The sequence below is a fragment of the Urocitellus parryii genome, chromosome 8 (assembly GCF_045843805.1).
Source record: "Urocitellus parryii isolate mUroPar1 chromosome 8, mUroPar1.hap1, whole genome shotgun sequence".
In the NCBI taxonomy this organism is placed as follows: Eukaryota; Metazoa; Chordata; class Mammalia; order Rodentia; family Sciuridae; genus Urocitellus; species Urocitellus parryii.
In genome coordinates, this window is record NC_135538.1 from 32,759,285 (window position 1) to 33,047,642 (window position 288,358).

Below are 288,358 nucleotides of genomic sequence, written 5' to 3' on the forward strand. Positions count from 1 at the left end.
ATTTTAGAGTTGAATGAATTAATAAGGAGACAGAAATTATCTAAATGCTTCAGGAGTCTTTACTAAGATTTTTCCAGAATGTTCTGGAGTCATTTTGTTCCTCTGTGGGGAAATTTACTTCCACATTTCTCTCCCACATAAAGGCAGCTTGCCTCAAAATGAGGGGGCTTTTGTATTGGATATCTTTCTTCATTCAGAAAGAAATTTCCCAATCCCCAAATGCTTGGTTGATCCACATCAAGAGTCTTCTCTTCCCCAGTTTATGTTCTTTGCCTACCAGTGGCAGCTCCAGCTTGTGCGTGCGTGTGTGTGTGTGTGTGTGTGTGTGTGTGTGTGTTGGAATCGGCACCTTGCTTTTCCTTCTTGCCTTCTGATTTGAATGAGGACTTCCAGGACCATCCCTTTCCTTCCCTGCTTCCTTTGGGTCTTGTGGAGTTGAAGTAGGAGTTTAAAGATGTCAAGATGGCAGAAGCAGGGTACAAGAAAAATGCCAGGGAATATAAGACTGGGAGATGAGTCATCATGTCCCTGTTTACATTAAATCCCATTACCATGACAACTCCTGTCACAGAGGGCTTATCACCATAGCAACTCCTGCCACTAGTTCTGTATTTTAATTAGATGAAAATAAAATAACTAATGGGAACCAATTGGCCAAGGTCTTCTATCAGGTCCTTAAGGAGGGGAGGAGGCTCAGTCCAGCATATAAGACCAGACTCACCCAGACATAGGACACAGGGTCCTTAGGCCACTCTGCTCTACTTTATGCCTCAGTTAAATATTGCCTCTGTTAAATCTGTGCTCTTCTGGTTACTTACACATGTCCTGTTTAATTCTTTGTTCGGGAAACCGAGAACTTGGACCCCAACTGAACACTCACCAATATCAGAGCCATTATCCCAATAGCTAGGGCTACATTGTAGGGACTTCTTGTCCTGAGTTGAACATCAGAATGAGTTTTCATAAGAATCAGAGTTATCCAAGGAGATGTATCCTAGAGGTACAATATAGGTATAGATAAATGGTTGAGCCATATTATGACTTCTCAATCATTTGTTGTTTCAACATGTTTTTACTTATTTGCTTATTTACTCATTGAATTACTTCTATATGCCATGTTCTGTTTTACAGGCTAGGAATAAAGCAGATATGAATCACAGCTCTTATAGAACTCATTTTAATGAGGACGGTTGAAAATTTTTTAAAAAGTAAAATATATAGGCTCTTAGATGACAATAAAAGTCAAGAAGAAAAATGATAAAGAAGAAAAATGAAGCTGGAGAGAGATAGGGTGGAGGGGAGAGATTGTACAATGTCAGAGTAGTGAGGGAAGGCTTTTCTGAGGTGGCAACATTTGAATAAGGACCTGCAGAAGAGAGAAAGCAAATCTTGGGTATATCTGAGGGAAGAACAACAGGGCAGAGGGTTCTCCATGTACAAAGGATCTACCCGAGGTAGTTGTGAACTTGTTCAAGAACAAGAAGAGCAGTGTGAATGGAGGGGATTGAGACAGCAGGAGAACACTGAGGCATGAGGACAAAGGAATATAGGTGGAGCAAGTCCCGAGAATTCCACATGATCTGACTTTTATTTTATAGCTCATGCTGGCTGCAGCATTGAGAAAATTCTGAAGGAGGTCTGGGAAAGAGAGAAATGTTGAAGCTAGTTAGGAAGTTATTGCAGTAATCCAGGTAAGAGATGATGATGGTTTACACCAAGACTGGAGCATTAAAGATAATAAAAAGAAATATAGCTGGAAATGTTGGGAAGATAGAGTGGATAAGCTAATGCTTATGGATCCAGTAATAGGTGAGTGAGAAGTGAAGTGTCAAGGTGACACAGTTTGATTGTAGTGTTCCAGAAGATACTGACATCTTGTTTTGTCAGACTCCAGTTAAAATAGATATTATCATAAAGCCTACATTTACAGATGAGAAACTTCAAGTTCAAAGAAGTTAAAGCAATTTGCAGTGTGTAGGAGGAGGCAGAAAGGCTTAAATCCAGATCTAGCTGGTCATAATAAAAGTGTGAATCATCATTACTTAATAGCATACTGTTTTGTTTGTTTTCCTGGTACTGGGGATTGAAGTCAGCAGTGTTCTACCACTGGGCTACATCCCCAGTCCTTTTTATTTTGTATTTTGAGACAGAAACTTACTATGTTGCCTACTCTGGCCTCAAAATAACACACTTTTAAAATAAATCAAAGAATACTATTTTAGTTTACCTTTGTTATCTATCTATAAATATTTTCAAAACGGTAGTAGGAGTCATTGTAAAGGTACATCCCAGCAATAAAAAAGCTACATATACTAAGTCATGATATCTCTTCTGTGTTTCTATCTTCACTCAAAAAAAAAAAAAAAAACAATGTAGTGTGAATGATGAATGGCATACCTTCCATGAGTGGCAGCAGATCCTTGGAGAAAACAAACCTGTGATCTTTTTCATCCTCCCTATTATAATCAAAGCCTGTATTCCAGTAATTTGCAAAGCTGAGGCAGGAGCATTGCAGGTTCACGGACAGCCTCAGCAACTTAGCACTTATCTTGAAATTTTACAAAAGGGCTAGGGATGTAGCTCAGTGGTAGAACACTTGCCTAGCATGTGCAATGAATGACCCGAGTTCTATCCCAGCACTGCAAAAAAAAAACAAAAAACAAAAACCCTACCCAGTCATATGTATAAATGCAAAATTTCACAATGAATCCTATTGTTTTATACAACTAATACATGCTAATAATTATGATTCAAAGTTATAAAATTAATTACTTCATTAATTAAAAAAAAAAAAAGATAAAGCTAGCCTAGTGGCCTGTATTCCCAGTAACTCCAGATGCTGAGGCAGGAGAATTGCAAGTTCAAGGCCAGCTTCAGCAATTTAGTGAGGCCCTAAGCAACTTAGTGAGATGTTATCTCAAAATAAAATATAAAAAGGACTTGGGATGTGGCTCTGTAGTGAAGCACTGTGGGTTTAATCCTCAGTAGAAAAAAAAAAAAGAGAGAGAGAGAGAGAGAGAGAGAGAGAAAACTGAGTAGGAGCTGGTGGATGGTCTTTAAGGAGCAGTCTCTAATCTGGGAGAGGTTCATGTGTTCCAAGGGTTTCTACCATGAGTCACCTGGCTTTATTCACCCCACACCCTATTCTTTGATAAATTTTCAAACCTCCATTCAATACACTGTCCATTTACAGCTCAGCCTAAGTGAAGCCACTTTGCCTTGTGGCTTTGTACATCCTGGCTTCAGGCCTTGCTCTGATTCTCTGCTATTGTTTTCATCTCTTTTCTACAATTCAGGGAATCCATGAGCAGTTTCTCAGGCAACACTGTTCTTGATCTATTTATATGCCTTCAAGCCTCCCTTTCAGTTTTTGTTTTAAATAGCCCCCCCACACCCAGGTCTGTCCTGGCTTTCTACATCCATTTCTAAGTCACTGGTTTAAAACCTAGCATGCACTTTCCAACTAACACTGTATGAGATTGTTTGTACCTCAGGAACATCTATAAAAGCCAGTGACAGAATTTTTGAGCAACAAGAACATGAGTTTTATCATCAGGCATACCTTAGCAGTATCAGGATTAAAATGAGCAAATATTTTAAAATTGAATGCATTATGTGACTCAGAGTGGGGCTTACGAGAGCTTTCTTCCTTCATCCTTGACCTATTGCCAAACAAAATGTACTCTCACAGCTTTTCCCTACACCTTCATCCCTGTAAATAAACACATAGCCGCCTTGAGGATTTCTAGTGTGCTAAACTACTGGTAACAATGGGAAAATATGAAGTGTATGGGAAGTTTTAAAAAACTTGAATGTACATTCCCTTAAACCCTGAAGGGAAAGTCAGAATAATATATTGACAGTAATGGTAAAGGGGGAAGAAAAAGAAAAGAAGGAACAAACATTTATTGATTATATACTCAATGCTGGACACGGTGTTTGGTGAGTCCAGGTATTTCAGTGTTAGCATCCCTAATCCAAAAATCTAAAATTGAATTGCTTCAAAACCTCAGTTTTGGAACATTAGTATGATGTTATGAATGGAAAATTCCACATCTGAACTTGTGTGATGAGTTTCAGGCACAATAAAAAAAATTGTATAAAACCAATTTCTGGCTCTATGTATAAGGTATATGAATTTCAGGTTTGGGCTTAGATCCCATCCCCAAGATGTCTCATTATGTAGATGCAAATATTTCAAAATCTGAAGTGTTTTTGATCCCAAGAATTTTGGATAAGGAATTTTCAACTTGTACTTAATCATCTAGTATGGTAAGGTATCTCTGTTCTGTACACAGAACACCAAGGCTCCAAGTTGATGAATCTTGCCTAAGTTCCCGCAACTAGTACATGGTGGATTTAAAGCTAACTCTGCTAAAAAGAACAACAACAAAAAATTAACTCTGACTTCTAAGTCCATAATACTTTAATATATTTAACATAAAGCAAAATACATAGAATATCTCACATTGTTATTAAAATTAATACCTATTTGCACAATTCTCATAATCTTCATTTTCTACTTTACTTTCTCAGGCATGCATTAAGTCATTGTTCTTTCCAAGAGCAATTTTGTATTTCAATTATACTTTATTAGTATGCAAAATTTGAATAAAATAGTAATGGTGCCGGGAGTGGTGATACACAGCTGGAATCCCAGTGACTCAGGAAACTGAGGCAGGAGGATTACAAGTTTGAGGCTGGCTTCAGCAATTTAGTGAGATCCTTCTCAAAATTCAAAATAAAAGGGACTGTGGATGTAATTCAGTAGTAAAGCACCCCTGGGCTCAATCCTCAGGACCAAAAAAAAGGTAATGATAATTTATTTTTTACAGACTCACTTCATGAGGAATTTATAATAAAAAATGCCTTTCTAAATGTAACTATGGCAACACTTCCTCAGTTCTTTAATAGCTTCCAGATGTTTTGATAATTTTGTTTAGAGACTTCTAAAATTATTGAAGTTTTTTACTGATTAAATAGGACTTATGATAAGTCTTCTCTCCCCACTTAGAGCTCATGATGTTGAAAACGTTTTGAAGTCATAACTTCAAAGTAGTTTACATGGCTATAGTCTCATAACAAATACAGGATTATAGACTTTTCTGTAAGATTATAAAGGAAATGAAAAAGAAATAATGACAAAACAACTTCCCATCTTCATAGCTCTTCCTTTAAATGTTTACCAGTTGGCTGGTAAACTCACTATGCTGAAAAGCCCTGCTGACATCAAAGGATACTTTCTTTAGTACAAAAGGTCAAGTGCAGTACCTTAATTGTCAACTTGCAAGCCACTGGTAACAGAGTTAAACAATTTATTTGGACTTGAGATAAGGTCAAAGTGAATGACCATCTGTTCAGTGGAAGGTGAAGTCTAGGATTTTCTGTTGGAAGCATAGATGGTAAAGTTCCATTTGTTAATAGTCCAGAGACTTAGTAAAAGTGAGGAGAAATGTGGTACCAACTTTAAAACGGGGAGAGAGGTCTGGGGGCAGTGGTAGAACATTTGCCTATAATACATGAGGTCCTGTTTGATTCCTAACATTGTGGATATTATTTAAAAAAATGAGAAGCATGAATGAGGCACTTAGAAACAGTGATTACACTACAAATCCTAAGAATCTGGTCAATAAACAGAGGGATCTAATCTTCGAAAAAAACCCAACAACAAAAAGCAATTTTTAAAATTTTGCTTTCTCTGTCTTTAAAATAGACAATATCAAGGCAGCAGAAAATACCAAGAACAAAAAAAAAAATGAGATAGTTTGAACTGTAAATAAGTGATAATACAAAAGATTATCACAGAGGTAGCTGTTGCCATTTTCTCTGTGTGTGTGTGTGTGTGTGTGTGTGAACTTCCACTCTTCCCACACTTTTGGATGGAGCTCTGTTACATGGCTTGTGTTCTCTTTATTAGCCCTCCATATCCATCCTTTTCGTCTGAACCAGTGTGAAGACAAAAACACACTCTTTGTTTTTAATAGAAAGTCTTGCAGTGTTGCCCAGACTGGTCCCAAACTCCTGGATTCAAGGGGTCCTTTTGCCTTCACCTCCACCACAGCTGGTACTACAGGGTGCCCAGCTACACACTCTTCTTTTATATGACCTAAGTGGTAGGACAAAGCTAGCAAGAACTGTTGACAATGGAGATTTCAATCCTCTTACAGCAAGTGCAGCTTAAAGAAATTTAAAGGAACCAAAAAGAAATTGTAAATATTATTGCAATAGAAAATTCCACCTGCTTAGAATTAACCCCATTATATCCCAAACAATTGGTTAGCTATTTATTCAGAAGTGGTTTTCAGTTGCTTTTATTACATTGTTTCCTGGGTCTTGTTTTTCAGCTTTTCTCTGGGAATTGTCTTTATTAGAATTGTTCCGTGATTCAATAAAAGGATCATATCACCAGACTGGAAAAAATAACCTGTTTACTTTTCTCAGCCTAGTATTTTTTGTCTCAATATAGATAAGTTCTTCCAAAAGATATGCACTCCATATTCTGAGATTTTTGAAGATGTTTTTCACTTTATAACCTGCATGTGATAAGGGATGTATTTCTTCAAACATGCATAGGTCCACAAACACAGTTATGCTATTGCTCTTATTCCTCAGCTAGCACAAGAATAATCATCTCTTATTCACAGGTTATGTTATTCACTGGATTTGATTCTCAGCACCACATAAAAAATGAAATAAGATATTTTGTGTCCACCTACAACTAAAAAATAAATATTTTTAAAAATACACTGGGAATGGAATCCTACAGATAGATGTACATTGCCTACACATATTTATTTTAAAGCTAATAACTCTTCCTGAACACCAGATGAAATTGCTGTTGACAAATATAGTTATTCATGTAAAAATTTAGAAATATAATATTTAATTTTGAAAACCAGCTTGTTTCTTTCTAAAAACTTTTCAGAAATGGAAATAAAACTGGTAATTACTTAGAAAGCAGTCATTAACATGTTGCAGTGAAAGAGGTCAATTCTAAAAGCAAATTTCAAGGGCAGTATCTATGCTACTTTAAAAGTAGCTGTCTTCTTAAAAATTATTTTCATTTTTATTTTGTGCTACTGGAGATTGAACCCAGGGCCTTGCTCATGCTAGGTGAGTGCTTTCGGCCACTGAGCTATACCCTGCTGCCCCTTCCAGGCTTTACTATTTTAAACACAATCTGAAATATAGTCACAGAATAAGGGATTGCTTAATTCTTTCTATTTCAAAGGCCTAAGACAAAAGTGGAGAGATACCACTAAGATAATATAAATATATTTTTCTCAGTATTTATTTTTTACTTAAAATTTTTAATTGAAGTATTAGTATACACACAGAAAAGTGTACAAATAATAAATTTATCACTCAATAAATTTTTTCAGGGCTGGGGCTGTGGCTCAGTGTTAGAGCACTCGCCTAGCATGAGTGGCACTGGGTTCAATCCTCAGCACCACATAAAAGTAAAATATTGTGTCCACCTAAAACTAAAATAAATAAATAAATATTTAAAAAATAAAAATAAATTTTTTCAAAGTTGATACACCTGTGCAACCACCATTCATATCAGAAAATACATTACTGCACCCAGAACCTCCTCTTAGTCATTACTCCTCCAGCAAAGGTAATCATCACCTTGATTGCTATCATCATAGATTATCATTGCTGGATTTTTAGCTTTATGTAAATAGAATCACACTATTTATATTCTTCTTAGGTGTCTGGCCTTTTTCACTCAGCATTGATTGTTTTTGGAGAAGGGGGTATGTCCATGTTTGATCACAGCAATAATTCATTTATTTTCATTGCTATAATTATATGGGTTGGGTATCATGTGCACACCTGTAATCTGAGCTGCTAGTGGGGCTGAAGCAGAAGGACAAGTTGGAAACCAGCCTGGACAACTTAGAGAGACCTTGTCTCAAAATAAAAAATAAGGGCTGGAGATGTAGCTCAGTGGTAGAGAATCCCTGGTTTCAATTCCTAGTACTGAAAAAAAAAATGTGAATATGTGACAATTCTATTGTTTGTGGATATTTTGTCATTTGGGCTGTTACAAAAATGGCTGCTATGCACGTTTGCATACACATCTTCAGATACATTTATACATATATTTCCTTTTTTTTTTTTTTGTCATACAGGGGATTGAACCCAGGGGCACTCTACCACTGAGATACATCTTCAGCCCTTTTTATTTTTTTTTTACTTTGAGACAGAGACTTGCTAAATTGCCCAGACTGGCCATAAACTTGCAGTTCTCCTGCCTCAGCCTCCCAAGTAGCTGGAATTACAGGTGTGTGCCACAGTATCCCACAATACACATTTCTTTATATTTCCCTTGGAGAAGAATTTTTTGGCCATAAGGTGTACATGTTCATGTTTTGTACATACTGCAAAAGAGCTTTCCAAGTTAGTTTTGCCATAATTAACATTATTTATTATCCTTCTTTTACTTTTAACCATTCTCACAGGTATATAGTGGTAAAGCACTATTATTGCAATTTGTATTCACCTAGTGATTAATGATGTTTGGAGTACCTTTTCACAATGTTCATTTGATGACCATTTGAGTACCTGTTTTTGTGAAGTTTCCATGTCTCGTGTATTTTTGTGTGGTGCTGGGGATTGAACCCAGGGCCTTGTGCCTGCAACTGAGCTATATCCTCAGACCAAGTTTCCATATCTTTAACTCATTTTTCATTCAGTTTTTTTTAATTTATTTGTTGTGTTCTTTACAAGGATTCTTTGAGTTTATATAAATTGCATTTACTTTCCCCTACAACTTGTTTTTTTCACTTTCTCCATGGTGTCTTCTGATGAAGAAACACTTTAATATTAATGAATGTAACTGATCCATCTGCTTTTCTTATGTTGTATGTTTGTATGAACAAGTGTTATGTGTTAATTCTAAGAAATTGTTGCCATGATCTTTTTAATTATTTTGTAGATAGAAGCTTTATTGTTTTATCATTTACATTAGGTTTAAATCCAGCTACAACTGGTTTTTGTATATGGAGGGAAGTAATGGCCAAGATTGATTTCTTTTCCTGTATAGATATCCAGTAGACTCAATATCAATTGTTTGACAAAAATGTCCTTTCTCCATTTCCTTGCAGAGCACCTTTCTGATAAACCAAGTAAACACATATGTGTGGATCTGATCTGGGGCATTCTATTATGTTCTGGTGGTCTTTTGTCTTCTTTCCAGCAATATCACATATCTTATAGCTTTCCAATAAGTCCTGATATAAAAACACTGTAAAATACACCTGGATTTCAAAATAAAATAATATTTTCAACTGAATGAAGGCAAACATAGAATATCAAAATGTGTAAAATTCTTAGAAATAATTTTGTAGCCATAAATATATAAATTAAAAAAGAAGAGAGCTGGGGATATAGCTCAGTGGTAGAGCACTTTTGCCTAGTTTGTGTAAGGCCTAGGTATGATCCCTAGCAAGAAAGGAGGGAAGGAGGGGGAGGGAGGGAGAGAAGGAGGGAGGAAGAAGGAAAGAAATTGGAAATCAATAATCTAAGTAACTTTTTTTTTGGGGGGGGGGTGGCGGTACAGGGAATTGAACTCAGGGATACTCCACCACTGAGCCATATCTCCAGCCCTATTTTGTACTTTATGTAGAGACAGGGTCTCACTGAGTTGCTTAGTGCCTCACTTTTGTGGAGGCTGGCTTTGAACTCTCCATCCTTCAGCCTCCCAGCTGCTGGGATTACAGGCATGTACTACTGCTCCTGGCTCTGAATAACTTTTGCAAATAAAAAATCTGAATAACAGCAAATTTAAAAAAAATAAAGACGCAAAATAGAAAACACTTGTATAATGCAGAAAAATCAAGAAAGTCAAATGGTGTTATTTATGAAAATATCATAATTTAAAAACCTCTAACAAGACCCATAAAGAAAACAGAGGAAGCACAATGACTAGGATCAGGAGTGAATAAAGGAAGAGCAGTAAATAAAGAATAAAGGGAACACCTGTCTCTGAGCACAATCAGTGTGTTTGGCTGTTAACCCAAAGGTTGGTGGTTCAAGCCCACCCAGGGACAGAAAAAAAGAAAGAATAAAAAGCCATGGTGATGCACACCTGTAACCCCAGCGACTCAGGAGCCTGAGGCAGGAGAATCACAAGTTCAAAGCCAGCCTCAGCAAATTAGTGAGGCCCTAAGCAACTCAGCAAGACCCTCCCTCAAAACAAAATGTTAAAAAGAGCTGGGGATATGGCTTGGTGGTTAAGCAACCCTGGGTGCTGGGGATTACTGTAGCAACTGAGCTACATCCCCAGCCCTCAAGGGGATTCTATTTATCCTAACACATTTGAAAATTCAAAAGAAATTAAAGAATTCAACTTACATTTGATAAAAATATAAAAATAAGTCAGAAACAGTAGCTCACACCTGTAATCCCAGGGATTCAGGAAGACTGAAGACAGGAGAATCACAAGTTTGAGACCAACCTCAGCAACTTGGTGAGAACGTGTCTCCAAATAAAATAAAAGGGACTGGGGATGTGATTCAATTCCCAGCCCTACAATCAATCAATAACTATAATTTAAAACCCTCCAAAAAAGAAAACTCTAAGCCCAGATAGTTTTACTGGTGAGTTATTTACACACTTAAGGAAAAATAAAACCAATTGTATGCAAACTTTTTCAGAATACAGAAAATAATTATAAACTCTCAGCTTATTTTATAAGGGCAACATTACCTTGATTCCAAAACTTGTTAAAGAAACTTCTTATTTTATTTTTTGTACCAGGAATTGAAACCACTGGCGCTTAACCACTGAGCCACAACCTCTGTCTATCTATCTATCTATCTATCTATCTATCTATCTATCTATCTATCTATCTATATCTAGAGAGAGAGAGAGAAAGAAAGGGGAAGAGGGGTGGAGTAGGGTGTGGGAAACAGAGAGAGATAGAGAGAGACAGACAGACCAGGTCTCAATAAGTTGCTCAGGGCCTTGCTAAATTTCTGAGGCTGTCTTTGAACTTGTGATTCTCCTGCCTCAGTCTTCCTAGTCACTTGGATTATAGGCATGTGCCACCACACCCATATGGTAAGAAAACTTCTAGAAAGGAAACATTATAGTCCAGTTTCATGAATGAAAATGCAAAAATCCCAAATATAATATTTGCAAAAAAATGCATGATAATCTATTTGAATTTTTATAGGAGTGTAAAATTGACAACACTTCAAAATCAATGCATGTAGTTCACCTTACATCCAGATAAAGAAGAGAAATCATATGTGGTTATCTTTAATTAAATTCAACATCTATTCATGATTTTGAAAAAGAAAAAGACAACTCTTAACAATTTAGGAACAGAAAGGAAAATTCTTGATTTAATAAAGGATATTTACCAAAAAAAAAAGCCTATCATAGCATCAAATTTAATGATAAATAAATGAAATCTCCTTGAAACTAGGAATGAGATGCAAAGGTGCACTTCATTACTTCTATTCAAAACTGACCTAGTTAGTGTAATAAGTCAGGAAAATAAATAAAATAAAAAATGAGAAGAAAAATAAAGCTATTATTATTTGCAAATAAAACATGATAGTGTGTATCCTTGATATCTATTGTTGCATAACAAATTTCCCCCAAATTTAGCAGTTTGAAGCAACAAATACTTATCTCACAGGATTTATGGGTCAAGAATTCAAGAGTGACTTAGTGGGTTGACTTTTTTAAGGGTTTTCATGATATCAATTAGGGTTACAATTAAATGAAAATTGGGCTGCAGCTAGAAGAGCATCTTCCAATATCTCTTGCTCACACATTGGTTGACATATGGATCTTTGCACACGGCTGTTTGAGAGTCCTCCTGACATTGCAACTGGCTTCCCAAAATAAATTATCTAAGAGAGAACAAGATAGAAACCAACACATATTTTATAACCTTTACTTGGAAATCATACTCCTGTCATTTCTGCCACATTCTATTTTTTTTAAAAGCAAGGTACTAAATGTGATTTACATTCAATGAAGGAAAATTAGGCTCCACCAAAGACAGGTGCACCAAAGAATTTGTGGGCAGATTTTAAAGGCTACCGTGTACATGGAGAATTCAAATGAATCTATAGAAAAACAGAACTTGAAAGTGGATTTGTTAAGATCGCTGGATACAAGCACACATACTACAATCAGTTGCATTTGTTTAGTAACAGCAAATAAGTAGAAAATGGAATTTATAAAATGATGCTACTATTATAATCTTTAAAAAATCAAATACCTTGCCAGGCGTGGTGGTGCACACCAGTAATCCCAGCAACCAGGGAGGCAGAGACAAGAGGATTGCAAGTTTGAAGACAGCCTTGACAATTGAGCAATACCGTGTCTCAAAATAAAAAGTAAAAGGAACTGGGAATGTAGCTCAATGGTAAAATGTTCCTAAGTTCAATATGCACAAAAACAAAACAGGAATACATCTAATTAAAGTTACATAAATTATGTATGACCTATACATGAAAAACTATAAAACATTATTTGGAAAAATCATGTATATTCATTTAACAGTTTATTAAGTTAAATGACTATATTTTCTTCCAATTACTGTCAAATTAAAAACCATCAGGTGAGTCAGGTGTGGTGGCACATGCCTGTAATCTCAGTGACTTGAAGACTGACGCAGGAGGATTACAAGTTGAAGACCAGCCTCAGTAATTTTCAAAGGCCCTATGCCACTTAGTGAAACCCTGTCTCAAAATAAAAAGGGATGGTGATGTTGCTCAGTGGTTAAGCACCTAATGGTTTAATCCCTGGTACCAAAACAAAACAAACAAACAAAGAAAAAAAAAACAAGCAAAAATCCCCACAAAATCAGGTACAAAATTAATTGAATCTTTTGTTAAAAGTTTAAGAAGATTTTGTGTGAAACAAACAAACAAACAAAAATCCTTAACATCCTAATTTTCTTTTTTTGACCTAAAATGTTTATCTCAAAACTGTGCCAACCAGTCAGCATGATATGCTTTTCTGAATCTCAGGAAGTTCTTCAGATGCTGTCTCTATTATGTCACACAACTGAGTTTCTTTTCCCTTGTCTAATTATCCAGGTGTTTTGTTAGTGCTGGAGATTGAACACCATGGCCTGGCACATGCTAGGCAAGTGCTCTACCATTGAACTACAACCCCCTAGGTTTTGACAAAATCATTGCATATCTTTTTCCCTTTGCTATAAGTCCAGCAGATTGAACATTTAAAATAGCTAGCTGGGAGTGGTGGTGCACAACTGTAATCACAACTACTTAGGAGACTGAAGCAAGAGTATTGCAAGTTTAAGGCCAGCCATAGCAACTTAGCAAGGCCATGCCTCAAAATAAATTTTTAAAAGGGCTGAGGATGTAGCTCACTAGTAGAGCACTTGCACAGCAAGTGAGAATCCCTGGATTAACTCCTCAGTGGTTCACAAACAAACAACAAACATAAAACAGCTATAAAAATCTAAATTAAAATGTACACTTAATTTAAAAAATTCTAAAGTGCCAGGTGTAGTGGTACATGCCTTTAATTCCAGCTACTCAGGAGGTTGAGTCAGGAGGATCATAAGTTCAAGACCAGCCTCTGCAAGATTCTGTCTCAAAATAAGAAACAAGATAGGGGTGCAGCTCAGTGGTAGAGCATCCGTGGCTTCAATCCTAGACATATGGGCAAGACTACTAGTTTTATTATAACTATTGCTTACAAAACCAAAAGAACTTAATTGCATATACATCCGTAAGACCAGAGACACACATTATAACCTTACAATACAGCTTTAATACAGAGTGACATATATTACTGTGTTGCTATTAAAAATGGCATATTTAAAAAATATTTTTTAGTTATACATGGACACAATACCTTTATTTTGTTTATTTATTTTTGTGTGGTGTTGAGGATCAAACACAGTGCCTCACATGTGCAAGGAAATCACTCTGCCACTGAGTCACAACCCCAGCCCCCCAAAATGGCATATATTAATATGTTGTTTTCATTCCATCCTGTTTGAATGCTTGTTACAGATGACTCTTTTTCTTAGGTAAATTTGAGGGCTTTACTATGGGTTTGACTTCTCATCCCCACCCAAGTTAACTTCTATGTAACCTTATTGTTTTGCTTTGTTTTGGTAGCATAAGATGTTAGACACTATTTTCATCTTTGAGAATTGATGAAATGCCTACTGTTGCTAAGTTGGCATGATGGTTATATTTGACAGCACTGAGCTCAAATGAATAGTCAAAAGCTGCTTAAGGTCTCACATTCATCCTTTTTTAGAGGATTCCACTTAGTTCTATCCTTTTAGTTGATTGCACTTTTATTAGGGGACAGACATTTTAGAATATTAAATTCTTAACTTGAACAATACATTAAGATGAGAATGTGTTTTTGTTGTTGTTTTGTTTTTTGCTGTGCTGAGAATAAAAGATACTGAGGGCCTTGCACCAGCATGATTGCCAGGTGCTCTGCCACTGAGCTACATCACCAGCCTAAGATGAGTATTAGTTCACAAAAGATACACAAAACTCTAAGATAAAAACAGCACTGTTTATTATCTATGAAAATTTAACTAAACCCCTATTTATTTAGGCATCATTGAGCAATGAATTAAATAGTTATAGGCTAAGCACCAATTCTTTTATGGGAGGGAGGGAGCTAGCTCACAAATCTACTTAGCTCATGGTACATTGCAGTAAAAATATTTGCTTAATTTATTGAATTAGATTAAATGAATTGAATTATGCTTTGAGGTTTTGCTTAAGTAAGACTTTATGGGCAAGTTCTATTTATAATAATAAGTGGATAGTATTTAATAATCTGACAGTCTTAAGGTAATCTGCTCTGACACCCAATTGTCCACAAACTCTAAATTCAAATTCCTTTCAAAGCCTCAATGCCTTTTCCTTCTGTGATTCCTCTCTAAAGCCATTCACTTTATCAAATGTCCATGATACCCTGAATCAGACTATTTTTGGTAACGGATTGAACTAAAGGTTGTTTTACCGCTGAGCTACAACCACAATCATTATTTTTTCTTTTGAGACAAGGTCTTGCTAAGTTGCTGAACCTCCGATTTGTGATCTTCCTGCCTCAGTTTCCCAAGTTGCTGGTATTCAAGTGTTGGCCACTTTCAGCCCCTCAATCAGAATTTATCTTTCAGTTTTGCTAACAGTTTTTGTTAAGACTTGAGCTATTCTGCCTATTGTTGAGAGAGATCTGAAGATTTTCCCTATTGTACTTTTTTGTTGTTTTTCTGCTGTTATAACACAACTTGAGGTACGTTTTTTCTTTACCTTTTTTTTTGGGGGGGGAGTATAAATTAGTTAAGCATTGTTCTATTTTCAGGATAGACTAACTACTAACTCTTAATGTGTCAGTCTTTATGTCTCTTAACTAGACATATCATTCACTTATATTGGATGTAATTTTTGTTATAACTGGACTAATTTCTACCATCTTATTTTATACATTTTTTTGGTATCAATTGATTGAATCCAGAGGTGCTTAACTACTGAGTCACATCCCCAGCTCTTTTTATATTTTATTTTGAGATAGGGTCTCACTACATTGCTTAGGGCCTCACTAAGTTACTGAAGTTGGCATTGAACTTGTGATCTTCCTGCCTCAGTCTATTTATCCCGCTGGAATTACAGGCATGCACCCCATGCCTGTCTCCTTTTCTACTTTTATCTCTATTAGTTTTGCCCACAGGGTGATGTGAAGAGGACCAAGTAGTCACTTTTAATATTTATGAAGCTATTATTACTTACTATTATTTCAATATTCTGTTTTTGTTGTTTCAAATATGTCATATAATTGGGTGATCCAGCATTAGGTACATATATTTGTAACTGTTATTTCCATTTATTGAATTGATTCCTTCATTATTATATGAAGTTTTTCTTTTTTATTTGTTCTTTTTAGATGTACATGACAGTAGAGTACATTTTTATATATTATACATACATGAAGTATAACTTATATAATTAGAAACCCATTCTTGTAGTTGTGCATGATGTGAAGTTTCATTGATTGTGTATTCATGCATGAACATAGGAAAATATATCTTATTCATTCTACTGTCTTTCCTATTCCCATGCTCCCTCCCTTACCTTCATTCACTTTGCCTCATCCAATGAACTTCTACTCTTTCCTTCCTCTGCCCCTTATTATATATTAGCATCCACATATCAGAGACAACATTTTGGCTTTGTTTTTTTGGGGTTGGATTATTTCACTTAGCATGATAGTCTCCAGTTCCATCTATTTACTGGCATAATTTCATTTTTCTTTATGGTTGAGTAATATTATATATATATAATATTACTCAACCATAAAGAAGAATAAAATATATAACATTTTCTTTATCCATTCATTTGTTGCAGGGCACCTAGGTTGGTTCCATAGCTTGGCTATTGTGAATTGAGCTGCTATGAACGTTGATGTGGCCACAACACTGTAGTATGCTGATTTTGAGTTCTTGGGGTATATACCAAGGAGTGGGATAACTAGGTGAAATAGCGATTCTGTTTCAAGTTTTCCAAGGAATCTCCATACTGCTTTCCAGAATGGTTGCACTAATTTGTAGTGCCACCAGCAATGTATGAGTGAACATTTTGCCCAAAAACCTTGCCAATAATTATTGTTACTTGTGTTCTTTATAATGTCTTTCTGACTGGACTGAGGTGGAATCTCAGAGTAGTTTTTATTTAGATTCATCTAATTGCTAGTGATATTGAATATTTTTTCATATATTTGTTGACCATTTATATTTATTATGTGAAGTATTATTTTGCCCATTTATTTATTTATTTATTTATTTATTGGTGTTAAGGTTTTTTAGTTCTTTGTATATCCTGGAGATTAATGCTCTAGCTGAAGTACGGGTGGCAAAGATTTTCTCTCATTCTGTAGGCTCTCTCCACATATTTGATTGTTTTCTTTGCTGTGAAAAAGCTTTTTAGTTTAATACAATCCCATTTATTGATTCTTGATTTTACTTCTTGTATTTTAGAAGTCTTGTTGAGGAATTCAGTTCCTAAGCTGACATAATGGAGATTTGGGCATACATTTTCTTCTAGCAAGTGCAGGGTGTGAGATAGGGGTCTAATTTCATTTTGTTATATATGCATTTCCAGTTTTCTCAGCACCATTTGTTGAAGAGGCTACCTTTTCTTTGATGTATGTTTTTTCACTTTTGTCTAGTATGAGATAACTGTATTTATGTGGTTTTGTCTCTGTGTCTTCTATTCTATTCCATTGGTCTTCATGTCTGTTTTGGTGCCAATATTATCCTTTTTTGTATAAAATTTAAGGTCTAGTATTATGATGCCTCTTGTTTCACTTTTCTTGCTAAGGATTGCTTTGGCTAATCTGGATCTCTTCTTTTTCCAAATGAATTTCATGATTGCTTTATCTATTTTCTGTGAAGACAATCATCAGAACTTTAATAGGAATTGCACTAAATCTATATAGTGCTTTTGGTAGTATGGTCATTTTAACAATATTAATTCTGCCTATCCAAGAGCATGGGAGATCTTTCCATCTTCTAAGTTTTTCTTCAATTTCTTTCTTTATTGTTCTGAGGTCTTTCACCTCTTTTGTTGGATTGATTCCCAAGTATTTTATTTTTTTCTTTTAGGATATTGTGAATGGGATAGTTTTCCTAAAGATATTTCCTATAGATATTTTCCTAAAGATATTTAGCTTTCAGTGGATTCATCATTGGTTTATGGGTGTTATTGATTTATGGGTGTTAATTTTATATCCTGCTACTCTTTGTCCCTTTTTACCATTTTTTTTACTTGAAATCAAATTTATCAACATAGCTATAGCTCTTCTCTCTTACTTTTAACTTCCATTTCATGGAATATTTTTTTCAACCCTTAACTTCAACACTTAACTTTTGAAGTGTTTCTGTAGGCACCATATAGGTTTTTTGTTGTTGTTGTTGTTATTGTTGTTCAATTGAACCTCTCTATATTCTTTGGGGGATTTAACTCATTTACATTTGAGGTTATTATTCATAAGCAAGAATTTATTCCTACAATTTTGCTAATTGTTTTCTAATTGTGTTGCATATTTTTGTTCTTTTCTCTCATATTGTTTTTTTGTGTGTGTGTGTGTGTGTGTGTGTGTGCGCGCGCGCATGCACGTTCGCATGTGCATGCACATATATGTGGTTGGTGGTTTTCTATAATGATTGGAATTGATTTTCTTTTCTCCTTTTCATTTGTATATCTGCTTTACTGGTGGGTTTTATTCATGGGTTTTATTTTTTCTTGTGTAGTTTTATTCTTTCATGATGGTAGTTACTGTCGTTTTACTTCTAGACAAAGTATTCCTCTAGATATTTTTTTTTTTGTTGAACTGGTCTAGTGATGATGAATTTCCTCAAATTTTTGTCTTAGAAAGTATTTCTTCTTCATTTCTGAAGGAAAACTTCATGGTTGTAATATTCTTGGTTGGCATATCTTTTGTTTTTTTCTAGAATGTTGAATATAACATTCCATTTCCTCCTGGCCTGTATGGTTTCTTTTAAGAAATCTGCTGTTAGTCTAATGGTTGGAGGAATCTATAAATGTTGGCACTTTTCTTTTGCCATTTTTGCTTGATTCTTTTTGTCTTGGATTTTTTTTTCTTTTTTGAGGGGGTGGATCAAATCATTGTATTGAGGGAATTGGGGCTAAGCGGTAAATACTGAAGAAGTGCTGAAAAGGACAATGAAATCTGACATTCTTGGCAGGGCTGGATCTTGCCATTGCTGAAAACTTGTCTTGGAATTTTTTTTTGTTTTGTACTAGGGAATTGAACCTGGGGGCACTATTCCACTGAGCCACATCCCCAACACTTTTTAATTTTTGTTGTATTATATATATATTTTTATAAGTTGCTGAGGTTATAATTGCTAGGATTACAGGCATGCACCATGCCCAGCTTTGTCTTAGATTTTGGAAAGTTTGATTATAAAATGCCCTGGTGAGGGTCTTTTTTCAATCAAATCTATTTAGAATCCTCTGAGCCTCGTGGACCTGGTTGTCCATCTTTCCCAAGATTAGAGAAGTATTCAGCTGTTACTTCATTGAATAGGTTTTCTATGCCTTTTTTTTTCCTCTTTGCCTTTGGAAACTTCACAATTCAAATATTTTTCCCCCATAATTATTGGAGGCTTTCTTCATTCCTTTTGGTCTAATTTGGATATTTCAAAACACCTATTTTTCTAGACAAGAATGGTGGGCATACCTATAGTCCCAGCAAGTTTGAAGGCTGATGGGGGATGAAGGCAAGTTTGAGGCCAGCCTGAGAAATTCTTCAAGACCTTCAGCAATTTAGCATTTTAGGCCCTGTCCCAATATTTAAAAAAAAAAAAATTTAAAGGACTGAGGATGTCACTCAGTGATATAGTGCTCCTAGATTCAATCCCAAAACCTTCCCTCACATCTACCATAACCCTCTGTTAGTGTGGTAGAATGTCTGTGGGGCCCCAGTGATGAGGATATGCAGAGTATGAATTATGACAGTGGCTCTGTTCTCAAGATGATGATACAACCTGGACTATGGGGATTGGGAGGAACAATGTAAATTCTCATTCTGAGGCAAAGCTATTGTTCAGACTCCAGGTACATCCCTAACTGGGCTCCAAGCCTTTGACAACCATGAAACTCTCCCAAGGATAGTATTGCTGTGGAAATTGGGTCTGCCTAGACTACCTTATTGAATCTTTCCCCATGCAATGGGGAACCCCTCCAACGAGGGAGACAAAGGTCACAGTTGCCAATGCATTTTATCTTCCCTATGCCACCATCCTAGATCTCCTTGTCTTACAGTGTTCCTCTCTCTTCTTTGCTGAGTTGCAGTGATCTCTCTTTGCCACTCACCTCAAGATTTAGCTCTTCATTTGTTATTTTGTCATTGTTACTGGGAGATTGGGAGATTGAACCCAGGGATGATTAACCCTGAGATATATCTACAGATATATATATATATATATATATATATATATATATATATATATATTTTTTTTTTTTTTTTTTTGAGAAAGAGTCACACTAATTTGCTCAGGGCCTCACTGATTGCTGAGGCTGGACTCAAACTTGTGATCCTCCTGCTTCAGTCTCTGTAACTGCTGTGATTACAGGTTTGCACCACCATGCCCAGCTCATTTGCTGTTTTGATTCTTGTTTGTGAAGGAGGAAGTGAGTGATGAGAGTGTCCACTTGGGTATCTTGGAATCACTTTCAAATATATTAAACATGTTTTATTATTTTCTGTGTCTGATCATTTCTATAACTGTAATCTTAAGGGTTTGAAACGTTAATTTTGTTGATTCTGTTACCAAAAGCTCAGTTCTTTTCCCAAAAGCCAATCCAAGAATGAAGATAAAGTTTTGAGAAAAAGTAAAAAGAAATTTATTGCTTTGCTAACAAAGGAGAAACACAGGAATTCCTGTCCCAGAGGCTGTGATTCTGCCTATCTGGGGGAACAAGAGGTTTTAAAAGAGGTGAATCAAAGGCTATATTCCACATGTTCTCTCTCAGAGTTGCAATTCACTTGTTAATTTGGGAGACAGTTATTTCTGAGATCTTCTGGTGCCATCCCCCAAATCTGAATTACTTCATCCTGTGGTGGGTGTGTGTTCAAGGACAGATAATTCTCCCTAGGCTGGGGAAGAAGTAATCCTGTTTCCTCTCAGAGTAGGAAAGGGGGAGAGATTAGGGAGGAGGAGGGAGAGAAGACCAGAAAGAAACATCCTTTTGAAAATAAGTTACAATGACAGAGCATCAAGAGTTATATTGAAAGCATAAAGTGTACTACTGTTACAATTCTTGCTCATGTTGGCTTGGTTATGCATATATTTTGTGATTTTCAGTTGTAAATTCATGCTCCTTGGAATTTTTAACTATGAGAATTCTTTGAAAATTTATTTCAAAGTAAATCTGTTAGAAAAAGTTGACATTTGATTCTGCTAGGTCAATTTTTGTCTTGAAGTTTCTCAGGCCATGAAAACAACATGTATTCTAACTGAATTTGAATGACAGTGGGCCTGTCATTTTCAGGGACATTTTTTTTTTTCTTTTCCTCTTCTTCTCAGTATTAATACAAAGAATTAATGCAAAATCTTTCTGTAGAGAAGAGGGTCGAGTTCATCCCCGCTCCCCCCCCCGCAATTTATTAATATAAAGTTTGCTTTTCAGAACCAAATGTCTTCCAATAGTGTAACCTATGAAAGACAAAGAAATTGAAATAAAAAAGAAAAAGGCAGATGATTTCAGGCAAAAACCAGCTCAGTGCTTTTGTTAGTGTAAACAATATAAATGGGGGCCGGGATTGTAGCTCAGTAGCTCAGTGGTAGAGCACTTACCTAGCATGTGTGAGGCTCTGGGTTGGATTCTTAGCACCATATATAAATAAACAAAATAAAGGTCTATCAACAACTAAAACAAACAAATTTTTAAAACAATGCAAATGGCACCCCTTAAGGTCGAAAAGACACTTTTTCCTCTGAGTTGATTCAAGCCTTGAGGAATTGTGTTGGTCAGGTATTACCTCACTTTTCACCTTGAATGGGAGCTCAATTTTATCACTCTGTATAGAGGCTTGTGCCAGGTTTAGCATTTGCTTATCTTTTGGGATTTTCCCTTTCTCTAGATTCTAACTTCTTACTTTACCTTTTCTACTAAGCTCAACCATGTATATAAAACATGTTAAAAGGGCTAGAATCATGGCTTAGTGGTAGATGCTTGCCTAGCATGCATGAGACACTGGGTTCAATTCTTAGCACCATATATAAATAAATAAGTAAATAAATAAATAAAGGACCATCGATAACTAAATATATATATAACATGTTAAAGAACATTACATCTATCATTTTATCATTTTTAGGTGTTATGTTCTGGTAATTTTCCTCTGAATTCCAAATCTGTCAAATTGTAGGAAATACACATTACCTCACTCATCTTCAGTTAGATCCATTCTTTTTATTCTTTTGACAAATATTTAATGGAGGAGGATTATTTGAACCACTGTGTTTGAAACTAAAATACAATAGTACACAAACCAGACAAAATCCCTCCATTCATAAAGCCTAGAGGTGCATGGTCCTTAATTGTTTTCTGGGTCCATTTTTCATCTCATTGATCCAACTTTCCAGGAAGATTTTTCCCTGGAGAGTCGAGGTCACAGGCAATAATAGCATAACATAACCTTAAAATTTATCCTTCACATGTTTTCCAACAAGTACAACACATATGTGTGCCTTGGGGGAGCCAAACAAAACCAAACTGAAGGGTGATACTTTGCCAATACCAACTTTCTACCAAAGCAACTTTCTACTACACATCTGTTTTGAATAATTAAGAACCACTCCCAAGACAATTCATTTTCTAAGTGGAGGAATTTGTTTGCTTAGAAACTACCACATTATAATTTTGATTCCACTATTACCACTATTTCTAGGGGTTATTTAACAAACTAATAGCCTGACATGGTAGTGCACACCTATAATTTCAGCACCTTGGGAGACTGAAGCAGGAGGATGGCAAGTCTGAGGCCACCTTAGGCAACTTAGTGCGATCCTATCTCAAAATAAAAATATAAATAGGACTGGTGGTGTAGGTTAGTGATAACAAACCTCTGTGTTCAATCCCCAGTAATGCAAAACAACAATAACAACACAAAAATTTTTTTTAAATATTTTTTAGTTGTAGATGGACACAATGCCTTTATTTATTTATCTTTATGTAGTGCTGAGGATTGAACTCAGTGCCTCACCCATGGTAGAAGAGCACTCTGCTACTGAGCCACAACCCTAGCCCCAACAAAACCCAACTAAGCAGTCAGCTCTGGGCTATGCCAATATTATAAGCAAACTCCATGTAATTCAGGGGATTACTCTTCTAATTTTCCTCTTGGTAATTTTATTCAATAGTCTCTTCTGCTACTATTCTAGTTGTTGATGGGTTTGTACCAAGACTTGCTAAGAACACTTACAAATTCTGTTCCACTGGTGAGGTGCCTCACAGTGGGTCCAAATAATTTTTTTTTGTTGTTGTCATGCTATATTAGAAGTCATCTATGGTATTGATTGTGTGTTACTTTTGTCTGTCCAACAAAGTCCAATGATATTGCTTCAAGGCCATTTTTCTCCCCAACCCCATGTCTGTTAAGTGGGCATTGGAAATACAGTTTCTATTTAACCTAACAGCCTCTGTCACTGGGAAAAAGCTCAGTCATGGCAAGTTGACTGTCTGCAGAGTGAGGTAGGGTGGAGTGGGGAGGGGGAGGGAGGTATCGTGGGAGGACCACAAGCATTTTTTTTTTATTATTATTGGTCTTTCAAAATATTACATAGTTCTTAATACATCATATTACACGGTTTGATTCAAGTCGGTTATGAACTCCCACTTCCACCCCGTATACAGATTGCTGAATCATATCAGTTACCCTTCAATTGATTGGCATATTGCCTTTCTAGTGTCTGATGTATTCTGCTGTCTGTCCTATTCTCTACTATCCCCCCTCCCTCCCTCCCCTCCCCCTTTTCTCTCTCTACCCCTTCTACTGTAAATCATTTCTTCCATTTGTATTATCTTGTCTTACCCCTCCTTTCCTCTTATATGTCATTTTGTATAACCCTGAGGATCGCCTTCCATTTCCATGCGATTCCCCTTCCCACCTCTCATCCCTGTTTAATGTAAATCTTCTTCTCAAGCTCTTCGTCCCTACCCTGTCCTTGTTTACTCCCCTTATATCAAAGGAGTCATTTGGTATTTGTTTTTTAAAGATTGACTAGCTTCACTTAGCATAATCTGCTCTAATGCCATCCATTTCCCTCCAAATTCTATGATTTTGTCATTTTTTAATGCAGAGTAATACTCCATAGTGTATAAATGCCACATTTTTTTAATCCATTCATCTATTGACGGGCATCTAGGCTGATTCCACAGTCTTGCTATCGTGAATTGAGCTGCTATGAACATCGATGTAGCAGTGTCCCTGTAGCATGCTCTTATTAGGTCTTTAGGGAATAGACCGAGAAGGGGAATAGCTGGGTCAAATGGGGGTTCCATTCCCAGCTTTCCAAGAAATCTCCATACTGCTTTCCAAATTGGCTGCACCAGTTTGCAGTCCCACCAGCAATGAACAAGAGTGCCCTTTTCCCCGCATCCTCTCCAGCACTTATTGTTGTTTGACTTCCTAATGGCTGCCAATCTTACTGGAGTGAGATGGTATCTTAGGGTGGTTTTGATTTGCATTTCTCTGACTGCTAGCGATGGTGAGCATTTTTTCATGTATTTATTGATTGATTGTATGTCCTCCTCTGAGAAGTGTCTGTTCAGGTCCTTGGCCCATTTATTGATTGGGTTATTTGTTATCTTATTGTCTAATTTTTTGAGTTCTTTGTATATTCTGGTTATTAGGGCTCTATCTGAAGTGTGTGGAGTAAAGATTTGTTCCCAGGATGTAGGCTCCCTGTTTATCTCTCTTATTGCTTCTTTTGCTGAGAAAAAACTTTTTAGTTTGAGTAAGTCCCATTTGTTGATTCTAGTTGTTAACTCTTGCGCTATGGGTGTCCTATTGAGGAATTTGGAGCCCGATCCCACAGCATGTAGATCATAACCAACTTTTTCTTCTATCAGATGCCGTGTCTCTGATTTAATATCAAGCTCCTTGATCCCTTTTGAGTTAACTTTTGTGCATGGCGAGAGATAGGGATTCAGATTCATTTTGATCCAAATGGATTTCCAGTTTTCCCAGCACCATTTGTTGAAGATACTATCCTTCCTCCATTGCATGCTTTTAGCCCCTTTATCAAATATTAGATAGTTGTAGTTTTGTGGATTGGTTACTGTGTCCTCTATTCTGTACCATTGGTCTACCCGCCTGTTTTGGTACCAGTACCATGCTGTTTTTGTTACTATTGCTCTGTAGTATAGTTTGAAGTCTGGTATCACTATACCACCTGATTCACACTTCCTGCTTAGCATTGTTTTTCCTATTCTGGGTCTTTTATTATTCCATATGAATTTCATGATTCTTTTATCAATTTCTACAAGATATGCTGTTGGGATTTTGATTGGCATTGCATTGAACTTATAGAGAACTTTTGGTAATATCGCCATTTTGATGATGTTAGTTCTGCCTATCCATGAGCAGGGTATATTTTTCCATCTTCTAAGGTCTTCTTCAATATCTTTCTTTAGGGTTCTGTAATTTTCATTGTATAAATCTTTCACCTCTTTTGTTAGGTTGATTCCTAAGTATTTTATTTTTTGGGGAGATATTGTGAATGGAGTAGTTGTCCTCATTTCCGTTTCAGAGGATTTGTCGCTGATATACAGGAATGCCTTTGATTTATGCGTGTTGATCTTATATCCTGCCACTTTGCTGAATTCATTTATTAGCTCTAATAGCTTCTTTGTAGACCCTTTTGGGTCTGCTAGGTATAGGATCATATCATCTGCAAATAGTGATAATTTAAGTTCTTCTTTTCCTATTTTTATGCCTTTAATTTCTTTCGTCTGCCTAATTGCTCTGGCCAGTGTTTCCAGGACTATGTTGAACAGAAGTGGTGAGAGAGGGCATCCCTGTCTTGTACCAGATCTTAGAGGGAATGCTTTCAATTTTTCTCTATTCAGAATGATGCTGGCCTGTGGCTTATCATAGATTGCTTTTACAATGTTGAGGTATGATCCAGTTATCCCTAATTTTTCTAGAGTTTTGAACATAAAGGGATGCTGTACTTTGTCGAATGCTTTTTCTGCATCTATTGAGATGATCATATGGTTCTTATTTTTAAGTCTATTGATGTGGTGAATAACATTTATTGATTTCCGTATATTGAACCAGCCTTGCATCCCAGGGATGAATCCTACTTGATCATGGTGTATAATTTTTTTGATATGTATTTGAATCCGATTCGCCAGAATTTTATTGAGGATTTTTGCGTCAATGTTCATTAGAGATATTGGTCTGTAGTTTTCTTTCTTTGAAGTGTCTTTGTCTGGTTTCAGAATCAGGGTGATGTTGGCCTCGTAGAATGAATTTGGAAGTTCTCCATTTTTTTCTATTTCCTGAAATAGCTTGAAAAGTATTGGTGTTAGTTCCTCTTTAAAGGTTTTGTAAAACTCTGCTGTATACCCATCCGGTCCTGGGCTTTTCTTAGTTGGTAATCTTTTGATGGTTTCTTCTATTTCCTCTATTGTTATTGGTCTGTTTAGATTGTCTATATCCTCCTGCCTCAATCTGGGCAGATTGTATGACTTAAGAAATTTATCGATGCCTTCACTATCTTCTATTTTATTGGAGTATAAGGATTCAAAATAGTTTTTGATTATCTTCTGTATTTCTGAAGAGTCTGTTGCGATATTGCCTTTTTCATCCCATATGCTAGTAATTTGGGTTCTCTCTCTTCTTCTCTTCGTTAGCATGGCTAAGGGTCTGTCAATTTTATTTATTTTTTCAAAGAACCAACTTTTAGTTTTGTCAATTTTTTCAATTGTTTCTTTTGTTTCAATTTCATTAATTTCAGCTCTGATTTTAATTATTTCTTGCCTTCTACTTCTTTTGCTGTTGTTTTGCTCTTCTTTTTCTAGGATTTTGAGATGAAGTATGAGATCATTTATTTGTTGGTTTTTTCTTTTTTTGAGGAATGAACTCCAAGCAATGAATTTTCCTCTTAGTACTGCTTTCAATGTGTCCCATAGATTCCGATATGTTGTGTCTGTGTTTTCATTTAACTCTAGGAAGTTTTTAATTTCCTCCTTGATGTCTTCTAAAACCCATTGATCATTCAGCAACCTATTGTTCATTCTCCAAGTGATGCTTGATTTTTCCTTCCTTCTTTTATCATTGATTTTCAGTTTCATTCCATTGTGGTCAGATAAGATGCATGGTATTATCTCTACCCCTTTATATTGTCTAAGAGTTGCCCTGTGACATAATATATGGTCTATTTTTGAGAAGGTTCCATGTGCTGCTGAGAAAAAAGTGTAACTACTTGATGTTGGGTGGTATAGTCTATATATGTCAATTAGGTCTAGGTTGTTAATTGTGTTATTGAGTTCTATAGTTTCCTTATTTAACTTTTGTTTGGAAGATCTGTCCAGTGGTGAGAGAGGTGTGTTGAAGTCTCCCATGATTATTGTATGGTGGTCTATTAGACTCTTGAACTTGAGAAGAGTTTGCTTGATGAACAAAGCTACACCATTGTTTGGGGCATATATATTTATGATTGTTATGTCTTGTTGGTGTATGGTTCCCTTGAGCAGTATGAAGTGTCCTTCTTTATCCCTTTTGATTAGCTTTGGCTTGAAATCTATTTTATTAGATATGAGTATGGCCACTCCTGCTTGTTTCCGCAGTCCATATGAGTGGTATGATTTTTCCCAACCTTTCACCTTCAGTCTATGAATATCTTTTCCTATCAGATGCGTCTCCTGTAGGCAGCATATTGTTGGGTCTTGTTTTGTGATCCATTCTACTAGCCTGTGTCTCTTGATTGGTGAGTTTAAGCCATTAACATTTAGGGTTATTATTGAGATATGGTTGGTTCTTCTAGCCATGTTTGTTTATTGATGTTACTAAACCTGATTTGTTATCCACTTTGACTACTTTCCCCCCTTTACTGTCCTACCTCCCATTGTTGGTTTTCAATGTTATTTTCCATTTCCTCTTCCTGAAATGTTTTGCCAAGGATTTTTTGAAGAGATGGTTTTCTAGCTGTGAATTCTTTTAACTTTTGTTTATCATGGAAGGTTTTAATTTCATCTTCTATCCTGAAGCTTAATTTCGCCGGATACACGATTCTTGGTTGGAATCCATTTTCTTTCAGAGTTTGAAATATGTTATTCCAAGATCTTCGAGCTTTCAGAGTCTGTGTTGAGAGATCAGCTGTTATCCTGATTGGTTTACCCCTAAATGTAATCTGCTTTCTTTCTCTTGCAGCTTTTAAAATACTCTCCTTATTCTGTATGTTGGACATCTTCATTATAATGTGTCTAGGTGTGGATCTCTTGTGATTTTGCACATTTGGCGTCCTGTAGGCTTCTAGGATTTGGGATTCTGTCTCATTCTTCAAGTCTGGGAAGTTTTCTCGTATTATTTCACTGAATAGACTGTTTATTCCCTTGGTATGGAGCTCTGTGCCTTCCTGTATCCCAATGACTCTTAAATTTGGCCTTTTGATATTGTCCCATATTTCTTGGATGTTCTGCTCATGGTTTCTTAGCAGACTTGCTGAGCTGTCTATGATCTTTTCCAGTTGAAATACTTTGTCTTCATTGTCTGATATTCTCTCTTCTAAGTGATCCACTCTGCTGGTAGTATTCTCAACTGAGTTTTTAAGTTGGTTTACTGTTTCCTGCATTTCTAGGATTTCTATTTGTTTGTTTTTTATTACCTCTATCTCCCTGTGAAATTGATCTTTTACTTCCTGGATTTGTTTGTCAATGTGATCTTTCATTGTCTGATTTTGCTGTCTCATGTCTTCCTTGAGACTCCAGATCATCTGAAGCATATATATCCTCAACTCTTTATCTGACATTCCATCAGTTGCAGCTATTACCTCTTCTAAAGTTGAGTTGACCTGCATTGCTTGTTGTCCTTTCTTTCCTTGTCTTTTCATACTGCTCGCGTTTCTTTCTGCTTGGTGCAACTGTTGTGTTTTTGAAATTTACCCCCTATTTATTTATATTGCTCTTGTATAGTTGGGCAGTCTCCCTTGCAGGGCAGGTAGTGGCTCTGCTCCTCCTCTAATTAGGGTGATCTGTCTACCCCGCTGATCGGTCGCAGGTCTGCCCCCCCTGCGGGCACGGGTGGCGGCTCTGCTCTGCCTCCACTCCAATTGTGGTAACGTAACTACCACGCCCTGGGGTCGTTGGTCCTGATCTGGATGTGGGTGGCGGCTCTGCTGGGTCCTCACTCCAATTGTTGTGACGTGTCTACCGCGCTGGCAGGCCTCTAGGCCGGTGGGTCGCAGTTCTGCACAGCCCCCACTCCCAATGGGGGTACCTGACTACCTCTCCAGAGGGTCGCTGAGCCCCCTCCGGACCCTGGCGGAGACCCTGCTCCACCCCCACTCCAACCAGTGTGACTCGACTGCCTCGGTGTTGCGTGTCCACCACGCTGGCAAGCTACCTGGCCTGTCTTTCCAGTGGGCCGCAAGTCTGCCTGCCCTGCTTGCTCAGATGGCAGCTCTGCACAGCCCCTACTCCAAATGAGGTTACTTGGCTACCACGCCTCGGGGTCGCTGGTCCTATTCTAAGCGTGGGCGGCTACTCTCTTCAGCCCCAGCTGCGTTTGGTGTGTCATGATACCACGCTGGCGGGTCACTTGGCCTGCTCTGGGCACAGGAGGAAGCTCCACTCTGCCCCTCAGCACCCAGCAGGAGCCTGACTGAGAAACAGTCACCGCTGGTTCCCTAGCCTTGGGCTGAAGCAACTTCGGTAGCCAGAACCCCGCCTCTCGGATCCCGATACACTCACCACTGGGAGCTGGCTCCAGCGAGCGACCCCCACGGGTTCCCCTGCCCCAGGCCAAGACTGTTCCGGGAGTCCGAACCCAGTCGCCCCAAGCTCAGCGCACGCTCCACTTGGAGCTGGCCTCCACCGGCAGTCTCCGCAGTTTCCTCAGACCTGGGCCAGGTTAGCCCCGGGAACCAGAATCCAGCTGCTCAGTGCCCGGCGCATGCCTTGCCAGGCACGAGCCTCTAGGAGTGTTCTCCACAAGATCCCCAGTCCCGAGCCTGAGCAAGAAATCTGTCTGCTAGATGCAGGCCAATACCAGCCTGATATCACCTGTTCCGTAGCTGAATGAGCTGAGATCCCAGGAGAGCCCTGATGGCGGATGCCGGCTGCCGGTTCGGGCGGGGCGGGCCAAGCCGCTCGGGTGTCAGCTGCTTGCAAAAGTGGCCGCTGGTTTCCGGAGTCGACTTCTGCACCCGCCGCGGGGCCACCTGTGAAGCCGGGTAGCTGTGGCTGCGTGGTTAGGTACCGGCCGCGTGGTTAGGAACTGGGCGGGTGAGGCTGCTGCTCCCAGAGCGAGCTCTATGCCTCCCAGGGGAGCCCTGATGGCGGAGGCTGACTGCCGGTTCGGGCGGGGCGGGCCAAACCGCTCGGGTGTCAGCCGCTTGCAAAAGTGGCCGCTGGCCTCAGGACTCGACTTCTGCACCCGCCACTGGGCCACCTGTGGAGCCGGGTAGCTGTGGCCGAGTGGTTAGGACCAGGTCAGGTGAAGTGGCTGCTCCCAGAGCGAGCTCTAGGCCTCCCAGGGGAGCCCTGATGGCAGAGGCTGACTGCCGGTTCGGGCGGGGCGGGCCAAACCGCTCGGGTGTCAGCCGCTTGCAAAAGTGGCCGCTGGTTTCAGGACTCGACTTCTGCACCCGCTGCGGGGCCACCCGTGGAGCCAGGTAGCTGTGGTCGCGTGGTTAGGAACCGGGCAGGTGAAGTGGCTGCTCCCAGAGCAAGCTCTAGGCCTCCCGGGGGAGCCGCTTGCCGAGCGGCTGATGGCTGAGGGACTAGATCTCTGTGCCCGAGTGGCTGTCCAAGATCCACTTCTCTGGGACGAACTGTCACTTCCAATAAACCTACCAGTTCACGGCTGCTCTCCTCTTAAGGGAATTATGCTAGAAGTTCCTCCGTAGGTAGGCTGCAGCTGTTCAGGTGGGTCTTTCTTATCCCGTTAAAGTGGAGACGTTGGAATCGCTGCTTCCTCGCCGGCCGCCATGTTGGATCCCCCCACAAGCATTTTTTAAAGTCTGGTGTTCTGTCTCAGTCATTTCCCATAGTAGGAAATTGATTTGTTTCCTACTAATTGGGTATCCATGCTTATAAGGTCTTTCCCATCTTTTCCCTATCTTAGGCTCTTTATGTCTGTGAATGAGCCTGCAACCTTCTCTTCTTTTGACCCCAGTAATCTTTTACCCAGTGTGAATTAGACACACCTAAAGGCCTTATCACCATTCCTTATTTATCACTGAGAATCAAAGTAAACCATCATTTTCCTAAAATTGTTCTGTGGTTACTTCCCAAACTAAATTACGATAATATGGGGCTCAATAATATTTGTATATTAATATGAAAAAAGATTGTTTTATCTTCATAATTCACATATAGTCTAGAATGGTAGAGACTTAAAATATTCTCCGTTAGGTAGTGACAACAATTTGAGTGCAGAGAGAGGAACCAAGATTTCTGATTCCCTTTACCAGATTTATTATTTACTTCTCTAGGAACTGCAGGATGGCAGACACGATGTGTAATTAATGTCCAGAATATGCCATGAGGCTTGGTATATAATGATATTCAGATGGTTAAACTGAAATAATCTACCTTTGTTGTATAGTTTTCAAATGTAGCTTTTCTGGGATTTTTCTTACATATAGTCTATTTCTGTTCTCAGTTCCAGGGAGCAGTAGATATCCTATATGCAGCAATTGTGCAGGCCTGTTTCAACCTAAGGGAATTAGCATGCCTCTTCCTGTCATTGAGCCAGATAAAGTAGGGGTGTGTTTGTGGCAAAACTCCAAGTATAATTGAGGAAATACCTCTATTTGGCAGGTTTAATGCCTGTATTACCCATAGTGGTTTTTCAGAAGGAGCTTACCATTACTTACCATAATTTAGATGGAAAAGGGAATTTGTGATGTTTTTGATGGAAACTCTGTGGAAAATATTGCTGGAGATGGAAATGAGAAGAGGGTAGTGTTATTTATTTATTTATTTATTTTCAGTATGAGAGATTGAACCCAGGGGCACTTAACCACTGAGCCACATCCCCAGCTTTTTTTTTGTATTCTATTTAAAGACAGGGTATCACTGAGTTGCATTGGGCCTAGCTAAATTGCTGAGACTGGCTTTGAACTTGTGATCCTCCTGCCTTAGCCTCCCCAGCGCCTGGAATTGCAGGAGTACTCCACCTCATCCAGTGAGGGTAGTCTCTAATGCTCGACTAGAAGAGCAGGTGTCTGTGGTGAATTGTTCACAAAAATGACTGCTAATGTTTTTTCCCACCACTGTATACACATTCCACTACTATAAAGAGGTAAAGTGTATGATCCTTGTTTCTGAATTGAGGCTGGTCCTCTGATGTTCTCTGACCAACAGAATAGGACACATATGATACTGTATGACTTCTGGGCTTAGTCTTTGAGAATTTGCAGATTTTGCTTATATTCTATTGGAAATCAGGTGCTACATAAAGAAGGGTCCATATAAAATGAGAGAGACAGAGGCAGAGATAGATGCAGACAGAAACACACATACCCATACCCACTGTGAGGATGAGAGTCCATGTTTTAGTTAGCTTTTTTGCTACTGTGATCAAAAGATCCAACAAGAAAATTTTAAAGGAGGGAAAGTTTACTTGGGGCTCACCGTTTCAGAGGTGTCAGTCCACATATGGCCAACTCCGTTGCTCAAAGCCTGAGGGAGACAGAACAGCATGGTGAAAGTCCATGGAGAGGAAAGTAGCTTAAGATATGGCAATCAGGAAATAGAGAGAGCACTCTGCTAACCAGGGAAAAAATATAAACTCTAAAGGTTCGCCCCCCCACACACACACACACATCCTCCAGCCATACTCTACTTGCCTCTAGTTACTGCCCAGTTAATCCATATCAGTGCATCAATCTCTCATAATCGAATCATTTCACCTTTGGACATTAGTTTTGGTGAGACATCTCATATTAAAACCAGAACGGTCCACATGGCAGAGAAATTAGGTATCTCAGTTAACAGCTAGTAGCAATTGTCAGGCATGTGAGTGAAACCCTCTTAGGTCCTTTACCCACAAATGTGCCTCCCAGCTGACACTACATGGTGCCAAGAAGAGCCATTTTTTTCAGTCCTGCTTTGAATTCTTGCCCCAGAGAACACTGAGCAGTAAAATAATTGTTTTTAGTCACCAAGTTTTGGAATATTATAGGCCAACAAAAACTGTTCCAAAGATAGGCAAGGTGACAGAGTGACTCCTACGAGGGTGCTCGTGCAATTTCTTTTGAACTGGGGATTGAACCTAGGGGCTCTTTACCACTGACCCATATCCCCAGTCCTTTTTATTTTTTATTTTGAGACAGGGTCTTGCTAAGTTGCTTAGGTCTTCACTGGTTGCTGAGACTGGCCTCAAACTTGAAATCCTCCTGCCTCAGCCTCTGGAGTCTCTGGTATTATACCCAGCTCTGTGTCATCTTTGTTGCTCATGGCAGGGGAAATAGGACTTCACACATTCACAGTGAAGCTTGATAATGAGACAGAGTAAGAGAGTATACTCTTCTTGCCATTGGACCATGCAAAGCAAAACAAAGGATGGCTTTCAACCCAGTGCCACTTTTTTTTTTTTTTTCTGGTGCTGGGGGTTGAACCCAGGGCTTTGTGCGTGTGAGGCAAGCATTCTATCAATTGAGCTATATCTCAAGTCCCCAGTGCCACTTTAATACTTCCATCTAGATGGGCTTGTCATCCAGAGGCACAAAGGTAAAAGATGAAATATAGTGATATCACACCTTCTCAGGGGCCAAGCCTCTGCCACTGTGTTGCTAAGTAAGGGAATTAGGGAGATTGATTAAATTTCTAGTCTACACTGCCAGACTGACTTTGCTTGTATGCGATATCTGGGATTGAGGCTGTGATGCTAAATATGGATGACTCTCAGGTCTGTTACTAGATTCCTGTTTTGTTCTGTTAGTCCCTTGACTATTACTACAATTTATCTAGTGGGAAGCCCCAGTCTCATTCTTATCAAATTGTTATCATGGGGATTAATATTCTGCCCTTGATCTGTAGCCTGGTTGTTCTGCCAGTATCTCAACCTGCTTGCACCTCTGAATATCACCTGTTCAGGAATTTGTCCTCCTTTCTTTCCCTGTTAGCTTTCTCTGCTTGTCTGGACTACCACATGTTGTTTGCCAACATCTCTATACACCATGTTCCACCTGTTTATTCCTTCATATCCTTATAGCTCCTGAAACTTGATTTTTTTTAACCCCCAGTTTCTGCCTCTGAATCCTCTTATTCCATTGAAATATTGGAGCCATGTAAGTCTATGTCCAAAACAAGGAGTCTTAATTTTTTCTTTCACATAATATAGCCCTTACATATTATATATTTGATGGTAATCTAAAAGATTAAAAATGAACTTTATCTCTTTAGGTTATATCTTGTTGGTTCCCACATTACCAAGGTCATTCACTTATGAATGTAGATTAGTTTATGCTTCTTAGAAAGTGGCATATAGAAGTGATTTGCAGCTGGGCATGGCACTGCAGGTCTGTAATCCCAGTGACTTGGAAGCCTGAGGCAAAATGATTACAAGTTCAAAGCCAGCTTCAGCAACTTAGGAAGGTCCTAAGTAACTTATATAAAGGGATGGGATGTGGTTCAGTGGTTAAGAGCCTATGGGTTCAATCCCTGGTACCAAAAAAAAAAAAAAAAAAAAAGCAATTTACACACTTCAACAGAGAATATTACCTGGATCTCATTTCCTATGACATGGGCATTATATTTCATTACTATGCATATTTTTTTTTACTATTTATATAGGTTTTTAAATTATTTTTATTATTTTAAATAAGTTTTATCCTGGATGGATGGAGATTTCATGGGGCCCTAAAACCTACATGACTAAGCAAGTTGTGGTGGTGCATGCCTGGAGTCCCAGCTACTTGTAAGGCCGAGGAGGGAAGATTGCTTGAGTCAGGGAGTTCAAGACCGGCCTGGGCAGAATAGTGAGACCCCCCACCCCCTCTAAAAACAAAATGAAATCAATAACCAAAACACAAATGTGAAAACAAACAAACAAACAAACAAAAACCCACTTGTATGACTTTAGGAACTCTTTATACTATAAAAAGAAATATAAAATTACAAATATTTGATTCAATTGTAAATCTGTCTCAAATTTCACAATAGTATTATTTCATAAAATTCTGTTATGGTTTAGGTCTTAAATGTCCTTCAAAAGCTCATATGTTGAAAACATGGTTCCTAACTGATATTGCTGTTGGGAAGTGGTGGAAACTTTAGGATGTGGGGGCCTCGTAGGACATAGTACATCAAGAGGGGCTTGCCCTTGAAGGGGCTCCTGGGATTCTGGCCCCTTCCTCTTGCTCTCTTTTTACTTCACTGTCAGCTATAAGGTGAGCCGCTCTGCTCCACTACATTCCCCTCCATAATTTTTTGTCTTGCCATGGGCCTAAGCAACAAGGGTCTGGTGACCATGGATTAGAACCTATGAAACTATGAACCAAAATAAATCTTTCCTCTTTATAAGTTATCTTAGATATTTTGTCATAGTAACTAAAAACCAATGCAAATTCCCTGCCCTTTGCTAGAACTTTGTTATTAGGATTCTTTTCTCTTAGCACACCTCATTAAATTTAACTTAATTTAATTGTGTACTTAACGTGTGGGATTGTGATAAAATCAACACATGGAAGGGATTTATAACAATGCCTCACAAAGCACATAATAAATATTAGCTATTACTTTTATTGTTTATCAGAAGAATCTTACCAGATAATTTATCTTCCCAGCTCTTTCCTTTTGATGTAATGGGGATAATATCTGCCCTCCCTTTTTCATAGGGTTATTGTGAGGATCAAATGATAAAATGAGTGTGTTTTGTTACCTGGAAAGCATCAAACATATGGCAAGTATTGTTATTGAGGCTTCCTTTGACATTTAATTTTAAAAAGGTTAAGTTTAGGAAAGAAAAGGAGACTTCGACAGAGATGGATCACTGAAGATCTCTATAGAGGTGGGAGGAAGCACAAAAGTGTTACCTGTGTGGCAGATTCTGGAGCCAGTGAGCTGGGCACCCTGACACCAGTCTGACATGAATGAAGTATTTAGAAAAGATGAAATAAGTAGATTCTAAGAGATAATGGTCTAATTGTGCAAAAGAAAAGAACTAGAGGCGGCTATCCCGCGTGTTTGTGTGTGTCCTTCCACAATTTGGCACAAATTAGTTTTTTTTTTTTTTTCCAGACACTGCTTCAGGCCTGTCATGCTTTACAATCCAGGTTCCCAGGCCTGTGCCTGGAGAAATCCTACTCACTGTTAAGGCTGAGCATAAATGTCCCTCCTCCATGGGGTTTTCCCAATTCCTCCTGTCCCTCTCACAGGAAGAATAAATGGTTCCTTTTCAAGTCTTTTCAGTGAAAGCACTTCTTTCACTCTAGACTGAGCGGACCCAGTTTTCCTTTTTATGTGTCTCCTGGACCTACTTACTTTACTGTGTACCACGGAATAGGAGCTCAATGAAGGTTTAGGCAGTGAATGCACTTTGAAGAAATAACTTTTAAAAGTTGAGAGGGCATTTAAGGCCAGGATTCGAAGCAAGAACGCCTTGCACAAACGCAATAGCTGTCATTATCTGGGGCGGCTCAAAGACGAAACGCGCCGCCCCGGCACAGTACTGGGTGGCGGAGCTCCGCAAATCCCGCGGGAAGGGTCCCTGTCGGTGGCCGGAGTGGGGCGTGGCCTGCGGGAAGGGGGCGTGACTTGCCCGCGGGGGTTTCCGCGCCAGGGGCGCGTCGGAGGGGCGCAGGAGGGGCTTCCGCCGCCAGGGGGCGGGGCCGGCGCGCCGAGTGCTCTGACGGCCCCAGCCAGGGAATTTCAATTTGAAACCTAGCGGAGGGAGGAGGCTGGCGCGCTGGCCCGGGGCTGGCTGGGACTGACGCGGGACGGGTCCCCCAGGCCGGTGAGCTCCTGAGGTGCGGCGTTGGGGTAAGGAGGCGATCGGGGCTGCGAAATGGCAGGTTTGGGGCGCGGGTCCCGGCCCGGGCAACTAGTCTCTGCGGATCTGCAGGGGCGGCTCGGATTTTTCCTCTAGCTGTACTGGGAAGCTGATCCCGGGCAGGAAGCGGTGGCGGGACAGTCTCTCCCGGAGGCGGGGGAGGGGGACTAGCTTTGGGATTTTCTGCGGCTTCCTCTTTTCTCTCCCCCCCCCCCCTCCATCAGCGCGACCCTACTGCGCCGCAGGGTCCGCATCCTGTTGCTCCAGGCCGGATTCCGCTCCTCTGCGGTGGTTCTCTCTTCATTCCCCGCAGAGTCTGCAGAGGTGGAGGCGTGGTGAGGACCGTGCCGTCCCTCCCCCGTCCCGGGTGAGGTGGGCTCAGGGTCACGCGTCTGGGCCCCTGGAGCAGCAGCGGAGGAATCCGGCTCCATTCCCCGCGCGGGGACTGCGGGGACTTGGCGCGGCGGCGCTCTTCTGGAGGATGGTTTGGGAAGGGGACACGCGGGCCGGACGCGCGCGCGCGCGGGGATTGCGGGGAGTGGTGAGGGCGGCGCGCCAGCCCCACGCGCGGCGCGGTCGGCCCAGAGTGGGCCGGCGGCAGCCGACAGGGACGCGCGTTCGACCCTTAAAATTCCGACACCCAGCTACCTCACCACAGATGGCTGCTTTTTCTCCTCCTGCGCTGGGGGCGGAGGGTTGGGAGCATTTTTAGGTGAGGTGCAGGGGAAGGACGAGGAGGAGAAAATAAGGAGCCGACGGGATTGAAATTGGCGTCGGAGACGTTGCCCCCAGCAGCCCGACGCCTGTGGTGGACGTTAGTCGGCATACTTCCCAGATGCCAGCCTCCCTTAAGGTCAAGTTCTTTTGGTGAGGTTTGCTGGTATTATAAGGGGAGGGGTCTCTGTGTGGAGGCCTTTCTACAGTCCTCTGGAGAATGCCTTTAATTTCCCTGTCACCACAACAGCTGTCTCCGCGTTTAAGACCCCTGGGTGGGTTGGAGGGAAGGTGGAACCTAGAATGTATTTTCTCGTATGGAATCACATCTTTTCCTAGTTTCTTGAACTTATTGCATATGAAATGGTATGTATGTGCCAGGCGTTTTGTTACTGCTATTTAAGCTTTTCTTTTTTTTTTTTTTTCTTTTCGTGACTTAGTTTTCGTTCATTCTTATTTTTTCAGTCCCTTCTTTATCTCCCTCTCCTGTTTTGTTCTCTCATCAGAATACATTATTTGTGTATTCTTTATGTACAACACTGTATTGAGAATTAGCATTTAGTTACTGTCTTGTCACCTTTCCTCTTGGGCTTAGCACTTGAGGCAAACTGAATCAGTTTTTTTGGCTTGGGAAACTGGGATTTAGAATCCCCAATCTCTGAAGAACTAATAGTGCATAAATTCTTTTCAGTTTCCCTTGGCAGTCTTTTGCTGTAAGAAATCACTGGCTTGCTGTTGCAGTCATGTTGAGATTGCATTGTATTGTCATTGTTGGATTGTGATAAGGGCCAACCAGTCCCTCCAACTTTTAAAGAGCTATGCTGTGTCACCTGTCAGAGCTGGAACAATCATTTCTACAATTTGAAAACCACCTTCAAGTCTCAGATTTCTACTCTTTGGAGGTTATTGGAGAACTGTACAAGTGGTAATGATTTGGAACAATGCTGTGGGTTTAGGGCTAATTTAATCCTATCCTGTCTTCCTCACTTCTTGGGCAGAATTCCCACTGAAGTCAGTAGTGGTCTTGTGTGCAGACTGACTGCTGAGAACAAGAGGCTGCTCATTAAGAGTAATAGGAGGGGACAGTTTCTTTCCTTTTAAAACACCCCTCTTAAAGAAAGACCTAGTCATAACAGTTCTTTATCTGTTACCTCTGTTAGAAGTAGTTTTTCTACTATATGCAAAAAGTCTGGAAAGAAAATGTGTAGATGAATTGAGCCACCAGTGCTCATACTCTTTGAGATCTAAATTGGATGGAGATGGGGGGTTATTTGAAAAGATTAAAAATCACTTACCCTACTAGAATTTCAGTAAAATATTTGCTATTCAGTGTAGAAAACAATATGGAATGTTTTGCAGCAATTAGGTGTGTATATTTTAAAATCTGAAATTTAAGTCCAAAGTAGAAAGAAGCAAATTTGGATATGTAGAGGAAGAATCTGAAGGGATGGGCCCACCAAAAAGTTACTGCAAATAGAAAACAAAGAAATGGAAAGCTCTTGCTGTATTTGGAAACCTAACTTTAATGTAGCTTGCCCACTTACAGACACATTCTTCAGGAGTTAGTGACCTTAAGGGCCCATGGTTAGATGTGAGAACTCTGAGCTTTCCAAGTTAGCTTTGTACTGGTCTGAGTTGGTGAGCTTGTTAGGTTTTTTTGCTTTTTAGCATAATGATCTTGTGGTTTACCCTTTCCAAATTACCAGTTCTAAAGAATTGAGTTTAGAAAACCTAACCAGTGACCAGAATGTAAAAATAGATATTTAAAAATCAGAACCATGTCCACGTGTACTACCCAACACTTGCTTTCAACTAAAAATACTTGCAAAGATGACAAAGCAGTCTTCAACCAAAATATTTATTGGTAAAATTTCTCTGTAATTAGTAATATTGTAGAGTTATGTTTAACATCAAGTTCTGTGCTTAATCACCACTCTCATATTACTGTGGCTAGTGACCTACAATGTTTTTATCTTCGCCATTTTATTTAGAAATGTGGGGTTTCTATTTTACTTTTTTTATTTTTAAATTTTTAAAAAAATATTTATTTTTTAGTTGTAGTTAGACACAATATCTTTATTTATTTATTTTTATGTGGTATTGGGGATCAAACCCAGGGCCTTGTCTGTGCTAGGTGAGCGCTCTACCGCTGAGCCACAACCCCAGCCCTGGGTTTCTATTTTATATAGCGAAATGCTAAATATTGTTGAAAGTTTGATTTGTTTCTGTTTTCATAGGAAAGCATGAGATTTTTTTCTTTGTTTTTTGAATTGAAGTAATCTATTTTAAAGCTGTGTGTGAACTTCTGAAAAATATAAATTGCAAGGATTTTTTAAGAAGGCAATAAAAGTTTATAGGGATCAATGCCACCAAAGAGTTACATTTTGCATTTCTTAAGTCTGTATTGTTTTACTTGGAGAAAACAAAGGAAATGTGCCTACCTTCTCCACCCCACCTTTATTTAGAAACAATTCCAGTGGGCCTGTTTATTTTTTTCAGATTCAGAATTACTGTACCTAACTACTGGTTATCCTTATAGATTTAAAATCCTCAAGTAAAGTTTATGCTGGCTTCAGTAGTCAGCAAATACTAGCCAAACCCTAATTTACTGTTCTCTTATAGAATCTTGGAATCTCAGAGATGAACTGTTAGTAGTCCTCAAATCCACTCAGACCTTGTCCCCTCCCCTCAACACACAAACATTTCTAGTCTCTTTGGAAGACTTGTGTAAACAGAAGATTTGTATATGATTCCCCCAGATTCTAGACATAGCATCCCTTGGGAACACCATGTTTTGGCATAAACCAGCAACTTGATATTGGGAAGATTTCTATCTTTCCTCTGTCTGTACCCCAGACTAAAATCTAAAATGGAGTCAATCCCTTGTTATTAACTATATGGGAATGGCCTTCAAGTTAGCTATTGATAGTATACTTACTTAGAAGTTACCAGTAAGCCAGAAAGGAAAGAAGTTAATCATCTCTTTTATCTAGAAATGATTAAGAGTTATAATTGATTTTTGGGTAGGTTTTCTATAAAGTGTGTATATTTTGTATAAGAGGAGGGACTGTTACCTATATTTGCCAGGTGGGGTACCTATACAATGTTTGTACTTAATAAATATTTGGAGAATTAATCAGACTTTTGAGGTGCTTTTACTAAAGTTGAAAGAGTTGGCTTTACAGAAACTGATTGTAGTTCATGTAGAAATATCACATAGTTAATATAGGTTCTTTTTTTTTTTTTTTTTTAAACCACTAGACATTGTTTCCCCTTGTTTTGTGGTTGACTTGGGATCTGTGTGGGTTTCTTAGATGTGTGCTTTCCATATTTACAAGTGTAGATAATCTGTACATTATTTCCCTGGTTTTGGGGATAGTATTTATCTTAGAATTTAAGTGGGTTTCTGAATTTTCTCATTTTTAAAGTGTTGTCTCTTCTGCCTTGATATAGTGTAGATGTCATGTGCCCTGTTGAATGCCTTCATACCACCTCTATTTTTTTTTTTTCAGATTGAAATCGAGCTAATTTTATACTTATAAAATGGAAACGTGTTTTCATTTCACAGATTCCTTTCATATTGATATGTTTTCACTTTAGCATATTAGTCAAAAAGTCTGAATATATATAGTCTGGGTCCCAAGTAATCTTTATGCTAATATAGAATAAGTTGGGGCATAAGAGTAGTCTTTTCTGAGATCTCAAAGTTTTTTTTTTTTTTTTTTTTTTTAAAGAGAGAGGGGAGAGAGAGAGATTTTTTTTTAATATTTATTTATTTTTTTTAGTTTTCGGTGGACACAACATCTTTGTTTGTATGTGGTGCTGAGGATCGAACCCGGGCAGCACGCATGCCAGGCGAGCGCGATACCACTTGAGCCACATCCCCAGCCCAAAGTTTTTATTTTAGGTAGCCAAGTTGGAATTTTACTCGTATAAGTTTATTGTCAAGGGGATGGTTTAGTTTTTTCCAGGCTGAGAAACAGAAGGTGGCACAGAAAAAGTTTCAAAGTGATTTTTATCATTGTTTATCTGTAGGACCTTATTACCTAGGTCAGGCAGGTAAACCAAATCTTTCACAGTACAATTTAAAAGCCATTTCTTCTTGCTTTGCTCTTATGGCTGCACTGTCAACCTTAGTGAACGGCTTTTCACATATTTTAAAGACTTAATGTTACCTTTCAGTTGCCTTTTCTAGAATAATTTCATTAAAAAAAAAAAAAAAACTTGTCTATATAGGTCTGATTATCAGCAGTCTTTTCCAAGTCCTGAATTCAGGTTTCCAGACCTCTTGATGAGCTTCCAAACTGTACCCATCATCATTATAACAACAGAGTAGAGTTAATTAGTTTACCTTGAGGGCCAGAAGGGAGCTTAGAGATCTTTTAATTCATACTGTTTACCTGAAGTGGAGAGTCGGGTTAGTAGCAAGGTGTTGTGTTGCTCAGGTGGGCCTCAGGGATTCATAAACTGTCTGAGATTATAAATCAAGTGGTGCATTTGTGTGCAAAAGTTTAAGAGATTTGAGAAGGAGAAAGGGAGTATAAGAGATGATTTTGGGAAACAAAAGGCTGCAAATTGCTGATTCTTATTACGAAATCAAAATCTTAAGAGGTATTCTTTTATTCTTTTATTTTTCATGTTACCCTGTTGCACTTTTATCATTAATCTCTCTCTTTCTGATTGTACTTATTTCCATTCAACTGAATTCTTTAGTTGACCTCCTTTACTCAATTATCCTGGTTAAATTGAATTCTGATATAATCTTGGTCACTCATATTCTTACCAGTGAACTTAATGTGTTTTTATTTTCTCACAAATTTCTTTGAGGGGATCAGTAATAAGTCTATACTAATTTAGTGCTGGTTAGGCTACTTAGGCGAGTGACTTTGAGCAAAGTATGTCTCAAAGCTTTCTTTCCTTTAATAAGGGGTTAAAAATAATCTATTTGATAGACCTATATGAGGATTAAGTAGCTAATACTTATAAAATGCTTCATGTAGTTCCTGGCATCTGTGAAAATTGTTAGGTTAAGAAAAAACTTAGTGAGTTGCTTGTGAATATGTGGTTAGCACATATTTTACAGTGGTCAGGAACAATTATCTGTGTGGAAATAGTCTTTTTTGATAGGAGATTGGAATTTCCTATGGTGAAAACAAGTTAAAACCACTTTTATTTTATTATTATTATTATTTTTGTTGGTGCTGGAGATCAAATCCAGGGCCTTTTAAAAAAAAAATATATATTTATTTTAGTTGTAAATGGACTTTTATTTTATTTATATGTGGTACTGAGACTCCAACCCAGGGCCTCACACGTGCTAGGTAAGTGCTCTACCACTGAGCCACAACCCCAGCCCCATATCCAAGGCCTTTTATGTGGTAGGTAAGCACTCTACCAGTGAGCTACTATCATATTCCTAAAACCACTTTTTAATTATTTCAGCATAGACTCTTTTTTTTTTTAAAGAGAGAGGGAGAGAGAGAATTTTTTAATATTTATTTTATTTTTTTAGTTTTTGGCAGATACAACATGTTTGTTTGTATGTGGTGCTGAGGCTTGAACCCCGGCCTCCTGCATGCCAGGCGAGCGCGCTACCGCTTGAGCCATATCCCCAGCCCCTCACATAGACTCTTTAGAATTTTTGAATTTTTAGAAAATTCTTACTTAATAAACCCTGTTCATTTTTTTGGTTAATGTCCAAAAGGTGGTAAATCTATGAGAATCTAGTTTGCAGAACACGGGGAGAACATAGTTTTTTTTTTTTGTTATGTTGCCAGAAGTAACTTGATTTTGAGTGTGAAATATGTGTGCATATAATGTATTATAATTTCCCCTCTCTATAACTGACTGCAGTGAGCTTGCTGAGATAAGGCTAATAGTGGAATTTTTATTGACAATGTTTAACCTTTTGCATATGGCCTTAAAGTGAAACCTTTATAAATTCAGTATACTTCTTATTGTGTATGAAATATACCTGAAGACATATTTTCCCCCAGTGTAGTGTTTTAATTTTAAACTGACTGCCAAAATTAAGAAATAAGAGGTTTTCCATAAATATTTTAGGCTGAAAATATTGGAGGATTGTGGCAATACTGAAAATATTGGAGGATGCTCCTCAGTTGGAAAAACCATCTGTTAGAGATCAGTAGTTCCATACCATTTTGTATGGATAATCCTTTCCCTATATTGTCTCAGTTCCTCCTGTTGTTTTTTTTTTTTCATCTTATCTCTAGACCCCTTCATTCATTTGCATTATCTAGCTGGCTTTTTTAGAGTATTGAGTTTGTGCTTTTACTAAATGTCAATTGACAGAAAAAGGCCTACATGTGTATGACCTTAAAGTGGGTGTTACTGGCAAGTAGGACTTTTCTACCTTTTGAACCAGCAGTTATTTCCTGCCTTTCCCTTTGTGAAGAATGACCTTTGTGTCACAGTTGGAGTCATAGTTTTTGGAACCAATTAATCAGTGTCCAGCATGCATTAGGCCCATAGTAACATGTGGAAAGTGTGGTTCATTCATTACCTACTGGTCTTAAACATATTTGTTGGTTCTCTAAAGCCCAGGTTTAGTCTCCCACAGCTCAGAGCTGTATTTTATTTGTATGTTATTTGGCTTTTTAAAAAGATTTTTTCTCATTTCTTCATTTAATATTTTATTATGTATCAGTCTATCAATTTTAACTGAGAAACTAAAAGAACTTTATTTGGGGTCCTAAGAGTTACAATTTAGGAGACATAGGTTTAGATAGCTCTAAATCAGTATTTGGAAGAAGGCAATGGGAACTTATATGAGCAAACACTGCCAATTTATTAAATGTTGAGAAAGAATGGGGCAATGTGACTGACAGAAGATCAAAGAATATATATACTTAGTAATGTTCATCAAATAAGAGTTTGATAACCTCTTGATACACTTCTTGAGTCTCTGGGCACAGTGTAATTATGTGGTCTTCTTGTCATTCAGATTCCTGCTGTCAAAAGGTGGAGATGACTAGAGTTCACATTGTAGGCAGCAGCTGGAGACTGCCTAAGTCCTACTTCCTTCATGCCTCCATTTTAAAAGCCTTTCAGTGTTGCTCTCAGCATGAGGTTCCTTTCATTTTCATCCTCTTTAAGATAAGAACTGTTTTGTAAACATAAGTGGATTCATGCTAAAATTTCCTTAATATCATCAATTATCTGTTAGTAATAAGATCTTTGATTGTCTCAGGTGTCAATTTTTAGAAAAGTTTGTTTGAATCAAGAGCCAGTTGAGATCTCTACATTATAATTCATTGATGGATCTTTTACAGTAATGAGATTTGATTGCCTCTTCATCTCTTATTTTTCCTTATAATTCATTTGTTGAAGAAACTTAATTGATTATTCTATATGGTTTCCCACAGTTTGAATTTTGCTGATTTCAACATTGTAGTGTAGTTAACCTATTCTGTCATTTCTTTAGATCCATAATTGAATCTAATTTTTTATGATTATGATTTAGAGGCTTGATCTAATTTTTCCCCTCCTTTTCTTCCTCCGTATAAGTTTGTTCCATAGATGTAGGCCTCTGTTTGACACTTCTCCTTGGTTCGCCTGTATCCTTTAGGCTTGTGTTGCTGTTACCAAGTGCTTTGCCTAATCTATCCTGGATAAATGTATTTTATGCTCTTGGTTGGCTTTGTTCTAGATTCCATCTTAAGTAATCAAGTAAGATCAGAAGTATTGATAATCAATAAACATGTTTAAAAAAAAAGGAAAATGATTGTATTGTATTGGAGCATAGACTATAAGTCCCCAGTATAATTGGTACTTTAGGCATATTAATATTGCTCATCCTTTTTCCAGTAATACCTTGGGTAATTTGGTATGACTTTCATTTTACATATGAAAAATTGAACTTAAAAATTGAATGAGTTGCTCAAGGGCACTCAGCTTGTGTGTGGCTAAAACGTTTGTCTTCTGGAGCCAGTTATTATTAATTATTTGAGGCTGTTACTCAGAACTTGAAGTTTTGAGGAACCTATTAACCTCTATAGCATCTAACATTTCGGTAGAAGACAGACTTCCTTTTCTGGCTGGTTTTCTGTCTCCTAGTTTCTTTTGTAAAGGAGTGATTTTGAAGCAGATCTGAGTACTACTTTTAGTTTTGTGATTCCCCACCCCACCTTGATTCGTTGCTGGGAATTGAATGTGGACCCTTCTACATGATTAAGCTTACATTCTACCACTGATACATCCACAGCAATTGTGTGATTCTTGGGCTGCTGTGTAGCTGCCTTTGTGGAATTCCCTTTGCTTCTCTTCCCAGGTTCCATGTCTTCTGGACTCCATGTCCTGTTCTTGGTTTAATTCTAATCATGAGCACTTTCGGTAGTTGTCCAGGGAAGTTTAAATGGGAAGTCAGTTTCTTTAAGAACTCCTGTATCTTGAAATGTCTTTTTCCATTCTCAGTTTGATTGTTTTTATAGTTTGGGTGTATATAGAAATGTTTGTGATTGCTTTTCCTCCTAATTTTGAAGGTTTTTTTTGTAGCCTTTTGAAGGTTATTTCCAGCAGTCTTACCTTAGCCCACAGAAGTACCTGAAATTTACAATTCCTAAGGCTCTTGAGAATTCTTGAATAATCACCTTATTTCTTATAGGCTCCCACCAAAACAGGAACTCACATTTTAGTATCCTGCTCTGCTAAGTCAGTTATTTTGTACATCTGCTTTCCATCTTCTAAAATTTTTTTTGGCATATCTTATCTGCTGGTCTGTTCCTTCCCCTACCTCCCCCATCCCTTTTTTTTGGGATTTGTACTTTTTTTTTTAATTCCTTTACTATCATTCTAGTGTTGTGTAGGGAGGGAACAGAAATTAACTCAATTTCAGTCCACTGGATTCAGGGTTTTAAACTGATTAAAAATCAAATTCTCTAGATTATTGTGGTACTTATTTTTGGTAAGAACTATCACTGTACTAACGTTGTACTTTTCCCATGCCTCTTGCTGCCTTCAGTTATTTATAAAAAACAGGCAGAAAAATCAGGTGATTGAGTCAGTATTTAGGATGGATCTGAGTGGATGACTGCTGTGTCATTGAAATAGAAAGTGTTTTCTGGGCTGTGGGTGTGGCACAGGGGTAGAATGCTTGCCTAGTGTGTATAAGGCCCTGGATTTAATCTCCAGTACCTCCAGAAAAAAAAAAAAAAAAAAGCTTTCTAGGAGGAGTTCAATAAATGTTTCTTTTTATTCTGTGATATTTCAAGGATTAGATCAGTATAAACTTGTAAATATTATATGTTTGAGCTACACTTAAAAATACATAAAAACAGATTTGTCAAATATGTGCTTATCAAAAGTGGCAGTTTTATTTTAGACTTTAGTCAATATCTTTTTTTTTTTTTTTTTTAAAGAGAGAGAAAGACTTTTGATTTTTTTTTTTTAAGAGAGAGTGAGAGAGGGGAGAGAGAGAGAGAGAGAATTTTTTTTTTTTTCTAATATTTATTTCTTAGTTTTCGGCGGACACAACATCTTTGTTGGTATGTGGTGCTGGGGATCGAACCCGGCCAGACGAGCGCGCTACCACCTGAGCCACATTCCCAGCTCCTTTAGTCAATATCTTAACTTTGTCTTAAAACTGTCACATGGTTGCCATACATAAGTTTGAATATCCTTTTTTTTTTTTTTTTGATACCAAGGATTGAACCCAGGGGCGCTTAACCACTGAGCCACATCCCCGGCTCCTATAAGTTTGTATATTCTTTAAATATGATTTGGGGATTAGAGTAACCTTTGAATTCACAGACTTTGTTAAATACTGTTACAGTGAAAATTTCCATTATTAAAAAAGGTGTAAATAAATTATGAAAGTGTGGGACCTTACACTAATATGAGTATAGATGTTTTGTGTATGGATTTTGGGGAAGTTCAAACAAAATGGAGATTCCAAATAAGATAGTGAGTTATTAATGGCTGTGTGATCTGAGGAAGCTCCAGGAAAATCTTATGGCTTTGAGTTCTTATGATTGGTATTAACTAAGTTACCCCTGGGTTTTTAGAGATTTATAAATTCAAGTCCTCTCCTCATTAGTGTAGAAAGTATTGTTAGTGATAGATAAGAACAGTATTTCCCTAAAATGTGGTGATATGTGAAATGATTGTATTACATAGATGAATCTTTTTCTTTTTCTTTAAGTACTGGGGATCAAACCCAGGTGCCTTATATGTTAGTCAAGTGCTCTACCATGAAGCTATACCCTCATCCCTTTTTATTTTTTATTTTTGGTACCAGGGATTGAACTCAGGAATGCTTAACCACTGAGCCACATCCCCACCCCTCTAAAAATTAAAAAAAAAAATTTTTTTTTAGAATCTTGCTAAGTTGGTGAGGCTGGCTTTGAACTCATGATCCTCCTGCCTCAGCCTAAGCTGCTGGGATTACAGGCAGTATGCTACCATGCCTGGCCCTTTATATTTTTTGAGAAAGTCTTACTAAGTTGCTATAGATCCTCCTGCCTCAACCTCCCAAGTAACTGAGACTATAGGCATGTATCCCCTACATCTGGATTAATGTTTTTCTTTTAATCTTTAAATATATGTCAGTATTTATCAGAAAAATAAACAAGCATCTCAAAAATATCAATTCATTGATATTTCTTAGCCTGAGACTAAAGTGGATATTTTAAAGTGATTTGATTTAAAGATGTGTTTTTAATAATTAATACAATTGAAGCCAGATTTAAAATTAGGTAGTCAGTGTAGTTAGGTAAATCAGGTCTAATATCGAGTGAAATCTAAAATGGAGGCCATGTTGAGAATGAATTCCCAGAAAAGTTGAGCAACTCTCTGAATGTTAATGAAGTCCAGGAAACAGACCTCAACAGATTTGAAGATAGCTCATCCCAAAGAGATGTTAATGAACAGCAAACTTAAAGATGCTGACTTCGAAGTGCCCAGATTACTTCTTTGGCCCACCTGTGTCTCACCCCTCGGGGGCCTTCCCACCTACTTTCCATCACCAAAAACTATAAAATGGAGAGACAACCGCACTTCCACGGATTCCACCTCTTGGGTCCCCTTCTTCCTCCGGGAGAAGTCTTTTCTGTTGTCCTTTAATAAACTTCTAATTTCTACTTTGACCTTGCCTCGGTGTGCTTCTCTGGTGTTATTCTTCAACATTGGGGAAGCAAGGACTGGTCAACAGCGGTAACAACAATGACTGAATGGATTTGGCAAAAATTATAAAAGTGGGTAGGTGAATAAAGTTGGTAAACATTGGTAGTTTGTAAATACTATTTGTTTAATCATGGTGCTTTTACACATTTTTTTCTTTTTAGATAATAGTATAAAACTGGGCTGACTGTGTCATAAGCTTCTTGTATTTTTTTCCTCCAAATACAGATATTGAACTGAGGTCCTTTCACATGATAGGAAGTACTCTGTCACTATTCTATTTTCTCAACTCTCTTTACTTTTTGAGATAGGGTCTCCTTAAGTTCTATAAGTTGCTGAGGCTGGTTTCGAACCTGATCCTTCTGCCTTAGCTTCCTGGCCCTTTAGTAGGTATATATACACTATTGCACCTCATCATTGGCCTAAACTTCTATTTTCTTCCTATTATTTATTTATTTTTGAATTTTAGATAGTTTTTATTTGTGAACTTAAAAAACATCCCCCCCAACAGAAATTCTCAAGGCATTTTGACATTTTATGTTTAAAACAATTTGTACCATAGGTCTGACAGCTAAGAAGAAAAGGAAGTTAAATGGTTAAAGGTACCCAAAGTCATTCAGTAGTTAGTAATGGAACTTTGGGCATAGCCAAGGTCTCCTTGTATCCAGAGTTGCTTCTGTTACACTGTGCTTTTTAGTTGTTAGTGGAGTAGCCAATTGAAGTTTTCTTAGAACTCAGGAAGTCTGCCAAATTTTGCAGCTAAAGGGATGTTCCTGTAGCTTTTATATATTTGTATCTCAAGCCCTGAAGGTAGAAAGAGCTGGTTCTTCCAAAAATAGTTCAATAAATATGTCAACATTTTGAAATACTATTGAGAAAACAAGGAAGTGGAAGTCCTATGGGATTATTGGAAAATGATGCCAAATGCTTTCACCAGTATTTAGAAAGCAAATGTGGCAGTGGTTGTATGCCAGACAATGGTTCATGGCCTTGGTTTTTAAAGCCCATTTTTTTTTTTTCCTTACTTATACCCAGTGCACTGTTTAATTGCTTCTAGATTTTGGTAGAAAAGCTGCTAAATGAACATCTTCCTTGAAAATTTTCCATTTAATCCACTCTTAAGGAGAAAAGGAAAACTTTTCTCACTTAATAAAGTGGATAAGAAGTGTGTGTATGAAAGGTTGAAGTGTCACATAACGACTAGGGTCTGTTGACTGACAAAGAAATAGAGTTTATCTGTGTGCTTGTAACCAAAACAGTTTTTGAATTGTGGCCATTAGAATCAACATCAGTAAAGTCTGCATCTTAATTTCCTTAATCCCAAGACTGTCTGTTTTAAATTATGTGCATATTGGAATGTTTTATTGGAATGTGAAAGCATTCATCTGTTCCCTGAGCCCCTCCCCCACTTGAAAACAGAAAAATAGAGTTATGCTGAAGATATTAACTTTCACAGCTCTGCAATGAAGAGCAATAGATGTGGGCTGCATGTGTAGTGCAGATGTGGCTGTGACCTAATTGACACCAGTTCACTTTCATGCTCCTTGCTGCAAGCTTGGGTTGAAAGACTTAAGGGGTGGATCTAGAACATTCTGTTGGTCTGTGATCTGTATTTTACTTGCTTTGTGCAGTACACAGGAAAACAGTGAAGGATAATGTGACTTTTTTTTTTTTTTTTTTTTGTATTTTTTTTTTTATTTTTTTTTTATTTTTTTTATTTTTTTTTTATTGGTCGTTCATAACATTACATAGTTCTTAATACATCATATTACATGGTTGATTCACATGGATTATGAACTCCCGCTTTTACCCCGTATACAAATTGCTGTATCACATCAGTTTCCCTTCCATTGATTGACATATTGCCTTTCTAGTGTCTGATGTATTCTGCTGTCTGTCCTATTCTCTACTAACCCCCCTCCCCTCCCCTCGCCTCCCCTCCCCTCCCCTTTTCTCTCTCTACCCCTTCTACTGTAAATCATTTCTTCCATTTGTATTATCTTGTCTTACCCCTCCTTTCCTCTTATATGACATTTTTTATAACCCTGAGGATCGCCTTCCATTTCCATGCACTTTCCCTTCTCACTCCCTTTCCCTCCCACCTCTCATCCCTGTTTAATGTAAATCTTCTTCTCAAGCTCTTCGTCCCTACCCTGTCCTTGTTCACTCTCCTTATATCAAAGGAGTCATTTGGAATTTGTTTTTTAAAGATTGACTAGCTTCACTTAGCATAATCTGCTCTAATGCCATCCATTTCCCTCCAAATTCTATGATTTTGTCATTTTTTAATGCAGAGTAATACTCCATAGTATATAAATGCCACATTTTTTTTATCCATTCATCTATTGAAGGGCATCTAGGCTGGTTCCACAGTCTTGCTATCGTGAATTGAGCTGCTATGAACATCGATGTAGCAGTGTCCCTGTAGCATGCTCTTGTTAGGGCTTTAGGGAATAGACCGAGAAGGGGAATAGCTGGGTCGAATGGTGGTTCCATTCCCAGCTTTCCAAGAAATCTCCATACTGCTTTCCAAATTGGCTGCACCAATTTGCAGTCCCACCAGCAATGAACAAGAGTGCCCTTTTCCCCGCATCCTCTCCAGCACTTATTGTTGTTTGACTTCCTAATGGCTGCCAGTCTTACTGGAGTGAGATGGTATCTTAGGGTAGTTTTGATTTGCATTTCTCTGACTACTAGCGATGGTGAGCATTTTTTCATGTACTTGTTGATTGATTGTATGTCCTCCTCTGAGAAGTGTCTGTTCAGGTCCTTGGCCCATTTATTGATTGGGTTATTTGTTATCTTATTGTCTAATTTTTTGAGTTCTTTGTATATTCTGGTTATTAGGGCTCTATCTGAAGTGTGTGGAGTAAAGATTTGTTCCCAGGATGTAGGCTCCCTGTTTATCTCTCTTATTGTTTCTTTTGCTGAGAAAAAACTTTTTAGTTTGAGTAAGTCCCATTTGTTGATTCTATTTGTTAACTCTAGCGCTATGGGTGTCCTATTGAGGAATTTGGAGCCCGATCCCACCGCGTGTAGATCATAACCAACTTTTTCTTCTATCAGATGCCATGTCTCTGATTTAATATCAAGCTCCTTGATCCATTTTGAGTTAACTTTTGTGCACGGCGAGAGATAGGGATTGAGATTCATTTTGGTACAAATGGATTTCCAGTTTTCCCAGCACCATTTGTTGAAGATGCTATCCTTCCTCCATTGCATGCTTTTAGCCCCTTTATCAAAAATAAGATAGTTGTAGTTTTGTGGATTGGTTACTGTGTCCTCTATTCTGTACCATTGGTCCACCCGCCTGTTTTGGTACCAGTACCATGCTGTTTTTGTTACTATTGCTCTGTAGTATAGTTTGAAGTCTGGTATCGCTATACCGCCTGATTCACACTTCCTGCTTAGTATTGTTTTTGCTATTCTGGGTCTCTTATTGTTCCATATGAATTTCATGATTCTTTTATCGATTTCTACAAGATATGCTGTTGGGATTTTGATTGGCATTGCATTGAACTTATATAGGACTTTTGGTAATATCGCCATTTTAATGATGTTAGTTCTGCCTATCCATGAGCAGGGTATATTTTTCCATCTTCTAAGGTCTTCTTCTATGTCTTTCTTTAGGGTTCTGTAATTTTCATTGTATAAATCTTTCACCTCTTTTGTTAGGTTGATTCCCAAGTATTTTATTTTTTGGGGGGATATTGTGAATGGAGTAGTTGTCCTCATTTCCGTTTCAGAGGCTCTGTCGCTGATATACAGGAATGCCTTTGATTTATGCGTGTTGATCTTATATCCTGCCACTTTGCTGAATTCATTTATTAGCTCTAATAGCTTCTTTGTAGACCCTTTTGGGTCTGCTAGGTATAGAATCATATCATCTGCAAATAGTGATAATTTAAGTTCTTCTTTTCCTATTTTTATGCCTTTAATTTCTTTCGTCTGCCTAATTGCTCTGGCCAGTATTTCGAGGACTATGTTGAACAGAAGTGGTGAGAGAGGGCATCCCTGTCTTGTACCAGATCTTAGAGGGAATGCCTTCAATTTTTCTCCATTCAGAATGATGCTGGCCTGTGGCTTATCATAGATTGCTTTTACAATGTTGAGGTATGATCCAGTTATCCCTAATTTTTCTAGAGTTTTGAACATAAAGGGATGCTGTACTTTGTCGAAAGCTTTTTCTGCATCTATCGATATGATCATATGGTTCTTATTTTTAAGTCTATTGATGTGGTGGATAACATTTATTGTTTTCCGTATATTGAACCAACCTTGCATACCAGGGATGAATCCTACTTGATCATGGTGTATAATTTTTTTGATATGTATTTGAATCCGATTCGCCAGAATTTTATTGAGGATTTTTGCATCAAGGTTCATTAGAGATATTGGTCTGTAGTTTTCTTTCTTTGAAGTGTCTTTGTCTGGTTTCGGAATCAGGGTGATGTTGGCCTCGTAGAACGAATTTGGAAGTTCTCCCTCCTTTTCTATTTCCTGAAATAGCTTGAAAAGTATTGGTGTTAGTTCCTCTTTAAAGGTTTTGTAAAACTCTGCTGTATATCCATCCGGTCCTGGGCTTTTCTTAGTTGGTAGTCTTTTGATGGTTTCTTCTATTTCCTCTATTGTTATTGGTCTGTTTAGGTTGTCTATATCCTCCTGGCTCAATCTAGGCAGATCATAAGACTCAAGGAATTTATCTATGCCTTCACTATCTTCTATTTTATTGGAGTATAAGGATTCAAAGTAGTTTCTGATTATCTTCTGTATTTCTGAAGTGTCTGTTGTGATATTGCCTTTTTCATCCCGTATGCTAGTAATTTGGGTTCTCTCTCTTCTTCTCTTCGTTAGCATGGCTAAGGGTCTGTCAATTTTATTTATTTTTTCAAAGAACCAGCTTTTAGTTTTGTCAATTTTTTCAATTGTTTCTTTTGTTTCAATTTCATTAACTTCAGCTCTGATTTTAATTATTTCTTGCCTTCTACTTCTTTTGCTGTTGTTTTGCTCTTCTTTTTCTAGGATTTTGAGATGAAGTATGAGATCATTTATTTGTTGGTTTTTTCTTTTTTTGAGGAATGAACTCCAAGCAATGAATTTTCCTCTTAGGACTGCTTTCAATGTGTCCCATAGATTCCGATATGTTGTGTCTGTGTTTTCATTTAACTCTAGGAATTTTTTAATTTCCTCCTTGATGTCTTCTAAAACCCATTGATCACTCAGCAACCTATTGTTCATTCTCCAGGTGATGTTTGATTTTTCCTTTCTTCTTTTATCATTGATTTTCAGTTTCATTCCATTATGATCAGACAAGATGCATGGTATTATCTCTACCTCTTTGTATTGTCTAAGAGTTGCCCTGTGACATAGTATATGGTCTATTTTTGAGAAGGTTCCATGTGCTGCTGAGAAAAAAGTGTAGCTACTTGATGTTGGGTGGTATAGTCTATATATGTCAATTAAGTCTAGGTTGTTAATTGTGTTATTGAGTTCTATAGTTTCCTTATTTAACTTTTGTTTGGAAGATCTGTCCAGTGGTGAGAGAGGTGTGTTGAAGTCTCCCATGATTACTGTATGGTGGTCTATTAGACTCTTGAACTTGAGAAGAGTTTGCTTGATGAACATGGCTGCTCCATTATTTGGGGCATATATATTTATGATTGTTATGTCTTGTTGGTGTATGGTTCCCTTGAGCAGTATGAAGTGTCCTTCTTTATCCCTTTTGATTAGCTTTGGCTTGAAATCTATTTTATTAGATATGAGTATGGACACTCCTGCTTGTTTCCGTGGTCCATATGAGTGATATGATTTTTCCCAACCTTTCACCTTCAGTCTATGTACATCTTTTCCTATCAAATGCGTCTCCTGTAGACAGCATATTGTTGGGTCTTGTTTTGTGATCCATTCTACTAGCCTGTGTCTCTTAATTGGTGAGTTTAAGCCATTAACATTTAGGGTTATTATTGAGATATGGTTTGTTCTTCTATCCATATTTGTTTATTGATGTTACTAAACCTGATTTGTTATCCTCTTTGACTACTTTCCCCCCTTTACTGTCCTACCTCCCATTGTTGGTTATCAATGTTATTTTCCATTTCCTCTTCCTGTAATGTTTTGCCAAGGATTTTTTGAAGAGATGGTTTTCTAGCTGCGAATTCTTTTAACTTTTGTTTATCGTGGAAGGTTTTAATTTCATCTTCTAACCTGAAGCTTAATTTCGCCGGATACAAGATTCTTGGTTGGAATCCATTTTCTTTAAGCGTTTGAAATATGTTATTCCAGGATCTTCTAGCTTTTAGAGTCTGTGTTGAGAGATCAGCTGTTATTCTGATTGGTTTACCCCTAAATGTAATCTGCTTCCTTTCCCTTGTAGCTTTTAAAATTCTCTCCTTGTTCTGTATGTTGGACATCTTCATTATAATGTGTCTTGGTGTGGATCTCTTATGATTTTGCACATTCGGCGTCCTGTAGGCTTCTAGGATTTGGGATTCTGTCTCATTCTTCAAGTCTGGGAAGTTTTCTTGTATTATTTCACTGAATAGATTGCTGAATCCTTTGGTTTGGAGCTCTGTGCCTTCCTGTATCCCAATGACTCTTAAGTTAGGTCTTTTGATATTATCCCATAGCTCTTGAATGTTCTGCTCATGGTTTCTTAGTAGACTTGCTGAGCTATCTATGTTCTTTTCAAGTTGAAATACTCTGTCTTCATTATCTGATGTTCTATCTTCTAAGTGATCCACTCTGCTGGTAGTATTCTCAATTGAGTTTTTAAGTTGGTTTATTGTTTCCTGCATTCCTAGTATTTCTATTTGTTTGTTTTTTATTACCTCTATCTCCCTGTGAAATTGATCTTTAACTTCCTGGATTTGTTTGTCAATGTGATCTTTCATTGTCTGATTTTGCTGTCTCATGTCTTCCTTGAGACTCCAGATCATCTGAAGCATGTATGTCCTGAGCTCTCTATCTGACATTCCATCTGTTGCAGCTATTACCTCTTCTAAAGTTGAGTTGACCTGCATTGCCTGTGGTCCTTTCTTTCCTTGTCGTTTCATACTGCTGGCGTTTCTTCCTGCTTGGTGAAATTGTTGTGTCTTTGATATTTTCCCCCTCTATTTATTTATATTGCTCTTGTATAGTTGAAAAATCACCCTTGCAGGGCAGGTAGTGGCTGTGATCCTCCTCCAATTAGTGTGATCCGTCTACCATGCTGGCAGGCCCTAGGTCTGCTTTGCTGGTCGGTCAAAGGTCTACCTACCCAGCAGGCGCCAGGGGCACCTGTGTCACTCCATAGGTTGCTGGGCCTAACCTCCCGATGGGTTGCAGGTTCGCCTCGCTTGCAGGCACTGGGGGAGAGGCCGGTTCCGCCCCTCAGCAGGCTTTGGGCCCGCTCTGCTGGTGTTCACAGTCCCCCGCCTACCTGCAGACACTGGGGGAGGGGACGGGCCTAGCCCTCAGCCGTCAGCCGCCGGACCTGTCCTAGTGGGTCCGGTCCGCGTTCCCCGCCGGCACGTGTAGCTGCAGTCCCTTGGCTGGTTGCTGGGCCTGACCCGCCCGCCCGTGGCTTGCAGGTGCGCCTCGCTTGCAGGCACTGGGGGAGGGGCCGGTTCCGCCCCTCAGCAGGCTTTCGGCCGGCTCTGCTGCTGTTCTCAGTCCCTCCTACCTGCAGACACTGGGGGAGGGGACGGGCCTAGCCCTCAGCTGTCCGCCGCCGGACCTGTCCTAGTGGGTCCGGTCTGCGTTCCCCGCCGGCGCGTGAAGCTGCAGTCCCTTGGCTGGTTGCTGGGCCTGACCCGCCCGCCCGTGGCTTGCAGGTGCGCCTCGCTTGCAGGCACTGGGGGAGGGGCCGGTTCCACCCCTCAGCAGGCTTTGGGCTGGCTCTGCTGCTGTTCTCAGTCCCTCCTACCTGCAGACACTGGGGGAGGGGACGGGCCTAGCCCTCAGCCGTCCGCCGCCGGACCTGTCCTAGTGGGTCCGGTCCGCGTTCCCCGCCGGCGCGTGTAGCTGCAGTCCCTTGGCTGGTTGCTGGGCCTGACCCGCCAGCCCGTGGCTTGCAGGTGCGCCTCGCTTGCAGGCACTGGGGTAGGGGCCGGTTCCGCCCCTCAGCAGGCTTTGGGCTAGCTCTGCTGCTGTTCTCAGTCCCTCCTACCTGCAGACACTGGGGGAGGGGACGGGCCTAGCCCTCAGCTGTCCGCCGCCGGACCTGTCCTAGTGGGTCCGGTCCGCGTTCCCCGCCGGCGTGTGTAGCTGCAGTCCCTTGGCTGGTTGCTGGGCCTGACCCGCCCGCCCGTGGCTTGCAGGTGCGCCTCGCTTGCAGGCACTGGGGGAGGGGCCGGTTCCGCCCCTCAGCAGGCTTTGGGCTGGCTCTGCTGCTGTTCTCAGTCCCTCCTACCTGCAGACACTGGGGGAGGGGACGGGCCTAGCCCTCAGCCGTCCGCCGCCTGACCTGTCCTAGTGGGTCCGGTCCGCGTTCCCCGCCGGCGCGTGTAGCTGCAGTCCCTTGGCTGGTTGCTGGGCCTGACCCGCCCGCCCGTGGCTTGCAGGTGCGCCTCGCTTGCAGGCACTGGGGGAGGGGCCGGTTCCGCCCCTCAGCAGGCTTTGGGCTGGCTCTGCTGCTGTTCTCAGTCCCTCTTACCTGCAGACACTGGGGGAGGGGACGGGCCTAGCCCTCAGCTGTCCGCCGCGGGACCTGTCCTAGTGGGTCCGGTCCGCGTTCCCCGCCGGCGCGTGTAGCTGCAGTCCCTTGGCTGGTTGCTGGGCCTGACCCGCCCGCCCGTGGCTTGCAGGTGCGCCTCGCTTGCAGGCACTGGTGGAGGGGCCGGTTCCGCCCCTCAGCAGGCTTTGGGCTGGCTCTGCTGCTGTTCTCAGTCCCTCCTACCTGCAGACACTGGGGGAGGGGACGGGCCTAGCCCTCAGCCGTCCGCCGCCGGACCTGTCCTAGTGGGTCCGGTCCGCGTTCCCCGCCGGCGCGTGTAGCTGCAGTCCCTTGGCTGGTTGCCGCGCCCGCGCCCGCGGCAGAGACGGCCGCGCAGGTCCTCGGCGGCGGCGCGACACGGGCGGCCAGAGCCCGCCGGCCTCCCGCGGGCCCCGCGACGCTCACCGGCGGCCGCCTGACTTTTTTTTTTTTAAGGGCCTTATTTTTTTGTTGTTAAATCTTTTGAAGCCACATTTTTATTCTGATTATCTATTGATTTTTTTTTTTTGAAGAAAGAGTATATGCTTTTTGGTTATCAAAGAAATTGTTTTTTTCCCCCAACTTTTATTATGGAAAATTCAGCATATATTTGTAAGTAGAATACTACTATAATGAGCCTCATGTACCCTCTCTTGACTTTAACAATTTGCAGTACGTAGCCTGTTTTATTCCATATGTTTTTCTCTTCCATTCCTTGACTTCTCCCATTACCTATTGTACTATAATTTTATGGCACTGGGGATTGAACCAGGGGTACTTTATCATTGAGCTATATCCCCAGTCATTTTTTAAAAAAAATTAAAATTTGATACAGGGTTCCTCTTAAATTGTTGAGGCTGGTCTTGAACCTGCGTTCCTCCTGTTTCTGGGATTACAAGCATATGCCCCTGCACCCAGCCTTACCCCTCATATTTTGAAGCAAATTCTATACATTGTGTAATTTATTTTGTAAATAAATGAGCTCTCCTTCCACCTTTTTTTCATATACTTCTTGGTTTCCCAAATAAAGTTCATGTTCCAAACTGATTTTGTAGAATAACAAAGTAGTTCTTTTATAACATTTCAATTGTCATGCATTTGGAATAAATATCTAAATTCTGTTTTGAGAATTAAAAGCATTTTTGTCCAAATGCAGTTTTGTGGATATAGGGAATACTTTATCCAGTGTTAAAAATAAAAACAATAACAAAAAATTCTAACAATCACTAAACCAGAACTGAACTGATCTCACAATTTTAGTATGTTCTGAAGATAATGATTATGTATATAATTTTTCCCCCAGGGCTCCTGCCTGCTTATACTGTATTGTAATGTTATTAGTTTTTTTTTTCTTTTTTATTCTTCTGTTCTTCCTTTACATGATATGGTTCAATGGCAGTATGTTAGAACTAGACCAAGTGCAATTTTTATTTTTTAGTTGACTAAATTTTAATGAGATCACATAATTATTATAACTGTGTAGGGTGCTGTCTGTATGGTTCTGTCTGGCAGTGTAGAGGGTAAGGTACATACCTTAAACACTGATCATGTACTAGTTAAGAAGTCATTATATAAATTGATGGCCTTTTATACTCACAGCTGACAATCACTTAAAAGTTGAAATGCTTTTCCTAATTAACAGGCAGGATTTTTGTTTTGGAAATAGATTATATTTTAATTAATATTTTCAGTTACATATAATTATTCAATACTTTTGTAAAGGCACTGAATTAAAAAATAATGATAATAATAGATACCATTTCTTGATATTTGTTATGTGGTAGACACAGTTCTATGAGGACTTCTGTATATACTTAGTCATTTAAACCTTGTGGTAATTGTGTGATAAGTACTGTTAACTCAAGGAATCTTTAAGAAAATGGAGACACTAAAAGTTTCAGTAACTTGTTCAAGTTATTCAGCTAATTAATGACTGATCAGGGCTGTCTGGTTCCAGAACCTACAGTGTGACTCCTGTCTGTATTGTCTCTGGGAATATGTAAACTACCTTCAAACCCTGTTTCTATTTGCATTCTCCTCTGCAGAAGTAACTGTTTTGAAGGAGAGCCGTTAGTGTATAATTTGATCACTGGTGATGGTTTTGATTGAGAAACTTGAAAGCCATTGATGAGATTCTACTTATGTTCTTTTACTGGCTTTAGTAATAAAAGGAGAAGGGGAAAAATGGAAGCATGTAGAGAGTAGGGTCATTACCAGTAATGTCTCCCCTCCTCCTTTAAGATGGAATGTTGAATCCATTTGGAATGTTGACAGATCACAAAGAAGTTGCTGAAGGTAGTAAGTAGTACCATTGAGTGGTTAAAATCTGTATCTCCAGTTGAGTACCTTGGTGTGGGCAGGTGTATTATTAGAACTTAGGCGACCATTGGTCAAAACTGTAGAGTATAGATTTTTCTCAAGAGTTTATCCTGAGGCCTTTAGTGACCAGATTTTTAACAGGTACCTGATACTGTATGTTCTCCCCTTTTTCTTGAAAAGAGTAGATGATAGAAAGAAAATTGTCCTAGCCCTAAGTCCCAGTCCACAGTCCACATTCCGCTAATTACTAATCATAATATTGGGCAAGAGACATTGCTTCTTATGTCTGTTTTATCTTACGAGGTTCAGATGCTCTGAAATAAGTTCTGATTCATATAAGATGTCTGACTTACTGATTTGCCTTTGTTTGTGGAGAAAGTGATTTAAAATGCCCTTTCTTTTTATTATTATTATTTTTTATTTGTTTTAATTAGTTATACATGACAGTAGAATGCACTTATATACTTTGATGTATCATACATAGATGGGATATAATTTCTCATTTTTCTGAGTATACATATTGTAGAATCATATTGGTCATACAGTCACATACATACATACAGTAATAATGTCTGTTTCATTCTACTATTTTTCTTATCCCCACATCCCCTGCCTTCCCCTCCTTTCACTTAAAATGCCCTTTCTTATAGAAAAAATAGATGTAGATTTTTTGCAAAACATTCCATACTTTTCATTTTATCTTTATAGCAACTTAAGAAAAAAATATAGTTTAATGGAGGGAGGTTTGTGGTAATGTTTGTTGTTGAAATTTTAACCTTTGTCATTTCCTATTGAACATAATTTTGCCAGTGAGTTTTACAAAAATTTAAATTTATTTTTTCAATTGGTGGGGGAAGCATGTGATTTTGATATATGTATACATTGTGTAATGTTTAAATCATGTTAAACGTATCTGTCTTTTCAAACATATAATTTCCTTTTTCTTCTTTCTTTCTTTTTTAATACTGGGATTTGAACCCGGGGCACTCTAACTCTAAACTGCATCCCCAACCCTTTTTATTGGGTCTTGCTAAGTTGCCCACCATGGCCTGGAACTTGTGATCCTCCTGCTTCAGCCTGCAATTACAGGTATTTGTCCACACGTGGCTTTTCTACTTTCTTTTTTTGGTGTGGGGATTAAACTCAGGGGCATTCAACCACTGAGCCACATCCCCAGCCCAGTTTTGTATTTTATTTGTTGACAAGGTCTCACTGAGTTGTTCAGCATCGCACTTTGGCTGAGTCTGCTTTTGATTTAGGATCCTCCTGTCCCAGCCTCCCAGGCTACTGAGATTATAGGCATGTGCCATAACACCCTGCAGTTTCTATTTCTCATATCAAATATTTCTTAGTTTTTTTGTTATCATGTTTTCCTCGTTACTAGGGATCCAGTTCAGGTGTGTTCTACAACTGAGCTAAGTTTTCAACCCTGTCTATTTTGTATTTTGAGACAGAGCCTAAGTTGCTGAGGCTGACCTTGAATTTGTGATCTACCTGCCTTGGCCTTCTGAGGCCTTCTGAGTTACTAGGATTATAGGCCTGTGCTACTGGGCCCAGCTAGACAATAATTTTTAAGTTTTTCTTTTTTTTTTTTTAAATTAAATGTTTTTCTATTGTGTAGGCACTAACTTCATCATTATTTCCTTTTTTTTTTTTTTTTTTTTTTTTTGGTATTATGGATTGACTTTAGGGGCACTTTACTATTGAGGCATATCCCTAACCCATTTTATTTTTCATTTTGAGATAGGGTCTCCCTAAGTTGTAGAAGTTGTCTCAAACTTGGCGATCCTTCTGCCTCGTCCTCCCGAGTGGTTAGGATTATTGGCATGTACCTCCACATCTGGCATTATTTCCCTCCCCCACAAAAAAAAGTTTGATTTAGAAAGTTTTAACTATGTATATAAAAGTAAGCCAAGTGGTGTATTAACCCCTCACCCCCATGTATTCCTACCACTCCCTTTAACAATTATCAACTCATATTTGGCTTTTAAAAATCTATGTTCCTATTAATTTCTCTTCATACTGCGTTATTTTAATGCAAATCACAAGTATCTCATCATTCTATCTGCATAAACCTCAGTATTTATCCTTAAAGGATAAGACTTGAAAAAAATCACAGTACCATTATTATGTCTAAAAAAATTAACAGTAAGGGCTGGGGATATATCTCAGTGGTAGTGTTTGCCTAGTATGCACATGGCCTTGGGTTCAAACCCTGAAAGAAGACCAAACCCAACCCAAAATAACAGTAAATTTTTAATATTATCATGTTGCATTCTGTTTAATTCCTTGTTGTCCTTGTTTTCTTTCAGGTTTTTGTTGTTGTTGTTGTTGTTTGTTTGTTTGAACCAAGTCCACACATTGTGATTAGTGATAGATCTCCTCAATTTTCTTTAATCTATATGTTCTGTTCTCTTTCTTATATTTCCTTGCAACTTATTTGTTTTTAAGAAATTGGGTTGTTTGTACCATATTGTACCCATAATTTTTTTATTTTGCTGATTTCATGTTTTTTTGTATAGTTTTATCTGTTCCTCCATCCTGTAAATTGGTGGGTCCATACAGAGGCTTTGTCAGCTTCTGGTTTAAGGTTTTTTTTTCCCCTCTTTTAATCCTTCATTGGTTTTGTTATTTCTTAAAACCACTCAAGGAGTATACAAAAGCTAATTGTAAGGATGTTTGGATTTGTTACTTAGTTCTTCATTTTCTGAAATTGGCCTAAACTAAATTCCCCATAAAAACATGTGGAACCACTTAGAAATTTGGGAAGATAACAATCCTCTGCAAATACCATACCCAAATACAAATTACACAAGAGTTGCTAGTCTCAACTGTATTTCCCAAATGGAAAGGAAGAAAGCAGCTGCCTTAAGGATTTCTATGAACCACAAATCAGGTTTTCAGTTAAAGAGAGACATTTTACAGTTAAATCAGGCTTTATTTTTCTAGAACAATATGAAAACATTTCAATTATCTAAATTTCCCACCCAGTAAGCTAGTATCCTTAGTGACTACTTTTTTCCCCTTTTCTTCCTTGGCAATTGGAAGTAAAAGGATTAAAGTGGAATGATGGCAAGTCAGAAAGTAACCAAGATATGTGGGAAACCAAATAAATGTATTCTGCAGGGATACTTTGAAGCATATTTATAATTTTCTTCTCCTTCTCCTCCTCCTCTTCCTCCCTCCCTCCTTCTCTCATTTCCTCCTTCCTTCCTCCTTTCTTCCCTCTTGCCCGCCTTCGTTCTTTCTCTCTCCTGCTTCTCTCTCTCTCCCTCTCTCTTTCACCTGGGGCACTCAACCCCTGAGCACTCAACCCCTGAGCCACATCTTCAGCCCCCTTTTTTTTTTTTTAAAGAGAGAGTGAGAGAGGAGAGAGAGTGAGAGAGAGAGAGAGAGAGAGAGAGAGAGAGAGAGAGAGAGAGAGAATTTTTTAATATTTATTTTTTAGTTCTTGGCGGACACAATATCTTTGTTGGTATGTGGTTCTGAGGATCGAACCCGGGCCGCACGCATGCCAGGCGAGCGCGCTACCGCTTGAGCCACATCCCCAGCCCCCCCTTTTTATTTTGAGACAGATTTTGAGACAGGGTCTTGCTAAGTTGCTTAGGGCCTTGATAGGTTTCAGAGTGTGACTTTGAACTTATGATCCTCCTGCCTCAGCCTCCTGAGCCACTGGGATTACAGAACATGAGCCACTGCTCCCAGCTGTAATTCTTTTTTAAAGGAAATTTTTAGATGTGGAAATAAAGAGTACAATAGTGTAGTGAACATCCATATCCCCACCAACTAGTACTAGTACATATACTGAGGGAGAAAATACTAGTTGGTGGGGATATGGATGTTCACTACACTGTTGTTGGGCTGGGGCTGGAATTACACTACTATTCATTGGAATCTTCTCTCCCTCTTTTTTTTTTCAGTTGTCATCAGGCTTGTGGTACAGATCTTACATCTTTTTATTTCTTTTGGCAATGCTGATAAATATTTTGCTAGTTTTTGTTTTACTTTATTTTGGTTGGTCTTCATTTTATTAGGTGCTAGGTGAATATGCTGTGATTAGGGTTGGTTTCCTGATTTTTAATTGTATATCTTTTGTAACAAAATGTCTTAAAATTGAAGTATATACAGATACAGTTGAATAATGAATCCCTATATACTCATCTTCCAGCTAATTATCAACATACAGCTACATTTTTGTTTTCTTCTGTGTACCTTCTAAACCTTGTCATCCTGTCTCCCCCATTTCATGCTGGATTATTTTAAAGCAAATTCTAGATATTATATTATTTGATTCATACTTATTTATATGTCTGTTAGGTAAGCACTTTAAAAAAAGACTCCACAATACCATTGTCATATCTAAAAAACTTACTATTTTCTAAATGTGATGAAATATTCAGTGAATATTCATATTTCCTCAGTTTCTTCACAAGTGTTTTTATAGTTGGTTTGTTCAAGTTAATATCCAGATAACATTCACATTACATTTATGGTTGCTCTGTCTCTTGAGTGTTGTGTTTTGTTTTCTTTTGGTTCTGGGGATTCAACCTTAGGGGTACTTTACCACTGAGCCACATCCCCAGTCCTTGTTAAAATTTTTTTGAGACAGGGTCTCTCACAATGCCTGGCTTGAATATCTTTTTTTTTTTAACATTTTTTAATTTTTATTAGTTATTGATGGACCTTTATTTATTTATTTGCTTATATGTGGTGCTGAGGATTGAACTCAGTGCTTCCCCCATGCTAGGCAAGCACTTTACCACTGAGCCACAACTTCAGCCCCTTGAGTATCTTAATATATAGTTTATTTCTTTTCTTTTTCTTCTAGTTTATTTGCTGAAGAAACTGTTTGTCTTACAGCATTTCCTGCATTCTGAACTTCGTTTATTGTATCCCTCCTGCAGTGATAGTTTAGAATGTTTCTGTCTTGTGAGTTTCTTATAAATAGGTAGGCAGACGTGAGTATTAGATTCAAGGTTGATTTTCGGGGAAGGATGGAGAGACTAGAATTTTTCATAGCTGTTGATGTTTATTTCTTATTGCATTTCATCCAGAGATCCTGTATGGTTGACTCTTTTTTGGGGGATAAAAATTGATTCATTTGTTCTGGTGTTTTTGGCTAGATAACTTTATCTTATTGATGTGGGTTATTTAATTACCATGAAATACAGGTTTTTATTTGAAATACAGGATAAATACTTTTTTCCTTTACCAAATTTCAGAAGAAGCTATTGATATAATAATTATTTGCAACTTTTTTTTTTGGTTTCAATCTTAAGTGTCCCCTTAAGTCCCATATGCTAAAAGCCATTTGCCACCCTGAGGCACTCTTGGGAGGTGGTGGAAACTTTAGGAAGTGGAGCCTTATGGAAGGAAGCTTGTCACATTGGCGGGGAACATGCCCTTAGAGGAGGTATGAGCTGAGCAGCTGTGCTCCATCCTGTGCTCCCTTATCCTTGTGTGCTACCCTATGCAGGCCCCCAAACGGTGGAGTCAACTGACCATGGACTGAAACTTTTAAACTGTGAACCCAAATATTTCAGAATTTCCTCCTCCTATGTTGATTTATCTCAGGTATTTGGCACAGCATCAGAGAGCTGACCAAGAATCTATTTCTCTCTCTCTTTTTTAAATGATACCCCAAATTGAACCTAGGGGCACTTTAATTCTGAGCTGAATCCCAAGTCCTTTTTGTTAATTTAGAAATGGGGCCGAGTTGCGGAGGCTGGCTTCTACCTTGTGATCCTCCTATCTTAACCTACCAAGATGCTGAAATTACAGGTGTGCACCACTGACCTGGCTAGTCTGTTTCTTTTTTGGCTATCATTATTAACTTAAGGACTTTTATATAGTCAGAGGATTTCAACCAATTAGTCATCCCCGCTGGGGATTGAACCCGGGGTGTTGGACCCAGGGGGGTTGAACCCAGGGGTGCTTTACTGCTGAGCTATATTCCCGGGCCTTTTAACATTTTTTATTTTGAGACTGGATATCTCTAACTTGCTAAGGCTGATCTCAAATTTGTGATCTTTCTGCTTTAGCCTCCCAAGTTTCAGGGATTACAGGTATGCACAATGACTGTAGTCATTCTTTTTTTTTTTTTTGTACTGGGGAATGAACTCAGGGGTACTTCGTGTAAGGTCAACCTTGTAATGCTAGATCAGTTAGCTGCTGCCATGTTTCCTGCAGACAACTTTATTTCCTCTGATTTGAGTAAACAGATGCGGTTTCATGAAGAATTGAAATGTATAACTGAATTTGTGCAGAACTGTTTTGTAATGGAATAACATTACAATACTTATTACTTACTTACTTACACTGAGCCACATCCCCAGCTCTATTTTGTATTTTATTTAGAGACAGAGTCTCACTTAGTTATTGAGACGGTTTTGAAATTGTGATCCTCCTGCCTCAGCCTCCCAAGCTGCTGTGATTACAGATGTGGGCCACCATGCCTGACTTAGTCATTCTTTTTGATAGTTATGTTTTTTTAACTTTCACCACTCCCTTCAAACTGGGTTTTATGCCCTTTGACATGACCCTGTCAGACTTTGAAATAAGGAATAAGTTTATTAAAAGGCTATATAATTTCTTTCTGGAGAATATCATCAAATCTCCAATAGGCATAGCATTAAAAGTATCTACACTACAATGGGGAAAAAAAAAGCCATAGAGCAAAGTGAAAACTTGATCCCCAAATGTGTATTGTCAGGTTTTTGTCTTAAAAAGCATCTTTGTAAATTTTTCCTATTCAGATAATCAACTTTCTGGGCCATGGATTAAAGGGCTGTAAATTTGGAAATCCAAGAGTTCCAACATATTCCACAGTTAAAAAGTCCATTCTCAGAGGAAATGAGGATGGGTTTGCGTCCTAACCTTTGCCATTTTTTCCCCAACATAAAACGTTGCTAAACATGCTGCCCTGAGAAGGTCAACCTTGTAATGCTAGAGATCAATAAGCTGCTGCTGTGTTTCCTGCAGACAACTTTATTTCCTCTGATTTGAGTAAACAGACAGGATTTCATAAAGAATCGAAATGTATAACTGAATTTGTGAAGAACTGTTTTGTAATGGAATGACATTACAATACTTACCATATTTCCAAATCTCCGGGAAGTTTGTGTCTGACATTTTAAAACACATGTTGGTTTTATAAATTGCCACTCCCCCCAAATTCTATGAATAATGTTCATCCCATAAGAAATAGTCTTTTTCAGTTTTGTAGCTTTTCTTTTGTAGAATAAATGGGGTTTAGTTTTATCCTTGTGCTGGTAGTAGTCACTATCATGACTCTTTTGTTAAGTATTAAATATGAACTGCCAGTTTAAATACTTTGAGTACTTACTGAATGTTGGGCTGCAGTACAAATAATGCAGCTGCATACCATACTAATATAAACAAAATGTCATGCTTTGAAAAAACGTTTATTCTCCAAGAATAGAAAGAAGTATAATGAAATTCTGTATTTATTTTCCAGTGAGTTACGTTTTGAAGTAAATAAATGATGATACTGTATTTTAGTTAGAAATATTTCTTTTCATGCCTTTTAGGCGTTTTGGTTTGTAAAATAATTATAAAATAACTATCAGATTATTTTAGCAACTGTAAGAATCCCATTAATTATTTTTGGACAACCAACACTGAAAAATATGTCAAATTGTTTTAATGGCAGAAACTTTGAATACGTTATTTCTAGTAAATTAAGTTATTCTGTGAATTTTCCAGATGGCAAAAGCAACTAGAATAATTTGATTCATTATTTCTTTCTCATTTGTGATATTAATGAATTGTGAATTAGTGCAGTTTAAATTGGTACTAGAGTGTCCCTTTGAAACCTTAGAACTGTGTTCTTCTTATATGAAAAATAAAATTATTTGTGTAGAGAGGTAGTTATTTTCTATATCACTCTACAGAGGATCTGAGGGAATATATTTGTGGGAATATACAGGAAATATATTTGATACAGTTGCTTACATAAAAACAAATTAGGGCAGGTAAATTAGAAATAAGAAGAAAACATCTAAATGAGAATCTAACCTTTACATATACAAACTGTAGCTGTGGCTTAACAAATTTTTATTGATATCTGTCTTTGTGTATTTTTGTATGTGTATTTGTATGTTTTGTCTTGTTTTTTACCCAAGAAGTACTTTTAAACTGTGTGATGCTTGATAAAACCTCTATTCTTTCTTGAAATGTTTGCTGTCAATCATTGAAGTTTTTTTCCCTGTCAATACAACTGTGAAATGTTTTGGTTTTTTAAAGTATAAAGATGAGTAAAATTTTCAATAAGAGGAAATTATAGTAATTAATATGTGATTGTTTTTTTATTTTTCAGGCTTTTTCCTTTGGTAATAAACATTTTTATACTTTTGAGCCATTTCTTTCAAGACCCTGATCCTGTGAAAGTGAGTCATATCATTCAAGGCATAGCTTATATGTCAACTTTTCTGTGAAATAGTTTCTAATTCCTGCAAGTAGGGTTAATACCTGTCTTTGCTCCCAAGAAGTTTAATGGCACTTATTAGGTTGGATTTTAAACCCCTATGTGTCATTTTTTTCAGGGCAGCAACGCTGTTTCATTCCCAGTGATTAGCACGTGATAAAGCATTCTGTAGATGTTCATGGAAAGAATGAAAACTAGCAAATGAATCAGAAGTTTTAATGAAGTTCAGATTATTAAAATGTTTGCTTCCTTTGGAATCAATGAATACATTAGCTGGTTTGGATCATCTTTTTATTGTACAGGATCTTCTGAACCACTAATAGCAATGTGAGTTGCCTTATAGTTGAATTTGAAACATTCTGTGTGTGCGTGCATATGTTGGATGCGCTCTACTGGGGATTGAACCCCTAGGCGTGTTACCATGAGCTACATCCCCAGCCCTTTTTAAAATTTTGATATAGGGTCTTTCTAAGTTGCCCAAGCTGACTTCAAGCTTGCCATCTTCCTGGTATTACAGATGTGCACCACTCTGCCTGGCTTCATTTCCAATCTTATTTTACCATTATGCTGTTATTTGGTTATGTCCTTCTGCTTTTAAAATGCTGTTCTTATTTTATTATGCCACTCATACTACAAAACCTTTAGTAGCTCTCTTTTACCTATGGGGAAAGTCAAAATTAACAATTCATGTCTTCTCTCCCATCCCATTAGATCTTATGCTTTATATAGAAGATTCTTCCCTGCCTTCTGTGGAGCTATATGTTTTTCAGAATTTTAAATGTTATTTTGTTACTGGGGATTGAATCCAGTGGCACTTTATCACTGAGTTGTGTCCTTAGCCCTTTTTAGATTTTTTTTTTTTTTTTAATTTTGAGACAGGGTCTCACTGAATTGCTTATGGCCTTGCTAAATTTCTGAGGCTGGCCTCAAACTTGGGATCTTTCTGCCTTAGCTTCCAGATTGCTGGGATTACAGGTATGTGCTGCCCCACCAGGCAAGATAATATCTATAACTACCTGGAATTTCTGCTTTCACTTTGCCTACCTGGTTCCTATATGAAATTATAAAACATGAGTTCTAGAAAATTCTGACAGTTCTTTAACTCAATCTTTTAACTTATAAATGAAAAAAAAATAAGAAATTGAAATTTTCATTGATTTCCTGCTGCCCATCACCCATGTACAAAGCAAACCAGCCTCAGACCCAGGTTATAACCAATGTCTCTTTGTTCATTTTTCACAAAGTCTTTTTTTCTTTCTTCCTTTCCCTTTTTGTGATACTGGGGATTGAACCCAGGGCCTCATGCATGTGAGGCAAGTGCTCTGCCATTGAGCTACATCCCCCCCCCCCCCAATTTTTTATTTTGAAACAGGGTCTCATTAAGTTTTCTAGACTGACCTCAAACTTGGAATCTTTCTGCCTCAGCCTACTGAATCTAGTGGCTCTTTATCATTGAGCTGTGTCGTCATGCCCGGCCATAAGGTGTTTTATTTTAAATTGCAGCTGAAAATTTTGTTTTCCTCCAACTTTCTCTAATCACCTCAGTTAGAAGATCTATTCTGGACTTCAAACTTTGGTGCTGCTTATTGTATTGTGAGAGCATTGTGTTTTCTGTTGTAACAATAATGAACAATGACATTGCTAACCTTTGCTTACTTTTTGGTTTGCTCTGGACTAAAAAGCATATTGATTTTCTCATTTTACGTTACAACCACACTACAGGACATTGTTATTCACGATTTAGAAATTAGGAAACTGAAGTGTAGAGAAGCAAAGTCCTAAAGGTCATAGGTTTAGACTCAGGTCTGATCAGAATAAGACTTACCTAGCTTGTATTATAATATTTTACTTGTGTTCATCTTTTTGCACTGGATTGTAAGACTTTTAAGGACAATGAATAGTTCATTAATATCTTTGTATCTCCTCCAGCATCTGTTGCAGAAGAGCTCGGGAAATTTGTTGACTTCCACTAGACGGATATATACCATTTGACCACATATTGAAGGTCAAGGTATTGATATAAGGTAGTGGAGAAGCAGAAGGTGAGAGGTGAAACATGTAAGCATAGGACTTACGTGTAGATAATAGATCTAAGAAAAGGACAAGGTATGGGGTCGATTGAAGTTTCAGGGGAATGATGTGGGCAGCAGAGTTCTTTAACATTCATAATTTATTGGTTGAAAGGAAGGTATACATTTGTTTACTTATAAGAGTTTGGGATTGCATCTCAGTTGCATATTGTTTATTTCCAGCCTTGTTCATTGTTGTATTTGGTGTTTCTTTCTTTAAGTAGTCCTGAAACTGCCTGTCTACAAGAACAGGAACAAATCGTTTTCATGTAAGATTAGCCTTTTTAGCAAGAGAGGTCTGGGACACTTTAATGAATGAGGATCGTGAACTTATGTCTACTTAACCCAGGGCTTCCAAATTGGTAGAATGCTGAAGCTGTGCAAGTGCATTTTGCTATGGTATGGGTTCTGTGAGTGATTGTCCTTTTGTAGTCGTGCAGTTAGGTGTGAAGAATCTTTTGTGCTTTTTGCCTGTTAGGGAAGTGAAACCCTTAAGCTGTGTAGGCATATTGATTTCCCATTTTTTGAAGGATTTTAGGTTAGTCTTTTTTGTTCTTCTGAAATAATCCTCAAAGAATATTGTGCTAGCTTTATTATTTAGTGATCAAGATTATTGGAATGGACCAGTAGATTGAAAAGTAGGGTGATCTTCGAATAGCCTATTTTTTTTTTCTTTTTCTTTTTTGGTATTGGGGATTGAACTCAGGGGAGCATTACCACTGAGCTACATCCCTAGTACTTTTTATTTTTAGTTTGAGATAGGGTCTTACTAAGTTGCCTAGGCTGGCCTTGAACTTGTAGTCCTTGTGCCTTGGCCTTACAAGTCTGGGATTACAGTCATGTATCATTAGCAGAATAAATATTTAAAAATGAATGCTGCTTATGACTTGAAAGAGAGGATAAGTGATGTGTTCAAGCAAAACTAGTTATAGGAAGAACATTGCCTAGAAGAAAGATTCGAGTTCTAGAGCTCTTTCCTTCAAGTATACTTATTTATATGTCACATACCAAATTCACAGTTTGTTTATGGTGAAAATGAAACCTCAATTAACCTCTCCCTCATTTGGTTGTGAAAATAGGTCTTCGATGTCAATTTGCAATAATATATCATGAAACATATTCAGATGCTGGCATGCTGACTTATGCTCACCACATTTATTAGGGAATGTTTTAATAGGTATAAGTACTTTCTGTGCCTGTGTCTTCAAATAATTGTTGATGACAATATAGATTTAGCTCTTGTGTATTTAAAAAAATTTTATTGTATAATATATGAAGATACATTAAAACTATACAGAAATATAAGTAAGATTTATCATTTTGCCTGGCATTATGGTGCATGCCTGTAATCCCAACTGCTTGGGAGGCTCAGGCAACTTACAGAGACCCTCTCTCAAAAACAAACTAGGGATATGACTCAGAGTATCACGCACCTTGGGTTCAATCCTGAGTAACCCCCCCCCCAAAAAAAAAAAAAAAAAAAAACTAAAGTGCTTTTGTAAATTAAATAACTAAATAGTACCATTTGTCATTTTTTACTTTGGCCAGTTAAGATACTGTGACCTTCTGTGCATGCTAATTTTTCCATCATGAGTTAAAAACAAAGATTTTATGTGGCACTTGTCTTCAGAGAAATAAAAATTTATGCCATTTATTCCCTGTACATCCTCAAGACTAAAAGGAGATAAATTAATTTCATGGATGAAAGAAAATGAAGGAAGGATGAAACCCTTGTATCAAAATTCCACAGCTTTCTAAACCACTATACAGCTTATCAAAGCAAAATTTCATTGTGCTGCCTGGCTATTTCTGTGGGTTTTGATATAATAATGTATAGGATTTAATGAATAGGTACACTTGGCTCATGGATTTATCCTGTTTTTCTTTGAGTGATTTTTTTCCCCCTTCAAATAAGTTTTTAGGGATAGTCATTTCAAAATTGAGGCCATTTTGAGATATGCTGTAGAATTTAAACAAGTACCTTGTTTCCTTTCCCCATTACACCCTATTTCTTTTGGAGTAAATGTCCTTTGTGGATACAGCTACACTGTTCAAGAAATCATTTCATTGAATTTAAAGAGGAAAATCTTATACCAATGTTAGTATTAAAATAGCAATGTTTTCTTAAAATTTTTTTGTAGTTCACATTTGTGTACTTATTCAAGTACCACTTTGAGAATTGGAGAAAGGTTGAGTTAGAAACTTCATGGTCAGAGGATTGTATGATTGATTGATTGGTATTGGGGATTGAAGCCAGAGCTGTTCTATAAATGGGTCTCATCCTCAGCATATTTTTTAAAACGTAGTATTTTGAGACAGGTTTTAAGTTGCCCAGGCTGGCTTCAAACTTGCAGAATTTATGATCCTTCTGCTTCAACCTCCTGAGTAGATGAGATTACAGGTGTGTGCTACTGCATCTGGCTCAAAAGGCTCATTTTAGATTGAATATAATTACTATCTCATGGGTTTGTTTATTTATTTATTTTTTGGCTGTAAATGTTTGTAGTTCTACACTTTCAGATTGTTAAGTTTAAAAATTCTTTTTATTGGCAATTCATATAATAGAAGAATTAGCTGAGGAAATCAGAAAACTTTGGACAGTACATTGGCCAAAAGTTGGATTTTTTTTTTGGCACTGGGGATTGAATCTAGTGGAGCTTAACCACTGAGCCACATCCTCAGCCCTTTTTATATTTTATTTAGAGACAGGATTTCACTAAGTGGCTTAGTACTCACTAAATTGCTGAGCTCAGGCTTTGAACTTGTGATCCTCCTGCCTCAGCCTCTGGAGCCGCTGGGATTACAGGCAGGCACCACTACTACTGGTTAAGAGTTGGATTTTATTGTTGGTGAAATTTTGAATTAATTGAACAAGATAATTTGGATACCTGGAGCTTAGAATATGTTCTTTCAACATCTTTGTTGGCCTAAAGCTATTCAATTGAATTTACTGTTTATTTGAACTTGGAACTGTCTTTTGGGTATTAGTCAGCTTTTTCTGTTGTTGACTTTTGTCCATTGTTATTACTTTCATTGCCTACTCTACTGAGACCTTAAAAATCTTTGGATATTTCTCATTCTTACCTTTTACTTACTTTTCTGTTCATTGAGCCAAATGGATATTTAGGTAAATCTGCTTTTTGAATATTTAAACCAACAATTTTGTCATTTGCCTTTTTGGAGGTTGCCTGCCATACATTTAGCACTGTACCTCATGTTAATATTCTTTACCATTTTCTGTCAACTTTAATAAGATAGGGCCTTTGGTATTTCTTGATAGAGTATCTCATTTATTAGTAGCTATTTCTGTACACATGTAATTGACTACAAGTACATATTTACACAGCCTGGTAGAATCATTATATAAATGATTCAGATTAAGAAAATTGCTAAATACTAAGTGCTTAATTTTCTGTTTAGAAATATAGTGTGTGCTAGAGATAATATTTGAGGATCTAAAGTATGTAGGAAAGGCTGCACATTTTATTTTGATCTTATTACCATCCAAAGAAAAGTTTATATAAAAATCCTTTGTCACTAACTTTCTGCTTTCTGAAGATGATACAACAGACTATTAGCCAAAGTCCTAGCCATTTAGTCAATTGAGAAATACTTTCAGTAAAACCTGTTGATATAATTTGGGCAATTTATGGAGCTCCTACTCAAGCAATTTATTTGAAATACTTTAAAATCAAGGGTCTGGGAGGCCGTGGTGGAGTGGACCCTGGGGAATGGGCAGCAGAGAGGGCTGCTGAGCCCAGTGTGCTGTGAACTGCACCACTCGGTGGTTAAAGGAAGAGGTTAGGGCCTTTTTTTCCTTGCTTGCTCTGCACTTGAGCAAGTCACTTTGTTGCATCTCTGGTTTCTTATATAGTTGTTGTAAACACAGTACAGGTCATAGTAGGGGGAAACTAATGATAGAGACCTGAATTTTGTTAAAGTAGTTGAAGATCCACACACAATGGTTCCAAATAGTTAATCTAACTATGAGTATACATATGTGCATGCAATCTATTTGTTTCCCTCATTGAAGTCATCTCTTCTTTTTTTTTTTTTTTTTTTTTTTTTTTTTTTTGTGGTACTGGGTATTGAACCTAGGGGCACCTAATCACTGAGTCACATTCCAGCCCATTTTATTTTTTATTTTGAGACAGGGTCTTGCTGAGTTGCTTAGGTCCTTGCTAAGTTGCTGAGTGTGACTTTGAAGTTGTCATTCTCCTGCCTCAGCTTTCCAAGCCACTAGGATTATAGGTGTGCTCCACCACACCCAGCTCTCATTGAAGTTTAGTAGGTCTTGTGTGAGTTGGGGTGTTGCACAGAAAAAAAACCAAAAAAACAAATACTTCCCCAAGGGATTTCATTGTCAGATAAAGGACTCAGAACAATCTAATCCAGATCCAGACTTTGAAGTATTGTGATACCAACAGCTGTGGTCTATTAAATATCAACTTTCAACTGTTTGGTAGCAGTTAAATGTCACTGGAACAGTTGGCAGTTGCTTTGTAATTTGACAGGTCTCAAGGTTTCCAAAGTAAATGTATAAAATCTAAGCCGCTTTTTGACATATGAATCATATTCAGTGTTTTTATGGGGGGAAATGAATTTTTTAATTTCTGGAGTTAACTTGGCAACTTTAAAAATAGAGTTGTGATAATTCTAATCCTTTCTGCATATTTAAAAACTTATTTCCATAGGATGAAATTGTAGAAGTAAATTTGGCTTTTGAAAGAACAGTGGTTACTATACTATTTACCAGGGTGAGTTTAGAATTTGGTGGAATTTACTAAAAATGCCTTTTCACAAGTGTATAAATGGGATGGTGGTATTCTTAGGTGTTTGCAAAATAAATACTAAACTGTTCAGCTTTTCAAGGCCTAAGCAAAAAAGAGAAAGTCTCAGTATTTGCTTGATGCTTTTCCTAAATGTAGCCACCAAAGGAGGATTTATAAGGAAAGTCTTGTATTTTCTTTTCAGAATTTTGGAAAGGATAAAGAGGTGCAAAGGAGGAAAATACACATGCAAATGTAAGATGTTTAAGATTTTTTCTCTTTAGTATTTGCTCTCCATTATTATCAGTGATGATTTGTACTACTTGGAGATGAGAAGATTGAAATGTTTAATATTTGATAAATACAACTGATTGGGTATACCCAGAGAGAATTGTGATCTTTCACAGAATGCTTTGCAACACTCTTCAGCTGAATTGAGCAGTCATAATAGTGTACACTCAGTAAACTAGTCATTACAAAAAGGGAGCAAGACTGTAGCATCTGTGGAGAATTGGAAACACATGGAGTAAAGACATGGCAAATTCAGATTATTTCAGGGTGAAAAACATTGCTTTAAATAATATTTATAGCATTTGAGTAAATAAATACTTATTTACATATACATTTTTTCCTCTTCATTATTGACCTCCAATTGTACTTATGTACAGTTGTTTTTGTTTTTACATAAGTACAATTGGAGGTCAATAACGAAGAGGAAAAAATGTATATGTAAATATGTATTTATTTGTGGTAGATGGTGTGCCTTGAAGAACTTTCCATGAAACTGGTATAATTGAGCATATATTTAGATAATTTGCTGGATGATTTAGAGACCACACAACCTTTATATTTTTTATGATTATGAGATACAAAAACTTGTGTTGAAGTCTCCTTCAGTGAGGAATATATACTTTGATAATATCTTTGTTCAAAGTGCTGAAATTAGATTTAATAAGTTGATTATACATTTATAATGAACATTTTCCCTTTTAAAATATTAAATCAGGGGGCTGGGGCTGTAGCTCTGTGGTAGAGCACTTGCCTAGCACATGTGAGGCACTCTGTTTGATCCTCAGGGCCAAGTAAAAAATAAATAAATAAATGAATAAAGATATTGTCCATCTACAACTAAAAAAAATTAAAAAAATATTAAACCAGTTCTAGTCAACTTTTTATAAAGTCTAGCATGTCCTGATCATCAGGCATTGGAATATTTTTACTTTACTGCTTTATTCCCTAGAGAGAAAAATCATCACGCTGAAAGATGACCCATATCTGACAAAATAACATGTGACCAGGTAGTTTCAGAAGAGAAAAATTAGTTTTGTACAGAAGAGTAAAAAATTGCTTTCTGTGCATGTCATGAGACTTGTTGGGCATATGCATTTCTAAGGGGCCTACAATAAATAGCTTTGTGTTTTTTGGATAGTATGTGAAAACAGGCATTTTAAAACAAGAACAACAACAAAAAACCCAGGTATTAATTCTTAGAAGGTGTCAGTACTTCTCTAGAATAATTGGTATTTTAGGTGGTGATTTTCCTTTATGTATTCATAGCAGTAACAAAGTACAGATCTTCATGAATTATAATTGCTAAGTTTTAAATTCAGATATCTCGTTTTTAAAACATGTTGGAACACTGGCTTTCATTTACTAGTATTATTTATTTAGTTAGTTTTTGGTCAGCAGCCACCAGCAAAGTATGCTATGTTATTTGAATTTTACATAGGTTTATTCTAGAAGTTATGATGCAAAATATTTCATTTTGCTTTCCTTACGAGTATTTTCATCCTCGCAACTTTGAATAAACTGTTTTAAATTGCTTCTTACCAGATAATTGAATTGATTTTGGAATAGTTTGAGACTCTTAGAAACATGAATGAATACTTTTCACACAATTGTTTTAATTTTTATTTTGGGGGGGGTACAAGGGATTGAACCCAGGGTCACTTGACTGAGCCACATCCCCCAGCCCTATTTTGTGTTTTATTTAGACTTAGGGTCTCACTGAGTTGCTTAGCGCTTTTGCATTGTTGAGGCTGGCTTTGAACTTGTGATCCTCCTGCCTCAGCCTCCCAAGCCTCTGGAACTACAGGTGGATGGTGCACGGTACAATTCTTTAATTTTGCGGGGGGCAAAGAAAACTCATGTTCAACTGTTAATCTCTAATGTTTAGCTTTAGGAATTCAATACATTTTTGGTGAATGAACAAATGATTTTTTTTGTTTAATAAATTAAAATCTTCTAAATTTGGGGACTATCTTAAGGCATTGCTGTTTTTAGCATATTTACCTGTGAAATTACATGCATACGCACAGACACAGTGTTTCTAAACTATTTTAAGGAACAATTATTACAGTTGTATTAAATGTTTCTTAATATGACATAGGAAGTTTTGATTCATGTCAGGGCATTAAAATTTTTCCATTTTATTTCAAAAAGATGAGCAAGCTGCTATCCTTAAGTGTTATCTTGTAATAAATATTGGGATAAGAAGTTAAAATCACACACAAATTTCATTATTTTGCTTATGAAATATCCATATAAACTTTTTGGAATGATGCCATTTCTATTGCTATGAGTTGGACTCATGGAGCCACTATTAATCATTGGTTGCATTCAGCATTGGCCTTCTATCTTTTTGGCAAACATTGGCGTCTTTGCAGGTTCATGATGTAATGGATAATTGTTTCACTTCCCAGGCAACAGGCCCCAGAGACCCAATCTGTAGTATTCCAGGGGGAGCTCTAACAGCTTTGTTTGGGATCTGGCCCTGTGGAAAGGAAGCTTATTTGCCTTGTAGTCAAGTACATACTTGGATGTGGGTGATGTACATTTAGGTGTGAGTCTAAATTGGGGTCTTGTTGTTATGACTTAAGTGTATTTGAAATTTATAAAGCAATCAATTATACCTAATGATTCTGGCTTACAGAAAGGGAATATGGTAGGGAGACTAAAAACATTCCAGACCCAACCTACATGTAGATATTACATTGAACATTTTAGTATTTGTTTATCAAGTAATTTTCATTCATTAGAAAAACATGTTTTTCCTATGAGTTTGCCTGCTCCATTCCTTATATAGTATATGCTTGGAATGAAGAATATGTAAGTCAGGAATTCTTGTGCCTTTAAGAAGTTAGACTAATTAATGGATAAAAAATGACAAGAATAATTTTAAGAACCAAGAATGTGTATTATTGAGGTACCTAAAATAATTTAAATAATGAAAGAAGTTCGGGAAGAATCAATGAAAAGACTAGAAAAAGTGGTGGTAAGAGAAGAATGGAGGTGAAATGAGTGTAGCCTGTGCTGCGCCTAGGTAGGTGTAGAGGGCTGGACTGTAGCTGGTGGATGGACTGGTAGAGAGGGCCTCCTGCTCCAACTCAGAGAGTTAAGATTTTATCTGAAAGTCTAAGATAGGGATCCATTATAGCTTCTAAGTTGTGTCAAGGTGAAAGTAGTGTTTAAAGAAAGAAAAATAGAGGGTAATTGTAGGCAGTTCACAGGACAGCAAACCCAAAAGGTAAGTTAGTAAGTAAGCTTAGGAATCTCACTAGTAGTTAGGAAAATGTAAGGTAAAACAGACTTATATAATTATCATAATGAGCCTAAAGACCCCAAGTCTTGGGGAAGATGTAGAGAAATTGTTTTAATCATTCACTACTGATGAGATTATACATTGGCACTGCCATCTGGAGAACAGTTTGGCAATGTCAAGTAAAAACTGACCCATACCACACAAGCTAGCAGTTCCACTAGGATGTGCTTTAGAGATTCCTATACATATGCCTGAAGGAGACATGGAAGAAGTAGTTATCAAAATATTTATAATAGGGTAAGGTGGTTTAGGATCACAAGTTCAAAGCCAGCCTCAGCAAAAAAGCAAGGAGCTAACCTCTATCTCTAAATAAAATATAAAATAGGGCTGGGCGAGTGGCCCTGAGTTAAATCCCTGATACCTCAGTGGCCCCCCTCTCAGCCCGCAAAAAAAATTTTCATAATAACAAAATGTTGAAAATAACCTATCTTTGAATTAGGGGAAAAAAGTATATTTTATTTTATGATGAATTACCCTGTAGGAATTAAAAAGAAGTATGTTGGGCTGCATAGAGTCACATGTATGAACATAGTAAAACATAATCTTCAACTAAAAACCTAAAAGATTATGGATATGGAGATATAGTTATATATGAAATTAGGCAAAAATGTGGTCACTCTCTGCAGCCACCAAGAAATATACTAACCCTGGTAAGTATTTTCTACTGACTAGTGAATTTTCTGAGAGCCTAAAATCTGATTTTTAAAATCCAGCCAATATTAGAGCAAAACAGTTCCTGTTTTATTCCTGACATGGTCTTTACATACTGGGGATATTAAAACCTCTGAACTCCTCTGGGTTCATTGGTATAATATTAAATTTTTAAAGAACTTTGCAAAACACTTATAAAATTTTAATTTAATCGTTCTGTTCGTTTTCTGAAATAATAGACTGTGCAAGATTTTTTTTTATTCTCAAATTAAGTGGCAGTAGTTGAACTTGAATTTGCCTTCTCTGATTCCTAGTTTATTTCTTTTAATAATAATTTTAAAGTTTTTTCCCAGCACACAGTTTTAGCATATAGTTACATTTCATTTATGCAGCAAATTTATTCCTGCATCAGTCATATGTAAACAGGTTTTTGGAACAAGTGGTATTTTAAAATATGAGTATTATGTCTTTCAAATTGAAGAGATCCAGTGATGAGTCTTCTTATTAAGGGAGTAATGTTGTATTGATTTATTGCCATTTTGTTTTTGTGGGTGATTATAATGGTTCTTAAGCTTTAGTATACACAAGAACCGTCCAGTAAATTTATGAAAAACATATTATCTGGTCCCTTTCCCCCTCAGAATTCTTCCCTTTCGGTTTCTCACCATTACTTGATTGGTTTCTTAAGGGCTGTGAGTTTTTCTCACTCATTTTGGTATTCTCAGTGCATGGCCTGGGTAGGGGTGGGGGGTAGGAATAGAGAAAGAGAAAGATAAAAGATTGAGTGTGTGTGTTTTGCTTTGTTTTTCCTATTAAGTGCTTAATAAATACTCGTAGGATGAATGCAGGAAGAGCTTCTCTGAAGGAAATGCCTGGACTGAACTAATACAGTAATAATTGTGGGTGGAGAACACTGGAAAGAATTTTAATGCTCAAAATTTACACTTTTGCTGAACTTGGTTTGTAGTTAAGCATTATTTTCAAACATGTTTTTCATTAGCAATATCACTTAAAAACCTGATACAAAGTTCCAGGGAAGGATTTTACTGGAAAAGGTGTAAAGAAAAGTAAGGTTGCATGAATAGAGAGAGAGAAAAAAAAGTCACATTATTCTGCACAAGTATATCAAACCAGCTTGGAAGTTAACAGTTTTCTTCTCAGGGAAGTTGTTTTTTAGCCATAAGCTACTGCAAATTGTTCAGCCATTGGCAGCAGCACAGAAAACTGCCCTTTTCACCCTTTCCAGCTCACAAATGTAGACGATTCATAGCTGGAATCCATCTCCAAGAAAGTGCTGGCCTTATTGAAGCCAAATGTTCTGAGTTTTTCATTGTGGATGCATGCAGGGCCTTCAGTACTTTTGCCATACAGTAAAGCAAACTGAGATCCTAAAAAACAAACAAAAGCAACAACACAAGCAAAGTTTACCAAATAACCTTCAACTTACCATTTGTAAATACAGATGCAAATAATTTGGTAATATATTTCTCTTGCTCACTATCACTCTTCAGTGTTAGCTTTTTAATGTAGTAACTGCACAATAAAATAAGTTGAATATAGGATAGAAATAGGATGAAGACAGAAATAGTGACAGATTTTGCATTTTTCATCTCTTGCTGTTTAGAAAAGTCCAATTTTATTTCAAGATGGGGCTTCTCATGTGAGAAATTTAAAAATGTAGAGGTAGTAAAGAGATCCCTAAATTGCCCATGTAGTTCACATATGAAGAGACCAGGCTGATGTTTTCCATTAGGGGTCAGAAAACCCAGGTGTTTGGACAGTAACCTTGAGTGCATTGTTTTGTGCTAGCCTTCTAGATAACATTGGGGAGCTATTTTTCTATTGTTTAGTTACTCAAAAGCAACTTGTATGAAGATGTGCAGTTAATTTGAGAGATGTGTTTTGGCTTTTTTGGAGTTCTGCTTATAGGTTGTTTTATGATGGCGCTGTGTAGCACACAGAACTACTTCATGCCTGTCAGTATCAATCTACAACAGATTATTTTTTCCTTCTCTTTCCATTGACACTTTCTCCTAAAATTAAGTTACATGTACAGTGAAGATGCTGATAAACTGATAATACTGTGAAATCTTTTTGATTTGTTTGTGCAGATTAAAGAGTCTGATTTAGTAAAAGTTAAAGCAAGCAGTGAGGGAAAGCATATTTACAGTTAGTGCTTGCTTCACTGAGTAATTTATCTATTTAAACTGGAAACATACCGAACATAGCAAGGTATGCTTTTTGTACCTAGATACAGGCAAGCCAGGTCTCACTATCTACTAAGTATATAAGCATTTTCCTTTGAATTTCTAACTTGAGTACCTTGGTTTGCCTTCCAGTTTTCTTCACTGTGTATTCTATAGGATTTATTTTGCTAGAATAACGATATCTTTGAAAAGAAGTTCTTCTGGATTTGAGCATATATTAAATTAGTATTTATATTGGCTTCTAACTGAAAAGTGTTCTTTTTGTTATCTTTCATTAAATCAAAGTGTAACAGGTCTTGTGTAATTGAATTGAACATATTTTGCTTATCATTCTTGTGTGTTTTTTGGATATTTTCTGATATTGTACCTTTTTGAAGAAATTGTCCTTGAGTCATTATTGTAATTTGTTTGCAGCTACAAATCATCTTGGAGACAGAAAATATGCCCTGAAAAATAATGGGCAGTTTTTTTTTTTTTTTAATCTATTAATTGTGAATTTGGTTCACAGATTGAATTTTGGCATTTGATTCTTCTCCCAGGTCATGGTAATATCCAGCTTCATTTTGTGAGTGACTGCAGATGCCTTATTACCATTTGGGCTTTTATGTCTTTTTAATAAATGACCAGTCTGTAAAATTTTAAGCCAAATGGAAAAAAGAAATTCCTAGTTTTCAAAGGGTTGTCTTTAATTTTGTATTTAAAAGGCAATGTTGGTTTTATTTTTAGAAATTAAATATGTTACAGCTGTTGGTAATTTACCACCTCCTGTCCTTACCTCCCCTTAAATAATTGAAGGAGAAAAATGTGCATTGATTTTTAAAAAAATAATAAAAAGCTGAGAGGAACTTCAGCTTTATTCTGTGACTTGCCCTAATGTTTTTAATGTGATGCATAAGATTGTAGAAAAACTTCGGATTCAAATAGAAGATAAAGTGACTTGGGGTAACTTGAGTTTAGTATTTTAAAAAAATCATAATTATTTAAACTACATATACGAAACATGACAGCTTGAAAATGGTGGAAAGCCAAAGATAATTGTCAGGAAATGGTTTCACGTGTTGCTTATTGCATCCTTGACAATGTGGATAAAACAGAAACAGCTGTGATTCCAAATGCCCTATAAATTTCAAGTGTTGGTGTAGCATACTTTATGAGTTAATTTAATAAGAACTTTACCCATATGTCTTTGGTGACTTGCTTTCAGTTCTCTTCACAAAAATGTAAAATATTTGGGGCTCTTTCTTATTGCTAAATGAAAAATTTGTGCATTCAGCTCCCCAAAGCAAGTAGCCTTGAGAGATGGGCTTGCCTAGAAATTGACTACATTTTTGTGGGAGAATGGGTGAAAAGGGCAGTTTCCTGTGTTGCTGCCAAAAGGTCTGAACAATTTGTAGTAGCTTGTGGCTAGCAAACAACCTTTGTGAGGCAAAAACAGCAACTACAAACTGGCTTTGGGTATGTGTGAGAAAATTCTCTTTTTTCCCACATGATTGTTAGGCTTTATAGAAAATTTATAAAGTGAATTTTTAATTTCAGTTGTTTGACATGATGTTTGGCTGATTTTAGATAAAAGTCTAGGTGAGTATGTTTGAGTTAGCACAGTGGAAAATGCTGTGGTACTTAAAAAAATAAGGTAGCATTTATGGTTTGCTTTTATTATAACCATGTGCTTTGATGGGCATTCATTTTACTCCTGCTTTAAATGTGATGGCAAATCTTGGCATCTAAAGCATGTATTTTATAGGAGTGGGTTTTATTCATGTATTTTTTTTCATTTTGCTGATTAGAAGTGCATTTTTTCACATAGGCAATATATTCCATTTTATATTAGAAGCATGTTTATGAAATATATGTGTGCAATTTCTGGTAATTGCTGTTTGTTAGTAACCTACAGGATGCCAGGCACGATACTGATATCTTCTCATTGGCTTTATTGTTTACTTCTCTGCATAAGGTAAACAGTTTACAGAGGGTGTCATACAGCTGGAAAAGCTTGACTATTGGACTTTATAGAAAATTATTTTATAAATAATTATCTCATTTGCTTGGTATGGTTGGAGATGGGATTTGGAATCCTATCTATATGGTCCTCATTATTTCAAAGTAATCACTATTCCAGATATTCATTTTGTAGAATAAAAATTGGTCAAGATTAATTTTGCAGAATGGGCTTGGATATGTGGAATGAGCAGACTTGGCTTGATTTACTGTTTTCATTAAGTTCTTAGGTGTGGTTTCCATCTTACCTCAGCATCTGTGAACTTAATCGTTCAATATAATTTTGTGGTCTGAATTATAGCAGTTACCACAATGTACGTGCAATCACATTGTTATTTAAGTGCTCCAGACTTTGCTTTACTTTGTTGACTTTAATTTTGATTTTTTTTTCTGTTGAGGATGTGTAATAGCTTTTCACTAAAATGCAAATAGCTGGTTAGATGTAATATTATTCTTTAATATTTTGTCCTATTCATCAACATCCATTTTTCTCTTCATTGACTAATTACTAAGTTATCTCATAATCTAGCACAGTAGTTCTCAACTCTTGATGGGGGTGCCTGGGTGATTCTCTAGAAGATATTTGGCAACTACTAGGGACATTTTTGATTGCCATGACTTGAGGGTATGCTGCTGGTATTTGGTATGTAGAGAGGCTAGCATCCTCACAACAAAATGTCAATACCGAAGAGGTTGAGAAATCCTCATCTAGCTGCATAGGCTCCAGGCCAAATATAATTCCTGAGAAATTCTGATTTTATGAGGTTTTCTTAAGAAAACAACTCAATGGCAACTGCACTTGTTTTTTTTTATTTTTTTTATCTGTTCTAGAGATGAGAGGAAAAGCATATCCATCTGTTTGTGCACCCAGCTCTGAGATAAAGAACACAGGTTGAAATTACATTGAATTCTTTCACCTGTTTCCTACCTTTACCCACTACTTCCAAATTAGGGGAAGTGACACCTTAAACTAGTATGTGTCATCATTTTAGCCACAATTAATTGACAGCTAAAGAGTGGTATATAAACTACCTTGGCTTGGGGTGGAAGATAAACCAAAGAAGGAAGGAGGATACCGACCAAAGATAAGTTTCACTTAATGCAGTTTTGACTAGGATGAAGGTCCTAGTGTGTGCCTCAGAATTATATTGAGTACCAGAGAATGGAGTTGTGATTGGTATATGCCGGTCTCTACATCCAGGGAATCAAGCGTTGTTTCATGTTGTAAACGGAAATACAGGGTGTAAGTGGAATGTTTAGGAAATACTAAAAAGAATCCTCAGTCTAATATCTATCAAATATCTACCTTGTTAGTAGAGAAATAGGCTAGATTTTTTTTTTTTGTATTTTATTATCTCATAAATTCTTGGCCGTAACTTTTGTGATTTTGGTTAAATGCAAAAAGTTGAGAGTGGTCTTTCATACTTGATGCCTTTGTAAGTACTTGGAAGTCTGTACCTCCTTTCCTTTCTCTCTTCACCCTTTAGGTATGACTCCTGTTTTACCCTACTTATCCTCTTTAGGATATTTTTGTATGTTTCATTTTTTTTTTTTTTAATACTGGGTATTGAACCCAGGTTTGCTCTATCACTGAACTAACTATATCCCCAGACATTTTTTATTTTGAGTCAAGGTCTTGGTAAGTTGCCAAGGCTGTCCTTGGACTTGTGATCCTCTGCCTCAGCCTCCTGAGTTGCTGAACACATTTCTTTTTGTAGTAGATATTTCTCAGAATGGATTGTAATCATGGGCTTATTCCCTGTATATCCCTTACTAGATTGCAATGTTCAAACATGGGGCTGGTTACATACAGGTAGCCAGTCTCTAAATATTGAGTGAGTGAATGGTTCACAAATACACAGTAAACACCCCAGTTTTAATGGAAACAAAGAAAGAGGAAGAAAAGCAAATACATTAGCAGTCTTAAAACTGAATAATGAAAAATGGTTGGGTGGATGATAGAAAGCTGGGGTGCTGGGGAAGGACCCTAAGTGAGTGAGAAAGGAATCGATACATCAGCATGACTACATAGGTGTAGTTTGTGCATGCATGGTCTTTTTTGATACCCAAGGTCAGAAAGAGTAAGGCCTATATATCTTGGCCATGTTTGCAGATAAACATTTTTCACTTGAGTTTCCTTCACACTCAAGTATCTTCTTGCTCTGAAGAGCAGCCTTTAAGTGTTCTTGAGAGTGACCCTGTTTCCTGGCATATGGATTTAAATCTAGACTTTCCTACTATTCTGTTGTGTTTTGTTTCCTTTCTATCCCTATTAGGAAGAACTGGGTTTCGAAGTGATAGAAATGGTCTGAGGTCCTGCAGTGATTGCCTGATGGAGCTTCTTATAGCACCTTGAATCCTGGACTGAAGTGGTGCTTTCTCCTTTGGCAGTTATGCTTCCTTTACTTACTCCCTTTGCTTACACTGGTTTTTGAATTTCACAGAGACAGCTCCATTTTACTCCAAGGTTAATTCTCTTATTTGTCTTAGAGTCACCATCAGTGGCTTGGGTTAGAATAAATTGCAACTCTATAATGTATGTTTTGTTATTTTTTTGTTGTTGTTGTTGAATTATATGAAAGCACTTATTAGATACTTGGATTCAATGTAGAGATAATTATGGGAAGAGTTGTTTCTTTCAATGAAGATCCACTAGCAGGCCACTGGTGCTTATTGTTTAATGGCCATGCCATTGGACTTGACCTTTGCAAATTGAGTGTGTCTGATTGCACAGGTGCTTGCGTTAGTGAACCAATTATACTTGAACAATAAACTGTTGTGCCTGATAGTGATTAGAGAGGCAGGACATGTTGCACATGGACTAATTTTAGTAAGAGAATTAGAACAAATATTACTAAACATTTTTTAAGTAGGGGAGAAATAAATATTCTGATTTTATTGTTCCAATGTTTTTTTTTTTTTTTTTTTGCCCTTAAATTTATTGGTATTAGAACTCAGTTTGGTACTGGGGCAGATTTTGTTTCCTTTCCTCTTTTTCTTTTCTTTTTTTTTGGTGACAGTTTTATATTTTCCCTATTGGACAATAGCTGTAGTTGGATTATGGCTAAGAACATAAGGAACATCCAGTTTCCAGTATCAGAGGATATATATTTTTTGAGTTTATATCTTTTTTGCTTTTTGTGTGGTATGAAATTGATGTCCAAGAGAGTATGAATGTGTGTTGACCTGGAAACTTTGTAGGATTTCTTGGTGTTATTTGGTGTCCTTTTAAGGTTTGTGAGGTGTGTTTCACACATAAAGGTGTAGGAGGTAGAGGTCTAGGGCTGGGCTTTTCAAGAAATCATTTTAGAGGGTCATGACCAGCATTTAAAAGAGTGAAATAGAGTAAACATGAGAGTCATGGCCTCATCTAGTTTGTAAGAAACTTTTACATGAAAATTAAGAAAAGAAGCCTTTCCCTTTGGGAGAGGAAAAAAAAGGGGAGGGCTGAGGTAGAGTCCCTGGCAGGAGATTTGAGGCCGGATTTAGCACAGACTGCCCAAGTTTAGGCTTTGGTTTTCATCAGAGTGGATGATACATGGTCATTTAAAAACTTTGTTTCCATTAAAACTGGGGTGTTTACTGTGTATTTGTGAACTAGATTGGAATGTAAATATTTTACTCTGGGTTACAGATGGAAAAATTTAAAAGCTTGGGGTCTGTGGGAATGTGTAACAGATGGTCAGGAGAACAGGATCATTGGAGATTTGCTTTTTAAAAGTAGGAACACAGTGCTCTGCTTTAAGCCTTATAGAAAGGATAATATGTAAAAGGAGTTTAGATTTGGAATGTATTATACATGATGAAGGTTTGGGGTTCAGGCTTTAAACATGGTGTGGTAAACATTGTTGGCTAGTGGGGAAAAGTATGGCCCAAATATTGGTTGAGTTTTTGGTTTAGCATCTGGTCTTTCAGCTTCACTCTTAGACTGAGGGAAATAGATTGGAAAAATACCAGGGCCTGGACCAGTCTAAGACCCTTTGAGTCTGTAAAAGCCAGGCTGTAAGGAGAGAACACTTTTTTCCCCCCCAAATAGTGCTTGGGATTGAACCCAGGGCTTTGTGCATGGGAGGCAAGTACTCGACCAACTGAGCTATATCCCCAGCCCAAGAGAGCACTTTTGATGTGATTTGGATCACAGGGAGAGCACATTCTGGGACTTTGTTATGGGTTGCTCACAAAAACATGTGATCAGCAAAAAATAATTGAAAAAAATTTTTTTTGGAGTTTTGTATGAATAATAAAGCCCTATAAAGGGTTAAGTGAGCAAGCACAGTTTGGGAATTACAACTGAAGATTTCTAGTTTTCTTCCTTTTCCTGTTGTCTTGACTTTTCTTTTTCTTTTTTAGTTAGCATTGGCAGCTGAGTGTGTTTTTTTTTTTTTTTTAAACTGGTGAACATATTTGGACTTATTCATTGTCCTATTGTTATGAGTAGTAAAATGTTTTTTAAACAATCTGTGCTAACTAGTTATACTTGACTAGAATGCATTTTGACACATCATATACATGAATAGTAAAATTTTGATAGAAAATTGCCAAGTGTTGCTTTCTAGACCAAATGTGGGAGACAGTGGGAAGCAGGAGGCTACATTCTGTTTTTAAAAAGGAAGGGAAAAAGGTCAGGGTCTTTCAGAGGGGGAGTTGGGTGATTTGGGCAGAGGTTTAGATTCTTTCACATCTTAAGCCTTTGAAATTCTTTCAGAATTCAGGCCCCACCTTCCTGTCAGGTACCCTATCTCTTGGGTGGGGGGTGATTGCTAGAGAGCATGGAGGGTAGAGAGTCTTTTTTGCACTGTCTGGCATGTGTGGCACCCATTCCTTTGGAGAGCAAATATGTTTCAGTTGGAACTCCTTATTGTGTTTTCCTTAGAGGTGTTAAAATTTGTGATTAAGTTTTCCAAGTACATTTAAGTGCATTACAGATAGTTGTACTTCATTAGTTAGGCTTAGGGATTTTTTTTTTTTTTTTTTTTCAGAGAGAAGAACTCCAAATTTTATTTTACTCTAGAGGGTCCCAAAAGTAAACAAAACTCTAATTTGTGAGTACCCATTCACACTTTCTCACAAGATTTATTGGCTATCAAGCATCATAAATTTTCTAGTCTACCCAATATATGATTGTGCACAATGTTTCTAATGGGAAACTTGTTTAGAGAAACAGAGTATGATTAGGAGAAAAACTGGCCATTCTTTCAGGACTTTGATAAACATCTGGTCTTGGGCCTGAAGCTTCCACAGGTTCATTTACACTTCAAAGGGGAGTACTCAGACTCCCAGGAGAAGTTATCTACAATCCAAAAGGTTGGGACCTACAGTCAATCAGGCTTCCAGGAGAAAGACTGAGAGATGGGAATGGAATTGACCCCTTCAGGCTTAGGGATTTTAATACCCCTTTTAATGACTTTGTAGGGGAAAAGTAATAATAATAAATAACTTTAGTTTTTAGTAGTATTGGAGATCAAGCTCAGGGCTTCCCACATGCTAGGCAGACACTCTACCACTGAGCTCCCCTCCCCTCGTCCCCCCCCCCCCCACCACCAACCCTTTTCATTTTGGGACCTGGTCTTGCTGTGTAATTAATCCAGGTTGGTCTGGAACTTTACCTTCTTGAGTAGCTGGGTTTCTAGGAGTGTACAGCCATGCCAGGCTTAAAACCTTTTGAAAGTTTAATTTCATGCCAGAAATCGTCATTTTCCCTGCATTGTTTCATCTGTATGGACTGCCAGTTACTGTATTTCCTTAGCCTCATTTAATAGATTGAGGATTGGGGCTCACATCCCAGCTTCACTTTCATTACCCTATCTCATGCTCTCCCTGTGGTTCCCATTCTCCAAGCAAGCCCTCACTGGCAATGGGGGTTATGATGTGTAGTCTTTTTTTTTTTTTTTCAAAAAGACTACAAATTAGACTTCTGGAATATAACCTACCATGAGTCAAGGACTGCTTATAGATAGTTATGTAGAATTAGTCCTTCTCAGTTCTGCCAGAGATATTAAATACAGGTTTAGAGCTGCTAATGTTTTGTCTTCCAAGGATGGTCCTGACAGTGTTTAATGTTGTGGTCTATAAAATGTTTAAAACTGAAAAGTTATAGGTGCAGGAGTCTGACTGAGGTTTTCTAGGGCCAGGAAGGGTGTGTGTATGTTAAACAGCATTGGGTGGGCTAAGAGATTAAAGCTGTAAACTGCATTCCAGGGACAGTTCAGAGCCATGGCTGATAATGACATCACCCTCAGAGGTGCCAAGTCATTCTCTTCTTTTTCCATGTGGTCTGCCCATGCTTAAAAAGAAAGAAAAAAAGAAGGATGTTTTAAGTACTAATGTGAGATTTTGTTGCAAAAATAAGTATGAATTGTGTGTGTAGAGGTAGGGACATGACAATGCAATGCTTTTTGAAAGCCACACAGTCGCAGAAATTCCAGTTTCAGGTTACTTGGGTTTAGTCACTCCCAAGAGATTTTTGTGACTGGGGGGTGGGGGCCAGGGTGGGGTTGTCATTCTTGATGAGAAAAATAGCTGTGGAAAAACAAAGTTGAGGGTTTTTCTCCTCTGCTTTCCCCTCAATTAAAAACTAGGCTTTCAGTGTTTCTGGGAGAGTACCCTGATAGCCAGTGTATTTTGTAGAGGCTGAGAGCTTTGATTCAAAATGGCAAGTTTGGATTCAAGAGATTGGATCTTTTTAATGATAATTAACATGTTTATGAAAAGAATTTGGACTACTGAGAAGCATAATTAATGAAAGCCAGCCTTATTCTCATAGATCTAGTCATTATTTCCTTGTTACTGTATATTCATAGTTTGTGGAATAAATACTTGTGTAAATGTGTATTTCTGTATAATCCATAAAGTGGAGCTCATGCTGTATGTATGGTTTTGATGTCTTTTTTTAAAACTCAGTATTATTATTTTGTGTAGTTCTGCCAACTCCTTTAAAAATGTATAATTTTTAGAACTAAGAGGCACTTAGGATATTATTTATTTCCCCTCCCTTTATTTTATAGACAAAGAAATTTAATAAAGTGAAGTTAAATGACTTGCTCAAAATTACTTTTAGAGTTGGAATTTTAGGACTGACTCCACCTATTCCAGTATACTTTTTACTGTAGCATTCTGGCTGTTATTTACTGCGGTGATTTGTGAAGTGTTTTTGTCTTAGGATCCTTTGTAGGATAAATTAGAGATTACTGACCAGAAGGGTTAAGGGTAGCTAACTATGACATTGAATCTGAAAGATGAAAAATTGAGACCATCCAAACACAGTTGTTAATTGTGGAAAAGTTTGAAAAATCATCATGATACAGTTGGATTGTTGCTGTTTGAGGTTTATTTGATGTAAATAAACCAAAAGATTGGGGAAAGTTTGAAAAATCATGATACAGTTGGATTGTTGCTGTTTGAGGTTTATTTGATGTAAATCTGAAAGGGGTAGGGGTTAAAAACCTATATTTTATATGTAGCATGAACATATTTGGACCTTTTCTTTTCTGCCTTGTTAAAGCCAGTGAATCCCTTAAAGCTTAAAAAAAAAAAAAAAAAGGTTTTGTTAAAGTAATTATTGTCTCATATACCAAAAGTTGTTTTTTCTTTATTTTTTATGATGCTGGGGATTGAACACCCCCAGCGCTTTATCACTGAGCTACACCTCCATACCTTATTCTTTTTTTAATTTTTGAGACAGGGTTGCCAACGGTGGCTTTGAACTTAAGATCCTCTTGCCTTAGCCTCTTGAGTAGCTGGGATTATGGGTATGTGCCACTGGGCCTGTCCCAAATGTCTTTTACTCTGGAATGTATTTGCCTTATTTTTCCATTAAGTTTAGCTATATAATTCCTTTGATAGTTGTTCACACATGGTCTTAAGGCACTAGTCCTTAAATTCAACTCATTTGTTACTGTTAACTTTTCAGGGTTTCCTCCTGAAGGACAAAGGTGTCTTGTCCTTCCTGTTCTTTGTCTCCCCCATACCCCACTTTCCTTTGATTCCATAGTACTAGTAGAGTATTTTGAAGGCTCTCAGTATTATTGCCATGTTCTGGCAGTAATAAACATGTTCTGCATACCTTTGGGGCATGTTGGTAACATGTTCTCTGAGTTTCTAGTCATGTTGGGACTGCTGGTCTAAGAAATATCTCTGGAGAATAAGCAAGTCAGGCATGATTTAAGCACTTTTTGTTTCAGTCAACAGGTAGTTAGACATACTTTTAGAGGCGGTTTTTATGTCTTCAGATTCACCCTTCTCTGTGTCTAAATCTAGAGGAAACTATATATGACATTTGAAATGACTTTGAGATGTGGAGGAATGTCTGGAAAATAGGTGATAGGGAATAACCAGTTTTTGTTTCCTGGAAATTCCCTCCACATGAAGTCTTTAAAATATTGCATTCCATAGCCTGAAGACTTACTGACAATTTTGTACATTTCTCATTTTATTTTGAGAGAAGAATTAAACTAGAGGTAGGAGGAGTGGAAAAATTTTGTGTTGAAAATCTAAGGGATATGAAGTGAGGAAGAAAGGAAATAAGTGCCAGGCTCTATCTGCATGTAGGGAAAGGAAAGGAAGAAAGAAGAGAAAGAGATGGAGAAATGAGAAGAATAGATAGCCAAATATTAGTGTGGGGACTTTATCTGAATGTCATTTGGCAAACCTGATTATACTTTTGGTTCTTTTCTAGAAGTTTTTTGAATGATTGGTGTGGGTGGGGAAACTCCACTAGAATTGACAGCTTAAGTGTTGAAGAAAAAGAAGGAAATTGGCCTGAGTGGCTAGATAAAGTAGGAAGAAATATAAAGGATTTTTACCCCCCTTTGGCAGTATTCTGTGCTTCTTAATAATGCTGTACTTAAGTTTGCTAGCATTGTACCAAAAAGTTTGTTCACTGTGATATAAAGAATCTTGTTTTTGATTGACTGCTTGCTTCTGTTAGAATCCATACTACTATTGCCGCTCTCCTTCAACTTGCTCACTGTGGAAGTTTCAAGACATGGAAGATGTGACCGATTCCATGAGCTGTAAAGAAAACGGCCCCATCACTTTATGGATGAAGCACACTTGTGCGATATGTGGTTTCATTTCTCTTTGAGTAGTCTTTGCTTATTATACATTTAGGTAGTAATGATTATGCATACTCTGTAGGTCATTTGGATTTTTTTTTGGCTCACAAAAAGAGTAATAATTTGGGAATTATGATTGGGAAGAAACTGCTTCCTAAAGACATTTGTATTCGTCTTTGGGTTCTAGTATCAGTCACATTATTTCCTGACCCTAGGTTGGGCCACCTCTGACTTAAGCACTAGGACTGAATTGTGTCAGCACTGCTACTTAAGGGGTTTATCCTAATCTAGGTGTCCTTGGATTGTGTGGTGCCAGCAAGTAAGTTGGTAGCTGTGACCCCAGACCTGGGCTGCAGATATGAGTTGTGAGGGAGCTCTATGAGTACCCAGTGACTCCATTACTGATAAATGTGAGTTGGTGTTTTTCTTGGGATGCTCTGCTTTGATGGTATGAGGGGTAGTCACATAAATTTTTTTTAGGGTGGTGTTATTCTGGAACATAATGAATATTATGAATTTGATCTCAGGGTGACATTATGCACAAACATAAGTAGAAGGTAATAGCTAATAAGGAACTATCTACAGAGCTGGCTGATATACCGTGCAGATTTGGCTTTTTGGTGATTGCATTGGCCAGGTTTCCTGGAAAACAAGCTTGCATTTTACTTAGCAATGTCCTAAAGGTATGTGTTATGTTTTCAAATTATGAATGGAGGGTTCCAGAAGAATAAAATGTTAGTAGGTTTTTTTTTCTGTTATTCGTCAGTTGTGATAGCCATAGCTGCTGCTTTCCTGGAGAGGTGCCCTCACTTCTCGAGCCTTTGCTGGTGCCCATTTTCTATTGCAATTTCAGCACCAACTTGAACAGTGAAAGGAAGAGGCATACTGTGCTCTGATAAATGTTATGCATGGATGAAACATTATAGTAATGCCTATTTTTTTAAAAAATAGCCACTGTCTTCATTTTTGTTTTTATTTTCCTCTTAGGAAATTGGAAGCTCAGTGGTGTGACGTGTATTGGGAAAATAGGGTACCAAAAGGAAAGTGTGTTTGAAAAAAAGCTCCACCTGACGAAACACTGAGGGGCAAATTCATTAAGAAATACGAGCTCATCACTTAGTTGATTTAACTTGTAATGGAGATGAAAAATATCTGGCAGATATTCTTTGAAGAGTTGAGTGGTAGAAGGGCTTGGTGGGTATACCTACCTTTTCTCAATACATTTAAAAAAATGGATTTCTTGATGTGGTGCCATACAACTGTAATCCCAGTTACTAAGGAGACTGAGGCAGGACGATGCAAAGTTTGTTGCCAGCCTGTACAACTTAGACTATTTCAAAATAAAAACGATTGGGGATGTACCTTAGATATAGAGTGCTTGCCTGGGATGTATGAGGACCTAGGTTCAATCCCTCATATTGCAAAAAAAACCCCAAAAAACAACAAAAACCTTCTGACCTCTCCATTATTTAGCTCAAATTAAAATTCCCTAGATTCTCTAATGTATACAAAATAAAGGGCTGGCTAAGTTATATTTTTTCAGCCCCTCTCCCCCGGTCTAAAATTAATGTGATTCAGGAGGATTATTTACACCAAGATGCATTATTTTAGGGCTTATTTCAGAACCATTTCTTGCTTTGAGAATTTAATACTTTTCTGAAATAGTGACCTGTTAAATCATTCTTAACCCAGGAGAAGCAGTCAGATTGAGTGAAGATAGTAAGTAGATCCCATTCTCCTTACATTTTCTTAATGTGATTTCTTAAAAGATGTTTAATTTCTTGTTAAACATGTGCTGAAAATAAATTGGTTCCATTAGAGTGCCACTTAATTTAATGTTATGATAACTGAATAGTTAAGGTGATTATCTTGGCTTATAGAAAAATAAGACTAAAATGCCCAGAATCTTTTGAAAATATAAGTGCTCTGGATTTCTTAATACATTTCTTTCTACCCAACTTAGACACAGCATGACTGTGTGTCAAAGAGTGTGGAGAATACGGAGATGGGTAAAACAGACTCATTTTGTAGGGTGAGTAGGATGGGTAGATAGGCGTATCCTTTGGAACAGTGCTGAACTGAGACAGGTGTGGGGGAGGATTTGGAGGATGGAAAGGATGGCATGGAGCTGGGGGCGGTAGGGAAGTCTTTGGCAGGGTCATAGCCCACTAGCTGGACTTTCCTTGGGAGTTAACTGTCATTCTCCTCAGCTGGCTGTCTTTTGAGAAAAGTCTAAGGAGTGAGCCAAGAGACTTTGAGTGGCTTTCCCTGGATGATAGCATCCAGGCAGATCTGGGCTGAAGGCTCAAAAGGACCATTACGCAAGAGCTTGGAGGACCCAGCATTTTCAGGTGGAAGAGATTGTTTGCCACCTGCAGTTAGTGGAGTCATTGAGATTTTCCACAGGGATGCATGATTTGACCAGTTGGGATGCATGATTTGATCAGAACTGGATTTGAGGAAGATTAGTGAGTAGTATTGTTTTTGGGAATTAAAAATAGGGTTGACTGGTAATTTATGAGACATAGTCCTATAGGGAGAAAAAATTACTTATGTACCTTATTTACTATTTTATTTACTTTAATAAGCCTGTTGTTTATAAATAAATGAGAAGTTTTTGCTCACAGTGCAAGTCATCATGTTATTTTTTGGGGTATTATCCAGTAAGCACATAAACTTCAGATAAAAATCGGTGAACTTAAGTTCCTGTTTGTGATTTTTCTTCATTGAATATATTCAGATATTTACTCTGTTTTGTAATTAATCCTGTCTTTTGGCACCCCTGCCCAGTAGCTTAAGAAACAATTGAACAGTTTTTGAAAATGTTATTTGGTTAAGAATAGGTATATTCTGATTTCCCCTCCACCCCCAGTTCATCAAGCTTCTAGTTCCATTTTTTTGTATGAAGTTTTAGAAGTTCCTGTCTCATTAAAAATATTTTGACTTTAATCCATGTAAACCTTATGTGATATATATAGTCTTGAAATTCAGAATAAAAATGTCTTGGAAAGAAAGTCAAAAGAGTTTTATAGCTTAGAGTGAAGGGATATGAATAGTCATTTTGTATTTCTAAGACTCATTTTTTTTGAAGAAAAATCTATAGTACCTTTTTTAACATTTATTTTTTAGTTATAGATGGACACAATACCTTTATTTTTATGTGGTGCTGAGGATTGAACCCAGTGCCTCACGCATGCTAGGCTAGTGCTTTTTCCTCTGAGTCACAACCTTAGCCCAAATCTATACTATCTTTGACAATACATTTTTTCATGGAGTTGTCATGAAAAATTAAATGACATAGTAGTTTTCTTAGCATAATGCTGGCATAGCTTATTAGCTATCTTAACCCTCTCCCCCAACTGGGGATTGAACCCAGTGCCTGTCACATGCTAGGCAAGTGCTCTACCACTAAACTCCCCCCCCAGGCCTATTAACTGTCTTTTAAATAGCGGAAATTATAGAAGTATAATGTTCAGAAGTCTAAAATAATTAGTTCAGTTGACAAAATAAGTAATTTTATTTTTTAAATTTTTTTTTTGCATATTTAATACCTGAAATTATTTGATTTTTGAAAGACATTAAGCTCTTAATTTTATGCGCTATAATGAGTGAAACTTGTATCCTCAATAGTTTCTTTTAGTTCTTATTTACAGATTGTCATTCTACATATTTAGTTCTGTTTTCTGTTAATTTTTATTGCCTTTCCTCTCCGAAATGCAATAGCCCTGTAGTATTTTAGTGGAAACATTGTTCTCTTTGTTAGGGCTAAAGAAGTGCCTTTGTCATTCCTTTGAGACATTCTACAGATGCCACTTTGCAGTTCTGAAAAATATGTCCCTGCCCTTGTGCTGTGTTAAATTATGCATGTATTGTGCTTGGTATTTTAATGAGGTTGTAGAGAAAACTTGTCAGTGAAACATGTCCTCTGATATAAAAATAAAATATAGGCTCTTTCTTGATCTTAGATTGATATGTGTTTCCTGTGTGATCTCAAGTAGATCCCTTCTGCACTTAGATGTGACTTCACATGGTTGCTTTTTGATTTTCTTTATGGAAACTGTTGAAACAATTGCTAAGCAGGATATCTTAAGCCTTTTGTTGATCTGTATTGTTTTTTAAAGATCTTTTAATTTCATGTTCTGAATAGCATTTTAAGCAGCAAGTATACACTCAATTTTGTGAAGTGACTTTAATCCTTGTTTTTTAAAGTGGGGACAAAAATCTGTGGGGAAATTGCCTTGATAAAATCCAGGAAATTCCTTTCATTCTTTTAACTTTAAAAAAGTCGTCTGATGTAACAGTGTCTGAAAGCATGTGTGTCTTAGGGTCCAGTGATTTCTTGTATATTGTACCAAGCTCAAGGAGGAATAGTATGAATGTACCTCTGTATTTTATGTAAGTCTATACTGCATAGCACAAAACCAGTTTATTATAATTTTGTTGGGACTTCATGATCTCGTTTGGTACTGTTTATTAATTACCCAGCAGGAGTAAAGGAAGGGAGAAAACTACATTATTTTGTTTTGAGGGACTTTATTTGAAAAAAATTAAATATTAAACTAATAATATATGTGCAGAAACTTGACTACACAGAAAAATACAAATAAAGTACAAGGAATAAATACACCATCAGGAATAAATCCTACCATTTTGGTTGAGCATTTCCAATCAGTCCACTCCCCTTTAAAAAAACAAAACAAAACAGGGTCTTGTTAGTTGCCTGTATTGCCCAGCTGACCTTGAAACATGAAACTTTATTTCATGTTGAGGATGCTGGTGTGGCTGGAATTCAGGGTATGTGAGAAGTGGGGATAGGAAGAAGACAGGCTATAAAACTAGGGAGGAGTCAGACTGTATTGAACATGGGTATGGTAATGAGTTTTGTCTTCGTTTTGTAGGCTCTGCAGGAGACACTGGAAACATTTTTCAAATTAGTTTAGTTATTATTAGTGTTAATTTTGTGGTGCTGGGAATCAAATACAGGGCCTTGAGCATGCTAGGCAAGTGCTCTATCACTGAGTTGTTCCTCAGCCCTATTATTTTGGAAGGAAGACACATACTTACAAATATCTTTGTTTTAGAATTATCATATACTGGATTTTTCTGGAGGATTTCCTGGCCCAAGAAAACTTTATTTTATATTTCTTTTATGTATGACTACTACATGACATTTCCAACTCTAGTAGTGGTCTTGTATTTCTCTCTGTGCAGTAAAATCTGGTAAAATCCAATATTGTAGGTCATCAGTTGTGTAGTTCTTGGGGCATAAATCTTTGGTTATTATAAGGTGACTAGGATCGGGCTGGAGATGTGGCTCAGCGGTAGCGCGCTCGCCTGGCATGCGTGCGGCCCGTGTTCGATCCTCAGCACCACATACCAACAAAGATGTTGTGTCCGCCGAGAACTAAAAAATAAATATTAAAAATTCTCTCTCTCTCTCTCTCTCTCTCCTCTCTCACTCTCTCTTTAAAAAAAAAATGTGACTAGGATCAATATTTAATTATTATTATTTTTGGTTTATTTATTTTTATGTGGTGCTAAGGATCAAACCCAGGGTCTCACATGTGAGAGGCGAGTGCTCTACCACTGAGTCCCAGCCCCAGCCCCTCAATATTTAATTATAATGTACATTTGTATTTACTACAGAATAACATGAAGTTTTGTAATACCGATTTAAGGAGCTACCTTTGGCATTTGTTTCTGTTTATTATGAAATGTATTCGGGCTCATTCTTACTATGTGCCAGGCTGGGAGTTTAAAAGCAAGACTGAGCAATTGGGTTCACAGTGAGAGAGACTGACTACTACTGAGAATTCAAAATGGCAATTTCAGTAGTAGACACACATAATAAAGCCTAGATTGAGAGACAAGAACGGTAACTATATTGAAATTTTTTTTTAAACTGGGATTTATGATAGCTGTTAACTACTTAGTGAATTAGATGCAGTTCATTAATTCATCAAATTAATTCCATTGATTACCTGCTACATGCCAGGTTACTGTGGAGGATAAGGATGAAAGATGGAGTCTTGCCCTTAGCAATGTGATTGCTTACTTGCAGAGGCAGCCAGTCTCAATGGCAATCTCCCTGCCCCAGCCCCTTTACAGGGCATTGAACCCAAGGCTTTACTAAGCACTGCAATCTCTCTGCCACTGAGCTACCTTCTCAGTCCCAATCTTAATAGCAAACTAGTGGTAAAGAAAGGCCTACTGGGAGCTGGGAATGATCCTACAAAACTGGGTACATAATTTTTTTCTTACTGAATCATTTTACTTAATATTTAATGGAACTTTATTGTGTATCAATGCATGAGAGGACAAATCCATTTGTAAATCACCCTCTTGTTAGTTGCTCAAGAAAGAATTGTTTAATGAAGGAATGTATACTTTGTGTAAGGATAGATTTTTTACAAATTAGTATTAAAAGAACATTTGTATCATTTGCTGTTGACCGTCTCCCTTCATGGAAAGGACACTTTTTTTTTTTTTTCTTTTCAGTTGAAATTTCCAGGAAGTATCACGATCCTACGATTTCTTTCCAAGCACTTTTCTGAAGCCAATGGGTGGGTGTATGTTTAGGTCCAAGAGAAACAAATTATAACCATGGATATGAACTCTTTAGTCCTCTCAAAATTAAGTTCAGAATATTTTTTATGCTTTTCTTTTACAAAGATTAAATATCTCTGAAGAGGAATAAAGCAAAGATACCATGACAAGCATATGTACATCTTCATATTGTTTTCATTTTCTCTAGCAGGTATTAGAATGCTTAAAAATGTTTATTTTGGGGCCACAATTTTAAAAACTACTAGAAAGAAACACATGTGGAGGCTTTTGGGTTGAATTGGAAGTTCAAATAACATTGAACACATTGTTTTAAAGAATAAAGGTATTTGGGCATCAAGGAATAAAAATATTTAATGTTAAATTTATGTAGACAAGTAAAACCCATATAGATGCTCAATAATAAGAGTTTCCTATTGTATGAAATATGAATTAGCATGTCGAAAGTCTCTGAGGTTAAATTTATTAAATTAGAATGCAATTGGAAATTAGTGAAGGCCCTGCAGATTTGTAAAGGTCCTATAAAAGTATACTTGGTATAGTATACCATTTAAGCCTTCTGCCTACCCGCTGCCAGCTTTTTGACTACCATTATATTTTGTATGGATGTAGAAGACAGCCATGTAGGTAAATGTAACTAACCTGGTAGATGGGGGAATTAAAAGTAAGGGTAGATAAGGAGTATCACAAATTACAGTTCAAAATCATTGGTGTTTTTAAGTCATGGACTTGAGCTAAGATTATACCTTTTTAAAAAATATTCTTTAGTTGTAATCAAACACAATATCTATTTTATTTATTTATGTGGTGCTGGGAATCAAACCCAGGGCCTCTCACTTGCAAGGCGAGCACTCTACCGCTGAGCCACAACCCCAGCCCCCAAGATTATACCTTTTAAACAAAGTTTACCAGTGTAATTAATTAAGTTCTAAGCACTTTGAAGGATATACAATTATATGCCCTAAGCATATTTATAGATCACACTTGTTTTTATTATTATAAGATCTTTGTCTTGACTTCTACAACTTTCTTTCCTTCATTCTTGGACCTCATTTCTCTCATGTTGGCACCATCTTTTTGTTTTGCCATCATAATTTATTCTGTACATACTAGCTTATTTTTTCATAACCTTTCTCTTGTTCTCAGCCCTATTTTTAAAAAGTTACTTTCTTTTATATATCATAGAATTGGGTCTTGCATTTTTATTCATCCCTATGATCTCTGTATTTTAATTGGTGCTTTTAAACCATTTATATTTAATTAATTTAATTATTAGTGTGGTTTGGTACCATCATATTTGTTTTCTGTTTCTCTCATCTGTTCTTTTTATTGTTTTTCCTCTTTTCATGTCTCCCTCTAGGTTAATTGAATATTCTTTTCTTTGATTTCATTTTATCTTCATTGTTGGTTTATTAGTTATTCCTCATTTTATTGATACCCAGTCAAAATTGAATTTATTAACTTGGCTCCAAACCCCCTGCTCTTTCTTTGTTAACTATTTAAGTGAATCGTTTTGATGTTCATTTCATTGCTTTTTCTTTCTTCCTTAATGTTTATATTTCTTCAGTCATTTGTCTTCTTACCATTCAATGAATTGGATATTATTGAATTTATACACTTTATTCCACTGATACTTTTCCTGTTCAGATAATATAACTTGCAGAGATGAGCTCTCTCATGGTCTAGTTTTAAATGTAAGTCCCAACACTAACAAAGAATCTTTTACTCTTGTCTCTTGAAAAACAAAAGAAGTTTCATTATGCCAGCAAAATTTAAAAAAATTATAGAGCAATCATTAGACTCTCTGATCCTTAAGCTATCCCCTCCCTCCAAAAAAATACTAGCAATTCCTGATTGATCTCTCCTGTGTTTTCTCTACTAACTCAACCCATTCCCCAATAAATCGGTCAAGTTGGTTTTAAAATTGAAATTACAAAGGCATGATAAATTCTCTTTGGGGCGAGGGAGCAGAAACTGTGACTACACATTTGTGAATCTTTTCTTTTAAAGATTATTCAGCTTTGTGGAGCTTATGACCTTGTGGGGGAGCCAGGCATTAAGTGAGTGAGTCTGAGAGAGCTGAATTGGTTCTAGAATATGTGGTCAGTGTATCTACTGGAGACTCATCATATCTGTGTTCATAGTTGCCTGGTACCAAATGAGCTCTGTCACTATTCATTATTTGGTAAATGAATGAACACTTAATGAGTGATTTGATATTAGGTTTCGTGTTCTTCATTCTTAGCATTTATCTTGTACTCTTGAGCTGGTTTGTGATTCATGTTCCTGTGGTAGATAAGCCTATAAGCCTTTTTACCAACTGAGACTTCCTTTCAAGTGTTTTCTTACTTGAGTGTAGGTTAATGTACCTGCTTGAGGAGATGGATTCTGTCTACTTCTGTACTTGGTCCTTTAAAAAAAAAATATATTTTTTTTAATTTTTAGTTGTAGATAGACACAATATATATATATGTATTTAATGTGGTGCTAAGGATCAAACCTAGTGCCTCACATGTGCTAGGCAAATGCTATACCACTGAGCCACAACTCCAGCCCTGTATTTGGTTGTTCTTTTTTTTTTGCGGGGGGGGGGGGTGTTTTGTATTTTATTTAGAGATGGGGTCTGAGCTGTCAGTATAATGTTGACTAGAAATGGTAATAGAAGACATCCCATCTTCTTCCTGATGTTAGGAAGAAGTTTTCAGTCTTTCTCCATTAAGGATGATGTTAAAGGAACGAGCTTTTATAAATGCCCATTATCATATCGAGGAAGTTTGTTTCAATTCCTAGTTTGTTGAGTGTATTTATCATGAAAAGATGTTGGGTTTTTGTTATAAAAGTTTTTTTTTTTTTTTATCTGTTGAAATGGTTGTACGTGTGCATTTACAAATATGTAACAATGAATCCCACCATTACATATAATTATAACATGCTAATAAAAAATGAGCAATAAAGAAATCACAGGTGCTTTACTAATGCAATAATACATCACACTGTTAATTGATTAAAAAAGAAATAATTATGTTTTATCCTCCTTCAGTTCTGTTATGATTTATTTGTTAATTATCCTGTGTTGAACCACCTTTGTGTACCTGTCATAAGTCCTATTTGGTTGTAGTATATTTTTAATATCCTACTAGATTTGATTTGCCAATATTTTGTCAGAGATTTTTGCCTGTATATTTATGGGGATATTGGTCTGTGGTTTTCTTTATGATCTGCTCTGCTTTGCTTTGCTTTCTTTCTTTGAATGAATGAATGAATGAACTAGGAATTGTTTGGGGCTTCTTTTTGAGGTGATGAATATGGTTCAAAAGTTTGTGGTGTTGGTTGCACAATTCTGTGACTGTACTAAAAACCATAGAATGGTACCCTTAGAATGGGTGACTTGTATAATATCTCACTAAAGCTGCTACCTCAAAGGGATAGTTTCAGGTGTATCTTTTAGGGCATGTTTTTTATGCTGGGCATCAAAGCCCTCAGTAATCTTTCCAGCTGTAATATATATATATTTTTTTAAAGAGAGAGTGAGAGAGAATTTCAATATTTATTTTTTAGTATTTGGCAGACACAACATCTTTGTATGTGGTGCTGAAGATCGAACCCAGGCCGCAGGCATGCCAGGCAAGCACGCTACCGCTTGAGCCATATCCCCAGCCCCCAGCTGTAATATTTTAACAGTACCTCTGAGGAACTCATGATCCTCCTGCCTCAGCCTCCCCAGTCACTGGGATTACAGTTATGCACCACTGGTCCTGGCTCTGATTTATCTTTGTATGCAACTCTCATCCAGTAGTCAGCTCACTGCTTTGTTTACCACTCCCCCAGATGTCCAGAACAACTCGTGCATCTTGTTTCTTCACTTTGCTCAAGGACTATTCCCACTGCTATTGAATGTCCTTGTCCTTCTTTCCCATCAATGGAATATTTTTTCAAAGTTCTATTCAGATTTCTTCTAGAAATCTCTTGTTCTCAACATCTAAGTCTGGTGATTATCAATTAAAAAAAAATGGACTGTGTGAGTTTATTTAAGGAGAAGGTAGATAGGATATTTGAAATCAGAACTGTTCTGGGAAGTCTGGTTATATATGTTTGTAATACCTGTACACATATATTCTTTCTTAAAATGCATTTATAGTTCACTCATAAATTTATAGAGATGGATTTGCATTTCGACTTCTCTGGTGTCCCTGTATAATTCTTAGTGCTTTGAAGGAAGGCCATTAATGTTAAGTGCCAGGCAAGTATCTGTTGATGTATTTGCATGTGTTTGGAAGGTAGAAAAAAGATCCACAGTTTTGCATTATATTTTACAGTTTCCTTTATGCATTTATAAAAAATAATTTGGAGAAAATTTATTGTATTAGAATAGAAACACTTCAGTAAGATCCTTATGTGTGGGTAGGTGAGACCCTTTATATAAAGGCTACTTTTTGGAGTGCAATGAGGTATAACTGAGATTACATAAACATTATAAGAACATATCTAATGTAAACTAGAATTGGATTCAGGTCAGCTCTACATCATACATAGTTGTTAGGGAGGTGGAGCCAGGATCCAAATCCAGGTTTGTCTAACTCCAAGACTGATGATTAACCACTATACAATTTTGCGTTCCATACTTCATAAGGGAAGTTTTTCAGTTTCTCTGATCCTTTTTTTTTTTTTTTTTGGTACCAGGGATTGAACTCATAACCACTGAGCCACATCTCCAGTCATTTTTAATATTTTGTTTAGGGACAGGGTCTTGCAGAGCTGCTTAGGGCCTCACTACATTGTTGCTTTGAACTTGGAATTCTCCTGCCTCAGCCTTCTGAGCTGCTGGGATTATAGGCATGTCCCACTGTGCCCAGCTTTAGCTTCATTTTATTCAAGTGTAAAATGAACTTGATAATATTCCCAGTGCAGAGATATTTTAAATTAGGGTCTCATAAATTAGGATGTTTATAAAGCAGACAGCTTGCCCAGAAAGCAGGGTAGGTCTATTGCAATTAGTAAAATATTTTATTTACAGCAATATAATAGGACCAACAGAAAATATATTGAAAGCATATTTGAAACTTGGGCTGAGAAATTCCCTTATCTCTTAGTTTTATAATATTGCACATTTTATATTTTGGCACAAGTTTTGGTATTCTGTTTCTCTAGAATTTTAGATAGTATTCCAATAAGTCATTTGTTGGTAATTACTTTATTTCCCTCTGTCTTTTTTGTTGTTTTCAGAATAAATTATTGTCAAAGCAATATAGATTATCTTCTGTCATTAACTTCTGAAGCATTAGGCTACCCAACACTATTAACTTCAACTTAAGTTTTGAAGTTTATGGAAGGCTGATTTTTTTTTTTTTTTTTTTTTTTTTTTTAGTAAGGGGGGATTGTTACTTTAGTTTTTGGTTTTCATTTTGGTTGCAGAAGATTTGTTTGTCGAAGAGTATTTGCTGGTATTGCTATAGATATGTAGTTAAAACTACAGTGAAAGTATCACAAGATAAAGCATTAATTTGTTTACCTGAATTGTTTCTTAGGTTGGAGTTACTCCAAATTGATTTCAAGTTGTCTTTGATTTTTAAATTAATCTGAAGTGTTTTTTTTAAGTGGGTATAAATATTCAGATATAAGTTTAAATTAAGCTCAAAATAAATCAATAATGTAAATATGAATACCAGTCATTAATTTTTTTATCACTATTTTTAGAAGTTTGAAAAAATATTTTGTTACTGTGGACCTAAATTTCCTGTTTATGGTTGTGATGGATTATAGTTTTAAAAATGTATATTTCTATTTATTTTAGCATAGCTTTGGTTCACTTGGGCATTTTTCTTAATGAAAACTATAAATAGATGCTTTGACAAGATTAGATTTTCTTTAAAAAATTAAAATGGACATACTGTCTATTTTAGCTTTTTATGAAATTTGGATCACGAGAAAGTGGTTCCACTTTGTAGGGGAAAATAGCTGTGCGTCTGGCTTTTATGGACTCTCTTGCTAAAAGGAAGAACTGTGATTGAGTCAGTTACAACCTCAGAGGAAGATGTCTTGCAGCTGTGCTGTTTTGGTTTTGTTCCAGAGATAGTATTTGTGTGCACTGTCAGAATGTCTTAAAGGCCCACCCTGGAAAGGATTCAACTCTATAAAAGGAGTGTTGTTTTATAACCTTTCACATGTTCTTATGGGGCTCTGGTGGTGATGGTGGTCTTCATTGTCTTGTCTTTTAAACTGGGATTTTATTGAGACACAGGCTTCACAGTTTAAGAATAGGAATTACAGTTGTAGTTATTGTATCTCGTAAAATAAATTTAGTCAAGCCCTTGGCACACACTATGATGAAAACAAAATGTCCCTCCTCAAACTGTATAATATCAGTGTGTTTCTGTCTTGATGCTGATAAGATTAGCACTCATTTGATAATATATATTTTTGGGTAACTTAAGAGATATTGATATACAAGTCGAGTAACTACATTAGAAGAAATCGAGTTAATATTATTAGAAAAAATAGAGTTAATATATTAGAAGATCAAAGATGATGCAGGAAATCCCAAAGATTGAAAAGTTTAAAACACCGATGACTCTACATGCTGAATATTACTCAACTTAACCTGTTTTGAGCCACATGTTTACATAAATGCTGTGAGAATTATTTTTGATTGTGTTGACCATAGTTTCTCCAAAATTTTCCCTTTCTCCTCAGCGTCTCCACCCCGCCCCCTCCCTGCAATGCTTATAAGAAGTTATTCAAAACGGAGATCAGGGCTTCAGACCCACTCTTACTTTTCTAGCTTCTTTAAACCTCTTCCTCTCCCAGCTTCTGTGCATTTGCCTTTACCCTTCCCTTTAGTCTCTGGGGTAGAGATGCCCCTCCTGCTGTCCAAGGTTATATTATCCTCTGTAGTTTGAACCTTTTCCTTCTTTGTTTCTTCCCCCAAAACCTGCACCAAACAAAACAATCCAAACCTCTTCTATATGTAAACATCTTCCTTCAACCCTACATTTTTGGGTAGTTATTATTTGCCCCTGTTCTGAAGAAAAGGCTAGATTTCAGAGGTAATTGTATACATGTTACTTCTTACTTTGGCCTCTTCGATTTTTTTTTTTTTTTTTTTTTGTCTTTTGCAACTAGGCTTTTTCTCCCACTAGCAACTGAACTTGTCCTTTGAGGTTACCAGCAGTTTTATGACACCTTTTAACCCTTGTTAGTATTAGTATCAGTTTGCCTATGTCCCTGTTGGCTACTTCTTCTAGTACTTTTTGGTTTGCTGTTTTTATGCTGATGTTTTTCCTTGATAGGATCCTTGTTCCCTCTGTCTGGGGATTTATTATGAGCATTTTTCTTGTTTTTTCGTGGTAGTTCCCCCGTCTATCTCTGATAACACTGATTGACCAAGTAGTTCTAGATCTTAGAACAGAAACCCAGCCTCTGTCATTCAGACACACATTTCCAGCCAACCTTCTCATTTTCTGCCTGGTTGTCACATGGACATTGAGTTCAAATACATCAACGTGGAAGCATTTATTTCCTTTATTTTTGTTTCCTAGTCTTTTTGAAAGTCTCTCCCTAGGTTAATAACACTACTCTCTGACCTTTTTCTGCCAGGAATTCAGAAACCTAGTTCTTTTTTTTTCATTAATTTTTTTAGTTATAGATGGACACAATACCTTTATTTTATTTATCTTTATGTGGTGCTGAGGATTGAACCCAGTGCCTCACTCATACCACTAAGTGTTCTACCACTAAGCCACAACCTCAGCCCAGAAACCTAGTTCTTTATTACTCCAACAATCTACTTCAATATTAAGTCCTGTTCATTTTGCCCACTAAACATTTATGAACTCTGTTTACTTGCCTTTTTTCTTTCAACCCTGTCTGTCTCTTGTGACACTGAAGCATCATCTTAACCAGTTTCCTTTCATTGTATCATTTTTTTCTCACATGGCTGAAATACAAAGTATTATTTCCCATTGCCTACAGGATAGAGTAAAAACATCTGAGTTAGCATACTGATCATGCATTGTTTGGCTCTTGCTTCCTTTTCCCATCTCCACTCCCACCCTGTGTTCCAGGCAGATGAGGTACTCCCCGTTCTCTCACCACATTTATTGTTGATGATCCTGGGCCCTTCCCTTTCTGTTCCCACGCCAAGGAGTATACTTACACTCACTTACAATCTTCCCAGTAAGTTCTTTCTTATCCTTCAAGGTCAGCTCATGTCACCCTGGGAAACCTTCCCTCATCAAGTCAGTTACTGTTAGATCATTTATGCCTACATTATAGCTCTTACTCACTTTGTACTATAGTTATTTATTCAAATGCCCTTCTCTCACACTTCTGGAGCCACATTTTATATAGGTTGGTGTTCTCAGAAGCTATCATCAAACAGCAGTTCCTCAGGGGATGAATAGATCTTAGCAGAACCCAAGTGCACAGAATTAAAATTAAGATCTCATAGGCAGAGGTAGTGGTGAGTATGCTGGCCTGATGTTGGATATTTTTTGTTTCTTTTATGTGGATGAGGCTGTGGACTGAGAAACTATTGGGACTTATTAAGGTTTTCTTCTATAAGTCAAGTTTAGAGAGTGAAATTTTTGATGTGAAGCTATAGAACGATTTGAAATTAGGAAGAACTAATAAAACAGAGTGTAGGATTAGAAGCACACTGGATTCTCAAGTGCCAGTCCATTGCAGATTGCATAGATAGGCAGAAGGCTGCCCGTGATGCAGCTGAAGTGAGGAGGGACTCTGGCAGCTTTGCACCTCCCCAGGTCCCTCTGCATTTGTAGTTGTTCACTGCCTATTACATACACTGTAGCATTTCCAGCTTGCCTTGGTAGGAGTAGTGTTCAACTTTATCCTTGTTTTTGGATATGATTCTTGTGTTGACATGTTCAATGTTTATGTGTTTCTGGTGGGGCCCCTTGGAACAATGGTGGCTGTTTGAAAGGAAAGGAGAGGAAAGAAAGAAGGGAAATTACGGAAGGTGGTAACCCACCTTGTGGGGAAATAGTTTTCCTTCCACAAATTGAGACAAAATAGATAAATCAGATTGATAGGAGATTACTGTATGTTAATGTTTGATATATAAAAAAGTAAGGTAAACATAATGATACAGTCAACCTTTGAAGGGGAAAAGTATAGATGCAATTTTTGACAACTGAAATTCTATGTTTAATAGTAACTTACATTCATTTACTATTTTACCAGTGGCTGTCAGTGATTTTTCTTGATCTCCACAGACTTAGCTAAATAGCAACATGCAAATATTATCAAAGCTTTTTAAATAGAAGTTTAATGTTCTTTTAGTTTGGGAAGAAAGAGTAGATGATTTTTTTGTCTCTGTGTCTGTCCCCACTTTTCTGAAATTTCTCTCTCTCTCTCTCTCTCTCTCTCTCTCTCTCTCTTTTATATATATATATATATATATATATATATATATATATATTAAAAGGCAGGTGTAGAATTTTTTGGGGTACAGAGGTTGAGATAGAGCTGGCAGGTATTTTAGGTTGGCTGAATTTTTGGTCTCAGGCTCTTAGACAGCAATAAAGGGCCTAGATTGCTGTTTTTCTCCTTATCAGTGTGTCTTCCTTGTTTGTTCTCATCCAGGCAGGGCATTCTGCTATAGGGAAAAGAATTGGGAGTATTAGTCAAAATCTGACATCTAGCCTGGACACATCTGCCATTGATTTAAAATGTAATCTAGACAAATAATCTTAACTTCTGGGCCTCAGATTCCCAATCTAGTAAAACAAGGTAATACTGAGGTCTCTCTGACTCTAAATTTTGATTCTGCAAAAATCCCATTTTGCTCTGTCATATGTAGGGTATTGTATGGGTACTAGCAAAATCTTCGTGTTTTTCTTTGTACCTAGTGGACTTTGTGATAGGTGCTTCAATATTATTTCTTTAGTCCTTAAGGAAACTACCTAGCAGTAACACCTGTCCATTCATAGTTCAAGAAGAATGAGTGTAAACACGTAAGCTTAAAATGCCTTTCTTGACCTCCCAAGGGAGTTGACCACTTGTGTTTTGCCCTTCCTGTACACCCCTCTCTCTCTCTCTCTCTCTCTCTCTCTCTCTTTTAAATATTTTCTTAGTTGGAGATGGACACAATATCTTTATTTTCTTATGTGGTGCTGAGGATTGAACCCAGTGCCTCACACGTGTGAGGCAGGAGCTCTACCATTGAGCCCCAGCCCCTCTGTACTTCTCTTAAATCCCTTATCATGTGTGGTGTAATGATTTGTTTATGTGTCTTCCTGGCTGGATTGTGAATTCCTTTGACCGTATGGGGAAGAATTTTACCTAGGTTCCTGGGGTCTGGATCAGTGCTTGATCCAAAATAGGAACTCAGCAAGTGTTTCTTATATGTGTTAAATAAAATTTAAAGGACATTATTGGTTTGAACTATTCTGCAACTAGGCTGTAGTAGAGCCAACCAAACAAGGTGTCATGCAATCTGCAATCAGACTGAAGTTTTCAAAACCAAAACCAAAATGCCACAAAACCCCAGGAGATTCACAGCAATCAATCAATTTACCTGAGCTGGTGTGTTAAAGGAGATATTTCTGTTTCAACACTAGGTTAACTGTATTGACCATCTGTTTTTTTGTACTGTCTCTGCTTTCCTTAGCCCTTTTCTTGAGTCTATAGAGCCAACCCTTTCTGCTCAGATCATTGCATTACTCATTCTGTGGAATGGGATGTTGCCAATTCTGAAATTGAACCTTTCCTCCAAAAGCCAATTAAAATCTTAAAATTGAATTTATTGTTATTTTTTCTTTTGACAACCATGAAATAGGATGAAAAACAAAGCATTTTAAAGTTCATACCATATTACTATAATGGTTTGATTTTATAATTTAAAAAATAATATTTTTTTTACTTTTATAGTTAATTTAGAAAAGATTTGTTAAGAGCTTTGTACTAATACTTTTTAAAAATGTTTTTTAAATAGTAATATTTTGATTAGAGGTTTTCAACTACTGCTCCTCATTTTTATACCTGCCTCCACTTTCTGTCCATAAACCCCTATAAAAATCCAGGGTCCTACAGTGTGTTTCTTTCCAGAGTCCCACAAATCTACAAGATTTTTGAATACTGCATTTTAACAGATGTAATTGTGTTTAATGTAATAGATAGAACATGTTAGTTTAACATTGCCAAGATGTCTGGTTGGGAAAAATTTTGCAAATGACTCATGGGAAAATTATTCTGAATTTAGAGCCTCAGAGAAGTTAAACTGTGGTGATGTTTGTGTCAGGAGAGAACTTATGCACTATAGCCAAGGCACTAGTGGAAAACTGTGTGCATGTGTGTGTGTTTGTGTTTTCTTGCTGACATCAGATGTATCAATAAGAACAATCCTATGCAGTGTGGTTTGTTAGAAAGTTTTACAGACCAGCTGAAGTTCATCTGTGTTGAGAAGTCATAAAACTTCTCTATGTTGTTCAGGAAGAAGTATAGTCTTGCCTGATGATTGGTGGATGGCAAAATTGGATTCTGTGTAAAATCAGTAGAATCAAAAAGAGGTTTATTTTGGAGAATTATTTTGTGCTCAGAGTTGATGTTCATTAAGGTTTTGGAGGTGTGAGTTGACCCGTCAATAGTTGGGTCCTCTACTACATTTTAATTCCTTATTCTGTGGTGTGTTTTTTTTTTTTTTTTTTGTCCTCATAAAGTAGGAGGTTGGACAGTTTTCAAAATCAAGAAATTATGATCTTGGTTTAGGCTAAAATTCTTGTGAACAAACTCACATACATAAGTTCCCTCATAACCAGTTTCCTTGAGTAGTTAAAAATTAGCATTCTGAGGATAAATCTTCACATTTCCAGATTTATAATGGTACACTATCAAAACATGGCTTTAAGAAAATCTTCCCAAAACAGATGTAATAGATAAAAATTCATATTAACAAATTTTTATATTAAAAATTAATGTTAAAAATTTGTAGGTATTTTACTTTGTACATTTTGTGTACCTCCATGCACTTAAGATTTTAAGTGAAAAAAAAAAAAGATTTTAACTGGAGAGGAATAGCTTAAATTTAAATCTAGTAGGAAGACTTGTGTTCCCCTAAAAGGAGCCATGTTTTGATATTATACCATTATAAAACTGGAAATGAGGTTTATTCTCAGAACACTATTTTTTTTTGTTCTTTTTAGGTATACATGACAGTAGAATATATTTTGACATATAAACATGGAGCATATCTTATTCTAATAGAGATTCCAGTTTTGTGGTTGTACTTGATGTGGAGATTCAACGTGGTGTATTCCTATATGAACATAGGAAAGTCATGTCAGAGTCATTCCACTCTTTCCTATTCCTCTGTCTGCTGCCTTCCCTTCATTCCCTTTTGTCTGTTCTACTTAACGTCTATTCTTCCCCTTTCCCGCACTTTATTGTGTTTGGCACTCATATTTTAGAGAACATTTGACCTTTGTTTTTTTTTCGGGGGATTGGCTTATTTCACTTAGCATGATAATTTTCAGATCCATCCATTTACCAGAAAATGTCATAAAGTCATTCTTTTAAAAATTCTTTAGTTATACATGACAGTAGAATGTATATGGGAGTATAACTTCCCATTCTTGTGGTTGTATATGATGTGGAGTTACACTGGTAGTGTATGCACAGATGAACATAGGAAAGCTATGTCGGATTCATTCTACTGTTTTTCCCATTTGTATCTCCCGTCCCGCCTCCCTTCCCATTCACACCCACCCACAATCAGGTGTGCCTCTACTCCTCCTTCCCTCCTACCTATTGTGAGTTAGCATCCATGTATCAGAGAACATTTGGCCTTTGCCTTTTGGAGGGATTGGCTTATTTTACTAAGCATGATAGTCTCTAGTTCCATCTATTTACTGGCAGATGTCATAATTTCATTTTTTTAATGGCTGAATAATATTCCATTGTTGAGGGGCATCTGGGTTTATTCCATAGCTTAGCTGTTGTGGATTGAGCTGCCATAAACATTGATGTGGCTGCGTCACTGTAGTATGCTGATTTTAGTTCCTTTGGATACATACTGAGGAATGGTATAACCAGGTCAAATGGTGGTTCTATTCCTAGTTTTTTTTGAGGAATCTCCATACTGCTTTCCATAGTGTTTTTTTTTTTTTTTTTTTTTTTTGCAGTCTCACCAGCAATGTATGAGTCAACCTTTCCCCCCACATCCTCACCAACATTTATTGTTACTTGTGTTCTTGGTTGTTGCCACAGAATGCTAATTTTTAAATACTCAAGGGAACTGATTGTAAAGGGTGGGGTAAAAATTTTCCTTTATTAATCTATATGATTTTCATATAGACTTCTTTCCTAAACCCAATTTAAATGACACTATATATAATTTCTATACTTCTGTGGAGTCCCTTCTTTGTCATTAGGGTCCCACTCACAAAACCTCATCTATCTTAACTATCTTCCAAAGCCACAGTATCCACATACTATCATATTTGGAGTTAGGTTCAACATGTGAATTTTAGGAGGGACACATTCAATCCATAAGGATAGAAGAGTAAAAGAAGAGGGCAGGAGCCCCAGAAGATAAGAAAGGGTGATCAGAGATGATATTCAGGTAACCAGAAGATATCCACGGTAGTCAGAGGTACCTGGGATGGAGTTGGAGGTCTACCAGTGCTCTAGATCGATAGCTCTCAGACTTCTGAATTCCAGAGCAATTTCAAAAACTGTTTGGAGGCAATATTTTCAGGAAGTCTACTGTAACAAATTTGCAATTGTACTACCAATATTTATTAAAAAAAGTGGAAAGAACTTAATCTGAAGAAAGGATGATGCTTTGAATTGTATAAAATTGGCTCCACTAAAAAATTCATTAAATTGCCATTATGTGAATCAATTAAAACTTTGAGGTGGGTAGTGAAGTTTACTTCCATTATATAGGAGTGTTTAAAAGTTTTGTATTTGCTCATTTTGACAGATTAATCTTCTTGAAACTGCTACTGAAACTTAATTTCATTTAGATTTTTCCATACAGTAAAACTTATCCTATTTAAATATGTAAAGTGCTTTATTTGTTATTAAAAATATTTTTGAAGACTTTGAAGACTTTGTCAGTATGAACATATAAAACTACTTGTTTTAGGGACTGCTTGATAGGTGAGGATTTCTAGTAGGAGGGTAAGAATGCACATGAATCTGTAGTCTCAGTTCTGAATCATTAAAGTAAATATATACACTGGAAAAAAATTCCAGAATTTAAATTGTGGAAATGTAATAGGTTGGTACTATAGAGTTAAGGAAGATTAGTTATTTTTCAGATCACATTGATCTAGATTTTAGAATTGACATCGTTTCCTTTAATAACTTATGTTTACTTTGCTTCCATGTATATTTGTAGTCATGTGATGGATGTAGGATTATCTTACTTTTTGTCACTTCTCAATTTAGAATTGACAGTGTAAAACAGGGATATATCAGCTTTATACCTTTATCATAGTATCCAATCTAGGTTAAAATGGCATCTATTTTTCTATATGCTGTGAATGAATAGAAAACTCTTAGATAAGTCAAAATAAACATCATCTCTATATGTTGAAAACTGGGTTCTGTATTTGCATGGTTTTTCTGTATCTGAAAATGTATTACAGTTTGTAGAAGTTTATAAATAAAGGTGATTTGACTATATGATGAATATATATGCTTTTGGTGTCTGTAGGGTGGATTAAAATGATAAACATAAAAAAAAGTTGAGGGGCAGAGACCCAAAGCAAAGCAAAAATCATTAACACAAAAACTGAGAAGAAAATTCTTGGTAACAATAGAATTATAAAAATTCTAATTATGGAATTATAGTTTTGTCATTAAAATCAGCTTTTTTAGTAGAAGGTCTCTTCATTTAGTGGCTATAACAGGCAGCCAGGAAGCTGATTTTTTTTCTTTGACCCATGTGAATTTTCTAGCTGAGGAATGAAATGACTTGGAACCAAGCTGAGCTTTTCCACTGAGCATGCCTTTCTCCAGCAGGGTCTGGCTTGGGTGGGGCCAGTTTTGCTCATTAAGCTTTTGGACACTGAATTTCCATCAGCTTTCCACAGTCTCCCAATGACAGGGAACGGCAGACCACGGGGGTTTGATGTGCTTAAAAGTTGCGTATGTATTTCAAGCGGGAGATTTTTGGAACAGATTCTGTGATAGCAGTTGGGTTTTGTGGTACATTCTTGTTTCTGCTTGGGAAGGAAGTTTGCTTTTGAGAGCATGATAGAATATCCAGGGGACTGAAAATTTAGAAAATAACTAATGTACAGAGTAGATGGAATCAGGGTACGACCAATGTTTGGTAAGAGAATATGTTCCATTTGAATCAAGGGCTATGGGGGAAAATAGTTTTTAGGGGCCAGAGTTTACTTTTAGACCACTTGTTTGCGTTTTTTAGTTGTGTTGAATTTTGGCAAGTTTTCTTTCAGATAATATTCTTTCTTCAGAGATTTGAAATGTGAGAGTAGTGAAAGTTAGTTGTGTGTCTTGCTGTTTCATAATTATTTCAGTGTTGTGATGTGAAGAACTATGAAAGTTATCTAAAATGCCATGAAACCTGCTTAAAGTTAATAGTATGCAGTTATTTTAATATATTAAAGGACAAATGAATTTAATGAATTTATTCTGACCCTAATTGATGTGATTAAAAGAAGGTGAACTATACCTGAGATTTAAATTCACAATTTTTAGCATCTGAATATAGTTGCATTAACAGTTACCATGAACTGTATGCCTTTTTGATGTTGTCTTACTCTAAGTAATATTGTTTGAATAAGATAGGTATCAGCATCTTTTATTACTGAATATTTAATCTGTTGTCACATTGAAGAAATGTGAAAAACTCACCATGTTGCCCAGAATCTGACATCCAGACATAGAAAAAAAAAAATCTTCCTCATGCTTTTTTTCTTTGTATAATCTTCCTAACAATCTTTTCTAAAAACAAAACAAAAGAATAACAAAAACAAAAAAATCTTCCCCCTAAAACCCCTTGTTTTGGTGCTGCTACTTCCTAACAATGAAAACCAGTACCATTTTACCAAGTGATCTCTTTAATTCCTTTTTATTGTTGCCACGGAAGAGAATGCCCCTGAAGTAATTGTGGTATATTTGGTGGGGGTGGAGCACACATGTGTGTACTTGAGAAAGTTTTCAATTTGTTATCCCAGTCAAATAATTGGCAACGTGGGTGTTGGGAATGAAAAAATGTCGATGATGCTGATGATCTGCTTGGCATCCCCTGCCCCCATCATTTTTGTAGTGTTCTGTATAGATGATATATTGATGACATAGAATTTAACATCAAGCAGGATCACAAAGCATGTTAAGTTAGAAAGGTAAATTTTAAAATTTTGACATAGTTTTGGTTGAATTTTTGATACACTCTGAAGATTGAATGCCTGACATTATTTTCCAGCGGCATCCTCTACCAAATCACTTGTGCAAATATTAAACTTCAAGTCTTTTACCTCAGGATGCATTTATCTCAAGAATTTTACCTTAAGGGTGTGTTGTAGCTCCTTCCACCTAACAATAGTTATTTGAGGCTTCACTAAGTAAACCGTTGTGCTCAGAGTAGAAATACTTCCCCAAAAAAAAAAAAAAAAGTTTTGTGGCATTCCAAATGGCATGTCTAATTTCATTTTAGTTACAGTTTTTCCCTTCTGGAGAAAGTTGTTCCAATCATGGCAGGATTGGACCGTACATAATTCTAACATCCTTCTAATTATGGACTTACTAGTGGACTAGAGTCAATGTTTGGCATTCACCTCAACTAGAAAGATCATTCAATTTATAGTTTTATTTTTTAGAGTACATACTCTACATTGACGTAACTCTTCAGTAGTGCTATCAATATTTAAAATGGAAGAAGAGCTGATGATCAAAATTTTATAACTGAATTATGTTTTTTTGACAAGGTTTAGGTATTTATTTCTATCCAATGCAGCATTCCAAAGCTTATAGAGAAGAGGATTAGAAAGATGAGATCAGGGTAGGCTCCAGCTTGGTGGACTTGTCATCATGTGGGGGTTGATTGACTTTGACAAGCTTTGTCTTATGACCTATTAAAATGCAGCGTCTGCAGCTCTGCATTTATCCTGTGCAGTTAACCTTGGTGGATTTATCGTTAGCTTATTTGGGAAGAGCCTCCTGAACAACTACTGTTATTTGGTAGCTGCAGAATTTAGAGTTTATTTACACAGAGATGGTAGTAGGATGATTGTAAAGATTACCACTTTTTACTAACCGATTTTGAGTTTTATGATGGGTCTGGGTGGGGATCTTATGTATAGTGTAGATGGGATGAGCTCAGAAAACCTAAACTCCCTAGTGTCTGTTATGATTAAGGGAGATATTCTGTGTCGGCACTGTACTGTTTGTTTGAGCCTGGTTATGCTGTCATTGGAAGAAATTGCTCATTAGTGTATTTTTCTTTTCTTTGGAGCATCATATGATGGTGGTCCAAATAAAGGCTCCCCAAGTATTAGGAACATCACAAAAGTTATTTATTGAGAAGCCACTGCATGCATGACATTACATGAGGAACATGAGGTTATTCATCTCACAAAAATTTTACCCTCTTCATAGGAATGTAGTAGCAGATGTGGGACAGGGAAGAGGTGTGGACAGGAAACATGATGACATGTTTGTGCTTGTTAGGCCAATTTATTCCTGCTTTTCCCTAGGAAGCTGCTGAAAGGGATTGGGGGGTATTTGTATGTGACGAGCTTATACATTTGTTTTGGACTTTTGATGTTGAGTCAATTTATAACTAGGATCATTTTATTTGGCATTTTATTCAAGTTTTTTGATTTCAGTTAGAGAGCACATATGTCTGTACTGAATACAGTTGAGAAAGAGAATTGGTGCTCTTCAAAAAGCATGTTGCAAGGGGAGAGAGGGGAAGGGAGGGGGCATGGGGGTAGAAAAGATGATGGAATGAGATGAGCATCATTACCCTAAGTACCTGTTATGAAGACACGAATGGTGTAACTACTTTGTGTACAACCAGAGACATGAAAAATTGTACTCTCCTTGTATAATATGAGTTGAACAGCATTCTGCTGTCATGTATTCTGCTGTCATGTATAACAAAATAAATAAATTTATTTTTATTTTTTTATTTTATTTATTTTTTTTATTGGTCGTTCATAACATTACATAGTTCTTAATACATCATATTACACGGTTTGATTCAAGTGGATTATGAACTCCCGCTTTTACCCCGTATACAAATTGCTGTATCACATCAGTTACCCTTCCATTGATTGACATAATGCCTTTCTAGTGTCTGATGTATTCTGCTGTCTGTCCTATTGTCTACTATCCCCCCTCCCCTCCCCTCCCCTTTTCTCTCTCTACCCCTTCTACTGTAAATCATTTCTTCCATTTGTATTCTCTTGTCTTACCCCTCCTTTCCTCTTATATGACATTTTGTATAACCCTGAGGATCGCCTTCCATTTCCATGCAATTTCCCTTCTCACTCCCTTTCCCTCCCACCTCTCATCCCTGTTTACTGTAAATATTCTTCTCTAGCTCTTCGTCCCTACCCTGTCCTTGTTTACACCCCTTATATCAAAGGAGTCATTTGGTATTTGTTTTTTAAAGATTGACTAGCTTCACTTAGCATAATCTGCTCTAATGCCATCCATTTCCCTCCAAATTCTATGATTTTGTCATTTTTTAATGCAGAGTAATACTCCATAGTGTATAAATGCCACATTTTTTTTATCCATTCATCTATTGAAGGGCATCTAGGCTGGTTCCACAGTCTTGCTATTGTGAATTGAGCTGCTATGAACATCGATGTAGCAGTGTCCCTGTAGCATGCTCTTGTTAGGGCTTTAGGGAATAGACCGAGAAGGGGAATAGCTGGGTCAAATGGTGTTTCCATTCCCAGCTTTCCGAGAAATCTCCATACTGCTTTCCAAATTGGCTGCACCAATTTGCAGTCCCACCAGCAATGAACAAGAGTGCCCTTTTCCCCACATCCTCGCCAGCACTTATTGTTGTCTGACTTCCTAATGGCTGCCAGTCTTACTGGAGTGAGATGGTATCTTAGGGTAGTTTTGATTTGCATTTCTCTGACTGCTAGCGATGGTGAGCATTTTTTCATGTACTTGTTGATTGATTGTATGTCCTCCTCTGAGAAGTGTTTGTTCAGGTCCTTGGCCCATTTATTGATTGGGTTATTTGTTATCTTATTGTCTAATTTTTTGAGTTCTTTGTATATTCTGGTTATTAGGGCTCTATCTGAAGTGTGTGGAGTAAAGATTTGTTCCCAGGATGTAGGCTCCCTGTTTATCTCTCTTATTGTTTCTTTTGCTGAGAAAAAAACTTTTTAGTTTGAGTAAGTCCCATTTGTTGATTCTATTTGTTAACTCTAGCGCTATGGGTGTCCTATTGAGGAATTTGGAGCCCGATCCCACAGCGTGTAGATCATAACCAACTTTTTCTTCTATCAGATGCCGTGTCTCTGATTTAATATCAAGCTCCTTGATCCATTTTGAGTTAACTTTTGTGCACGGCGAGAGATAGGGATTCAGATTCATTTTGGTGCAAATGGATTTCCAGTTTTCCCAGCACCATTTGTTGAAGATGCTATCCTTCCTCCATTGCATGCTTTTAGCCCCTTTATCAAATATAAGATAGTTGTATTTTTGTGGATTGGTTACTGTGTCCTCTATTCTGTACCATTGGTCCACCCGCCTGTTTTGGTACCAGTACCATGCTGTTTTTGTTACTATTGCTCTGTAGTATAGTTTGAAGTCTGGTATCGCTATACCGCCTGATTCACACTTCCTGCTTAGTATTGTTTTTGCTATTCTGGGTCTTTTATTATTCCATATGAATTTCATGATTCTTTTATCTATTTCTACAAGATATGCTGTTGGGATTTTGATTGGCATTGCATAAATAAATAAATTTAAAATAAAAAAGATTCGAGAGCCATTCACATGGTTAAAACAACAACAATAATAAAGTAATAAAAGCATGTATTACAAAAAAATTAAAAATAAAAAGCATTTTATCAACATGTTCAATGAAGGGACCATTGTGGTTTCTTGAAAAGTTGGTAGTGGTAATTTTTGGAAAACTGGCTGTTTTTGAAACTGATAGTAATTTATGAATCCAAATTACTAAAATTTATGTCAGTGACAAGTTGTTGGATTACATATTGATGCTAACCTTGCTATCTGTGTTCCTCACTATATTGAGAACAGTAATTCTTTCATCTGTATTATTTATGTCTGTTACATATGCTATGAATGCGTTCAAATATTTGCGAGAAAGGAGGAAATAAGATACTGACCCTACCCACATCCTGATGGTCAGTGAAATTTATGGGGTTTGGGGATAACTCAGGATATGTTATTAATGATTATAAAGCCCTAAATTGTTATAGTAACTTACGGATTTCACTTTTTAAATAAACGACTAACTGTCCCACATCATGCTAGGTGCTGGTTAAACAGTAGTGAAGTCATTTTTGGATTTGTGACAGTACTAGATAAGGTCTTTGGAGCTAGACAGCCTGGATTTGAATCCTGGCTCTTCCATTTATTGATTATATGGCTTTGGGTAAGTTGTTTTTCCTTTGACCTTCTTCATCTGTAACCTAGAAATAATTTTAATTTTTACCTTAAAGGATTATAAAGATTAAAGGAATTGCTTCATGCAGAGTTTCTTGAGCAGTCCTCAATGAATGGCTGATGTTATTATTTTTTTGTATTATAACTATTAGTGAAGAAATTGATATAGTCCCCTTTTCACAGAATTTCTATTTGATGACAGTGGGCCACCATTCATTATCACTTTATTATGTGCCACCCACTTTATGTATAGCTTCTAAGTTAGTCCTTAGAGCCATCCAGTGAGTACATATTATATCCCTGTATTGTTTATGGGGAAACTAAAACTCAGCAACACTCAATAACATGGTTACATAGCTAATAAGAGGCTGAGCAGGAGTTCTATTCCCATTCTGTTGATTTCATTTCATCTCCAGATCACCAGGCTGTTTTATACAAATGTTAGGATAACTTCTCACAGGAAGGAGGTAAGTCTAGCTCTGGCCCTTACACAATATTGGAACTCTATCTGAGATAGGGAATTTGTGCAAATGCAGTTCATCTGATGCAGAGCCAGCAGGGTTCAAGAAGTTTCCAATGCCTCTTGGTTTAGACTGCTGGATTGTCCATCAATCCAGTATTATAAGGATTATGTGCATTATAATTATGAGAATAATGGTCTCTGATTGGGATTCTTAATGATTTATGCACAGCCTTTGGTTATGAGCTCTCACTTCAGGAAAGGATATGTTCTGGGATGGCTCCAGTTGCTTGTGGACAGGGCTTTGTCTGGCACAGATCTCTCTCGACATAATCTTTCATGAGACCTGCAGGATTTTTTTTTTTTTCAACAGGTAAGATTGTCAGCATTTATCTTGATTATTATTGAAATTGGGCATTATTGAAAATTATACCCTAATTTTCATATACTTCAATATATGAAGAAAGGGAGTTTTATACTTGATTTTGTGTTTGTTTCATTCTTATTTAGAGTCTTAAAGAATTAATGGTTCATCTCACTAATCTTATCTTGCTTGGGTGGTTGGTTTTAAAAAACTGAGCATCTGCACAAAAACATAAAGAAGACCAATAGAGTAGAGGAAGGAGATCTAGAGGGAGGAGAAAGGGGAGGACATAGAGCAGAACTGCAGAAGAAATTACCAAGTTATGCTATGTCTGTATATGAATTGTGTGTGTATGTATGTGTGTGTGTATAATTATAATGCACTAATTTAAATAACAATAATAGAAGGGAGATCACTAGAGTAGAGCAAGCAGATCTGGGGAGGGGAAAGGAAGGTACTGGGGAATGAGATTGATCAAATTTGTGTGTGTGTGTGTGTGTGTGTGTGTGTGTGAATATGATATAATGAATCCTACTGTTATGTATAATTATAGTGCACCAATAAAAAAAAATTTGTAAAAAAAATGAGCATTTGGAAAAAACAAAACTTTCAACAACCATGGCTTTTAGATATGCAGGTTATAAAACTCTTGGAGAGTAGTAATTACCTGAGCTCTATCTGTATATACTTCCAATCTCTTCAGGCTTATTTTCTAATGCTTTCTTCAGCCTGTGTGAAACTATTAAGATGCTTTTGGCCGCAAGTAACAGAAACCTTTGGCTCAGCCTTTTCAACTATAGGTGTATTTTATTTTACATCACAGAAGCTCTGAAATAGGACCAAACTACATGTGGCATGCTCAGAGGATGGCTTCAGTGACTCTTGCCAGTGTTCTCTATTGTACGTCATTTTGTCCCCAGGTTTTCTTCCTCCATAAATTCAAGACAGCAGCAGCTTTTCCAAGAGTTTTGTATGCAATGCTCAGAGGCAGCAAAGGGGCTCTTTTTAGAGGGAGAAGTTTCTTCCCAGAAATCCACCAATAGACTTTTTGCATATTTGCAAGAAAAGGGAGATTACACAGTTGCCCTGGACCTACAGAACTTACCTTTGTGGCCCATCCTAGAGCCAGCCTCTGCTGTTCACATGTAGAAGAGGCACTAAAGCTGAACAACAATTTGGGTTCTGTTTAAAAGGATAAAAGGCAGTGGAAATAAGTACATGCTCTGAATGAAACCTGATTCCCCTAGACTTGAACTAGCAAATGGTTGAATTTCAAGATCTTTTGATTCTGGGGGCTTAGTTTGAACCAGATGTTAGTTTATGTCTTTAAAGAGATAGTCTTTTTAAAAAATATTTATTTTTTAGTTGTTGATAGACCTTTATTTTATTTCTTTATATGCAGTGATGAGAATTGAACCCAGTGCCTCACACATGCCAGGCAAGTGCTCTACTGCTGAGCCCCAGCCCCAGCCCCAGCCCCCAGAAATAGTCTTTCTTATAGGACCTTTCTCTCTCTTATAACATACTAAATAATAGTTGTTTATTTTTTAACTAGGGTAGGCAGACTTGTATTATTTAAAAAATAGCACTTGTGTATTTTCACCATATAGATAATATAAATAGGCAAATAGTTTCTTTAGAATGTGTTAATACTTAATTGAATAGAGAGGATAGCATTTTCTAGACCTTCTAATACTTAAGAAAAATATAATGGAAAGGACTTACAGTCTACCCCCCCACCCCCTTTTTAGGTACTGGGGATTGAACCAGGGCTTCACGCGTGCTTAGCATGCACTCGGTACCACTGAACTATCTCACAGCCCTTTCAGTCTATTCTACCTGTTTTGGTGTTACTTCCAGATATTTTTAAAATTCTTTTCCTCTGTTCTCCATTTTCTACTTTTCCTCCCCCTCCTTTAAATGTTGGATATATTCCTGTATTTGGGTTGCTGTATTTTTTTCCCTCACATTTGATGCTTTAATAGAAGATAGTGGGGTAATAAAAGAATCTTCTCTGTGGCTATTAGACTCTTTGAGGTGATTAAGCAAGTGATTGTGGGTATCATTAATAATGATGCTCCTACACATCTTCTAACCAGCATAACAATAGCAGATGGAAAACTGGTTTTGTCAGTTTTTGAATTTAAAATGTCTACATGTTACATGTTACCAGTATTATTTAAATCAATGGTTATTTGCTGTTTGCACCATTTTGCTTCTTTAAGTTGGAACAAAGGCCTGCCTTTATTCTCTGTATTTACTATTTTTAAAATGTAGAAATGTATACTTTTCCATTTTATAAGTCTTGGGTCCTTAAATAGTAAGTTGAGTTCTCATGGAAGATAACAAAGGCCTCATAGCTTGTGATCAGCAGAGGCTAGAGCAACTCAAGTGGCAGCCCACCATTCCTACTCTGAAGGGCTTCCAGTTCATATGAACTGAAAGGGCTTGCAGAGTAGCCCAGGTTCTCTCAAGGTCTTAAGGACACATGTGGACTGAAGAACCTCTTACTTTTGAAGTTCTTTGTGAGTGTGTAGAGTTGTCTGTTTGTTTAACTTTGTTTGCTCTAGTATTCTGATTAAGAATGAGTGGTTTAAGCAGTGTTATGTTTTATGGAAGGTAGTTTAGGCTAATGATTGACACAGCACCTTGGAATTTATCTCCTTTAAACGTAAGAAAGTAAAGGATGATTTGATATAATACAGGTCCTTACCAAGAAAGTAAAGGATGATTTTATATAATACAGGTTCTTTTACCTAGAGCAGTACCAATCTTCTACTGATGATGGTTTTCTGCTTGGATGCATGTTAAATGATGCATACTTTTTCTCATGGAGCTGTCAGAATAACAACATTTTTTATCAACCCAGATGGAGCATGCCAACATGGTAATTGTGACAAAGCCACATAGTTGTCTAATGGGCTGACTGTTCACAGCATTATTCTTTTTGGTTGGTGATAAGTAGGAAGGTCTTTACTTGGTATGTTATTTAACTATATTGATGATGGATTTTGGGTAATTGTAATTAAAGATTAGTGCAGTGAGTTGCTCATTTTGTCTTTGCTTACCTAACTTTGTTATCTTAGGATATTTCAGTGTCTGAGTCTGATAAAATCATATTGAGAGTATTAGACTGGATAATTTAATAATATTCATTCAATAATCATTAGTAACCTTTTTTAAGAAATCAATCAGTTACCATTGTGTTTTCTTTTCCTAAATATGGACCACTTCACAAATTTGCCTATGATCCTTGCACATAGGCTATGCTAATGTTCTCCATATCATTACAATTTTAGTATATGTGCTGCTGAAGGAAGCACAGTATTATCATGTTTTATTAATTGTGGCAAATTGTTCAATAAATCATTTTATCAACAAAAAGGCAATCTTCGGTTTTGAGCTCTATTGAGATCTTGAAACTACTATAGGAATATGCTTATTTATTTATACTTTTATCTACCCTTATTATTGAGTATTCTCAAACCAATTAGCCATTTCTGTTGTTTACTGTCTTGTTACTTCCATTTGGATGGGTAACACTGTTCAACTCTGAGGTTCTTAAAACTTAAAATTGTGAGTACAGTGGTACTGATGAGGACAACTCTAGGAGGCACAATGGGTATAGTTTATCTGTGTTCTTTCTCTCTGTATTGGAACTCTGTCTTCAATTTCTGTTCATAGTTTGGTTATGATCACATGGCTAACTTTCAAATATTTTTCAATATAACTTTCAAATGTGATATTGGTTTGTAAATTTCTTATGGGGGAAAGGGCTACTTATAGTAAATCACAGAATACATTCATGTTCTTCTGTAATCATTTTAACAAACTGGCATGAATCTTTGCTGAGGACTAGAGCAGGGGCTCTGATTAATTAGATCATTCATGTGTAATGGGATTGGGATTGCATTATGAGGTATTAGTGAGGTAATGTGTACAGCTGTGCGGTTATTCATTTAGTGGTCTTGGACAAATCACTTATATTTTGGTTATTATTTACAAAATTAAGTTAATATCTACTTTGTAAGATGTTTTGAGTAGCAGCATGGTTCCTGACACATTAAGATATGAGTGGTACCTCCTGTGATTGAAGTATAAACACCTATTAATACTTTGAACCTTAGGGTGGAAACTTTGGTTTTATATTTTATTGCCTTTAAAAATTTTGGCTGAAATTCAGCTGTTTTTGAGTAGTCCCCAGATACTTTCTTACAACCAGAGTAATTAAAGAGCTGTCAGTTTATCTTGGTTAGACAAGGGTTGGGAATTTTTTTTTTTCCAATTTTACCAGGGTTTTTATTCAATTCTCAGAATTTAATTAGAGAGTATATGCTAGAAGTCAACTTTGGTTATTTCATGACTAATGTAAATAATATTTTTCTCTTAAATGTGCATGAAAAATGACATGTTAAAAGGGGAAAAAGGTTTTCTGTGCAGTATGGAGCCAGTTTAAGTGTCTTTGGTTGGAAGACATGCTTTTGCATTTTAAATGCCTAAGAATGAGAAGTAACATTGGGCATGTGGTTATGATACTTAACTGTTCCCTCTTTTATAACAGTACCCTCAAGGACATTATGTTTCCGATCTTCCTGCCCCTGCCTCAGTATGTGTATATATATTTGGCCTTCATGCCATTTCGTCATCTGTGGGTTATGATAAGTGTTCTTGTTATGATCCTCTTAAGATCAAGTGACATTGTTTTTCTAGGTAAAGTCAGTATCATCCATGTTTGCAACCATGTACCCATATGACCATAACTTCTGAGTAGCATCTCTAGTGCATATCCAGCCTCCTTCAAAACCTGTTGTGTCTAGTGTCTAGACATCTCCACAAACTTCTCAATTGCAGTGGATTCAAAATTGAGCCAGGTTTAGTGGTATATACTACTAGCAACTTGGAGGCTGAGTCAAGAGATCATAAGTTTGAGGCCAGCCTTAGCAAATTAGCAAGACCCTGTCTCAAAATAAAAAAGGCTGAGGTAGAGCACCTCTGGGTTCAATCTCTAGTTAGCACCCCCACCTTAAAAAAAAAAGTTAAAAGTCTTGACAAGATTCACTTTTCATGTGTGCAGTATTTCCGTGGATGGTTCTACTATTCCCCCATTGGCCCATGACCTGGGACAACCTTCCTTTGATCCTTGACTTTGTGTATTTATTTAGACCCCCAAATCATTTCCAGTCTACTACATTTTTACCATGAGATTTACTTCTTTTGCTTTACCCCACTTCTTCCATAGTACAAAACCATGTCTGAATTATTGTAGCAATCTCCCAGATGTTTTTCTGTTTTAGTCTTTACCTTTACTTTATAACCATGTTGGACAATTTGAAATAAGAATCCTCTGACTCCGAGGCAAGGCACCTTTCTGTAAGAGACCTGAGGGGCCAGGCACACCTGTCATCCCAGGGACTAGGGAGGCTGAGGCAGGAGGATCGCCAAGTTGGAGGCCAGCCTCAACAACTTAGCAAGGGGAGACTCTCTCTCCACTCAGATATCAATAGTCCAGAGTAAGGTCAGGTTAGGGTGTTATATACGCAGATTTTTAGAAGTCATTTACATAACAATAAGCCTATAAAAAGCGGGATGTATTTTAGCTGAGGTTAAAAAGAAAATCTACAGACTGCACTGTTAAACTGAAGTGTCTAAAATTCACTAACCTCAATAATTTGGAAAAAGAAATTCTATAAAAAGGAGAGTAAAGAAAAGAACATAATACATAAAGTGACAAATTTGAAGACACACCAAATATATGTATCCAAAGAGTGTCATATATTGGTGCTTTCAAAAGACAAATTAATTTGAAATAAATGTGGTTAATGTGAAAAAAAAAATAAGAATCTGATTACAATTAGTCTCCTGATTAAAGAGCTTGCTATGATGTTTTATTGCCTTTAAAATAACTTCTAGAACCTCCAAACCTCAAGGTTTGTTCATGCTGTAGCATGTACCGTGTTTCATTTTTTTTTTTTAAACTGGATAACATTCTATTTTATAGACATGCCACACTTTATCTATTCATCAGTTGATAGGCACTGGTGAGTAAGGCTGTTCTGAACTTTCATATACAAATAGATGTTTTCTTTTAGGTATATAACTAGCAATATAATTTGATGGGTGATATGGTAAATCTGTATTTAAATTTTAAAAGCTGTTTCCTCAAGTAGTTGTACCATTTTGCATTCTTATTAGTAATGCTGTGAATTCCAGATTTTCCATATCCTCATCAATACTTTCTACTATGTCTTTTTGATTATAATGGTCCTAGTGGATTTGTGGAGTGTTTCATAATAGTTTTGCTTTATAACTGATGACTAACCATGTTGAACATCATTTCATGTGCTTAGTGGTCTTTTGTATATTTTTTTAGAGAAATGTCTTTTTTAAAACCTTTGCCCATTTTAAAAATTGGTTTTATGTCTTTTTATTCTTGAGTTACAAAAATTTCTTCTTATATATATTCTGGATAGCAAAATATTAATCTGTTAGATATATGATTTTCAGAAGATGTGAGTAGTATTTCAGGAAACAAATATGGCAGTGATACATGCCACATTGTTGATGAACTATGAAAACATGCCAAGCAAAGATGGCATGTCTTGTATGATTTAGGATATTTGCAGCATCCATAATAGGCAAGTCCATGAAACATGAAAATAGATTATTGGTTGTTAGGGGACAGGGGAAGAGAGGAGTGGAGAGTGACTACTAAAGGGTCCAGGACTTCTTTCTGGAATGATGAAAATGTTCTGTAATTGATAGTAGTGGTCGAACAATCTTGTGAGAATATACTCAGAACCACTAATTGTGTACTTTAAAAGCATGAATTTTATGGTATATGCATTGCATTATATCTCAAATTTGCTTTAAAACAAGTGTGCTTTAGTTTTGTTGTTTTTTGTTTTGTCTTTTAAATTTGTACCACTTACGAAGATGGTAATGACATTATCTATTGGCCAGGGTGCCCCAACTTTGAATACTTGAATCATTAGCAAGAGAGGGGAGAAGTGTAGTCCACTCTCGCATGGGCCCTGCCTATTCTTCTTTTTGCTGGTGCTGCTGCTGCATTTGAAAAGTCCCCATTTGTTTTTGTAAAATTTAGACATGCAGTTATTTTTAGATTTAATTTAAATTTTTCTTTTCATTAGGTGCGATAGGATCAATCATTAGGTTTTGACCCCCATATTATCTTTATTTCATTTGGATTAGGGCCTTTCGATATTTTTCTTACAATCAAATACACAAAGAAAAAGGTGTTTGAGGTTGGATTGGATAAAGTTGGAGTTTTGATTATGGTTTCAGTACCTTTCCCAGATTAGCTTTTGTACTGAAATAGTGATGGGTGAATTACAAGATTTAATATCAAAGCACAAAACAGTACATTTTTATTTCAACTTTAATTTGCTTACTATCAAGCCTCCAGCATTTAAAATTTGTTCTTGTAATACCTAGCATTTTTTTTGTAGATTTTGGGTTTTAATATGTGAAAATGCAGGGAAATGTGTCTCAATACTTTTTAGCATTGTTGACAACATTTTCATGTTACAGTATAAAGGCTACCAAATACACAGAAGTAGTTTTTTCTTAAAAAATTGGATTTATTGTGCTCATTGTTTATAAGTAAGTGAAACAAAATAAAAGTAATCCCTTTCCTTTTGTTTTCCCATTATAGGGCTTGGACCAGGGACACTTTACACTAGCTACACATCCTCAGTCATATTTTCTTTTTCTTTTTTTTTTTTTAAATTTTAATTTTGATCTTGAAACAGTCTCAGGTTGCACAGACTGGCCTCAAACTTGTGATCCTCCTGTTTTCAGAGTAGCTGGGTATGAGCCACTGTGCCTGGTGATCAGTCTTTCTTAAGTCTTGTTTTTTTTAAGTTCTAGCCATATAGAACTTATATTATGATGCTAGTTTTGGTTCTATGATTCTTTAAGAGAATTCTAAAAGTAAGAAAGCAGTCTCCATTTTCTCTTGTGCTTATGAACCTGCTTTCTTAACTTGTGCTTTCTCCATTTCATTTCTGTCATTCCTCTTCCCACCCTGCTTTAACCTTCCCTTCCTCTTGCCACCAGGCTAAAATTGGGAGACTTTATAAAATATTTTTTGACTTTTGTTTTGTTACAGTATAAGCCGTGACCATGACTACTGAAGTTGGCTCTGCATCTGAAGTGAAGAAGGACTCTGACCAGTTGGGAGCAGATGTGACCAAGGAGAAAGCTAAACAAGTAGCAGAAAGTCAGCAGCATCAGTCATCTGAACGAGAGGAGGAAAAAGGTTCCCAGCCACCACCACCTGCTGAAAGCCAAAGCAGTCCACGCCGCCAGAAGAGAGAGAAGGATACATCTGAGAGCAGGGGTATTTCCCGATTTATACCCCCATGGCTCAAGAAACAGAAGTCTTATAATTTGGTAGTGGCCAAAGATGGAGGAGATAAAAAAGAGCCAACTGAAGCTGTTGTGGAAGAACAGATTTTAGATAAAGAGGTTTCCCTTCCAGAAGAAGAGAGACAGGCCAAAGGGGATGCTGAAGAAACTGCTCAGAGCAAACACCAGGATGTTAAGGTGGAAGTCAAGGAAGGAAAACCTTCAGTGAGCAAAGCTGAGACCCAGGTATCGTTGAGAGCAAGTGATTGGGAATGAGAACCTAAGGACTTACGGAAAAGGGTCTGTTTGGGATCATTTCCAGTTTTCTTACATTGTGATATTGGTTTGGCTTAATGTGTTTGGAATACAGGTATCGGATTGGTCTCCCTTAGACTTCTGCCATTCCTTTTTGAAACAAATTCCAAAATAATAAAACAAAGCAAAAAAACCCCCCAAGAAACAACCCCCCCCCCAAAAAAAAAAAAAAACAACCAAACAACAACAACAAAAAACATGTACAGATTGTTAAGAGGTTCCTACAGATTCCTGTTAAGGTTAAACAGATACTCTGAGACTCCTGCTACCTTTTGTTTTAAATAATATTCCCTTTGTTTATTTACTCATTTATTTATGTGTTCAGTGGGTAATAAGTAGTAAATAGTACATTTTGGTTGCCTAATGAAGTCTAGTTTTGCTGTGGTTTGAGATTTTAATTGGAAAATCTGTTATTTCCATGATATTTAAATTGTGTTTCCTAGGATATAGTTTCTTTTAGTCATTTAATGCTAAAGTGGCCAACTTGACAAAATGAGAAAATTGGCAGTAGAAGGAGGATGAAGGGAAATATTCTTCATGGCATAATTTTCAAATTTTTTAGAATCTTAGGCTTATGATAGTTTGAATACTGAGCACAGCTCTTCAAGATTTTCCTTTTAAGCCAGGCTAGGTGGCATGTGCCTTTAATTGCAGGTACTTGAGAGTTGAGGCAGGAGGATTGCTTGATCTCAGGAGTTTGAGGCCATTCAGGGCAACAATAGCAAGACTCCCCCTCTGGGGGTGAGGGTGAACAAAAAGATTTTCTTTTTAATATGTTGTCTTCTGCAAGTTGGTTAACTTTAGCATGTACTTAATTGTTTTCTCCTTGGTAGCCTGCTGAAGAAATCAGGGAGGAGAGAGAAGAGGTGAAGGAAATACAGGAAGATGAAGTGGCAGCACCAAGGGAGACCAAGGAAGTGCAAACTAATGAACTGAAAGCAGAGAAGACTTCTCAGAAAGCCACCAAGAAGACCAAAACTGTCCAGTGTAAAGTGACCCTCCTAGATGGCACTGAATACAGCTGTGACCTGGAGGTGAGACAGAGAGATAATCAGCGAGCTATCTTGTTGTATGGAATGAAAGACATTCTGCCCTTTTTGTGGCATGGTACAATGAGTATATTTTTGTGTTTTGTTAACAAAATGTATGCCAGTATGGTGCAATTTTTACAATTAAAAAAACAACACAGAAGAGGGACATTATTTCCATGACAAACAGCATATCTTTTTTTTCTGTCTTTCTCTTTTTGGGGGATGGTATAAGGGACTAGGAATTGAACCCAGCTGTGCTGAGTCATGTCTCCAGACCCTTTCATTAATTTTGAGACAGGGTCCTGCTGAGTTGCTAAGGACCTGGCTAAGTTAATGAGGCTGGCCCTGAACTTGCAATCCTTGTACCTCAGCCTCCCAAGCCACTGGGATTATAGGTATGCACTACCATGCCTGGCTCAAACAGTATTTCTTGATCTTGAGGATAAGCTGGGATGATGTTTTTCCATTGTGCACTCACTGGTCATGTGTACTGGTTTATGTGTGTTCTGAATGGGCATTACGTGTTTTGAATAGTACCTCTGGCTGTAAAATGTTTTACTTAAGGACAAATGATAGTTATAGGTTGGTCTTTCAGAATAATGAAATTTTGGCAGTGAACTTTTATATTGAGAAAAGAGATTTATTTAAAATCTATATTTAGTTGCATTTAGTTAAACACCTGATTTACAGGTAATTCATTAGTACTGATGCTAACTTAGGCCAGTGTAATCATTTCAAGTACCCAGCACCTTATAATTTTATGCCAGTTAGAGAAATTGTTACTTTTTTCAACTAAATTTATGTATATATTGTATACTATAATTTAATGTTTAAGAATCTGTGTGAACTGCTTTGGATTATCTCAACTAATATTTGTAAGAATCAATGTAAGGTATTTATTATTGTTATTCCAGTGTTATAGTGGGGAATGTAAGGCTTCAAGAAAGGTGAGGGGCCGGGGTTAAATAACTTGGCCAAAGTTTCGCAGCTAGTTGTTGGTGGAGCAGGTATCCAAACCTGGCATCTTGGCTGTAGAGCTCATGAACCTGACCACAGAACTGCATAGCTTTGTCTGCCACATGTGGGACCGATTTTACTCATTTAAAATATGAGCTAGTCTTTAGTTTTATATTCAGTATTAAAAACATTTTCCCCAATTTCTTGAATTCTTATTTAAAACAGGAGTTATATTTAAAAACAGTGAAAATATTCACTTGGTAAAGACATCTTTTGTCTATTAATCGAACAAGAGTTTATCATATATTTGAAGGTGTATTATATTGCAAGGTGTGAAAGTGTGGAAATGAATAGTTCTGAGTCCTTGCTTTGTATTAGCTATCTAGAGCTTTATTTTACTTCTCTTAGGTATATATAATGGTTCTAATATTTCAAGTTGAAGAAAATGTAGCAAAGGAGGATTAAATATGCCTGTAATTCCAATTGCTCTGTAGACTAAGGCAGGAGAATTGCAAGTTCCAAGTCAGCTTCAAAACTTAGCGAGGCCCTAAGTAACTTAGCGAGGCCCTAAGTAACTTAGCGAGGCCCTAAGTAACTTAGCGAGGCCCTAAGTAACTTAGCGAGGCCCTAAGTAACTCAGCAACAGCGAGGCACTAAGCAACTTGGTGAGAACCTGTTTCTGGGCTGGGGATGTGGCTCAAGCAGTAGCGTACTTGCCTGGCATTCGTGGGGCGCTGGGTTCGATCCTCAGTGCCACATAAAGATAAAATAAAAGATGTTGTGTCCACCGAAAACTAAAAAATAAATATTAAAAAATTCTCTCTCTCTCTCTCTCTTCTCTCAAGAGAACCTGTTTCTGAATAAAATAGGGCTGTGGCTGTGGCTCAGTGGTTGAATGCCACTGAGTTCAATCCCCAGTACCAACCAATAAACAAAACACCACCACCACCAACAAAACATAATTTATCAGTATCCTAGAAAATATTAGAATTGTTTTCTGAATTGATTCAGTTACATAGTATTTAATCAGATGTCTGTGTCTTTCCTCTCAATATTAGAATTTGGGAGTGTAGGTGTTTGAGAACCAACTTGTTCCCTCTTATGTGACCTTGAGTCATTTACTCAACATCCTGGGCCTCACTTTTTTTCATCTGTAGAATATGGGACAACTCAGATTATCTAGAATATCTCTTTCATTTTTGAAGTTCTTTAAATCTCTAAACTATAGGATTGACCAATGTACTTAATGAAGTTTAATATTAATCACTATGCCTACTCCCTTCTTTCCCTACCTTTAACATGCATTTATTAAATGTCTGATTCGTTTGGGATGGTTGAAAATAAAGCAAGTTCTTGTCTGTGCAACTAGTTCTTTTCTGTGATTCTGCTACTTCTAAGGAATCAACTTGTGTTATCCAGAGCAGACTTGAGATAGTATCCACAGTTAAAAGGAATAGCTTAGTCCTTTAATTCACCAAAAATTAACTTGACTGGGGGAAGCATAGGAGTTTACCTTTATGAATATATTAATTTACAGACAGCATCTTCTCATTTAATAGATTATTTTTTAATTTGCCATTATTAAATGCACTTTTGAGGACAATACATGATATGTAAGCTTTGTAGTGGCTGTGTTGAATAAACCTCTTTCAAGTACAAAGCGAAATGGAATTTGAGTAGATTTTAGTGATGCCACCATCCCACAGCAAATTTTATGACCAGCAGGTCACTTGAATTCTAAGCAGTAACTGTATATCTGAATATATGACATAATTTATCAGTATCCTAGTAGCTGTTTTAACAATGCAGAATTTTAAGTTGTATTCCCTTTTGTAATTAATTTCCTACTTACCTTACTTTCTTCTCATTTTGGTTTTCTGGTTGCTGGTTGCCTAGTATCATTAGTTTGGGTCTGCTACTCATCAGAACGACTTTTCCTTCCTCTTCAGGAGTGGGGCCAAGAGGACAGCTATCATGGGGCTGAGTGCTTTCATATTTCCCTGTTTTTAGATTGGGTGATATGCTGATGCTGCTTATCTGTATTACCATAGCTGTATACCGGAATTCTGTGTCTGAGTATAATTTAAAGAAGTATGTTGTGGGAAATTTTAGCTATTAATTTGTGAATAGTCAAGTAAGGTGATATAATCTGGGAAATAAATACTTTTATTTGGTTTGGGAGAATATATTTGTTTTCATCTATTTGTCAGTAAAGATTAATTTTCTCTCATGGCTTTTCAGATGAGGGTAGTTATTGCTTCTTTTCTTTCTGTATGTGTCTAATTTTCAGTCAGACCTAGCATGCCCACTGAAGGAGGACCTAATTATCTTTATTTAGGGCACCTACAACAGTAAAGGGAAACTATTAGAAGCATGAACTTTATAGTTTATAAGGGCCTTATGGAATGCAGTGAGCTTTTGGAAGACCTCAAGTACCAGTATGAGAAGATTAAAACTGATCCATAAAGCAAAAAAAGGAGCTGGGAGTAATGTAACAGAAGCTTTAAAGTCATTGTTTTACAAGACATAGTAAGTCAAAGTGCCATTTAGATTTGGAACACACTAAAGTGCTATCTAGCTGCAGTAATTTAAGTTTTTTTTTTTTTTAATTCACTACATTGGTTGGGGTACATATCAGTGGTCTTTATAGATTACAGTTTCATGTGAAAAAAAAGAAACCCCCTTTAAACCATTTAATGTAAATATTTCTATACTAACTTAATGCTTAGTATATTTTTTGGAGGTAGTTTTGTTTGTTGTTCTAACATTACCTTTGCTTTCCAGATTATTCTTTCTTTATAGACATAATTAATAAGTACATATGTTTTTGTGTTGTGTGTGTGTGTGTGTGTGTGTGTGTGTGTATCTGTACATTCATTCGCATCTCTTTTCTGTCCCAACCCTACTTCTTCTGTTTTGTGAAATGGAGGTCTCACTGTGTTGCTCAGACTGGCCTTCAGCTCCTGAGCCTCCTGAGTAGCTGGAACTATTGGTGTGTACCACCCACCTTGCTTTCTTCTACCTTTTTCCTTTTTGGGTACCTGGGGTTGATTAAACCTAGGAGTGGTTTTCCACCGACCTACATTTCCAGCCCTTTATACTATTTATTAATTACTTTTTTTTTTGGTGGTGGTACTGGGGATTGAATCCAGGGCCTTAGGTGTGCTAGGCAAGCTCTCTATACTGAACTAAATTCCCAGCCCTTTATTTTTTTATTTTGAGACTGTGTCTCACTAAATTCCTGAGGCTGGCCTTGAACTTGGAATCCTCCCACCAGTCTCCTGAGTAGCTGGAATTACAAGTGTTTGCCTGGGTTTCCCCCTACATTTTATGGCTTCCTGTTCAGCGTTCTTTCTCCTATGTACCATCTGAGCCTATTCTTTCTGTTCTTGAACCTCAGGAATTAAAGACAATTGCAGAAGGAGCCCAGGAACAGCACTGTTTTAAAAAACCCATTGAAAGCCTTACTTTTGAGGAAAAAGAGTATAGGTTAATATTAAGTGGATAAAAGAATTCCACATAGATTTGCAAAATTCCCAGAAGATAGAAATAATAAATGACCATAAGTATTGGATAATTGCATTTTTAGAGAATGATTGTAGTTAGTTAAGTTAAAAAAAAATTCTGTGGAAACGGCTTGACTTTAATGTTATCTTTGGCTTGTGTAACAGTAGGTCTGTTACTAAATCATGCAATTTTGACCCAAAGCCTAATCTTGTCTTTTTGTGTATTTGTTCTAAATCTTTGCTGTTTACATTTTGTACTAATTTTTATCTATTGACAAATTGAATCTCAGATATTTTTGGAGAAAATTTCTTTCTGAGGATTGAGTTTTTTTTCATATTTATTTTTTTAGTTGTAGTTGGACACAATACCTTTATTTTTATGTGGTACTGAGCATCAAACAGCACCTCGCACATACTAGGCAAAACCCAGCCCTTGAGGATTATGTTTTTTAATGAAGTAACTTTATATTTCTGTTCTTGAATTTTTTTTTTTTTTTTTTTTTTTGTGGTGTTGGGGATTGAACCCAGGGCCTTGTGGATGCGAGGCAAGCACTCTACCAACTGGGCTATATTCCTAGCCCCTTAATATGTCAACTTTTATCTCTTTATTTATTTGAATGATAAGTGACAAGCTCCTTTGGTTTCAGAGTTTGATTGTGAAGAATTTTAGGGTGTCTTTTGGGTTCTGCATGCTGGCTCTAGGGGATTCCTTATGGGACTCTTGGGATACTGCTGCTTGAACTTGTTTATACACTCAGTGTGTTAAAACAGCAGGGATCTTTCCTTTAAGAAAGAGATATAGTAAGATTTAGTTAAATCCATGGATACTAAAAAAAAGAACACTGGCAGATCTATGTTTACTTTTCTTTTGACTCCATGAATGTCTTGAGGAAGTTACTTCCTGTCTTTTCGACTATTCTCAGATTGCACATAAGAATGAAAACATTTGCTTCCTCTATTTCTAGGATCAAGCTTGGTTTTTTTTTTTTTATTATTTTTTTCTTTTTTTTAAGCTTGGTTTTACTATGACTGATAAGTCTGTATATATTTCTTAGAGTTGGAAAATAATCATGAACATTCCTAAACCTTTGAAATCATGAGTGAATGTGCATTTGGAGTTAGAGTTGCTCAAATTTTCCTCTGGCATCTAAAAGTTGTTCCCACGTGTTGATTTTGTCTGAGAATTGAGGGCATTGTTTTTGCCCACACAAGGAATGTCAGAACCATTTTTTCCCCCTAAGTTATGAATAAGGCTGTCAGAGTGTAGGCTGTCTTCTTCAGTGTTCTGGTGATAAAAGTGTTTATCAGAAAATGGTATGTGCCAAAGTCGTCTTGCCTTCCTTGTGTCTGGTTCTGGTCTCAGAAATCCAATTTGATAGCATTGCTTTCTAGTATGTTTTATTTATTTATTTGTTCATCTATGTCTACTTTCACTTTCCAAGGTTTGTCTTTCATATTATAATACTGACCCTTATTAGGTTTACTAAATAATTTTAAATTATCTACATGTTTGTAGAAGATATAGAAATTGTGACACACTATAAAATCCCAGAGAACAGTGCAGATTTATATGTGACTTGGGAACGGAGAATAATTCAATTGGGATACATTATATGCAACTTAAAATTCCAAGGACACAGGTCCAGATGGACTGTCTTTGCCCAACTGTCTGTCCGTCTACCCTTTAGCTTTAAAAAAGGATTTAAAGAGGTAATCCTTTCCAAGTGACTTATTTTTTACTTATATGGCACAGAAGTCTTTTCCAACTGAGTGATAGAAATTTTAGCCTAGCCTGAAGAAGATAACAGAACTTGGACTTTCAGCAAGTTCACATTTTAGATGGGCCCTCTGGACTGTTAGATATGACCTCAGGCCATTATTTGAGCTCTGATACCACTATTTTGTGTGCCTTCCTTTAGTAGTCAAATTGATCTTCTACTAAAATACATCATGAGTTGTCTGTCTTCCTCTGAAAAGTTTATGCTCATATAATCTCTGTATTCTGCTGTCCCCAACCACGTAATTCTTCTCTGGCTTTCAATGTTTAACTCAAATCCAACCCTCAGAATGTTTTTTTCTTCCTCTGAACTTGTTTGTGCCATTGGTTTGGTAATTAATCATGTGCTGTCCTGTGAAAAGAATCTCTTGTATTGTTCAGCTGCTAAAATCTTGTATTGTTGGATTTTTCTCATGTTTATATTGTTTCTTCACCTGGACTGCTGTTAGTTTCTATAGAGCACTAACATAGGTTTTTGCCCAAAGCACTTCTCATAAAAAGTAATTTTGATTTATTTTCTTCTACTTTCTTATACATTTATGTTTCTTGTCTCTCTTTTTTAAGATACATGACAGGATTGGCTTATTTATGTTCCTAATTTTTCTCTCCATTCTCTCCAGTTAAAAAAGAAATCAATTATATGTATGTATATATAATCTACCCCCTCCCTCATGGTTGCTACTTCTGCCTGCCATTGCTCTGAAAATTAATTCCAAATTCTTAGAATCAGCAGGTTAACTTCTTGTAGAAATATTTCAGGATCTTAAGTAAATGAGAAAAGAAAAACCCATTACATTTCTACGGAAGGTTATTAAACTTATGTGTGACAGCAGAACAGAAATGAATGTGATGTGGTCTTGACCCTGTAGGAATTCACGGCCTGGGGTGGAGGAGATGCAAAATTTCCAAAAGCTAAGAATTCTTTCACTTAAACAGGTATTGCCATTGGGTCACATTGCTTCTGGTTGGATATAGGCTGGGAAGAGGAGACCTTATTCCTTGTCCCTGTTTCAGTAATAATGTATCCTTTTCTCTTGAGCAAATTGAAGAATGAGGTGGTTTGTTTTCTTTCTTTTTGAGGGTGGGGTGCTTGCTAGGCAAGTGCTCTACCACTGAAGTACATCCCTAGCTAATGATATGGTTTCATTTCTAAGTAGTCATGAAATTCTACCACATGCTTTCTCTTTTCTGTCTTTCCTATTTTTGATAGTCAAAATACAGGGATTATCTTCTTAGTCCCTGCATCAGTGGTATTTTGAAAGCACTAAACCTGACACTTGACACTGAGTAACCATCTTGATGTAGACAGTATCCTTTTCTTACTGGCCCTTTTTCACACATTCTGCCAAGCGTGCTAAATCCTTGGGAATTTGCCACTTAACGAGTTTTTCCTCTATCCAGAGATCAATAGGAGTCCTGGAACCAGGTCTTTGAATTATTTTTCTATTTTGTAATAAAAAAACTACTTTAGAGTTGAATGTTAGATATGAAAGGGATGAGTCAATTTCAAAATAAATTGAGTAACTTTTAAATCTGCTTAGATACATTTTTCTCACCTAAAATATGTAGACATTAAAAATTTTCAAATCCTTGTCAGGGTTTATCAAATGAAGAAGTATAGTCTAATTAACTCTTAGTTGAAAACATAAAAATCTTATTAAACCTACTAAATTCAGAATCAGTCTGTTGTCAGTTACTGTTTTATTTACAGTCTCTTTTCCTCCATATTGTTGACCTCATTTATTCCCAAACAAATTAAAGATGTTAACTGGTTAACTGACAGCATTTTAATTTTGCAACTGTTCAGGAAGTTTTGCCCCATTATTCTCTTCCCTGATCCTACCTCTACCATTCCCCCATCTAAACTTTCTGACATGGTGGGAGACAGGGATTTGAGAACCCTCTTCTACATGAATAGTGTTTGGTTTACCTCGAAAATATTGGAACTGGGTGGCCATTCTGTTCTTTTCATCCAGTAATTTGAACAGTGGTGGCGGGGCCCCTGCCTGGTATGTTCAAGGTTCAAATGATGTTTCCAATTGCTATTTTAATATTTGTTCAGTTATACTCTGGAACAATTACATAAAAACAATTACATAAAAACTCTAAACTGTGTTAGAAAAATTATGATTTTTTTTTTACTCTCATATTCTGAAGGGTTAAATCTCGGGACAAAAATCCCCATTCTACTTATCAACCATACTGTATCTCATCATTATGTGATTCATTTGTAAACATGCCATTTTAACCTATTTTGAAGGTGAGCCTGATTCCTTGCATCAGTCTAGTTAGTCCCACAGAGAAAACTTAATTTGAGTGTTATCATGACCGATTTGTTACATTCATTTATATTTTCCTCCATATGTCAGCAATTTATGTCAAGCAGAAATGCTGTAATAAGCTATCTTTTGTAGCACAGAAAGCCTGTATGAATCAAATGTCACAATTCATTTTAGGCAAATAGTTTGCAGAGAATGTGCCAGTCTCCAGAAGTTTGCTGCTTACTGTTTTTGAAATAAAATTGTTTTTTAAAGTATTTCCACCAGATACGTTTTCTATTTTTTCCTTTTTTAAAAATACATTTTCATGGGAGTGATGCTCAGCAATTTTTTAAAAAGACGCTTAAAATTGAGTTCCTTTGGCTAGAAGTTTGATGCCAGCCTCTTTATTATCTAACAATTATATTTCTCCATCTTTTCAAGAAATTACACTTCTTCACATACTTACACCCTACCTTGCTGTTCAGGGCTAAAAAATAATTGGATGAAAAGACCATAAATCTTCATTTTAGTGACTGAGGTACTAATCTCTCTTAGTCCATGGTATAATTTATTTTTTAAGATCATGGAATGTTAAGGAATTTATATTTCACAGTATTTTACAAATTTGGTCTCAGTAGTATTTGTTTAAATATATTCCGTGTGTTCTGAAATAATTTTTATTCTTATATACTCATGCTGAGAAGGTAAAAAAAAATTTTTTCCCTTGTGTATGAATTTCTTTAGATAAGCTTTATATAGATTAAGATACCCACATACATATATGAGTTAAATTGATATATTATTTTTATAAGTGGTAATACTTTATAAAGGCAGATGGACCAAATTATAGGCTGGAGTTGGTATGCAAATCTCATCATGAGGAAGGAACTCTTGGACTTTGAAGAATGATGTATTCAGGGAAACCCAGCAATACCTAGACTATTATATTTGAAAATGACAATAGTAGAAACTTGGGGTTATAAGGAAGAGATTTAATATATTCTTGTCTGTTAAGGATAATATAATAGTACTGTAAACTTTTGTTTAGGGCAGGTTATGCTTTTCTGGGTCACTATTAACATTTTTGACCCAGGATTGCTTTACTTGGCTTGGCTTTTACCAGAAATCTTTCCATCTTGCAAAGCCAATTCATCACTGGGGCTCAAAATGAATTAAAAATTTCGCTTCTTCCAAATCTTACAGAAAAGTGAATTCGCATCTATGGGAAAAGTTGCAAAGAAAGCATAAATGTGAATGCACTCATTCTTTTTTCTTTTTTTCTTTCTTTCTAATTTTTTCTTTTTTAAATTAGTGAATTAGGGCTGGGGCTGTGGCTCAGTGGTAGAAAGCTTGCCTAGCATGTGTGAGGCACTGGGTTTGATCCTCAGCATCACATAAAAATGAACAAATAAAATAAAGGCATTCTGTCCATCTACAATTACCCAAAATAAAAAAATAAATTAGTGAATTATAGTTATATATAATAGTGGAATTCATTTTGACATATTCATAAATGCATTTAACATCATTTGCTCCATTCAGTTCCCAGTACTCATTAAGCTTCTTAATAATAGAGACATGACTATGATGAACATAGCTCAGTGGTAGAGCACTTGCCTAGCATGTGTGAGGCTCTGGGTTTAATCACCAATACTGCAAAAAAGGAGGGGAGGGGCACAGGACTTTTAGGGCTCTATATGACACTCTAATAAGGAGTACATATCACTAAACATTTGTTCAAACCCATAAAATAAAAGGGAACCCTAATGTTAAAGTATGGACTTTTGGGCAATGTTCTTATGTCATTGTAGGTTCTTTAAGTATAACAGATGTACTACTCTGTGGAAGATGTTTCTAATAATGGGGGCAGGTGTTATGTATGTGTGATGGGGCAGTGGATAGTGGGAAATTCTGTACTTTCTATTCAAGTTTGCTGTGAACCTAAGAGTGCTCTAAAAATAGTCTAATTAAAAATTTAAAAATACAGATGCCCAGATGCTACCTTTGAACATTCTGACCCAGTAGGTCTAGTTCTGAACTTGAGCATCTGTGTAGAAAGAGTTAAAACTGCTTTTAGAGACTGGGACAGACTGTCTGCCAAGGCACTCCCTCGCAGAACATCTGCTCCCTAGGTCTATGGCCCATCAGCCCCTTGTTGAAAGATTACTATTGGTGGGAAGTTTTTTTCTAGTGAGGGCGTGCAGGGGGGATGAAGTAAAGACTCTACATTAAGATCATGTGTTGGGTTCATGCATTGACAGCTGTTTTCTAACTCTGCTTGGTAGCTGAATTTGTCTGGTTATGATTTGTTTTGTGCAATGACCATTATATAGTAAGGGTTTGAGAAATAGTAACTATATCTCTAAGTTATATTTTAAAACTCTTATTATATTTTTCTCAGAATCTTTCCAGTTTTCTTTGAAAATACTTAACTCGAGTCCTATACCTTGGATAAATTGCCAATATAGTTTTTATATTTTATCAATTAACTTTGTGATTTGGAAAGTCTCCAATCACAACCGTGCCCAGCTTATATGTTAAAGAACTTGCTGAGACTTAAAAAGTAAACTTCAGCTAATACTTCAATAGGCAAGGACAAAACCTACAAGATTTAATGATAACGTAATTTATCTTGAAATTTTGAATAAAGCAGTCCTTAGAGTCTAAGGATTTACCTCTTATTGGTAAATCAGAAGAAAGACATTGATCACACAGTTGGGTTACAGAAACCCAACTGGGTTACAAAAAAGCAGAATATGAAAGATGAATTTATTTATTCCATCACTGAAATAAACTCTAGAAGCACAAATCTAGTTTGATTTTACACATAAGAAATTGCAGGCCATTGAGCAGCTATTTACTTAGAGCAAATGCAGATTTAGGAAAGGGATGCCTTCAGGATCATGTTTTATGAATGGTTGAGCAACTGACATGTATTAGAACAGATAGGATGTTTATTATTGTTCATTATTTCACTTAATCCAAAGGAAATTATAATTCCCTGTGTAAAGTTTGTGTGTGGATAGTTATATTTCATGTAGGTAATGGGAGTGGGAATTGGTTCCTGGTGGAGCAACCTATACCCTTGTTCAGTAGTGTGGAGGAGATAGAAGTCCTCCAAGTGGGTAACCTCTGGTCCATTAGCTGATTCTTGTGTCCTGAAAACTGTTGAAAACCTCTGTGTTATAAGAGATAAAGACTATAGCCACCTTAGAAATATGGGATATCATTATATAGTTACAGATGAAAGCTTAAAAGGTTAATGTTTTATCTTTTAAAACTAAAAATTAGCATTTATTTTCTTTGTCTAAAAAAGACCTCTTGCATGTCAGCTTTGTGGCTCAGTAGTAGAGAGCTTGCCTAGCTTTTCACAAGGACCTGCGTTTGATTCCCAGCACAGGAAGTTGGGGTGTGGTGAGGGGAGGGCATGTCTTAGATTTCGATTTGTGGTTGGTAGTGTTTTTGTTTATTAATAATGTTGGTAGCAAGATTTCAATTGTGTAGATTTTTGAAAATTTCCACATAGCATAAAGATGAAATGCATTTTTCTGTTCTGTTTAAACTTACTTAGTTGCCTTAAAGATGAATTGTGCCTCTATGTCTTCTAGGAGTTAATTCAAGTATATATTATTTTATGAAAATTGAGCCTGTTTACTTCTAGCTCTGCCCAGAGTTTCCTTTAAAATAATTGCAGGGGAGGCCGTAGGATACCCTTGCAAGCCAGTCTAGTCTAGTGTTCTTTTAGTTTATTTAGTAGCAGCTTGTTAATTTTTTATTGCTAGCACCTAAAACTACATTGAATAATGTTTTCTGTTATTAATGTCAATAATACTGCAAAATTCCTCAATATTCTTCCATAATCCTTTCATTCCTGCAGAATGGAAAAGAGGAATAGAGATATTTAATGAACTGTGAGGAAAAATTTCTTATTCTTTACAGTAATTTGTAAGAAATATACATGTTTACATAAATCTCATCCATATATATAAAGTATTTCTGATGAGTCAAAATTGTTTGAAAAAGGGTTTTCAACTGTTTATGAAAAGGAAGGATACTGTATATGTGTATGTCTATGTACATATATATAGATACATTTTTCTTTAACATATACATTCATGTTAGTGTTTTATATATAATACATATATTTATCTTTTGAGTAATTAAAACCTTTTTCATCCTTAATTTTTATTAAAATGACAAAGGAAACTTTACTGAAAAAGTGTTCTTTGCTATAAATGGCTCATTTACTTCTGGAATTGTGTTCTGAACACATGTGCAAAATCGTTAGCTTGGTTTTCTTTTTTGTTGGGATCTGAATGAAACTTGGGGCAGATTTGTGTTCACAGCTCTCAGATTGTTAGGAAAAGAATCTGATAAATCATGGCATTGGACTATTTGGGACACTTTCTTTCCTCTTGTGTATTATTATTTTTTTAAATTTCTTCCACCCACCATAAGAATATATCAGTTGTTATGTTTGCTCTTGCATACCTTTCTTTCTTTGGCCTTTTATATTTGCATAGTGTAGTTTAGAGCTAGTGCAAAATGCATAGCTCTGTGACTGTAATGTATGGATTGCATTGTGCACTTCCCATCACTGGCTCCTCAGCATACAATAACTGCAGTGTGGAGGGACCTACACGGAGACAGTAATGGTTTTTTATATGGTGTGTGGCGTCCACTGCAATCTGCCTGGTAAGCAGTTGCATAAATTCCTCCAAGTTGAGAGGGCTCCAGAAATGTCATATTTTGGCCTCAGTAATGAATGCCACAAATAACAGCACAGGCATGGGGGACTTTGCTCAGCGTCTCAGATTCTAGCCAGCCTTTCTTTAGTTGGGTCTCTTTTAGATTTTTTTTTTTTTAAAGAAAATTTCTGAAAGCTAATCTTTCAGCATTTGAATCATATATTTTAAACCCATCTAAATCATCTTGCTTTGTCTTTCATTTGAATGTCTCTAATGTATTAAGCAGTCTTCCCTCCACCAAAAAAAAAAAAAAAAAAAAAAAAAAAGAGTGGGGCGGGGAGAGAAAGACTTGGTACTTGGAAAGTAGATCAGAGTACTCCTCACCCCAACTTACTGATTTTTGTGTTGCTGGCCAGTGGCATAAGTTGGGTTACGGAGAGGCAGATGGCAAAATACATTGCTAAGCTTGTTGGCAATTAATATACAAGGTATAGTATGTTTTTTATTTAATGAACTTAGTGCTAGATTAATAGAACAGAGATAGTTTGTTCTCTGTAAAGTTTCTACTGTAAGAACAGCTATAAAGCAAAGACATGCTTCAGATGGCATGAAAAAATAATAGTGAAATTGATGTCTTACTGAAGGAATGCATAAAAACTGAAAAACCCCACTGCTCCTTCTGCATAAAGGAAGGATATGGCCTGCTCTGAGAGGAGAAAGGGACAGATTGGCTTTTCTGCTTATGTCATTCTTCTAATTGCCCCCATACCCGAATATTTGAAAATGCTCTGACATACTAAGGAAGAGTTTATATACAGTGTACAATTTGCAGATTTGTGCTGGTCTTCTCCCAGAGTTTAGTTGGCAGTGTGTTTCTTTATTTTTTGTTTGTTGGATCTTTTTGTTTTTAAATATGTTTTTAGTTATACATGGACACAATATCTTTATTTTGTTTATTTTTATGTGGTGCTGAAGATCGAACCGAGTACCTCATATGTGTGAGGCAAGTGCTCTGCCATTGAGCCACAACCCCAGCCTGGCAATGTGTTTCTTGAATCTCCATGAATTAGGATCCAGGAGGTTGTGTATGACTGGAGCAATTCTAGACCCTACCTTGCTAACTGTTTGGCTTACCTTAATGACTCTGAGCCATTTTGTCCAATAGATACCCATTGGCCTAATGGTGAGCTAGTTAATCAATGAGTTGGTGTTGTAGGAAGCATTGAAATAAGATACAATTAAAGAACTTAGTGACCAAAAGTAATTAAAATCAAAAGGAGTAGGATATTAGAGTACCACACGGAGTAAAATTATTTTTTCTTTTTTTTATTGCATTTCATTATTTTTACATCTTTTTTATTATTGGATTTTAATTATACAGAATAATGGATTCTATTGTGGCATATAATATACTTTGAAAAATTAGTTAAGCAGAAAAATGAATGATAGGGAGATATTGGAATAGCTTTCATAGGAAAGGAGAATTTTCAGAATTTGTCTAAAGAAGAGGTAGAATTTTGACACTTGGAAATGAATCAGAATTAAAAAAAAGGAATTTAGGATACATCTTGGTAAGTGAATGTTTTTTTTTTTCTGGGGGCACTGCCCCCAGAATGCTATGACAGCTAATGAACTGGCAAAATATACTTGTATCTTTGAAACAAGTTGTAAAGCAAAAGATGCATATAGACTGAGAAACCCCACTGCATATATCTGCATCTTTTGCTTGGTTAAAAAATGTATATTTGTAATTATTTTATGCAAAGAAGTAAGGTTGTTGCTTTTATAAGAAAAAAAATGATAATAAGAGAAAATTGTCTTCCTGGATAGAACTATAGAATACTAACATTTATGGATAACACAAATGATAATTTAATTAAAAGAAGTTTAGAAAGTCAGAATGAAAGATAAGTGAAATTCTCTGTAACCTTATTTCTTGGAATTAGGCAATTACGTTAAATAACTGACACCTTTGATAGAATCATATTTAACATCAGTTATTTTTGGAGCAGCTCAGAAAGGTTCCATGATTTCAGCAGGTTTTTTTTTTTTAGTGAATCCATGAAATGTGTCAAACTCTTTATTAAGGACTTTAAAGACACTTTATTCTCTTACTACTGTCATGAAGTGTGAGTATTTTTTGTGTTAAAGAGAAGAAACTTGAGTCATGGAGAAGTTAAGTAACTTGTGTGTGATCATTAAGAGTTGGCACAGGTGGTTGCACCTAGGACAGGGATTCTACTTGCAGTTCTTTCTTTGTTGTTGAGAATGGCAGGGTGATAACTACCAGAATCTGAGAGGGGAGGAGGAACCGTTTTACTTTGCATGCCCCACCATGTACCACCATTGCTAGCTGCATCTTGTTCTTTCCCCTCAAATGCACATTATAATATGTGGAATATGTTTGTGAAGGGTGTGAAGGCCAAAAAAGTTTTGAGCTTCTGGATGTTGTTGCTGCCTAAGCATACTCAAGCAAGTTTGGGTGCAGATTAATACTATTTAATACTATAAAATATAATAACTTGGGGCATTAATGTGTAGTAATTACTGTGTCTCCTGAAAATTGTTAAGAAGAAATATGTTATATGTTTTTGGCCTTTTTGTATTAGCTTCCAAAGCAGAATCATTTTGGGTTTCTTAGGAGTAACTTCTGGATTTTCTTTTTTACACTCCTTTTTAATTCCCTGCTTCATATTTCTTTCCCTCTTGCTCTGATGGCATTTTCAAGTTTCTAATCGTGTTTTTAAAAAATTATTTATTTTTATGTGGTACTGAGTATCTAACCCAGGACCTCACATGTGCCAGGTGAGCGCTTTACCACTGAGCCACAACTCCTATTTCTCCTAGCTTTTAACAGTGCATGTCAAAATCTTTTTATATTAACGAGTACAAATAATTAGTAAAAGAAAAATGATTGTAGGTTACGGATTTTATTTTCTTGTTTCACTAGAGATCTATTGTGTTTCCTTGATTTTAAGGCTTATGTTTTTATTAGCCATTCTGACTTTTAATATTACCTCTCCCTTATTGCTCTATTGTCTTCTTTTAGGACTAGTAAAATATCTACAGATCTTCTTATTCTACCTTCCATATCTATGAAGTTCTTTTCATATCCCTGCCCTGCTTTTCCCTGCATTTGAGATCTGTCTTCTACTTTACTGGTTTTCTCTTCAATGCTGTCTTACTCTCTTTTGGATTATTATATAGTTATTATAGTTATTTATAGGTGTTTGATTTGATTCTTTTAAAAATTTGCTTTTTGACAGTCACCTTTTCCTTAGTAATACTTTAAAATATCCTTTTAACTGCTTTAAACAGATGAAACTATTTCTCTTCCTTTTTTTTAATACTTGATGATTTCTGAAGATCTGATTCTGATACTGTGTCTAACTCTAAATAATGGTGGTAGCTTTACTTGTGTGCTTTGTGAGTTGTGCTTATATTTATTGGTACTTTGCCTATGGGAACTATTTGATTCTGCCAGGCTACTGGGCATATTTAATCTTATGCCAGTTTAAACTGAATTCTCTTTTGACATTTTTAAATCAAGCAGGTAATGTTAATACTGTTTTTCAACTCTGCCTGAAGGCCAGATGATGATGATTCTCTACCTCATTTCTTGAAAGTTTGGTCATTCTGTTGTGGACTAAATTAGTCTAATTAAATTGTGGACTGAATACTATATTAAAAAAATACAGTAGGCTCTTTAGTGAAAAATTTTTGGAAGAACCCACATTGAATAAGGCAAAAAGGTGTTTTTTTTTTTTTCCCTTCTTCTTCTTCTTTCCCACTGCAGATCTTCTCGGAGTATTGAATAAGTGAATAGGACTTGTTGCTTAGTAGTCATATGCAGTAACCAGAATTTTTCTTGTTCTACTCCATGGCTCTTTTTGGAGGTGGGGGTATGCGTTTGTGAAGCATTTCATGGGAACAGTGAGACCGGTGAAATGATTGGTCTTCTGGAATCTTTGGTTTCTGCTGAGAGCCTTTTCACTGCTTCTCCCTCTGTTTGTAGCACTCTGCTTACTCCTTGATATGTGTGTGTGTGTGTGTGTGTGTGTGTGTGTGTGTGTATCTTTTACTTAAACTCCCTCATAGAAGATGTGATTGTACCTGTGATCCTTATCCCCAGAATAAGACATTCTCATTGGATAGAGCTCTTGTATTAGGCTGCGACATAGGCCATTGGTGAGTTTTCTTTGGACCAGTTGGATCAGGACCCTAGTTATTTCCAGAGTGGTAGATAAATAAGGCTATTTTGTTTTGTTTTGTTTCCTATTTTATTTGTGTTTGCCAGTTTAACATAAATTTCCTGAAACCACGTATGTCTTCCTCCTCATTATTTCTTCACTGTCAACATAGAAAAACGGCATGCATTAGATGCTAGATCAATATGTTGACATTTTAGCTTGACAAGCCTTCATCATTATCCGAGTGTAGCTGGTAGTCAGTATTGCATGGCTTATTCATTATGGATGATTTCATTTTTTCATCTTAGTGTACCCCCCCAAAATCTTTTGAACAGAAATTGACTATGTCAAGCTCGATAAGTATCCGACGCAAAAAGTTCTTATAAATATCTGTGTCCTCTACCCCATAAAATCATTTTCTTTTTTAAGACTAACTTCCAGTGTCATATTCTTGGTGAAGCTGTGTTTTTTCTCAGTTACTTATTCCATTCTTAGTGTTTCCACAGCACTTGGTACACACATCTTTCTGCATGTGCCTCATTGTTGCATTTGGTCTTTCCTGATACACTTTGAGTTCTTAGAAGGTGAGATGCTAAAGGGAAGCTCAAGTAATAAGTCCATGTAGACAGGATCTCTTCAAGTGTTTTATTTTATTTAAAAAAATATTTATTTTTTAGTTACAGGTGGACACAATGTCTTTATTTTTATGTGGTGCAGGGGATCAAACCCAACGCCTTACACATGGTAGGTGAGTGCTCTACCGCTGAGCCACAACCCCAGCCCTCATCAAGTGTTTTAAATAAGTATTTCTTGGAGACAGAAGGAGAGTGGCAGAGGAACAGTGTGAGTACCTGGAAGATATTTTGATGTTTGATAGGTGTGAGCTAGTGAGAGAAAAGTTGGGATCAGAATTTGGCTATGACCAATTAAGGTACTTTGATATATCCTGTCTCATTGGGCTAATTTGATTTTCACAGTGATCTGTGAGGTAGTTCTTATCTGAGTTTTACAGCTGAGGAGATTAAGTTGCTTCCCCATTGTTATACTTGTCCAATAGTAGAAGATACTACAAAACGTTGAATGACAGAGGGACCTGGTCTCATGCCAGCCTCTATGGTGGTGCCTGGTGTCTTACTGCCCAGCTGATTCTAATGTCGTATTGGCAATGAACTTTCTGGTATTTTCTTTCTTGTCAGGGGAATTCTGTCATCTTTTTGAAATGGAAACTAGGGAGAAGATATGACTTATTCATAAAAAAATGACTAAGCCACAATTGGAATGTGTTTTCTTTTTGAACTGAAGTATGCTTTTATAGACATTGAGTTGTCTTAAATATTCTTTTTACCTTAATTTCAAATAGCATCGTAACCAGTTGTTATATATTATGACTTAAATTTAGTACTTGCCACTCCTTGTGGTAGGTTCTGTTATCCCCATTTCACAGATGTGCAAAGCTAAGGCCAATAGAAGGGTCTTGCCATGAATCATATAGCTTGTAAGTAATAAAGATATATTTAAACTTTAGTATTAAGCCCACAGAATCCAGTATTCTTATCCTTTACATCCTATTTGTATGTACTTTAAACATATTGACATAAGCGCATAGCCATCTTAAACAGACTCCATAGTTAACTATTAAATCCTCATTGTGGTTTGTAGTGATGTATATATAGTACATTGCAAATTATGTTAAAATAACATAATTTATGTGCTTTTTTCTTCTTTCCTTTCCTTTTTTTGTAATTCTAATATTTAAAAGAAATACAACTATAAAAGGTTTAATACTAGAAGTACCATATTCTCCTTCTCAAGATATATATGTATGGGGAACATAAATTTTTACACATTGGATGAGCTAACAAGTGTACATTTTATAGTGAAGGGCATTTGTTTTGAGGAAAAAGTCTCATAGCTTGTTTTTTTTTTTTTTTTCACTAGCAGTCCAGTGATGGCTTAGTAGTACATCCGGGAGTAGGCATGTGTCTTGTCTGACATCGCAATTGGGGTGTTCCAGGGGTGTGCATCTTCACTGGAAATGAGTCACCACTTTATGTTTTGCCACAAATTAGACAATGAGCTTTTCTTCTGAGGCTTTCAAAGCCTTTTGCATCTGTTGACAGTAGATTCTTAAATTAAAAAAAAAAAATCTATTCAAGGCAAAAATATGTTAAGTCATCAGAAGCAGTTGTTTTATTATCCCTGGTACCAGGTTGGGGCTATAGCTCAGTGGCAGAGTGCTTGCTTGGCACACGTGAGGTGCTGGGTTCTGTCCTTACCACTACATAAAATAAAGGTATGCTGTCTATCTATAACTACCAAAAAAAAAAAAAAAAAAAAAAAGAGTAAATACCATATTATTCTCTAGACAATTGTATACAGAGGCATAGCTTATATTGAAAAAACTTGTAGAAATGTCAAGGAGCATGACTAAAAATTCAAACAAGAGCTGATGGGATAAATAGGTTACACTTAGTAATAGGGATAAATTATTTTCTTGGGGATAGTATACTTTGTAGACATGTGATGATCACCTTTAGGTATCAAGGGAAACACTTTGAACAAATTTTTATACTGATTTTAGGAACTCTGAGCATTTTACTGTTTTAGTCCTTTTCATGTTTATATAATAGAGTAGCAATAAAGCAAAGGGAATTTGATTATTTATTTTGATTATTTATTTTTTGGCAGGGATTGAACTCAGGGGCACTCAACCACTGAGCCACACCCCAGCCCTATTTTTTGTATTTTATTTAGAAACAGGGTCTCGATGAGTTGCTTGGCGCCTCACCGTTGCTGAGGCTTTCTTTGAGGATCACGAGATCCTCCTGCCTCAGCTTTTGAAGTAACTGGGAGTATAGGCACGCACCACCATACCTGGTTCATGTTTTTATTTTTTAATTCATACGTTGCGTGACTATAAAGACTATAAAGTAAAAAAATAAGTCACTTTTTATATTGTTGAAATATTTAAAAAACAAATGTTTGTTTTAACTTATAGTAAATCATGCATCTGATCTCATGCCCTTAAATACTTGTGAAATCTTTATTACTTGAAAAGTAAAGATTCTTTCTTTCTTTCTTTCTTTTTTCTTTCTTTTTTTTTTTTTTAATTCTCCAGAAACGTGCTAAGGGACAGGTGTTAATTGACAAGGTATGCGAACACCTCAATCTTTTGGAGAAGGATTACTTTGGACTTTTGTTTCAGGAAAACACAGATCAGAAAGTAAGTAATTTCAACTTATTTATTTCCTTTTAGAAAACACTGTATTTTTCCTTTAGTTTTAAAGTAACTTAGTCTTTATTATGGTGTATTTTATATTTATTATAAAAATTTGGTAAATATATAAAAATGATCTTGTTAGAGAACCACCTACAACTTTTTAGCTTAGGTGTGTGTGTTCTTTGCATTTATATCATGAGCAGACACAGTGGAACATTTTGTCCTATGTTAATTATTTGAGAGTGAACTGATTTTAAAGTTATCTTAAAGTTTTATTTTTTGAATTCATGTAAAAACTTGGGGAGAATGTATTTGAAAAATACATATATTGAAGTAAAAGATTTTCAGTGTTGGGAAAATTGATGTTTTAGCATAAACTAAGGACTTTTTAAAAAATGGTATTATCTCAGTCATGCCATATTCCTAGATTTTGGTGGTAAGCATAGAGGCTGATCAAATCCATTCGTATTTTCCACATATAGGTATGCAGTCACCTGCATGCTAGGTATTAGGTAAGCCTGAAATGTGGAGGAGATGTAGTGAAAGGAATGCCAGGAGAAGAGTGCCCGAGTGTGCTTGTTGGGGAAGTTCAGGAGAGAATGTTGGCTCCTGCTGTAGCAGGTGTGTGAGAGGTAAAGTGCTCTTGTTGGGCCATTGGAGACAAATAAGGAGGTAGGGGCCAGCCTGCTTAGGTTTGACTAGCCATTGAAGACTCTAGACATCTGCCTAATACTGGGAGTTGATTTGCCGAAGCCAAGTGCCAATGTCTCGGCTTGGCACAGAATCACGAGCCACCACACAGCTTTGTAGGTTCAAACAGCAATTCTTTATTCCCGATCTCACACCAGCCTCCACACACGTTCAGGGGCAATTCCAATATGTCTGATCCCAAATCCTAGTCCACGAGGCTTTTTCCAAATCCCATTTGAATCTCACGAGAACTCAACGGGAACAAGCAACAGGAACAAGCAACAGGAACACCCTAATCCCAGCAGCAATAATCTTCAACCTCAACTTCCCTAAAACCCATATTCTTAAACCGGGAACACCCTAAGCCCAAGGACCGGGATACTTCCTCAAACCTGCAGGATACTTCCTCAAACCTGGATCCACCCTCGATCACCTTGAGCAGGGTCATCTTTCTCAAACACACAAGCAAGTTCGCAGCAAATTTCCAAGGCAAGTCCATTTAACATGGGGTACACTGGCAAGGATTACGATGCGTCAATACCTACTTGGTAATGGCCCTCAGCATTGATTGAGATGGGTTTTTGCTCCAGGAATTTCCCAAGACACTAAGCAAGAGCATCATGGTGATCTGATGCTTAATGCTAATTCCAGGGAACTTCAGTATTTCAAAATTTCATAAGTGAACTAAAGAGGAAAACATTAACTAGTCCTGACAGAACCAGAATTAACCTGTAGTCTTACAGTAGATAAAGAAATTTTTCTCTTTACTCCTACTTTACTTTGAGTCTTGGGATTTACTTTGGTTGAGAAAATGTTGAGTATAGGAGTGAAGAATAAAAGTTGTACCCTAGGGAGGAAGCCCTTTTTTCTGTTAGATAGTGACTATAATCAGTGTGACCATTATGTCTGAGGATGCTCAGAGCACTTGGTCACAGTGAAAGGGATTACTGTGCAAATATCTAAGATTAAAACCACAATCATCAGAACAGAACAGTCATTAGAGGAACATAAATGTGAATTTTGTTATTTGCTTATGTACAATCTTTGTTTGTATTTACATGTTTCACTAATAAAATATGGTATGCTAAGGGTAATAATTTAAATTTTTTCAACTTGCATTGTTTTAAATCACTGATACCTAATTTGTAGTTTAATTCTATGTTTAGACTAAAGACAATTAAATTGTATGCCTGCCTGCTAAATAGTATGTGAGTGTACTTATTAGATCTATGTTTAGAAGTCTTCTGCAGAAGTAGTAATCCATGTGTCTAAATAAACTTGGTGCTCTTTTAAGACTATAAATTATAAGGTGGTCTTGATAATGTTTCCCATCATGGGCTCATTTGTTGGCCCTCAAATCTAAGAGAGAAAGTGGTAGGAATTTGGCTATTATTATCTACTTTATTGATTTTAGGTTATATATTAGTGGATTCAGTGGAGTAATTATTAATCTTTGTAAAGTACGGAGACAGTTCTGTATTTTGTAAAATATGAAGAATAGCATGTTAGTAAAAATGGGATATACTACATTAATAAATCTAGTATTTCTGGAGCACTAGTTTTGCATAAGAAGAAATACTATTTAGAGAGTAGGATTTGATAATTCACACTAAATGTATCTAGTCTATATCTTACATCTGAATTTCATACCCATATACTTACTAGTCTACTGGATACTACACTCAATTGTTTAAAAGCAAAGTGGTCATCTTCCTCTTAAATATCATCTATTCCTTGAAGAGTTGTTTTAGATTTCTCTTTCCTCCTTACTGCCTTCCATTCCTTATCAGTCAATAGGGTCTCTTTCCTACTTGCCAACATCCTTCTCCTGTTCTCTTTGTCCACAGATTTTGCTTTGGTTTAGGCCTCTGACACCTCTTGCTTTGAGTAATTTATTTCTCCTAATTGGACTAACTGCCCAGGCCTAGGCCCCTATAATCCTGCTATTTCCTGGCTTAGAACCATTTAATGGATACAGTCTCTAAAACCCCTTAGTGTGGTTTATATGGCTCTTGGTCACATGACCTCAATCAGCTTGAGCTAATTCCCAGTAATCTCTTACAGGAAATCCACATTGAGTGCATACCAAATTCTTTGAAAAGGAGCATCACTCTGGTATATACTATATCTACTTGAATATACTATTCTTAACATTGGAATGTCCTTTCCATTTCTTTTCTGAGTGCCTACCCTTCCTTAAGAGCCACCTTAAGTATCCTACACGGTGAGGTTTTCTTTGCCTTTCCCTACTACCCTCCTGCCTCCAACTTAAGGGAAATTTTGATAGTCCCTCTATCATCTCAAAACTTTATGATTGCATCTGACAGTGGGATGATGAAGTCTAACGAAGTTGAGAATTGTGTGGTAACAATAAACAGGATTTGACTATAGAAAGGGATAGCTGAAGCCAAGGAGGGGTTAATTAATCAAGTCTCATCATCCCAAATAATGAGTACCTATAAAAACTTAAGTTAAGCAATAAATATGCCACTTATGATAACTTCTGAAACAAATATTATGTTTTTAGAATTCTCTCCTTTTGAGAAAAGAAATAGGTGAATGATTAGAACATTTGAAAAAGTATTTCATATAAATATAAAAATATATAAAGGATACACAAGCTTTTGATGTACTTGTATAATTTTTCTTGAAATATTCCTAGAATTAAAAATTTGGGACTGAATGGGTTAAGGTCATTAAGGCAGAGAATAAGATAAGGATAAGCTTAGGTGGGTTTACTTTAGCATTCTTATTGACAAAAAGATGCCAGTGCTAAATTAGGAATTCAGAATTTCTTATTTTACTTTGTAATTTCTGTTATGAAATGTATGAAGAAATTGCTTTGTATTAAATGCACACATTGTACCTAGGTTTTAAGTCAAGAATGTTGGGGAAATAAAGAGTGGGGTATCTTCCAGAGACATTTAGTTTTTAGGAAATCAGTGTTCAAATGTAATTATCAGGGCATTTAATTTTTTCATATATAATTAACTTTTATAACTTGTGTAATTTAAAAAATTCTTTCATGCTTATATAGACAAAATCCAGTATTTAAAAGATCTAGGGAAAAGAACTTTTATTCTTCCAGTAAAGATTTGTGTGGTGACCTTTTTTTCCCCCCAGAAAAATTGTTACTCTTAAACTAAGCTTAGTCAATTCTGCTTTGTTAGAACCGCATTTAGTTTCAACAATAGGATACAAGGATGTAAGCTTCTCTTTCTTTTTTTAATACTGACAATTGAACCCAGGGCCCTGTCTGTGCTACTAAAGCACATGCTCTACCACTGAACTGTACCCCCAGCTAGTTTGTTTCTTTTTCATGCTGAGTATTATCTGTATCTGTATTTGCAGAAGTTTCAGATATTATTTCAACCTGTTGTAAAGTTAAGGTCAGGCAAAACCATGATTATTGCATATGAAAAATTTCCATGGAGAAAATACCTAAACTTTCTTTTAGTTTCAGTATCTTCTATGGTTGAGATGCTGAGTTGGAAGCCCTTCAGTTCATTAAACATGAACATGTGTCACTGTTAGCATTAGAACTTTTTAATGTCTGTTGAAAACTCTTAATGTATACTTGACTGTGGAAAATGTTATGTGGCATCATGCAACGTGCTATTCTTTTATAAATAGGATTCCAGGTCCATGTAGTTCTTATATTTATATCTAAGTAGACCCATGATTTTTGGAAACTCTTCAATGGGAAAAAATTGTCTTGGATTTCTGATGTTAATAGAATTTGGCATTTGGCCCAGGCATTACAATCTCATTTTCCTGCAAGCGATATTGAAAAAGGTACTTGTTAGAAATGCAGTTAATATACACAGCTAACTTTAGAACTAAAAACTCAATATTAGATTATTAGCACATATAAACTTTTTTGAATAAAATTCTATATTTAATCCAGTTAAACTTTATAATCCCACTTTATCCCAGATGTACAGTGAAGGTTTTACTGTGATATAGAAAGTGTAACTTTTCTCTCAACACCAGCATCTGGTTAGAGGTTCTAATAGATCTAATTTAGGTCTAATAAAGTTATGTTAAAGGGGAATCAGTTTAAGTGCTATAGATTTCTTTGGAAAATGCAGATTTAAAACAAAACTACTTTTGTGTTTTTAACATTCGGCAATACAATGTGAGTTAGGTTGAATTTGTTAATTTCTCTCACCTGAACAAATTAGAGATTATCAAGAAATTTGAGGAAGGCATGGCTAGGCATTTGGAGAAACCTCTCACTCTGGGAGCTTAGGGTCTACCCTGAAAGCGCGGTTAGGAGAGGTAGATGACTTTTTGGAGAAATGAAATGCTAAGGAGCAACGTAATCTAACACTTGCTAAAACCCAAAGCAGAGTTTGTTTAGGACTCTCCGTGATTGTTCCAGGGACCGACCACTGCAGTAAGATTTTTGGTAGAAGAGGGAGATTGGGCTCAACTCCAAATAAAAGGAGAAGTAGGAATTTATAGTGTATGTTGGGATGTTTAGTGAATAATTTTCTATTACTACAAAAAGGAAATACCAGAGAATTGACAATTACAGGGATCCTTGCCAAATACCCTAACAGGTTTTTGATGACTGCATGCCAGGTAATTTGGCAATGCCTGGGGTATGGTGGTGGATGAAGAACCCCATAATATATCAAGTGTGGGGATTCTGGCTAAACCAATTTATCAGCAGGGATTATTGCTGAAATTGGATGATTCATAGATGGCAGAAGTCAAAACATGGAGGCCTAGTTGGGCAGAGATTTCAAGGAGTCTAATTTTATTTGAGGAGAGACTCTTTGTTAGAACTACAAGATGGATTTTGTGAATATTTTTTGAGTTGTCACGCAGGTCTAGTATGTCAAGGACTTGCTTGCTAAGTAAGGGCAGTTGCAAGCTCAGATGCTGATAGGATGATGCTTGTTGATACCGATGGCTACTTATTTTTGTCAACTGTAAGGGGTGAGCTAGAGGAATAAAGAGACTGTGGATCTTTGCATTCTCTGGTGTAACTGCTTAGTGAGATGGGAAGAAGTTCAAAGAAACGCTTAAAGTTTGGAATCTGTGCCCTGCTAGAGCTTTCTTCAGAAAGCTGTCAGCAATTACACTGATTTCTCTGTGAAGGCTTAGTGTCTATCTAGAAGATTAAAAATGTCTCTACAGTCGACTTTCATGAAAAGAAAGGAATTTTTATATGCACAGAAATTTAGGACTATACTATGCAAAGGGTAGTTCAAGGACCAGCAAGTGGTTTTGGCACTACCTAGGAGCTTGTTAGAAATGAAGAGAGGTAGGCCTTCAACTTACATCTGCTGAATTAGAACTTAGAGTTTGACTAGATTTTCAGATGATTCTTACTTATATACCTTTGAGTGTGAGAAGCATTGATCTGGGGATAAAATGTTCTTTTAAGGTAGCAGAGAGTTATAGGAGTTTGAAAGATCACAAATACCAAGAGAGTTGGGGGTCTTAATACCCCCATATTGTTTGGAATCCCAGAAGTGACACAAATATTTATGGCCATTTCTGTTCTGTATGGAAATTTGGACCATAATTCTTTGAGGTTCTTTCCATCAATGGCATTCTCTGAATCATGTTATGATTCATAATCAAGCTTTTATTTTTTATAGATGTTTCTGTCATTAGAAGATAATTGAAAATCATGTTGAATACCTTTTCTGAGGACAGATTGAAAATGTTATAGGGAAAAGTCTGAAGACTTGGTTAGCTAAGACTGTTTCATCCTCAAATATGTATAGGATTAAGAGTTGGGCTAAGGAGTTTTTCTAGTCAACCAATAGAAGGACTTTAGAGTAAAAGCACATATATGCACAGCCACTCATTATGCTTTCAGGTTAAACATTTTTATAACCTTTGAAGGCAGGTATTTTAAAATTGTGGTTTTTTTTTTGTCTTGGATTCCTTTGATCTGGTAAATTCTGTGGGGCTGCTTCTCAGAATAGTGTTTTAAATGTGTAATTATAATAAAGTACACAGGACTACAAAGAAAGTAAATATTTCTCAAAATACTAGTAAGAAATTTAGAATAAAGTAATAGTACTTGTTTTAATTAATATTAATTCATCATTACCCAGTTATCTTCTGTGATTTCAAAATATTTGTTAGCATAAATGATATTTTGAGATCTGTAGCTACTATAATATGATATAAAAAATTATGTTTTTATGGGTGATAAAGTCATCCTGCTGATGTTAACCACATTTTTTTGTAGTATATTCATAATAGGTGATAATGTTAAATTTCAGTTAGAAGTTAGTAAGAATAAAGATGTAACTCCTCACCCTACCAGGGTGAGTTCATTACCTCCTGATTTCATGTTCTAAGGTGATTTTAATAATACTGATATTCTAGGACTGGGTTTTTAGTTCGTTTATTTGGAAACCTGTTAGAGGATTCCTTGAAACTGTTATTAATTTCTTATTTTACTTGATGTTTATTCAGAAGATAAATATTTCTTGGGTTTATATGTTGGGTTTGGAGTAGGAAAGACAAGGGAAGGTGAGGAGAAGGCCACCAAATTGAGTGAGATTTTCCTGCCTTTAAGTAGTTGAGGAAAATATTATAATTTTATTAAACCAAGATGAATTTTATTGAAATATGCATGGGTTTCAGCTCTTCTGAGTTTTGCCATATTGTACCTGAAAGTAGGAAGAACTAAGAAAATGCTAATTTTGCTTTAACACATGTCTCCTGGAACTATCACTAAAATAGAGTTGCTCAGACTTCTTCCATGGGGAGTGTTTTAGGATGTTCTATGTAGGCTATGGGTGAGTCTATCTTTTGACACATTTGCCAGATGGGTCCTCATCATCAGGCAAAATCTAGAAAACTTAGCTAGATGATTCTATAACATGTATATAGAAGCACTTAGACTAGTAAAAGGGGATATATACCAAAAGGTGATAAACTAATTTAGTTTTATTATTGCCAAAAGCTCCCAAGCAAACAAAACAGCAACAAAAGTCCTGATCTAGTTAGTAAAGACACTTAGGTAAAGCCTTTTAAAAGGCATGCATGTTTAATCTTCAGGAGGCATTTGAATGAATTATTGGTTGAAAGAGCTACCCTATCAGCTAGATGTTGTGATCCCCATTTTGCATTTGAGGAAATTGAGACTTAGAGAAATGAAGGAATGTGCCCAAGTCATATTCTGTAGAAAAACCTTTGGTCGGGCATGGTGGTGCATGACTATAATCCCAGTGACTCAGGAGGCTAAGGAAGGAGGATTCCAAGTTCAAAGAGAGCCTCAGCAACTTACCAAGGCTGTAAGCAACTTAGCTTAGACACAGGTCTCAAAATAAAACAGACTGGGCATGTGACTCAGTGGTAAAGCACCCTTGGGTTCAATCCCCAGTATCCTCAAAAAAGGACAGAATTTGACTCTGTCTTTCTGAGTCCAAGGTCTCTATTTATGGCTGTAGTAGCCATATCTTTAAATCTAAAACATGGTGATGATGCACCATGATGTGTCATGGGGTGGAGGAGTGTGTATATAAACATGCATGGCTCCCTATCATTTATCTCATTCTCCAATGTCATTGTTCATCTATTTGTGTCTGCTGCTTGGCCCACCCAGTCTTCTCAAGTGTTAAACCTGGAAAATTTATTTTATTTGTGAAAAAAACCTTTTTTGTTTATTTGCTTATGTATATTTATTTGCAATGGGTAATCCAGGTAAAACAAATATGTATTTTTTAATAATATTATAATGTTAGTTTTATTTATGAATTTATGATGCAGGCAGAAAATTTATACACCAAACATGATCTAAGTACTTTAACAATTCAAATAAAAATACATTAATAACCTAATGTAAGTTATGATCATTTAAGATGACCATAGCATGGAGAAGAAGGAGGCAGCAACGTGCAGATAGCAGTCAACAGGTATTCATTTAGTACTTACTGGTTGCCTAAAACTGCCAAGCACCCTGGAGGGTGCCTAATAATATGGTTAGTCTTCCTCAGCTTTTACAAAGGTGTAGTCCTGGGGAGAGGGAAGACTTCCTTACTCCTTGGGAGGAATGGGGCTTGCAGTATGGAAGCTAATGTAGTTAGGAAAACCAGGGAGGTTAATGGAAGGAGTCACTTCTGCTATGCTTGGTTACATAGGGTAAACAGACTAACCTTATACTTTGAGGTCCAAAATAGGAAAAGAAGCCAAACCAGCCTTTAATATATCATGGCTGTTAGTCTTATGGGAAGTGGTCTGAGGATAAGAGTCTAAATTTGGCTAGTGGACTTGTCACTCATGTTTTAGGGTTCTACTGATTTTTATCATGTTCTGCAGTAACTGTCAGGTATTTGTACAAGGGGTTGGTGCTTTAGGTGAGAGTCAGATGGCTGAGGCACAGGGTTAGTTCTCGGAGGTCCAAAATGCTATGTTGCCTTTGCTGTCTTCTGTGGGACACAGAAATGTTTTGTTGTTCTGTCACACGCATCTCTATATCAACTCACATTTAATGAGACTGGAGATATGGGAGGATCTGTCTTCAAGACCAGAAGTTTTCTCTCTGCTTTTCTCCTCATCTTTGTTAATGGTCTGAGGAATTTATTTTTTCTTTTCAATTTGGCACCAGTCGTCTCTGCTTCAGTTTTTCTTGGTTTGATTGTTGCTTTCTTGAATAAAAGTGCCACACAATTGACCCTCCCACACCTCTCCCTCAGACTCAGTCCAGTCTGGGCTAGAAGCTGAATGATGTGTTTTTCTCATTTTGGGGCACTCATCATAGCTGGCATTTGTAAGCCAGCTGTTGTGTGGGACCGCAGCTGCAGGGCATGGAAGCTGAGTGCCAGGCTCTTTTCTTGGGAGAATTAGAGCTACTCCCTAACATGGCACTGGAGGTACCATTAGAGGGTCCACTGGCCCTTCCTATCAATAGTCCATGCAGCTGGGACACCAATAATATGAAACTAGACCATGCTGTAGTGGCTCTTTATTGAGAGATTTGAATATCACCAGTGTTAGAGCAGAGCCATGTACACCTTGGGTCCTTGCTGCCTGGAGTGCTGGCCATGAACAGTGCAGTAAAATCTGAGGGGGTTTACATAGCTCTGCTTTTAAAATATACTACTGTAATTATTTTTAACAGTGAAAGGTCATGTTCTGTTGTACCATTTCAAAATATTTCTAAGACAGTAGTTTTTTATTTCCTAAGTCATAATAAGCATTTTGTTTGCCTTATATATCTGAATAAAATTCTGTTTAAGCATAGATGTGAAATGTAATTTATTATATCTGAAAAATGTACTTTGTATATTAGTAAGGTAAATGAACTTCAATAATGACTTCAGAATAGGGTTCTGAATTTTAAAATATATCTTTAAAAATTTTTGCAAGGATCTTTTGCTTACAGCTTTGAAACATTTCGTGTCCAAGAGGTTTGAACCTGGTGGTTCAAATTTGATCTTTTTTACTTTATGGTATTGTAGTGGTTTTCTGTCCTTTTCTGTCAACTTTCTCAAAGAGCAGAAGTGAGGGGCAATGAAAGTGAGTTCCTTATTATTTCAATTTCCAACTTTGAATAAAGTTTAAAAGAAGAAAGGATGTTATATGAAGGCCAGGAAGGAAAATATTGTTTCTAATCTGGTGATATTTCTCATTAGCATGGTACAGTTGCAGGGGAGATGAGGCTAAAGGAGGCCCTGGTTTTAGAAGTTGAGGTGATTGTGTCCACATGGGCTATTTGCTGTTAGTTCTGTAAAGTTTACATGTACATAAATTATTTCTCATTATTTGGATAAATGTTTTCAAATCCAAGAGTGTGAGACTCCTGGAATTCACTTTAAAAGTATTTAAAGATTACGTTTCTAACACACACACACACACACACACACACACACACACACACAAAACCAAATCAGTAGTTAGCCCAAGGGAATGCTAGTAGGTGAAACCTGCTTTGAATTAAAATATTTTAAGTTGTTTTTTACTTAAGTTGTGAATTGTAAACTATTCCATTTTGATTTCTGGGAAATTTCTTTTGCATAATTAATCCTTTTTCCTCCCTTCTGCAGAACTGGCTAGATCCTGCAAAAGAAATAAAGAGACAACTTCGAAGTGAGTATTTAAATAATCATACTTTGAATTTATTAAGTTAAATCTTTCTATTTATCTATTTCCATCTTTAATAAAATTTATAGGGATTCAGATTGGAATAATAAGACAGAATAGAATGTTGAGTTCTATTTTATACCATCTCAGAAGGCAATGTTAATGATATATTTGTAGAATTGGGACTGTTTATTTTGTCTTTGGCGTAGAACTCCTACCCTTCAGGAGGCTACAGATGAACATTCTTGCACATACCATTTCAGTGTTTACCAGTATAAGGCAACATCTCACCCTTTATTTCTGGGAAAGAATGAGAGGCTGTTTTTCTGCAAATTTCACTTTGGGAAGATTTACTGTAGATAGACCTGATACTATTGCCTTGACCATTGCATTTTGGAAGTGTGTGATTTAATGGTAAGCATATCGGAATCCCAGAGGCATACAGGCACATATTCCTAGGTGTACTGGAGTGAGGATTTCAGGGGTGAAAGTCAGGACCATCTTGTCAGTTCTCTAAATCATTGCCTCTTGCTTGCTCCCTCCATTCCACAGCCCAAGGCACTTAAGTGCTCTTTCTGTCTGGGTTTGTGGTTAGGCCTGCTTGTTCCTGTCTTCCCACTGCCCCTTTTTTCTCACTGTAGAATCCCCAGATGACTTCCAGTGCCCACTCTAACCAGCCTCAGCTCCCTTGAGGCTGTGCTCTGAAAATTGCTTTGCTTGTGATAGCTGTACCAAGAAATATTAGCACTACAGAGAAATCTCTGATAGGGCATTTGGATACTTGGTTTACTTCAGGGTCTGTGAATGACTGAGCAGAGAAGGCAAGGAATCGTGAGTAGCTAGAATGTTTTAGACTGAAGAACAAAATATGAAGAGTGGTAAATGCCTTATAGCCCTTCTAAGACTTTGGGCCCCAGAGCTCCAGGGAGAAGCTGTTTTCTTGAAAACTAACTGCAAAGTGCCCTGCACTATTGATTATACATCCCTACTTATTTATTATTTCTAATGTCAAAACCCAGGAACAAATCTATGCTTCCTGTCTTGCCCTTTCCATCTACCTCTGTCTCCGTATTTATTTTCTTTCTCACTCCTAATTGTTAGTCTTCCTATCATTTCTTTCTATATTTTTTTTTACATTTGAACCTTATTGCCCTCATTTTGTCTCCCTTTTTTAGACAGATATATTTATATCCTTTATTTTTCATTAAAAAAAAAGTCTTTGGTTAGAGTTCCTGACTTGCCAATAGTGAGGTGTGCCCTAGAATGTGGGACTTTTGATGCTAAAACTGGAACAGTCCTAGGCTCTCTGGCATGGTTGGCCACTCTATCTTTTGACTACTGTTCCTGGCTTTTTTACATTCATTTTCTCTCTCCCTTTCTCTGTTTTTAATGTATTATCTTGATGTTTTACCCATTTGTGTTTGTTTCATGATGGAAAGGATGGGAGGAATAAATTAGATAAATTACACTGATATCATGGAAGAAACTGTACTGCAGTTGTTTCATGCTCTGTAAAGTTCAGAGTTCAGAAGATATAGATGCTTGGTTCTTCCACTTTCTTTGAAACCCGACCTGTCAGGTGACCCAGACAGAAAAAGGGCAGTCTTTGAAATAAGATTGATGTTCCATTGAGTTGATGCCTATTTTGAGTCTCATTTGATTATATGTGTATCACTATTTTAGAGTCATAGATATTACCTGTTGGTGATCTTTTGAAAGAAAACTTTCAAAAAGTTTCAAAATTTTTGAAAGAAACTTTCCCGAAAAAGTCTTTGGAAAACATTAGAGTGTAAGACTTGTCCTGATTATGAATCATATTCCTATGTTTGATAATTTATTGACCTCTTTCTTCCTGTGTTAAGATGGGCGAAAGAACTCTTCTTTCAACTTGTTCTATTACTCCAGTCTCTAAGTTGATTATATTGTTCCTTTACAGTTAACAGGCTGTTTGAAAAGATAAATATTAATCTTTGGGTTACTTTTGACAACCAAAAAACTTATTGATTCTCATTTAAATTTTACCTTTAAAAAAATCTTTATTTTCTCCATGGGTGTGTCCGCGCGGCTAGGGAGGCTTAGGCAGGAAAATTGAAAGTTCAAAGCCAGCCTCAGCAAAATTGAGGCGCTAAGCAACTCACCAAAACCCTGTCTCTAAATAAAATACAAAATAGGGCTGGGGATGTAGCTCAGTGGTCGAATATCCCTGAGTTTAATCTCTGGCTATCCCCTCAAAACAAAAGCAAAAACAAACTTTATTTTCTTAAATGTATACAAAGAAGCCTATATATGTAAGGCCTATAGGTGACTAATATATAAATAATCCATAATTAGCTGAACTGTTTATGTGTAGCCAATAAAACCATAGTTGAATTCAAATTTAACTTAATTTATTATTGGTGATTTTCAGGTTTTCTTAAAATATAATTATATGAGGATATATATATATATATATATATATATATATATATATATATATATAAATTGAATTGATTTGACCATTCCACAATGTATATACATTTCAAATATATTGTACACCATAGAAATGTACAACTTTTTCAATTAAAATAAATTGAGTATTCATGGGTTTTGGAAGTATATCCTCAAATATAAGTTTAATAGAAACATGCCTGTAGTCATATCCAGGCAAGCATATGCTAATGTTAATACCCAGAAAACAAATAAACAAGGGACTATTAAGAAAAGATAATCCAGTGATGACTTTGCTTGATTATGGATTAGCAGTCACCTCAGAAAAGTGCACGTGCATAATGTGTGTACTGTGTTTAACACAGTGCTATAGGCATTGGAACATCATGTTTCTTCATATTTATGAAGATTCTATATTAATTTACCATGTTTTAAATGTGTAAAGCAGAACTGAAATCTGTTTCTGGAGTTCAGCAGGATTGATTTTATTAGTGGAATAACGATATATTGAGCCAAAATCTAACAGAAGTAACGTATATATGTAGTAGCCATTGAGTGAGAGAGAAGATAATGTGCTAATGATGACAGAGGACAATAGAATATGTTGAACAAGAGAATGGAATTCAAAAAATTTTTAAGTCCATAAATTAAAGGTCCTTTGAGGGCCTCAAATAAATTATACACAGAGAGAAAACTTTCCTGTTTTTGTTGGAAAATGCTATGATCCTGGAACTGAATTGTACATTCAGGCTAGTGGAATTAATTTGGGTCATTTTAGGAAAATAATATCTGCCTTCTCCCTTTTCCCTTTTATTGCTCCTGATCAAACCAAAAGGTGATATAGCAAAATATAAATTAATGTGTAAATAGCAATGTTTTTACTTTTAGTAACTTTCATGATATAGTTGTTTGACAAGCATTCTTTTTTTTTTTTTTCCTTTCTTCTTTTGATACTGGTGATGGAACCCAGGGGCACTTTACCACTGAACTATATCTCCAGTGCTTTTTATTTTTTATTCTTGAGACAGGATCTCACTGAGTTCCTGAGAGTCTTACCAAGTTACTGAGCATAGCCTAGAAGTTGCAATCCTCCTACCTCAGCCTCCCAAGTGGCTGGGATTATAGGCATGTACTGTTGCGCTTGGCAACACACTCATTCTTTATGGCCCAGTGTATGTTATATAAAAGTATGTGCTTACTCTACCAAAACTGGGAAATAATTTTATTCTCTTAAAGCATTTCACCGTTTACCATGCTTTCCCTTTCTTGGGATCTCTTTGAACACTTCCTTTAAATCTTTAATCATTTCCTGAATAGTTGATGTGATTGCTTCTACTCCTTTCCCCCCAACAATGTAGGGAAACTGCCCCCCTCCCCCCTTCTGAGTGGGTGGAGAGTATTTTGCTGCTGAAGATCCTCTGGTTAAAACAGATTTCATCTCAGAACTATTACATGGAGGCTATATTTAATTATTTTTGTAATGGATCACCATATACAACATTTGTTGATATACTAATAAACACTTATGAGAAAGTAAACTTATTCTTTAGTAGTGGTTTATTTATATAATTGATTTTATTTTATTTTTCGTTTCATTTTGGTTTTATAAATGATATTCTTCTAACAGATTCTACAAATTGATTTATACTGAAATGAGTCTGTGCTGTATCATCTTAAATAGTTATCCTCGTATTTGGGTAAATAACCATGGTGTTTAATAATTGCAGATCTTCCTTGGCTGTTTACTTTTAATGTGAAATTTTATCCTCCTGATCCTTCTCAGTTGACTGAAGATATTACCAGGTATTTTATATTTGCATATTAAAATGAATCTTAGAGCTCTCCTTTATTTCTGTGCTCTGTGGAATCATGGTAGTAATCTCAGGATTGAACATTAAAACAAAGTTTTAGTAGGTTGGGTTTTAGAAATTTTCTTGGAAATGGGTCCTTTCCTAAATAGTTTTGAAATGTTGCCAGTTGCAAAAATCGTGTTTACTTCTCTTTAGTTCTCTCTTTTAAGTAATAAAATACTTTTAAAAATGGTATTGCTGGCAACTTTGTTTGTAATTTAAATATATGTTCTTCCAGTCCACATAATCTCTGAATAGTTTTCTTGGCCTCCTCAAAAGCTACCCCACCTTCTAAATGTCAAAGACCTAATCACCTTTAGACTGTCAGGCCCCAAGTTAGGCAAGTGTCTGATCTCAGCTGTGCCCCTGAGGCCTTCAGTTAGCACAACAGATTCTATTATATGCTTTTACAAAGACACTGATGTTCAGTATTTTAGATTTTAATACTGAGGTGGTTTTTATTATATGAGCCTGTGTACTTCTCTCTTATTATAAAGATGATATAAGGGTAAATGAATGAAATTATTTTAAAAAGTCAGTTGAACTGGTAGTTTTGTTTGTCCTCCTACCTCCCCTATTTCCCTGCCCCAGATAAAACTAAGAGTATGTAAAGGCAATAGCCATTTTCTTTCCATTTCCTTGAAGATTATGTGGACTATAAGAACATATGCTTAAATTGCAAGTAAAGGGTTGTTCAAGAGCAAGAGAACATTTACTGATCCTGAGAGTGGCATCTAAGGACAGTGAATCATCAAGTGCCTTGACATCTTAGCCCTGCTAGATTGGTAGTAAATGATGAAGTTTCTTAGATTTGTTAAGAATAGTGTAAAGGGCTGGACACACGCTGACTCAGGAAGATCACAAGTTCAAAGCCAGCTTTGGCAACTTAGTGAGACCCTGTCTGAAAATAAAAAGTAAAAGAGGACTGGGGATGTGGCTTGGTCATTAAGTGCCCCGGGTTCAACCCCCCACTATCGCCCCCTGCAAATAGTATAAAGGGATGATTCTTATATATTTTTAAACAGGTTATTTACATGGCTAAGGAAAATTGTATAGCATTTGTACTATTTAGAAAACAAGAGGGTCTTAGTGAAAGACTGCTTATCTCTCTGGGTTCTGTGCCTTTGATGTTCTCTGCTAGCCTAGTTTTTTATTGTTGTTGTTGAACATCAAGTTGTATAGATGCTTAAAATGTGTAGTATCCATGTGAGGTAGGAATGGTGGAAGTTTCTTTTCTATGTTACAAAAATAACAGGCCTTTTCTTCATTTTTTATTACTTGTTGCTGAATAGGAATGTACCAGTATACCAATTAATTACTATTAATTTAGTTCTGATAAAAGTAGCTTCAGCTAGTAAATAATAAATAGTAGCTTCTGTAACTGCATAGCAAGCTGCTTAAAGCGTTAACCTGGATAGGTTCGTGTGTGTAGGGTACAGAAGCTTCACTGCAGGGGAGTGCCTTTGAAGAATGTACATAATGTGACTTTGGGACCCAAACTGTACACTCCTTTTTGCGGTAATTTGTTTGAGGGATGATAATCCTTTGGTGATTGTAACTTCATTACTTTGGGTTTACATATAAATTGGGTTTAAACATTTCTCCCTGTCTGGTGGGAGGAATAATAGAATCTTCTGTGCTAGCTCTTGCTGATTTTTATTTGAAGTTTTTAGGACTTAAGACTTTAAAAACAGAGGAAAGGACCAGTGTGAAAAGTAGTGACAATAATATAAAAAGAAGCAGCAGGATGAAATCTTTGTGTTAAGGTCTTGAAGTACCACAAAATGTGTAGAACAAGCTCTGTGTATTACTGATTAAGAATTTGAGGGTAACCTGGTATCATAGTTTAAGATTTAGTTTTCTAAATTAGGTACAGTTGTGATCATATTTTCTGTAGGTCAAGGAAACATAATCATCCTTAAAAAGAGAACTTACACAATGAATAAAAATACTCAGACTGCAGGGCTAATGAGAAGACTTTTATTTTCAGGAAATTATTGAGTACTTGATTTGCTAACTGTGGGACCACAATGATGATCTATCCCTGCCCAGTGGTAGATTTGGGTGGCAATTCAGGTGTAACTGAACTGGAACTGTGTGGTGTGGGATTCGGTCTCTGACTCATGAACAGATACCTGCCCAGAAGCCACCACTCCTGAACCTGTCAGGTAGAACTTAGGAAGAGTATTGGACTCTAAAACCTGGCCAGGCAAACATGATCACAGAAAAAAGGTAGCCAGTAGCCAGCAGGAATGATAGTCTCTTAAAAAAAAAAAAAATCTTCAAGAATGAGGGCCCTGCCATCTATTTCAGAGGGCTCAATGGTGAGGTGACCTTAGCAAGTGGTGAAATTTGAGAGGAGAAATCCGGTTTTATGATCTCACCAAAAGGAATTGATAGCGGGGCTGAAAAGAAGAAAGATCCCCATAAAATAGGTATCACATATTTTTTCATGTTAATTTAGTGGAAAGCAAAGATTCTGTTATAACTGTGTAGTAAGCCACTTGAAGCATTAGAATTGCTCTTGTTATTATAACTATTAGTTATTGATTCAGGCACCATGCCAAGTATTTTATTTATAGTATTTAATTTTTACCCTCACTTTCAAAGGAAGGTAGAGTTTGTCCCATTTTATAAGCAGCAGATTAGCTCAAGGTCACATGAAGTCAGCTATCTGACTTACTGGGATAGCTGCTTCTTTAAATGAGTGGTCAAGTAAGGGCTTCAAACTAGATTTAATTATAATTGATATTAAAGGCATCTCAGGAAAAAAGGAATATGAGATATTAATAGGAAATGGGTAGAGATGGTCAAGGGTGGGTGAAATTAGCTTTTCTTGCAAATACTGGACTGCAGTGATTTTTTTTTTGATATTGTATTAATCTTTACAACTTTTAGGAAGTGTGCTCATTTTTATTACAGTTTTAAATCCAAGGAGACAGTTGAAGTGATTGAATTTTTAACTTTATTGTAGTAGTTATTGTAAACTTACCAGAATTTACCTGAACAGCCGTTCAGAATTTTTCTTCTCTTAGACTTCTATAAATAAGTTATAAATTTAGAAGTCCGAAGAGCAAGGTGAGACTTTTTATCAGAGAGGACTATTTGTGCTGTGGATATGAATATAATGTATATAGTATATATTTATTTTCAAAGAAATAGTAGAATTTAAGGAATTATGAGTGCTTCAGAGTTAACTAGTTATTCTTCTGTGACCCTTTGCTCTTCTTCACAGATACTTTTTGTGCCTTCAGCTTCGAAAAGACATTGCCTCTGGCCGCCTGCCCTGCTCTTTTGTGACTCATGCCCTCCTGGGCTCCTACACATTGCAGGCTGAGCTTGGAGACTATGACCCAGAAGAACACAGCAGTATTGACCTCAGTGACTTCCAGTTTGCCCCTACACAGACTAAGGAACTGGAAGAGAAGGTGGCAGAGCTGCATAAAACTCACAGGTCTGTAGTTGATCTCCTTGCTAGAGAGAGATTGGCCATGGTAGATTTAAATTGTTTGTCTTTGTAACCCTGGCTGGTTATTTGAGCATGGTTTCTAAGATTATCTAGTTTTTCCTTTTGGAGCGTCACCCAGACCCATCAAGACAACCTGTAACCCTTGAGATATTCTTTCAGTGTTTTTATGACTATATGAGAGTTGTGTGCATGAAACTAAATTGCCTTCATTTTTGGTAAAAATGTACTTTTCCATGTGACATTTTCTTGTCTCTTTCCCCAGTTTTATCCCTTAGCATATGTACAGGAAGCAAATATACCCACATATTGTTGGCATTTACATTTCTTCCCTTTCAATTATTTTTATTACTGTATTCGATAAGAAAGCCTAGGGATAATGAGTCCTTGGGGTTTGAGTAAAAGTGTGGGTGATGATGGATGTAGGAATAGTTACTGAAGGTGTACCATGATTCCATGATCCACAGATGTCACCCTTTAATTTAAGTAAGGATTACTTAACTTAATAGCATATACATTTGGAGTAAGAATATATATGTGCAAAAAGACTGTGGCTATTTACACTAGTTTTTATAACTCTAGCTACAAAATTATAAATTGTTTTTTGTTGTAAAACTAGTTTTAAAATTGTGAGTGAAATAATTTGAAAGGAACTTTAAGAGACTGAGAAGTTTTAAATGGGCCACATTCATGACTTTGCTTCAAAAAATGATAGAGTATTTGACTCTAAATATTTTCTTGTGAACTTTATTTGCATTCTATTCAACAAACATTTATTCTGTGATTTAAATTTGAAATACCAGGTACTAAAATGCCATGGGTAATATGAAGACTCATGGGACCTAGTTTTGTCTGCCAGAAACTTAAAACTTGTTTAGTTGGGGACATAGGATGGAATGGAAATAATTTTGGAATGAAAATAATATTAGTGTGGACAGAATATGATATGTTATTTATCATAGGTATAAAATCAAATACAAGTAATTCTGGTCTGTCTTATGATTAAGTCTAGCAAAATTAAACTGAGGAATTAAAAATAGTCTATTTACTATATTTTATTCTCAGTTAACTTATGTTGTGCCTATTATTCCTAGAGCTTTTTTCCTTAGTGGAAATAATCAAAAGCATCATTTTAAGATAAAAATGACAAGGATGGACATGTGCCTCCTTGCAGACAGTCAGTTAAGATTAGAAAATCTTAAGAGGAAATGCTAGAGATTCAGAGATCAATCTCCTTACCTGTTCCCCATGTCTTGGCAAATTTAGCTGCATTACTGCCTCTAACCCAAACACTCCAAGATCACACATCCTTTCCCCCATTTTGAGTGCATTTATTTTTCATCTACCAATAAGACAATGCTGTTTCTTTTCATTCTTAGGGGCTTATCTCCAGCACAAGCTGATTCTCAGTTCTTAGAAAATGCAAAGAGGCTTTCCATGTACGGCGTTGATCTACATCATGCCAAGGTAAATGCATTGAGGAGTAGCTTTATTGCAGTCTATTAACTGAAATTTTGAAAAGGTTCCAGTGTTAGAATAGTTTAGCTTGCTTTGGAAAGAGGCTATTATATTAGCCTTCACTTCAGGGTCTTTGTAATGTTTCTTTGGTGATTAATTATGAGGTTCATGGTTGTGGGAGGCATTGTTTGTTCTGTATTTTCTTCTTTTCCTTGTCTTTCATTAGTACCCTTTCATTGATACTTACCATAAGACTCACTTTGTCAGCCTTTCCACCCTTGTCCTCTTACCCTGGTTAGTCTGAGTCAATTTTTGCTAGTCCAGATGCTGCACTATTGCAGCTTCCTCTCTTTTCTGTTTAGGAAGGAGTGTTCAATTCTTAGCAAGTATGAAAGGGCAAAAGCAGAACAGCTATGACTGCCTTCCAGAAAGCTCCTGGGTTGTGAAGGAGACCTCCTAGATTTGGGATTTTCCCTGTGTGAAAATAAAGTGGAATGATCCAGGCTCCAGGTGATGAAAAACCTTCAGTCTAATTTCAGAGGTAGTAAAAGAATGGAATAATGGAGACAGGTGATAGGATAAGGTGAGTTAGTAACAGGTAATAAATATTACCTACTTCTTGATTCCAGCTTAGATGATCATAGAGTGATGAGAATTTAGGAGGAGAATGATAGACAAAGTCAAAGACAAGTTTGGTTTTGCAAAATATATACAGTCAATACACTGAGAGATAGAACCTCTGGTTCCCTGCTTTTAAAGGATCCTGCCAATCTCTAGATGTACCATAGAAAGACCAGATTATATGATTTGAGAAATCTCTAGAAAAGCCTCCTACTCAATATAACTTTTCTCCCTGGGCTTCAAATTTATAATTCTTATTTTTTTGTTATTAATCATACTTTATATTTGCAAGGCACTCTTTTGTCCTCAGCAACTTCCTTTATTTTAAAAGTATTTTTTCTTATCAAAAAAGTAATATGGGGTTGGGTTATGGCTCAGCGATAGAGTGCTCACCTAGCACCGGCGAGGCCCTGGGTTTGATCCTTAGCGCCACATAAAAATAAGTAAATAAAATAAAGGTATTGTGTCCCACTGTAACTAAGAAATTATTTAAAAAAGCAATACATGTTTATCACAGAAAATAGAGGCAATCAAAAGAAAATAAAAATCACTTAAATCTCTTTATGCAAGAATAAGCAGGTAGGTTTTGATACATCTTCTTTTTATTTTTTTTCATCTCTGAACAGTTGAATTCTCATGCCTTTTAAAAATGGAATCATATTGCAAGTATCATTTTTTTTTCAAAGTTTTTTTGTTTTTGTTTTTGTTTTTTTTTTTTTTTTAGTTGTAGTTGGATACAATATTTTATGTGGTGCTGAGGATTGAACCCAGGGCCTCATGCATGTTAAGCGAGTGCTCTACCACTGAGCCATAACCCCGGCCCCTGTTTTTTTTTTTTTAACTGCATAAAGACATTTTTTTTTCCTATTACTGAATAGACACTGACAGTATCAATTTTAACTGGTAGACGCTGTATTCCTTTAATTTAAAAAAGCATTTGCACACATACTAACTTAAAATTTGAATGTATTTATTTTTATAACTATATAAAACACATTGAAGAGAATGATTTACCCAAAGTCACATATTTTTAAGCAGTCCCTTTGCCTGATACCTTTTGATAAATCCTACTAGAAGATGAAATTCAGCCTTCTAGTGCTTGAGTGTTTTTTGCCTTATTTTCTATATGGTGAGTATAGGCTGGAGGTTAGACAAGAAACAGCAATACGGGAGGTAGGAGAGAATATGTTTGGGACCAGATAGATACCTCACCTCGCTGACACATCTGCTTTTTTGAAACTTGTTACTCTTGCCATATTTCTTTCTCTTTTTTTTCTAGTGCTGAGGATTGAGCATGGCTTCATGCATGGTAGGCAAGCACTCTACAACTGAGCTACAACACCCGCTATATAATTCTTATATCTCTCTTTTTTTTTTTTTTTTTACTCTGTGGATCATTAGTTAGAAGTTGATTCATAGATGGCAGTACTATAGGGTTTTAGGATTCTTGTTTTTCGGTGCTGTATCTTAGAAAAGTACAAAGGTTGCATACTCTATTACAATTATGGTGGCAGTTTTTGCTAATGTAGTTAGTTAGGAGCAGAATGCTGTTAAAAAAAAACAGAGTACTATTTGTTTCATTTATTCATTCTGTTTATCATTTCTTAGACTCCTTTAATAATATTTGATAAGCATGATTTGTGACTCATGGAAGAGAATAGATGTAATAGTTTAAAGGAACTTTTCATGTAGATTAAAGTTTTGTACTTTTCTAAAATATTTCTTGCTGCATTGAGATAAGATTTTGTTTCTTTTTTATTTTAAGAGTTCTTAATGGCACACTCAAGTTGGGATAAGTTGAAGAGTGTTGACTAGAGGATTCTTGACAAAGGGGAGTGGAAACCACAAGAGTGCTATTATAATCCTTCAGCTGCTAATAGCAACTGTCTTTTATATATATATTTTTTATTTGGGGTGCTGGAGATTGACCCCAGGGCCATTAATATGCTAGGCAAGCACTGTACCACTGAGCTATACCCTCAAACCAACAGCATCCTTCTTGACCCTGTAGGTCCAAAGGGGACAGGGCAAAGAGTGGTTACCAAAATCCAGAAGGAGTGATGTGTCTGGAGAAGGCTGTCTTTAGAGGAGCCCTCATAGAGGGACACAGCCAGCTTCATGTGACCACACAGGGAGGGGATCTGGTTATAAAATCCCAGACTTCCCTGATTTTGTGCAATAACTCCTTTTTTTTTTTTAAAGAGAGAGTGAGAGAGGAGAGAGAGAGAGAGAGAGAGAGAGAGAATTTTTAATATTTATTTTTTTTAGTTCTCGGCGAACACAACATCTTTGTTGGTATGTGGTGCTGAGGATCGAACCCGGGTCGCACGCATGCCAGGCGAGCGCGCTACAGCTTGAGCCACATCCCCAGCCCTTGTGCAATAACTCATCAGATCCTGAATCTACTAGACATGGGATCTTATTGGTGTCCTTATGGAGAAGCTTCTTAAAGGAGCAATGAGCAAGGCAGGGAGGTTGCTCCTTTTTATTCAGTCTTTTTTTTTTTTTTGACTTGGTTGCTGAGTGGTATAACTCAGACCTGGAGGATTTAGACATGCTTTTTTTCCTTTTCATTTTATTCCTTTTCTCTCTAATTTCTATTCACACAAATAATTACTGATCATTCTAAAACAATAAGTAAAACAACCAAAAATCAACCCATTTACTTGAATATGGGTGGTGTTTATTTTTAAGCCAGATAAAATAGCTTCCTTGTCCTATCTGAAGATTGCTACAGACCAGACATGGCTTTGTTCAGTGTTTCAAATGAGGGTTGCTCCGGGTTGTGGTGAGAACATGCTATCTTAGGCCATGTCTCCCCTTGCTCCCTCTGGCCATGGACAGTGAAGTTTTTGGCAAACACACCCTTTGGGTCTGGGGCCAAGTAGCTTGGGCACCTGGGCCTAATTCACTGCAGCTTTTTATGCTTTATTCCTAGAGAGAGTTATGGCTGCCAGGGTAAGTACAAGTAAAGCATCATATAAATTAATTTCTTTTTTTTTCCAGTCTGTTCTATATGGTGGGGATAGGCTGGAGGTTACCCAAGAAATAGCAATAAGGGAGGTAGGAGAGAATGTGTTTGGGACCAGATAGATAACCCACCTCTGTTCAGGTTGGTCTCACATAACTTTATTTTGTGCTTGTATATCAGTTTCAAGAGTCACAGCAGATAAAGAAATTACATCAGTTGCCTAGTACTATACTTTTATTTTAAAATATTTTCTAATATAAATTGTGTTTTGTTCTTAGTATGAGAGTCAAAATGTTAAGCTTTTCATGAATTGGGATGTAGACTAAATATGATAATTGTCTCAGCTTTTTTTGTGAGATTTGTTCCAACTTGTTAATGGTTTCTGAAAATGTGAATACCTCTGAAAAATACATGCCAGTTTTACATATCTTGAATGTGATCCCCTTCAGGATAAACCGTGATGTGTGAATTTTGAATATTGTGCACATTAGATCTTCAGCACTACTTGAAATATGAGGAGACCGTTTTTCACTTTTGTCTGTCTGTTTTAAAAAAATCTTTCAGGCTCGAGATTATTTTACATTGTCATATATTTCAAATTAAAGATCTGGGGAAAAGAAGTTCAAGAGTCTGCAGTCTTCTGAAATATGCTGGTCAAAGGAGTGCTAAATGAGAACTGGATGCTGTCAGCACTTATAAGTTATTGAAAAATAGCTTGAAAGAATTCAGAGATTTCTGTTTCAATGCTGTCAGACTAGAGAAGTTTCTATGAGGGTTTGCTGTTTTGCCAAGTTTAGTCATAATTTTAACAGCTATTGGCTAGCATTATTCATCTGAGGTAAAGTTGAAAGTTGCCTAAAGTCAAATGGCTGAGCATACCTTAGGAAGGCCAACAGACTGACCTGAGGGCTGGAGTATCCTCCAGGGAACATATTATATCATCCGGATCTTCAAGATATCTAAAGCTACTTCTGTTTCCCTTCTTTCCTGTTAGCTCTTCATAGAGCTTGAGAATGTATGGATTAGGCCTTTTGAAGAATCCTGTGTTCTATAATCATGTTGTCATATTTCTTTGGCAAAGCAAACCTGAATCCTAAAGATGAAGATTAAAATATACATGTGTTCTGTTAATTTATGTACCTGCACTAACATTTTAAATAGAAACCTGTTAAGTTGGCATTCCTGATCATGGTTTGAGAGGGGCTAGTCAGCCCCCTGATCTGTATAACTATTATAGTTCTAATTGTGGTCACATGAATTATGCTTGGCAGGACTCAGAAGGCGTGGACATCAAGCTAGGTGTGTGCGCTAATGGGCTCCTCATTTATAAAGATAGACTGAGAATCAATCGTTTTGCTTGGCCGAAGATCCTAAAAATTTCTTATAAGCGCAGTAACTTCTACATTAAAGTTAGGCCAGCAGAGGTAAGTAATGTCCTTGTCATATTGAATCAGTTGTCAGTGTTTCCTTTTACTAAAAAGAGCTAAATAAATTATTTTTCACAAAGTCATGAGGATAAGAAATATTCTTTATTCTTCTATGGTAAAATGGTCAGGGCTTCTTGATAAATCTGTATAAGCATGTTCCTCTAGTTAAATGGATTCAACCACCATGTCTTGCACAGCAAGAAAAAGTAATATATGTCTGGCACATAGTAGGAACTCATTTCTTCTTTTTGAATCAGTTAAGTGGTGGAGTAAATAGAGAGGTGGAAAAATGCATTTTAGTGGACATGAAGAATAGCAGTTTATGTGAGTAGTAGATACTTGCTTGTCATAGAAAATAGTATTGCAATCTATGAAAAATTCATTTTGTCTATTATTTTAGATATATATGCCTTTCTGAAGAAGAATTCCTACAGAAACAACTAAATCCATGTTTATCAGTAGCTTCTAGTCAGAGCTTAAGGAGATATGCTAATTCATTTTATGGATTTGTTCCAGCTGGAGCAGTTTGAGAGCACCATTGGGTTCAAACTGCCAAACCATCGGGCAGCAAAGAGGCTATGGAAAGTGTGTGTGGAGCATCATACTTTCTACAGGTAACTTAAAGAAGTCACTTTGGCATTGCTGTTGGTGCCCTCCATGGATCAGGAAGTGGTAGTGGCTAGTATAGCAGATGCATCAACCCCTGCCTTAGGGTTCTTTGCTTTCCTTGGTGCCACATCTCATCTGTCACATATAGTCTATTCCCCTGTCCTTTTCTTTGCCTAAGGCTATGCTGTGATCTCTCTTTGCAGTTGCCCAAAACTTTGCCCCTTCCTTCCATAACCACCATACTACTCCCTGCCTGCTGCTGTTCATTCCGCTGTCACTCATCTTAGGTTTGATTTAGATGTTGTCATCAGCTCCCTCACTTCACCTCTTGCCCAAACCAGCCTACACTCTGTGGTCTGTCCCTTAGGCAATTTTTTCAAGAGTGCTATATCCTCTGCTCTCTTTCCATATCCAGTTTCCTAAACTGGTACTGGATTAGTTCTGTGTACCCATTAATTCCCACCTTACCACTTCTGTACCTGTGCTGTTAAGTGCCATCTTAAGTTGAACAACTAGGGTGATACAAGGAGCTCTACATTATAACAGAACATACCTCTGTGGATCAATGCTATTACAGATAAATAATTTCTCACATTAGTTGGATCCTCAGTGCTCCTAAACAATCAGTCTTTTCTGCCTTTTGACATCCCAAATATTCCTATTCTTCTAGAGTCCCCAGGCTCACTTGCCTTTTCCCTCAGGTACTCCCCATTTTGTTGTGTGCTTAGAGTAGAAATTTAAGTCATGAGCACCTTTTCTTCTGCACTTTTTCTTGTAATTAGGAATTACTTCCCTTCCCTGCATTCATTGTTTTACTCCTTTACTGTTCCAAGAAAAGGATAGTTATTCCTTTTGCTTAAACCCTTATTTCATGCCTCACAAGAGGATCCTGCCAGGTAATTTTTTTACTTTCTAGTGGGTGCCTTTGACTTTGGCCAATGAATATGTTTATGTCTTGCTCTGTTAAGAACCAAAAAGTCCTCAGATGACCATCTTTAGTTTATATCCTGCCTCCTTTTGTACTTTTCTTCAGCAGCAGATTTTTAACAAGTAGTTTGGTTACCTTCATTTCCTCCATTTTCTGTTACTGTGGTCTGCAGAACTGTGTATCTAGGCCCTTCATTTTAAAGATTTTTGCTATGGACTTAGGGTCTGATAAGGTTCCACCACCTTCTATCTTTATAACTGGTTAGTTCCTCAACCTCTTTGTGCTTCAATTTTATCTTCCACATGAGATGCTAATAATAGTAATATGTACTTATTGGATTGTTTTGAAATTCTAATGAGATTATACATGTTAAACAAACTCAGAACCATTTCAGGTGTATAATAATGTTTATCACTATCACCTTTGCCATCACCATCACCATCACCCTCATGCCATCATTATTAATTTGGTACCATAGTGTGCTATTTTTAAAAGTGAATTGTCAGTACAAACGACTCCTTCTTGAGGTTAAATTGAATAGATTTGTTTTCAAAACTGTTCTAATATACCCATGTTAGAGGAGAAATATAAATCATAAAATATCCTTGAATCACCTTGACTCAGTTACACTGATCATAGATAGCTTTGAAAAATTTGATTTCTTTTGGTAGCCATAACATTTCTCTCTATGAGACCCATTGTTGAGAGCCACAGCCGAAGGGGCCCCAGCAAACTTTCAGACTGCCAGCTGATGATTGGCTCACAGCAGCCCCAACAACGTCTAGCTGATTGGCTCCTCTGCGGTCATGCTCATTGGGCTGTTTCCTTGCCCTTTCAGACCACGGAGCTGCTCATTGGGGGACTTTTTGGCTCCGCCCATGCGACCCAGCCAATTGGCCTCAAGAGCAGGAGGGTTGGGGGAGGTGGAGAAGCTGGTGGTGGTTGAGAGAGAGGCTTGTGGGAAGCCGGTGGTGGCAGTTGGGCTCTGAGGGTTTTTCCTGAGGAGCTGTTTTGTTTGGCGTGTGTGGTTCTAAAAATAAAGTTAGTTACAAGTGGCTCCTGAATTGTGCCCAGCCAGACTGCGGCAACCCATGAGCCACTCATATAAAGCCAGTATAAAACTTTATGTCATATAAGTCTAGGCTGGACAGACAGCAGTCTTCCCTATAATGATAAAAGCAATAATCTTTTTAGAAATGACAAGTGCTAACATTCATTCCTTGAGCATTTGTAATTGTCAGACACATAATCCATTGCTTTATATTGCAGCAACTCATTTGTTCCTCACCACAGCAGAAGGAAACTGATGCTCAGAGGCAGGTAGCAGCAGGCGCCCAAGCAGAGTTGGGGGCCTGGCTCTCTGACTCCAAGTCACACATTCCTCATTCTGCTCTCTTCTCCCTCTCATATGGTTCTAGCAGGAGCTTTTGTTAGGCCTGCAAAAACCTCAGAGTCCCTCCATCTTTTTGACTAATGAGTTACAAACTCCATTCTAAAAGTAGACTGATTCATGCCTACAAACTTTTAAGGTAATGGTTAACAGAAGTATTTTTATATTTATAAATCTTCATAATGCTTCTAAAGCTATATAAAACAATGTATCTTAACATAGAAAGGGCAAATCATAATGTGTCTGTAGAGTGCTTTAAAATAGATCAGTTTATTATGTTTTAGTTTATCATAAAAGATGCATATTTTTTTTAGAAAATTATAAGGCTTATGGATTGAAGCTATTAAAAAATAAACTGATCTTTCTATTTATTGATGGTCAACCAGACTAATATTAGTGAAACAAAGATGTAAAAATAAGGTTGCTACCATTGCTTGAACGTTTTATAGAGCCTGTCACTATTCTAAGTGCTATATAGGGATTAATTTTTTTAATCTTTACTACACATTTTATGGGGCAAATGCTATTATTTTCTCTTAACAGAAGTTAAGAGAAAATAATACCATGGCTATGTAGGTAGTAACGTGTGGAGATGGAATTCAAGCCCCAGGCACTTGTGGCTCCTGGTGTTCATATGTGTATATGCTATACCATGCTACCCATTTACATCTGCAGTGAATGTGTCTTCCTGTCTTTTTCTCCCCCAATGCTTTTGTTGTTCTATATGTATGTGAACAAGAAATAAGCGTGAAGTTCTTGTAGCTGGATATTAAACTGCCTTTTAAACTTGGCATCATATAACCAGAATAATCTCAAGCATATTAGTGCCACCAGTTTCACCAGAGAGCTTTATGGGAACCTATGCACTAATCATGATTAACTTTAGTAATTTATATGTGGCTTTTCTTAAAATGTTCCTTTATTTTCCATCCAGAGGTAAACACTAATGATGTTTATAATGGCAGGGTGTTATAAAACTAAATTGGTAATATTCTTTTTGAGCAGTGAAATATGTAAAGGTTGAGTTCCTTTTTGACACATCATTACTTACATCATCTTGCCCAAGGTCTTTAATACTCTGCAAAAGTTTGTAGCTTTATATTCTTGAAAGTGAATAGTCAATGTCTTTAATAGTTTTGATGTTATTCTTGTGAAGATAGGGTCCCATTACAACACTGATGGACATAATTAAGTATTCTTGAAGTGATAGTATTAAAATATTTTGTTACTTTGCCTACATTTTCTTTCAAAATGTATTTACTTCTGACTTCAGTTATGAAAAAGTTCTTTCAGAGAAAGATAACAAATGCTTGTGTTAAATCCTTTTGTTTTGACATTTCTTTCCATATAATTGTATCCTAATTACTCAAGACTTCATTCTTGGAAAGTAATCTGTAAGCTAACGCTTTGTATATGTGGCTACCAGTGCTGGTTAAAAAAGATAGTATTTCATCCCTATTTGAAATAAAAGTTCATCTAATTATGATTTTCCTTCTTTTGTATTATGATACATATTTTTCTTATATTTCTTGGAGATATTGTGTTATGCATATATGTATATATGTATATATAGTAGAATATCTTCTACAAAGATGTTCTGGTGGATGATTATTCTGGCATTCATTTAAATGGCAATTAACCATATGTCCATTTCCTTAAAAACAATCTCAAGAAATATGATTCTATAGAATTATTTTCATTAGATAGATATCCTAGTGTTATGGTTTAGATATGAGGTGTCCCCCAAAATCTCACGTGTTAGACAATGCAAGAAAGTCTAGAAGTACAATAATTGGGTTATGAGCTTTAATCTATTCAGTATATTAATCCAATTGAATGGATTAACTGGGTGGTAACCATAGTCAGGTAGGGTGTGGTGGAGGTTGGTCATTGGGAGCATACCTTTGAGGTATATAATTTTGTTCCTGTTGAGTGGAGCAGTCTTTCTGCTCCTCAGTTTCATGTTCTAAGTTCCTTTTCTCCTCCATACCCTTCCTCCATGGTGTTCTGCCTCATTCCTCCTCCAGAATAATAGAGTTGGCCATGTCTAGGCTGAGACTTTTGAAACTGTGTGCACCAAAGAAACTTTTCCTACTGTAATTGTTAATTGTCAGGTCTTTTGGTCACAGTAGTCAGAAAAACCTACTGAAACACCCAATCTATATAAATAAGAGGTCATTTTTAGAGTTATTTTAAAAAGACTTTAATTAAAATTAATCATTTTGTGTTTTATCGAATTAAAGTAGGACCATTCACTAATGGTTCTTATAGTGTGTCAGAGGTTATTTGGCTTAATGCCAACTTTCTCCCCAAAATTTCTGATACAAGAAAACTCAGAAACTTTTCTTTAATGGTGTGACTACAACACCAAGAAAGAGAACACTGAAAAGCCAGGTGCAGTGGCACCTTCCGTAATCCCAGCTACTGGCGTGGTGGTGGTGTACCCTGAGCTCACACCAACCTGGGTAGAATAGCCAGAGCCTATCTCAAGAGAGGAAAGCTGGAGTGGGGCTCACCTGTCATTTCAGCAGCTAAGGCAAGAGGATCACAAGTTTGAGGCCAGTCTCAGCAACTTAGCAACACTTTGTTTCAAAAAGTAAAAAGTGCTGGGGTTGTGGCTCAGAGGTTAAGCACCCCTGGGTTCACAAAAGAGAGAGAGAGAGAGAGAGAGAGAGAGAGAGAGTGTGTGTGTGTGTGTGTGTGTGTGTGTGTGTGTGTGTGTGTGTGTAAAGAGAGAGAGAACACTGCAAGAGATACATAAGCATGATCTTTGGAGTTTTCCAGATGCTTAGTACCCTCATGTAGTAAAAGATGAATGTGGGGTCCTCCTTTGTATTTATTAAGCACCTGGTGCATGTGAAGAAGTTACATAAACTAAAATTAGAAAGTTAGGAAAACACCAATGGAAATTGTCTTAAAATTTTTCTTTTAGTTGTGGATAGACATAATATCTATTTATTTTTATGTGGTGCTGAGAATTGAACCTAGTGCCAGGCAAGGGCTCTACCACTGGGCTATAGCCCAGCCCAGGAAATTTTCTTAAAAAATGTTTTCTGAGCCTGAGCAGTTTTTTTTTTAAGAGAGAGAGAGAGAATTTTTTAATATTTATTTTTTAGTTTTCAGTGGACACAACATCTTTATTTTATTTTTATGTGGTGCTGAGGATCGAACCCACTCCCCAGCGCATGCCAGGCAAGTGCGTTACCGCTTGAGCCACATCCCCAGCCCCCTGAGCAGTTTCAGATGGTTTTAAAATTAGTTCATTTTATGAAAGAAGATAGCAGGTTAAACCTTCAAAAAGATATATCCTTTTTTTAAACATACGTATTCTTAAAATATTTTCATATTTCCAAAATCAGACATCCTGTTTGTAGTTTTAGAAATTTGTTCTGGAGATTGTCTTTGGGGTTGTCAATGCACATTTCTTATTTGAGGTATTCTTTAAGAATTTCTCTTTTTTGCTGTAGTTGATGACTCAGTATCTATATACTATACTTTATGAATAGACTAAAATAAAGATAAATATGATGAGGCTAACCTGGTTTTTAAGGAGTGTAAGTATTTCCCAAACAATTGCTGCACTTACAGGCTTTCCAGAGACTCCTTACTCCACCCTTTTTCTTTTCTTTCTTCTTTCTTTTTTTTTTTTAATACTTTTTCAGTTGTCAGTGGACTTTATTTATATGTGGTGCTGAGAATTGAACCCAATGCCTCATAGATGCTAGGCAAGTGCTTTGTCACTGAGCCACAACCCCACCCCTCTTTTATTAGTAGATCACTGTTTTCTCAATGGAGAATTCTTAGATCTTATTTAGATGGATTTCTAAGTAGGGAATTCCTGCCATTCAGCCCATCAGGAAACAGTGCAAGGCAAATGGTCTGGAATCTCTCATCCTAGTTGTCTGTTACTCACGATCAGCATGCTGGGAGTTTTGACTTCTCTGTGCCTCATGTCTCTGCTATTAGAGAAAAATAACTCAGAGCATGACTAGGGGGTTCTTTTTAGGTCCAAATTTCTACTGTTCTGGCAATCTATTTTAAGAATATGCACCTTTTTCTAAAGTACAATTTGAGGTATGCTTCTGATTCCTAAATGAATAGATTTAAGCCAAGAAAGTCAGAAATAAATCAATTTCATTCTAACATACTGTTTTTCTGGGTGAATACTGTTTTGCAAATCTTCAGTTGATTTGAGATTGCCTCTCTTATTTATTACATACTGGTTTTCCTTGACTTGGATCTCTTTATTGGACATTAAGCAAGAAGAGATTTCTATAAAATTTGAAGATCTTCAAACACTTGAAATGATTTTTAAAAAATCTTTTATTAAGAAATCACTTTTCCCTTAGAAAATGATAGGAAAAGTTTTGGTAGAGTTTTCCATACTCCTGAATTGTTAGTTAAGATCATATTTAATAAATTGTGTAAGAGCTCTGAGATAATCATTTTGTTAAGACATTTTATTAATTCTTGATCAAACAAAAAAATAAGACAATTTCAGTTGTATTCCAGAAAGATTGACTTATTTACTGAAAACATGCATAACTCTGGGAAGAAAGTTTACTTAATTAAAAACCCAGGGCTTGCATAGTAAAATTGTGCTGGCAGTAAATGATGTTAGTCATCTCTACAGATCCACTGTGTGTTCTGTTCTTCATGGGAAAGAATCATGTGATGAAACAGATTCTCGAGTTAAATGTTTTTCCCCAGGAAAAACAGACATAAATATTAAGAATTACTAATGGTAATGGATTGCTTCTTGGCACTTATAGCTAGGAGCAAGAATTCAGACATATGTGTTTATATAAATGATTTAATCTAATACAAATAAATAACCCTTGATATACACTGAGAACAGCTGTTCTTTCACTCTGGTTGAGAAAAATATTTTTCATGAGTACATGAATGTGGCTTTATATCACCATTATAGAGCTACATATATATATATATATAGGAGGGTTTACAAATAATATTTCTTTTTATTATAAGTTAGGTAGCATTGTTTTGAATCATACTTAAAATTAGATAATACTAAAATATATAAAATTAGATACTAAAATATATCATTTTAATTAAAAAAAATCTGTAAATCTAATTTTGCTCCCTGTTTTCCCTGCTCCCCTCAAGGCTTGTGTCTCCAGAGCAGCCACCAAAGGCCAAGTTCCTGACCTTGGGGTCCAAATTCCGCTACAGTGGCCGTACACAAGCACAGACCCGCCAGGCAAGCATCCTCATAGACAGACCAGCGCCACACTTTGATCGCACCTCTAGTAAACGGGTCTCTAGGAGTCTAGATGGAGGTAAATACATTTATGATAATTTTGGATTTCATTCCTCTTTCTCTAATTCATTGTGGTCACAGAATGTTTAACTAGTTAATAAGATCATCAGAAATACCCTAGAGGAATAGCCAATTTTTTCTTCAGTAAACAAAATGTTATTATACTCAGAATAAAATAATTTTGTAGTGTTTTGAAGTTGTCATTCTCATTTGTGTTCATTAGATGTTGGATGGACATGTTTTTATTTACTTGATTGTGATTTGTTTATGTGGTTTAATTTCTTGAACTTATTAATGATGAAATATAATTCTAAGGTTTTTTTTGTATGTCAGTATATGAAATTTCATTCAAATGAACATAAAACATTTCTAGCACTATCTAATGTTGGGTTACTCTGATGAAGTTTACCAAACTTTCCTGTGTATGTCTTTAAAGGATTAGTTTTAAATATAGTGTTTTTAACTAAAAGAAAGAAATATAATGTGTTCATATGTTCTTTAAGCTCAGAGGAATTATATATAGTTGTGTGTTTTTCCATTGGCATTCTAATAAGCTACATATTATAGTTGATTTATGTAAATTATATGTGGAAGTAAGTTGATGTTGCTTTTAAAGATCTCTATCTACCCACCTCCCCTTCTCCAATCTGGGATTTATCCCAGGGCTCTTAACAACCGATCCACATACCATGCACCCCCCTCCATTTTTTTGTTATATATAGAGACAGGGTCTTGCTGAGTTTCTTAGGGCACTAAGTTGCTGAGGCTTGTTTTGATCTCTCTATACTCCTGCCTCAGCCTCCCAAGCTGCTGGGATTATAGGCATGTGCCACCATGCCTGGCTATGTATCTGTCTTATTACCTTGTCTTTGTGGAATTAATAGTAATAGTAGATGCCCTATAAAAAACAAGCTAAGGTTATGCCAGGCGCAGTGGTGCACGTCTGTAATCCCATCGGCTCGGGAGGCTGAGATAGGAAGATCTCAAGTTCAAAACCAGCCTCAGCAAAAAGTGAGATTCTAAGCAACTCAGTGAGACCCTGTCTCTAAATAAAATACAAAATAGGACTGGGGATGTGGCTCAGTGGTTGAGTGCCCCTGAGTTCAATCGCTGGAACCCCCCTCCCCCCAAAAAAACCTACCTAAGGTTAGGGATAAGGGGATATGTACTCAGTGGTAGAGCACTTGCCTAGCACGTGTGAGGCACTGGGTTTGATCTCACCACCTCATTAAAAAATGAATAAATAAAAAGTTATTATATCCATCTACAACTAAAATTATATTTTTAAAAAAGCTATGGTTAAGTTTGTACTAGAATGCTTTATGAAGGACTTATTTTTACCATGTAATGGAAATGGGTATGGTCAGTTTTCTACCAAAGAAGAAATAGTTTCCAATGTTTTCATTTACATTTGATAGCAATTTGCAGTTCAAAAACATTATTTACTATTGTTGTTTAGTAAAGCCCCCTTTTTATTATTATACTTTGTATTTTTCTAAAATATGAATTTGAATAATTTGTATTTTAAATAATTAGGTGAAATGGACCAACCAAACATATGCAGTCAGATAAAAATGCTCTTTAGTGTGAAGTGTTGATGCTCACTGGCCTTGATTACTTTTCCTAGAAAAAAATTTAGAAAATACAGGCCAACACATGGAGGTCTTTCCCAGGATTTGTTGATGAGAATTTTTTAATATATAGTTACTAGATCTTAAGTCCAGAGAGTCTTCGTAAAATCCTATGAGACCACACAAAAAATATGCAAGGGAACCATAACTGTACTTCAAATGAGTGTCTATATTTCCAAATGTAGTGATTTAAATTCAATGAATTATTAATCAACACCTGAGCACTTTTCCAAGTAAATCTGAAAATGTGCCAGCTCATGTAAATATTTCTCATGTCTTTTCCCTTGCCACAGAGAATTTATATAAGTGCTAAATAAATGCAATCACTGTTGTTTAATGCCCTTAGAGAACTCATTGCTCTTTCCAGAACACTGTCTGTCTTCAGCCTTTGTTTTAAATTGTGAGGCTCTCTAACTTTTATATTGCAAGTGTTAGACTTTTAAAGAGCAATAAACCAGTATATTTTCTTTGAGGTATATAAACCATGCTCAGGGAAACCCACCATCTGTTTGGGCAGTTAGTGCAGAGGGTTGTAGGAAGCTGTATCTGAAAACAATGATTTTTACAAGTAAAAGCTACAAACACGGCATAGTAATCCATTATTTTTCCCTTTGTGTTTTGGACACTGTAATTCATCAGATGGGCAAGTCATCAAAAGGATTATTGTGTTATCTTGAAAAATAGGAGGCTTTTCATGCCAGTACATGACTAGACAGCCAGAAAACTCTTTGGTTAAGGCTTATGTTCTCCTTTTTTCCCCCTAAAGCAACACTAGTCTGTAACCTGGTACTGAATATTTTCTTCACCATCTTCATCAGTATAACTTTTGTTGTTGTTGACATATTTTGTATTTTCTTTTTTTTTCAGCTTACTTTTTGAAGTAGGCTAGAATAATTTAGATATATAAATAATCTTTTACTTTAAAGTTTGGCAGATTAAATCTTCTAGTGATTATATGAAAAGTACAAATCAGTGAGATAGCTGAAGACCAAATACCAAATACCAAATAAAAACCAGTCTAGAACAGCTGTCTTCTGAGATTAGGAAATTAAACCTAAAAGGAAGCAAATCATTCATGTAAGAGCACTAACAACCAAAATGTATTTGGGGGAGCCACTGATTTTCTGAAAGTGGAAAATATAATAAGGAGGGTCACTACACAGAGTCATCAGGGAAGGAAGGCCTATTGGAGGAAGGACCAGTTCACTTGGAATTTGAAGGATGAGAGGGAGGCAGCCAAGAGAAAAGGGGAGATGCTAAACCATTCTAGGTAGCAGAAGTGGCAGGACTGAAGATTACAAGGTGAAGGGAGAGCATTCCAGAAACAGAAAGAATGCAAGCCTAATCAAAGGTTAGTAAGTGCCTGGAGAGGTGGGTTGTGGTCTGGCCATGCAGGTCCTTGCAGGCCATGATAAAGAATGTGGATTTTATTCTACGTGCTCTTGGAAACCATTGAAGGGTATGGAGCACAGAAGAAAATGATTTTTATTTTTCAAAAAAACCATTTGGTAGAAGAAAACAATTAGGATGGAGACAGGAGGGGTAGGCATGCTGGTTAGGAATAGTCCAAGTGAGAGTGATGTTGCTCTTACTCTGAATGGAAGTAGTCCAGTTAGCTATGCCACACTGCAGGTTAGGCTCAGTGCCTCGGCCTACAAAGCTTCTTAAGTTCTACAAAAGTGTTAAAAACCTGAAAAAATGTTTGGCCCCTAAATACAAAAAGAAAACTGCAACCTGAAATTGTTTAAAAGGCATTCATTCATATTTCAGTAACATTTCCATTTGACACCATTTCTAAGTCACATTTTCACATTTTACAGTAATTCCTGACTCTCATGGGTGCTTAGAAATCATAATCAACTGTGTGTGGTGCCTCACACCTGTAATCCCAGAAACTCAGGAGACTAAAGAGGATCACAAGTTCAAAGCCAGCCTCAGCAGTTTAGCAAGGCCCTAAGCAACTCAGTGAGACCCTGTCTCTAAATAAAATACAAATAGAGCTGGGGATATGGCTCAGTGGTTGAGTGCCCCTGAGTTCTATCCCCAGTACTCCCTCTCCCCAAAAAAGAAATTATAATCATAAGAGATCATGCATAGCCATATATTTTCTAAGAGAAAATTAGTAAAATCTTGTCAAAAGTTTAAAAACAATCTCTGGAAAATAAGCATATGTGATATAAAATATGAGTGCATTTTAATATTTGATGATTTGGTGTAGGCTTTCAAAAGTATGAGTACTTATGGGCTCAAAAAGTCTTAAAAGATGAGATGTTAGAAATAGAAGTGGGAAGAACTGCTACATTTAGAAATATGTTTAAGGACTCTGTTGGGCCTGCTGTGTTCAGAAATAAAGGAAGATTCCTAGAAGACTTCTAGGTTCCTGGCTTGAGCAAATGGTTACAAGTGTGAGTAGCGTTTGATGAAAGAGGAAGGACTGAGGAAGATGCAAATTTTAGACAGAGCAGGTGAGCAGTGGTGAGGGTGTGTAGACTGTGATACATAGATTCATAGTACTGATGACTTCCATGTTCAAGATGGTCAAGCACTATTCTTCAAGTGCTTGCAGCATCAGGGGTTTTTGTGTGTTATTGGGCTTCCTCTGGGATAAGGACCAGAGCAAACCGCATGGTATCAGTAAAGCACTTTTTATACAAGTGAAAGGACCTCATGGGAAGTCATATTTGGGAGGGAGCTAAAGATAGAGATGATCACCTGCTACTCATTTTGCCTTGTTGAAGTTTCTTGGGTTGATGTGCAGTATGATAAAAACTTTGAACTTAATACATGTTTTTGCCTAACTTTGGGAGAGATGAAAGGGGCACATAAAGTCTGGGTTTGCTGGGCAGTGGTGGTTTTATCTGTGTATTAGATTTGCTATAGGTTAAGTTGAGACAAACAGGAGAGGAGTGTTAGTATAATGATAAATATTTAACATGAACAGAATTTAAATTCTTAACATTTACTGTCTTCTTGTGCTCAAAGTAAAGGTTCCTTAGTGAACGACTTCTTAAAACTTATTATATCAAATCATTTTAATAATTAGATAATTATTTATTATAATAGGTAGATTCAGAAATAAATCTAGACAAGACTAAAGAGACCCCCAGAGAATTAAAGTATTGGTTACATTTTTCTGACATTTTGCCTTGACTCTGGTTCAGTTCAGCTGGTCTGAGAGCTCCTCCTACTGGTCAATTCCATTGTTGAAGCATATTCTTCAAAAATCTGATGAGACCCTGTGTGGTTCAGTGGGGAAAATTCAAAATACTGTTAGATTTTGGTAAAAGTTTAAAAATGAGTTTATTTTCTATTCTGATATTTTCAGAAATCAAGCAGTATTTTTATTTCTGTTAGTTGTATGTATGCTGCCTGTTTATTTGAGAGGGAAGTATTCTGTGTAAAGCTTTACCTTTTATATATCTTAACAGTAATCCAAAATTATCTTTTTTTTTTTTTTTTTTTTACCAGCTCCAATTGGTGTTGTGGACCAAAGTCTTATAAAGGATTTTCCTGGACCTGCTGGGGGGATTTCAGCATATGGCCCAGGAGTTGTCAGCACTGCCATGGTACAAGATAGGGACAGCCGGAGGGATGTCAGAAGCCCATCTAAAGCTCCACATTTGCAACTCATTGAAGGAAAGGTATGGCAAATTAGTAAAATACATGGTTTTAAATGTGTATGTGGACCAGAAGCTATTTGGTTCATTTTCAGATATCAAATATTTTAAAATTATCATTGTTCTATATTGTTGTAAATTCCCAGTTTTCAAATATGTGTGTGCTCCTGCTGGTTGTGACTGTGATTTCTAACCATGTTTTGGTTGTTGTTGAAAGCAAAATATTGCAGTGTAAATTATATTAATGCAAGTAAGTAATTCATTGGTCTTTCTGGCTTTGTAATAATCTTGTTAATTGAATTACCATCCTATAGAAGCTATGATGATTTGAAAATTATATTTGGTTTGTTCCAAGTAATTTTAAAGTATATAGCCTCTGTCTTGATTAATTATGTCGACTTGCATTTCTAGACATACACAAAGTGATCTTGTGTTTTTCAATGATAATCTGTAAGTGCCTTAGGAATTCCTGCATCAGTAACCTCTAATGCCCAGCACAGAGGTCAAGTGCTTCATGTAGTAGAAGACTCAAATCATTTGTATTCCATTATTATATGTTTTGTGACTATCACCTTGAAAAATTATTTTGTTAAAAATAACAGAAATTGTGTCCCACAAGATAACTTTCAACTTCTGGAAAATGATCAGAATTTTTAAAAATAATTATAATAAGGAGGCACCTTAGGAGAGTGACTACTTACATGTGAAACAGAAGAGCATGGCATTTCAGCAAGTTTCTGTTCCATTTATTAAATAATTTGACATATCTAGTTTTTTAAAAAACTTTTTTCTTGTGTATCATAAAGACAAGAAAGTATTCTTTCAAATTTCAGGGAAGCTTATCTTCAGCAAATGATTGGTTATGCTGGCTTATTTTGCTAATTTTTTAATGTCTGTCAGCAATCAGATTTGAGTTTCATAGGATTTACTTGCAATCAGTTTGAAAATAATAATTAAATCAGTTGATACCTATGTTTTATGTAATAAAGGTAGTCCAATTTCCTCTTTAAAATGGATCATTTAATTCGTCTTCTAACTATACTTTGTTAATATAAAACCTACTTGAAAGTAAAGTTTTCACTAATTACCCATTTCTTCTTTTTTCTTCTTTTCCTCTTGCATTCATTTTTTCTTTTGAATGTATATGTTGTGTGATTTCTTATTCAATTATGGATTTGTTTTTGAAAATAGACTGCTTGCATGTGTCCACCTTCACCACTCATCCGTTGTGTTTCATCTTTTTCTCCAAGCCTGTTGCCAGTCCCTGAAGTGGACTTGCTTTCAGACATTTCAGAGGAAGACCCTTTTGGGGAGGCTGACCAGGTTACACTAGACAGTTTAGAGCTCCTTTCCACAGGTGAAACATCAGAGCAGGGGGACCCTGAGGTTACCACACTGGATTCTGTCTTGGATCCTGTTGTAGTCCCTGCTCAGTCTGATTGTCCTCCATTGCACGAGAAGACTCTTAAAGCAGGTGACCAAGGGAATTCTGAGTTTGGTTACTTCTCCTTCAGCTTCTCCAAATGTTTTCCCTCTGGTTTCCCCTCCCTTCTTGATGAAGATGGATATCTTGCTTTCCCCAGCCTCCCTAAGCTCTGGGTTTCCTTCCTCCCTCCTGATGTTCAGCACTATGTTCCTATCACTTCTCCTTCATTCATTCCTTCCCTTATCCTCATCTTTGGGCTGTTGCTCTCTGCTTCTCAGTCTGTTCCTTTTTCTCTCACCTTTTCGCTTCCTCTGGCTCTAGCCCTCTGCTATCTGGAGGCCAAAGCTACCTCCTTGAATGCTTCTTATGACCTTGATTTGAATGATAAAATAGAGGAAGAGGAAGCAGTTGCTGGAACTTCGCCATAAGCTTCATTTTGTGAAGTCAACAAACCACACTTCATCTTAAACACCTCCTAATATAGAGTGTAAACATGTGCATAAATTTCAGATTACCCTCAAAATAATATCACCTGCACATTTTCATACATACAGTGTTTTAGTGCATGAGAGATAAGTGTAGGCACTCCTGCGTTGATATTCTTTGACCAGGTCCCACAAATTTTAAGTTGAGGGCAAAGTGATAGGATTATTTTGTAAACATCTAGATCATACTAGATTTTTAACAAAAGTAGTGGGAGAGAGGGAAAATTGTATTGTCCTTAATCTCCATAGGTGTGTTTGTTTTGCATACAAATGTTAATGCTGTTCCTTTAAGATGGGAACTTTTCATTTTAAAATAGAACTTAGAATGCAGTGGACATAACTGTAATTGACATTTAGTAATAGAACTCCTTAGGATCATTGTTTCTGTTGTTTAAAATCCAAGCTTGTTCTTGCATTTGTGAGGCTATATCAGTAACCTTTACCCATGACATTTGTTACGGCTCATCTCAGAAACACCTTGTCTCCTTTTATTATAGTATTTGGGGACTAGCCAGATGAATTTTAGCTAGGATTTTTTTTTTCTCCCAACCCTAATTCATGTATTTATATTAAAAGAGTCAGTGGTCATGTATTTTATAAGGAAGATATTATTCTGTTACTTTTAACAAATGTGTGTGAAAAATGAAATATGGCTTTTTGAGAGTTTAGACATGTAGCACTGAGATTAGGCCCCTTGTTGAAAATTAGGTATCTGGTGTGAGGATTTTTACCCCTATATAAGGCAACTTTTTTTTCAAGCATACTACCTCTGCCCTAGTCAGTCAGTGTTAACATGTGCAGTATTTTTTTTTTTTTTTAACTTACTTTGCTAAATGTGGTCTGGTGAATTAGTATCTCAGAGTATCCTGTGTATACTGTTAACACATGGAGTAAAACCTGAAGAGAAATGTGAAGAAATGTAATGAGTATGCATGGTAGGAGAAACTACAATTTTGAATTTACATGAGAAACACCAAAGATAGCATTGTAGAGAATTAAGTGCTAACCAAGGAATTGGAAAATAGTTCTTGACAGATTGTTGAATGGCTATGTCTCATTTTTCACTTCTGATAAAAAAGACTCTGAGCTCCCTGCTTACCTCCCAAAAATACTGTGAGTAGTTACCAAAAACAAAGGTAAGCATTTTGATACCATCATCCCAGCAAAGAAGGAAATGAATATATGGTATGAATTAACCTGTAAAGATTATTTCCTTTACTATCAGAATTGATATTTTTCTTTTTTGCCATTCTTTTCCTGGGGTCAGAATTCATTCAGATTTATGTTAATCTTCCAGATTTATTTTGGGGGTGCGGGGGGATTATTAGGTGTTGAGAAATGTCCAACAATGAAAAAGGGCTTTTTTGGACTGGGGAGGATTGAATGCAGGGATGCTTAACCATTAAACCACATCCCCAACCCTTTTATTTTTATTCTTATTTTATTATTTTTTGGTACCAGGGATTGAACCCAGGGGCAGTTAACCACTGAGACACATCCCAAGCCCTTTTTTATATTTTATTTTGAGACAGGGTCTCGCTGAGTTGCTTAGGGCCTTGCCAGATTGCTGAGGCTGGCTTTGAATTTGGGATCCTCCTGCCTCGGCCTCTCAAGTTGCTGGGGTTACAGGCATGAGCTACCATCTCCAGCTAAAAAAGTATTCTTGATTAAAGAATTTTATTTAAGAAGAGTGACTGTATTTTAAAGTATATTTTAAATACCATCTTAATATGAGAGTAGCTAAATAAATCATTTGCCCCCAAGGAAAGAAATCCATATCTAAAAAAAAATAGTGACAGTATAAGGTATGATGATGTAAAATATATAACCAATATAAGGCAAAAGACAAGATTTATGTCATTATACCTGTTTCCTCTCTAGTTAATTCAGACATGTCAGAGCACAGCAGATTGAATTATGCCATATTTGCACTCTGATATTTTCATTCCTGAGTTAAAAAAAAATTCAAAAGCAGAGTATAATCTAGGGACGGAGAAAGAGTGAAGCTTCCATTCTCCATTCCACTTTGCAAAGGATCATTTCCATCATTTGTACAGCACTGTAGGTGATGAAAGACCAGAGTGGCTTAATATTCTGCATCTTGAGGGCCATACAGAGAAGGTTGGTAATGCTGCTTCGCCATTTACGTTTGAACACAGCTTCTCTGCACTGATGGCAGAGTTCCCACTAATGCTCCCCTTCTTTCTGGCTGCTTGCTATGTGCCTTTCCAGGAGAAGATAGAAGAAGAAGAAACACAGCTGGAGGAGGTGGCTGTTTTTCCCTGAAGTTAAATATCTGGTGTCTGCTGCCTGCCATTATTACTGTTGGGGTGGTATTGGAATGTATTTTCAGCGCTTATTTGAGTTTTGTTTGTTGTGGTGTTAAGTTCTTAAGATTTTTATTCCTCTTTTATTTTAAAGTCTTAGAGCTTTCAAATTCTGGGTCATTTCTGGTGCTTGCTGATTGATACACTTACGTTTATTTGCCTCCCCCCCCCCCCTGTGTGTGATTTAATTTCACAGAAAAATTCCTTGAGAGTAGAAGGGGATAATATTTATGTCAGACATAGCAATTTAATGTTGGAGGTTTGTATAATCTAAGAAAACAATTGTCCTAATGGCTGCCAGGCTGCTGTGGACGGGAGGTCACGCACAGGCTGGCTGGCAATGTTCTTCTAGCACAGTGCATGACATGCATGGGGGAAATTCAACTTGGGAGCGCATGTTACCAGTCCAACTTGGTTCTTTTAAAGTGGCTAAGATAAAATTAGATCTAGTAGAAGTTCTCAAAGTGACAACTGGGAAAAAAGTTCTTTTTACTAAAATGAGTAAAGTTTACTTTTAGTCTTGGAATTATTCTACAAATAAGCCTATTTTCTTAATGAATTATCTCTAGGGCATAGAATCTGAAGTAACATGGTTCTACATTTAATATATATTAAGCAGAACAGGTATTTATTGATCTGACATTAAATAATTTGACTGTTGATCTATGCCCATATATATATTTTTAAAGCCCATGTGATTAGTAATGTGGTCCACTTAAAGTATTCTGTTTGAGAATATACTGATTGAATTGTTTTGATTAGAAAGAGCAAATGATAGAGAGAAAAGAGACAAAGAGAAACAAAAAAATTTACTACCCAATTAGGAATGTAAAATATGTTCCCCGTGTCACATGAGAACAGGTTTGTTTTTATTTTTGTAGATAGTGAGTGGCAGTGAATTCAGTGGAGAACTGCATTTCTTAGTAATCTGACTAATCTGGTTGCTTCTGGCAGCTTTGATAACTATTGGAAATGTATTTTTTTTTTGCTTAATTTACTAAAATGCTATAAAGTATAATAAATAACATTGCTTTGAACAAACGCAAGAAATGTGCCTGATCTCAAGCCACGGTCATTTTCCCATGCCATGCAAAGATTTTTAGATTTTTATGAGTTTTTGCAAATGGCTATAGAAGCTCATAGATGAGCTAGTATGCTTGTGCATGCATATGGATTATCTAATTTTATCAAATGCATGACCTGTTCCTTTGGGAGTGGGATGAAAACTATAATCTGCAGGCAGCCCTGTGATTTTTGAAATGTATGAAAACATTTAAATTCAGTTACAATCATTTCCTGAACATGAATTACCACATGTACTATTTACCAGAGCCAGTCTTTCCATTAATCATGAAAATTGACCTGGTAGTTTTTCTTGCATCTTTGTTTGGTGTGTGAGGCATCTGAGCCCTATGTTTGTGCTCTGCATGACATGAGACCAGAATGAGGCTCATTATTATAGGGATCCCAAACAGAATCAACCTCTAGAAGAGGTATTTTTTTTTATTCCATAAGGATTAAAAGCACTATTGGAATTTTCTGACATAAGTCAACCTTTGGTTTTTTCCTTTTTTTTTTTTTTTTTTTTTTTTTTTATGATTCTGGACTGGCTTTCCCTTCATGCTAAGTGCTTTTGAATCTACTTTTCTCTATTTTGTGCTTGACTTACTGCATTCACAGAATTCAATTTTAATAGTAGAAAGGTAGATTTGCAGGAACAAAGTCATAGACTGCAATTCAAATTCAAGAACAGAAGGATTATGAGCCATTTTGGTGATCAGTTCCATGGCTTCCTTCTAATAACTGTAAATAATTATTTTTTAAAATATTTTAAACAGAATAAATTAGAATCTTTAAAATGAGTCATAAAGATATACATTGACTTTATTTTCAAATTTTGATGAACTCATTAGGGTTATCAATAGTTGGTTTTATGGCTTTTGAGACTTGGCATTTTTCTTGCTTTACTATGTTTTTTTTTTTTTTTAATCATAAGTGTGCTTTGTCTTATTTTTTTTTTTTTGGTTTTATTTTTTTATTTTTGTCCTACTGGGTTTTTCCCTTTTGGATTTCCCCCCCCCCTTTGTCACGTTACATATTGCTAGGACCTGGATAAGGCCCAGGAGGACATACTGAAACATCAGGCTAGCATTAGTGAACTCAAGCGCAATTTTATGGAATCCACACCTGAGCCGCGCCCTAATGAATGGGAAAAACGACGTATCACACCTCTGTCCCTACAGACACAAGGGGTATGTCACTAGCTGTTTGTTGGCTATGTATCTCGCTCCACTGTTCAGTAAAGTTTAGGATGTTAATCTTGTATATTGATCATCAGAAATTACAAATTGTTCCCATTTAATTTTTTTATATTGCTAACAATTTTTTAAAATACTAAATATTTATTAACAATGTAATACTTATTGGCCTAGTTCTTAGGTAAATTACGAGTTTCAAAATGCCTTTGAAATATTTCAGAGTAATTTTACTATTTTATTCAAGTAAGCTAATACAAATATATTGTTATACAGGACAACATATCATAATATTGTACTTAATAAGCTACTTAGTTATTGCTTCTGAAATAAGGAAATTAACAAGTAAATAATTAATAACTAAAGGAATGTGGATTATATTTATAATGTTCTAAGGTCATTGCCATGAGGATAATAAGTTAAAACTTACGTTTAAAGACTTGAGTCCTGTCGAATGTTTTATATGCTACAACTTAATATTCAAACTTCCCAGTAATGATGCATAGAATAAATATCATTTTTAAAACATTTTTAGTCATAATGTCTTTTCACACTTATTCTTTTTTCTTTCTATAGTTTACTTTTCTTCACCACAAATATAAGTAATACCTGTAGAATATATTCTTCAAATGTTTATCTCTTTATTCCTATGTGTCTTTCTTTCTCTCTGATCCCAAATCCTTCCTGTGGTTGACCAGGAACTTCCATGGCTCATCATACTTGAGAACAGTGATCATACTCTTTATTCTCCAGTTTTAAAAATTGTACAAAGACCTTATCTCCAATTTCAACTTTCAGTGTCTAGTGTGGCTTGATGTTGTCAAATTGTAGACATTAAATTTAGATATTCTAATGCTATTTTTATTCACCTTTCCTTAAAAAGCCAAGCTGTTGGTTGCCCTAAGTTTCAAAGTTTGTGACATTTTTAAAATTTATTTATGAGACTGGAATGCATTACAATTCTTATTACACATATAGAGCACAATTTTTCATATCTCTGGTTGTATACAAAGTATATTCACACCAATTTGTGTCTTCATACGTGTACTTTGGATAATAATGATCATCACATTCCACCATCATTTATAACCCCATGCCCCCTCTCTTCTCCTCCAACCCTTCTGCCCTATCTAGACTACAGAGCAATAGTAACAAAAACATATGGTATTGGCACCAAAACGGAATTATAGACCAATGGTACAGAATAGAGGACACAGAGACTAACCCACAAAACTACAATTATCTCATATTGGACAAAGGTGCCAAAAACATGTACTGGAGAAAAGATAGCCTCTTCAACAATGGTGCTGTGAAAACTGGAAATCCATATGCAACAAAATGAAATTAAACCCCTATCTCTCAACATGCACAAAACTCAACTCAAAATGGATCAAAGACTTAGGAATAAAACCAAAGTTTGTGACGTTGAAAGGAAATAGTACTTTAAAAACAGATTCGCAAAAATAATTGCGGAACTGAAGAACAAAACTTTTGAAAATATCAAGACTTAAAGCACCATGTATGATAGGGTAGATATCACCTAAATTTTTATTTTCAGATTTCCTAGAGATAATATCAGTTTTAGCAGTCTGCTCTAGAGTTTTCTGGAGAAAGTGTCTGATGACATGCTAAAAGCCTTCCTTATGTGCCACTTCATCTGGCTTGTTCCATTGACTCACACAGTTGTTTTATGTTTGTGTTGCTATAGGTGTAATGTATGTGTCTTATTTGTTGATTGTGTCTATTGTTTAAAACAATAGAGAAAAGGAGACCATCTTTTCAAGGATATTTTGTCCATGAAGGAGAAGTACCTGACGGCAGCAACACGGACAGTTGAAGATAAAGCCCAGGAGGCGGACAAGGTGTTCACCTTGCATCCTTGGATCTACTCTTGCTTTTTGCCCCTTTCCATTTATTCTGTCCACATCCATAGATATTTCCTTTTTCTTACGTATCAACCTTAATTTTTTCAAATAGGTTTTTGATTAAAACTGATTCCTCATATTTAGAAGCATAGAATCATCAGGGAGGTGCATAAACCCTTTACTTGAAAATTCACAATTTGAAATGAAGAAATAACAACCAGTTTAGCTGATAAAATGATCCCTAGTTTGATGTATGTGGCTGACAGTTGGGAAACTATAATTTCATGTGAAAATGCACTGTATAACTCTTATGCACACTGTGGTTCTGTTAAAATAACAAATTATATGTGCATTAGGTTACTAGTTCACTAATCACATATGAAAACCTGCATTTTACTTTTAAGACTTTTAGTGGGAAAAAAGACTTTGCATCATAGCAGCCCTTCTTATCTCTCTCTTGCTCCCCTTTATATAAAATGCCTGATGTTAATGAGGAAGTTGTTTTCCAGCACTTTTATATTCTCTCTTCTAATTATATTGATCATGCTTACTCATCTGGTCGGCCTGGGAAGTTTAGAGTCTAGTGGTGGAGCTAGACAGCAGACAAGTATATTAGTAAAAAGAATTCAGGTACTAAGAAGTAACTGTTAAGAAGGTAAAATACAGTGCTGTGTTAGAAAGGGGATAGGGAAGCTGCTTTACCATTGTGGTCAGGAGGACATGTTAATTGAGTTGAGACCTTGCTGATGACAAGGAGTTGGATATGTCAAGACTTTTCCATTTGTAGGGAAGAACAAATGTAACACCTTAAGGCAGGAACTTGTTGAATAAGGCTGAGCACAAAGGAAGGTAAAGGCCAAAGAAGTCAGACCCACACATCATGTCAGGGTCTTAAAAATTATATTTATGGTTTAGAATTATGTTATAGGAATGATGGGAAGCCATTGGAGATTTTTTAAGGTGAGTCTTGATATAATTTCCTATGTGTCAAACAGAAATTCTTCTGGCACTGGATAAGAAATGGATTATATGGGATGTGAACGAGAGAAGAGATCAGTAATAAAATATTTCCCTTATGTAAAGTAGATTTTGTTAATCACTAGAGAGTAATCATTAGATGCACAGTGAAGAGTGGGAAAGGAGGGAAACAATACGAAAATTCCCTTAAGGACTTTGAGGTCCAGGTGAGGTGAAATAATTTCTGGAACACTGCAAATGAGAAACGTAATGTTATAAACCCAAAGCAAGTAGTACGTGTTTCTCTCTCTCTCTCTCTCTCTCTCTCTCTCTCTCTCTCTCTCTCTCTCTCTCTCTCTCTCTCAAGTTTAGCTTGAGATTCAAAGCCAGTTAGACAGTTTGTATATAATAAGGACTTTAATATTACATGCTTTTAAATATATTTGTAAACATCTGTCTTCCATAAGCAGGCCAAATGGCATCATTTGATCCAATGTGTCTTTGGATATCGGTAGTAGGAAACTGGGATTTTGATGAAGATGTTTAAAATTATTTTTCTGGATCTCATGTTTTAGAAATGTACAATATAGCTGGGCGTGGTGGTGCACACGTGTAATCCCAGTGGCTTGGGAGGCTGAGGCAGGAGGATAGTGAGTTCAAAGCCAGCCACAGCAACAGCAAGGTGTGGCTGTGGCTGTGGCTGTGGCTCAGTGGTTGAGTGCCCTTGAGTTCAAAATCCCTGGTACTCCACCTCAAATGTACAATATAAAATGTCTTATAAATGTTATAGTAAAATGAAGTTATGTGAAATTTAAATCAGGAAAAGCCCCTATTCAGCTTATCTGCATTTGAAGTTGCAACTTTTTTCTGTACTTTTCCTCTCCAATACATGTGAAAAAATACATACTTATTTGCCATGCATGTAGATTGTTCTAACTATATTCATTTATTTACCCCAGGAATACATTAAATACATGCATATGTTTTTTCCCTGAAATAACGTACTACTATTAACTCAAAGTATGTGAGCAGTTCAGTATACTGCAGTGTTTTGACTTTAACAATTCCTTTTTTTCTAGCTTTTTAAAATTGGTACATTGTAGTTGTACATAATGATGGGATTTGTTAAATATTCATGCATGCACACAGTATGACAATATAATTTGGCCAGTGTTACTCCCAGTACTTCCTCTGTTCCCCCCTCCTCACATCCCCTGTTTCCTCAGAATACATTTTAAATTTCAGTCCTCATATCTGTATTTTCTTTTTGCTAAGGATTTTGCAGGGTTTCTTGTTTATCTTTGAATTATATTCCTTATTGAAATGCAAAATCAAAGATTATGTGCAAGTATATAATTTGACCAAATTTTCCAAATTCTCATGTATGGGTTTTATAGATTTTTATAAGCAGTAATAATTTCTTGTTTTAAAAAAATAGGTGCACTGAACTTTTAAAATGGTTTTGGTTTGAAAGTGAATGATTTTGAGAATAGAACAAAAAATTGGAAACCAAGTCATTTAGTCCTCAATGGATAAATAAGTCAATTGTGTATCCTCTTAAGAATTATGAGAATTATGACAATGTGGATAAAGTATTTTCATGAGTCTAACAGAGATTATCTAGACAGTAGTTTTCAGATGCTTTGAAGGTATTTTATTGAATAATTAAATGTGTGACACTTATTTAAATTCCCCAGTATTCTCTTATTGGGAAGGACTCCCTTTTTACCCCACCCTTACCCCTAGAGATGGTGTCATCATTGGGATTATAGTTGAACTGAATTAGTCTAGAAGCTTTTTTTTTTCCTGAGTATTACAAGCATTTACCATATTCCCTTCCTCATCCCTCTTTGTTTACTGTCTGAAGGGATGTCTCAATCTCATGCATTTATTTGAATATTTTTAAAAATATATCTGAAGAGTGGGATTTATTAAGAATTGTCTTATTCCTCTGACACTTCATGGTGATTCTTTTTTAAAAAAATATTTTTTTAGTTGTAGTTGGACACAATACTTTTATTTAATTTATTTATATGTGGTGCTGAGGATTGAACCCAGTGCCTTGCACATGCTAGGTGAGCACTCTACTGCTGAGCCACAATCCCAGCTTCTTCATGGTGATTCTTTTTAGTGACATTCCAAGATTCTAAGAACAGTACCCAGCTTTCCTATTGTTCTTTCAGGCAGGTTAGCAACCATTGTTTAAGGAACAAAAATGTGAAAGTTAAAATTTGCTTTAATTTTTCAGGAACCAATAATTTTCACATTGCTCACTGAGTTTTCAGACCTGGGTTTGTCTTATTTAAAATTTTTCCATTTCCTGTTGCTTTTAGCTAAATTTTTTTTAAAAAAAGACAATCTTTTTATTGTGTAGAATACTTAGCATGCCTGAGAGAATTACTGTGGGTTGCTGTTAAGAATGTTGCACAAAATCATGTGCAGAGGGGAAGTGATCATAGGGGCTAGATGATTGGGGAATGAATGCCTCACACACAAAATATGGCCTGTTAGTGGCAAAATCTGAAAGGCTTCAATGCATAGGGGAGGGTTTTGGGTGGGGGAGGTGGGAGGTGACCCATGCTGTAGTATAAGAAGAATCTCAGGTGTAGGAGCTACTCAAGAGGCCATTCTGTGCAGAGAGACTGAGGAAGTACCCAGGACATGTGCAATAGTATTTGGTAGGTAGGTTGTGCTGTTTGTGATATTCAGCAATAAACCAAGTTTTAGCTGATTTCTGTAGGTTACAGTTACCAAAGATTTTTAAGCAAGGTGGAAAAGCTTGTGTTCAGACATACCTCCATATACTGCTGTAGAATCTTCAAAATTCTCTTCTCTCAGTTTATGCTGTTCTATTATTCTTTCTTGTGTAACCTTTCCTTTTTTCCAATAGGTCACTGCTGTCTGTTCTGATGTATTGTTAATTCTTTGCTCTTCCTTTTCTGACCTCTCTAGAGCCTAGAAGAGGAGATAACATCAATTTTGTTTAGTGGAAAGGGCTTTTCTGATAGCATGAAAGCCACCTTCCTTTCAGCCACCACTTGGACAGCAGAGGGCGCTCTTGTGAACCCTAATGCACCTCCTAGAGAAAAGCTTTCCTCCTCGCCCTTCTCACACTTGCCAGAGGTGCATTTTACTTTGTTTCCCCTGTTACTAAAAGCCACATATGAGAATGATTTTAATTTTTTGAATATTCAGGCCTCCTTCCCTCCAGTGCTTTCACTGGTGAAATTAAAACTCTCTGGGAAAAACATTCAAGGAACAGTGACAGAATTTGGATATTAGGAAGAGAAATAGATTGGATGTTTCTACTGATACTTTTGGTCGAAAACAGAAACAAAAATTCTGCCTAAATTCAGGGAATCATTTAAATTATGATGGCCTGGAGCCTAAGGTATTAAGTAGAAGGAAAGCCTCAACTAAGGAGAGTTCAAGTTTTCAAATCCAAATCTTGGGCATCTTCTGAGGTTCATTTTAAAAATTCTGTTTATATGAACAGCAGGCACTTCAAGTTTTTTTATCAGTGAAGTCATTGTTTTTGAATGACCTTAAGGGGTTCTCTGAATTTGAGCAGAACATATCCAGCCATTTGAGTTAACTAATAAATAGTAAGAATAATTCATTTACTTGTAGTAATCATTAAATGTCTGATTTAGAAGTATTCTGATCACTTGATATCTTTATTTATACAGGAATTTATAAGTAGTTAAGTGTTACCTGCTTATAAAAATAATATCAGAGTATTTTTTCCATTTAATGTGTGAAACCTCCTGGTTTTCAGTAAAACTGGAAGGATGATTATCTTTGTTCTGTTGGTCAAATGATTTATATGGTATGAATTTTGAGCAACTCAAATATAACTTTACCAGACATTTAAAAATAACAGAACAGATCAAAAAGAGCTTGTGAGTATATGTTGAAAGATGCTGTGGACAAGTGTGCCATTTGAGCACCTTTAGCTCTGGTTGTCCATGTTGCTGGGGCAGATGAGTGTGAAATCCCAATATCTGTTACCACAGTTAGCCTTGGCAGCTTCACAACAATGTCCAGAGGGTTCAGAGGCACACAATCAAAAAAAGAAGAAGAAGAATGTAAGGAAATTTGAAGCTTTAAAATGAATTCCTGTTTAAGAAAGAAAAGTTTCTACCCTAGCAAATAATACCACAGCACAGTAATTTTTACTACCCTATTTCACTGCATAATTGTTGCAAATTTTATGCCAGACATTTTTGGTTTTTACCAAAACAAGTAGGATGAAATCATTATATGAAGCTGTTTTATTTTTTAATTGTGCTGGCATTGCTTAAAATTATTTATGGAATTGTCTTTGGTGTAAAATTAGTATTCATAGAATACTTGTGAATACCATTAATGCAGTGGCAACAATTATGTAATGAAACACAATATTAAAATGTTCAGTTGACAAGTATTTGTCAGACATTTAGATATTGTATTACTCAAACAGAATAAATTAATTTACTCCCAAGAAGATCATGTCTCTAGGGAATAGGAATGAACCTCTCCAATAATAAAGTCGATCCATTTCAGATTGCAAAGATGCTAGTGAAGGAACTAAATCCTAAATGAAAGTACTTGGGGCTGTCATTGACATCTGCCCTCATGTATAATATTTGCTAATCTATAATACAAATTGGGATGTTATTGACAGTCTTTGAAATGAACATTTTTATTTTGATAGCTATCTGAAGCCAACTATAATTTTGCCAATAAAGCTATTTTTTAAAAGTATCAGCAAATAATTATAGGTACCATTTCCTTGAATGCTACATTTATTGAGGAGTCAAGGTTCCAGCCTGGGTTCTAGAGTCTGATTAAAGCCCAAACTGTTGAGTTTCACATATCTCTTTAAGTGCTCAGTAAGCTTTTATACACACACACACACACACACATACACACACACACACACGACACTTTACATAAGTGGTACTTGTAGGTATAAATTATAAATAAAAAAATTTTGTTTCTTGGGAGAATGCTGGTTGTTTTTGTTCGTTTTTATATGCGTTTTGGCATTTGTCTTGACTGTCCTCTGTGTGACCTTGAGCAGAGTTTTTCGTAGATGTTCATTCTTGCTGTTCTGTGTTGTGGTGTCAGATGTCTGTTTTGGCGGTTGTTGAGGTAACTCCTTATTGATTTGTGTCCTTGGTTGCTTTTTGTTCCGCAGACACGTGCTCCTGCGTCAGAAGGTCCTTGCACTGGAGCCAGGGATGCTGTTAAGGTTCTCCCCTTTTCCATGTTAACACATTGCCTGACACCTCATCCCCTCACGTTTTCCCCTGCTTCCCTTTCAGTCAGCCATCATAATCATCTTTGTTTTTCTCCATGACATGAATCTGCCATCACTTAATTTGGGTTTCCGTTGTTTTTGTTTATTCATATATTTTTGTTTTCCCTCATCCATCTTTTTTTTTGTACAGAGTTCACATGAGACTCTGAATGTAGTGGAGGAGAAGAAGCAGGCAGAGGTTGGGAAAGACGAAAGAGTAATCACAGAAGAAATGAATGGTAAAGAGATATCACCTGGGAGTGGTCCTGGGGAGATTCGTAAGGTGGAGCCTGTGACACAAAAAGACTCCACCTCCCTGTCTTCTGAGAGCAGCAGCAGCAGTGAGAGTGAGGAGGAAGATGTGGGAGAGTACCGGCCCCTCCACCATGTGACCGAGGGCACCCTAAGGGAAGAGCAGGAGGAGTATGAAGAAGAGACGGAGGAAGAGCCCAGCGGAGCAGCCAAGGTAGTAGAGAGGGAGGAAGCAGTGCCTGAAGCCAGCCCTGGCAGACAAGCAGGTGCCAGTGTAATCACAGTAGAAACAGTGGCCCAGGAAAATGTAGTTGCCCAAAAGATATCTGCAGAGAAGAGTATAAACGAAGGCACGGTTAAGCAAGACATGGGAGAAGAAACAGAGGAAGAGCAACATAAAGTTAACGGAGAGGTGTCTCATGTTGACATTGATGTTTTGCCACAAATTATTTGTTGTTCAGAGGTAAATGGGAGTTCCAAGCGGGAGCTAAGCTATAGAGCTATTTCTCAGGTGGGAAACACCTGCCTTTCTTCTTCGCCTGTCTTCCCAATTCTTCTTCAGCTTTTTCAACAAGAATTTTTCTCTCATGGGAAGAAGGGGGAAAGCAATGCTTGTAGATTTTCTGCCAGCTCAGTTCATGGTTTCTAGCTTCTCTACTGCCACTGGATCACCTGTAGGGTAAACTTTCCTACAATCACCTCATCATTTTTTCCTTGCCATTGCATATTTAAATTTTCTTTGCATGTTTGGAATGCTCTGAACTGTTTTGTCTTTATTTGCACTGCTTCCTCAAACTAAATGCCTTTTCCCTCATTGGTTTAATTAGAAAAATGTATTTGTAATGTTGAGAAAATGGTCAATGTGAGTGTGTGTGTTCCTGTCGTCAGATTGGATTTGACTTTTGGACTCATTCTTGCTCTTGAACTAAAGGTTTTTAGAACTGACGGCAGGCTCTGATTACTGTGATGCTCTGAGTGCAGTATCCTGCAGTGATGAGAACAGTATTTCTTGAATGCTGCTGTGATTTCTGTTTTTAGATTCCAGCGATTGCATGGTTTGGTTAAGAACTTTTTCCTTCCTTCTAGGCAGCCAGAGGCTAAACTGTTCAGTAGTAGAAGGAGGGAACCCTTCTCTTCTTGTTCTGTCCTTATATCAGCTCTTTGCAAATTGATTATATGTTTTGTGAATTATCTACATTGGATATGAGTGTTCTTCTTTTCTCTTTAAGAAAGAAAACTTTCCAAAGTCCACTTCGATTAACTCTTGGTCATTAGATGCAATGAGTTAGGCTGAGGGAGGGTTTACTTCCATGGAAATGCTTCTCAATTCTAAAATGCCCACGGTATAGGGATTTATTCATATTCACTCTGATGGGTAGAAAATCTTGAAGTGACTGTTTTGAAATGATTAAATGGATCTTCACTATGTCACTTTTAAACTTTGTGTTTCTCGTCAGAGAAGATGTTTTAAGAGTCTTTGATTATTTTCTGCATTTGATATATGGTTGTTCCTCTTTAAATAATTATACCTGTTGGGAATTTTCTCTCAGAGAAAGTACTGTAGTATTTTAGTATTAGGATCATAGCCTGACATTGTACTTTATATACATGCTCAACAGAGTACACTGTTAAAAGACCATTGAACCTCTACTTTCATGTTTGAAATTGTTTAAAGTGTTACTATAACATTAATAGAGAAATTTTAGACATAACATTTTAACATGTAATACAGAAGGAACACTGCAAATTTTAGGCTATGACAAACGAAACAATCACTCTTGAAGATATCCTTTCTGAAAATGGTGTCTTTTGGGGAGAAGAGCACATCTTTGTCTACCTAGCTGGCATGCTAATTAAAAACAATAAGACTTCATATAAACCCTGTGATGCTTTAAATTGCTGTAGCAATCAAGATTATTTCACTTTGAGTCATTTTCAAACTTTTTTCAATATTATCATTACTTTTCCAAAGTAAAGAATATACGTATATCAGTGTAGTAGTTAAGGGCCATCATAATTTGAAGAATAACATGATTTAAGGAGTTATCATATTAGCTTATTTTTTATATATGTACACATATACACATACCAACATGTGTATGTGTGTATATGATATATTTGAAGGAAAGTTTTTCTTTCATATCTTTTGTTTGTTTTATGTTATTTTTTTCCTTTGTGCATGAGTGTATGTTTGGATGTTTCTTAAACAATTTATTTTTGAAGGTTCCTTTAAGTTCTTTTACTTTATTACCTCTAGAATTTATTTTTCCCTTCCTTTTCCACCCCAGCCACCAGTGGTAAAAACAGAGATGGTAACAATTTCTGATGCCTCACAAAGGACAGAAATCTCCACCAAGGAAGTCCCTATTGTCCAAACTGAGACCAAAACCATCACATATGAGTCTCCACAGGTACAAAAGCTCAAGACTTGGACTGTTTTGAGTTCTTCTTTACTTAGTATGTCTATTTCTGTTTTCAGTGTCTTGTCATTTACATATTCCTGACTTTGACTTAGCTTTTCACATCTCCATTTTGTAACTGCTCCCCCAACAACATTGCTATGTTGCTCTCAGATTGAGACAGAGAGCTGCAATCAAATTGGCGACCCAGTATATTTATTTAGAATAAGCAGTGTGGATTTCATATGTATTATTGTAAGGCATTTCTGGCTTGTGTCCAGAAATGTTTGTATACACTTGGAAAATAGATTGTCTTGTGAAATTTACTGAATCTGATATATTTTGTGGTTTAATAGCAGATGGGCTTTTTTCTTTGCTCTAAATTCCATAAAAACAGATCCAGTCAACTCACTATCATACAAGTAACACACATATGCACACACATACTCTCCCTCCTTCTTCATGTTGGATTATTTTCTTTTAGACATATGTAGTCATTTATATATGACCTGTGATACTGTGTCTAAATAATTATCAGATTTATGTATTTGATTTTATATATTTAGACTTCTTCTGTAAAGATTTTAAATAAGCATTATGATGTCTAAACTTAAGAATAACAAAAAAGGAAAGTGTTCATCATTTCAAAATGAACTGTTTTAAAATATATATGATAAATATTTTCTCTACTGGAAAGTTTGACCTTCTAGGTGGGATTGTGCCAGGTGGAGCATGGCAGGTTATTGCCCTCTCCAAATATTTATTCTGGGAATGTAGCTCAGTGGTGGAGAACTTGCCTAACATGCAAAAGTCCATGAGTTCAGTACCCAGCACCACCGAAAAGGTTTAATGTCTTCATGAGTGGAACATTTTCTAAAATTACTCATTCATGTGTGCATAGATTCCATATAAGCACAAACAGGTTTCTTATGTGTATGTGTGTTGGGAGCATTACTCATGTATCTTTACTGCGGTAAGTACCTCATAAAGAAATACAGGTGCCCAGAGCATATTTGAGAGAAATTTCCTCTTACCTTAGTCAGAAAGGCTTTAGATTTTCCAGTTATTTCTTGTGTCAGATATGTCACTTCTATGTTAGAAATCAGAAGGCAGATATGTTTGATATAACTTAAAGTGTTAGGCTCTTAATTTCTTTGCTCTGGTAAATTCTAGAACTTTCTACCTCTTCCATTATCAAGCAAATTAAAATAAAACCTATTTTAATATATGCATGGAATTTATATATGTTATATATGTAGAGAGAGAATGCAGACATGCAATATTGAAATATGTACCAATATGTATACTCTCAGCACACGAGCTATTATAGCAACTGTGTAGTTAAAAAAAAAAAAATCTAGAGATAAGCAGATAACCAAATCACTGAGGCTCAGTGTCTCTTGGGCTCTGTTGCTTAGTAATCTGAGAAAATGTTTATCTATTTTTACCCACCTGTGCTTAAAAGACAATAACAAACTCAGCACTTCTGGTCACTGTGGAAACTTCCCTGCCTGCCTTTCTAGTTTTCTTTTCTAGCTTCTGCAAAAGTTCCTCAGACAAATTCTCTTGAGTCCTTTGTAGCTTTCCCTCCCACCTTCTACTTCTGCTTTCTACCCACAGGGTTTGCTGCTCCATTTGCACTTAGCCTTTGCCTCTCCTCTGTTTTAAATGCCAGCCACTCTCCTGGACCGTAAATTACCACTACAGACACACAAAGGATAGGCGGATAGCATCTTCTGCAGACCATATAGATTTTTAGAAGATGCATATTCAATGGGGAGGGGTTCTCTGACAACATGATGGAAGTTAAGCATTACTTTGTATTTTTCCCTCAACTATCCAAAGATTGATGGCGGGGCTGGTGGTGATTCGGGCACGTTATTGACTGCACAAACCATCACATCTGAGTCCGTGTCGACAACGACAACCACACACATCACCAAGGTAAAGCAGTCCAGGGGAATCTAGGGAGAGGATGGTACATTGCAAACAGGATCTTTTCTGAATCGTTTCTTTGTTCCTATACTCACCTCCAAGTAATACACAGACAGTGCCAGTGGAATAAAAAATGCCTTGATTTAAATTAACTGAGAAATTAGCCTCCATTGACATGTATTTAAACCAAATTCCAATTTTTTAAAGTACAAGGGGGTAAAAATATCTTATGAATGGCTATAGTTAAGATGGCTACAAGAGCCGAGATCATTTGATAAACTGTAAAACTTCCCTTATTTCTTTAAGATGTTAGTATGTCAGTTTGGGGGGCATTCTCCGAGATCATTCTCCAAGTGTTTTAACACCAAATTACCAGGCGGTCCCTGGCTTGCCAGCATAAATACCAATGCCCCCTTCAGACGTAGAGAAACCCAGAATTATTTTTAGGAGCTTCTAGGTAATCAGATTTCTATCTTAAATCTTATTTTCTAGTATTTCCTTTCACTTCTACTTTTCATATTTGATTAATTTTTAAAGGTTTTAAATGTGTCCCTTGTGCCCCCCCCCCGTGTTCTTCAATTCATCAATAATGAAGAAAAAAATCAAAATAAGAACACACACAAAAAAGCTGTGTATATTAAAAAATGCCACATAAATTATGCCACCAGTGCTCATTTTAAAGCATATCAAGTTACTAATGTTAGTGGTAAGTCTTAGAGTAAAAAGCCATCACTTGTGACTTTGTTAGAGTTGGCAAGGATGGATGTGTTTTTTCAGAACCATGTGGTATTTTCCCATTGTCTCTATTTAGAAGGTCACAGGCAGTTGATCTCCTAAGCCTGCTCCAGTCCATCCCAGTGCTCTCAGGTTACACCCAAGTCAGTAACTGTGAGCAGTTCACCCAGGGTCTCCGTCCTCCAGGTCTTACCTTACCTTTGCATAGCCATGCTCCATGTCCCTAAGGTCAGTCACATGCATAACTGAGATCAGATCACACATTTAATGAAAACCTCAATGTCTTCCCTGTCTTAAGCCAAATCCAAGTCCTATTTTGTATTGCACTAAATAAAATGAACAGAATTACTAAATGAATTTGTATGATTAGAACCAGGCAATGAAAACTATAATATCAAACAGTTTCCTGAATCTTAAAACTGATACCAGAATTGTTAAAATTACTCTTAAATCTACAAATACCAGTTATTTCTTCTTTCTATTCTCCCTTTTAAAAACTTTCAGTTGGGAATGAAGAAAACCAGGAAATTATAACAGAATATCTCAGTCAAATTACTTGGATTAAATGATATTTAGCCTATCTTAATCTGCCCTGAGTCTTGATAAGTTAATTTTAGGGTTGCTTTCAGTTGAGGGATACTTATGGATGCTATAACTTTAACAATAGATTTCTCTATTGAACTTAATAATACAGGAAAGTCAGTTTCTAGAACATCAGTCTTCCATCATTCATTGTGCATGGCTTTATGATGAACAGAAGGTCAAGGTGGGTTCCCTTTTTCTTTTCTCTGCCTATGTAAACATGCTTTAGTCATTGCTGTTCTTTTTCTTTTTATGACTTTTAGACTGTAAAAGGTGGAATATCTGAAACAAGAATTGAGAAACGCATTGTGATCACAGGAGATGCAGATATTGATCATGACCAGGTAAAGACCTTAGGTTCTAGTTCTAAAAGCGACTTTACTTATTTGCTAAGGTTTATGTCTGTCATTTTCTCACATTCCTGGGTAAACATCTTCTCCCAGAACTTCATAGATGAAGTCCAACTCCTAACTTCTACTTTGCAGCCTGTACATAACCTATCCTTTTAGCTTTTCTAACTCTGAGTCAGCATAAAGTGTGAATGGCTACTTATTTCCCACTGGCTTTATGTGTACTTTAGAGTCAAAGTCATCTGAAGGATTTGGGGCAACCATTAGGTATTCATGTGGGCCTGGTTTAAAGATAAGTCACCAAATATTTTTTTTAAATGTCAATTTAATGACGATGACTTCTGAAAAATGAAAAAAAGCCACTTTTGATGTATTTTTAAAGGAATGGTTAGGTGTCTTTTGTAGCATAAGAAAAGTTGGACTATTTACCACTAGTTGTTTTTCCTTATTTATTACTTCTATTGGAATGGAGGAAGGAGGGGAAAATAACCTAAGATCTCATACAAAGTAAAAATTTATAGTTATTCTGAAAAGTTTTAAGAGGAATTATGTTTCCATTCTATATTAAGATTGGCATAACACAGGGCTTTAAGTAAGCAATGAATGGAACCATTGGATTTTGATGAGTAGCTTTAATTTTAGATTACAGTCATAACTGATGGTTTTATTTTATTTTGTTTTCTGAGTGATTTTAAAAGGAGGCTATTTTACAATGACTTGAAGCATGGAAAAGAATGGTTCAGTGGACCATTTCAGCTGGGCTGTAGGAGCAAATAATAGTTATTCAACTTTGTATACAACATTGAGCTCAGGAAAGAGAATTTTGGAGAAAGAATTTCTTGCTTGAGAAAGGTTCTGTATGTGACTAGAGAGAAATGGATGTTTTTCAGGCCTACAAAGAAAATGACTCCTCATTTTTTTTTTTTTGGCCTTTGTAAGCATTATTTTATTTACATAAGTCATAATTTAAAAAATTTCCTTGAGTGTTAAATCTTGATTCTGGGTTTTAACTGAGGTGCACAAGTTCCTAGGAGATGACTACTATTACTCCACCTTGGGAAAGAGGAAACCAAGCCTTCAGCTTCCCATAGAGGGTTCTGTTTTACTGCTGCTGTTCACTGGGATAGTTTTGAGTTCCCCACTGTGAAATTGTAGCAGAGCTGATTCTTAACTTTTTCCTTAGAACTCCTGCTCAGTGAGCAGTTCTTGAATTCCTATAGTGTGCTAGGCAAGAGCCCACATTTGTTGGCATGGTAGAAAGTAAAATTGGAATGTCCTCCCAGCAATTGTCTCTTCTGTCCCACTGAACCTCTAGGTCTATTTAGACTTTAGCATACCACTTTTCACAGGTTTACTCTCAGGTTTCATTTTATGGTCCCCCCCCCCCCCGTTGACTATTTTACATGAAAACTTCAATCCAGGTACTGCTTCAGAAAGGCAGATAAACAATCTGAGGCATAAGCACCAAAATAATACATTTCTAACTCTTAAGTCACAGTGATACTACAGCCTTAACTGTTGCTGCAAAGACACACATCTCTTTTGTGCAATGATATAATGCATGCTTCAAAAATAGTGTTCAAATATCCAAATAAAGAGAGTAGAGGCTTAACTTTTTTATGTTTAAAGGTAAGCATAAACTTAGAGTAAAATTGTTTCTTCCCATACATTTGTCACCACAGGCTCATGATAGATTCTCTTTCTTCCTAAATTGAGATGATAGAACTGTTTTTATTTATTTATTTATTTTCAGTAATCAAATCAATGAACAACTTTAGTTTTTTTAAAAAAATTTTTGTTTTAATTAGTTATACATGACAGTACAATGACTTTGATATATCATACATTTGAATCAGATGGGATATAATTTCTCATTTTTCTGAGTGTACAGGTTGCAGAATCATATTAGTCATGCAGTCACATATATATACACACAGTAATAACCATTACTGGTGCTATTAAAGAAAATCTAACATTTCAATTGAGAAGAATAGTAATTATTATTTACTCATTAAATACTATTGAAGTTTTCTTAAAACAGAACTTGAAAATATCCAGCATGTTTCTTCAATTTCAGAACAATGGGTTCAAGACCAAGTATACAGGCTACACGCATCAAATCAGATTCCAAATTGTCGTCGTCGTCGTCTCCTCCTCCTCCTCCTCCTCCTCCTCCTCCTCCTCCTCCTCCTCCTCCTCCTCCTCCTCCTCCTCCTCCTCCTCCTCCCTTCCCCATGTTTTCTTTTCAATGCATTTGATGATTCATTGGTAGTGTTTTGTGATGATACCATGTTAGTGGTAATATCTTATTCTGTGTTTTTGGACCCAATTAATGGTGGCTCAATCAGAACATTCTGAACTGCTGATGTTGCGGGGTCTTGAGACTTTTATAGCAGGGGACTGTGAAGCAGACATCTGTACTGTAAACCTCTGCCCTGTTAGCGACATTGGAGTCTCTACTTTAGTTGAAACAAACCTGGTTTGGGGGATTGGTGTGCCTCATATGGGAGTACTTGGTCTGCTAGTAACACTTAATTGTGGAACTGTTACTCTTCCTGCAGAAATATATGCTTTGTGTTTCTTTTTCTTTCTTTCTTTCTTTCTTTCTTTCTTTTTTTTTTTTTTTGTAAAGACTTGAACCTATAGTTTGGAGCTATTAAGTACTATCTATCAGGAGGCAGTTTAGGACCTTGGTTTGACCAGTGGCAAAGGTATTTGATTTCTTTGCCTTGCAATATCTAATAAAAAAGTCTCTTGGGGGAGGAGACATAAAAGACTGGTCAGCTTGACACTGGATTTCCAATTGCACATCATCTACATCAACAGTAGATTTCTTAGCATATCTGGAACAAAGTTTAGCATTATCTAGAATTGTGGTCACTTACCGGAAGGCAAATTCCAACATCTGATTTATAACTCTTGGCTCATCTTCTGTAATCCCCATATCCTTCAGGATTTGTGCCATCATCTGTGCATCTTTCAGCATATTCTTGGGAGACATCTTGCCAGACTCCATGATATCTGGTGATCAACCTTCTAGAGCTAAATTATCCACATTAATGTATTTCATTCCTGATCTTGGTGCAAGTTCTTTGCCTAGTGTAGTGTTTCTAACCCCTGGAGTACCTGGCCTTTTATGGCATGTTTCCATTGCATGATCAGATCCAGAGGTACAACTGTGGTCTGCATTTTAGGTCAGGCAGTATGTTCTATGAAGCTATTTTTAAATGAGTAATAAGCTCCGCTGTTGAAAACTGATATTGATCTTGTATTAATTTTAATACCATTAGAACCCTTTTGAGTTCCTTGTCTACATTAAAAGGAATTTTACTAATGGATAGAAGTCTTCATCTCAGAGAAACAAATGTCTTATTAGCAAATTGGAGAGGCATGTTTTTAGGAAACCTGGTTTGTCAGGATACTTAGATCCATACCAGGGAGGGATGAACTAAACTGTGGTTGCTCTTCAGAGTTTATTTCTAATAAAATTCTCATTTTGGCAGTACGATGTGCTGCCAAAATAATGTTTTATAGTATTTAAGTTCTTATGCTTACATTATGAAATGAAAGGAATTATGACAAACTTGATTTCAAATGTATTTGAAAGCGATTGGGGCAGTTTTTTCTTTCTCCCTATTTTGTTTTGTAGCTTTACCATTTTTTAATGAAGTGAAGTATAGGGTTTTACTTAGTAACCTCACAGCTGACAGGACCAATAATGCAAACAAAAGTGCTATTTAGGCAAGTGGCAAAACAGAAGGAAAACTTGCACTGCTTTTTTTCAAGTGCATATTTTCTTTGAGATAAGCTGTTTTCTGTCCTAGGAAAATTTCTTTTCTTCTTTCAGGATTATTTCCAAGAGTTTGTCATTCTGTGGTGTTTTGTTTTCTTTTACTCTCTCCCAGAACCTCTTTATAATTAAAACTAGCAATAATTAAGAAAAATGTATTATCCCTCCGAAAAACAGGATGTTTCCCTATTGCCACAACTTTTTTAAAATAAACTTTACTTTCTGATAAGCATAAAGAAACTGCTTTGTCATTGCCTAGTTCAGGAAGAGACCATCAACCACTGGAGTCAGCATTCCCAGTCCTCTCTTTCCCTGCCATTCCCAGTCCTCTCTTTCCTTTCAAATGCATTTATCACATTTTTATATGGCCTTGAGAAAGATCCATTAATCTTCAGGCCTTAAGATTTTTCACCTACAAAAGAGGGACTTGCACTTGATAATCTAAAAATTAGTCTATCTGTTCTGTAGCTTAACTAATTATATGTGATTAAGTTTATATATACTTTCCCTGCAGCATCTTAGTTCAGTGAACATTTTAGTTCATAGGTGTCTGAGAGGAGGGCCAAGATAAGCAGGCCTGGTTCCATACTTTGGAGTTTCCAGTAATTATCACTTTAGTGTATAGATAAGGCACTATTCTAGCTGCTTGACATCATTTCTTAAATTCATACAACAAACCTTAAAATAATCTTTACAACCTTAGCATTATTCTCAGGTTACTGGTAAAAATACAAAAGTTCAGAGAAGAGCCATTTTCTCAAAATCTCCTAGTGAGTACAAGCCTGGGAGTTAAAGATATCATGTTTCTCCTACACATCCTGTCATTACAAAGTGGACTAGAGGAATGGGAAGTTTGGGAATACGAGAAGCATATTCATATAAAATGAACAGTGATCTCAGTTTGAATCTTCCTGCTTTTTTAAAGAAATAAGACTATTTTAGCTTGTATCGCAGTTCCAGTTGATGAACATGCATGAGTTTTATCATCCTGAGGTGGAGCCACTCATGACTGTTTTCTCTTCTGACCTTGGCAGGCATTGGCTCAGGCAATCAGGGAAGCCAAAGAGCAGCACCCTGACATGTCAGTCACAAGAGTGGTAGTGCACAAAGAAACAGAACTGGCAGAGGAAGGGGAAGAATAAGGTAAGACAGCCTGCTTTGCTTGTGGCCTTTCTTGTGACTGTTCTGATCCTGGGAAATATAGTTTTGTATTATTGTGTCTGCTTCCTATACTGTGTGTGATTTTTTTCAGATTCTTATTAATCCCCAAGTGTATCTGCTTTGGTATCTATAATTATAAAATCTGTGGCCTGTAGGTATGTAGTGTAAATAACTATGATTTAGTTAGTGGCTGCAAAAATTGATTTTTATGTGTTGCTTTACTCTATTTATTAAATGTGTTAGTGTATGTTATATTAATTTATGTTCACAATGATCCTTTGGGAAAGGAGCTGTTACTCCTATTACTACTACTACCACCACTACTACTAATTATTGTTATTAGTAGTAGTAGTAGTAGTAGTAGTACTGGGGATTAAACCCAGAGATGCTCAACCACTGAGCCCCAGCCCCAGCCCATTTTTAATTTTAATTTTTTAATTTTAAGACAGGGTCTCACTAAATTACACAGGGCCTTGCTAAGTTGCCGAGATTGGCTTTGAACTTGTGATCCTCCTGCTTCAGCTTCTCTAGACATTAAGAATTATATTAGAATGAACCATAAAGAAAAAAATTGCTTTCACTATGTAAAAATTGAAAACTTTAGTTGAACTAACAAGTTTAGGATAAATGATAAAGCTTAATATGCCTAGAATAGAAAGGATTAATATCCTGAATATATTAAGAACTTTGTTAAGAAAATTTAAACACTTTAGTAGAAAAATGGGCAGAGGATTGAGCAAGTTAACTATGTAAAAACTAAGTGAACAATAATCAAACTGTCTAGCCTTGCTATTTCTTAAATCAGTACAAATTAAAAATTCAGTGAACGAGTTCTCATGTACACATTTGGCAAAAGTTGTTTTTATCCAGTGTTGGGAAGGTGGTAGGAGGAAAGTACATGTTGTATAAGTTAATAGTATTTTCTGTAGGACAGCTTGGCAAAACATAACTTAAAATATTTGTATTAAGCATACCCATCTTTAAACTAGTTTTAAGGATTTATCTTAAATGATTAGAGGTGTTTACAAAGTTTTCTAACAAATGCATTTATCACATTTTTATATATACTAGCAAAGGATTGTCAATATTCTAGCTGGGTGTGGTACATGCCTATCTAGCTGAGGCAGGTGGATTGCAAGTTTGAGGCCAGCATGGGCTACTTAGACCCTTCTTAAAATGAAAAATAAAAGGGGTGGGGGTATAGCTCAGTGGTAAATCTCCCCTGGGTTCAATTCCTAGTCTCAGGGGTAGGGTGTGGGGGATCTTTAACAATCTAGATAGCCAGTAATAGGGGATTAGTTAGTAAGTTTTCCTGCTTCCATATGAGAACTAAGAAATTCTCAATGCAGTGAGTAAATGTTCATAATTATCTATTAAGAGTTTTGAAATGCAGGTCTTATCACACAGCATAGTAAGATTACTTTAAAAAATCTGCACATTAAAAAAAATCTATACATTTATCAGTTAGCAGGTGGGTAACCCACAGAACCCCACAAGAATGGCTGGGTCATAAAGCACACATTTTTCATCTTGCACTGAAAGACAAGGGAGTGAGGGCTTCTGCCATTTCACAGCTTCCCCTTGAGTTTTAATTTTTGCCAGTCTGGAGAATATGAAATGATATATAACTGTGATGATGACTTTCATTTTCCTTATTAATATCTTTTCCAATTGTTATTGGCCATTCATATTTTTTTCTATGACAACACAACCAGGAAATTTAAAACATTTCTGTGAAATCCTTATTCACCTCTTTGTACTGCTTTATCTTTCTTTCATTTGATTCTTGACAGATTTTAGATATTCTTTTCCAATTTCATGTGTTACAAATATCTTCAGGTTTGTGATGTGTCTTTCATTATCATTATAGTTAGACATAGTTATTACAGTTGGAATTTATCAAATTTTCCTTTTTTGAATTATGTCCCCCACCCCTTTCCCCTCATGATACTAGGGATTGAGTTCAGGTCCTCGTGCATATTAGGCAAGTGCCTACCACTGAACTATATCCCCAGCCCTATGAACCATATTATTTTTATACTCTGAAGTATCAAAAATATTTTCCTTCTAGAAATTTTTAACATTTTAATATATTGATAATTCATTTGAAATTACTTTTTTTTAATATCAAAACAGTGATCTATTTGTGGAATAAGTAGGCACTATTCCAGCACTGCTTATTGAAAAGTCCATCCTTTCCCCTTATAATCTGCATTGTCATATCTCAAGTCCTTTATGTGAGGGTGTGATTCTGGCACTCTGTTTCCATTGGTCTATTTATTTGTCTCTGTACCAGTGCCATAATGTCTTAATTACTCTGGAATTACATAATGGGTCTTGGTACCTGACAGTGTGTGTCCCCTACCTTTGTTCTTTTTCTTCATTTTTGGTTCTTTCTTTTCATATAAATTTCAAAATCAGATTGTTAGATTCTAAGATTAAGTCCTATTTTTTTGTTGTTGTTGTTATTGGTGTTGTGTTTTGGTACTGGGGATTGAACTCAGGGACACTAGACCACTGAGTCACATCCCCAGCCCTATTTTGTATTTTATTTAGAGACAGGGTCTCACTGAGTTGCTTAGCACCTTGCCTTGCTGAGGCTGGCTTTGAACTCACAATCCTGTCTCAGCCTCCCTAGCTGCTGGGATTACAGGCATACACCACCATGTCTGTCAGTCCTATGTTTTGTTTGCAATGCTGAGGATCAAACCCAGGGCCTCTCATATGTTTTACTACTGAGGTTCAGCCCTGTGGTATTTTAACTGCAATTTCGTCTACTCTAGAATAGATGAAGTTGCAGTTATATTTACTTTCTATGAACATGAAATGACTCTCCACTTATGTCTTTTTTAATATCTCACAATTAAAGTATATAGTTTTCTAACTAGTTTCAGTCACAAATTTTTTCTAACTATTGCTAGTAGAAAGAGAGAAAATTGATCTTTTTATATTGATCTTATATCTAGTAACTTTATTCTTTATATTTTTAAATACAATTTCCCACACAGAGTATAATATTCAGTCACCTGAATGAATGCACTCTGTTACATGTGAATGCTGATTTTGTTTTTGAGATGTATTTGATTTTATATATGGAAAAGTGAGCATTCTTACCTAAAGACTGAGTTCCATATTTTAATCTTACCAGGTATCAAACCTAGTTGACATTGGGCACATGAGGGGAATAGTAAAGTCTACCTTTGCTAACTTATGGTACTTATTAAAAGGATATAGTAAATAAGGAGAAACGTGAGGGTTATACAATATGAGAATAGTTTTATGAGAATAGTTGCTATCTTTTCTCTAGTCACTGTTATGAATTTTACTTATTTTTTAATCAGGAATGATGAATGATCCCCCAAAACATTACTAATACTCTCACCTTCATTTGTAGCATTTAATAAACTTTAAAATGAGTTTCTTATAGTGTTTATTTCTAGTACTTTATATTTATTTTTTTGCAATGGACATACATACTCACAAACACAATTTTTGAAGTTTGCCTGTCTGTCCCATAGGCTCTTTTTTATGAGATTCCTTGACAAATGGATTTAGGAAATGAAAGTGAAAGTGTAAATTCACATACAAGGCAAGAAAACGAAATTGGAAAGATTTTTTAAAGATATTTAACAAGTACCCAGATATACTAAGATGGCCTGGGTGTTGAGGACTCAGTGGCAGACAAAACAAAGGTCATCCCCTTCCTGGATGAGGATATGATGCAGAAAGGGAGGTGTGAATGTCAACAAATAGACAAAATGTACTTAAAAATTTGATGTGCTCTGGAAGAAATAAAGTGCTATGAGAGAAAAAAATAAGGGATTTGAACTACCAAACTACTGTGAGTTCAACCTGTTACTTGAGAAACATGTTTGAGTTTGAAGTCTGAAGAATGACTAGGAATCACTTCCATGGCTCCAAGTCATTTTAACTCTACCTCCTAATCACTGCCGCTCACTCTGGCTGCTCATTTAGTTCACTTGTTTTGTTCATTTTTTCATTTGCTGGTGACCATCTGAGCAGGTAGGCTAAGGCAAAGAGCAGGACCAGGACAATAACTGAAAGTCAGAAAAGAAGAATAACTATTTGTTACATAACTGTTCTTTCCCTTTTTAAGGCATGTAAAGCTCCCCTGCTGAGCTGACCTTGCCCTTTGAAGTAACTCTGAGCTTTTGATCAAGCATTGGAAGTTGGGGAAAAGGAAGCATACAGAACGATGGTCAAGGAAGAGGCTGTCTGTTCTTTCTCAGCTGGTGGTGGTCAGCTCTAGGACAGTGAGGAATTTAATGAAAACTTTGTTTAAAGAAAAAAAGAAGGAAAAAACACTTCAGATGAGTGTTCATTTAGTCTTTGTGACTTTTTAAGTCCTTTCAAGAACTATTCCCTCTTGCCACTTTATCCCAAATGCATATTTATTTATGAACCCTCAAATGGAGATAAAATATTACCATAGTAGTACAATGATATTCTCAAATAGTCCTGATCAGAAAGAGTCCAGGCTTTCTGGTGTGGGCTTTGTTGTCTCAGAAAGAGTGAGCCACAGGAGAGGCAGGAGTTCATGACTCTGCTTCAGTTGGCATTACTAGGGCTCTGACTTGAGATGAGCTCCTCAATTCCTGAAGCAACCACTAATGTAAGGTGAAAAGTGAACTGAGCCCCCTTCATGTGAGAGCAATACACAGCCGAAAGATGTAATGGTGGAGGAGTGGCAGCTCATTCAGTTCACTTGTTTTATTCGTTAATTTTTTCATTATACAAATATGTATAATGGAGTGCCCATTGGTATCATCTACTGTTTTATCATGGAAATCTCAAATAAGATCTGGGGCCGGGGTTGTGACTCAATAGTAGGGCTCTTGTCAAGCATGTGTGATGTGCTGGGTTCGATCCCAGTACCACATAAAAATACACAAAATAAAGGTATTGTGTCCATCTACAACTAAAAAAAAAATTTTTTTTTTAAATCTGTGCTCAAGGACAATAAATCAGTAGTAGCAGAATAGTTCAAGTTTTGTATATGTTTTGAGCTTCTTGTGGGAATAGAAGTAGAGGTCTCTAAATCAGAATAGGGTGTCAGAGACAGCTTCTCACTTAAGTTAGTGCTGTGAAGAACAGGTTGGAGGAAGCCAGATCAAGAACACTGAACCTATCCTCCAGGAACTCAATGTAGCTAGATTTAAGGGCACTGTAGAGGGTGATGGAGATGAAGGGATAAGGAAGGCAGAGAATCACATATCATGCTCAGGTGTCTGACTTAAGTAAAGGAATTAATGATGGCCTCTGTAATTTGAATCATGGAATACATGGATTTTATTTTTCACCTATTATGTACAGTATGGTTAATTCTCTTTGGTTATTAGCTGTCTTAACACAAAGGTGATTTTTGTTTTGTTTTGTTTTTTCTGTGTACTGTAGGAGAGACCAGCTCCCACAGGATTTTGGAGGAAGCTTGAAAACCAATTTGCAAGGACCCATCTTACACACACACACACACACACACACACACACACACACACACACACACACAGTGTGTGATAAGCTTATTGGATAGTCTGAGTGTTAGGAGGGAGCAGCAGAGCAGGTTTTCTGGGCTGAAATGGACTTCTAATGGTGTTATCTGGGTGGGTATTCCTCTGTGTGTCAGTGTTGTTACCTGCAAATGGGATGGTAACAGCATTTGCAGAAGGGTTTGCTTCTGTGGCAGGTTGTAAAACTTTTTTTGTAATTTATAGAGCCACCCATGAAACCTTTCTACTCTTAATAAAAGTCAAATAAAAATAAAAGTGTTAACCCAAGAGGTGGTTAAGTTTGAGGTTCATGTGTAGCATCCTAAGTAGAGAGGTCCAGGAGGCGCAGGAGCTGGAAGGCACTAGGAGCTACTAAGCAGTTACCAGAGCTGCCTGTCATGTACTCATGACCCTTCAGCTTGACAGGTGTTATCTAGAGCTACCTGGGCAACAGGATGTAGGGGAAGACAAGCAGAAGGTAGGAAAATGGAGGTTATAAAAACTGTCAGGAAAGCTCCGAGAGGGAAGAGTGATCAAGTATTAAATACGGCATAGAAATCAGATGAGCCTGTGTTTTGGATTGGTAAAACAGAAGTGTAGAACTGCCTCAGTCAGCTGTAGTGAGGGAGTCCTGTATTGGCCTGAGAACATGGGGGTGGGGGTCTTTTCTTCCTGTGTTAGCTCTGCCTGTGTCCATCTGAGAAGATGGGAGAGCATTAGGTCTCAAGCAGCTGGTAGATCTGGTACTAAGATTAACAAAAACTTGGCCACTCACATTCTTAGGTATACACTGAGCTCCAGTCTACAACCCACAATAGAAAACTGTAAAATTCGTACTGTTGCTTTCTGTATTATTCATACATACATGAGTACTAATCTTGAAACAAAAAAATACTGTATTCAAAGCAAAGTTTCAGAGTAGTCAGGGACATTCAGGGTTTCAAAACATGAATTCAAAAAATCCAAACTGGAAATTAGCATTAGCTGTCTAACCAACTTGACTTGTTGGCTGAATTGTGCTCCAGCCAATCACAAGCTCCTCATTTACATCTGGCCTGTTGTTTAAAGAGAAGCATAGACCCGTTAACTTCCAGATGAATGTTTTCAGTTCAGGTGCCAGGCATTTTCAGGCATATCGAATATTTTATATTTTTATTTTATCTTATTTTCTTAGTTGTACTAGTCTCTTATCTGAAATTAGCATTTAATTTCAGTTTAGTTTTCAATATAGCTTAATCACACCCCAAATGAAGACTTCTACATTGAAATAAAAAGCAAGTTTAATGAGTTTTAGACACAGCCAGTTTTCATTCTGGAATGCTGTGGGATGTTCTAACTTAACATTTATAAATATGGCAGGTGTTTTTCAAGAGTTATAATATATTTAAACTTCCCAACAGAAGACATGCTAAATTCTGCTGCTGTTGGGCATATAGCAACACCAGGGTGCTCATTTCCCATGATTTGCTCTTGGACACAATTATTAATGACTATTTTCCCAAGTGAAACCATATTTGCTGTTGTTTTTTTTTTTTTCCTTCTCTCTCTCCTCCCTACCTCCCACCCCCCGGCAATACAAGGGAGATTATAATTTTTAAAAATGGAGAGAGTAGAAAATTTAAGTGACCCCATAGGTCCCTGCTCCCAGAGGTAGATAATCCCTTTTCATGTGCTTATGTGTATGTAAGCTGTATTATGTATCCTGCTTTTCACTTAACTCTGCATTGAAGATATTATTCCTGGTTATTATCTCATCTTTATTTTTTTTTAAACAGCTAAATTGAATTGGATACATAATAGTTTAGTGAAATAAGCTCTATTAGTAGACATTTAGATTATCCTTCTACTAACATTTATGTATACAGTATAAAGATTATGTCTTTGTATATTTTTTATATTAATTTTATTGTTTCGCTAGGAAAAATATCTTTTAAAAATTAGAGTTGGTAAGCCACAGAGGGTTTTTGACATATTGCCAAATTGCCCTACTTAAAGTTTCTGCATCTCTAGATTCATACCAACAGTTGATGTGCATGTTTCCCCACATGCTTGCCAGCACTAAATAGTATAAGACATTTTAAAAAATTGTTACCATTCTGCTTGGAAAAGAGCATGATTTCCCCCATTTTTTACTTGGGAGGAAAGAACATTTTCTATTGCATTTAAAAAAATTTTTTTATTACTAGTAAGATTGGAATACAGGTGCTCACACATATTTTAAACATACACATAAAAGTATAATTTACATTTCTTTGAATTGCCAGTTTGTGTCCTTCTGTCCAGTTTTCTGTTCAAAGGCTTATTATCTCTTTTTTTTTATAGATTTGTTAGAGCTGTTAACCCCTTAGTCACAAATTTTGCACTTATTATACTCATTAAGGATTAAAAATGGGAACAAAAACTGGAGAGAGGGGCAAAACAAAATTGACAAATTGGAGATGTGCTAGCCATATCTGGAGTTTTGTTGTGTTTTTTTCTTTTGCTCAAACAGTGTGTTTTAGAATTCGAATTATTAACACTATTTTAATATTGGAAAATATCCAGCAATCTTGGAAAAATCAGAAGCTCTTAAACACTGAGCCAGATTTCCTTCATGGCTACAATGGCTGTCACTCTCAGACTGGGAAGTGCTTTCTATGCCCCCAAAGTTCTGTCAACCTTTCAGATAGGGGTCATTGGTTCCCAGTCTCCCCACTCAAATTACCTACCTATCCATCCAGGTATAAAGTTTATGTATAGATGCCTTTATCTGAAGAAGTTTTCTGTTGGATATCCTACAGTTTTTTTTAATTGGGGAGGAATTTTGATGTAGTAGCAAACTGTGTGTGTGTGTGTGTTATGTGTGTATTATAAGATACTCCTTTCCTCGTGAGCTTTATATTTTAAAAATCATCTTGGCACTTTTGTGCATCAAAATGTTTCAGTTAACATTAGAACAAACAGGAATCTATTCCTGCTCTGCTAGTACAGTAGCCAATACCCACTTGCCATGTGGCTAGTCCAAATTGAGATATGTTTTATGTGTAAAATACGTACTAAATTTCAAAGATGTAAGAAGAAACATGTCAAATATCTCTAATTTTTAATTGTTGAAATGATTTGGATATATTGAGTTAAACAGACTATATTAAAATATACATTTTTTAAATGTGGCTTCTGGGAAAATTTTAATACATATGTGACTTACATTAGTGGTTCATTGTTTATTTCTCTTAGGTTTGAAAAAAGACTGACACAATATGGAATAGTGTTTAATATATTTATTTAATAGAGTTTTGTGTATTTATTTAACTTCATGAGGGAAGTGATTTTTTTCTCATGCTTCCTCAGATAATAAGTGAGAAAATTGAGTCTAGAAATGAATTAGTTTATTCTTGCAACCTTCCTATTAAGACAAAATAAAACTTTGTTGAGTTCTGTTCATCTATGCTTCAAAGATGCTCTGCTAAAAGACAGAGGTATTATTACTATTTCTAAAGCTTTTATTTGATGCCCAGAGAACTGTTTTTCATTGCTATCCACTACTTATCTTATGAACCTAACCTTGATAAAAGCTTAAAAAGAATAAAGTATGGAGTGTGACTATACATAGTCCACTTGTTATTTAAAATAATCTTTAAGATTTTGTAGAATGCTTTCATATCAAGTCCCCACAAAATGTGATCCATCAGAGTGAACCAGAAGACCTTACTAGTGTTGGCCATATCTTAGAAGTTTTTGTCAAAGCTTTGGAGATTTGGGAAAACTAATTTTTCTGAAGAAAGTAAGAGTTCTCCTGGGATAACAAAGAGACAGCAAATCAACAAAAGAACAGAAAAATGAACCCAGTATTTTTCCACTTAAACAAGAAAATTGGCAAATGAAAAGCAATAAAGAAAACAGGGATTAGTATTTTATTCCTAACAACATAATGCAATTTTTTTTTCCTTTCCAAACCCTTGTTCTTTATTCTTACATTACACATTGGTCCCTGTAACTCTAACTCTTGGATTCATTAACACATATCGTGAACCTCTTATGTAAGTCACTATGATAGTTGTGTGAGAGAGAGAGGGGTATAGGAATGTGCATACAAATAACATTTAGGGTAAAAGTGTTTGAAGAGGAACCTAGATAGAGTGGTAACCGTCATTAGAAGAAACTTTCTGATAGGCAGACTAGGAAAACTGTCCCTAAAAAGGTAGCAGAAAAACTCCTTTGCTTAGCAGTGGAGAGGAGGATCTGGATGGATGGAGACTGGGCAGAGATGAAAGAGGTATGGAAAAAACAATGGGCTGGAAATGAATGGGAAGTACAGATCCTGCATTGGGGCTGTGTCTAGTTCCCAGCAGATCTGGGAAGATTTATTGGAGGCAAGTTGCAGGTGTTACATTCCAAGCCAGTACCTTAGTAAAACAATGCTTTGTATTGGACTTTGCATAGGACACTTGGATGATGTAGGTGTAGCAGTTTTATCACTGTCCTTTAGTAATATGAATTTGCCATTTAGTGTGTAGGATTGATTGAAAGGTTGCTAGATTGTATGTAAGGAAACCATTAGACTGGTTCATGAAATTATTAATGAGGAACTGAACTGACACCTGATTGAATTTAATTTAGGAACAAAATCAGGAATGAGATCATATGTGAAAATCTGTAAATAATATTAGGTAACACTTATAGCCAAGCAGAGTAGGCATTCTATGTTGAGAGCTTATTATCTAAGTACCTAGTATCCTCTGTGATAAACGAGGATCCCAAGACCTAAAAAGCCTACAAAGGTCCTTTGTTCAAGCCACTCAGCAAGTGGCAATGCCCAAAGCAACCCTCAAACTGAGTCTGCACTACATGTGGCTTTGCAAAAGGATTCATTATGGGAATCTTTCAAATAAACTTGATTGATTTTAGAAAATTTTATTTTGAACAGAAAATGTTTGAGATTGCAGGTTTAATATTAAGCTAAATGGACTAGTAAGATAATATTTTATAAAATATTCATGTTTAAAAATTAGGTAGGAAAAAGTATTATTTCTTTTTTTCCTACATCTCAGAAAATAGAAAAAGAAAAGCAGTGATTTTAAATGTGAATGAAAAATAGTTTAATCTTCAAACTTCACCCACCCTTTTTTGCTTATAACTTCTGCTCTTGAAAGTGGAATGGTTGACATTTTTATTAGGATATTCTAAAATTGCAGGATGGTAATAATTCTTTAAGTAGAGTGACTTGAATGTATCAAGCATGAGGTTTCTAACAAAAATTACTGTTAGTTTTAAAGAAAAACCATGTGATTGGACTGATGAGCTAACTGACAGCTTACCTTTCAAAGACAAAGGAGTAAAACTGGCTTAAAAGCAAAGTGAGGCTTGGACCAAGCAGTTTGGAGGGAAGGCAAGTAGATGCTTCTGAAAATCTCCTGAGAGGTGCACCTGTGTGAAAGACAAATGCATGCCTTAACTGGGGGGTGGGGAGTGGGGTGGGAGTTTGGAGAAACATTGAAATTGAATCTCCTGAATGCAAATATACTTAACTTTGTGATTCCAGAAAACTTTTAATGGAAATTTTGTCTATGAATTCAAATTGTTAGGGTGTCTGCCAATAAATGTAATATAATACAGTTCATTGAGAGAAAGCAGGCCTCAAGAGGGCCACCCCAGTCCTGAGAGGCCTAAATAAGAAGCACAGGCTTCAAAGGGCCCACAGAAGGGAGGGTCTCATGAAGAGATTTGGGACTCCCAACAGCATTGATGTGTTCTAGCAAACCAGGAGAAGCAGGAGTATTTTGTTGAATCACTTGTAGAACAGGTGCTGAGCTTCATCTTAGGGAAAAGGTAAAGGTCACTAGATGTAAATTTTCCCTCTATTTAGGAGATACACAGATCTCTCTGAAAGAAGAAAATAGCAATAGCATAGGGATTGCAGATTTCTGATGTAAGTGGCTCTCAAAGTAATTGTCTCAGGACTACTTTAAACTCCTATTAAAAATTATTGAAGGGCTGGGGATGTGTCTCAAGTGGTAGCGTGCTCGCCTGGCATGTGCGGGGCACTGGGTTCGATCCTCAACACCACATAAAAAAAAATAAAAATAAAGACATTGTGTCCACCTAAAACTAAAAAATAAATATTTAAAAAAATTATTGAAAATCTCAAACAGCTTTTATGTGAATTATCTTTATTGAATATTGAATTATCTTTATTGATATTATATGAAATTTACCATATAATAAATCAAAACTGAGAGGCTTAAAAATTTTAACTTAAAAAAAAAAAAAACACTAAGTGAAGGAAGCGTGTCTGAAAAGCCTGAACGTACTATATGATTTCAACTATATGACATCCTGAAAAAGGCAAAGTGATTGAGACAGTAAAATGATCAGTGGTTGCCGCTCATCTCATCAGAAGAGTTTTTAAATATTGGGATGCTATCAAGCTCTTGTAGTGGTCAGAACACTATTTTACAAAATTCTAAATTTTTGCCTGAAATTCATTATTATCAACCAATACTGTCAGTTGTTTTTGTAAGTGACAGGCATTTCATTTACAGGAAAATGTCTGCCAAATATTTAACTTGAATAACAGAGCCTGCTCTTAATTCTCTCAAGTAAAAAGAGGTAATTTACAAAAAAACAAAAACCAAGCAGCTTCAACTCATAGTTCAAACATTCATACAAATGCTTTTCCTCTGGGTGTCCTCCTGTGTCTGTATGTAGTGGGAGTGATGTTTGATCAGGGACATCCATAAATGAAAATGGAGTTCCCTTTCACTGAGTGTGTGTGCTGGTGAAGGATACAGTGACTTTTAGTACATTGGTGGTATACTAGCTCCTTTGACCTATGCCAAGATGCCAGCAGGTTAACTCATCATTGTTACACCATTGGTGAAAAAGTCAATGCTCTGAAATATTGATTTTAGTATGTGTAAGGAAATAGTTTGGACTCTGTGACACCTTAAGAGAGTCTCAGCAACCCTCAAAGTTTGGAAATTACAATCCGTCTGTATCATAGGGGTAATATAAACGTTTTAACTACTTGTTTAGTACTTAAGACCATTTTTCTAGTTTAACCAAAGAGAAATTTAACATGCTTATATTTTGGGCTTTTGGATTTTTCTAATGTAAACAGTGGACATTCTTTTCAAAACTTAACATACAAATTGAAAACAAAAGAATAAAATTAAAGTTCAGAAGTAGCTGTTAAATTCATAAAATATCATATTTAAAATTGAAGTTTACACCTGAGCATATGGAACTCATTTTTTATTTAGGAAATAATTGCATTGTGTCTTACATAAATACTTTGTTTTCAAAATCTCTGATTATATTACTGCTCTAAGGTAATTGAATCCTCATTAATTCGAAGAAACATTTTCTTGCATTATTATTCACATGATTTTCCTGCATTATTTTGGAGATGAACAATATTTTTGCATCTTTATTGATATTTCTCTCTTTGTGCTTTATCACTTAGAGGCATCATTTCTAGTAGTTTGTGTCAAATGCTTTTTAAAATCAATTTATTGAATCAATTTCTGGAGTAGAGCACTATAAAGATTAATCTCCCTATGTGAGCTCCTTGTCTCTTGAAACCATGAAACTGTGTTTTTCAGATGAGATCATAGCACTTCTAGTCTTGCACTTCACTTTTCCCTCACTGCTCATCAGGTACACTATGAGGGAGTGGGCACATAGCTCAGTGGTTGAGCATTTGCCTGGCATGTGCAAGGCCCTGGGTTTAATTTCTAGCCCGGCAGTAAATTTTTTAAAAACAAAGCTACCATATGATACAATAAAATTGCATAAATTAGAATTCTGAATCTCCTGTGAGTACTTAAGGCAAAATATGCAACCATCCTGTACCCTTGGAAGAATTTGGACATAGAATAAGACCTATGATTCAATTAAATTTAGCCACATTGACCTATTCTCACAATGGCCAATAGAGGGGGACACAGGCTAAGAATTGTGACTGCAGTAGTTTTTAGTGTTTACTGACATTGTATACTTCTGGGTGTTTATTTACTTGACCACAATTCTAACACATAAGGAGAATTCATATACTTAACAGCTATCACCTTATGCAAACTTAAGAGGAACCTTACCATATTGTGAAAGTGAAAGTAGTTTGAATTAATGTTTATATTTAGCACCTATCAATTTATTATTGACAAAGTACAGATGTTTGGACTCTACAAATATGAGGCAGAATTCAAGCTTGAAAAGAAAAGGGTTCTTGAAACTTTTTATAGTTCTTAAGTGAAGATCTAGTGCCTAGTTTTCAGTTTAGTTAGGAATATGGGTTCAATCATTTAGATCCAAAACCTAGTCTATGAAAAATTGTCACATATTAAATTTCTTATTCCTGCCAAAGGACAGAAAAAATTAAAAAGTCTGATGCTTCTGTACCAATGACATTAGTGATGCCATTTTTATATTTTCTCCTTAATTTAAAACTACTTGTTTAGTACTTAAGAACACCTTTCTTTATTTAAATACATGAAGAATCAAAAGATACATGGATATATAAAAAATCTTCATTTAATGTTACTACTTATTTGTCCAGAGTAATAATAAATCTGAGTGTTCTCACTCAACCTATATTTAATTAATTTAGAGTTACACTAAACTTCTTTTTTAAAGAATAAGAAAATAAGTGCATTGAACATTATAACAAAAATTAAAGGTAGTTTTCTTTGATTCTGAAAGCAATTTGGAATCCAAAAAGCACATCAAGGTTAAAATTTGTAATAATACAACCAGCAAAATTTAGCTTACTTTCTAGTAGTTTGTGTAAATGGAAATAAATGATATTTAAGTTTATGTGGGTAACTATGTCTTTTTCTCTATATTTAACTCAGTAAACTTTGAAGGTTTTTTGAGATCAAGAACTATCTTCATTTACTATATACTCCTAGTTTCCTATAATAACTTTGAAACAAGTTTAATTTTAGCTTTCTTTTACAAATTTATGACTCATTACAAAGTGAAATTTATATATTTTTTCTGAAAACAAATTCCAAGAAATAAAGTAACACAGAACTTAGAGAAAATGGTGAAGAGAATCCTAAATCTTGTTCTCTCTATAGGTTTCCAGGGACAACTAATCACGAAATTGTTTTTCTTTTGTTTTTTTTTTTTTCATTGTAATAACACATTTTATTAACCTAATATATCCAAAATATTATTTCATCAGGTTAAAGGGTTTGTTTTCTAATGTAAGCTAAGCAAAATGTCAGCTCTATCCAACAAATGATACATATTTATTAAGCAGAGCAAACAGAGATACATACCAGTTCTTGGAGAACAAGAGTAGGTAGCATGACTAACGGTCTTGGATAATGCCCAAATGCAATTTAAGTGATAATTTTATCCATTTCTCCTTATAATCCCTCACCTTTTCATGATAACTAACCTAGCAAAAGACTCTTTTATGTTTCTCCATTGATTTCCCCCTGCCTGGAATCAAGCAGAAGTGCTAATGAGTAATAAAATAGCCTAAGGCAAACAGCAGGATAGGAAACAATGAATTTGATTCATCAATCTGTCCTGAATAATCAAGATGCTATAATATTATCTGTGATACATCTAATTGATGGGGATATTTTTTCATTACAATCAGCCTTAATTTTATCTAACCAAAAGAGTATACATTCTAAGTGACTTTGGGACCAGTGCCTTTTGGAAAGAACATTAATTATCACTCTCCACTGTCCTCTGTAATTACTTAGCATTTGCCAAAATTCCTAATCAAGCTGAAATTGAAAATAAATATTTGCCTTCTTAAAACCTTTTTTTCCAGGAGGACAGTGTACCATTGTGTGTTTTTTTTTTTTTTTAAATCTTTTTGCTTACCTTTGATAATAGAATTTCCCAAGACTGTGCCTCATTTTTCGTTGTATTCATAAGAGACTTATTTCTGTCTGTTGGTTTTGACTTGGATCTCTACATGCCAACTCCCAAATGTACATTCCTGGTGCTGTGCTAATGCCTTACCTAGGCTCTAAGTCCGCTGTTCTCAGATACTGCCTTCTTAATCACCACACTTGCACTTTTCTCCAAATCTGAGTGGACCTGTCAGTGGTAATCACTCATATCTGGGTACTGCCATCTAGTGAAAATAAATGACCTTTGCCATCTTTTTCAGCCAGCCCAGACTCCTGCCTATGATGCACTGCCTTCAGCCTATTCACCACCCTAAAGCCACAGCAGAGTTTTCAGAACATACAACAGGCCCTGCCAAACCCTTCCTCAAAACCAAAGAGGAAGCAGTTTCCAGCTTTCTTTCCTGCACTTATCATGCCCTGTATGAACTTCCTACCCTTTTTGGTGTTTTGATCTGCCTTTTGCCTTTCCCTGGCTTTTGTACTCTGCTCTGGATCATGACAGTAGACTGCCCGCTGGTCTTTTTGTCTGGATGTTCTTTCTGAATTCATTCTTTTTTTGTTGTTTTCATATTAGATTGAGTCCACACTTCTCAGTCTAGTATTAAAGAATAGACCTAATATTTACCTTATCTTACATCAATGATTGTTCCATGCTTAATTTAATAAAGTTCATTGCTTCACTATCCTATTATTTTTTCATTCCTGTTTTCTCTAGAACATACACTTTTATACCCATTCTAATATCATAATTCCATGTGCCTTTCCACCTGTATGCATCTTTCTATTCTCTTCACCTGGAGCACCTTTTCTATTCATGTTAATGAAGTGAAAATGGGCTTTGGCTTTCTAACTCTCAATCTAGCTTTAAAATCTCCACTTGTTTCTCTCTTAGAGTGTTCCCCCCTCACCCAATGGGGAGATTTTCCAAGACTAATGAGTGCCTGAAACTACGAATAGTACTAAATGAGTATATGTACTGTTCCTCCCTTAGCCTTTCACTTTTTTACTTAGAGAAAGAGCTTTATGGCTCCTTTTTGGCATATCTGAATTGCCAGCATAACTGCTCTTGTACTTTTGGCGTTTCTTAAATAAAATAAGGATTTCTTGAACACGAGCACTGTGCTGCTGCAACACTCAGCCTGAAAACGGAGACATCTCTTAAGTGACTAATGGATGGGTATCATGTACAGTGTGTATATGCTGCACAGAGGGCTGGGCTGGTACATGGATTGCGGGGAATAGGGTGAGATTTCATCATGCCATCCTCAGATTGGTCCTGAGTTTAAAACTTATGAACTGTTTATTTCTTTAATTTTCCACATAGTATTTTTGGACCACAGTTGACTATAGGTAACTGAAACTACAGAAAACAAAACTGTGGATGGGAGGCTGTATAATATGCAGATTATCTCTGTCTTATGTTGATTAAATCTCTGCACTGCAGTCTTATTTTTTAGTTGTAGTGTAGTTGTCAATTCTCCAGAAATTTTAGAGCTCTCAAAATTGGAATAGCCACTTGTGCTAGTCTTCTGGTAAACATTATTTACAATAGATCTTGGTGGATGACAGTTGATTGCTTGATTAAAAACTTGATGAGCATTACTTAACATTTTCTTCCATCTTCTGTTTTTGGAATATTTAAACCTTATCTCTCTCTCTTTTTTTCCTCCTAGAAAGTCATCTTCTAAACAACATACAACTTTATGAACCTAAAGAATTTGACCATTCCAAGTCTTAATGCCACACCACTACTCCAGCAAATTTGTGCTATGGCTGGTAACAGTGACCAGAAGCCTGAAGAATTAAAATGCCAACACCAAACCTTACCTTAACAGCTCTGGTCTGTACCATTCTCGCGCATTTTTAATATATTTTGTTTTATAACCACTTCTAAATATTCTTGGGTTTTTTTTTTCCCTTTCTTTTTTCTATTTTTTTTAAATTAAGTAGTTTCGTTTTATTTCCTGTTTACTTTGTGTGCAACTACCTGCTTTTCATGACTCATTTGCTTAAATGACAGTGAACAAAGCCAGCCTGGGCTGGTACGGTGCTGTTCACTTGAACAGGTGCTGTTGTGCGGAAAGGAAACTCTGTGACTAATTTAGATAGTGGGTTTTCTTCTTCCAGATTCTTTCCATTGAATTCTTACAGTCAATATTTACAATTTTCAGATTGCAGTAAATATACTGTATGAGAAAAATATTAATAAGATTAAAAGCATTTCTTACATCTTGGAAAATTTTCTAATGTTTGAGAATTTCACTGGGGATTTTTTTTATATTGAACCCTTTTGACTTTCCAGTCTTGTGACTTTTTACTTTTAGTAAAGAGTCAGAAAATCTTCAGACTGGAGAATTATGAAGTTCACTGACCATGCACTGTGCTCAGAGATGCACCCCAGTGCCAGTGCTTCTCAGTCACATGCTCTTCGACAGCATTCCAGAACAGGAGGGAAGAGAAGAGAAATCTGTTTCTTCCCTTCTACTAAAAAATTCAGGCAGCTTAAAACCTTAGTGCTTTCTTTTTTAACATTTCCAAATTTCAATACTTTCCATTATTTGAACACTTGGATAGAACACTTGCTTTGTATTAAACCTCCTTGTCTATGTGTAAAACTGACCTTTTGTTATTGAGCAAATATCTCTTTCAGATAGTTTGATGATTCACACAGGTTTGAGGATGCTGAGAGAAGGGTAGGGGACTGTGGTGGTTATAAGAAAGCTATACCATTTAAAGGTGACACCAGAGACCTAATAGGGACTTATTAACTGTATTGAAAATTTCTTCTTTTGCTTTTGACCCTATGTATAGTTATGATGCCAGATTAGATTTATAGCAGCTTCAAGTTGTATTAAATGATATTTTGCTTTCTGTAATACTGTTATAAAATAAAGTTTTGTTTATTCTCTAAACATGTTTCTTTTCCTTTTTTATTATAAAGGTTTTAAAAAATAAATTGGGAGTGATGTTTTCATCAGAAGTCCTACTAGTATTTTGCAGAATAAAATTCCGTTTTCCACTGTTTTGTAATTTTGATGCTGCTGCCAGCATCACTGATTTGAAATGGTGAAAGCAATGTTGAAAGTTTGTAAATCTAATGTTTAGCATGCCAGATTCTTTCCGCCTGCTTAAATAGTACCCCAGCTTTTATAAATTCTCCAAGGGATATTTTTGCTTGCTTCCTTTGTATCTTTTTGTTGTTGTTGTTTTGCTTTCAGCAACTGTTTTAGTTGTACCATCTGAGTCCTGCTCCTCTGTTTCATGTGCTTTTTAACTTTGTGTGTACTCCGCCTTAACCTATCAGGCAGACCAGACTGCTAGGGTTGGGGTGGGCGGCTGCATCCAAGTCTGATTAGGAGGGTTTATTGCAAAGATTTCACCCAGGCACATCAGATGATGTGTTAAATTTTCTTTTAAACGCTGAACAGCAAATGACAAATGGTATATTTCTTTTCAAATGTTACATAGAATTTCTCTTGTAGTCACTTAAAGTGAGTGCATTAAATATAATTTGCATAACTTGTCTTTGAGATCTGTTCCCACTAAATTATCGTGAAATTGTGAAGGCCCTTTTCACTTTCTCTCTAATTCTTAGAAAAACAACTCCTCTCAGAAAGCCAAGGCTTAGAAATATGAAACCAAATATGATTCTGAAAATATATTTCTCATCAGAAAGTTTTTTATGTGTAGTGTAGTTAAATCATAGATTGATCTTCCCAGGGGTTTTGAGAACATATTCTTTCATGTATCTAATTATAATAGCAGTGATTAAAAGAAAGTTTGTCTTTACAGCACCTATGGACTCTAGGGAATGGAGGGTGCTGTGTTCATTTAGGGCTCAGTTTTACTCAGCTGAGAAAGCAAGGACAGGTTGACATTCTGGAGCCACTGAGAGCATCTTTGAGGACTTAGTACCCAAAGAGCCACTTAGGAAAAATGTTGATAATCCCATGTGTGACATCAGCACGGGTGTCTTTTTAAATATTTTGTATGTCTTAGGATGTCATGATCTTACTTGGTAAACTGAACTTTGACAGCCCCAAATCTAGGTTTTGAGATAGGGATTTGAACAAGTTTAATAAGGTGGAAAGAATATTTCTGAATTCCTAGTCTATTTAATTGAAATTATAAATAAAATTTTTGATTATATGGTTCTTGCTTCATTCTGTTTGTCACCCATGTCAGGATAGATGCCACTGCCTCAATGCTGATAAAAACTCAAGAGGTCTTTTCTGATTAGCACATGCTAGTTATAAAGTCAGAAAGCAAGAATCTCTTTTTTTTTTTTTAACATTTTTTAGTTGTAGTTGGACACCATACCTTTATTTTATTTATTTAATTTTATGTGGTGCACAAGGATCCAACCCAGAGCCACAACCCCAGCCCAGAAAGCAAGAATCTTATGAGCATAGTTTGAAAACTTTATAAACACAAATCAGAAAATTGATTTACAGAATGTTTGACATGAATTCTGAGAGTTTATTAGTTACGAGTTCTGATATCTGAGATTTTTTTTTTCAACCAAATAAGTTTTCAAGGGAAATCTGTTCTTGATTTTTACTATTGCTACTAGAAAATTCTAGAAATTGTTACCTGGCCAGATTATAGTTATAAGCATTTAGCTTTTTACAAGTGTCATCGCAAATAGTATTTCTATGCCCAATTTTCTATTTTATCAACAATACAGCATTGGAATATGGAATATCCACAGATTGGCAGTCCCTCTCTGTCTTTGCAAACCATCTTTTTTGTTTTGTTTTAATTTTTAGTTGTAGATGAACACAATGCCTTTATTTATTTTTCTTTATGGGGTGCTGGGAAGCAAACCCAGTGCCTTACATGTGCTAGGCAAGAGCTCCACCACTGAGCTACAACCCCAGCCACTGCAGATCATCTTTGGCAGTATCAAATTACCAGTGATCAACAAGAGAAAGAAAGTTAATGTTATCAGCTTTAGGTTAGTTCTGTTTAAAAAAAAAAAAATTTGTTGGTAAATTTTCATTGAATAAAACAGTGTGTGACAGAACTTAAAGCACCCATTATCTTACTGAAGATTTAGTTGGAGAAACATTATCTCTAGCTGGAAAGTCTTTCACTTTCACATTAGAAATAAGATTAGAAATTGTCAAGCTGAGACCATTTTGGGTTGTGGGAGTGTTTGTGGCCCCTGGTAAAAGGCTTTGGAACATTGAATGGACGTGCCTATGAGTGATATAAGGAGACTGGACCTTATTTGGATGAAGACTGAGACAGCTTGTTTTGGTGGCAGTAATGAAAAAAATGAAATCTTAAAGTGGATCTACGAGCATGCGAAGAGCAAAGAGTTAACCTGCAGCCACTTGGCCATGCTTAGTGGTTAATCTGACCAATTTGTTAGGGCCTTCAAACAGATGGTAATGAAATCTTTGGGACTCATTTTCTCCATGGGAAAATGAACATATTACTGTTCCTCTCTATGCATAGAAAGTTCACGAGTCCAGTCATAATTTCATTGGCGATTTCCTTACTCCCACTTTATTCAGCAGCAACAAGAAATAGGTCTTGATTTAAACTACTTGGATATGCTTATTGTAGGAAACATGTATGTTTAGAACTCATCTGTTACCACAATAGGGGAGGTGGTAGGAAGGCATCTACCATAGCCCAAACTCAGGCTCTCAGAGTGCCTATTTCTGGAGGAAAATGGAGTGAACTCTGAAGGCTGCACCACAGATTTGGCTGGCAGCTGCTGAGATGAGGGTATGATGTGTCCTTTCACACCTTCTGTTAAAGAAAGCATTTTTACACAGGCTGATTCCATCAAAGGCTAAAAAGAGATCCCTCCCAGAACCAAAAAAATAGTGTTATTCCTTCCATATGGCATGAACACTGTTGTTATAAATTATCTGTCTGAAAGCCCCAGCAGACATTTTCATTGTAATCGAGTGCAATAAAATGGAGAAATGAGTGTCTTCAGTTGAACAGTGGGTTATATTATGTAAGATGTGCAAACAGACCATTCATAATGCATATGAGGAATTTTGGGGTGGGGTTGAAGGGAATAAGCAGAATATATCTCACACTGGTGATGCTTTGCTTTATTTATGTTTTGAGTCATCCCCACAGTATTTTATATGACTGTCACTACCAAAATTGGTGCTGACAAAATTTACTGTTTTATAAAGTGAATCACCAATACCCCATTAGTCACGTGCAAAGACTGGAATATAACCAGATTTAGGACATACTGAACATCTTTTGTTAATGTTAGTAGGGAAATGTGAAGAGTACAATAGTAATCTATTTAAACCACCACATTGAATTAAATGTTTCTTTCAGTTATTTATGTTGGCTCTTCAGGGTTCCTATAGAAGAAGAATTCTGCTATTGAAATTTTGACTTCTTTCCATAGTTAGAAATAGCTCCCTGGTGTTTTGGTTTTATAGGCAAAGACTTGAATTCTTCTCACCAGGAGTTATGTGAACATTGTGTTCTCTCTTTCTTTTCCCAGCACCAAAATGCCATATTCTCAATTCGCACCATGCTGAGAGCACCATTGATGAGTGGTCTGTCCCTAGTATTGAGAGATTCCTCTTGTTTTGTGTTTGTCACAGTGATTTGTGAAAGCTCTTGGGAAATGGAGAGATGCATACTCAGGTCCAGAAACTTCTGCAAGGGTATTGTGGAAGAGTTGCTGCCCTACTAGAGGAACAAGGTGGACACCTTTCATAGGGCATCCACAGAGCTCCCTCTAGGGCACTCATCTTTTGCTATTCATTTGATATCTTCTGGAGTTTTCTCACCTCTAAAATCAGAATAATGTGAGTTTTCATGGGATTATGTAATACTGATGCCTGAGAATTTTATTTGAAAGTGCATTTCAAAGTAAACAGTAGATTTTAAACATGATGCATCCAATCCATTGAGCTTATGCAAGTAAATCTTGTGTACTTGGTACTTTTCTAAGAACTGTTGATGCCGAGTCTTAGAAGTCCTCTTGGTCAATAACTGCCACTTTTCATGTGGCTCAGAATAGTCGCCCTAGAATTCTACTTTTGCTGTGCTTCTAATTTATCAACCTACTTTATTATTTAAACTGTTGACATTGCTCTATGACCAGTAGAAATTCATTGTGTTTTAGCTATTGGTCAGTTCAAACAGTCACGTCCTTTTCATTTTCTGGTGCAGGGACGACCCACCCTTGTGCTTGTATTGGTGGTGAGCAATCTGAGGTAGTTCTTCATTAACTGAAAGGAAGAATGCCAGTTAGTAATTTGCAGACAGCTGAGTGCCATTGGTTCTTTACAGCTCATAAGTGGCTACTAAGCTAGCTTTCTGAATGGTGGCCCTAGTGAGTTAGAGAAGCCCAGGTCTTCAGGGCAAGTCAGAACTCACTCACCGTCTCAGTCACTTCTAAAGAAAAGGTCAAGATTGTCATAAGCCAAACATTTAGCAGATTAATTGTTGATTAAGTTTAGACTCCCACATTTAATAAGCTGACACGAAGCTTGTGAGTAGGCCAGGAGTTGAGGGAACAGTACTCTGCTCCTTCCCCAAATTCATTTAGGCATTTATAATTCATACAAAAGTCACAGCAGTCCTTTCCCTCTACCTTTTGGCATCTTTTACTGAATACACTGATCGTTTCAACTTTTCACAACTTGCACATTCTTTAGCCTCTTAGAATATAACTAGTTAAAGCTACTCAACCAACCTATTTAACCGTGTTGATTACATCCTCATTACTCCTATTGACCAAGTCTAGTGGCATTTTCCAGTCCCCAGTTTTCTTCAAGGATTTGAGATGAATGCATTCTCCTCCCCACTCTCAGTCTTCTCCCTTCGGCTTTTGTTATGTACCATGTTTCTGTGAGTTCATCTCCTGCAGCTTCAACTAATTTCTCACTTGCAACTAAACAGATTTGAGCCCCCCTTCTACCACCCTGTGCTAGGCATTGAACCCAGTGGCAATCTACCACTGAGCTGCATCCCTAGGTCTTTTAATATTTTGAGAGGTCTAAGTTGCCCAGATAGACCTCAAACTTTCCACCCTCCTCCACAACCCCCTGAGTAGCTAGGATGACAGACGTGTACTATTGCACCTCCCCAGATTTGATCTTTAGCTAACCCTGAGATCTCTCTTAAGATCCCAACACATATTTTATTGGCACATCAAACAAACATCTCCCTTATTGAACACCACCAACACAAAATTAATCCTGCTTTTGCTTTTAAGTTTTATGTGCAGAATTACAATTTAATCATGCCAGATACCAGGAGCTTCTAAACTCATGGGAAATGATAAATGTTTTTAGAATTAAAACTGAAAATTTTCTTTGTCTTTCACACAAATTCATGCACATCCCTTGTCAGTTATTTTATATGCCACACACCCTAGGACATGCATCTTTCCCTGATGTGGATTCTTCTAGGCCTCCACAAATGCTTGTCTTGCTCAGGAGTGGGGGCATGTGCTTATGATGACAATTCTCGGTTACATGAATCATGATTCAATGGCCAATATTTGCCAAGCACTTATTGTGTGCCAGACATAGAGTGAAGCCCTTAATTCTTGTAATGACATAAGCTGGTCACCAGTATTATTAATATTCATTTATAGATGAGCAGTCTGAGGCAGACAGATATCAAGGTGAAGCAACTATCCCAAGATCACCAAAACTCATTGGTTCAAGATTTGATGTCAGGCAGTCTGACTTCAGAGTTCACACTTTCAGCCACAGGGTTTCATGTCCCCATAAGTTATTGCTATTTCAGATATCCCTTTGAGGTAGCCCATGACTTTGCTTTTGAACACATTGAAATATGAGTAATTTCCTCCCTTTCTTTTTGAATTACCAATGGCTAGCTGTATAACAAGTGTTTTGAATGAAGGACCAAGATACAAATTAGAGCTGGAAATGGATGACCTGAATAATAATACTGAAAGAAGAGAACTAGAGGAAACAAGAAGAAGCTCATAGGTCTACAGTGAGTCACCTATCCAGGGAACAGTGTGTGCTACACATCATGTAAAGAATAAGAGGAATAAAATAATTTATCCTTCTCCTAAAAGACAATTGCAATTGGGCCATCATTTTATTTTAGTAGGTCTGTTTAGGAAGGTGTTCAGAGAGATTAGACAGGCAGGTATCCTTGAAAACATCTGAGTTTGTTATTGTGGAAAATTCTGCTTGCAATGAGGTTTTCCCTGTTGGGCCCTGGGTGAAGAAATACAATCTCTGACTCAGGTGGATTAACTGCCATCATCAATAAGAATAATTATTCAAAGCTTTTGTCAAATTCTGCCTTATTTCAGATTTCCCTATGGGGCTTTTTTTTCAAATTGGTGGTAAGTTTATTTGCCTGGATCAAAAGGATCCTTCCATTGGGCAGATACTCTGCCTATCTGGCGTTTATTTCTCCAGGAGTAGTGTATCTACTGAGGAGACTGGCTCTGGAGCCAGAGAACCAGGGTTTAAATCCTATCTCTACTGCTTTCAAGGTGTGTGGCCAAGGAAGATTTACTTAATGATTCTAACAATAGCTATTTTGTCAATGACACCCTCTCTGCCTTCTTGGAATGTACAGGCCAGCAGGGGTAGTAATGAGTAAGAGTGTTCTGCAGACTGGGCACTGTTAAGAACCTTGTGTGCATCACCTCATTTTATCCCATGCCTATTCCACAGCTGTGCCCTGCTCTGATTTCTATTTTACAGATGAGGAAGCTGAAGCTTTAAAATAGAAATAGAAAGGCCGTTGTTAACAGAACTGGATTTCAAACCCTACTTGATTTGACTCATTGGTCTGAGCTCCTAACAATTTTACTCTGCTAACTCCAAGTTAATCTGCTCTTTCCAAATTTTTTTTTTTTTTTCCTTTTTGACTGCTGGCCACTCAAACATGTATATGAAGTTGAGTGAAAGATACCTAGTCACCCTGCATATTTTCAATACTTACCTCTCTGCTATGGTATAAATGCAAGTTATTGAAGGCCAGAACCTGATCAATAACCTTGTTTTGGATCTAACGCCACATAAACTTTCAGGCATTCAAAAGACATAATTTTTTTCATAATGACTGTTTTGGGCAATTTTATTTTAGAAATTTGTTTTTGATCAGGGTGATGATATTTTCAGGACTGTAGGTCAAGGTCTAGAAATTTCAGGATTTGGGGAGATAAGGTAATCAAAACTTTTGCTGTAGGAGATATAAAATGTTCATGGCAATAGTAGAGGAAGGTTGTCTATGGCCAGTATGAAACCGAGACCTCTACCCCAAGAGATACTTCTCGAGGCAACTGACACAGATTAAAGCAGGATGTTAGAGATTTTTTCTTCCTGTGTGAGAAAATTGATGCTCTTTCCATACTAATTAAATTTACATGCACCATTACCTCCTAGGGCTTGAAGAGTAGGGATTAAAGTTGAGTAATTACAACACCTCCACATGCTTTCCATCACATCCAAAATGGCTCTCTAGCCTGGCAGTCTAGGATGTATGAGACAGGCAAGCTGGTTTCTGTTTTGGAATGCAGGACTCTGAGGTTCTGTGAATGCACCAGTTAATCTGTCACCATCTCTCTCATTAAAAGAACAAAATAGGAAGGATGACACTTGCCATAGCCCTGGTTAGAAGATCAACGACATCACTTTTGCCCATCTGTTTACAGTTTTTAAGTGGATGTTGCTAAATGGAGATTTAAACTGGTGATATTTTATTTTGGACTAAATGATCTCGCTTGCCCTCAGCCTGGAGAGAGAATATTACTGCTTACCTTTAGGAAAATGACTACAAGAAGAGCTATAATTTTTAAACAATAAGCTTTGGGTGAGGCAGGCCTTCATTGCATTAACTGACGGATGCAGAGATTTTTGGTATGCCATAATAAACAGCATCTTTAGTTTCCTCTCTCCTCCCATACCCTTTACCCAGAGCCTGGAAGCTCCAGGATCACTTCAGTGAGAGCAAAAGTGAGCAGCGTTGGAGAGCGTGGCTTGTGAAATCACGGATGTGCCCCATGGCCATATCAAAGGGTTCAGCTCTGACATTTAGGAAGAGACTTAAGGAGAAAGGTCAGTTTATTCTTCAGCCCTTTGACTAGACATTGACTGAGGCCAGGATAAAAAACATAGGGATTTGTAACATCTCTAACTTTTGATGATTTTGTCAAATGTTCTTTCTGGTTTTTTGAGGACTGTGATTATTTTCTTTTTTCTTTTTTTCTTTTCTTTTCTTTTCTTTTTTTTTTTTTTCAGCCCTCAGAGCCCATAGTAAAAGTCTTTTTCCAGTATCTAGGGAAATTCCTGGTGTGTGGGAGGACTCTGATTTGGTTTGCTACCCAAACTCTGTGGAAATGCAATCCCCATTGTGAGGTATTAAGAAGTGGACCTTTAAGAGGTGATTGGATCATGAGAACTATTCCTGAATGAATAGATTTGTGCAGTACTGAGAGTGTATCTGTTATAAACCAACTTGGAACTGTCTCTTAGATGTTCCCCTGTCACTGTGTGCTGCCTCAGAACTCTACAGAGAGCTCCCACCAGCAAGGCCTTCACCAGATACAGCCCCTTGACCTTGGACTTCCCAACTGTTAGAACTGTAAGTTGGTTGGAGGACTCTGTGCAGAGAGCATTGCCCTCATATGAGGCTGACATTCTTGCTGTCCCTTGGGTTAGATCCTGTGTTCCAAATAAATAAAAGCTTTGAGAAGGAAGGGAAGATTCACAGTTGTGAGAAAGTCTAGGAATTAGGACAGGCTCATTAGCATATCAGAATTTGGGAGGAGGAAGTATGAAGAATAATAATAGTTCTTTGGGGCCTTCTGTTCCCTTCAGTCTAATCCTTCAGAAGAAGTTCCAATATTGTCGAGTTCTGAACTTAAAGTTATGATTTGTGTCTGTGACTTGATCTCTAGACCCCTTAAATGGATAGGATGTGCTGCAGGCAGAAGGGATCACTGTACAAGTTGTATCACGTTGGGCACTTTGTCTGGGCTTGGCCCTGAAGTTGGCACTTTGTCTGCACTTCCCCACTATCATCCCTCTGGGATGCCAGGCCACACCATCAATGGCAAGTTAACTTTCCCAGTGCGTTCTAAATAAAATACTGTAGACTCATTCACGTTTTACATATTATAGATTTTTTCCCAGGGAAAAGTAGAGCTATAAATCAAGATCTGCCCTCTTGCAGAGTCTGCCTCAAATACCAGATGTCCTACTGAATTATCTGATCTATAAAAATTGGTAAGCAGAGATTAGTAAGAGACTTTAAAATCCATGAGGCTCTCCTGACCTGTTGTTTGCCTTATTTCATGCTTGATACATTTTTGAGATACTGAAAATTTTATCTTGCCCAAGAGGCAGTCATGGATAAAAGTTGGGAGCTACATGAAGTATTCAAGGTCATGGTCATGACTGTGACATCCGCATCCTGTTACTTCTCCCCAGGGTGCTCAGTGTCAAAGGGAGCCTGGGATATGTGCCACAGACAGTGGTCTTGCAACAACCATGAAGGCCTGTAATGTGGAAATGTTTGAAGTTGCTGGACATTCAGCCAGTTTGGGACAAAGGAAAACTGTAGATAGATCTTGGAGATTTCTGATTTTTTTCCTTTGTTGCAGTCTCTTATCAGGGCCTGGTAGTCATGAGTGGCCGAGTAGCAGACCATCCAGCAGACTGGTTTGGGGACAGTGCAGGGTGATCTGACTTAATAAATGAAAGGATTTCTCACATCCTGTAGAGTGAGACAGAATGCTGCTGCATCACCTAACAAGAGAACTGTTCATAAAAATGTGACACACAAAGTGAAAGGCTATGGAGTGTTTGAGTAAATTATGATCAAAAATTTGAGATTTTGCAATACAGTCTTTGTCCTCTAGATTTCTCAATGTTATAAATCTCCTCTTAGATGTAAATATCCCTAATTGCTTTGCTGATATATTTTAGGTTATATATTATGGCATGCATCATTTAAGATTCTGAATACATTCATATAGGAACATTCATGGCATTGTTGGCATTGTTTGGGCTAGGCAAGTTTTTGTGGAAGAGGAGGGGTTTTCTTTTTTTTTTTTTAGTGTTTTAATATGACACTGTCAAAATTTTAAAATTGAGTGATTTTTGTTTATATTGCTAAAATAGTTATAAACCTCTATGGTACCTAATATTTACTGGATGAGGAATTAACATGTTTTCTATCAAGTCTCAACCCAGTTTCATTAATTTTAATTATAGCAGAATAAATAGTCTCAATCCAGGAGCCAAATGTCCATTCCAAATCACCTTCCTAAGATAATAAATTAACTTCCTAAGGTGTCCTTCCTGCCTTCTTTTCTTTTGGTCACTTACCTATTAGTGCTTTACCTTGCAAATCACTGTGATACCACAATGTTGGGAATATTCTCTGAATAAAAATGCAGTGGATAAAATAGAAATGTGCCTGTGCAAATAATCATAGGTATGTGTATATGCAGAGACACTCGTGGGTACATACATGCACCTGAGCACATACACATATATATCTGTCATATGGAGAAGGCAGACCATGGACAGTATTTTTAATGTTCATGAATCTGTTGCTTTAAGAGGTTGACACAAGCAATTGTGTGTCAAAATTGCTGATTCACAGTTTGTCTGAGTGACTACAGTTAAGGGGTTCCTACAACGAGTCTTCTCATCCTACCATACAGTCTACAGTGCTGAAAGGTCCAAACTTTGCCCAGTTCACCAAAAGATCTCAAGGAATTGGGGGTGGGGTTAGGAGAAAGTACCTGCAAATCAAAAAATGTGTTCTCCCAGGCCGCCCAGAAACACTGACATGTTTTGAAGGTGTGTCCAGGGAAAGGACATCTAAGCCCTTCCTTGTGTGGCTCCACACTTACCCTCAATCAATTTGATTCTGAAGTAGGCAATGAGGAGGAGTAGCAGCAAAACCACAGGCAGGAAGACCCCAAAGAACAGGAACCAGCCGGGGAGCTCTCTCAGGAAGGCTGACAGCACAGGGTTCATGGCCAAATGTAAGACCTTGTTGGGCAGTGGTGCTTGGAGTCTGCGGTTGTATACTGCCAGGGCTCTGGCCTTTGCTCAGCACATTTCTGTGGAACTTTTTGTGGACTTTGCTCTGTTTAAATTGCCCCATTATTCTGAGATTGCTGGCAGGTTACTTTGTAACTCAGTTACAAAGTGTAGAGGAATTGAAAAGCTAATCTCCCAAGCTCTGCTAGAGATGAGTGTTTATCTGGTGGGGATGGAGATAATGCCAGGAGCCTCAGATTCTTTGTACTCAGTTTAACTGGAATGTACTTCTCTGAGAGGTGCATTCATTTATTCAACTAGAACCCAATTTATTCAACCAGAACCTAATCTATGCTGGGTGTATGAAGAAGAGCAAGTCATGGGCCCTGCCCTCTTAGAGTAGAGACAAGAAAGAGTGGCCACAAATGACAGTGGTGGAATGGCTGGTGCAGTGGCCCTTTTCCTTCCCCCTTGATGCTTGCACTCTTGGTTCTACTGTTTACTTACCTTGGTCCTGTGTCAGAGTGGTGGGGGTTGGGTGGTAACTCCACAGTTTCTGGGAAGAGAAAGAGCAATCCATTGGCCAAAGTCAACACTGATACTGACTTAGTATATGCACTGAGTTGCCTTTAACTGCTTTGGGGAAAAATTTCTCAAGTTAAAGGATCCCTTGGAGAATTTGGAAATTTTGAGGGGGATTGGCAGCTGCCTTCTGGGGGTCATTCTTGTTATGTCTCACCCTGCCTCTGCCCCTGTTGGCAGCTGCCTGACTGGCAAGTGGCCAGTAGTCTATGGACAAACTGCTGTCAGTGTCTCCCAAATTCTTCCCTTAGGGGCTTTACATGGCTGTGCAGAGTCTGTCCCAGCTGTAGAGTCTGCACCCTCATTTACCAATTAATCAGATCTGGGCTGCTTGCCTGGCATCCTGAATAAGGACCTGTAAAGGATTTCCCTCTCAGAAGACAGGCATCTTAATTCCTGAAGGAACCACTTAGAACAACCCAGATTAAGTCTGCATCCATTGCATTTTACATGCTTCTCCCTTCACTCCACAAACCCCTGGGTGGTGCTGCTGCTATTATTCTTGCATGCCTTCCATTGAGATAGCTTTCTGGTGCTCTCTGGCTTGAAAAGGATGCTAATTTGTAAAGTGTCAATCTTCAAGGAACCTCTGTGAGCAGGTGACATTACCAGGGAGATATTAGGTAGCCTGTTTGTCATGTTCTTTCTTCTGTTTCATTCCATTCAGCAAGGTTTTGTGGAATGCCTAGACTAAGGTAAGTAGGGGGAAAAAGCACATGTATAAATGCCAATACTGTTAGCTCTCAGATCAACATGTAAACAAAGTGCAAGGGAAGCACTGAAGAGAGACTGATTAATTCCAGCCAGGGAACTGCTGAGTTCATTAAAAGATAGCATCTGAGCTGAGCCTGGGGGATGGGTAGCTGAGGAAACCCTGCAGCAAACAGAGACAGCAGGCAGGCAGGGTTTGTAGAGGTTAGGGAAGAATTGAGAGTGACTGAATGGCAGGGAGTTTAGGCCAGAGTGTCTGAAGAGCTGAAGCTGGAAGAATGGGGTAGCAACAAATCTTATGGACCTTGAATGCCCTAAATTCTATGATATTTGGACAAGGGGACTAATCAAAGGTCTTTGATCATGGAAGTGTGTGATCTGAGGTGGGTGAAGGAAACACTTAGGTAGCACTTTAAATAATGGACTGAAGAGAAGAGATGGGGTAGGCTATCTCAACATAGAATCAAGATATGAGGAGTCTGAGATGGGAGATTGCAGAGGAAGGAGAGAAGCAGACAGAGAGGCTGTAGAAATAAAAAGAACAGCCCTTGGTGAATAATTAAATGTGAGAGAAAGGTAGATTTCACCAATCATCTAACAATCGTTAAGTGCTTACTATATAAATAGTTCATGGTTATTATCTTATTTAATCCTCATAGTAATCTTATGAGGAAGAGACTGATACAGATGGGGAAGTGAAGCCAGAGGGGGAGAATGCCTTGCCTAAGACACAAATCTAGTAAGTGACAAAGGTGAGATTTCAATCGTGCCATCTGATTGGTTGGTGATGATGGTGGGGAGACTCTGGTGCTGCAAACTGAGACCTGAATCTGGGCTGGACAGCAGGTTTGGATGGGGCACGTATGGAATTTTGCAAGCATTAAATTGGAACTGTTGTCCAGCTAGCTGTTGAGTGGGAACAGAATGACAGAATCCAGGAGAGAGGACAAACTTTGCAATATAGATTTGGAATTTATTAGTGTTTTATTGGCTGGGCTTGACGGGGTGGAGAGATTACTCAGGAAGGAGTGTGCAAAGCATATAAAGGACCACGGACCCTAAAAAATGCTACTGACCCTAAAAAATGCTCTCATTGAGAACATGAGAGGAACGATAAGAATGAGGGAAAGAAATTGAAAAGGAGGGAATCTCTGAGGGTGGGAGAAGAACCAGAGAAAATGGTGTTAGGATATTGGTGGCAAAAGAAGTTTCATGAAGGTGAGATATCATTTAATGGATCTGATGTAATTCTGACCCACATTGAAAGTTTTGAGATCATGATCTTTGAGGCTGACTTAATGGTTTTCTTTTTTCTTTTTAAGTAGCTCCTATGGAGGATATTCATAAAATAAACTTTACACACTTTAAGTGTACAAGTCAATAATTTTTATACGTGAGTGTGCCCATGAAACTATCACCATGATCCAATAATGAATATATCCAGCACCCTCAAAGCTTCTCATATCATTTTCCTATCTCTGATTCCCTCACCCAAATCCCAGGCAACCACTGATCTACCACCTGTCACCACTATATATTTGTTTGTGCTATCTATAATTTTGTACAACTAGAGTTATCCAATATATCTCTTTTTTGTTTAGTTTCTTTCACTCATTATAATTATTTGAAATTCATTTGTATTATTGCCTGCATCAATCATGATTAACGTGTATTGTTGAATAGGATTTTATTGTATGGATAAACCATTTGCTTTTCCTTCTCCTACTGATGAACATTTTGGTTTCCTATTTTAGGCCATGCCAAATAAAGCTTATACAATATTCCTATATGTGTTGTTACATAGACATGTTTTTCATTTCTCTTGGTAAATATCTAGTAGAATGGTTGGATCATGTAATAGAGATAATGTTGATGTTTTAAGAAATTGCCAGACTGTTTTCCAGGTGGTGATACCATGTTATATTCCTACCAGCAGTGCATGAGATTCCAATTCCTTCACATACTCAGCAACTCTTGGGATAGTGAGTTGCTAAGAGCCATAGCCAAGTAGTAATGATGCATGGCATTTTTGGTTGAAAGGTGCCAGCAAGCCATTGAGATGATATGATTATGTTAAGATCTGCATTCAAATGGATATGGGACTCCTGGAGAGTTCCCATTGGTTGGGAAAGTACGGTAGGAAGGAATTCCGGAGGAGGGATTTCCGGTTGGTGTGTGTGTCCGGGAGAACGGGAGAACGCCGGGTATGTGGGTTGGCATATTTCCCGGGAGCATACAGGGCATTGGCGGGAGTTTCAAAATAAAGTTTGTTCCTCTTTGAGTGGCTCATGATTTTGTGCCCAGCCAGACTGCGGCAGTGAGTCTTTTTGATTTTAGCCATTCCAATGGTGTGAAGTGGTGTCTTGTTGTGGTTTTAATATGCATTTCCTTAATGATGTTGAACATCTTTTATGTACTTATTTGACATTTGTATTACTTGTTTAATGAAAAGATTGTTCAATTATTTTGCTCATTTTAAGAAAAAATGTTTTTAAAATTAAAATTTAAGAGTTCTTTATGTCGTGGGGTTCTGTGGCTTGTGCTTGTAGTTGTAGCTACTCAGGATGTTGAGGCAGGAGGATCATTTGACCCCATGAGTTGAGACCAGCCTGGACAACATAGTGAAACCACATCTAAAAATCCAACAAGTAGTTTTTTATGTATTCTAGAAGCAAGTCAATTTTTAGATATATGATTTTCAAAGATTTTTTTGTTCAGTCTGAGTCATACCTTTTTATTTACTTAGTTATTACAAAGCATAGAGATTTTTAATTTCAAAAAAGTCCAATTTGGGGGCTGGGGATGTGGCTCAAGCCGAAGAGCGCTTGTCTGGCATGCGTGTGGCCTGGGTTCGATCCTCAGCACCACATACAAACAAAGATGTTGTGTCCGCCAAAAACTAAAAAATAAATATTAAAATTCTCTCTCTCCCCCTCTCTCACTCTCTCTTTAAAAAAAAAAAAAAGTCCAATTTGTTCTTTTATGGATGTGCTTTTCATATATAAGAAATCTTTGCCCAACCCAAAGTTGCAAAGATCTTTTCTTATGTCTTCTGGTAGTTTTATAATTTTAGGTTTGTATTTAGGTCTACAATGTACTTTGAGTTAATTTTTGTTTATGGTGAGAGGTATAGGTTAGAGTTTTTCCTTTTTTTTTCTTTTGCATATAGATATGCAAATTGTTTCAGCACTATTTGTTAAAGAGACTACTCTTGTTCCACTGAAATGGCTTTATATCTTTGTCAAAAATCAGAAGTCAATTATGTGGGGCTCTATTTTGTACAATCTATGATGTTCCACTAATCTAATTGTTAATATTTTCACCAACACCTTTGTCTTTTGTATTATTGTTTTAAAATAAGTCTTGAAGTCAGGTATTGTTAGTCCTCCAACTTTATTCTTTTTCAAAGTTGTTTTAGCTAGTGTAGGTCATTTTCATTTCCATATGAATTTTAAATCAGTTTATCAATTTCTATAAAAGTTCTGCTAGGATAGCATTGAATCTATAAATAAATAATTGGAGAAAATTAGTATTTTAACAATGTTGAGTCTTGTAAACCATGAGCACGATATCTATTCTGTTTCTTTGAGTAACTTCTCTCAACGGTGTTTTGTAATTTTTAGTATAACAGTCTTCAACATGTTTTGTCAGTTTATCACTATTTCATATTTTTATGTGATTATAAAGAATATTGTTTTCTAAATTTCAATTTTTGATTGTTCATTGCTAGTATGAAAGTTTTTTTTTTTTTTTAATTTACAAGATTTACTCCTCACTGGGTACTGCTGCTAGATTAAGTATTAGAATTTATTAAAACATCCTTCAGAACTTGAGAACTTTTCTCTGTAAAGGCTCTGATTCCAATCCAAATTGATTGCTTAGAGTAATACATGGTAGGCACAGAAGCTATGAAAAAATGAAAATATTTGAAACACTGGTGATCTGTTTGATTTGTCAGAATTTGGGTGGGGAGCCATAAAGAATGTACAATTTGCTGCCATAATAGCAGCAAATCCTTTACCTGCTTTGTGCCATTGGGAACATAATAGATAACATTGGAACACTGGAAAAATCTACATTGATGAAAATAGAAGGACACATTAGGACACATTAGGTTGAGGATTAACCCCCCTGTTGATTTCCTTGGTAGTAAACACTCCCACTGTTGACTTGCATGATGTTTTAAGGCACAAGTGATTTGCAAAAATTGATATTTTGGAGAGAATTCCTGGGAAACTACTGTCATATCGTCTATTATATTGGACTTTTGGTGACAGCTGCCCCAAAACTTACCATGGCTAATTGTGGCCTCTTGAAGCTAATATGAAACCCACTGGCCATCTGATTTGGATTCTGTTTTAGTCTGAGCCTTAAAGAATGACTCACTGCATTGACAAGCTGTAGAGCAATGAAAGTTCTGAAGTTCATCAGCAGAAGGTGCCAAAGTACCATAGATTGATATTTGGAATATCATATTACATACAGCTACACAACCAATACGAGAATCAAGCACAAACAGAACTAACAATTTCAAATGAAATGGTTTGATTTAATCATATGGGTGGCATTTTGCTGCAGTGAAGCATTGCTCACAATGTGAATGTCATGTTGCCGCTTCCAGGGTACACTTCTCTGAGTATACAAGCCTGTGTCCTCTGGATCTAGTTAACTGCCCCTCTGAACTTTGCTCATTAGCCTGTGTCAATCTAAGTAGTATCACTTGGCAGCAGTCCTACAGCAAATGTGAGAATGAGGGCTCTGAAATCAAGAGAGTGTTAGTATATAAGCACAAAAAGATGATTTCTACTTTGCGAACTTTGAGAAAAGACCTGGGGCCTTCATTATCCAGATATGTGGGTAGAAAATATTTTCTGAGGGCTTGACATGCAACCCAGAAGCTATGATTGACTGATTTGTCACAAGAAAGACAAAGCCCCAGACATTACCAGGTGTACTTTGCAGTGAGGTGGATGGACAATAAAAAATGGCAGCTAACAGTGATTGAATGCTTGTATGGTCTAAGTACTTCACATGTTATAATTCATTACACTCTTATAACAATGCATTTGAATAAATAACAATTTCTATTACCACCATTTAACAGATGGAAACGTCATGGAGCATTCATAACTTGTCCAGGATTACATTACTAGAAAGCGGCAGAATCAGGATTTGAACCCCACCATATATCCACTATATCTACTGCTTCTCAGTCTCCTAGAGAAATACATATGTAATGTCAAGTATTGATACTGCTTTGCAGAGAAAGCAGGACATAGAGGTGAGAGAATATTTGGAAGTACTAATTTTAGGTGAGGTTGTTAGGGAAGGTGTATTAGTCAGCTAGGGACGTTGTAACAAAATACCCTCAAGAATAAATACATAGTAGAAATTCATTTTTTCATGGTTCTAGAAACTGGAAGCTCAAGATTATGATGCCAACAGGGTTGGTTTTTGGTGAGGCCTCCCTCTTTGGCTTCAGATACTGTCCTTTCCTCTTCATGCATGTGCTTCTGGTGCCTCTTGTCTCCTAAGTCCTTTCAGATGAGCGTTCTTATGACTTCATCAAACTTTAATTACCTCATTGAAAGCCTTATCTCCAACTGTAGTCATGTTGGTGTTAGGGCTTCAACATATAAATTTGGATGAGGGGGACACAATTCAGTCCTTAACAAAGTTTCTCTGAAATGCTAGCTTTTGAGCAGAGATTTGAATGAAGTGAAAAAATAAGCCACCATGTTCTTGTAGGAACAGAGTTCCACAGAGAGGGAATAGTAAGTCCTGGGATTAAAGTGTTTGGGGAAGGGAAGGGAAGGAGGCCTGTTGTGCCTGGAGCATACTGAGGAAGGGGAAATTGCTACAACTTTTGAGAATAATTGATCTGAAACCCAACACTGCCAAGGAAATGTGTGCAAAGTGTGGTTTATGAAACTCTAATTCTATTATATTTTGTTTTTTTCTTGGAAAGTGATTGAATTAGCATAGAGAATATTGGGCTAAGTAGATTCTTTACTGCAAAGTTTCTTGGAACTTTTAATTTGGTAAGGAACATTGTAAATTCCTAAGGGGATACGGCATACAGCCTTTCCTAAATTTACTAGATAATTGAGTCCTTTTGGAAAACAGAATCTCATTGTCTGCAGAATACTTTTCTGGGTGTAGAAATCTATATAAGGAGGTTTGTCCAGGTGCTCTGAACATTTGGGTTTGGGATTCTTAAGTAGGGTCCAGGTGGAAAGGGAACAAATTATACTGAGAAATTATTATTTTGTGGATTTCATTGTCTTCGTTTTTGTTTGCATAATTTTTGCTAGCGCAATCTGGCCCCAATAATTCATTCTCTTTGTCCTTTTGTTCATGAAACAGCCCCATGTCTGCTCATGCTAGTTGTCAAAGTTAATTTTGTTTATGGGGAAAATGATCATTGGAACGTACCCACCTGAGCATAGATTCTTGTACTCCCACTCTCTCTGTGATGAGGGTACATATGTGATGTTTCTAGTTAGGTGTTCAGTATCAGTAGACTGAAGAAGGAATGGTGGCTCCTGGGGAAGAGCCTAAGGGTTCAGTGTCCACTCTGGGGTCTGCAAGGAAGATGAAGGCATTTGACACATCAAGAAAGTATTTGTTGTTTGAACTGATGTGCAGTATCCAATATGAAAGTTCTGCTTGATTCAGATCTTCTTTCCCTTGACTCAGTAGGTTTTTAAAAATCAACAGATTTATGAAATAATAGATAAGAACAGAGGTTGATTTACCATGAAGGCAATAAAGTTCAAATTTCAGTGCCCCTCATTTGCTTGGATCCTTCTAAGACAAGGGGGCAATGCCAGGAATATATGGTTATAGATTTTCTAAAATTCACAAAAGAAAGATATGTTAATTAAATTAGTTAATATTCCAGCTTCTCTCTGTTTCATTCCTCTTGTCAAGGAGTATTAGAGCACCCATGGACATTTTGAAGCAGGTTTGGGGGGAAGATGAGTTGGGGCAATACTTAGTTGAGGTCAGTGGAATATTTATGTGGTTTGCAGTAATTTCTGCACATCATTAAGTTGTAGTTAACTGTTAGGGGTATAGGAAAGGCTTCCAGAAATACTCCTACTATCCACTGTGCTGATTCTTAGAATTGTGACTCAATGGTGCAGGGGCAAAAGTCTCTATTACAATATGAACGTGTCCTTTGCACTTCAGGACATACCAAGTAGAGGAGGAACAGATTTTGAAATGTGTGAAACCAGAAGCTACTCTGGAATATGCCTCCAGACATTATATGTAAAATTGTAAGTGGAAGATTTGATTCTTATTGAAACTCTGTGAAAATAAAAATTCTCCCTGTGATGAGAAAATTATAAATGCAGTATATGTTTTTGTACGAGTTGAATACAACAGAATTTGTCAGAGTTCTTGTGTTTGAGGATGAAACCAGTAAGAGTGGTATGGCAACAGTGAGTGTATCTTTCTTCTTATAGTTTATGCATCCCAAGCTATTGGATTACTCTTTAGCATGTACAGGGAACCTCATGCATTGGTCCTGAGAACGTTTGGTGGTTCTGGGGAAAAAAGTCCCCAAACATGAAGAATATCCACTTGACAGAGCAGGGAACTATAGAAACAAGTGTTCTAGTAACAAAGCTATATGTGTAATGAAAGTTCAACAGATGCACTGTGAGTGTTATTTAATTATAGTTATGTAGTTCAGTACCACATATGGCAATTAAAAAATAGATTTAATTCCTCCAGTGAATCTTATTAATATTTCTCAAAATTATCCCAAAATTCAAATATAATGAAAAGGAAATTTCTTAGTGGAAGCTAAGAAATGAAACATTGAAAGATTGCTATAATTTGGGAATGTAAAAACAAATAAAAGCACCCAAATTGTTAGCTTTTTAAAATTGGACTTTGTTGTGTCTTTTTTTAGAGTAAGAAAATACTTTCAGGGCTGGGGATGTGGCTCAAGCAATAATGCATTTGCCTGGCATGCGCAGGGCGCTGGGTTCAATCCTCAGCTCTACATAAAGATAAACTAAAGATGTTGTGTCCACCGAAAACTGAAAAATAAATTCTCTCTCTCTCTCTCTCTCTCTCTCTCTCTCTCTCTCTCTCTCTCTCTCTCTAAAAAAAAAAAAAAAAAGAAAAAAAAGAAAATACTTTCACACGAAATTTTGGTTTTACAATTTGTATTCTTTTCTCTTAAAAAGGACCCCCCTTCCAGATGTACAAGCTTCAAATACCTACAATCTGGATCTGCTGTCAAGTAAGAATAGCAATTTTCTAGAATAATAAACACTGGAAGACGTACCAGAGCCTTGCTGCTCATTTTGTGATTTTTGAAATCCTCCAAGTTGTGCATTCTACTATAATCCTGGAAGCTGATATCTTCTAATTAGTCTCTCTGGCTATTCGAAGGCTCTGGGAGGTCTTTCTAATTTAGTAGGCCCCACCAGAGGAGCATCCAATGAGGGTAGTCATATTCAGTATTAAAAGTGGGGGTAAAAATAATGCCAGAAACTCCACAGAATATGGCAGAGAAGAGCTTCAACTGAGTAGAAATTCAATTTAATTCAGACACCATTAATCAATTTTATGCATTACTTTTAAATCGAAGGTCAACCTGTTTTTACAGTATAATATTATTCCTAAATATGTCACAGAGAAGATAATTCAACATGATACCATTACATATAGTTGAAAATATAAATTGAAATGCTGCTTTAAAACAAACCTTAAATCTTACTTCAGTTTCCCTTTAGGAAAAAAAAAATATCCTTGCAACTTGTGCAATACCCTACAGTAAGTCCACAGCACTCATTTAGGCTCGAGTGTTTGCAGATGAGTGACAAATCTGTTGGTTTGCACAAGTCCTGCCTTCTGTCCAAGGGCTGTAGTTTAAAAAAATCATTACTACAATATAGGCTTCTTTCTCTCATTAGCAGAGGAAGTAGAGCAGCAAGTCTGTATTAATCACTTGGGGGTAACCTACCAGGCCATCATTAGAATTTTTTGCCAAGGTAATAACAGAAAAATAACAGCTGTTTGTATAAAGAAACTGGGAGCTCATTTGCACGGCTACTAGAGGCAACAGGGAGATTAATGCATGTTGTCAGTTCTACAGGTTTAATTTGACTTGCGTTAAAATAGCATCAATATACATCTCCCCTTGTCATTCATTCGCTCTGAATGCTGATTAATTTACTCTCATTTCACCCTGAATGCTGCCAGGCAGTAATGAGTTGTAGCCATCTGGCAGTCCTATTTTATCTTCCCCACTCCCCTAAAAAGCTGCAGAGACAGGGACATTCTTTCCACAGGCAGCCATCCAGCTGCTCAGAGTTGCTGGCCTTTCTCTGGGGGAATGCAGGGCAGATGTCAGTCCAGACAGTGGATTCCTGAACTGGCACACAGATTTTGTGTTGTAGCTGATGAGCAAAAGCCTCCTTCATTTCAGAATTGTGAGGGATGGACAACAGAATGTGTATGTCAGAATTAATAGTTAAGCCACGTAAAAAGAGATTTGCAAAGTACAGCTACTGCTATAAAGTGGTGTTTTATAGATACATAATAATACAAAGTACACAGAGATAAGGCTCTTTATAGAAGCATGAAGCAATATTGTTAATATGGTCTTAACACTTAAAAGAGTAGAAAACCATATTGTCTCAGTAATTGCTTCCATGTATAATCTTTTTCTTTTTGTATTTTCAGAGTAAACAGACATATTAACTCATTTGGGTAAAAGAATAATAAAACTGGCATAAAACCTGATTCTGTTCCAAGGATAATGTTTTCTAAAAATTAACTTTGTTGAGGTACAGTTTACATACAGTAAAATGCTATAAATTGTGTATATTTCAATGAGTTTTGACATGAATTTTATATACATATAATCTCCACCATAATCAAGATATAGAATATATCATCCCAGAATATTGTCCTTGTGCCCAGGACAAGGATAATCCTTCCCAGTTAATCATCTCCATCCCCAGTGCCAGGCTAACTCCAATATTCCATCAACATAATTAAATGGATCTATTCTAAAATTTCTTAGAAGTGGAATCTTTCAGGATATATGCTTTTGTGTTTTATTTTTTGACTTATCATAATCATAATTCACCCATGCTGTTGCATTTTTCAGTTTAATTCCTATTGTTTTTGCTGAGTGGCATTTTACTCCATGCAGATTCCCTATCACTATGGATATGCCATAATTTGTTTATCCATTTGCCTATTGATGGGCATTTCATTTCCAGCTATTATGAATGAACTTGTGGTAAAGTACCCCTGTGTCCAATCCCCAGTAGCAAATCAAAAACAAAAACAAACAAAAGATCTGATGAATAACAATGTTGAGCATCATTTGATTAGCATCTTTTTTTGAACCATTATAATATTTATTTTTAATTTTATAATCTCCTTTTTTTCTTAATTTGTCTTTTTAGATATACAGTGCTTATTGGCCATTCAAAGAACTTCTTTAAGGGTTCACATCTTTTGCTTGCTCACTTTAAAAAACTGTGTTGTCTTCTTGATTTTTAACTAATTAAATTCTTATATACATTCTGGATACAAGTTATTTGCTACATATTTGTATTGCAAATAATTTCTCCTATTTGGATCTGTGCCTTTTCATTTTATTAATGTGTTTCAATTGCTTAGGTTTTAATTTTCATGAAGTCCCATTTATCAATTTTTTATGATTCATTCTTTTTTTGTGTTTTTGCTAAGAAACCTTTGCCTTCCCAAAGCTCATGAAGATTCCTCATCCCACCCCCACCCCACTGAAGTTGAATAGTTTTAAATATTGCAGTTAAGTCTATGATTCATCTTGAGTTAAATTTTTACATGGCCTGTTGTAAGGGCCAACATTTAGTTTCTTCTCAACAACATTTATTAAAAGGGCTTCCCTTTCCACATTGAACTAAACTGGTATTTTAATTTTATTGGGAACCCATTGTCCATATATAAGTCAGTTTATCTATTCCATTGTTCTATGGGCCTATTCTTCTGTTAATAACCACACTCTCTATTTCTATAGCTTTGTAGTTAACCTTGAAATCAAGTACTATAATCCGTCCAACTTTGAATTGAATTGTTTGACAAATCTTTTTCTTTTTAGGATGAGTTTAGAATCAGATTTTTTAAAAGCTTACAGAGTTTGGGATTATGTTGAATCTATACATTAATTTGTATTGAATGAAAATCTTAATACTTTTGTCTTCCAGTTCATCAATATGATCTATCTCCATGTCTTTATAATTTTTTATAATTTTCATCTTTCATAGTTTTCAGAGTACAGGTTTGTATGTGTCCTTAAGTAGTTCATGTTTTGAATGCTATTATAAAAAGAATTTTTAAAAAAATTTCCACTTCCAATTTCTCATTGCTTATATTTAGAAATATATATATATTTTTATATTGACTTTGTATCCTGATACTTTTCTTTATAAACTTGCTTAATTGAAGAGCTTTTTAAGGTAGATTCCTTTAGGAGTTTTATGTGTCATCTAATCATAGAGTTTTACTTCTTTCCATCTGCATGCATGCCTATTATTTCTTTTTCTTCTCTAATTGCACTAGCAAGGGCCTCCAGTTTGATGTTGAGTAAGTAATAAGAGTGGGCAATTATTCTTTCTTTGAAAATTGTTTTGCCCATTTCTTCAAATTTCTACCTATGCATGCATAAGTTATATTTGACAAAAGTCTCAAGGGGATCTTTCTATAGATTTTTGGAACCCTTTCTGTACTTGCCTCTCTCCTCTTGGAGATTCTGCACAGCAAATTCTAGCTGCCATGTTCTACCTAGTCTCTGTCCCTGAATCCTCAATGCATTAGATGTCTAGCTCTGCTTGGGTTTGACCTCTCTAATTTGCAGTTATCTTTCATCAGAAATCCTGGGATCACGTTATTCTTTTACCCTACTGTCCAATATTTGAAAATACATTTTTTTCTATGTTTTTGTCCAGTTTTCTAGTTGTTCACAGGAGTGTAATTCTGTGCCTTGTTCTCTTTCAAGGCTAGAACTTGAAGTGATACCATTCAATATTTAATTCTCAACCAATTTTTAATTATAATTATTTTTTTAAATTTTGGAACTCACTATGTAACAACCAGTTTTGTGCTGGTAGAAAGGCAGTTCTATAGCAGCACAATTCACAATAGCTAAACTGTGCAACCAACCTAGATGCCCTTCAGTTGATGAATGGATGAAGAAATACACAAGGGAATACTATTCAGCATTAAAAGAGAATAAAATCATGGCATGGTAAATGGATGGAGATGGAGAATATAATGCTAAGTGAAGTTAGCCAATCCCCCCCAAACAAATTCTGAATGTTTTCTCTGATATAAGGATGCTGATTCATAATGGGGTTGGTGGGGGGTGGGCATGGGAGGATTAAATAAACTCTAGATAGAGCAAAGGGGAGGGAGGGGAAGGCAGGGGTATGGGAGTAGGAAAGACAGTGGAATGAGATGGACATCATTACCCAAAGTACTTGTACAGATATGAATGGTATGATTCTACTTTGTGTATAACCAGAGATATGAAAAATTGTGCTCTATATGTATAATATGAATTGAAATGCATTCTGCTGTCATATATAAGAATTAGAATCAAAAAATAAAAGAAAGGCAGTTCTGATCAATGGTTCTCAATCTGTCTCACATTAGGCTTATTGCACCTCAAAGATACCCATGTTTGGGTTGCTCCCTAGAGAGTCATACATATATACTTTAATTCCCAGTTGATTACAATATGTTGCTGAAGTTAGAACTACCATTTTACTCTTAAAATCTATTTGCCAATATGTGTTCCATGGCATCTGGGTGTGATAAAAATGGTTTATAGGAGAACTGAGTTACAGATTTCATTCCTGGGGATGACCAGTCTTAGTGCTTGCCATTTGCTCCAGTAGGAATCTGCTTCCTCAATTTACTCCATGTGCCACACAAGCACCATTTCCTAGGTATGCTGTGACTAGAGAACAATGAGCTTTAGATGATAGTCTTCTTGTTGTCTCTCACTTTCAGTTTCAACTCAAATGCCACAAAACCTTTCTCTGACCCCTCTGGGGCTATACTTTTTCCTTCCCACTTATTTCCTTGCATAAACCTCTATGATAGCAGTTTTAGAGTTTTAAAGTAAGTTTCTTTTTAAGATTTTAATCCCTGGATGTCAGGGGCATTTTTTTTATAATTCTTCTTTTTTCTATACCAAGTTCAGCTCTTATTACTACCAATATTTATACTTAATATTTATTAAATTTGGGCAGGCCATTTTTGGACTTACTGTTTGAAAGTGTATAGGCAAAAATATTTCTTGTCTTATGGAAAATATATTCTGTTAAATGTTTTCAGATTCTCCATAAGTCCATGAGTTGGAGAAATACAAACTCCTTATTTTGTGTTACATTATTTATAACTACTTCAAATCATTTCATGTCTCTAATCTTTTTTTCACACTTAACTTTGTCCTATTGGGAACATAGAATCTTTTCTATCTTTAGGCATTCATATTTCAAAATTCAAATTGCTTGATTTTGATAAAGTGTGCTATTTATACCTTTTCAGCTTTTATCCTGCGACCTTTATTAGGTTAGATTATTGTTTTCACATAAATAAATAAATATGATGGACAGTGAATTTCCAAAAGGATAGTGTGGAAGCATATGCAAATTTTAATTGCTATTATCATTAGCATAACAAAATAGCCACATAATACATAACTTTCTGTATTTATTCAATTCTTTTGAACATTAACACTGATATTACCAGATTCAAATGGACTAACAGACATATGTAGAACACTTTACCAAATAACGGCAGGATACATATTCTTTCCAAATGCACAAGGGGAATTTTCCAGGATAGATTTTAAAAGATAGATGTCATGGAAAGTATCTTCTGTGCACACAATGGATTGAAGTTAGAGTCCATAACAGGAATAAGATTGGAAAATTCACAAAAGTTGTAGAAATTAAACTACACACTTCTAAACAACCAATGGATCAAAAGAGGAAATCACAAAGAAAATTATAAAATACTTAGAGATGAGTGAAATGAAAACACAATATTAAAACTTACGGGACCCATGAACGTAGAGCTAAGGAGAAGATTTATAGCTAAAAATACTCACATTTAAAGGCTATAAAGATCTCAAATCAACAGCCTAACTTTATTACTTAAGAAAATGGAAAAGGAAGAATGAGCTAAACCCAAAATGTGTTGAAGGTAGGAAATAATAAAAGTTAGAGCAGAGATAAACAAAATGGGGAATAGAAAAAAAAGAGAGAAAATCAATAAACCCCAAATTTGGGTTCTTTGAAAATATCAACAAACTTTTAGCTAGATGAGAAAAAAAGAAGCCTCAAATTGCTAAAATAAAAGGTGAATGTGGAGACTTTGCCACAAATTCTGCAGAAACAAAATGGATTAGAAGAATGTACTATGATTAACTGGACATCAACAAATTAGATAACCTAAATGAAATGGAAACATTCTTAGAAATACAAAAGCTACCAAGACAAAATAATGAAGAAATTGAAAATCCAACTAGCTCTAGAACTGGTAAGGATATTGGTCAGTAATCAGAAATCTCCTGATAAAGAAAAGCCCCGGATTAAATAGATTTGCTATTGAATTATGCCACACATTAAAAGAACTTTTTTCAACCCTTTTCTAACGCATTGAAAAAAACTGAAGGGGTGGGAACATTTCCTAACATATTTTGAGGCTACCATTACCATGTTACCAAAGCCAAACAAAGATACTCTAAAGAAAAAAGAAAGCAACATAACTATATACCTCTATCTCCTATGAACACTGATATTAAAAATCTTCAACAAAATACTAACAAGACAAATTCAGTATAGATGAAAGCAATCATAGACTATGGCCAAGTGAGATTTATCTGGGAATGAAAGAATGGTTTAACATACAAAAATCAATCAACTCAATATACATTAAGAGAATGAAGTATAAAACCTGTATGAACATCCGAATAGGTGTGGAAAAAACATTTAATAAAATTCAATACTCTTTTATTATAAAACAAACTCTGGATATAAGGAACTTATGTCAACATAATAAACCATATGGAAAACAACATACTCAGTGGTGAAAGACTAAAAGTTTTTCTTCTAAGATTAGGAATAAGGCAAGAATGCCCAGTCTCACTACTGCTATTCAACATAGTAGTAGAAGTTCTAGTCAAGAGCAGTTAGAAAAGAAAAAGAAAGAAGTGACATCCAAATTAGAAAGGAAGAAAATAAATTATCTCTGTTCACATGTAATATAATATTTTATGTAGAAAAGCCTGAAGACACCTCACCTCCCTTACAAATACTATTAGAACTTCTAAATAAACTCAGTAAATTTGCAGGGTACAAAAAAATTCAACACAAAAAGTCAGTTGTATTTCTGTACATTAACAACAAACTATCCAAAAAACGAGTTATGAAATTGACTCCATTTACAATAATATCAAAAAGAACAAAATACTTGGAAATAAATTTAACCAAGGAAGTGAATGAATTGTATAATGAAAGCTACAAATTGATTATGAAAGAAATTGAAGAAGAGATAAATAGAAAGAAACATACCATGTTCATGGACTGGAAGAATTTATACAGTAAAAATGCCCATATTATCCAAAACTATTCATAAATTCAATGCAATTTCTGTCAAAATTCCAATGGTAATTCTCACAGAAATAGAAAAAAAAATTTAAGATTCATATGGAATCACAAAAGACCCCAAATATCCAAAGCAATCTCAAGAACTCATAGTTCCTAATTTGAAACTATATTGCTAAGCTAAAGTTATCAAATCAGTGTAGTACTGTCATGAAATACAAATATAGACCAACAGAACAAAATAGACTTTGCAGAATTAAGCTCACACATTTATAGTAAACCTACTTTTGGCAAAGCACCAAGAATTCACAATGAATCAAGAATAGTCTCTTGAGTAAAATTTGGGGAAACTGTATATTCACAGAGAAAAAAATAAAATCTTACATCATAAAAATAATCAACCCAAAATGGGTTAAATAAGAGCAATGGAAATATTCTAAAGGCTCCAACTTCCAATGAAATCCAAACCAAAAGTCAATAAGAACTTTTTCACCTTGATACGGTTTATTAAGAATAACTACCTTCAGCTTTGATTTTATATATATATATGTATATCACTCTTCATTTTTATTTGATATTTGCTACCCTAGTATTTGATGTTGTGCCCTCAACCCATTTGATTGTATTTATTCTAATGTCTTAAAGCATAAACTGGAGTCATTCTTTGTTTTTCTAGATCAGCTTTACACTTGCTCCTGTCACTCTGTCTTTTCCCTATTACATTACCTGCTACTGCCTCAACACCTGCCCATGTCCATGTTTTTTTCTTTTAGCTTGGTGTGTCTTATTCTTTTCTGTTTTATCATTTCTTTCTTTTTTCTTTTTTCTCTTATTGCTTGCTCAATTCTTTTCTTCTCCCATTTCAGTCTCTGTATAATGTTATAGCAATTTAACTATTTATTAACAATGTTTTCAACTTATTCCAGACCTTACTATAAATTTATACCTGGATTAGAGGAGCGATAGAGAGCAGTATCAACAAACTTTTATTTTTTCCTAAGGTTAAATAGTATGTAGCTTCCCTCTGAAGTGATTATTATAAATAGGGTTTAGTGTTGTCTGTCAAAAATTGTGACATTGTGAACAACAGATTACATTCACTGAATGAAAATATTATTACCTGGATAATCCACCAGCCTGGGACTTTTAAGAGAAAGAAGCTCAATAAATAGTCCCTTGCATAAAAATTATAATCATCCAAAAAATATGGTTATACACACAAGCACTGTGAAAAATCAAGGGAAAAAACCACCCCAAATAGCCCACAGCACTTCAACAACTGACCACATTGACACCAAAATGGAGGAAAAGTTGGAGAAAGAATTTATAAAGTTAATAGTTAAAATAGTCACTGAGCTAAAATAAGATGTAAGGAATGAACTTAGAAAATATAGGAAGTAACAGATTATTTAAATGAAGACATAGGGATTATGAGAAATGTATAAACAGAAATCCTGGAGATGAAAGCCTCAAATAAATCAAGTTAAAAATTCATTGAAAAGCATCATCAATAGATTAGACCATTTTGAAGATAGATTTTCAGTCCTTAAAGACAAAGTATGTAATTGTGAAAATAAATAATAAAGAAAAGATGTTAAGAAATCATGACCAGAATATTTAAGAAATCATGACCAGAATATTTAAGAAATCGGGGATAAGATTTCTTAAATAATATTAAGAGACAAATAATAATATTAAGAGACAAAATTTAAGAATCATGAGGGTAGAAGAAGACTCTGAAATACAAACTGAAGGAATGTTGAATCTTGCAAATGAAATCAGGTTAGAAAATTTTCCAAATCTTAAGAACGAGATGGAAACCCAAATACAAGAGCCATATAGAACTCCAAATAGTCGAGATTTAAAAAGATTCTTTCCAAGATACATTATATTGAAAGTACCTAATGTACATACTAAAGATAGAATTTTATAATCTGCAAGAGAAAATGGCAGATAACATTTAGAGGTAAATTGATTTGTATTTCAATTTATTGCTCAACACAGACACTAAAAATCAGAAGGGCTTGGAATAATATATATCAAACCCTAAAAGAAAACAGGTGCCAACCAAGATTACTATATCCAGCAGAATTATCCTTCAGAATTGAAGATGATATAAAAACCTTCTAAGATGAGCAGAAACTAAAAGAATTTATAACCACTACTCCCACACTACAAAACATACAAAATGAAATATTTCATGCAGACACAATTAAAAATAAAAGTGAAAACCAGAGATTGAATTGCACAGGAAGAATAATCAATTAAAGGAGAATCAAGTCCGAATTAAAAATTTCAGGAATTGAAAATCATCTATAATAACCATAAATGTAAATGGTCTAAATTCTTCAATCAAAAGACTTAGATTGGCAGATTGGATTAAAAAGACCCAACCATATTTTAAGAGGTTCACCTTACAAAGACACCCATAGACTGAAAGTGAAAGGATGGGAAAAGATATTCCATGCAAATGGAAACTGAAAACAAGCAAGGGTAGCTATTCTCATATCAGACAATGTACACTTCAAGCCAGAATTAATCAGAAGAGACAAAAAGTCACATCACACTGATTGAGGGAATTATTCAACAACAAGATATAATGATTGTAAATATTTATGCCTCAAACAATGGTGCATCTACATACATAAAACAAACCCTTCTCAATATAAAGAAGCAAATAGAACATAATACAATGACACTGGGTGATTTCAACCCATCTTTCTTACCATTAGATAGATCATTGAGACATAAACTAAAACTCTTCAGAACTAAAAAAATACTATTAATCAAATGGAATCTATTAATCAAATGGATTTAACAGACATCTACAGAATTTTCAACCACTGATGAATTTCACTTTATTCTCAGTGATGTATGGAACATTTTCTAAAATATATTTTAGGATACAAGGAATATCTTAGTAAATAGAGATAATTCTTTGCATCCTATCAGATCATAATGGAATGAAACTAGAAATCACTAACAAGAATAAAAAACAAAACCATTCTAACACATGGAAATTAAATAACATACTTTTGAGTGAGCAATGGATCACAGAATAAATTAGGAGAGAAATAATAAATTCCTAGAAATAAATGAGTATAGAGACATAACATATCAAAATCCCTGGGACCATATGATGGCAGTTCTAATAGGAAAGTTCATATATAGTACTGAGTTCCTACATTTAAAAAAATACATACCAAATAAATAATCTAACATTATACCTTAAGACTAGATAAAGAAGAAAAAAATAATACCTAAATTAATAGAAGTCAGGAAATAATTAAAATCAGAGCCAAAATTAATGAAGTTGAGAATAAAAATAATAATTCAAAGGATCAAGGAAACAAAGAGTTGTTTCTTTGAAAAGAAAACAAGATTAATAAGCCCTTAGCCAAGCCAACCAAAAGAGAGAGAAGACCAAAATTAACAAAATTAGACATAAAAAAGGAGATATTAACACTTAAATCCAGTGGATCATTAGAAACTATTTTGAAAATTTTCAACTCCAATAAACTAGAAAATCTTGAAGAAAATGAAAAAGTCTTAGAGAAATATGACTTACCCCAATTGAACCATGAGGACATAGAAAACTAAAACAGACCAATATCAAGTAATGAAATTGAAACAACTCTTAAAATCCTTCCAACAAAGAGAAGCCCAGAACCAAATGGAATGTCAGCTGAATTCTATCAGACCTTGGAAGAAGAAATAGGCCAATCTTTCTGAAATTATTCCATGAAATAGAAAGTGTTAGAATACTTCCAAATTGATTCCATGTAGCCAGTTACCCAGATGTCAAAACCAGAAAAGGACACATCAAGGAAAGGAAACTTCAGACCAATATCTCTGATAAACATAGATGCAAAAATTTTTAATAAAATATTGGCAGAACACATTCAAAAAAACATTAAGATAGTGCACCATGATCGAGTGGATTTCATCTCAGGGATGCAAGTTTGGTTCAACATATGCAAACAGTAAATATAATTTACCACATAAATATTGTTAAGGAGAAGAATGACATGATTATCTCAATAGATGTAGAAAAAGCTTTTTGACAAACTCCAACACCTATTCACATTTAAAATACTAGAGAAACTAGGGATAGAAGGAACTTACCTCAACATTGAAAAGGCTATACATGACATACCCAAGGCCAACATCATACTTACAGAGAAAAACTGAAAGCATTCCCTTTAAAAAACAGGAACAAGACAAGACATCTACTATCACCAATTCTATTCAGCCAAGTATTCAAAATTCTAGGCAGAGCAGTAAGAAAAGAGGAAGAAATTAAAGGGATACAAATGGGAAAATAAGAAGTTAAATTATCTCTGTTTGCTGATAACATGATTCTATATTAAGACCCCTCCCTCAAAAAAAAAAAAAAAAAAAAGAAAAAACAAAAACAAAAAACCTCTACCATAAGACTTCTGGAGCTGATAAACAATTTAGCAGAGTAAAAGAATACAAGATCAACATACACAAATCAATTATTTTTCTGTACTCCAATAATGAATCTGCTGACAAATAAATTAGGAAAACTATCCCATTTACAATAACCTGAAAAAAAATGCCTGGAATAAATCTAACCAAGAAGGTGAAAAGCCTCTACAATGAAAACTATAGAATACTAATTGAAGAAAGAAAGTGAAAACCTTAGAAGATAGGAAGACCTACAGCTGAATAGGCAGAATTAATATTGTCAAAATGGCTGAACTACCAAAAGCATCGTACAGATTCAATACCCATCAAAATATCAATAGCATTCTTCACAGAACCAGGAAAAAAAACAGTTCTAAAATTCATATGGAAGAATAAGAGACCCAGAATAGTCAAAACAATCCTGAGTCAGAAGAGCCATGCTGGAGGCATCACATTAGTGGCCCTCAAATTATACTACAGATCTATAGTAACAGAAAATAGCATGGTATTGGCACCAAAACAGACATGAATACCAATGGAATAGAGGACACAGAGGCAAACACACAGTTACAGCCATCTGATTCTCAATAAAGGTGCCAAAGATATATACTGGATAAAAGATAGCTTTTTAAACAAATGGTGTTGGGGAAATTGGATATGCATATGGGGAAGAATCAAAATTGATCTCTATCTCTCACCCTACACAAGAGCCAATTTAAAGTATATCAAAGACCTGGTAATTAGACCAGAAACTCTGTAACTTCTAGAGAAAAAATGCAGGCTCAACACTCCAACATATGCAAATAGGCACCAACTTCCTTAACAAGACGTCTAAAGCATAAGAAATTAAAATACCACGAACAACATCATCTCACTCCAGTCAGAATGACAGTTTTCAAGAATGTAAATAATAATAAATGCTGGCAAGGATTTGGGGGGAAAAATGCTGTTGAACTGCAAATTAGTACAATCATCCTGGCTAGGAATGGAACTGTTACTGAAAGTTTGGGCCTTGTCTTATGCCAATCCAATGATGAGGACAGGTTTTGAGAAAAAGGAAAAATGTTTTATTGTTTTGCTAGAAAAGGAGAAACACAGGGAACTACTGACCTAGAGGCTGTGATTCTGTCCATCAGGAAAAACACAGATTTTAAAGAAGCCATTCAAAGGCTACATTCCAAGTGTGTCCTAACAGTGGCCCCAAGTGTGCCCTGAAGGTGTGTTGAAATTCACTTGTTAAACTTCCTAGTTATTCTGGTGACATCCTTCCTGTGGAGAACAGATAACTCAAGGTAATCTTGTTCCCTATCTCTAGGTTAGGGAGAGGAGAGAAAGAAGAGGGAAAAAAGGTTCCTTTTCAAATAAGCAGCAAGGGCTATTTTTAAAAGGTGAGGTGGACCACAGTTACAGAACCACCATATGACTCAGCTATGCAACTCCTTGTTATATATCCCAAAGATCTAAAATGAGCATACTCTAGTGATGTAGCTACATCAATGCTTATAGTAGCATAACTCACAATAACCTAGCTATGGAATTAGCCTCAGGGCCCTTCAACATATGAATGGATACAGAAAATGTGATATATGTACACAACAGAATTTTACTCAGCCATAAATAAGAATGAAATTAAGGCATTTGCTGGTAAAGGGATGGAACAGGAGAACATCATGCTAGGTGAAATAAGCCAGAACCAGAAAGTCAAAGGTTAAATGTTTTCTCTCATATGCAGAAGCTGACCAAATTAAAGGGTAATGTGCAGGGGCCAGTTCTATGAAAAACAGAAGAGAGATCAGTAGAGTAGAGGAAGGGCCTTGAGGAAAGGGGGCTGGGAAAAGAGGAATGGTGGAATGAATCTGACAAAACCTTCTTATGTACATACATAAATATACCGCCATGAATTTGACCTTTATATGTGTGTGTGTGTGTATACACACATATATAAAGTATATATATATATATATATATATATATATATATATATATATATATTGCACTAATTTAAAAAAACTATAAGTAAATAGAAGAAAGATGAGTAGAGAGAGGAAAAAGAACAGGGGAAGGAGGAGGGTAGGGGACTGAAGTAGTGCAAATTATATTCCATGCATGTATAATTGTGTCAAAGTGAACCCCAGTGCTATGTATAACTATAATGAATGAATGGAATGAAAGAGAGAGAGAGAGAGAGAGAGAGAGAGAGAGAGACACAAATGAGAGAAATATTCCCTTTGGAGATGATAAAGATGTTGGCAAGAATTTATTTAACTTGATGTGGTATGTATGATTAATAACATTTTTTCCTGTGTACAATTAATAATGTACCAATTAAAATGGACTAATAATTTTATGGAAAAGAAGTATATGTGATTTAATAATTTAATAAGTTATGTGCTTTATATAGGTTTATGTATTTGCTTATATGCATGGGGAATACATCTTAATGTTCGATTAAACTAAAAAGTTAACAGTTAAAAAGATGGATTAAAGGCTTAAACATAAGACCTGAAACTAAAATTTTTAGAAAGAAAATAGGGAGCAAGCTCCTTGATATTGGTCTTGACAATGATTTCTTGGATATCACACCAAAAGCACAAGCAACAAAAGCAAAATATATCAAACTAGAAAACATCTGCATAGACAAGGAAATGATCCACAGAATGAAAAGGTAGAATATGGAATGGGAGAAAATATCTACAAACCAAATATCTGGTAAAGGGTTAATTTCCAAAATATATAAGCAACTCCTACAATAAGAAGGTGAAAAAAAATCCAAATAACTCTATTAAAAAATGGACAAAAGACTTCAATGGACTTTTTGTTTCTCAAAGGAAATATACAAATGGCTAACAGGTATAGAAATAAAATCATAGTGAGAACTTGTTAGGGTGGCCATTATTAAAAAGGAAAACCACAGAAGACAAGAAATGTTCACGAGGATGACAAGGAAAGGAAACCTTTGATATACTTTTGTTAGAAATATAAATCGATACAGCAACTGTGGATAACATTATGGAAGTTCCTAAAAAACTTAAAAATGGAACTATTGTTAGATGCAGCAATTCCATTTCTGGGTATATTCAGAAGAAACTAAATGAGTATATATAAAAGTGATTTATGGGGCTGGGGATGTGGCTCAAGCGGTAGCGCGCTCGCCTGGCATGCGTGCGGCCTGGGTTCGATTCTCAGCACCACATACCAACAAAGATGTTGTGTCCGCTGAGAACTAAAAAATAAATATTAAAAATTCTCTCTCTCTCTCTCTCCTCTCTCACTCTCTCTTTTTAAAAAAAAGTGATTTATGTATCCTCATGTTTCTTGTAGCATTATTCACAATAGTCAAGACATGGAAAAATCATGACTGTCTATTGATGAATGAATACATAGAGAAAATATATATATTTGCACAATTGAATATTAGCTTTCAAAAAGGACAACTTATTTGTGACAATATGGATAAACCTGGAGAGCATTCTGCTAAGTGAAATAAATCAAGAAAAGCAAGATAGATACTGTACATTATTACTTACATATGGAATACGCAACATCAAAGTCATAAAAACAGAGTGGAGTGATGATTTCCAGGAGCTGGAGTACGGAAGAAATGGGAACATGTTGGACAACCTTTCAGTTATGAGTGAGTTCTGTGGACTGAATATACTTCAGGGCAAATGTAGTTAATAATAACGTATGCTTCATTAAGAATGGAAAATCTTGACTAACTATATATATACAAAAAAAACCCCACAGGCTAACTATGTGAAATGATAGGTTAATTAATTGTGGTAATTATTTCACAATGTATATGTATATGAAATCATCATGCTATATACCTTAAGGATATTCAATTTTTTCTTGTCAATCATACCTGAATAAAGCTGGGAGGGAAAAAAAATAAAAACAAAACTGCTTCATTAGAGTCATGTACATCTCAGTTACACAGTTGTTCCTTGTGGGAAAAAGCCCAGTGGAAATCAAAGGTAGAAAATGATTTGAACAATGTTTCCCTGTCACAGCCCAAATATTAAGGCGGGGATGAGGGACATGAGAGAAAGGAGCCAGGGCTCCGAAAATGCTCTGGTTGAGAACTTCCATTAATGGCATGTTTGGGTTGGCTAAGTTCCAAAGGACATACCACCTTTGCCAAGTGCATGAATATATACCTGCTCAGACTGTGGCAGAAAAAAGACAGACTGTGGGCTGTCAGTGGGAAAGACCGGGGCAATGCCAGAAAGTACCAGAGTGTTAGTAGAAAGGACCACACATTGAGTCTCTTTGTGAACTAATTACTCTGAGATCTTGAATTTCTTACCCACCATGAAATTTAGTTTTGGTGAAATACGTCTACTGTTTACACATTGACCAGTTAATGACCTTGGAGCCATTTCTGAAACTGCATGCAGGGAAGAAAATGGAACACTATCATTTATTGAATAACATCACTTGCTCTTAGGTGTATTAGGTGCTTTTGTATATTCTGTCTCATTTAAAAGAATCTTTAAATGCTTTCATTTGACCTGAAGAGAAGGGTGTGTAATTGGCTGAAAGGACTGGTTAGATGTTTTTATTATAGATTTTGCTTGATGGAAGTAATAAATGTCCCCCAGGCTTTACTGAGTTCTTTCAAGTTGCTAACCACAGTGAGTGAATGTTGGTCTGAAATGAATAACCTCATTCCTTAGCATGTGTTTATCTTTCCCACCTACTGAGGTTCTGTTTTCTTTCCCCCTGCTGATTTCTTGATCTGCTCTGCCCCTTCCTTCTTTAACTTTGGTTAGCATCATGTATCAAGTTACTTACTGTTTTCCCCAAGCCCCCAGACCTTATTTATTGTATAGCACTCTCCTCCAATCAGGACCTCGTCACACACACACACACATTGCTCTCTGGGGCTCTTATTTAATGAGCAACGATCAACAACATTAAGAATGACCTATTCTGCAATCATTTTTGCACATTTTTGCAGCTTATTTCTTAAATGGGAAATAATCTTTACATAAAAGCAGGATTCTTTGCTTTACATTATCTCTTAGTTTAATTTTTTTAAAACTATTACTAAAAGATATTCATCTGGGGAGGTGTGAATGAAGAGTCTAAGGGAAGAATAGAATGCTTGTTAATGCTATTTATTTAACCTGTATTAAGAAGTAGAATAAGTATAAGGTTCTTCTCAGTTTACACATGGGATAGAGACCCTGGCCTGTAGGCACCCACATCTCAAGGAGTGCTTGTTTTGGTCTTGTAAGACTTGGCAGACCTTTAGTGAACTTCCAATGGCCAAATATACTGAGCGTACATATAAATATTCCCAGATGCAAAGTCATCACTTTAAACTTTGTGATGATGAAGTCTCTGGTAAGTTCAACATTAAGAGATTATTTAAAATATTCATCTCTGCTTATTTGTCAAGGATAATTTGCTTTCATTTATTACTGGCCTACATTTAGATCTTTTGTGTCCATGTTCCAGTGGTGTTCTGTTTTTGAGAAGTAAACAAAAGCAAACAATTTAAATACAGAGTGTGTTACACATATTGTATAAACTGCATCAGGAAAGAGTATATTGATCATGCCTGTTTATTTTCTGTAATTCTAATGCTTTGATGTATTGGAGCATTGCTGAGCCAGGAAAACTGCTCTTCCCAGGACTAGCCAAATCCTAGAAATAGTCAGAGCTGCCCCCAGGAATGTGACTTTCATATGCATTGCCTTGCTTTGTATTTTTGGCCACCTCTTCGTCCCCTTGCCTCCTAACCTACCCAGGTACTCTTCCATGTGGCCCTGCATGGCATGGTTTGCCCTCTCCTTGTAAGAACTATAATGAACTATCTTCTTTTCAATCTGTTGGCTTCACTGTACCTAAATAAAGTTTAAACCTGCATTTTAAAACTAAGGGATCCATAGGTCTGAGTGCTTGGGGAAGGTATCTATCCAAAAATCCAGGGTTTGAAGGACCTTGAATGTAGGGTGACTGTATGTTTCAGTGGAGATGTGGGGGAGGGGAAAGGAGGTGATCCAGGCAATGGGAACCGCCTATATAAAAGCAAAAGTGTGCCGGCTGGGTTTGTGGCTCAGTGGTAGAGCGCTCGCCTAGCATGTGCAAGGCCCTGGGTTCAGTCCTCAGCACCACATAAAAATAAATAAACAAATAAAGGTATTGTGTCCAACTGAAAAAAAAAAAGTGTGTTACGCTCAGGGAACAGTGAATGCACAGGATGGTATGAGGGTAGGAAAAGGGGAGAGGAAGGAGGAAAGGTAAGAGATCAGCTGGGTTAAATTGCCGACTGCCCTATTGGGCCTGCTAAGGAGCTGGATTTTATCCTGTTTGTGTAGATAGCCGATGTTTTAATCATGGTAGCAGCATGTGTAAGTACCTGTGTTGAAAGATAATTCTGCCAGCCACATGGAAGATGACTGTCATTAGAGAAGAGCAGAACCTGGGAGGCTAGTTTAAGGTTGTCTGAAAAGTTCAATTATAAATATAAAAACAGGAAAGAAAAAGGTCAGACAGGTCCTTATGAATAGAATCAGGAATAACATTTAAACCTCTGTAGTCTCCTGTGTTTGCTGTCATCTTATTCCTCCTGGCTTTGGAAGACTTCTCTGGAGGGTGAGGGTGAGGTGAGTGAGAGGATGGAGGATGGGTAACTTATAAGGCTACCATGCACTACTGGAGTGCCTTCTGTATTTTCCTTGTCTGCAACTCAATATGGAAATCCATGACAACCATTTACATGAATAAAGTGAAATAGAAAGGATGATAGGTTAGGACCCCAGAAAAAAAAGGGTTTTATATTTTGTATAATCTTAACTTTTACGTAAGATTATTTTCCCCTTGTTTTTCTCTCTTTATTTCTTATTTTCCCCTTTGCTCTTCCTCCCTCATCCTGAAAGCATTAATTATACTCCCATATTTGTTTGCTTTGGAAAAAGTTATATTTCTTTTGAAGTCGAACCATTTTATCTGTGAATAGTTGATGAGTTCAATAATGTCTTCTTCAAAGTCGAAAATCATTTCACAGCAAAGAAAGGGTTTTTGAATGTCTTGACAGATCTTCAGGATGGTCTGCTTTTATAAGTGTAGCATCAGGTGCATGACTAGAAAATGATAGATGGATGAATAATGAGCATGGTTTGTCAGTAGGAGGGAAGAGTAAACAGCAGAGTAATTTAATTCCTCTCACTAGCAACTTGTCTTGTTCAACAATTTCCTGGCTGAAGAAAGGCTTATTAGCTACTTTGTTAGAGTGTGGATAAAATGACATACTGGATTTTTCACACCAGTGTGGAAAATTGATTTTATTTCTTCTACTTGCTGAATTACAGTCTAATGAGATTTGACTGATATACAACTGTAGCTGTTGTCATGTAGCTTTACAATTAGAGGTAGGCTATTGAAAAACCGGCTGAGAGGCTTCTTTAATATTGGACACATTTTTTTCTCTGTTCACTTTTCTTTTTCCTTTCCCAGTTATAGTCTCTTTCGTCAGCAATCTAGCAAACAAGTAACAAGGGATTTTCCACATTAAAAAGTTTTGTTTTTAGAAGTGAGGTGTTAAATATTGAGATCACAAATGTGATAGTACAAATGTTTTCCTTCTGGAAGATTAGAAAGGGTTAGTCACTTTCTGTTTTAGATTTAATTAAGTTAACATAGCACCAGCCCCTTTTCATGATGTCTATGGCTGTTCCTGTTCAAGTGCAGAGGTGCACAACCCCTAGAATAGTCACTGATAGTGGCATAGATTTTTAATGATATAAGCAAAAGTTTCCCGGAGACACTTTGATCCTTTGTGAACTGCAGAATCAGTAGATCTCCAACCTGCTTGTCTACTTGTCTTACTTGAACTTTTTCTTGATAATAACCATGCATTTTCTCCTTGTAGAACACAGCTATGTGGATACTTTACCTTTGTCATATTGTGGGGCTTGCTGACCTTCCGCAGAGCTGAAGTTTGAAGAATTCTTCCCAATGTCATAAAATCCTTGAGGACGGGACTGTGTTTTGAGATGCTTTTGGATGCACACATCCTGTCTAGTATGTGGTCCATGTAATGTATGATGAAGATAGGTTTCATGGTCAGTAATCCTGGTAACTTATGGGATGTTGTAAAAAGAAAAGCCCGTGACCTGCTTCTGTGACTTGGGTATTAATCTTCAAGCTTGCCCAGATCCTTAAGCCTTATGAAGCTGCTCCAAAGTAACTATGTATTTCACCAAAAGCATTTTAAAGCATGATTTCTCAGTCTCTATGGGTACATATTTACATCCAGGAAATTAACTTATACTTATGATTTGTATTCACAATGCAAAACCAAGTACAGACTATGAATCAAGGATAGAGTGCCTTGCTTATGACAAGTATACAGTTATAAAGAAATATTTGTGAAATGAAAATGGATTTAACATGACAGATATAAAAATGGGAAATAATTAGTCTCTTGAATCAATAAATGCCATCTCTATTGGCTGAAGTTTATGTGAATCTGTGCTTGTTGGATAAAATTAACTTTCTGGAGGAAGCCTACCTTCTGTGATGTGTACATTCAACTTATTGATGGGTGAAATCCTAATTGTCTAGCTGTTATAAGGAAATACAAATTTAAAATGTTACCTGTGAAAAATAACCAGTAATCAAGCATTTTAGCAATTTCTGAAAGCCTGATAAAGAAGAAGGGGGTTATCCAATTTACCATAAATAAAGAGTACATTGTTAACATGGAAGCTGTGGGCAGAGGTGATAGAGTCATGAAGAGAACATTCAAGATTCTCTAGTTCAACCATGTCATTAGGTGAGCATTCTGAGAGCCAGAACAAAAGTGACTTTTTTTTTGTAGTAAGTATATCATTCTATCTTTCTTTGTTTCTTTTTTATCAACTCACTGACTCCATGATTATTTTTTGAATGTTTGCTCTGTGCCAATCATGGTCTAAGGTCTTAAAGAAATGAAGAGGATGAATTTTTTTAACCATATCAATAACCTATAAAATGGAGAATTAGAGAAAAGGAATTCAATTATGATAATTACAGATTACTTTATAGATTTCCCCATATTTTTGCAAAGCCTGCTGTATTTGACTATGACAAATAACCTTTGGTTTTGAGCATGAAAGCGTGTTTCTTTAGACTTGACTTAGAGCCTTCCCTGAACGATAGAACTATGCCCATGAGCATTGTGTTAGACAGGTTTCTGCCATGGTGACAAAATATCTGACAAAAACAAAGGACGAAAGATTTATTTTGGCTTCTAATCCATGGTTGGCTGGTTCCATGGTTTCTGGACTTGTGGTAAGCCAGTACATTATGGTGGGAGGGGTGGCTGATCAAAGCTGCTCACCTCATGGGAGATGGAAAGTGGGGTTGGAAGGGGAGAGTGGGGAGAAAGAGGTGTGTGGGTAGATGGATTTGGGATGAAATAAACCCTTCAAAGTATTACCTCTCCCTCTCCCCTGTGACCTACTTCCTCTAAGTAGGTCCCACCTCCTAATGTTTCCACCACCTTCCAACAGTGCCGTCAGCTGGGAACCAAGACTTCAAAGCCTTTGGGGGCACATTCCAAATCCAAACAATAACATTATACCCCTGTCCCCCAAGGGCTCATGTATATCTCACAATACAAAATGCATTCAGTCCATCTCCAGGAATCCCCACAATCTTAACTGTTCTAGCATTGCTCAAAAGTCCAAGTCCAAAGTTTCCACTGAGACTCAAGGCAACCTTTTAGCTGTAAGTCCCTATAAAAATAAAAAAGGAAGTTACATACTTCCAATATAAAATAGCATGGAGCAAACATTCTCATTCCCAAAGTAAAGAATAGGAGAATACCAAGGAAGGATTAGACCAAAGCAACACTGAAATTCAGCAGGGCAAACTTTAAATCCTGTAACTGTTATGGTTTGGATATAAAATGTCTCCCCAAAAAACTCATGGAAACATAATATCCAATGTATGAATGTCCAGAGATGAAATGATTAGTATTAGACCTAATCAGTAGATTACTCCACTTAGTGGATTAATAATTTGAATGAATTACTGGGTGGTAACTATAGGCAGGTGGGGCTTGACTGAAGTAGGTTACTGGGAACATTCCTTTGGCAATTATATTTTGTCTCTTGCTCCTTGCTCTCTCTCTGCTTCCTGGCTGTGATGTGGTGATCAACTTTTCTCCACCATGCCCTTTTGTCATGATGTTCTACCTCATCTCAGGCCCAGAGCAATAAAGTTGGCCTACCACGGACTGAACCTCTGAAACCATGAACCCACAGCAAACTTTTCCTTCTCTAAGTTGTTCTTGTCAGATATTTTGGCCATATGACAAAAAGCTAACTAAGGCAAGGTCAATGTCCAGCATCCAAGGCATGTAGTAGTAGTTTATGGCCTCCAAAGGGCTTGGACAGCCCACCCCTACAGCTTTATTGGCTGGAGCCTATGTGGACACTCTCTTGGTCTGGCTATACTCACTGCTTGCAGCTTTCAGTGGCAAACATTTTACATTTCTGGCATTTATAACTTCTTGGGGTTTTCGTTGCAGCTTCATCTTCATTCTCACAACTTCAAGTATTTCTCTCTCAGGGGCTATCTACAGGGAGAAAATTTCAGTCCTGCCTCACATTTCCTGACCTCTCAAGCTTTCCTTTGAAATCTAGATAAAAGACTCTGTGACCTAACAGCTCTTTCATTCCTCTTGGCTGCAAAATCATCACAATGTGAATGATGCCAAGGTCTATTGCCAAGTAGTACTCAGGCCTTCTTGGACCATGGCTTCAGTGACCACTGAGTGCCTGGATGGCTGAACAAGGTGAAATTATTCCTGGGGAAACAAGTTCCTAGGTGACCCTGTGGGAGCAAGGTAATCCCCCTTCTCAAAGCAGTCTTTCAAAGTAATGTACACTTTTAAGTTCTTGAGGCCATGAGGGGCAGGATCTGACCAGTTCTGTGATGCCCTCAAGGCATGTTTTCTATTGTCCCAGTTCCAAGTGTTTGGCTTCTTTTCAGTGGTGCAAATCTCTTAAGCAACCACATCTTCCTGGGCTCCAATTTTAAATGTGCTCCATTTCTGGCCAAACAACAAGTTTTTCAGAACTTTCCACTCTGCTTTTTTGATCCCAATTCTCACCATAAATCTGGCTAAAATCATATAGCAATACCAATACCAATGTCTGAACACTGTTCTGCCTTGAAATTTCCTCCATCAAATAAACCGGTCCATCATATTTCAATTCAGTCTCCTACAAAGATTCAGGGCATGGACAAAATGGAGGCAAGTTCTTTACCAGAATGTAACATGAGTGACTGTATTCCAATAGATTCTGATGAGTATAGTCTTTACTGTCTGGATTCTTAATCAGCATACTGGTCTTCTGAGCTCTTACCAAGAGCTTTACTTACAACATTCTTGAGTTTCTTTAGTCTGCATTTTAAATCTTTCCAAATTCTTCCAACAAAACAGTGCCAAAGACTTCTGAAGCACAGCATCAGGCATCATCACAGCAATGCCATCTTGGCATCTTTATCAATTTTCTAGGTTAGTCAGCTTTCTGTCACTATAACAAAACACCCAAGATAAACAATTTAAAGGAGGAAAGTATTTTTTTTTGTCTTATAGTTTCAGAGATTTCAGCTCATTGATCAGTTGGGTCCATTGTTTATGGGCCTGTGGTTATATTTTGAATATTTAACATATTAATTATCCAAAATGGATCCCCCCCTTCCTCCTTCTTCTTCTCTCCTCTCCTCTCCTCTCCTCTCCTCTCCTCTCCTCTCCTCTCCTCTCCTCTCCTCTCCTCTCCTCTCCTCTCCTCTCCTCTCCTCTCTCTCTCTCTCTCTCTCTCTCTCTCTCTCTCTCTCTCTCTCTCTCTCTCTCTTTGGTACCAGGGATTGAACCCAGAGGCACTTAACTACTGAGCCACATTCCTATTCCTTTTTAAAAAACCTTTTTGTATTTTCAGACAGGGTCTCCCTAAGTTGCTTAGGGTCTCGCTGAGTTGCTGAGGCTGATATTGAACTTGAAATCCTCCTATCTCAGCCTCCCAAGTTTCTGGGATTACATGCATGTGCCAACACTTCAGGTTCTAACTTGGATTTTCTTGCTGACCATGGAATCTCATAGCTAAAGATTTTAGGGTGTCTAGAAATGAGGCATGATATGTAACTTGTTGTCACTAAGAAATGATCAGATAATGTAATTAAAAATTTAAGTAAGATTTTTCTTACAGTGACTATAGCCAATGGCAAATATTTGAGGATTAACTCCCCAATTTCTTAGGCAGAGAGGACCACTAGGATCAGGGTCTAGAGGCATAACATGTTTTTCTTATCTCCTGGATTCCTTCCTATTACTATGATTTGGAGAATCTTATGATTTAGTAGAAGGAAACAAGTAATTTTATCACATGTAGGGTTTTTGCTTAAAGGAGGGTCACTTTCCATAGTCAATGGATTGGGGAGAATATGACCAAGAAGAATTTCTGAAGGGTCCCACCTAAGTGTAGACCCAAGGGATGCTCAGAATTGGCCAGGTGAGGAATTGTGAGAAGGCTGTGCCATGAGGAGGAAGCAATCTGAGCAAAGTCATGGAGTGCAGCACAGGTGGTATAGGTAAGTAAAATATGGAAAGTACTTGCCAAGTGGGAAATACCTGAGAGGGTGACTAGGGGATGAAGCTAGAGAAGAGAATAGGTGTTTGCAATAGATCTAGCTAAGGAGAACCTAAATTGAGATGGCAAAGGTATGAATAAAGGAGGGGACCATTCTTATCTGTGAACACCAGGATCTCTTATCTATTGCAGTGGTGAACAGTTCAGATAGAAAAATGGAATATCCTCTGAATAGCCCTTCTTCCTCCTCCCCTCCTCCTCCTCTTCCTTGTCCTTCTCCTCCTTCCCTTCCTTCTCCTTCTCCTCCTTCTCCTTCTTCTCCTCCTCCTTCTTCTTTGCACTATCCAGTTTCAGAAAGAATGAGGCCAAAGCAATTCATTTTAAAATTTACACAGGAACTTGGTGCAGCCTTCTTATCTAACCCAAGATTCATAACCAAATGTATATTTGAGAAGGGCCACTAAGTACCTCTGCTCAGACTCTGGCATGATTACAGAAGGTGCCATGACTTAGACTATACTATGAAGAAGGCATCCGGAGTTGGGTAGTGCAATAGCTTCTGTTTGAAACTCAATTAACAAGAGGAGAAAAAAATGAAGCACAGGATTTATAGCACTTTGACTTCTTTCAAAGCTTCAAAATTTGCCTCTTAAAATTGCTAACCAGTTGACAGAGTCAGAACCATTTCATATAGTTTTTCTAGTTAGCTCAATTACTTTAGTAAAATGATATTATCATCTAAGATACTCTAGGAACTTTGGTTTATCAGAGTCTACCTTTATGGGCATTGGTGTGCTTTGTATTGTTCGTAGTTATAAAAATCAAAGCACATTTTCCCCTTTCTCCTCTTCCCCCTTTATCCCACAAAAAGTTGAGAATATAGGGTATTAATTTAAAAACAAAATGTGGTGTTTTAAGACTATTAATCTGCTTTGCAAAAGTAGCCATATTTCAAACATGGTCTGTATAGCTGACAAGGAAAGTCACACCAAGGACACTTGGTTCCAGGTATACAATGCTGACTGTCCCAAGGCTGACTGCTGTGAGTCTTGTTTTGACCTAGGAGTTTTCTGGTTCATAGTTATATCACGGTTCAGACTATCACTCTTTATTTTATCTGAAGAAGAAAAATTGCAGTGAGGGTTTTTCTTCTGAGGTGGGTACTTTGCATAAGAGAGTAGAAATTGTTGGGCAGGGTTTCACTTTCCGTTGTCACCCACCTAATGACTTTCTTCTGGGAAAGCATGGCATTCCTGTCTTTCTCAGAACTGCCATCTGAAGAGCCACATCAAAGGCCAATTGTCTTCTGGGTCACTTTGTTTCTTTGACAGGCCAAGCTTTGAATGATTTTTCAAAACAAGGAGAAAATTTTGTCTTTTCTTCATGTTTCGGTTTAATTTTTCTCATTTCCCTGTTCAAAGTGAAAAACGTTCCCTTGACCCAGTTTTCCCTTGTGCTGCCGACAGGATGAGAAGCACTGAGGCATTTAACTTGGTACTCAGACGTCCCCCTGTACCCATGTCAATTGGAAACCTGTTCAACTCTGCTCCCACTCCCAGGGTGTTAGTGAGCTAGGTGACATTTTAAAATCAGCTCACTTTGACTTATGCATGGGTTTCATTCCTTCACCTTTAATAAATTCATTAATGCCATTTTTCTGTCGGAGTTTTGACAAGCCCTTCTTTTTTTTTTTTTTTTTTTTTTTTTTTTGATGGTGCTGGGGATTGAACCCAGGGCCTTGTGTATGCTAGGCAAGCACTCTACGAACTGAACTATATCACCAGCGCCCCCCCCCCACCTTCTATTTTTTTTTAATATGTAATTTTCCTGGATTTGGTGGGGATAGCCTTGGGAAGGGAGGAATATATATGTGGCTGCATGTGTAAAAAATTATACACTTCCTGTAGGCAATAGCAAATATCTGTGATAACCAAGTTAGAATCATATTAGATTGGGCCATGAAGTGACTGAGATGTATGTAAGTAAGGACAGATACTTCTGGTTCCAGCTTGCCATTTACTTTGAGTAAAAGAAAGTTTTATGGCAGCCCACCAGACCCTATATGACCTTGTCTCCTCTTTTTTCTCTTGACTCTTACTCCTTTCTCCTTATTCTCTCCCCTAAGTCACACATGCCAGCTACACTGCCCAGGATCTCGCACCAGCTTTTCCTGTTGCTAGAATTCTCTTTGTCTATATAACCTGCCTGGCTAACTTTGTCATTTCCTTCATATCTTTGCTTAAATGTCACATTCTCAATGACACTATCCCTGAATACTTTTATTTTTTCCTTTTCCCATAGATGTTATCTATTATAAAATATTAATAATTCATGCATTCAGTTTAGTACTGCATATCTCTCTTAATAAGATATAAACCTTATGAAAGCACAGCTCTTGTCGGTTTTTTTTTTAAATCTTTTCCACCTGTATATCCCAGGTTACTAAAAGAGTAGTGGGAATGTAGTGAGGCCTCAATAAATATTTGTGAAATAAAGGAGGCAGGTGAGCGAGGGAGGTCTTTACTGTCAGCTGTCTTCGTAAGGCCTCCTGTTCCCCACCATTATCCCACACTTCTTCTTTCAGACATTCCTTTTCACTCGAAATTACTTACTCAGTGTTAGTAGTTCCTCCTAGACGTCACAGTCCCCAAGCAGGGGGAATGTGTCAATTTGGTTTTATCCCCAAATTTTACATTACATCATGAAAACAATTAAAATTCAACTAGTTGTTATGTGAAGAAATACTTGCTTACTTTGGCTTGTGGTTCTTGTGGAGGTCCAAGCCTGAGGGTGATGTCTTCTTATTTGCAGAGTCCCAAGGTGGCCCAGGGCATCACAAGGCAGGAAACAGGGAGGACGTGCATGTGTCTGGTCTCTCTCCCTCTTAAAAGCCACCAATGTTCAGTCTTAGGATTTCCACCAGATGATTTTATCTAATTCTAATCACCTCCGAAAGGCAGTACCTCTGAACAGTTGGATTAAGTTTCCATCCTCTTAATGCGTCACAGTTGGGTTGGGACTAAAGTCCCACATGAGTTTCAGCAGGGACAAACTGCATTCAAACAATAGCAATAAGCCACTGATTCATGACTCTGAGTCTTCAGTGTATGCTGTAGCCACAACTCAGGGTAATTTTCACTGTCCTTCTACATCATTATGTGTTAATGATACCTTAGAACAGGGAAATGCTAACACCTCATTTGTGCCTTAAGATGAACTGAAAAAAACAATTTTGTAATATAAGGATGGAAAAGTTCCTAATAAAGTTAGTAAACTTGGACATCATAATTTCTCTTTCCTAGGAAACACAGGAAAAGACTAAATGGAGGCTTCCTTACCATTAAGCTGAAGTAACTCTTGGTGATAATCTTTCATGTTATTCTATTTTGTTTTTTCACTCTTAGTTTTTTTTTCATTTTTTATTGGTACTTTTTTCTTATATATGATAGCACAATTCATTTTGATATAATTATACAAGCATGGAATATAGCTTATTCTAGTTAGAGTCCGTTCTTATGGATGTACATGATGGTGGCATTCATGTGTTGTTTTCATATGTGTACATGGGAAAACTGTATCAGATTCATTCCACTATCTTTCCTTATCCCCTGCTCCCTTCCCTCCATTCCCCATTGTCTATGGCCTCCTCCCCTCATTGTGGGTTAATTTTCACCTATTAGAGAAAACATTCCACGTTTGGTTTTTTAGAACCATCTTATTTCACTTAGCATGATAGCCTCCAGATCCATCCATTTGATGGCAAATGTTACGAAGTCATTCTATTATGTCAATTCTATTATGTATGTATACCACATTTTCTTATCTCCATTTATCTATTAAAGAACACCTAGGTTGGTTCCATAGTTTAGCTATTGTGAATTGAGCTGCTATAAACATTGATGTGGCTGCATCATTGAAGTACAATGATTTTAAGTCACTCTTATTTTACTGAGTCTCTTTACTATAATATATACCAAGGAGTGGGATATACCAAGCTAGATCAAATGATGGTTCATTCCAAGTTTTTTTTTGAGGAATCTCCATACTGCTTTCCAGAGTAGTTGCACCAATTTGCAGTCCCACCAGCAAATTATAAGTGTACCTTTTCCCCCACAGCCTTGCCAACCTTTATTGTTACTTGTATTCTTTTGTGTGTGTGTGTGTGTGTGTGTGTGTGTGTAGTTGGACATAATACCTTTGTTTATTTATTTATTCATATGTGATGCTGAGGATCGAACCCAGGGCCTAGCATGTGGTAAGCAAACACCCTACCACTGAGCCACAACCCCAGACCTTACTTGTATTCTTGATAATTGCCATCCTGACTGGAGTGAGATGGAATCTCAGTGTAGTTTTAATTTGCATTTTTATAATTGCTAGAGTTGTTGAACATTTTTTCACATATTTGTTGACCATTTGTATTTGTCCTTCTGTAAAGTGTCTGTTTAGTTCTTTCACCCATTTGTTTTTGGGGTTATTTGGTTTTCTTTTGGTATTAAGTGTTTTGAGTTCTTTATATATTCTGGAAATTAATGTTCTATTTGAGATGCAGGTGGCGAAGATTTTATCCTGTTCTGTAGGTTCTCTCTTCATGATCTTGATTGTTTCCTTTGCTGTGAAGAAGCTTTTTAGTTTTATACCATCCCATTTATTGATTATTGATTTTACTTGTTGTGCTTTTAGGGGTCTTATTAAGAAGGTCATTTCTTGTGTCAGTATGTTGGAGTCTTGGCCTACCTTTTCTTCTAGTATGTGCAGGGTCTCTGGTCTAATGCCTAGGTCCTTGATCCACTTTGAACTGAACTTTTAGTTTACTGACTCTTTTTACTGTAATGTAAAGTTCCATGAGGGGTCTCTATTAGTTTCCTATGGCTGCTCTACAAATGACCACACACTTGATTGCTTAAAACAACAGAAATTTATTCTTTCATAGATGTGGAGGCCAGGAGTCCACAGTAAAGATTTTCAGCAGTGTCATTTGGGTTATTTGACTGAGACCTCTTGGGGAGAATGCTTCCTTGCCTATTCCAGAGTCTGATGGCTGCAGGAACTGGGCACATCAGAGGATTATCCTTTCATGCTGTGTCGCTGTCTTTGTGTGGTCTTTTCCATGTCTGTCACTTTGTTTCCTTTTCTATTATAAAGAATTGTCATTGGATTTAGAGCCTATCTAATCCAGAAAGAACTCATCTCAAGATTCTTTACTTTTTAGTAAAAGATAAAAGGTAGAAATGACATAAAAATGCAATGGATTCTTAGACTTCCTGGAAAATACCAAATAAAATATCAGGGTGGTTGTTGGAATCCTATAGGATGAGGCAGAACATATTTTTCAGGGTGTGGAGGGCAAGTGCCTTTTGAAAATAGCCAATTTATATTCTTTGAAATTTTAACCCCTCATCTCTTTGCTTCCCCTACTACTTTGATTTTGAAGGAGGAAAACTTCCACAAAAAGAGACTATCAGGTGCCTGTGGTAGATGGTTACTAGGAGATTATTAATAATTGCATGTATTAAGTGGCATACAGAAAGAAGAGAAGGAAACACAAATAGAGGCATTGGGGCCTGGGCTGCCTTTTCTATAGCTACCACTAATCTGTGCTTGGCTTTGTATCAGGCACAGTAGGTCGTCGGAGACACAGAATGAGTTTTCTCTTCCCAGGTGACATCCCTTCTAGTTATAAGACCAACATGTAACATAACTTTGAATGCTACTCGTATGTGCATAATGCAGTGTGTGTATTGTGTTGCAGAGTTCAAATGCAGAATTTAGAGAGAAGATAAAAATGGAGCTGTCACTGTCAGAGAGCACAGGCTCCACTGGCCCTGGGAGGATGGGTATGATACAGCCATGTGAAGTCTTTCTTGAGGAGGGAAGTTGAAGAGGGAAGACAAAGGCAAGGATGTGGGTCTTCAAGGAAACAGGTCAATCTAGATGTAACAGGGAGTCACAGTGTATAATGGAAAATAAGGTTAGATATGTGAGGGGAGGAGAAAAGACAGCAAATTCATTTTTTTCCTACTTCATCCTTTTTTTCTAGCTACAGATGGTCAGTAGTCATTTTTTGTTTCCATTGATTCCTCCAGTCTCTAATCTGCTCCCTCTGACAGGGAGCAGCTGAGAAAGAACTGTCTCCACTCATCCTAACTAGAGGGACATACTACTTAGCCTTGCGTCCATGCTGTGACCACTGAGCCATCCTCCTGTGAGCTTTCCCAGAATTTTCCCCTCTAAGGCACATCACTGATCACATGCTGTTTTTTTTTTTTTTTTTATCTTGGGAATTTTTCCTTTTTTTGTATGATATTTTTTTTCTTCCTCTCTCAAATGTCTGTTTAATGCAGTCATGTAGCAGGTCATGTTTCTTGTCAGATTAGATTTAGTTCTTTGAAAGTATTTGGTCATAAAATTCTAGTTCTGAAAAATTTCATAAGGCTTTAATGTTCCTTAAATGGATTTCACTGGAGTTTGTTGCTTACTCAGTAACATTATATTTGAAATTAACGCTTCATTGTATGCCCAGATCTTGTGACATTGACATTAGTTTAATAATGTATAGTGCCTTGGAAGCTAAATTTCTCAACTCTCAATTAATTATTTGAGCAGTGGAGCTGAAGAAGAAGTTGAAGGAATATTCTGAACAAGTTCCACATCTTTGGATTTATTGGTTGTTTCAGCCTACTTAGAGTTTCAAAAGAACCTGAGGTGCAAATGCCCTAGGAATTATTAAAATAAAGGTAAAAGTACCAGAACTAATTTAAACAATGTCTGGGAGATGATTGTATTTGGTTTCTAGACTAAAGATCGTCCAAACCAAGCCCAAGTGGCAAGTCAAAATAAAATATGACAAAATAAAAAAAATGAAAATCTAATGTGATAAAAGGAAAAACAAGACAAAAATTCCTTTACTCAGGAGAGATAGATTTCTGGTCTGTCACTAATTTATTTCCTAAATCAAAGATCATTGTCTATTTTGAAAAACGAGACAAAAATTCCTTTACTCAGGAGAGATAGATTTCTGGTCTGTCACTAATTTATTTCCTAAATCAAAGATCATTGTCTATTTTGAATGATATACTAATAATTTCTAAGAAGATGTAGAAGTATTCTTCATTTAACCATTTATTATAATCACTGATGAATTAGAATCAAAGATCTGTTAAATTTCATGTTGAATGTTTTTACATTGAGACAGAAGGGGTCAGTCTTTAATACAAACTATAATAGGCAGTGTTAATTACTAATCGAATGTTGATTTGCCATCTTTGTAAAATAATCCAGGGTAGTTTGTTTAGCTGAAAAAACTAGATTTTCAGCTGGATGTGTATAACTTGCTGTTAGGTGTGATTGTGTGACTGAATCGAGGTTAATTCCGTATAAGTGAAAGTAACCCCTAGGAAGTCTTCCTTAGAAGAGAGGGATAGATTTTTCCTCCATTGTGCTTAGTGCCTATCTTGGTCATGAAAGCATGGAAAGAGCTTTAGCCAGATCTTTCCACCAGAGTCACCTTTTCTTGTGTAAAATGAATACATTCCTTACAAGTTTTTGATAATTTTTCATTACCTGCAAGGTGGAGTCCAAATTCCTTGGCCAGTTATCTAGTTCTTTACACTTCATCTTCTGTAGATTCTTCCCTACATTCTGTGGTTCATCTACTTGTAGGATACCTTGAGCTTCCCATTCTCTAACATTCTTTTGCTCCCAACCAATTTCAGGCTAACCCGTTCTTTTAGTACACCATTACCACCAGGCAAATTTTTGAATTTAGCTTACATCATTCACTTATAATGTCTGTGTCTCACATCCCAAAGGTCTTGTCTTTGCTCTGAAGTTACCAATGCTACCTCTGTTTTCTCCTTCTCTTTCCTTCTCCTTAGCAATTTTAACAGAGGGCTCTGGTTTCTCATGATGTGAGCTTATTGCTCTTGACACTGGATATTTGCCATAGAAGGAAAGGTTGTCACTGAAAAGCCTTGAGGCATGCCTCCTCTTCATTTTTTCCCAGTTGAGTTGGCCGTTGTTACTCTTTTGTTAGTCTCCTAAGCATTTGTTTCCTCAGTTTATAGATAACATATTTTCTTCTTTTGTCAAACTCATTATTTATTACTCCCTTGGGGAGGAGGAGGTGGAGGAGGAGAAAGAGGGGGAAGAGAGGAGGGGGGAGGAGGGAAAGAGAGGAGGAGGGAGGAGGAGGAAAGGAGGAGGGGGAGGAGGAGAAAATATGACTCCTCATTAACTTAAATTTAGTCTTTGTTTAGCCAAGAGAAGTCATGAATTTTGGGAACATTCAAGTGTCTTATTATATCACCCCTCACTCCATTGCCAACATGTTCTCTAATTCAGGAGAGCTTAATCTTTCTCTTTCTGGATGTCATAGCCCTCTGGGGTTATTCTAAATATTTGTGGGAGAAGAAGGAGTGCAGAGCACTCATCTCTTATTACTTCTTTCATCCTTTTCTATGTGGATAATTTCAAAATTTCTCTCTATGGTGCCTATATCAAGCTCCAGACAATCTCACTGTCAGGCATTTTCACCAAGATTTCCCTGGTAGGATTTAAAATTTAATGTCCGAAAACAGTCTCAATATCCATACAACAAATGGGCTACCCTTCAGAGGGATGTAGATCAATTAATGGTGCCATCTTGGTCATAATTATGCAGGCAATTTCATCTGCCACTTTCTCATTGAAAAATTACTTAGGAAGTAGAAATTAAACTTGTGAACTTGGTATTCAAAGAACTTTTAGGCTGACCTTGTGGTCTTTTCAACTTTGTGGTTCCCTATTTTCCTCCACCAGTCTTTCTCTTTGACTAGGCATATATTTACTGCTACAAAGATTATTTCACCAAATTTGTTTAAGCAACACTGCTGCAGAAAGGTCCTCCTTTCAACGTGATTTGGCTCTTCCACTCCACAGGAATATTTTGATACTCTGAACTACTCCTTTATACCGGGAGTATAAACCACTTCTTTGGTACATATTATATATTATAGCCTGTATATCTAAGAGGATTTAATGTAATTTGTAAAAGTTAACACAGTGTAAAATTAATGATGAAATTAAAGGAAAACTATAAAGAGCAGGAAGAGATGTTAACAGATAATCTGAGGTGAAATGTTTATTATAATGGGTCACAAATGTGGCTGACTTTCCAGGCAGCTGAACCAAACCACAAGGCACAGTAGGTTACATCATCCCGACTTTTTGCTTTCATTTTAGAAAAAGGAAGCATATGAAAAATCTCTGCAGAGAGCAATATTTTCTGGAACAAAGCCTCACAATATGTTTATAGTGTGAGTCTTTTTTTTTTTTTGGTCCATAGGTAAATGTAGTTCACAGTGAAAGGAGAAAAGTATGCTTTTAGCATAAATTCTTTCAATATCAACTCTTTATTAAAAAAAAATATAGTGTGAGACTGACAAACTGAGATAGTGTGATTCTAGAATTGCACTTTCTGATGATCCAACAATACCAATACCAAGATAGAGCTTTGGAAATCCACCAAAATATATATATATACACACACACACACACACACACACACACACACACACACACATACATGTGTGGCTTGCTTGTCTGCTTGACTCTGCCATATTGGAGGTAAGGGAGCTTTTGGATTGCAGTTGATTTCTCTGACAAGCACTTGTTCTGAATGAAGTCTATGTTGCTGATAAAAGTGAGAACCATGTGTTTAGAGACCAGATGCACAGAAGGCAAAGTTGTCATTCTGTTGTGAAATTTTAAAAGCCAGCGTTGTATTCCATTAAGACAGTACAGCTTACTTCATCTTGGATGACCAGAAATGGAGTCATCTCTTTCTTCAAGAACTCTTCCTTAAAAAAAAAAGAAAAGAAAATGAAAACTTTATAAGAGCATGAGAAGACACCTATAAATTTATTAAAATAATTTTACATACAAGTGAGCCTGTGTAATGCAATGAACACAATATAAAGTGCTTCAAATTACATTTTATTAAAATGGTAGAATTATGAGTCAATTACTTCTGGTTTTAAGGTTTGCACAGCTGTTAAAATAATGCTTAGCAACACATAAAAATATGAAGGGAGCTTTCCATCCTTTCTAGCTAAGCCTGTTAAGACCCAGAATCAGTTTTAATGTCTCTAGAAAACATGTTTCTAGTGTATTTGATAGTCTCATCTCT

At 36.5% G+C, this 288,358-nt stretch overlaps 1 protein-coding gene, 2 non-coding genes and 1 pseudogene across 14 annotated transcripts; 1 reads left to right on the top strand and 3 right to left on the bottom strand.

The window, feature by feature from the left end:
- The first annotated feature begins 36,618 nt into the window (after positions 1-36,618).
- Positions 36,619-233,124, top strand: Epb41l2 (erythrocyte membrane protein band 4.1 like 2). 12 transcript variants are annotated; one of them, XM_077801974.1, is made up of 23 exons: positions 36,619-36,719; positions 75,059-75,108; positions 128,472-128,956; positions 129,859-130,059; positions 150,554-150,658; positions 161,368-161,410; positions 165,559-165,634; positions 168,917-169,135; positions 170,527-170,614; positions 175,469-175,621; positions 176,141-176,238; positions 183,679-183,851; positions 188,932-189,104; positions 193,515-193,577; positions 195,424-195,570; positions 197,334-197,435; positions 203,578-203,631; positions 203,831-204,394; positions 206,220-206,342; positions 208,176-208,274; positions 209,846-209,926; positions 214,757-214,865; positions 231,921-233,124. In XM_077801974.1, exons 3-22 carry the CDS (start codon positions 128,486-128,488, stop codon positions 214,862-214,864), a joined length of 3,141 nt encoding a protein of 1,046 aa, XP_077658100.1. In that variant the 5' UTR covers positions 36,619-36,719; positions 75,059-75,108; positions 128,472-128,485; the 3' UTR covers position 214,865; positions 231,921-233,124. The 12 variants fall into 12 exon arrangements, with proteins under 12 accessions (XP_077658100.1, XP_026236440.2, XP_026236464.2 ...); XM_026380661.2 differs by lacking the exons at positions 36,619-36,719; positions 75,059-75,108 and adding exons at positions 113,995-114,033; positions 119,936-119,986; XM_026380670.2 differs by lacking the exons at positions 36,619-36,719; positions 75,059-75,108 and adding exons at positions 114,188-114,225; positions 119,936-119,986.
- Positions 99,730-99,802, bottom strand: Trnaa-ugc (transfer RNA alanine (anticodon UGC)). The gene has a single exon. It is a non-coding gene; the product is annotated as a tRNA-Ala (tRNA).
- Positions 123,560-123,666, bottom strand: LOC113177030 (U6 spliceosomal RNA). Its single transcript, XR_003300105.1, has one exon. It is a non-coding gene; the product is annotated as a U6 spliceosomal RNA (small nuclear RNA).
- On the bottom strand, positions 211,965-212,948 carry LOC113176427 (transcription initiation factor TFIID subunit 9-like; annotated as a pseudogene).
- Positions 233,125-288,358: the final 55,234 nt, after the last annotated feature.

Excerpts from the sequence above, each read along its gene's own strand:
- Epb41l2 (XM_077801974.1), top strand. The coding sequence starts at position 128,486 with ATGACTACTGAAGTTGGCTCTGCATCTGAAGTGAAGAAGGACTCTGAC. Across the intron at positions 169,136-170,526 it reads GAGCTGCATAAAACTCACAG|GGGCTTATCTCCAGCACAAG; the intron begins GTCTGTAGTTGA and ends TTTCATTCTTAG. Across the intron at positions 176,239-183,678 it reads GAGCATCATACTTTCTACAG|GCTTGTGTCTCCAGAGCAGC; the intron begins GTAACTTAAAGA and ends GCTCCCCTCAAG.